The sequence below is a fragment of the Clarias gariepinus genome, chromosome 13 (assembly GCF_024256425.1).
Source record: "Clarias gariepinus isolate MV-2021 ecotype Netherlands chromosome 13, CGAR_prim_01v2, whole genome shotgun sequence".
NCBI classification, from domain to species: Eukaryota; Metazoa; Chordata; class Actinopteri; order Siluriformes; family Clariidae; genus Clarias; species Clarias gariepinus.
The window spans coordinates 11211738-11482655 of record NC_071112.1 but is presented as its reverse complement, the minus strand read 5'-3'; the positions used below and the strand labels follow the sequence as shown (position 1 = coordinate 11482655).

Here is a 270918-nt window from a genome sequence, read left to right as displayed (position 1 = left end):
TTTGGGTGCTTTAGTTACCCTCAGGATAGCTATTGAAAAAAAAAAAAAGAAAGGCTAAGCATCCCTAGAACAGTCTGTGGTTTATTTAGAATTGTTAATTTGTGAATACTTTAATTTACAATTTTGAAAATAAGTTAGTATGTCAATAAAATAATTTTACGCATAAAGGCATAAAACAAACAAAGTTGATCTGATTCAGGCTATGAGAGCATATTTTTAGACTGTACTTATCCTAACATTTCACTAGTGCTTAGATACCATCACGGCAGAAACAATGGCCTCTCAGGAACTCCTTTAATGGTCCAAACAAGTAGAAATTACTTGGAGTGAGGGCAGGACAGTACAGGGATGTGGTAATAACTCCCTGCCGAATTAATGTACAGTTCCCACAGATAGATGCGTCTGTTCCACAAGTTATCCATCCAATTTTAAGGATCAGGTGTTGCATTAGACTAGGGTTCATGGGAACGATGTCTGCAATGGACCCCAAATCTTCTTTAAAGCTACATGCCACACCTTGAAACTGCCTGAGACTTATTCTTACAAAATAATGAAATAAGGCAGTGCCAGAGTGATCTAATATTATACACTGTGAGGGAGGTGCGGAAGCCCTGGTGTAATTAGTGTATTTGCAGAGACCAGCTGGGTCCAGAAGCCCAGGAGCAGAGAGCTGATGTTGGCACTGAGGGGCTCAAGGAGATGGGGTTACACACAATGGAGTCTAGCTTGTAAGACTATGACATCACTTTTTATGATCCAACGTGTCATCAGTGCTTTAGTGTAACACACGGCACCTCAACCTCACACAGTGTATCGTTAAAAAACCTTTTTTTTAGGTGACTATTTAATTTAATTTTGTGTGTAATAATTTGTGAGTGCAACCTCATGCAGATTACTCTAGATATCACACAAGTTCTTATAAAGATTTATCTGATTAATTGCAATCTTATATTTCTGTATTGTATCTCCTGAAGCACCTGTATGCAATTGTGGCCTTTGCTGTGCAATATAGGAGACAATAGCCATTATGCACTTTACAAATTATTTTTAATTCTTTGTTATTTAGCGTAACATTGGTTGCAATCATTTCACTGCAGATCTACTCACAGATTCATAACAAAGTCATTAAAGAAAACACATCTGATTCATGCTTTAACTATTTTTTTATTGATTTCCAAAACAGAAAATTACATTTGTCCTCATAATTAACCAGGGAATTAAACGCACACCTTCAAACATTCCAGTATACTTGGTTTGACAGAGAATGTCTAGTCACTCTTAAACTTAATATTATAAGAGACGTAATAGCCATTGTTGAACATGTAGAGTTTCTGATCTCTAGGGTTATAGTCCAAGTTGACATAGAAATCCTGGAACTTTTCAAACTTAATGCTAACATAGTTATCCTGTCTCGTGCGTGTGTTGTAAGTGTAAAAGATCTCTTCAGTTTGGGTATCTACAGAACGTGTAGCATAAAGAATGCCACATATCATGAAGGCATTCGTGACAGATTGTTTAAAAATGTTGGTTTCCCAAACCTCTGAAAGTGCAAACGCTGCTTCATCTATTTTACCCAGCACCAGTTTACCCTTTGTTACCTCTGTAGCGTACGTCACCCACAATCCACTCTCATCAGCTGCAAAGTCTAAATTCTGACTGTCGGAATATTGATAGGAGAACCTGTTACTGGCGCTTGGCACCACCCTGTACACTGCCGTCTGACTGGTCATGTTGTATTTCCCCATGCTGAACGGTTCCCTGTACTGATAGTACAGTGTGTTACCACGCACAATGTAGTTATTGCCCAAACCTCTCCAATCATGACTGGTATAAAGCTCATAGGTTTTCATTGGCTGTCTCATGATTAATTTGTAATAGTCTGAATAAACATGAATTCTACTCAGCAGTGTACTAGAGAAAGCAGAGTACCAGTACATGTTTTCATAACCAGACACAGGGCTAGAGTCTTTGCCCCATCCTCCGTACAAGTAGCTTCCACTCAGATCTGCATTCAGCTGGCTAACTACGGGCTTGCTGATTCTTAGAATGCCGCCATGCTTACAGGAACCTGACAAAAGAAACCAATTCAGTAATGTAAATTTGAAAAAAAAAAAAAAAGGAAAAAAGCTTAATTGCATTTATTTTACAGTATGACTGTCTGGCATTTAATAGATTTATGTGTAATAGTTTATGTAAAACATGGTACAGCCCTTGCATGTTTAATATTAAGGAAAGATGTTTTTTAGCTGGTTTACTAAGTAAATATTTGATCCTTAAAAGCAATACTTGGTGCATACTTAGCAATTTGGCAATGTAAGAACATAGAAAATTTTATCCATATATGATGTTTTCAGATAATATAATAATAATTGGATATGATCATAAGGAATTACATTTATCATCTCTATCTGCTTTTTCTTTTTAGCATGCATTTATTAAAGCTGCTTGATAGTACCTTAGAATAACCTTAGTATTAGCTGAATTAGCATTAGTTACAAATGAATGTTAAAGAGATAGTGAAATACTCCAACAAAACCTAATACTGTATAATGAGACTCATGCATCACATATCAGACATTTCAGTATAAACAATCCGAGAACATTACCGATCGCTGCATTGGAGAAGTCGTCTTGTTCATCTCTGCATTTCTCCAGCTTCTTCTGAAGTTTCATAAACTCAAGGCGGATCACTTCTAAGTTGCTCCGGTCATAGCTTTCCAGCTGATCTACAGTCAGGCTCATATTGCGGATCTTCAAGAAATATGTATGAGATCGCAAGTGTAAAACTGCCTGCATTCAGCACTAATCCATGTCTTTTAAAATTCCATGAGATACAGGAATAAGCTATAATGTAAACTGATAGACTTACCTCACTGTAAAGACTGTCGAAGATAGATGAGGAGGAGTTAAGGGATGTTTTCAGGTGTGTGACCAGTGATTCAAACTCACGCAGTTCGACCCTCAGGAGATCAAACTCCAGTTTGATGTACTTGTCAGGCCCGCTTTCCACTATCTCTAAACGGCTGGTCAAGTTGGTGAGCTCCGAGAGAAGAATAACCAGCTCGGCCTTCATAGAAGTTAACTGAGAAGAGAGAAAGGATGATTATGTTTATGCCATCCTAGAAAAAAAGAGGAATGTACCAGCATGTAGAATGAAATGTACCTTTTTAATATAGACTTCCACATCGGCAGACAGCTTATTAGAAGTGATCTGCACAATATCCATACGGTCTGCCGGGAAGGTAGTGTCGGGAAGGAAGACATTGCAGATACACTGCCCGGATTCTCCCACACTGCCCGTGACATTCCCAGAGCCCCACTGCTCCACTGGCTACAAAGTGAGAAAGATGACACAATCTATTTATTTTATTCTTAGAAAATGTTTCTAGGCTTGAAACTAAAGAAAATGCCTACCAGCCAACCGTACGCTGAGCCAGCCAAAAGGAGGAGCGAAATAATGCGATGCATCATGGCTTAGGTTTTCTGGTTTAAGTGATTATGACCTCTTCAAATCACTGGCTTTTAAAGATGAAGGTATCCGGTAGATATCCTGAACATCTTTGCAAATTCCCATGGTTATTTCTAGTTTGTTTTGAAAAGACAACTTATGTACACAGTGATGTTTGTTTTAGACATATGACTTAATGAGGAATTACCTGGAGATGATGTGAGAAAATATATTGCATGTAGCACCTGATGAAATTACCAAATCTTAGTAAAGACCGAAGTGTACACAAAGGTAATTACAGGACATAAAGTAACTCCTCTGTTGTAATGGCAAATACTGTAGAGAAGCTTTCAGTCTACAGTATCTCTATGTAAGTCTGGTTTTGTCGCTGATTCCGGAAATATAAGAACAAACATCCAGTAGCTTAAACAGGGATCTTAACATCATCGCTTGATAAGTTCAGTCCATTTCATTGTTTTTCTTAACTATATTATAGGCCTATTAGATGTTTTAGTATATTGTTGCACAAAGTAAAATGATCAATGATTTTTTTTAATCAGGGCATATGTATTTGTGCCAAGTGTATTTTCTTTTCTTTTTTTTCTTTTCTTTTTTTTATAAACCTAGTGAAGCTATAAAATAGGTGTTTCTTCTTCAGACCAGTAGTGATACCCTCTATTAAGCATGGTTTGCATTTATTTCTTTATTTCTGTATTATTATTATTATTATTATTATTATTATTATTATTATTATTATTATTATTATTATCCCTAATGAGCAACCAGAGGTGACAATGTCAAGGAAAATCTCCTTGAGACAAATTAAGAAAGAATATGTAAGCATATTTTAATTAAATATATTTGTGTATGCAGCAATGTAACAATATGATAATATTAATCAACATAATATTAATCTTAGTGAAATAATATAAAGGTTAAGTGAGAAAAGCAGACAGGACGTAAAACATAGCAGTAAGAGAAGGGTTAGAGTGACCCAGATAAGACAAGATAAGGTGCCAGGTGTCGGACTTGGCCTAATGAAGGATTGAAACAAGTGTTGGATATATGTATACATGTCTAAGTAAAATATAGACAAATATCCAAAAGACACACGATTACTTTTAGGAATACTGAGTTTAATAAAAGTAGACACAAAATTAAACTAGTATGTGCATATACCAAATAAAGAGATGCTCATACATGGTCTGTCTCTTGAGAACTGTAGAATAAACCAGGAACAACCAACTGATAGAAAAAACCAAGGGCAAAGCAGGGAGGATAAAATCCTGGAAAAAACAACTAAAACCCAAGGACAGAAGAAATAATCAGGTGACAGACACCAGATAAGCACAAGAAACTAGAAACCAGATAAAAAGAGGGGCTAACGAGGTGTACGGGAAACTATGTAATAAACTATACACTGAAATTAAACTTGAAAGAATCAGGGGAATCTCCCTGCGAGACAGTGTGTGTGTGTGAAGATGGCCATGTGGGCAAACTGGATGGGCAGATAAGAAATAGGAAAAATCAGAGACACAGAGCTAGTCTTGTGAATAAAATATTTTAATAAGAGTAAACAAAGAATAAAAAGGCATATCTACATGGTAATAATATAAAATACAAAGAATAAAAGCCCAACGTAAAATACAAAACATAAGGGGCCAGGGTAAAAGCATCAATAGAAATAAAATTCCTCAGAAGGAACACGGTCTGAACTGCTCTGGCTGTCCGAATCATCCAAAGGGATGAAGTCATCAATGGAGAAGTCGCAGTTGGCTATAAAATAGAATAAAATGTATAAAAACATTGAATGGGGTAAAATAAGGCAAATAAGTAAAATAGTGTAAAGGAGATGCTTACCCATGGCTGGTCTCTTGAAAAATGAAGAACATACCAAAGAAAAAACAAGGAAAAAGCCTTGAAAACAAGCGGCACCCCTATATTTTTATAAAAAGATATGAAAAGTGTAAAGATAATAGAAAATAATTATTAAAGAAGATGTATTATAATGGAGAGAAGTTTCGAGCATAGTAAGAGTCAGATAAGCGCAGGAAGAAGTCACATAACGAGGTGTAAATATAAAGGGAAAGAGTTATGAGCATGGAGAGGAGTCAGATAGCGAGGTGTATGACATAATGGTACAAGATAAGAGAAATGTAATTTTAATGGAAAAATTAATTGATAAAAACTGGATTATAATGGATTAAAATTTTGCTGTGGTCAAACGAGGTAAAGGTACAGGGGAGGAGACTGGAGATCCCCCTCTTAGAAACTGTATAAAAGGAGCATGATTTTGACTGTGAATTCAGTCTGGACTTGGCACTGCTTTGGTTCTGATCCAAGGCATGGCTAGGCTGGCTCATCTGGGTTCTTATTGCTGCAATAAAAGCCTGACTTACTTCATCCAGTTCTCTGTGGCGTAATCTTCTTTAATTCTTTTTTAATTCTCTTTGTTAATGACTTGTTAACTGATTGATATTTTAAACTAACAGCAACATCAACAGGTGGGAGAATTTTCTCCCACAAAACCTTGAGAAGAACCAGGTACTCAAAATGGAACCCATCCTCAACTGAGTGTTTTAAATGAAAAATAATTCCCTTCTTTTATCAAAAACTGCTATTGGAAATGCATTATAGTTTTAACATTTAGTTGATAAATTATCACTGGTGTTCCAGTCAGTTCCAAAGTGGGAAACTGTGTATAGGAATTGCAGTCCTAAGTAATTATAGCAAATCCAAAGATTTGGAGAGCAAAAAGGGTCAGGGTCACTGGGCACTTAAAAATACTATATATTTCAACAGATACTAATAAGATGGACAGTATCAAATACTGTATATCCGATTAATTAATTATTAATTGTAACTTATTACAAGATTTGTTGAAACATAAATGACAACACAAATGAATGTCAATTTATAACCAAACGTCTGTTATAAGTCTATTTAAACAAATAAAATATTATATCTCTATTAGAATAAAAAAAACATTAAAGTTATTTCCCTTTAATTGCACTAACAGTGTGCTGTACTGTATGAGAATGGCTGCTACAAAAAGAATATATGAGAATTTCTCATAACAAAAAGATGTTTAGCTGCTTATTTGTATAAATCAATACTAAATTGAATATTTGGCATAAATGCTTTCAAATCAATTTTTAAGTTAATATGAAGCGATGTGACAGGCTGTTTATGAAGATATAGGAAAACAGCAAAATTATGAAAGGATAAAAAATAATTTTAAATTTTTAATAGGTTTCTTGGTGTTAAATAAACACATTATTATTAAGTTCAGACAAGTTAGTGAGTTAAGATGTGGGTTTTATTGTTAAAAAGATGGACAAATCCATATCATCTGGTTTAACTAAAGCCCACAATAAATCAAAGAAAATAATAATATTTATTTTATTGATTTATAATTTACAGAAAAAATGAAATTGAGAAAATGTACATTTTACTTTGTATATATTTTATGGAGAGCTACCTTTTTTTTTTTAACCCATTTTACCTTTACTATACGCATGTTATAGAGCTCATATGATCTGAAAACATACAGTATAAAGAATACATCATCATTTGTTTTATTCTTACTGTATATTCAGTATTACATGTTGTACTTCTACATTCTTTATTTTTCATAGATAAAAATTATTGGAATGTGTATTCAGGTATTTAAACAGCAAAATTGTGGAAATGCTACAGTTTCGTGTTTCATCACCTGAGAATATGTTGCAGAATCATTTTGAACATGTTTCCTCTGTTGAAATTAGATTAGATCTTATTGTATCATGAAAAAACTCCCACATATTTATTAATGAATGGTAGTGTGCATTGTGAAGTAATGTGTATAAATGACAACATTCATTCAGGAATACTGCTCAAAGGTTTTTATTAATAACAGTACAATGCATGTACACTTTTTTCGTATTTATCTCAACAATTTATACTGTACACCAAAAAGTCTCATGGTGTATTCAAATCAATGCATTTTTTAAATCAAGAGCTGTGCTTTATTTTTATTCTGATGGAACCAGAGATGGTAGCTGACATAATATCCATCATTATACATGTACAGTTTCTGGTCGATGGGGTTGTAGTCAAGATAAACATACATTTCCTGAAACTTTTCAAAAGGAATACTAACATAGCTCTCCTTTCTTGTGTGTGTATCATAAGCGTAAAAGATCTCCTCTGTCTTAATATCGACAGATCTGGTGGCATAAAGAACTCCACAAACCATGAAGGTGTTGCCTACTGATGGTTTGTAGATATTCGTCTCATAAACTTCCTTCAAGGCAAATGCTTCCTCATCTATTTTACCTAGACTCATCCTGCCATTCGATGCGTCTGTAGCATACGTCACCCACAATCCATTCTCATCAGCTGCGAAGTCTAAGTTTTGGCTTGCTGAATAAAAATAGGAGAACCTGTTACTGGCGCTTGGCACCACCCTGTACACTGCGGTCTGACTGGTCATGTTGTATTTCCCCATGCTAAAAGGCTCTCTGTACTGATAGTACAGCGTGTTACCACGCACAATGTAGTTATTGCCCACTCCTCTCCAATCACGACTGGTATAAAGCTCATGGGTTTTCATTGACTGTCTCATGATCAATCTGTAATAATCTGCATAAACACTAACTTGGCTAACCAGAGTACTGGAAGACCCTGAGTACCAGTACATATTTTCAGAGCCAGCCAATGGGTTTGAATCTTTGCCCCATCCACCATATCTGTGCCCTGCATTCAGATGTGCGTTCAGGTGGCTAATTATTGGTTTACTGACTCTTGATATGAAGCCACGGTTACAAGAACCTGGAGAGAGAGGAAAAAAATCAAAAGTATGAGCGATTTCAGCTTCTACAAAGATAAAAATCATGTTTGCATGCGGAGCGTGCTTACCGATGTTGGGATTAAAGATCTCGTTGTGACGTCTTTCACATTCTTCCAGTTTCTCCTGAAGCTTGATGTATTCCCTGCGTGTCAACAGTACTAGGTTCTTGTCATAGGTAGTCTCCAGTTGGGTCAGGATAACAATCATGGCAGTGACCTGTATGATACCAACATTAGAATAGCAGTTATGACATGGCAAACCTTGTGAAATTTAAGGAAAAAAAGCCCAGGTTTAAAAAAATGTTGATTCAGCTACAGCAACATACCAGCACATATATACTGTATAATATATATATAACATCACAATATATCCATTGTGTTTTACCTCTTTGCGAATGCTGACAAGCACTGTAGAAGAAAGCTCAATGGATGCCTTAAGCTCCACAACCAGAGCTTCTATCTGCTTGATCTGAATCTTCACCTCCTGTATTTGGAGCTCAGTGTAAGAGTCAGGATTATTCTCCATGATTCCAATCAACACTGTCAGGTTTAAAGTCTTCTCCATGTAAATCGTTAGCTTGCTTTCAAACATCTCAATCTACAAAGACAACAGAATAATATTAGGGGAAAAATCCTGTACATGCTGTTTTTTCTCTCATTCTGGACTCATTTTTTTAGCTTCTTCTTTTACCTTGCTGATTTCCAGTTCTAACTTGTGGCTGATCTGTACTGAGGACTTCTCCAGCAGCTCCAGCTCCCCCATGGGGAATACGGTTTCAGGTAGAAAGGCCTCACATGTGCACGACTGGCCTGGACTCACAGTCTCGTTCTTCTCAGACCAGGGATCCAGAAGAAAAAGATAATTCCTTTTGAATTTTCAGACCACTTAAAAATACCACCAAAAAAAATCAACAACTGAGTAAGAACTTACCCGAAAGGCAAGGGTGGCCCTAAGGAAGAGGAGACAAAAGAGTATGGTGATCATGCTGAGTGAAGTAGAGCGCTTCTGTTTCCGAAGTCAAAGCCTAGTCGTTTTTAAAGGATGATTATCATAACGCTAATAAGTCATCAGCTGGAGTCTTCTCACATGACTTCCCAACAGCTGAAAATCTGCTAACATCCTGTTCATTATCAATGTAATAAACTTTATGTTCTGCAAACATCTAACTTATCTTATGTTTTTGACTAAAGGATACAGGTGCTTTGGGATGATACATTGTCCCAAGTTTCAAAGATCAAAGATCCAGAGTGGAGAAATGCCAATTTTCAAAGGACTTAGCAAACTGAAAAAACTTACTCTTATATTTAAGAGTAAGCAAGAGATTAAGTATACAGTAAGCTGAAAACTATTTTTTTTTTAAAAAAATTATGCTAATTTAGTTAGAATTGTTCTGATTCTTTTTTCTTAAATTTTCTTTTATTATATTACAATAGTTTATGATAATATTTTTATTAGTTTTCATATTACGTTATTGTTTAAAAAAAAGGTTGGAACTATGGAAATTCAACATTATAAAAATTACACGAACTTTGAATTATGTCACAGTTAACCTTATATTCTCTTACAAATACATTCAGATGTTCCACTGCTACAAAAAAACGAGACATTTCTCTATGGTTTGTTGGCTTCTTAAAGGTTCAAGCTCTTGTATATAAGTAGTACCTAGGATCTTCTAGGTGATTAACATAACCTTTAGAGAGAAACTAAAAACCCTTTAGAGTGCTTAATTCATCGATAATATTTAATTTTTAATGGGTAAAATAATGTAATATCTATGTTCTTAACATAAGCTGTATGATTTGTCATGATTTTTTTTACTGGACAGTTTATCTGCCTCCATTTACTTATTTAGCCTCAGTAACTGCTTCATCCTGGTCACGCTCAGGGTGGATCCTATCCTAAGAACACTAGGTTCGAGGCAGGAATGCACGCTGGAGAGGGTTTATACTTGTACAGCATAATCACAATTATTACAATAATATTAATATACCTCATAATATATCTTTATTACGTAAGTGGATTTGAAATACAGGGTAAATTCTTTAAAACATTGTGTATTCATATTACTGTATCCTGTTACTTTCATTCTGTCATTTAAGTGTCTTCTTTGTTTTGCTTTTCTTCTTCTTCCCATTGGAAACCTTTACAACGGGTTGCTCAGTGTTTAACGCAGGTCTTGATCTGGTCAGGTTGTTGTCAGTAGGACTAGGCTTGCTGGATGTTTCAGCTGATTTGGAGATTGAGTTCATGCCCTGGGCTGATGCAGGTTTGGTTAGGGAAGGCAGAGAGCTGGGATTGTAAATTAGATTAGGCTGGGAGTAAGAGCGTATGCCTGGGGAACTCCGAGGCCTGCAGGATGCAGCATTCCCTATCATAGGAAGTTGCACACGGTCGCTGCTCGTGTTGCTGACAAGATGATGACTGCTGCTGGAAATGACGATGTGGTGCCATGAACTAAGGGGGGTCGCTGAAAAGCGTTGAGGACCGCTGGAGCCCTCTTTAATTTCTCCTGGTGACATGACTATGGAGGTTCGTGGAGTAACTGCCTCAACTGCTGACTGAAAGGTCTTCAGGATGCGATCGCTCTTCTGCTTCTCTTTCTTCTGGCGGGACTCTACCTTGCGCAGTTGTCGCCGGTGGTCCCGCATCATCTGCTTTCTTGTGTCAGCCAAGCCTCTGTACAATGGCAACAAAAGATGATGGTTTTTTTCTGCATTATTACACTTCACTATTAAAATGAATGAACTTAGATTAGACCTAGATTAAACAGGGAAAAAATACATCAGTTTATGGTAGATAATAAATCGTAGTCCTGCTAATAAAAACCTCCCGGGCTAATGCTTATCCTACTGCAAACATAAACAGAGACACATGACGCATAACCCAAATTTTAATGGGTTTGATTTGTATTATTAAACTGATTGGCTTTCCTTGATTTGTTCCTGTATGCCAACTATATATTTACTATGTCGAGTCCAGTACATTTTGGCAATCAAACAGGTAAAATAATCATCACACCTATAGTCGACTATGCCAGTTCCTTCTCGGTCTAGTTTTTGGATGAGCTGCTCAAGCTGGAAGCGATCCAGTGGGATGTTAGAGTGCTGCAACAGAAAGCAACACTTCATGATTTTTTGGCGGGGGGGACAGTGTAGACAATTTTGAACTAATACAGGCAATTTTACAAATGGCTACGCAGAATGACACAATATACTTTATTCTTATATACTTTGCACGAAAATGATATATACTTCACATCCATCCATTTCTTTTTCTGTTTATTGTCACGGAGGCCTGAAGCCTATCCCAAAGGACAAGGCACATGGCAGGGGACATCCTGGATGTGGTGTCAACCCATCACTGGTGAGATGAGATTCGAACCCCAAACCCTTGTATTTGTGAGGCAACAAACTAGAAATGCTTAATTAAATTTCTTTTTTTGCTTTGTTTTGAATAAATGGATAGATGGATGTATGGATAGATAAGAAACCAATTAACCTTGAGGAAAAATAAGCATTATTTAGAAAACCAAGACACAGCAAATGCTTCAGCACATAATAATGACAGGGATGTGTCTCATGCCTGGACGGCCTTTCTGAATTCTGAGACAGGAACATGCATCGTCCCATCTTTGTCAATGTTGCGGAAGAAATCCCACAGCCGCAGCTTACGCTGATCAAGATAATCCTGCAAAATACTATGATGTAAATTTGATTCCATCCACTATAACATTACATTTATAAAATGTTCACTAGTTTTTATAGTGTGTTATTAGGAAACATTAATTGCGTACCTGAATGACCTTCATTGGGTCACGCCTCTTCGGAGGCTTTTTGGTGATAAATCCTCCAACCCCACCATAGTGCACCTCTAAAGCAGGGTGTTCTTCACATATCAGCTCCAGCAGCTGTACAAAGATTTCATTCACCAGCACGTTCTAGCGCACACACAGTGTCATAAAGTGGTAGTTTAGCTCAATTGTTTATGAGTATGACAAACAGAACAATTATTACATATAATAATACAATAACATTTTACAATGATCAATTTCAAATAAATATATGATATATATGATCTGTCACTGCACTGTGAAGGCATGAGTTATGTTTTCTGAGTTCACTGTCCTTCATATCGTTCATGGGACTCACACATATGTTGATCTCCTCGAGGACGGTTTTCACAGAGTTCTTTATGACACTGATCAATGACAAGGCACCCTCTACTGTCAGAGGATTATAAGCCAGCTGTAAGAAGTCACAGGATTTATTCTTTCCAGTAAACATGCTGCATTTGACAAGTCATTAAAAAGAACAAATACTTTGTCATCTACAGTTTGATCCAGGCCAGTTTCAAGCAAAGATATTAACATAATGTGCTCATATTAACCGAGAATGCTCCACAACATCTAAAATCATCAAACACAAATACTTTTGTTTAGAAAGAAATGTTAACAAAAACACAAAAAATTGGTTTAAAAAAACTTGCTTACTCTGAATTTTTTTAAGTTTTACTTTTATTTCAATTGACATTTAATAAAAAAAAGATTTTTTGTTTAATTTTTTATACATATTTAATCAGCGGCACAATGGTGCAGTGGCCTAGCACCTTTAGGATCAGGATTCATTCCCCACTTCGCGTCTTGGTACATAAAGTTTTCATGTTTTCGCTGTGCTTGGTGGGTTTCCTCTGGGTACTTGGGTTTCCTTCCACAGTCCAAAGGCATGCAAATTAGGCTAATAGGCGTTCCCAAATTGCCTGTAGTGTATGAATGAGTGTGTATGTATGTGTGTGCCTGTGTGTGTATGTCCTGCACCCATCCAGGGTGTACTGTGCTTTATGCCCAAAGTCTCCTGGGATAGGCTCAAGGCCCCTGTAATGCTGTACAGGATGAGTGTTATAGTACATGAATCCATAAATATTTAATCATAATTGTTTCCCCCCCCAAACTACACTTCCCTGCTCTGTATTTTTTGGTATTATTGGTATCATTCTAATATTTTATAATTACATATTTTTACAATTACAATTCTATTTTAATTTTCTTTATCTTCTAGTTACCATACTTTATTTTCCTTTTTTTCCATGTAGCACATTTTAAGTGGCATTTTAATGTATTTAAGGGCCTTAATAAGCTGCAATAATTATATATTATTATTAATATTATTAATTTAATTGAAAAATAACTTACCTTAAGTGTTCTGAGTGTGTCATTTGCCTCAAGGCCTCTACAAAGCATCCCTACTCCTTCATCACTGATGTGGTTATTACTGAGGTCCAGGTACACTAAAGTGTTGTTAAATTTAAGAGCTTCACCCAATGCCAGCGCTCCTTCATTGCCAAATCCATTCCAGGAGAGGTCTAAGTGTTTCAGAGTCACGTTGACCTAATGGACAGGGATTAATAAAAATTCTGATACACTTTATGTCCCCATGCATGAAACATGTCTAGTATAATATAGTATATATATTTTTTTTAGCCCTTTAGATAAGCAACAATGCATTATCTAAGATTGAAATACCTTAATAATACAATATCTTATGCTATTTAAAAACAATTACATCATATATGATAAGTTACATGGGGCTCATACTTTAAGTCCGGCGCAGAAAGCCACAGCACCCTTCATTCGGAGATGATTCCAGCTCAGGTTAAGGACCTCCACACCCTCATTATTAGCTGTGTCAATATAAAAATTATCATTTTAATCACATATATATTCTGCAAAATACACAAATCACAATTTTCCTAAATTGGATCTACCTAGCATTTGGCCAAGGTATTCACCCGCTCTTCCACAGAACTTATTGTGACTCAGGTCTAACACTTTTACTCTGTAGTTGGTCTGAAAAGAGAGTACGAAAAATATCAACTAATAGTATACAAGAATAATAATATTTGCATATGATTTCATATTAAAATGGATTATGTTTTAACATACAGTAAAGGCTTCTGCAAACCATTTGGCATCATCTTCAGAGAATTCATTTCCTAGAAAGACAAAGAAAATCTGTCTTTGATGTGCTTTGAAATAAATGAATAATACTTAAATAAACATAAGGTTGATATTATGATTAGGGTGAGATTTCTGTCCCATTGATATTATATTTACCATTGTAGCTAAAGTAAAGGTAAAATACATTTAAATGTAATGTATTTTTACAAGAAATTTGTGAGATTTTAGACAAATAACATGAAACTAAAATAAATAAAATATATGAAAATCTACAGCACTTCCTACCTGCCTCCATCCCTGCCTACTCTAACTTCACTTTAGCATACAAATAGTTTAGTGTAATGTAAAACAATCCTGAACGCATAAAGAAAATATACAATAATCTTCTTTAAAGAGTTAAAGTTGAGATGCATCTGCTACTTATGCTCTGTAAAGCCGTTATAAAGGCTGTAATCTGAGGAGCTGTTTGTTAATTGGCGATTTTTTAGACTCCTAACTATAAATGGTCTTGCTCTCCTGGGATGGTCTTCATGAGAGCCAGTTTCATCATGGTGCTTGATGGGTTTTGTAAATGCCCTTGACAATACTGAACTAGAACTGAAATAAAATAAAATTATACTCCTGAAATAAAATAACTATTATTAAGTAACATTGTGTACACGTTGCATTAGTTGAAATTTCCTGAAGACCACAAGAAAAAGAAAAACAAGTTCTCCAGGTCACTGGAGGTATGAATATGTGAACCAATAGAGAAAGCACTTTAAATGTACAACACAGTTTATAGATTAAAAGTAAATAATTAATTAACTTGAGTTTGAGGCAAATAATTTGCCTGTGTTTAATCTACTCACAGTATTAGTATGGTTGCTAAATTAGTTTTGTGCATTAACTCATTTTGTGCATTCTTTGTAATGCAATATTCAATCTAGAAATTTTATATATATACTAAACTATTATACTATATATATATATACACTAAATTTTATATATTTATACTTTATATATATAGTATATATAGTTTAGGCCATTTAAATGGTTAAAAGCATTGGTTAAATGATGGTATAATTTTTTAAATTATTATTATTATTATTATTATTATTATTTGACACAGCAATTGTGGAATAACTGAGTTTTAGGTACCAGAAAGTTTGATTGTTTTGATGGTCACATTATCCAGCAGCGTCTTTGAGATATATTCGGCTCCTTCAGATTGGAGGTGATTGTCAGAGAGATCCTACAGGACAGAATCAGGATCAGTAGTGTAGCAGACTCTACTGGCCTCTAGTGCACAAGCATGCATTTTGCACTCATTTATTATTTTAAAATATCCTATATTATTATTATGTCTTATTTATTATGTATATTAACAATACCAGTAATAAATATTTGCATATTACTGTACACCCTTTAATAGTTATTAATAATAATAGCCACTGTCTTAAATTGTAATGTATTATAAACATATTGATAAATATCATTCCTGATAATGACAATAAAAACAATGTTACCAAATTTTGAATAGTGAAATTGGCCTTTAGCATCTGCATGAGATATCGTGCTCCCTCAGCCAGCAGAAAATTGTCAGCCAGTTCTAGCGATGTTGTGTGTGTGTCAGTCTGTACAGAATACACAGAAAACTTTAATCAATATGACTGCGTTAAACACACTAGTACTCCATCGTGTATATTACGAATGCTCATGCATGCAGTATATGAGACTGCCTCCGTACTCAACACTTATTAACTCTGGAGTCAAATAATCATCCTTTTATTTTACCACAAGAGCGATGGCCAGAGCTTTTCCCCCTAAAGGGCCGAGGCCGTGGTGGTTGAGGTTGATGGTGGCACAGCCGAGGTTTCTCACATAGTAGCTGACAGGAACAACTCCCACCAATTTACACGCCTGTAGGTACACCTCAGCTGTGGACATGTCTTTCTTAGTGCTTGTGTGCTCTGTTATGAAGTGACAGATGCCCCATCAGCCCATAAATATGTTTCTAATTAAAAAACTAACTAGTTAAATTCAAACTTACCATCATCTTCAATATCTGTATCCAACTCATCCCCCACTTGAGACTCATATGCAATGGCTTTCTCAGCCAACCTAAGACAATCCAGTGACAAGACAGCTTCCTCCATATTATAATTCTGTAGTATTTGGTTCTACTACTATTTGTCTCCTCCAAAGCTCAACTAATTAGTGTTCACAGCACAGTACTCATGTGTTCATGTGTATGTCTACTGTAGGATAAGTTTAGAGTCTGTCTTAGCAACATGTGATACCCGTGCCTCTTGTGGAATACCTTTCAGCGCTAAGGCTGTTGGTCCACGCAGTCATGAAATATTCATTGTCCAAGCACAATGCAATCAATCATCAGATATCTAGACAACAATGTCAAGTATGTTCATTTATAGATCTAAATCCTTAAATCTTGTAAAACCTTGGAGGCAAATGTGTGAATAAAGTATACATAAAAAGTATACATAAAAACATAAATATTAAATATACATAAAAATGAAACATTTATTTCAGCTACAAACCAACAATATACAAATAACAACAATCCTGTAATCGGAAACTCTTACTGATGAACACAAATTGAGCGGTTAAGTTAAAAAATGATGATGATGATCTATGATGTTTATTTTTGCACTTAATAATGTGGGACAACACCACTACATCCGATACACTCCTACTATCACCACACACTACCATATGAGTGTCATTGCATCATACCTGAGGATGATCCACCAGCAAATAATACCTGAGAGAAATTGGATTAAATTGCTCCTACATGTTCGAGTTACCTGACATAATGGTTAATGTGTGATAGCTAAAAGGTAGATTTAACTGGCAAAAAGTCTGTTTAAAAACTTCTTTTAAAAAACAAGCAGCATTAAAATGTTTATATGTGTGGCAAGGCAATGAAATGGGACAACAGTATCACGAGGGTACATTTAGCCCTAAGGTTCATATTTCTGGGCACAGAACTGCCTCATTGAACACTTTTTGCTTTTTACACCATTTTCTGTTAGTTCTGGAAGATCTTGAAAAGATGCAGGCTGAATTTATTTACGTCATCTAAAAATATTTCAGACGAGACGGAGCTGATCCTTCAACTAACTACTTCATATTAGACTATACTGGGAAGAGTCATTTTTAAATGGCATTCTTTAGTGCAAAACTGCTCCTGACAAGACACAGTCATTCTGTTGTCTTTATAGATCATGTTGTCTTTAAAAAATTATAAAAATCCTTCGTTCGCACATTATGTTAAGCCTTTATTTGTCACATATACATTACAGCACAGTGAAATTCCTTCTTCGCATATCCCAGCGTAACTGGGGTCAGAGCGCAGGGTCAGCCATGATACAGCACCCCTGGAGCAGATAGGGTTAAGGGCCTTGGTCAAGGGCCCAACAGTGGCAACCTGGTGGACCTGGGGATCGAACCACCGATCTTCCGATCAGTAACTCAGTGCCTTAGCCCTTTGAGCCACCACTGCCCATTATTATTTACTCCCTTCAGCAAGTTTGGAATCAGTTCAACAGTGAATGCCTGCTCAAAGATAACACGCAGGAAAATGCCACTGAGGCCTGACCCTAACCCTTTGGGTACACCCATCCTCCCCAAACACACATGCACACACAGTCCGAAGACTTGTAGTATATCTCACTGAGTGTGTAAGGGGGTGTGAATGTCAATTAGCTTCAATCTGGATGTTTTTGGACTGTGGGAGGAAACCAGATTACCTGGAGGAAACCCACCAAGCACGGGCAGAGCATGCAAACCCAGTGCACAAAAACCTGAGGCGAGGATTGAACCCAGACCCTGAAGATGCAAAGCGGCCATGGAACATTAATGAGAAAAAAATAAAATAAAACAGATCTTGACCTGGCACCCAACACAATTTCCCCATCTGCTGCAGTGTATGTGTATGTGTGTGTGTGTGGGGGGGGGAGATTTCCTCAAACGTTACAAAGAGAGATTAAATTCTATTGAGCCACTACACCTTTAATGATTTAGACGCTGTTACCCATGATTCCATGCCGTGTTAACAGTTGGCTGATGGCTATTTCGGAGTGACAGTGTGTGTAATAGTAATACACGCAGTTTGACTAGCAGTTAGTGGAGTAGTGCGCACTTCTATTTGTAGTGCCATGAGACACACACACGTGCACAGGACAGCGAGATGAGAAAAGAGTTTATTTCCACCTGAAATGTTTATTGCTCGAATAGTTAAGCCATGATTGGGAGTCTTATTTATTACGGGCTGTTCCCGCTCACCCAGCTCTTCATTAGGCTCTCAGGTAAGCTCAGAGCTCGGCTACATGTCCGCATGTTTCCGTGTGTCACTCCACTCAGCTAGGAGGCTAACTTTTATTCCACTACCGCTTAGCAACACTGCTAGCTGCTGTTTGCTTTACATTTCACACGTTACTCGGACATTTATTAAAGTCATATGGAAGTAATAAATAATTTTTGTAATGGCATTACAACTTCGAATAATCACATTTTCATTAGTAATTTGTTCACACGCTTTGTTTGTCAAGCTAACAAGTGTTGTGAGCTAAATAATTGCTAGCTACACGTCCAAACAAGGCAAACTGTCGGGCTGTGTCACAAATACCCTACTATCTTCAGTATGAATGCACTTGGTATTGTATGAAATAATGACTTGTATACTATTTAGTACACTACATAGCCAGTAGGGAGAGTTTTTAAGATTCTATATATCCAAAAAAATGCATTTTTATATATAAAATATATAATTATATATAAATATTATAATAATGTAATTAATAAGGTAATGTATATTAACAGGTTTAAACAAAATGTTAAATACAACCTGATACATAATGTATTTTAGTTATTATGAACTTATGGATGGCCAAAAGTATTAAACCAACATATGTCATGTATTATCCCTGTGCAAAACAGGTGACATTTCTATTTGGTTCTCTCCTATCTGGCTAATTATAATCAGCTGGTTTAGTTAATGGATTAAACAAATATGGGGCAGGACTTTTACCTTCTCAAGTGGTTACAACTAGGAAATTCTTCAACTGTGAACTGTTGAGGCAAATTTATTTTATTTTTTCACCTGATCTTCAGGTTTTGAAGAATAAAGAACTTGATACCTAAATACTGATTGTGTTGTAAAGCAGTTTCATTGCATAGAATAACAAATAATTCTGAACTTAATTGTAATTCTTTTTTTTTTTTTTTTTTTTTTTTGAGAATGCAAAATCAATACATAATACTTTTCGTCTTGACTGTGTACAAATTAGGTTCCAAATAATGAGTCAACTTGGAAAAATTTAAAACAATTATTAATTCACTTTAATGTTATTTAAATAAAGGTAGAACATTTTTTTTAAAAAAGGGCTTTCCCACATTCACAAATATTTGTGAGAGTTGCCAAAAAAAAAGTTGAATTTTGAGGAAGAAATATCAAGAATCTTAAAGTCTTGATGGTTTTGGGGTACTTGACTGTGATGTTACATGTGCTTAATCATGGGCGATTAAGCGCAATTGACTGTGATGTCACATGCGCTTAATCGCCTATGATTTGGCTGTGCGTTACCTCTACCATGGTATGATGTCTGTATGATTATGATCTAATCACCTATAGCTCTGCTACAAACTGTCCCAAACTCATCTGGACAGTCACCTTAAATGACAGTATTTACTTCACATGCACAGTGACAAAATCTATGAACCTACAGTGCACGTAATTGTGTAATGTTAGCTAGTATTACTATGAGCTGAGTCAAATTATTTGCACTCTGGAGGCAGAATTTATTTATTATTTATTAATTTTTAGAAAAGACAAATACATAATTTCCAGACATAATCTCACTTTCGTATTCCCTCTTTAAAACGTTTTAAGATGAGCTGTGAGCCAGAAATTAAGAAATTAATCTTCATTCTCATAGGGCTGCTTTCAGAGTCACCACACAGGTGAAAGTCAGATGGAGCGAGATCAGGCCTATAGGTAAGATGCTTTAACATTTCAAAACTAATTTATCGCAGAGTTTCGACAGTAGGGCTGGGCGATATGGCAAAATGTAATTTTGATTATTTTTTCCCATATTGAACGGTAACGATATATATTTCGATATAAGCTCTTAATGCTGCCAGCTTTAAAAGAGTATCCCAACAATGACTGAAGCCACAAAAATTAAAGAGTTTATTAAATTACATTTTAAAGTATAGTTTATTAACAAAAACAGATGGCAGATTTGGCCTTAAAAATTAAGATACTATAGGCACATGTTCAGAATCTTTACAAGGCAAAGATTTTTATAAAAAAAAATACTTGTTTGTGATGATAAAGTATTTTGTGATGATAAATTACAATGTTTTGAGTTTTTCAAACATTAATGAGAAACAACATTTAGACCACACACACTAGGGCTGTCTTTTTATCTCACAATTTGGAGTTAAATAAAGGCTATTTCACACTGCCCCAATAAACTGACATAATAATGGCTTAAGCATGCCATGATGGCAAAAATGGAATGAATTATGAGAAATTATCACATTATTATTGTAGAACAGATGGCATTACTCACTTTTTAAAACATTAACACCATGTCACATGCTTAATATATATATACATATTTATTAAATGGTGTCAAGCAGGTCTAGACGATCATTTATTTATTTATTTATATCTGCCTTTACAGCGCACAACCACACGCAAGTTGTTTTTTGTTAGGGCAGTGTGAATACAACAGCATTTTCTAAATTATGCAGTCAAACGTGATATCCTACGATTTCACAGCATTTAAGGCTATGTTATAAATCCTCATATGCTGTTTTAGCACTGAAAACTTTAACTTTAGTAGATGCTTAACTTACCAATGGCTAGATGCAGCCGTCTTGTTCTACTGTGCCTAGGGGCATCATATCTTTTGCTAGAAAGTTAGAAACGGCCCTGGTTATATCCTTGCTCCTTTTGAAACACCTTTCATAAGGTGTAATGTCCACGAAAAACGACACGACCGATTTCTGTTTTGGTACAGCCCCACCGCTAGCCCTGCTAGTTAATCCGTGTCTCGTCATTTTTCAGATAGCCAAACCACTTCCATGTAACGGAATTCGTGCTATCTTTTTTTTTTTGTCGACAATTTCAACATGTTGATGATAACTCGAGGTAAAGTTCACTTTCGTTGCTGCTTCCACAAATTTTTTTTGTCGTCCTGTTGTAAAGTTTGCTTCTCAAAGTGCGGTAGGAAATTAACTTTGACGTGCACGGCACATGCAAGCTGCACGCTGATTTTCTGTTGTCGTATTGTTCTGTTGTGTGATTGGCTCTTAGATTAATCCATATCGAGCAAAAAATGTCTAGAGGTTTATATCGTTATTGAAATAAAATAAATCGCGATTCAATATGATATCGTTTATCAGCCCAGCCGTAGTCGACAGTGTGGGAAGAAGTGTGCGGCTGTACATCGTCATGGGAGATCACAACACCCTTGGATAGCAGTCCTCTGCATTAAATCCGTAGTAAAAATCCAAGAAAACTGATATCAATTTTCCAGCTGATGGTCGACTTTTGAGCTTTTTCTTGGTCAGCGATTGAGGATGTTTCCGTTCCATACTCTGTCGTTTACTTTCAGGCTCATAGTGATGAATCCATGTCTTGTCACCAGTAATGATTCTGTTTAAGAAACTTTCTCCATTTACTCACACAGACTTCTTCATGGCAAAACACTTTTTTCATTTTGCGCACAAAGTCTTCGATAAATAACGGCACCATGTACACCATCAGACCATTTAAAAAAATAAATAAAAAAAATAATTACTGCTCTTCTTTCATGCAAATCACAAGTGGAGCATCCATTTTTGCTCCGCCACAGTTACAATTTAGCTTATGTAACACATTCACACTTGCCCGAAGGATGATTTGAAAGACGATAGCCTCGAACAGAAAGCACTGATAAGGCAGTGTGATCGACAGAAGTTTTAATATAACCGGAGTGTGGATAATTTTTGACTCACCCTCGTACTAATGAGTACATAATGGCTTAAGCAGTAGTTTGATGCCCAGCGTTGGATTTAGCCATTTTAGTGAATTTTCACCTGCAGTCCATAAACCACCTACACACCACCACAATCAACCACTTGAGAGCTGGTACAATATTTACCAGAAATACAAAATGTTAGACCAATTTATAAAATTTTATGTAATTTGTTTGTAATCATATGTTTGTACTTAGTATAGATTTCATGTATTATATATTAAATATTACCGCTTACCATGTTTTCAACAACTTTCACACTTTCAGATAAAAATACTTGATTCTCATCTCAACATGTCCTGATTCTGTAAAATGGTCTATGCAGTTCCTTAACATTTTGTATTTCTATCTAACATAGTTTTTAATATATGATGATTAATAATTCTCATTTGTAATTGTCACTTTTCTATAGAATATTGGTGGAAACATCATCCAGTGATAATTAATGGCAAAGCAGTGTGTGATGGTCGTGCACGTTCCTGCAGAAGTCTTAATAAGCAGCCGGCTGTTTTGTTGGATCAGTGGTGCAACGCTGATACTGAAACTACAGAAAGCCCTACACGCACTCCGCATGAAAGGAAGGAAGTTGTGGGACTGGAGGAGAGCAGATCTCTTTTTGAGATAATTGAGGTGGTAGTGGAGCCGAAGAGCAAGATGGAAGAGAACGAAAGGAAGATTTGTTCAGCTGACCTGAAGGTTCCTGATCCAGAGTCACTGACAGAAGGGGACTTGGTCTCTGTATCGGAATGTGACAAAATCCACGCTGCTGCTCATGAGTGCAAAGGGACGTCAAGTAGGCAGAGATTTGAAGGAACGATGACAGAAACTGGAGGTGTGTTTTCGTTCCTGCCAGCAGATAGTTTCTCATGTCAACATGTCAAAAGCCCGCAAGAATTCCACACTAACAGAAGTGAGTTCTTTAAACCAACAGCAGATGGTGCTGAAGGAAGTGATGGCTCTAAAGTACAACTGTCCTTTGATCCGTTTACCCCTGAGAATGTGTATGGCAGTGACTTGTCCACCAGAGCAGGTGAAGCTCAGGTCAGTAATGGCAGTCTTGTGTATGACCTGAGTGAACTGCTGCTGGACAGTCATGAACAGTCCATTAGTAATCACTCATGGCTTCAGCCTGTGCCCCATCATTTGCATTTTCCAGTGGGACTTGGACTGTCAGAGGAAGTATATTACCCCTTTCAGGATTCTGGTGCAAGCTACTACCACGGATTTCAAGGAAATACAGATTTTGAAGGTACTTTATTATTATTATTTTTTAAATAAATAAAGTGATGCACCAAAATGACTTATTCATTTATTTATTTTTTGCACAGTCAACTTTGTACAAGTACTGAACTGTTGGAGTCCGGTATGAACTCTGTTTGGAATTGGTATGTTTTCGTACTGGTAATATAGTATTTTTATTCCTAGTGATGTGGAGGGTGTGGGAGGACCTCAATGTGACCTCCTGTCTAGGTACATCTCCCCCCACAGCATCTGCAGAGCCTGAGTCTACGTTCGACTTCACTGTTATGTCCTACAACATCCTGGCCCAGGATCTGCTGGAAGCTAACATAGAGCTGTATACACACTGCTCAGAGGAGGTGCTAGCATGGGAAAACCGCTTACAGAACATTCTTAAAGAGCTGCAGACCTGGGAGCCTGACGTGAGTTAAAGCTCAACACTAATGCTCTGAGTGATTTCCAGTGTATTGATCGCAATATTACAATGAAACAGAAGTTTCTGAAATAAATGTGAATCAGTCAGATTCAGAATAATGTTATACCTACAGATTATTTGTCTTCAAGAGGTGCAAGAAAATCATTTCCAGGAGCAGCTTTATCCAGCCTTGACTGAAATGGGTGAGAACATTTTTACTGTAATAGCTCATTTTGAAAAATTTCTTTATTTACTACAACCATTTTTGGTCAAAATTTCTTCTTGGTAATCTTGCCTTAATGGCTTCCCTCAGACAAGGATTTCATGCTATGCTGAATTTATTAAATTTAACTTATTTCTGTACTACAAAAGAATATAAAGCATAGATCAGCCATAAAACTAAAACCCCTTAAGTCACCAAATGAAGTAATTTCTTGAAGTTGATAGTTGGAAAGCAGAACATGCAACAAGGTCATGCCCATGACTCCTCTATGTGTTTAAAAAGTCAAAGCCCACAGAAGAGCTTCTGTGGCACAGGAAGGTCTGGGTGCTGTTCTGGGAAATCATGGGTTCTGAAATTTATATGGATATGGACTAGTACTACCTTTCCGAACCTCTTCAGCAGCATAACACTCTGAAAAAATTGCTCAGGAATAGTTTAAAAACAATACAAAGTGTTTAAGGTGTCGACTTTGCCTCCAAAATCCTAAGATCTTAATCCAGTTGAGCATCTGTATGATGTGCTGGGCATGGATTTCATGAAGGCCACACCTTGTAATTCACATAAATTTAAAGGTCTGTTGCTAACATCTTTGTACCAGATCGTGTAGCACACTTTGTACCATCAAGGCATGTATGCCACAAGACTTCTCAGAGATGTTTTGGGGGCACAAGGGGAACGTAAACGATATTAAGCAGATGGTTTTAATGTTATGGCTGATCGGTGTACATAAAAAAACTACCATAATGTATCTTGCAGAAGAATTCACCCTGCTTGAACTTTTAGCATTTCATATTCTGGAATTTAAATTGGGCAGCGTTAGCTCAGAGGTCAAGACTTTGGACTACGGTTCGGAAGGTCCCAGATTCAAACCCCACAACCACCAAGGTGCCACTGCAGGGCCCTCGACCCTCAACTGCTCAGAGCGTTAAAAGTGTTTGGTTTTCCTTTGCAGCAGGAGAATTACACACAGGTGGAGTCTATTTTACTAATTAGGTGACTTTTGAAGGCTATTGATTTTACTGGATTTTAGTTAGGAGCATCAGTAAAGGGGTCTGTACAAATCCTCAACACATTTTCTAGATTTTTATTTTCCAAGGAAATTTGGAAACCCGTTAAATATAATTTCTTCATCCACTTCACAATTAAGTGCTGCTTTCTGTTGATCCATCAAATCCCAATCAAGTGCATTTACTTTTGTGGTGGTAACATGACAAAGCATGGAAAAGGTAAAAACCTATTGCTTAGACACTTGCTGACATCAGGTGCCAAGTTATAAGTTGGATGGAGTTGATCTCTGTGTAATCAAAGTATCACATGACCTCCATATGGACCTGTTTCTGGACCAAGGGTAGGTTAGAGAGCGTACCTAAACTAAGCATATCATTAAAACGAAGGAGCTATCAAATCTTTCTGGGACAGAGTTCTGAAAGTGGTTTTAAACAAGATATTAATATTTGAACGCTGCAGAGAGTAATTTTTAATTCATTATTCATTATTTAAAATAAAGGCCTGTTCCTAGAGGAGGCTGTTTAAAAAAAGGTCATTAACTGGGTAGAACGGTTATTAGCCAGAAAAGTATTATTTTCGGTTTTGTGTAGTTTCAGAAGTCAACTGTACAAAATATGAAAATGTGGGTGAATACCAGTATTAAGTCACTATAAATGTACTGACCCACAGCCTTGATGATGAACAAAGGCTGACCGTTTGGCATACAGTTCCAGAACACAGTTAAGTCTTTGTCTTTAACCATCATCATGATCATGACTAAGTCTTGCTCACTTTCATCCTTAGGATATGACTGCGTATACAAACGCCGCACAGGCACCAAGACAGACGGCTGTGCGGTGTGTTACTACACTCAGCGCTTTACACTACTCTCTGTGCACCTGCTCGAGTTCCAGCGCCACGATCATGAACTGTTGGACCGGGACAACGTGGGCATCGTGGTACTCCTACAGCCAACCACCGTGCATGCTGAAGGCATTAAGTTTCGCCCCATCTGCGTGGCCAACACACACCTGCTGTTCAATCCCAGGAGGGGAGATGTGAAACTGGCCCAGCTGGCCATAATGCTGGCAGAGATTGACAAAGTGGTCAGGCATTGTCAGGTCAAAGGGCATGAGTGCGAGATCATTCTGTGTGGAGACTTCAATGCCTTACCCAACATGCCGCTGTATCAGCTGATCGTCACGGGCCAGCTCTACTACCACGGGCTACCAAACTGGATGGTGCGTCCAAGGCCTCACGCTTGATTGATTTTTTTTTTTTTTTTTTTTTTTTTTTTTATATAACACTCGCGTCACAAGCATCACGAATGTGCACTATCTAACAGACTTTACTGATGACGTTCCGTTACATTTTTAACGCAAACATCATACAGATGCAAGAGCTAGTTCCTAAGATGTATTTAACTTATATTTTAGTTTAGATAAATCAATAAATCTTTTTTAATAGCTGAATTTAGACAATTAGTTAAAACAATTAGCATAACATAATTTCCCCCAAATAAATGTGTTAAGACGACTGGAAATCTTTGCACGTCAAAATATGCAGCTTTTTTATGAACGTTTCCCTATCTTCCTAAAAGGCATACTTTAAAAAAAAAAAAAAAAAGGGAGCGTTATAATATTTAGGGAGCGTTATAATATTTGAGAAAGAAACTTGTATGAGTTGGAAATAAAGAGATGGAGGCGAACAGGAACAGATTCTGCAAAGAGGGTGGCATAATGTATAATTAAATTTATTTATTTATTTTTAATCAAAGAGTTCACACAGGGCAACAGTTTGAAAAATGACCATGTGGGTTTTATGCACATTGCACAAATAGTGATGTATTAATTTTTGGCTTTGTGCAAATGCTGCAACCGTGCGAGTTTTGAAACCAACGTTTATTTTAGGGATGCACCGAAATTAAATTCTTGGCCGAATTTTGTGTTGCTTTTCAGAAAAATATCAAAATATTTATTTAACACTGAACATTTTTTTTTACATTCCAGCAGATATTATACAAACAAAGCACAATATAACTTAAAATAAATAAATTAGTAAAATTAAAAAATATTTTTATTTGGCCATCTTTGAAGCCCCCCTTCTTGAATAGCCTATGTTAGGGCTATAACTGACTGCTGAAAGAATGTAACTCTGTATGTCTACAACAACAAATGTGCATTAAATAGTGCAAATAATGTGGATTCGCTGCTGCTGTTGCCGTAGCCGCCGCCGTGTCTTTCTCGTACTCTGCATGATGTTCGGGGTGTCTTGATTTTAAGTGATAAACTTAAAGTGCTGTACGTTTTTGCAGATGCACCCCCTCTGGACAATTCAGCAGAACAGTGTCTGCAAACGGCCGTTTTTGCCTCTTTCTCTGACACTTTAAAGTGCTTCCACACAATTAACAATTAACCATTGCCATTTGTCACAAATTAACTCTACACAATCAGTAGAATTACTGAAGTTTGTATTAAATGAATTAAAATGATAAGATTTTCTGAAATAAATGTTCAGATGAATAACTCATGTTTGCATGTCTAACTGCAGGTGTCTGGTCAGGAGGACTTGTCCTACAAAACCCATCACAGACGGCTCTATGCACCTTTATGGCCCAACAGCTTGGGTATCAACGATAACTGTCGCTACTGTGAAGTCAGCGAACCTCTTAGCAAAACATCAGGTCAGCAAACATGTTTGTTTACAGTCTACCCTCAAGTGGTGAGTAAGAGATTCAGTTTGTCTGTATACCATTTTTGTGGTTAGATTTAGGTCTGTGTAGAGTGCATGTGTGTGAGTCTGCGGAGTGTGTTATGAATTATTTGAGGAAAACAAATTTGCTCTGTTTTTAAAGTTGATGAGTGAATATCCTGGCACCAGAGTGTATCTCCATTTTTAGGCATATGTGCAGTTGTGTGAGTGAAGCTATATTTGTTCCCTCTACAGGGAAACTGCAGTACAATCATGACTTCCTGCGGCAGCTGCGTTACTGCCCGGCAGCCTGTGTGCGGCCCTCTGACCTGGAGCTCATACCAGGCGTCACCGACAACACTCCAAGTAACTGTCCAACTGTCTATTTTTAATCAGTTTGATTTCAAGCACCAAATGTGGAAATTGAGTCGAGTTGCACTGACCGTCTTCTTGCACCAGCTGAGTCATGAGCCTCTACAATGGGATCATGTCTTTTTAGTGCAGTGATGCGTAGAGTTACTCACTGGGCCATCATCGTATGTTTTCCCCGATTCAACACGAGACAGCATGTAAATATAAACTATTGTAAGATCACTTAATGATTGCTAACAACTAAATCCGAGCAAGCAGAGAGAGAGAGGGAGGAAGGACAAAAATATTAACACACAAGACACCAGGTCATTGAATCCCATTTCTAAACCATGGTTGTTAATATTTAAACCCTTTAAAAGTCTTTCCATTAGTCTTTGCAGAGTGGCTGTAAGGATTGGTGCCTCATCACTTACAGTAGTACAAGAGGTCAAAACAGGGTCAGGGCAACTGGAGGTCTTCAACACCAACTTTGAAAACCGTTAAGGATGGGAATCAGCATTTACCCCGCGATACAATATTAGCATGATACCTACTGTATTGGGCAGATTCGATTAAAAGTGCGATTCTATCCTGATTTTATAAATATTCTGATTTCTATATTACATATCAGGCAAAGTGGTGTCGTCTTGCACCTCAAGGGTCCCGGCCAGGCTCGATTCCTGTCTCTGTGTGCATGGGGTTTGGATGTTCTCCCTTTGCTTGGTGGGTGTCCACCAGGTTCTCTGGCTTCCCCCCACAGTCCAAAGATATGTAGGTTAGGTTAATTGACGTTCCCAAATTGCCGGTAGTATGTGTGTGTGTGTGTTTGCGCCCTGTGATGGTTTGGCACCCTGTCCAGGGTGTACCCCGCCTTGTGCCCCAAGTCTCCTGCGATAGGCTCCAGGCCTTCAGCATTTAAACAATACAAAATAACTAGTAATACAAACGTTAACTGAGCAGTGTGTATCTGTTATCCACCATAATTATTACTTTGAAAGAAAGAAATTTCTAAATAAATAACTCTCTCCTACTACACAGAGTGATGTGTAAATAGTTTAGTGTACCTCCTGTGGGATTATAAAAATAAAAAAAAACTCCCTAAATGCCTCTAAAGTCTAAAAACTTCACTTGACAATGAGCACGCGGCTTGAGTGGAGTCAGTGGATGTAGTGTGTCAACATGTCAACCGTCAGCCAAAAGAATCACGATTCATAACCTAATCACCCCTTCCATCTCTACAAACCATGTTAAAAAATATAAAAAAAATTTTTTTTGCTAATCAGTCACATGTGTCTAAAAGCAGACCATATGGAGCCACACATAATGGATGAGGTCAATGTACAGTTTGTGCAAGTCTCTGCATAACTAAAATAGATGAAGCACATGTGTTTTTAAACATCTCGCTTAGTGCACAGTGGCCTGGTCATGGCACAGAAGGTTTGGACCTTGTAGTTTCACTGAAAGAAAATCTTAATGCCAAGGTATTTTAGAAACTGTTTGCAACTTTGGACAGTTTTAAGGTGTCCACTGTCTCACCATGATGTACTATAGTCTCAACTGATATAATCTGCTGATTAACATTAGGGTTATTTGCAGGTGCTAAGCTACATGTACTGTACTGGTCTTTTTTTTTTTTTTTTTTTTAAACTACATTCTGTACATTTTGTAATATTTGTCTCATAAATTTCTTTGTCATTTGAAATCATCATGCTGTTATGCTTTATTTTTGAAACTTATCCATTCATGTTCTCTGTTGTAGCTCCTGAAGAAACACTGCTATTTCCTCCAAGGTGAACTTTTATTTAAAAGCTGTCTTAAACTTTGACGCCTAAGAGTTAATGTTATTTACTGTAAGGATACTGAATCTGATACTGAAAAAAAAGTTTTTTCACGTAAAATATGTTTTTGGTTTCTGGTTTAACAGGCATTTCAGAAATATGATATGCCATGGGTTAAACCTAAGGTCTGTGTATAGCCAAAACAGATCGGGCAGCGAACACTGCGCCATCACCACACTGCACTCACATGGAGCTACCATGGTCGACTACATCTTCTACTCCACAAGAAGAGAAGACAATAGGAGTTGTCATGGTATGTCGCACAACACTGTGCTTCTAATCACTTTTCAAATCAGTCAAGTAAAATATGCACACAGAGCTTTATCATGTGTGCGTACAGGGGTGGACTAACTATACATGCTAGACTAGTTAAAGCTCAAGTATGCTGCTCAGTCTCATACTGTATGTTGGTTGCCAAGTCGAAATTTAAAACTCATAGCTCGTAATAACATGGTGAGCTAGTTAGCTTGTGTGGACAAATGCAATCCCCCCAGTGAGTAGATATCTGTGCAATCATAGGCTGCGTTTCGTTTCAAAGTGTACTTCACAGGGTGCTCCCTACTCCCTGCTCCATTTTCAGGGAATGTCTCCGCTTGAAGGGAACACTATGTGCTGACTTCACGTCCTCCGTGCGTTACCATGGTAACACAAGCCCCTCGGATACCTACGGCTGCTGCCGTGAAAATTTCGGACATTAAATATTGAATATTTATTGAAACAAAATCTGATACTATTATTAAGCATACTATTAAAACATGTATAACTTGTAAATACATAACTATTAATTGTTTAATATAATAATAATTGATTAAAGATGTATGGATTTTTTTCATAGATTACTAGCCCATATAATACCAAGGATTTCCTGATTAAATTAAAATGTAAATTTTTGTATGCTTTTAATATGATGTCGTCCTCGATAATAATGATAAATATATAAATGCTTTTTTAAGCTTATTTTATTATTATTATTATTTTTTTTTTTTTCCACACTCAAGCTAGACGAAATGACTGATGGAAATTTTTTCATTCCCTTTTCCGGTGATGTGAACACCTGTTTTTTACTTGTTCCTTACACCGTTCGCAGTTCCCTTTGAACTGAACATTTTCACTCCCTGCGGTTTGGAATCACACTTAACATGGCTGAGTACTTCAGGCCGACTGAAACTTTATTCTTTCCTATCCAAGTTTCTGAAGTTCTCACATGTTTAACTTTGAGTTGATGTGCCCCTAATTTTGAAAAGGTTGTAAGTTACCCATGCTAATCAATACACCTAGTAAAATAATCTATTATCAAATCACCACAAGTATGAATCCTGATGATGCCAAGCGAACTATCGCGGGAATCTCTCTCTGTATCCAGGCTACTGATTGTCCACCCCGCTGTTTACGTAAGACCTTTGATTTACGGATTGTCTTATTTTATTCCTACAGACAAAGAGAAGGGTCTGACGTTGCTTGGCCGTCTTGCTCTGCTGTCTGAAGCTGATCTTCGGCCGCTAAACGGACTCCCAAACGAAATATTTCCATCTGACCATCTCAGTCTGCTGGCCAAGTTTCAGCTCTGCTGAGTGTTTAAGGTTCTAACATCCAGGAACTGCATACATAACCCCAGCTTTCACTCACTGTCACATTAAATACAGTTGCAGTGTAGTGCACTTTGTTACCAGTTCTGTTTTAAATTCTTAAAGGTCTTAATCAAGAAATGCGTCTTTGTTCCAGCTGCTAAAACTCAAAGACAGGTGTAAAAACATTGTCTTCCTATGAAAGATTTTGCCCCAACTTTAAATATGTGCTATAATTTTAAATCATTTTTCCCCCTTTTTGACTGGTGAAATTTTTGAAGGATGTTTTAGGCATATGGAATTTTTTTTTTTTTTATATGTATATTTGCTGCCTAAAACTGAGATGGTTGTCAACACCTTGTGGTCTCAAAGTAGTTTTAAATCTTGAGTTAAAATTCTATACATTGTGTAAAATTACAATAATTTTCCAATTCTGTTTGATAGTTGTGTTGCCAAAAAATTTTAACATGGAAAAAAATGCTGAATGTACCTCATTTTTGTTTTTGAAATATTTTTCATTTTGAGTTGCTTCATATTCTTTCTGTGGAAGAAAATAAATAAATATCTTGCCAATAATTTGTATGGTGGTGATTTGTCAGCTCGAATTAATTTTAAATTCAAGATTCAAATAACTTTATTAATCTCAGAGGGAAATTGCTTCTTGCTACTTGAAAAGGGCACTTGTCCACTTGATTATGTTGGTCTTTCGGCTGCTCCCAGCAAGGGGTCGCCACAGCGGACCACCCAGTCCGCACACAAGCTTGGCACAGGTTTTACTCCGGATGCCCTTCCTGACGCAGCTCTGACATATTCTACTAATTTGTTTTAACAATGTGGAGGTTGCCCATAGTAATGTCATATTAGGTGGAAAAAAATTACCACAATGTTCAAGCACATTTATGGACAAAAATCTGAAATGGGGTGGGTTAATTATTATTATTTGTACATCACAGAGCCATCTGACCCAATGTTCAAAAATCATGAACAAATAAAAAACTGATCAAAAAGGCAGGGGGCAGAATAGGTCCCCTTTAAGAGGAACTGTTTTCATGTGCTATTCAAAAAAAAAAAAAATCTGGAAAGGTACATTTGGTTTATAATTGATGTGTATATGATGTATAAATAACAAATGGTAGCTTAAGTTCTCAGATTCACTTAGTCATCCTGGAAAGTCTTACTTGTTTTCAACCACGAGGGTTGTTTTTATACGTTCACTGTGTAACATTCAGATGATGGTGTTGTCTAGAAGTCAGTTCTACTCTATTGCAGGCTGGAGTACGTCATGTTTCCCAGCTGCCTCCACTGGAGCAGAATCAGATTGAGAGAAGTCACACAGCAGGAGTGCATTATTCCTACACCCAAGGAGGCATGACTGCTATTCACATGGCTCAGCCTTCTGCTTCTACGAGCCTGTTGTTCACCACCAAAACGCTCCAAACCTGTGAACTTCAATTAGATAAACGACAGATCCTAAAAGACACTTAAAAATATATCCTCCACCTAATGATTTAAACTTTGCTGCATAAAGACTGTTTTGGGACTTTTTTTTATATGAATAAATGTGATTAAAAAAAAATGGAAATGGAAAATGTTTAGTATTAAATACACTGCAGTTCACTTGGAGCTGCTCCTAAGGTTGTAAGCATGTAAGCACACCTGTTCAAGTAAAGCTGCATGTTAGTAAGTTTTAAAGTAGGTCAGATTCTTGAGTTATTTCTCACAAGTTAGTCTAACTTCACATACACAGACGCTCTCTCTCTCTATCTTTCATGCTGTTTTTCCCCAAAGCTTTTGAGTTTTAGTCATTTGTTCCTAGAAATCAACTTAATAGTCTGAAAGATTACTTTGGTTCAGATGTTTTTCCATTTAAACTATGCCTAAAACTTTATCCCTCTCCTGTAGAATTGGTTCCAGTCTGTAGAGATTGACAACCAACATTAGAGATATTTCTGATGTACTTAAAGGTTTTCTTTTATCATGTACATTCAAGGTTCAGGCTTTTTAAATACATCTTTCTTTAAAAAACATACTCTGTTCACTCATCTTTGAGTTCCGCTGTCAAAAAGCACTGTTTGCCCTTTTCCTGATTTAAAAAAGATTTTTTTTTGGTTTGCATATTTTTCATCCAGATCATCAAATTAATTTTAATATTTCACAAAGATAACCTGGGTAAATACGAAATGCAGGTTTTAAATGATTTCATTTATTAAGGGGGGAAAAGCTGTTCAAACCTGTCTGGCCCTATGTGGAAAGAGCAACTGCCCCTAAACCTATTAACTGTATGTGCAACCATTTGGTGTTTGTTAAAAACGCTGTTAAAATTTGTTTAATGGTATGAATAATTTAAGTTTGACAAATATGCAAAATATGCACTTTTTCATGGCACATTAAATGCTAGAATGAATCTTCTGTTTTAAGATTGCACCATACAGATGTACTTTATCATCATTAAAGCGAATGTCATCTGGTTCATTTTGTAAAAATTTGTATGCTATAAATACCATTTTTCTAGCAGTAGGAACAATACAGTCAATGATGTCTAGCTTAAGGATTCCATGATCTGAGTTTATATACATATATTTTTTTTTCATTTGAATGCACCACATGGCTTGTATATTGTCTAAATCCAGTTTCACATTACAGTGCTATGGCATCTCTGTCTGGATGTCAAAGTTTCTTTGTTCTTAAGAACTGCAAACAGCTTCTATTGTGGAAAAGAAAAGAAGGGGAAAAAACACAATAGAGCTGTCTTTTCTTCCTAACGCCTAGTACTCAGCTACTTTTTCCACAATCTTCCAACGATTTGCTGAGAAAAATACTTCGGAAACTTTCTGCCTATTGTTCTGTGCTTTAATGGTTTAATGGTTTGGTGCAAGCAGGTGCTAAGAGACAGAAGACACAAATGTGAAATCCTATTCTGTGTGTTCTTGGCTGTGATGACTAAATTAAAAGTCTGTTGCACTTTCAAAAGCCACCAGGTCTGCCTTGTTTGGTGGTCTATAAAGTTTTTCAATCCCAACCCACCAATAACACAAAGCAACAGTGTTGTTCTGTGTTACAGCTGAAGCTACGATATTGAAAGAGCAATAAAAATGAGAATATATATAACAATTGCAGTATGCTACTTTTTAAAAAGGATTGTTAAGTGCCATTTAGAATGTGATTGTGAATAATAGTGACTATTTGATTATCAAATAAATGGAAGATTGTTCTCTCAAACTTTTGTTTCTTATTTACTTTTCTAAAATGAGTTAAACTTTTGAGTACATGAGTAATATGAGTACAACTTGTCCTGTGCATATTCAACTTCATTTGAAAATGGGTAAAATGTCAACGTTTAATAATAATAATAATAATAATAATAATAATAAAAAGAATAAGACTCATCATCTTTATCTGTTTAAAATAACACAAAAGTACAAAAAGTAACAAAAACTCAGTCAAATGTGGCTGCCTAAATAGTGGTGGGAAGTAAGGCTAATGTTTGGCCACACTGGTTTGTTCAGTCCAACGCTAAAACTTTCCTGTCCACAATTTAATTGTTACACAATGAAAAATGGCAAGCTGAAAGTCTGAACCATGACCTTTATGTCAGTTCAGTCATTTTCATTCTTTCTGATGCTTACTGCACTACTGGTGCTCTGTAGAGCACACACACATCCACTGGACTGTGACGATTAAGAACAAGACACACGGCACATTGTTGCTTGTGTACTATACAAAGCAGTCGAACATGATATTAAAAGAGCTAATAAACAAAACTACATTATAGAAATGTGAAGATTGCAAGACAGTAACAAACAAAAATGTAATTAAATAAAATTTTTAAAAATCCCTCTTTTTCTTTTACACTATGACATTTTCTGACTTATCTGTGTAGGACACGGAATTCAAACAGTGGTTTTAAATTAGGGTGGAAATAATATTTAAGCACTGTAACAGAGTTAACCACTGACACTGGTGTATTTTTCATTTACAGAGGCAACAATAACATGTTGCCTTTCAGATTGTTGCCAGCAGCTGCCTACCTTCAGACAATTTGAAAGTTTTGTTGACGGTCGAGCAACTGAAACCCATCGAGCCATGCTAACACAAGGGTGGCTTGATTGTGAGGCGTTTACAAGGCACCGGACAAGTGGACTAAAAACTAGGGGGAAAAGAAAAAAAACCCCAAAAAAACAAGATAAACAGGTAAGAACACGGCCATATTTACACAGTTAGAAAGTAACGGAGTGCAGTAAATTTACAACTCGGTTGAATGTCTACAAAAGTGGTTGCTTGAAGTGGAGCTGCTCAGCTGATTTGTTAAAAGTGACATGGCATCACGTTTGCAAAAAATTGACTACTATTTTGTGATACAGTTCATCCATGATGTATTGTCTCATGTGTTTAAAAACATTTTTGTCCTTTAAAACCTTCTTTAAAGTCTTGTGTAGACTTTTTTCTGTTTTGTGTTGTCTTTTTATCTCCCAGGGTGGTGTGAATTGTGTGGTTCATGAGTAAGGGACCTCCTCACACCCTAATCTGGTATCCATTTATATCAGCTGGGGTTTTTGGTTCCAGAGATTTCTTCTCACCTGACAGCCTAGGACAAGAAAAGAGACATGTGATGAGAAAAATGTGATTATTTGTCAAAAAAACATCTCTCATCAAACCACAGCAGCCCCACTCACGATTATTGCTTTGTAGAACTTGAATTTTTGCAGTCTTAGAAAGGCTTGCTTACTCAAAATTTAGAAACAAACATTCTTTCACAACGCTGCTGCTATTTTTACCATTATATAATATCATGTAGCTTAAAGTCAGCTTTGTGTCATGGTTCTATAGCCAAAACTTTGATAACACCTTCCCATCACACCCATATATGCTTTTTGGACCTGACAATTGCCGATTCAAATGTTGGTTGAGTTCATTCATTCATGTTTATTTCAAAAGTGTTTAGTGTAGTTGAGGTCAGGGCTCTGCAGGACAAAATCTAATCTAATTAATAAAAAGAAAATGGATCGAGAAGTAACGGATGTAGCATTTATTTGTTACTAAAATAGGGGAAAGCTAATGAATGATAGATGACTGCTGATTTAATGCTAATTCAAGTTGTTTTAGGTTAAGAGATAAGAATAGTCAGACAGTGGATGAGTAATTTGGTGTGTTTGTTTATTTTTATACTTCAGACTTTTTTTCCCCTCCAGTATATACTATATGACTCTCATATTATGAATTGTCATTCATAGGACTAGGAAAGCTCAGGGGGTTTCCAAACTCCACCCAGCTCCGTTCTGATTAAGTAGAACAAACCCCTTACAGTATTATATACATACTGTATAATACTGTATATTATACCACAGTTAGTTTCAACCAAGCAATCACATTGGACAAGAGACATTCCATTAGTAGTGATAATAGACGGTAAAACTACTGAGACTATATTATGTTTAACTATATGCATCACTCTACATCACATGTGTTGTATAATTGTCAATTATATTAACTGTTGGTCAAAGCATGGGTGAAATTAGCTCTGTATGGTCTGCCACACTAAAGAGAGAGCAGCTACCTGCCAAAACCCACATTCAAAACCAGTCACGAAAGCTTAATAATTGCTTTAAAGTCGTTCTAAATTGCCACTGTGTTGTTTAATTTATGACTAAGGTGTGCTACAAAACTAACTAGCATCTAACACAAGGGTAAATCCTACATCCCTCTCTAGCCCGTGATCACAGTGTGTTAAATAAGTGATCGTACATACTAACACACTAGTTTCACATTTAACACTTCTTGGGATTGAACCCCAAAATTCGGAAGTTAACGGAGCTGATATACCAAAGTGGAATAAGTGGTAATATATAGAGAAACTTACAAGATTTACAGGACTTACCTTAAGTATACTGTTTGTATTACAGCCTTGAATTTTAATTTAAAGCATGAAGTAAAGTTCTTAAAACTGTATTTAAGGTGTAAGTGGTAATAATGTGCGGATACGTAGGACCTAATGAATGCACATGGCTTCACTGGCTTTGAGCTGAATGCAGCGAGTAATACCTCCTCTCACTGCGGCTGTTCTTGCGCATGGGGCTGCTTGGGTTACGCAGAGGAGAGCCCATGTCTTTCCTTCTGTCCTTGGTGGGTGAAACAGGTGCAGGTTTGCCAATCTGCAATACAGTCATAACCTTCATTTAATACTGATAGACTGCTGTGTCGATCACAAATTATATATGCCAACAACACTACTAAATTAAAACCTTTCAAGCTGAAACCTTGAAAACCACTGTTCAAAATGAACAGTCTTACAAACATGAACAGCTGCACTCGTGCCTGAGGTCGGATGCCATGCTAACAAGTCAAGTATGTTTACTCAGTGTTTGAGACCATATAATGGAGCAAGGCATAACTATGTACACTTGATACCTTACCTCTAGCCATGCACATAAATCACTTGAAAGCGATAGAGGACAGCATGCAAGCTCAGTCGAACACAATCGCATTAGGAGAGGAGCAGAGAAAAGTGCTGAAAATGGCACCAGGAGAAGAGCCGACATTAAACCTCTCTTTCTAATGGAGTTACGTCCATTCAGTGAGATTACCGTCATTATTAGTTGATGTTACCTGTCATGTGTGATGCAAAACAGAGGAAAAGCAATTAAATCAAGTCCATTACATGCAAGTGGAATGTCTTTCCACTGGTACATAGACTGATGGCACTGCTAGAAAACGATGAGTGGATGAACGCCACAATGTCAGCATGCATTTAGATCAAATATATATGCACATGCACATACTCTCTGGATTACACAATGTTCTCACCCATAAACTCAGCTCAGCAGGCTACTACTGGTGCTTTTCATCTCCTTTTTATTAGCAACATACCCATGGTTGAATCTTTCCTTAGCTTCCTAATTTAACTAATTTAGCAACTTTAAACATGGTGTGTTTTTGTTATTCACTTGGCTGTGTAATCTGGTGGCACATTAATCATTATTTTGTTATACCCTACATGGCTAAAAAAAGGTCAAAATATCAGAAAGGTCAAATTATTGGGCTGCACCAAACAAAGAATACAACTAAGGAGAATCGAAAATACTGGAACTTGTCAACACAGTACAGTCGTGGCCAAAGGTTTTGAGAATTACATAAATATTGGAAATTGGAAAAGTCGCTTATTAAGTTTTTATAATAGCAATTTGCATATACTGCAGAATGTTATGAAGAGTGATCAGATGAATTGCATAGTCCTTCTTGCCATGAAAATTAACTTAATCCCAAAAAAACCTTTCCACTGCATTTCATTGCTGTCATTAAAGGACCTGCTGAGATCATTTCAGTAATCGTCTTGTTAACTCAGGTGAGAATGTTGACGAGCACAAGGCTGGAGATCATTATGTCAGGCTGATTGGGTTAGAATGGCAAACTTGACATGTTAAAAGAAGGGTGATGCTTGAAATCATTGTTCTTCCGTTGTTAACCATGGTGACCTGCAAAGAAACACGTGCAGCCATCATTGCATTGCATAAAAATGGCACCTAAATCAACAATTTATAGGATCATCAAGAACTTCAAAGAAAGAGGTTCAGTTCTTGTTAAGAAGGCTTTAAGGCATCCAAGAAAGTCCAGCAAGCGCCAGGATCGTCTCCTAAAGAGGATTCAGCTGCGGGATCAGAGTGCCACCAGTGCAGAGCTTGCTCAGGAACGGCAGCAGGCAGGTGTGAGCGCATCTGCACGCACAGTGAGGCGAAGACTTTTGGAAGATGTTCTGGTGTCAAGAAGGGCAGCAAAGAAGCCACTTCTCTCCAAAAAAAAACATCAGGGACAGATTGATCTTCTGCAGAAAATATGGTGAATGGACAGCTGAGGACTGGGGCAAAGTCATATTCTCCGATGAAGCCTCTTTCTGATTGTTTGGGGCATCTGGAAAGAAGGCTTGTCCGGAGATGAAAAGGTGAGCGCTACCATCAGTCCTGTGTCATGCCAACAGTAAAGCATCCTGAGACCATTCATGTGTGGGGTTGCTTCTCATCCAAGGGAGTGGGCTCACTCGCAATTTTGCCCAAAAACACAGCCATGAATAAAGAATGGTACCAAAACACCCTCCAACAGCAACTTCTTTCAACAATCCAACAACAGTTAGGTAAAGAACAATGCATTTTCCAGCACAATGGAGCACCGTGCCATAAGGCAAAAGTGATAACTAAGTGGCTCGGGGACCAAAACATTTAAATTTTTGGACCATGGCCTGGAAACTCCCCAGTTTATAATAATTATAGTAATAATATATTTATACTTAGTTTATAATATATAGTAATAATCCCATTGAAAACTTGTCAATCCTCAAGAGGCGGGTGGACAAACAAAAACCCACTAATTCTGACAAACTCCAAGAAGTGATTATGAAAGAATGCGTTGCTATCAGTCAGGATTTGGCCCAGAAGTGTAATTGTAATTGTCGATAAAAGCCTTTATAAAGTGCTTGTAATTATATTGCAGTACATCACAGAAACAACTGAAACAAAGATCTAAAAGCAGTTTAGCAGCAAACTTTGCGAAAACTAATATTTGAGTCATTCTCAAAACTTTTGCCCATGACTGTATATAACCTGCAAGGATATTGATGGACTGTCAACTTGTGGAAGAAACTGAACGGAAAGCACTTCAACAGTGAAAACCATAGTTGCGTTTAATAGTAAAAGTAAGAACATTTCCATAGGCACACGACATAATGAGAACTCAGGATTGGGACTAGTGAGGCTAAACAGGAAAAAGCCTTCAATTTGCTACGGAGCTTAAAGATCATGCACAATGGCCATTCTACAAGCTCCTATTATGATCTAGGGTTACTTCCACTGGTCAGGTCTAGACTCAGCAACTTAATGTGGCAATAAAATAAAGTCAGCTGATGGTCTAAATGCTTTCTGAATGACCAGGTTATCACATTAATGCATCAGGTTTTTCTTTTCTGATGGCACAGGCCTATTTCAGGACACAAATTGTGAAAGAGTGGTTCTGGGAGCATGAGAAATAATTTTCACACATGACTTGCCACCAAACTGTGTGCTGTAATCAAAGCTAAAGGTGACTGAATTGAATCTTAGAGCCTGCGACCAGGCAGTGTACAGTATTATCCATGCTTTTTAGCCAATTTAAGATATTTATTGGATCTTTGGTTTGTCCCTATTAAAGAGTCATAACCTATCAGGGACAAGAACACACGTGTACAATATAATGTGTTTTAATTTGAATATAGTAAGCATAAATGTGAGTGCTACAGACACCACATATTTTACTATTTTATGTCACCATTCAAAATCATCATGAGATAAAAATAACTTTTGATTGTTAAGCCAATCATTAATTGTCTCATTTAATTTCAGCAAATATTGAGCATCAGTAATACGCGCACACACACAAACTGTAAGAAATGGCACTATCTGTAATGTCATACAGACATCAGCCTAAGCCTGATAAAAGGAAGAGGCAGTTCTGCAACACAGAGATAAAGGAGTTACTGTACATTTCAGTACACCACAGACGTTACTGCTGCACTGTCGGTTTAATTTCCAGCCTCCTAAACCACTGACAGGGCTGACAACGCTGTGTTTACACGGTGACTGAGGCAACCGAAACTCAAGCCAGGTTTGTTCCTCCCTCTAATAGATACTGTTGCAAACACATCTCCGGGCTGTCACGCTGTCACAGTGCTCCACTATTAAACAGTCCCAAAACCACTTATCCACCACATCTGTGTTTACACTTTGGCTCAAACATGTGATCACACCCCGTTTGCTCTATTCTAAAATAAACGAAGGGAGGTAAACATAGCTTTGTTGTTAATTCATTTGCTGATAATTGAAATATTAATATACTGTATACCTGTATGGCAGCACAATGTGACACATTAAGAGTCATGTCTCAGACTTGCTTACCTTCAGTCTCATGTCACGCGTATGCCTCTCCAGCTCCTTCCTCAGTTCCTCTTTCGACAGTTTTTCTACATCCAGCACCGAGTGCTTCCATTCGATCTGCTCCACGCTGTGTGGGTCGTGCGACACATACTGACCGATCTTCACTTTGCGCAGTGTGTGCCAGTAACCCTTATAGGCAGTCTGAAACTCCTGTAACAAGTCGGCGAGCGTGCGATACTCGAGTGGCTTGAACATCAGATCTACGCGCCGACTGATCCCGAGAGCCCCGAACCGACCGCCGCTGTGGATCCCCAGCACAATGTGGCGAAAGTGGCTCCCTGAGAACTGAGTTTTAAAGCTAATGGGGAAGCGCTCCACAGTTGACATATTGTTGGTGAGGTAACTGGAGTGTAGACCAGGTTAAGAAATACAAGGTTCAGTAGGTTCATCTTTCAGTGCGGTTAATGGTTTTAATCATTATCAGGGACAATGAAGTTTGATTTAGATTTTTGGCATACTGTAATAAGAATAAGATTTAAGTTTTATGTTATAGTGCTTTTGGCGAGTGACTCCAACATTCTGTGACTGAAATATTGAGCTGATAACATCAGGAATCCTCATCATGAGCAGCCAATTATAGTTGTAATAGCTATTAAAAATGAATTAAATGAATATGCAAAAAAGGCTGTGCTATACGTAGAGAAGTAAGCATTAAATCCAAAGTGGTTGCACTTTCAAGATGCATCATTTCTTTTTCAGTATTCAGAGTGTTTCTGTAACTTAGTTTCCCATGTAATATGTGTGTGTGGGGGGGGGGGTGTGTTGGGTTATCGTCATTCCATTTAACTTTTATGCTAATGAAATAACTTATGCGAAAGTGCATGTGCAAGGATACATTCCAAGGATTACAGCCTCCAAACATTTGATTGGTAGACATTCTCTGGTCATTTCCTTTGCTATGTCCATTAACCTGCGGCAAAAACAGACATCAATATCAAATAACAACACACTCAGCTTTATCTATTGTTACACCGAACAATGAGTTCAGCCTGGGTTTTCTCTGGGTCCTCAGTTTTTCACCTCACCAACACAATAACTGTCCCCAAGCGTGTAGATGCAGTTTCCTGCCTTTGGATTAACATCTTGTCAAGAGTGTTCTTGCCTTATGTAGAGGCTCTGAATTTAACCATGACTATGAAAAAGCAGTTAAAGTGAAAGTGAAAAGGTGACAAAACTCTCAGTAGATGTCTGTATAAATAGCTATCAAATAGAACCTCTCTAGACGTCTCACCATTAAAAATAAAGCACTCCGTCATTTGGACCGGTCACGCGCATCCAGTGTGATGTGATACTAAAATCAAATTTCCTTTAGCTGATCTCACTGGCTATGTACGAATAATCAGCCAATCCATAAACATCCTCAGCTGCTTCCTGTGTCTACTTCTCAGCATGCCAGAAACAGCAACAGGAACAAGACTCAAGATACAAAACATGATGTGTGAATAAGACCTGTTCACATGAACTGCTTGTAATTTCCTTCCTAAAAGCAGCGCAGAAGAGTGTACTCAGCATAATGCAAGCGACAAACATGACCATCCTGCTTTCACCAGGAAGACCAGCTGCACCAGCAAAGTGTTAATTAGCATTACCATGTTGGTGTACCGACAAAACCAGAACAAAACAGCTTGGGAAAGTCCAGATTTTCAGTTTTTCAGTACGGTTCTTTGTGGAAGACTTGCACTAACCAGCCACATTATTAGGCACAGCTGTACATTTGAGCAATTGTCTACATCGGCCAATCATGTTGCAGCCGCATAATGTGTACAGGTCAAACATCGACAAGGAGATAAATGTGATCTCTGCAAGCTGGTTTGTACATTTCTGAAGCTGCTGATTTCATGGGATTTTTACACACAGGTCTCTAGAGTTTACACACAAGGGTGCGAAAAACAAAAAACATCCGGTGAACAGCAGAAAAAACCTCAGTGGCTACTACTCCTTTCAGCCATTAAAATCAGACCCTACAGTGGGCACTCATTTGCCTACACTGGATGATTGGAAAAAAACCTAGGCCCATTTTCACAAAGCTTCTTAGAATTCTCTTAGATAGCTCCTATCTTGGCTTAAAATGTCCTAGCTGGGAGTTCGAGACTAAAAGTGATTTAGGAAAATTCTCAGCGCAATTCTGAATAAGGAAAGTACAGCAACCTTTATCTTAGTGAGGGGGTGTGGTTGACCGCGTTGCTAGGAATGATGCAGCAATTCAAGGACTGTGATTGGTTGCTAAAAAAAATCTGTACAGGTCTTAAAATGAACTCTTTGTGAAAATAGAATATATGATAAAATAAAGAGTAAAATCATAATGTTTGTATATAAAGAAATCATGACTACAGGCTACTTTATGCAACATTTCTGTTATAGACTAAAAATCTTAAAGTTAATTAAAGCAGCCAAATGTTGAAAATCTGTCTACTTTTGAAGCAACCAATTTCCACACAGTAGTTACTATATTTAACTTCTTACATTTCTTTACCATACTGATTTTATAACTTGTAATCCATTTCAGATTGATGGAAGCAAAATGGCTCGCCTTTTACCAACTTACATGATTGCAGGACAGTTTATTTAAGTTGCACTTTTGGATGGTATATAATCAACAATCCTAGAGAGATGGAAGGAAGTAAATTAACAAGAAAATCAAATTGACAGAAGTAGAGTGTTTACTTTTACGTTTAGTGTTTGGAGAATATTTCTTCTTTCCGCCATTTTGTCCTCTGCTATAGAAACCCTTAAGCCTCTTAAAAGTCCTCCTTTCTACTCTTAACAACTTTTACCTTAGGAGCTTTTTGGGGTTTAAGATGTTTCGTATATCATTTTTATCTTTACTAAGATTTAGTCCTAAATTTAAGGGGAAACTCTAAAAAAAATAAAATAAATAAAAAAGTCAGCATTCTAAGTATTTCCTTAATAAACTATTCTCCAAACACTGAACGTAAAGCTAAAAATAAACACTGCTCATCTGTTCAATTAGTTTTTTTTTTTTGTTTTATTTCCTTCCATCTCTGTTGGATTGTTGGCTACAGACCTTCCAAAAGTGCTATTTGAATAGACCGTCCTGCAATCATGTAAATTAGTAAAAGCTGAGGCATTTTGCTCCCATCAATCTGAAATGGATTAAAAGTAATAAAATCATTATAATAAATAAATGTAAGAACTAAAATACAGCATACATTTGGCTGTTTAATTATCTTTAAGATATTTAGCCTATAAGAAACTTTGCATAAAGTAGTCTGTAGTCATGATTATACAATTTCTTCATACACAAACATTATGATTTCCCTGTCTGTTCTGTTATCATATATTCTATTCTCACAAAGTGCTTTTTAAGACCTTTGCAGAGGTCAGTTTTTTTTTTAATCAACCAATCAAAGTCTATGAATTGCTGCATCATCCCTTGCAACAGGGTCAACCACACCTCCTCACTAAGATAAAGGTTTTTGTACTTTCCTTATTCAGAGTTGCTCTGAGAAGTTTCCCAAATCACTTTTAGTCTAGGACTCCCAGATAGAAGCTTTTAAGCTAAGATAGGAGCGCTCTAAGAGAATTCTAAGTAGTTTTGTGAAAACAGGCCCAGATGTTTATGTACAAGAAATTTATGCACTCTGCTGGTGGCATGTAATTGGGTGTTTGAATAATTGTACAAGATGTTTGTAATAAAGTGAACAGCAAGTATAGAATACAAGACTTTTTTTTAAAGAAGATACCCACGCTGTGAGAGGTCTGCTCTTCTTGATCTCGAAAAACTGGGTTCCAGTGTGATTGTACCTGGTTAACCACTGTTATGGAAATTATATTTATAGAAAATAAATACTATCCAGGAAATAGCAGATTCAAACGAGACCAAAATAAAATGACACAAAAATCACACAGACATAATTCAAATAGTAATAAAGCTTATTTATCTGTCAAAAGACATACAGAAAAAAGCTTTAAATTATATCACATTGAAACAGAATATACATTGCCCAAACATTTTTATAGCATTATTATCTCTATACAAAAATAGTAGTTATGAAAAAAGACTGGGGCCGAAACTGTAAATCGTCTTCTCTCGTTTAAAGCCAAATAGTAAATATTTCATATCTGTGTCTGGATCACGTCTCCATGGCCTACTTTACTCTCCATCTGACATAAATTTGCACCATCAAGCATAGCACTTAAATGCACCAATGACACAAGCTAGCAGTGGACTCACCATCCGGCCAGATGTTTTCCTGTCTAAATCAAACACTGATGCCATGACGTATATAAAATGGACAGCATTTTTTTTTTTTAAACATCTATATCTGTATACTTTAAAAGGATACTGCAACTCCCTGATGTATTTCTGTATGGCTTCCAGGCGATGTGGAACACTGGTGGTTGGCTGGTTTGTAGGCACAGTAGGTACAGGAATCTGGGGATCGAACAGATAAAGCACAACACAGTGGTGCAGTGAGTGCAGCTGGAGAATATCTTCTTAATCGCTTTGACAGCAGATCCTCTCTTCAGGGTAAAAACTCATGGTCAGAATCCTAATTGCTCACTTGCAAAGGAACGATGAACAAAGGGAGATGTTTAGATGAGGCACAGAGACGGCATTTAGAAAGAAGTGAATGTCAGATTGACAACATGTTTAACATTTTCTTAAAAAAAAAAAAAAAGATCATTGTATTACTGTCGTAACACTTAGCTCAGAATAAAAACGTTGAGCATTTCTGTACTTTTGACATTTCTTGAAAAGATCAATTATTTAGTCTTTTCAATGTGTGTTTTGTCTAGACTGTACACTCTCTGTAAATGTATACTGATAACTGAACTGTAAAGGAGCCAGGAAGTCTGGCTCTGTATACTGGGATAAAGTATAAGGGATTTTAATTCAGACTCAGCAATATTTAAAGTGTATCAGTATCAGCGATATTAAAACATAATTTTTCTCAGAGCTCTTACACATAAATATATTGAATATAAAAGGGTGTTCCTCAGGATTACTTGCTATGTAGGAGTGTACTAAAAATATGTACATGGTAAATATGCAATTTTAAGGCTTTAAAGACATGCCTGTTTGATGACCACAATGTCATGATGTTCTACCAAGAAGGAGCTATGATCTCATGCTGACCCGGTTACAATCACTCTGCAGAGTCAGCAATCCGTCATCTGACTCCCATTACATTCATGTGATGCACTGTGTGTTAATGTGTTAATGGACGATACATTTTCTTGACAGTGTTGCTGCATGAACTTCTGCATTTGAAAGCTGTAGCTTGCTACAGAGCAAGGTTACAGAGTATTAAGTTTATGATTAAATACATACACATTTACATCATTAATTCAAATCTGAAATAAATGAAGCACGTTTGTGCTTCTAAACAAACACAATGCACAACACAGGGCGAGTATCTGAAATGTGTTATGCATCTTAAGGATCATTAGGCAAGCTTTGGAAATTCTCAGCTTGTAAGACAGAATGAGAAATCTTGTTGGAGGAAAAAAAACTTTAAATTCTCAAAGATTTTTTGGGATTATGCTAGCAGAGTATCAAGAACAATAGAGAGTTTAGAACATAAACAGTGACCGTTTTGTTTTTCTATAACTGATTCAGGCCCAAAAATTACATGATGTTGAAGGTGATGGTGTTATACTGCTTGAGTATTTGATATAAGCTTTGAAGCTGACAATTTAAAAGAACAAGAGGTAAGATTACATAAAAGGGGAACAGGTATATATATATAAAAAAAGGTCAAAATAGAAATAAAGTATATCTACTGAACAATAAGTAGGGCTGAGAAAGACTGAAGAATTAAAAGTGGTCTATGCAGGACTTATAGGCACAAAGGCAAGATATTCACTTATTTATCTTCTATACTGCTTATCCCGCTTATTCACTGGGGCCTGGAGCCTATCCCTAACCAGGATGCACCCTGGACCGGGTGCCAATTCATTGCAGGGCACATACATAGGCACAGTGCCCAATTTTGGAGTGTCAGTTAACCTAATCTACATGTCTTCGAACAAATGTAGGCATAGAAATCTATGAACTGACAAATTGACACCATATATGGATATCTACTGCTTTTGGCTGTTGAGTTTATCCTGGACAAGATACCAGTTCAACAGGGGACACTATACACATACCTGCGCATGAACAAACAAAATAAAGGGTATATGATACACACATGCTTGTGAAATAGAAGGAAAATGGAAAACCTGGAGGAAAACCACATGGGCATAGAGAGAACATTCAGACTCTGGACAGACAGCAACCCAAGTGCAGGATCGAACCAAGCAAGGATTTAAAACAACAACAAAAAAAAGGCATGGATTAACTGCAGTGGGTAATTATTAATAATGTATATGTAGACAGTTAAGAAGAAAGAAAAAATAAAAGTTAAACATGCAGGTGCACCATACGTTTGTTATATTAAATTTAATATTTTACTTAATTTAAAAGTTAATTGTGACATCACAACGGCTTAAAAACTAATAACACAAGATAAACCAGAACCAACCCTAACACGTTGTGATTTTTCATAATAAGCCCAGAACATTTGTTGCAGTAAGGGAGGAAATGACTTTAGTTCTCATACATCTTAAAAGTGCTGTTACATTATATCTGTCAATTTGAGCATTTCCTAGGCAAAACATTGAGACTTTTGAGATGGGGCCACCCTATCCATCCTGAATGAACAGAATAACAGAAGATGTGTATGGACCTTCGGCAGGTCGGTGGATCCCCGGATCCTCTTCTCCACTTCCACTCCTTCTGGGTGGATCCGGGTCACGTGTCTCCACATCTGCTCCCAGGTTTCTTCATTCACTGGCAAGCCTCCCCGATTCACGATGAACGGAATCCCTCCGTCTCGCAGATCTTCCTCTCCGTCGTCCTCCTGCTCCTCGTCCCGCTCCTCCACGCCCTCCAAACTCGGAGCAGGCCGAGGCATCGAGGACACGCCCCCGGTGACCTTTGCCTTGGACAGGGGCTGACTTAGGCAGATGCCAATTCCCGCTTTGTCCATCAGTCTCCTTGGAGACGCAAGGTGATGGACACGCCCACAGCACGTGACTGGCATCTAGGGCTCATACCAACACACCTGGTGGTGCAGTTACCCGGATTATTAACTAGCCTACTTTAACCTGTGTTAACTAAACAAACACTGCGCCATGTTTCATAAAACAGGGAATATATAATAATAATAATAATAATAATAATTTTAAAAATGTCTTTTATTAGTCTAATACCCTAGTTGCTGAAAAATTGTACATTTGAAAAAAATTCCGCTATGAGAAGAAACTAAGAGATGCAGTGTGTTTCACTTCTGGAAATTTTAGCCATTTGTTCTGCAATTAGCGCTAATGAGAAAGACACGTCGGTTAATTCCGGTGCTTTCCTGTAAGGATACCCGGCTGTTAGCCCAGGCTCTGCTGTTTACTCGTTTTTAAAAACGACACGCGAAAAAACAACGAAAAGAAAAAAACCATTAAACCCCGACAGTGCTCTGTATTCTTAGTTAAAAGCTGAAAGTGTCTCAAATCGAGAACAAAAAGCGACACAAATACCGGTATGTCCGTTCCCGAGGTCGCTCAGTCCAGCTCCGGGCTGCTGAATAAATAATTCAGTGTCATTTTTCTTCCTATCTCTGTTTCTCACACACATTTAACCACATGTATGTCCGTTTTCTCCCAGTGCACCGTTTTTAACCCGCGACTCCCAGTCCCAGTAAGCCGTTATCCAGACACTGGCGCTGATCTAACGCCGGCTACGCTGTGAACGCGCATCGACACTCCCAGACCGTGCTCTACTGCGCATGCGCGGCATAAATGGCTCGCAACCATAGCAGTCGGATCTCAAACACCTCCCCACTCCGTATCTAGGTGCCCTTTCTAGGGTGTAAAAACAGACTATTCGTCATATAAGCAGTGCATTATGTATGCAATACAGCTGTATTTGAAGTTCAGCCAAGGCTTGGTCAGATCCTGCAGACTTAATGTCTTCTAATTAAGCCTGCGCTGAGAGAGTGGATGGAGTAATTAGCAAAGCTTTAGTCTGTCAGAAATGATGTGTAAAATAAGCAGACATCAAATAAGCACTGATCTTAATCTTAGTAACTATAAATATAAAAAATACTTTTTGTTTAATACAAATTTAAAGAATATATATTTTTTAAAACTTTCAAGTTCTAGATAAGTGCTACACTGTTACTGTTTATTATTACTATTTTAAGTTAAGCTTTTATTCATCACATATAAATAACTGCACAGTAAATTTTTTTAATTCTTTTTAATTCTTCTCATATCCCAGCTTTGTTAATAGACTGCGGTCAGCCATTATACGGCACCCCTGGTGCAGACAGAGTTAAGGGCCTTGTTCAAGGGCCCAACAGCAGCAATAGGGGCTCGAACCATCAACCTTCCGATTAGTAATTCAGAACCTGAACACACTGGGACACCACCGCCTGGAATAGCTTTATTGATTTAAAATATATATTTTTTGGTCCATATACGTGCCATCATAGCACTTCAGTCGACAGGTACACCCCACCCTGGAGTTGTATCTGTCGTTTCCGTGATTTACTTAAAGGGTCAAGTTCCTAGCTCGACGCCCGTTTGTCACTCACACATTACGGGAAATTTAGGAATGTCGATTCTTTGTTTTTTGACTGTGGGAGGAAACCGAATTACCTAGAGAAACCCATCAAGCTTGGGGAGAACATGCAAACTTCATCCACAGACCCTGAGGCGAGAATCGATCCCAACCCTAGTGGTGCAAGGTGACGGTGCTAACCACTAAGTCACCATGCCGCCATTTATTTTTATACCAATATTTAACACAAGAACAATTTTATGACTTTTATTATACACGTTTTACAGGCCATTAGAACAAAGTTACTATAAATTTCATAAACACACAACACATAATCCACTTATACAAGGTAGTTTATTTTCATTTGCCTAAATAATTGACTTTTTATTGTACAGGAAAAAACAAGCAAATGGACAAAGGCATGAGACAAAAGTCAAATGTTGAATTACTCAAGAATACAATGCTCTGGTTTATTACAGAATCTAAAACAAGATTGAAAAGTTAGGTCGCTTGCATAATTTCTGTACTATAATCTTGGTGCACCATAATCATCTGGCATTCGTTCAATGTTATACCTGTTGAGTGAAGCAAAAGTTAAATTGAATGTAAATTCCTCCTAAAATTCCAATGTAAAAACAGCAGTACACACACTATCCTGGGAGTTTGTGTACTTACAGAATTAAAAGATGTCTAATAGAAGATGTGTTTAAAAAAAAAATACTGATAAAGATATTCAACCGTGCACTCTCAATTATTGACTTCTTATTGTAGTCATAAAATTTGTAAAATTGTATTATTATTTACAATCATTTCTTACACAAAGAAAAATTCACTGATGAATTATTCGCCCTCTACTGGCTAAGTGCCAGAACTGCTTAAAATAATGCATAGTAATTTGTGTAAAAAGAAAAATTAGACAATTCATGTTCAAGAGCAAAAAATATTTATTATAGCAAACCCATGCATTTGATTACCTGTGATTAGAGATGTACATGATTGGGACTCCTGGGATCTTCCGAATTCTCCTTTTCAGGTCTCTGTCTACTGTGGCCACTATGTAACACTTATGCTAGGAAGGAAAGGAAAGAAAGACCATTCAATGCCACTTTTCAGTTTAGGTAACATCTTTGTAATTTAAGATGTAGATCAAGAGACAGATGGCAACCTTACTTGAGTTACCCTCTGCACTAAGCAGTCATCAGCGTATGTTCCCTTATGTGAGCATGGCAAGCGTTCAAAACGAGGGTCCTTAGCTATTCTACAAAGACAAGACAATGACAATAAAAGCCATGAAGCCTTAAAGATCCCCAAAATTCTCACAGCTAAATTGAACAACTAGAAATGATAAAAATCACAAGATTGTACCAGTTACTGTACACTTAAACATGTGATCTTCCACAACAGCTTCTATAATAAAATCTTAAATGATTGAGCTTATGTAATACCAACTTTTTTATTCATATTGCTTTATGTTCTATATAACAAAATGAAAAAAAAATAAAAAATAAAATCTGAAAAAGTTGAAAACAATGAATGATGTCATGGGGAAATTTCATAAATATTAAATAAACATATTACAAAAAACAGCTAGTGTACATTTATGCCTCCTTATAAAGGCTCTGTGAAGGTTCAGTCAAACTACCATAGAAGAATTGGTAACGGATTTTTAAAAAATAAAAAATAAGTTAATTCTACTCTCTTCCTTTGGGATCTGATATTACCCTGTTAAATCTTCCCTGGTTTTACCTTTCTGTCTCCTCTAGCATCCATTCTGAAGATGCTAACTCTTCCACAATCACTTTCACATTCTACCTCTCTCTCTCCCTCTCCCCCAAACATGAGCTAACACCTCCTGGTTGGTCATCTGTCCAACTTTCACTTTTTTGGCCTTCAGGATTTTACATTTTACAATAGTTATTGTACTTTGTAGACACAGATGTCGATGGCAAAGGCATTTGGTCAAGCACCTACACCACATGACCTTTCCAACATACAACATGTTAGTGTGTGTGACTGTGTCTCTCCTGGCGCAAAAAAATAAATAGAAATTAATTAAACACTTGGTGAAGTTGCATGGTAAAAATTAAACAGGAAAAACTATGTGTAATAGTTAAACTAAGAGGATTTCCACACATACATTGTTATGAAAACTTAAAGGACAGGATTTAAACAGCTGTGTGTCCTTATGAAAATCACTTTTTAGTGAGGCTAATGATAAAAAAGGCCTCAATTTGCTAGGGAGCATAAAGATTGAAGCAATCTTTATGAAAAAAGTCCATGTGGTTTGATGAGTTCAGGTTGACCCTATTCCAGATCGATGGCAGTGTCAAGGTAAGAAAGAAAGCGCATGAAGCGATTCACCCATCATGAATATTGGCCACTGTACAAGCCTCATTTGAGCCTGATAAGTTGGTCAGGTCTAGAAATGTTGTGTGGAAAATAAATGAAGTCAACTGATGACCTAAATGTACTGAATGACCTTGTTATCACATCAATGGAGTTTTTCTGACCTGATGGCACAGACATATTCCAGGACTTAGAATGTGAAAGAGTGTTTCTGGGAGCATGAGCAATAACTTTCACACATAAACTGGAGACCACATGTGTATGCTGTAATCAAAGCTAAATGTGACTGAATGAAATCTTAAAGTGTGCAACATGTTGTTTTTTTTGACCAGGCAGTGAACACCATATATGGCACATATTTCAAATCCATAAATGTCAACATATTACATTCATTCATATATTACTTTACTACAGCATATACACACAATGCAAAATAAGTCTGAACGCAGCCTGTTACCTCAAGGCAACTCTGTATTTCATCCCAAGTTTTTCAAGCTCAGCCATGACACAATCTGTGATGCAAGGAATACCTGACAAACAAAAACCAGACATAATGCACATAAGTTCAGTGCCGTCAGTGATTAAAAAAAAAATTATGTAATGAGGCAAATAAAACACAGTAATCACTCACATTTTGCATAAAGGCAGTCCATCATTGACTGAACAACATCGAGTTTGGCCTTTATGGAGAAGTTGATGAAGTTTGTGTCTACGAGAATGTGATAGGGAGGACCAAGCTGAGTGTTGTACTGGAAGAACATACACGATGGATATTTTTGCCTGCGGTAATAAAGACAGTGTATCAGTACACACAATCATCTCTTTTTTATAATCAAACCAGAGTAAATAATCAATCTGGATGCAAAACATTCTGGAGAACTTTTTAAGCAACATAGAAAGAAATAAACTTTAGTAATTCTTACACTTCTTGTTCTTTGATGGCTGACGGATCTTCTTTCTTCTTTTTCTCTGTTTTTTGTCGATCCTTCTCCTTTCTTAAATGAGAGACAAATCATTGTGAAAAATTAGCTTTGGCAAGCACAGTAGGCTTTAATGGTATTGTACTATTGTGGTGAATACATTTTAATTGAATGACTTACATTCTTTGGTCCTTTAAACTTATCATCCGTTTCATTGCAGCGTATTTCTGCTTCTTCTGTTTCCCCTAATGATGAGAAAATAGCCAAGAAGTTACCATGTGAAGCATTTTCACCTTACTGCTGCCAAGCCCATGGATAGGTTATATTTCCCTCTTGAATCATGCACTTTACTAAACCACACATTTTGAAATCCTTAAATGACAAAAAGACCATTAGTATTGGCAACCAAACAATAACTATTACATACAATAAAATCCTGGGCACAGATAGCAGCTCAATTAAGTGCGAACTGAACAGCATGCACATCGCTGTCTTTTCTCAAAAATCTGGACATTTGCGGAGCCGAGTTGTTGCTTCACACCAGCAACCATCCAGAACACCCTAAAATCCACTTTTACAATCTAGTTTAAAAGGAAACTTGAATGGATTGCGCACAAGGTCTTAAAAATAAACAGATAAAACCTTAACCCAAAAAACTGCAAGCCCTGTGCATTAAACAGTAGCTCAGCGATTAAGACATTTGATGGTTTGGAAGGCCCCAGGTTCAAATCCCACAACCAAGTTGTCACTATTGGGCTCTTGAGCAAGGCCTTTAACCCTCAACCGCTCATATGTATAATGAGAGAAAAATGTAAGCTGCTCTAAATAAGGGCGTCTGCCAAAAGCCGCGATGTAAATGTAAACCCATGTCATCATTTCTTCATTAGAAGTGAATATTTGCCCTAGTAGGGCTGCTTTCAGGGCCACAGGTGACAGTCATGCAAGATCACAACGCCCTCAAATAGTGGTCCTCTGTGTTTAATGTGAGGCCTAGGCTTCAGCTCTTTAATAAGCATCTGTCTGCAATGAGAACTGTGGATTGTTAAACCTTTTTCCTGATAATGTTCCAATACTGGCTCTTGATATTCAAAGAAAACTTTAAGCAACAATTTTCTAGCTGATGATCGACTTTTAAACTTTTTCTTGGTCATTAAACGTTTGTTGTTTACTCTTAGGCTCGTAGGGCCAAATTCATGTCTTGTCACCAGTCATGATTCTCTTGAAGAAACTTTCACCTTACAGTATTGAATATTTCTTAAGAGTCCAAATTTTGTTTGCAGATAACCAAATCTTCTATGAGTAGTTTCGGCATGGGGTACACCCTCAGACCACAAAATAAATAAATAAATCACTGCAGGCTACTCTGCTTTCGTGTGAATCACACAAGTGGGTCATCCATTTTTTAACACAATCACACTTGCACAGCAGTGACTGGGAGACAGTAGCCTTGAACGGAAAGCGCTGATAAGACAGTGTGGCCAACAGAAGCTTAAATATAACTGGAGTACAGAGGAACGTCTGTATGTTGCAGTTCCTCTATAACCCTACATGCAGTGCTCTCTAAGTATTCACACACTGGCAGGCAGCACAGTATCGTAGATGGTAGGAGAATTTTATTTCCTAACGCTCTAGGGTTTTGGTTTGGGGACCCAAGAATCCGGGTTCGAGCCTCGCCATCAGTGAGTTGCTACACCACATACTACCCAGCCACTGCATGCAGTACCGGTCCCAAGCCCAGATAAAACGGGAGGGTTGCGTCAGGAAAGGCATCCGGCATAAAATCTGTGTTGGGTTGTTGTGCGGATTGATGGTCTGCTGTGGCGACACCTTGGCAGGAGCAGCCGAAAGACTAACAACAACAACAACAATTGGGATGTTTATAAACTTGTAATACGAATGGAAGTGCCACCTAGAGTAGATATCGTGATAATATCATATCAGATGATTTCTGTCCAAATTTCTAGCTGTTTGAAGAACTGGATAAGTTCAGTATTAATCAGGTGCTAATAAATAAACAGACGGTACAGGGTATTTGGGTTTGGAATTGAGAAGGTAAAAATGTCCTCGGTCTCCTAAGATCCCACCCAACACACACACACACACACACACACACACTATTTCATGCCTTTGCATCACCTGGTGGCTTCAAAAACAGTTTATTTCTAACAGCTGCACCTTTAGCTACTTTTCAGTGACTGCTGCTAATGGTTTAAAGCCTTGTGAAAGATTTCGACATTTGCACATCCAATTTTGTTAAATCATCACTTACATTATTAACGCAAATGTATTTTCCTTAACTGATATGTAGTCAACTGGTTTATCACCAACAAACACTCCCGTGTGACCCAAACATTTATTTTCTTGACCCATTTTAGCAAACACAGCTAACTTGCTAAGTGTGGTGGAAACTAAACAAGAAATTATTCTGAGAAATATTAATACTTCTCATATCCTGGTCGTTTTGTTTCCAAATTAGTAAACAACATAAAATATATAAATATATATATTTAAAAATAACGTTAAACCCCTTACCATATTGGTTTTCTGTGCAAATAAAACACGGGAGCACCAAAACCCTCGTGTCTAGCAGCGAAACGAGTCCACGTTTGACGTCATCAAAAGGCGACATGTTCCTCACGGGCACTTCTTCCGTTTGTCAGCGGACTCCTAACGGATATCAGCGGTACAAGTAAAGCTGCACTGTTCTGCTATCAGGTATAAATTAAAGCATAGACTTTGCTTCTTCTAGTGCTTTCAGTCTGTCTAATCCATTAAATTTGATTTCTCGTGGGATTTTATCATTCCGCCATTATTTCCAGTAAGACGCGGGTTAGCTAGCTGTCTGGCTAAGTTCCCCTTATAATAATAAATAACGTTAACGTTATTTATTAGTTACTGACAGGAATTAATTTACAACTGTTGTTCGTAATGTTTTAACTGTACACGTCTATCAGGGTTTTTAAGCCGTACAAGCAGTGCGGGACGAGTGAGTGAAGTGAGTGCAACCATGGGTTTTGTTTAGGCATCCAAATAACCTGGCACTCCTGACTCTCACAGCTCACGCGCACTGCAAAGCTTACAACACCTTCCAGACCATCTCCAGTGTTACCAGTAGGATTAGAACATATACTCATTTATAATCGGACTTGATTTACATGAATGGAAGCCAGCTTTATGCAGTATATTTTTTTTTCCATCTCTTGTGCTTCTGTTACTGATCTGATCTAAAACACTGGAGTAGAATTGAATTGTGACATATTGGATTTCTCATACTATATTTTGTCTGACTCAACACATCTCATCGGCGTGAGCCCAGCACACCATCTGTCTTAAAGCTCACTGCTGCTGTGGTTTCGATGTTTTGCATAAAGCTGAGCCTGCTATCTCGTATCAAGTGCTATGTATCAGCATATAGTCAGAGCTCTGATACACTATATGGACAAAAGTATTTGGCCAAACGTGTTAATTATTGAATTGAGGTGTTTCGTTAAGGCCCCTTATCCTCAGTGAAGGGCAGTCGTAATGCTTCACCATATCAAGACATTTTGCTACTTTGTGGTAACAGTTTAGTGAAGGCTCGTTTCTATTCCAACATGACTGTTCCCCAGTGCACAAATCAAGAAAGACATGGTTTGATGGGTTTGGTGTGGAAGAACTTGACAGGCCCGCATTGACCTCAACCTCATTAAGCACCTTTGGGATGAGCTGGAATGGAGATTGCGAGCAAGGCCTTCTCGCCTGACCTCATAAGTGCTCTACAGAATGAAAGGGCAACAATCCTAAAACCTACAAAGACCAGAAGCTGTTATAAATGCAATCGGGGACCAACTAGATAATGAAGTGTATGTATTTGGATACAATGTTACTGCCGATTGTGTATGTCTACTAAGTGAACGAGTTCGGAGAGAAAATGTCTCCCAGCATACAATCTCTGTCATGTGCGCAGACTCCAAGGCAAAGATGATTTGAATTGTTTGAATTGAAAACAACAAATGATGCATGATGATCTACTGTTCCAGTGTCTGACCGTATTTAAGATGTGTAGTAACTGTGCACTGGTCTGATGGCAGATAATTATAACTAAGTATTCTGCTCATTGGGGTAGCTCATGCATAATGAATACATCTGGGTTACACTGGCCACCCACCTCTGTGTGCTTTTTAAATATTTACATTACTTTACAAGACACTTTGGTATATACACTCTGTTTTAAAGCCGGTATACAATATATTCTAAATGGGGTATTTTGTTTTTCTGCAGGTTTACTTAAGTCCTGAAGACAGCATGGGAAGAACAGTTTACAAAAAAACAAGTGGTCTAAAATCACAAGAATACAGAGAATAAGCAAGAGAGAAAGAGGACCTCTTTGTGTACATGAAGTCTTCTCTGAGCACACAGAGGTCTGATCAAGGCTGAAGATGGTCTGATGGACCGGCGCTTCTTACTGACATTAATCTTTTGTTCAGTCTCATGGATTTTCTTTTGGGAACTGCGCTGGAAGAAGAGCAAGGAAAGTCAGATTGAAGAATGGCTCCAAGGCCATAGTCTGTCCGAATACAAGCATTTATTTGAAGGTCAGAAATGTTTAGATCCAACATATTATTTAATTGTATGTTGGATTAGTTACATTTACTTTTAGTTAATTACATTTAACTTTTTCCTTTTAGCTGGCATGGCATGGGGCAGTATCATTAGGGGTACATTTTGTTGTCCTTTTTAGTATCTATCTTTTTTTTTTCCTGAAAGTGCATATACTGTATAAGCGGGGAGTGAAACTGGGACTTGCAATTAAAATTTCTTGAAATTAAGGTGTACAAAAGACTTTGAGAACATTGTACCATTTTAAGGTACAATTTTTGTACAACTTAAACATGCATAATTAGATCTTAAAAACAACACATGTACCGTAATAGGACAAATACAGCTTGATACATGAAAGATAAGTCAAAAAATATCTGAAACATGTACTCCCAGTCCTTCCACTCCATTGACAAATTAAAGTGCAGTTTGGTGTCTCTGTTCCTAAAAAAGGAGGTTTTAAAACCAAAATTTAAAACAAAAGACCTTATTTTTGGTCTTAAACCAAATTAAGTCAATTAAATATCAAATCCTAGATCATTTTTTAATAGTAGTGACAACCACCTTATATGATTTATTCTGTATGTGTGTGGATATTTGGTTGTACAGATGTGCAGTCTCTGGAGGAGTTGAGTCTGAGTGTCCTGACGCGTTTGGAGGAGGTGGTGAAGGAACGGCGGCGCTGGAGAGACATCGCTGAAGCCAACGTCCGTCTGCTCAGAGACTTTGCCTTTCAGGAGTGGCTCTGCTCCCAAAGCCTCGAGCACTACTACCACACGTAAGACCAACTGTACATGCCATTTTTTAAAATGTTCAGATTAAAGACACATTGGTCATTGATCATAACAAAGTAAGTTTAAGGAAGTCTTAATTTTTTTACTTTCTGTTTTAATGGGTGCTGCATGATATTGTTGTTTTGCATTTTATTCCACGAGGGGGCAGTAGTGTCTACACAGCCCACACTAGCTCCAGCTGAATGCCATTGAGTTCTGTCGGCTGCAGTGAACTGGAGGTCATTGCAGCAGTGACTGTTTGAGCATTGTTCCACTCATTCAGTATCTGCAGTGCTGCAGCTAGTGCTGCATTATTCACACACGCATGCCAAATACACAAATTAGGCTTGATTTGAGAAGTAGTTTCACTCTTTGGACGTTTTAGCAATAAGGTACACAGGAGTAGTAAAGTTTAGGGTTTTTCTTACTCTTGTTATTATATTATGTTTGACATTATGCTTAATGTCATATTTAGATGTGACTAAATGAGAAATCAAACAATTTATCACATCGCTTTTAAACTTGTCCCAGATGTCTGAGTCAGCTTTAGTAATTATTGTTTCAGTTCAGTTAAATAAAAAAGTCGCTACTGAATAATTAAACCTAATTGGTCAGAACTTGATTGAATTTCTTTGTCACTAGTGCAAGCTCTAAGTTAAATCACAAATCTAATTATTTATATGATTTATTTATATTAAGACACTTGTTCCAATATGTGACAAGTTGCAATAAAAACACTGCGGTCATCTGAAGCACAACATTTAGTTATTGCTTATTGTTCTCATGATGGCACACTCCCATCGCGTTTTATTACTCACATACTGATTGCAGTTTTATCTACATGTGCTGAGCTGGTAAAAGTAGTGCGAAGGGTGCTGTGCTGGTTGTGACCGCCTGCTCCAGTCTTTCCTGTTTGCTCAGTGCACAGTTCTGGCCTAAATATGTCACCTGTGTGTATTCTTGCTGAAGCAGCCATTTAGCCACCAGGATCGCTCCACACCACCCTGTGTGGATGTTTTAGGCTTGTTTTTTTCATTAATTGTGCTGTTAAACCAAGACTAGGATTTAACCAAACACAAAGTAAGCTGATGTTTGGAAGGGATATGGTAAGTGAACTATGCAGCAGTTGGTGGTGTTGCTTAATGTTCTGTTCACTGCTATATGGAGGATTTGGAGTAATATGACGTTGATGGTGTATGTTTTAAAGAAAAAAAAAAAAAAGGGTTGGATCATAAAAATGCCTTAAATGTCAGATCTGTACGTAGACACCATGCTCAGTGCAACGTAAAAAAAAAAAAGCGTAATATTTAACGTTGCACTGAGCATGTAGTCTACGTACACATAAAAACTATGTGGTATATATGTTAACGTTAATTATATATTAGAATGGTTTACTAATCCAGGTCAAAACAGTTTTAGGATTACTTCAGAATGCATTAGTGTGTATCAGTATGTTACATTGTCTATATGAATTGAACATTGAACACATACGAAATTATTTTCAAAAGATCTTATGAGGCTGTACTGTGGCGTAGTGGGTAGCACTGTCACCTCACACCTCCAGGGTCGAGGTTTCAATTCCTGCCAAGGGTCTGTGTGTGGAGTTTGCATGTTCTCCCCGTGGTTGGTGGGTTTCCTCCGGGGACTCCAGTTTCCTCCCACAGTCCAAAAACATGCAGATTAGGGTAATCTGTGTTTCAAATTGCCTTTAGCATATGTGTGTACCCTTGCAATGGATTGGCACCCTCCTGGAAAAGGCTTTAGGCCCCCTGCAACCCTGTACAGAATAAGCGATATATAGACGATGAGTGAATGAATCAGGTTCTCTTATGACTAAAACATAGAAAGTTTGTATTTTGTGTAAGCACATGATATTTGTACTGCAGAGTTGTGGTTATTGTCAACCCTGTGGTCTGAAATTCAAATAGTTACATATCGGGGATGAATTCCCACACTGATGTTTTTTTTTTTTGCATGTTTGGTCATGGTGACCTCATCACCGCACCGGGCACGCGAGAGAACACGCGGAAGTGCCACATTCCCGTGCGCGCGGGACAGAACGTGGGAGCCTGTTAGCCGTTAGCTAGCTCGCTAATTCTGAGCCGACGCGACGTTAAACACCATGTGCTCGAGGGATATTAACGTTGCCATGACAACGATGTAAAACAGAGATAACGGCTAAACGTATTAGTTTTGCTATTGCGTTTAGCCCTAATCTCTGGCCAGGCTCGCTGTACCGATATCCAGATAGACTACAAAACTAATAATGTATTCAGGAGTCTTAACACGTTTTTATTTCAAGGTAGGAAGTATACAATTTATTGCGGTGTCTTCTTCTTCTTGGTGTTTACCTGCGGTTGACAGTCACTTTGTTGCATTACCGCCACCTACCGGTCTTAAGGTCCCTCATCTTTTTTGTACCATAGTTTTTTTAAAGAGCAAAATTTTTTAGCTATCTGTCCCCCTACACACACGCACACACGGAACAGTTTTTTATATAGCAACACCATAATGACAAAATTGTTTAAGTGAATGATTCTGTGCTAAAAAAAAAAAAAGAATTAAGGAATCTCTCTCTCTCTCTCTTGCCCCCTTTAGCACCAAAATATAACACAAGCTGTTTTTTCTATTTGATTTGTCAGTTGTTGTGCACACTGTGGTTTAATCTGTGATTAATAAACTTTGTTGGATGGTGGATGAACTGCACTTAACTCCAATTTTGGAATGACTATACACCCTCTGACGAAGTGCCCTGAACTGATGTAATTAATTACATTAATACTAGTGTGACTGTAAACATGCCCAAGACCCCTAGGACATTTGGATGTTTTGTTGTGTTCACACTGCAGCGAAAAGTGGCACAAATCAACTGCAGATCTTTGTAATATGACCTCAGCCTGAATAGTCAAATCGGAATTAGATGGATTTTTCATCAACCCAACTCGACATTTGTCACAATTCTATGCTGGGAAAGATAGAGGGTGAATGTAAAGGAGAATTTAAGGAGCCATATATTTAGTGTGATGTTGCTGTACAAACAACATTACATATACTAAGTGATAAGAAATGCTCTTTGGTTGGAGAGATTGCTGAAGAAATGGTCGAACATGGCCATAGGATACTTAAGCTGCTCTGAAAAAGATAAAAGTTTAAAAATCAAAGGTGAATAAACTATGGACGCGAACCAAAGAAGTAGCTGAATATTGTACGCCTTTTACATCGAGCTTGAACGCATTACATGACTCGTTGTTTCTTTATCTAGGCAGTCAGTTTAGGAGCGTGAACAATTCACACACACACACATATATATTTATATTTAAAACATAGTATGAACATCCTAACAAATGAAAAATCATGGTAACAATGATAACATCTCTCTTCTCTCTCTCTCTCTCACAAACCAAAATTGTAGATGTGAAGTTTAGTGCCATTAAATATAAGTAATTTTAGTATACATCCAACAACCACATTATTAGAAACACCTATACACCTGCTTATTGCATTTGTTCAGTCAGCCAATCATGCAAAAAAAAAAAAAAGCCTGCAGATGCATTTCAAGTGTTTCAGCTCATTTTTAAATCAAGCATCATTAAAGGGGGAAAATGTGACCTCAGTGACTTTGATCGTAGCACGGTTGTTGGCGCTAGATGGGCTGGTTTGAGTCTTTTAAATCCGCTGGTCTGCTGGGATTTTAACTTCACATGCTTTCAGTAAAACACATGGGTCATATGAACTAAGCATTGCCTCACTCTCTTTCCTTCTTAGTCTGAAGACCCTGGGATGCACTAATCTGGATGACCTAGCCCAGTTTGACAGCCAGCTTCAGCTCTCTCTGGCAGCCTGGGGCTATTACTACGAAGACTACATCAAGCTTTCCACAGGCGTAAAGGTCCTTCAAGCGTCCCGGGGCAGCCGAGACCAGGACTACGAGATTCAGCTGGTGCACACCCTTGCTGAGAGACGCCTGAATGAGAAGTGGTCCATCGGTGAGTTCCGGGACATTAGGAAGACCTGTTTGGCTCTCTTAGCCATAAGTAGTTCTGCTGTAAAAGTACATGGCTATCATTATGCTAGAAAGGTATGTAAGTTGTGTAAGGTCACCACACCCTGACAGTCTGAATGTTTGTACGTGTAATCTCTTTAGTGTGGTGTTGTAACTCTCGGCTGCTCACACCCATTCACTTTTTCTTTTTTTTTTTTTAATAAAATCAATTGATTTTGTAGTGTACAGATGATTCTCAGCAGATTACAAATGAAATCTCTGTTTTTGTTGTAGGCACCTCGTGGTTGTTGTGTCAGTGTTTCATTGACTGTAATATGAGATTATATAATCTGCATGTTCTTCTCCTTTTAGCCGGAGCGCTGATATTCGGCTGTACTGTCGCTCTGTGCTTTTTGATAAGGGACCTCATGTTTTACATGATTGGTGAGTTTTACTTTTCTAAGAGAGACAGTTAAATAGAAACACCTAGAACATCACAAACACAAATCTATACAATATGCTTCAGCAGTCATTTGCTTCTGCAAGGTATTTCCGGTTTAAATAAAAAAACATGAATTCTTGACTGTCATTGACACACTATTAATAAATTTTAAGCACTTTGTTGCTAAGAACCCAAAGTACACGGTGTGTATTCTTGAAGTGTGACCAGGTCCTGTTTTGTTTAAGTTGACTTCACCTTGTATATTCCGCTTTCTCTACCTTTTTGTAGGTGGAATAACCGTTTCCATCATCGCATTCGTATTTATCATCAAGTTCCTCTGTGAGCTCGCAGCACGTGTGGTCAGCTTCCTGCAGAGTGAGGACCCTGGGCGTCATGGCGACCGCAGCATTTACGACTATGTGCGGGGGAACTACTTGGACCCACGCTCCTGCAAAGTCACCTGGGACTGGAAGGAGCCTCAAGAAGTGGGCCAGACCATGAGCTTCCGTGTGCAGGTATTCTCAGCATTTCTACATGCACATTAAAGGGATTGTTTTTGATTTCTCAAGTTTATCTTAAATCAAAATTGACTGGGTACATTATTTTAGGTCTTGGTTGTTGTATGTTTTCCTGCTCTGAACACTGACCGTAAAAGTTTGTCACCCAGAAGGAGATTACAGTGTAAGTAATTCCACGAAAAATTTCACTATTCCTTGTTCTGTGCAAAATGCATTCCAAAGTTCAGCTGAGACTTGAATAACACTTCTGCAGTCTCATTTAGCTTTATCGAGTTAATGTTTTTTAAAATTTGTCTATTTAGAACAAATGTAACTTATTTGTTTCTAGCTGTGCAGCTACTTTCGGTGAGAGTTGAAAGGTAACTTAAAAGTAAATGTACTTTGTCACTGTACTTATTAAATATTAATGTAAAAATTTCATGTATCTTTACATGATAAGTTTTATTGAAGTGTTGCGTTACATAACTACAGTGATGTGTAATATTTGAAGTGGGGATTTCGCCACCTGCTGACCATTATGAGTAATAGAGACAGAGAGATAGGGAGAATTTTTGGTACACAAGTCAATTTGATGGCGAGTACTTTAGTACTTTTGCTTAAGTAGACATGACTTCTACTTTTACTTGAGTAATGTTTGACCTAGGATATTTCTGTGATTTGGTTAGTCATACGCCTAGTTCTAGCGGAAGCAAAAAGTTTTTTTTGTTAATATACAGTACCTTTGAAAAGATACCATCTTAATTTAGCCCCGTGAGACTGCAGAAGCTTAAAATAAGTCTCCTGATATGTATTTTTGCATGTAAAAATTGGTGTGGCACTTGGCCCTGATTGTTTACCTTGTGTTCCCGGTGAAAAACTTCACGGTCAGTTTGCAGAGCAGGAAAACTCGTCGGTTTTGATTTAAGACAGGCTTAAAAAACCCCAAACAATACCCTTAAAACTGAACAGCCATTTTGACTTAATCATACTTTTCTTAATTAAAAAGTAAATAACGTTATTGATTTATGATATGAATGGCTTTGTTGCAAAGAAAGGCACATCGATTTAAATAAACTGTAAGGTGCTTTGATAAAGTTTATCGAAATGTAATTAAGATTTTCAATTTTCAATTACACAATATCTGTTTGTTTTTGTTTTTTTTAGATGCAAAGGACAATAAAAGGAATTAATGCAAATGTATTGGGCTTTTTTGTCAGTTTTGCACATATAGATCCTGATTATTTTAGCAAAAAGCTCTAGTTCTGACAGATTAGATGGAGACTGTTGGTTGAACTGACGGTCCTGCCACACTGTAAGCATTGCCACCACTCCCATCCTTTATTCATTTTCCCTTAATTGAAGTAACTCTCTCGAACAGTCTTGGCCAAAAGTATTAAGGCAACATAAAACATGTATTAGTTCTCCCTGTGCACTAACAAATGAAATCACTAATTAATTCCAGTTTATCTGACTGTAAAATTAAGATCTAATTAATTGAAAAGAAAACTAGTGAAAAACTGGCTATTTGATGATGAAGATGATATTCAGCTACTGAAGCCATAGATTGGGTTTATCTCCAGATCCAAACCCAATAGAAAACTGTGTGGATGATGGTGAAAAAGGCAGTAGCAGTCAAGAAATTCAGAAAAACAGTCTTCTGTACATGTTTTTAAGGGAGCAATCAAGCAGGCATGGATTGAGCAAGCACTAAAGACATCTTTTTGACTGGATGCCCAGGCAGAATCTTTATGCTTACAGTAGCAGAAGTATTTTACGCTATGCTCACTTTGTGTCTTTTCTCCTAGCTCTTCTATAAGAACGGCCAGCCATTTCCAGCTCACAGACCTGTTGGTTTGAGGGTAAACATCACTCATATAGAGCTGGCTCTGGATATTCCTGTCACCCAGGAAATTCTTCTGGAGCCCGAGTCCAACGTGGTGAAAGTGACCTTCACTGTGCGCAAGGCGGGCCGCTATGAGGTGGCAGTGAAACTTGGGGGGCTCAATGTAGCATACAGCCCCTATTATAAAATATTTCAACCAGGTAACGTGAGCACTGAGTTGATGCCAGTGCAAAATTCCTTATTCTTCTTATCATCTCCATTATCTTGTTTTGATTTGATAAAGTTTCCCTTCAGGTGGAAATATGATGTAATAAAGCTTTAAACCCCCTCATGGTTTTATCTAAAAAACATTGTTCTTGTCTGTCATATTGATCGATTTGCTTGCAATGTTTGTATATGATAGCAGTTTTATGCTTGTTTTTTTCTGCCTATCATTGTTTTTTTTTCCTGAATTAAATGTCATGTCGTGTTTGTTACAGGGATGGTGGTGCCATCCAAAACAAAGATCGCATACCACTTTTCAACTCTGGTGCTGACATGCGATCACCCACACACACTGCAGATCGAGCCTCGAGACGAGTATGGAAACCCTACAAGTAACTCTGACTCTCTCTTGGATGAAATCAACTACAGTGTGCATATACACTCAGTAAGAGCTCTCACAGGTTGAAACAATAATATCTAGCGTCATATGGAAACAAAAACATGCATTTTGTTTTACAGTCTTGTAAAATCTGTGTATCAAAACCGACTTGATCCCAAAACATTCAGCTTGATAGACTGTTGTTACATAAGTGTTATTTCCATGTTTGAGCATTATAGGCATTTTATGTTATGACTTTAATATTATAAAAGAAAATTAACTTACTATGTTTTTTTTTAATTTATTTGTTTCCCATAGTTGGGGACTCTGGAAGAGGACAGCTCTGAAGATTACTACAGCGTGAATATCTGTTGTAATAAGCCTCAGTGTCAGGTTTTGCTGCGGCTCACTCTGAAGAAAAAGGGCTGCTTCAGGGCACGTATTACTTACAGGGACCAGCCTCTCAGTAACGGAGAGTTTGACATCATTGTGCTTAGTGGTGAGTCTCTTCATATCTTAAATTCACTTTGGCTTGTAATAGTGATATCTAACTGGACGTACCTGTGCAAACAAATTAGAGAGCAAGAAAATTGTCCTAATTTGAGACAGCTGAACCAAATCAAGCATAGAGTGTAAAAAAAAAATAAAAAAAAAAACAGACCAGCAGCCAACGTTTTACTGGCCCTGTTTGATATGGACCTACACTAGTGCATGTAATCTTGCATATGCAGTGTGTGCGGACATCCACAGCTGTGTGCAAGTGCTTGTTTAGTCGAACGTGCGCTTTCGTTTGCAATAGAATTGGTCGAAGATGAATTGTTTTAATTAAATGATTTGGCCACTCGCACTAGCCACCTCTCCCCCCACACTGGGGTTCATTTGTTTTTTTTTTTGTTTTTCTTTACAAATTTTTTCGCTGTGTCTACTTTACAATCCCCATTAAGGTCTTTGGAGTGATTTTTGTCCAGATTTCAGAGCCAATTTTGTAGGGTGAATTATTTCTTATCAAAATGATTCGAGTTTTTCTAGCCCAAGTGGTTTGGCACAGATATTAAACAAATCTGCATAACTTGAAAGCATTTAGAGGTATTTTTATTCAGTTGCTCTCGGTAGACCTCACGAAAAGTTTGAAAAGATATAAGTTTCATAGGGACACGTGCATAGTTTGGGGTGGTATGGCCACCCATTCCCAATTTGGAGAATTTATTTTTGTTTTTTCAGATTTCCTAGGAAATTAACAGTGAGCCCTTTCTGGCAGGGATGAGGGAAGTTCAGCAGAAGGACTATATTATTAAAACAATCCTGGATTCTATCTATTCCAGTTTTTGTGTAATGCCAGTAATATAATTTACACATGGCTTACATTTTCATAAATCGTTTTTTATGTATAAATGATAGTTGTTGAGCATCAAAGAAGCCTGATGCATGGTGAATCACTTTTTATCACTCTGTCATAATGTCTGTTATCAAGCCAGCACTAGTGTATGAACATGTGTGTGTTGTTTTTGTGCATTATCTCACACTACCTTGCCTCTTCCCTTTTGTTTATCACCATAGTGAATGAGACTAACTGTGTGGAGAAGAATGTGTCCACTCCAGGAATAAGCATCTACTTCGAGGCCTACCTCTACAGTACAGGGAACTATAACAGCTCTGCCTGGCAGTTCCCTGCATCCTCTCTGCTCACCCCACCACGCCGGCCATCCACGGGTGATGATGAGGAGGAGCATGACTCTCCAGTCGAGGGCCAACCGGAGAAGGTCAAGAAACCAAAAAAGGTCTACTGCTACATATCACCAAAGGTCAGTAATGTTATGTTTTGCAAATAAGCCATAATTGGTCATTGGTTTATTTTCTTTATTTTATTTAAACTCTGACTTGTGTTTTATTTGTGTTGTATTGCAGCAACTCTCCGTGAAGGAGTTTTATCTGAAGATTATTCCATGGCGCCTTTTCACATTTCGTGTGTGTCCAGGTACAAAGGTACTGGCGGAGTTATTCAAACAGAAAATGCATGTTTTTTTAATTTTATTAATTAATTAATTTATTAATTTATTTATTTATAAAAGGTTAATCCATTTTTCTGTTAGTTCACCTACCATGGGCCTGACCCAATCCATAAGTACCTGACTCTGGTGGTACATGATGGGATCCAGCCTCCTATAGAACTATGCTGCAAGGACAGGAACATTATGGCAGCCACATTTATCCGCTTCCTGCACAAGAACATTGGTGAGTTGTGTAGAAAACTACAATGCTCCTCTTTTTTTTTTTAGCTCATTTGTCACATTTGAATGATTTAGCTTATTTATTTGTACACAAAGATAACCAGAGTAAATACAAAATGGAGTTTTTAAATAATGAATTTATTTATTAATGGAAAAAAAGCTATTCAAACATACCTGGCCCTATATGAAAAAGTAACTGCCACTAAAGCTAATAACTTGGCAGCAACGTCTGCGATCAAGCGTTTTCAATAACTGCCAACGAGTCTTTCACATCGCTGTGGAGGAATTTTGGCCCACTCTTTTTTGCAGAATAATCGACCATGAACTTTCCTATGGATGCCATTTTGCATTCATGCATTCTGCAGTTCTTTATATGTTGTTTTGGGTTCTTTTATAAGCTCCTGGATGAGATGGTCATTGTGCTTCTGGGGTAATTTTTGGTAGCCTAGCCACTTCTGGGAAGGTTTACCACTGTTCCAAGTTTTCCTCTGTTTATGGATAATGGCTCTCACCGTGCTTCCCTGATGTCCCAAAGCCTTAGAAACGGTTTTGTAACACTTTTTTTTATATCATAACAAGATGTGTTGGTTTTTGAGATCTTAAGAAGCGTGCTTGACTTTGTCTAACAGGTTCTATTTAAGTGATTTATTGATTCAGCAGGCCTGGCAGTAATCAGGTCTGTGTGTGGCAAATGGAACTGTGTAATCACATTTCATTTACAATTATGCAAAAAGACAGAGGTGACGTTTTCACACAGGGCCAGGTAGGTGTAAATAAAATCCAATAAATATAATTTTTTTTTAGAGATGCATTTTGTATTTATTCAGATAATCTCTGTGTAATTTTAAAATTAGTCTGATTACCTCAGTCATTTAATATGCAAAAACATACTTTTTCACAGCACTGTACATGCAGCTGAATCTGCTTAAGTGTGTAACTGAATTGTTTGGGACTGTTTATTTTCCCTGGATGTTAGGAGGTTCAGAAACATTTCAGGACAAGGTGAACTTTTTCCAGAGAGAGCTCAGGCACATTCATTCCAAGAGGCTCCGGTTTAAAACCTGCCTAAAGATCAGCCGCCACTCCATTCTTGATTCCGTGAGTACCCTGACCTGCTGGAGCTCTTCAGGGTTTAAAATATCCCTTTGAATATGTTTGTAACATCATGATTCATATATCATATATATATATATATTTATTTATTTATTATTATTTTATTTTTTTGCTGCAGTCTCTAAAGGCCACCAGAAACTTCTCTGTATCTGACTGGAGTAAGAACTTTGAGGTTGTGTTCCAGGATGAAGAAGGTCTGTTCTTAAAGTAGACATTATGGTATTTCTCAAATGTTCTAATACTTAAATAGTTTATAAGTAGATAGTAATTATATAAATGACATGGTACGTGGTTTGTTTCTAAGCTCTCGACTGGGGCGGGCCAAGGCGCGAGTGGTTCGAACTCATCTGCAAGAATCTGTTCGACACCAATAACCAGCTCTTCACACGTTTTAGTGATGATAACCAAGGGCTGGTAAGCATCTTCCTGTTTGCGTTTATTTTTTTTAAAGATATAATGCAGGGGTGTACATTACCAGTCAAATGTTTATACACCTACTAATTCCATGGCCTTTCCTGACTTTTTATTTCTTACTTACTTATTAATCTTTTTGAACAGTTGATATTATGATGCGCCTGTGTCTGAGGTGCTTTTTGTTAATTGGTGATTTTTTAAGCTGGTAACTCTAGTTTTAGTCTTGATTTCCTGGGAAGGTCTTTATGAGGGCCAGTTTTATCGAAATGCTTGATGGATTTTGCTAATGCACTTGTTAATTCCAGAACAGCTGACTTTCGTGGCTTAAAATAACAACTGACTGTTGTTGTAGGTACTTAAGTTCTTAATACCATATTTGTTATTTCATAGTTTTAAAAAATCCAGCATTGTTCTAAAATGTAGAAAATAACACTAAAGTTGTGTCTAAACCTTCGACTGGTACTGTACTTAAAGAAAAATTAGCTGGGTCTTTGGGCAGGTTCTAGCATGCTGCTTAGGCCCATGTTTTGGTTGCCCAGAAACTTAATTGAACTAAGCTAAAGCCAATAGCTAATGAATCCAATATGAAATTGTGTTTTTTGTTTGTGAAATGAAATGATTTGTAGAAATAATTGCAGGTAATACAGGCCGTATCCTGTCCAAACTGACTTGTAGGTAAAGACTGACTAAATGAAGCACTTTTGTTTTTTATCATCTCTGGCCAAGAACAATATACTGTAAAATCAAGTACCGGCCAAGTTGTAAGTGCAGAACAATAATAATAAACTATGGACAATGTTTTCAAAATGAGCAGCGATACTTCTGGGGGAAGTTATTGACTTCCGTGGCATGGTCATATGACATGTCAGGCAAAGGAAAATGTAGTCAGATTGCATTAAAAATTTATTAATTATTATCAAAATGATTCATAATTTCTTCTTTTAACGGCATCCATCTTGCATCAAAAAGAAGCAATCACTTTTTTAAAAACTAGCACATTATGGTTACATCATCATCACAATGTCAGTAGTTGGCTTAATGCGTAAATGGTAGCTCACTAGAAATCTGTGTGTGTTCGTGTTTGGCAGGTCCACCCGAACCCAGAGCGTCCTGCTCATCTGAGGCTGAAGATGTACGAGTTTGCAGGGCGCGTGGTGGGAAAGTGTTTGTACGAGTCGGCTTTAGGAGGAGCGTACAAGCAGCTGGTACGAGCCAGGTTCACCCGCTCATTCCTGGCCCAGATCATCGGCCTGCGCATGAACTACAAGGTGGTACACGCATCCTATTTTGCAACATGCATATACATTATACTACATACTACGTTCTCATCAAAAAGATCAAACACAGACTTAATCATAGACTTCATTCTCTGTCTAAAAACCGTTAATTCACAGGGACAGTATGGCAGGTGCAGCATAAAATGCTTCCATTATTTGAAATTAAGAAGAAACACGAAGTGCAATAGTTATCAAAGCACTCATGGCTACAACTACAGTCATGGCTAAAAGTTTTGAGAATGACACAAATATTAGTTTTCACAAAGTTTGCTGCTAAACTGCTTTTAGATCTTTGTTTCAGTTGTTTCTGTGATGTACTGAAATATAATTACAAGCACTTCATATGTTTCAAAGGCTTTTATCGACAATTACATGACATTTGTGCAAAAAGTCAGTATTTGCAGTGTTGGCCCTTCTTTTTCAGGACCTCTGCAATTCGACTGGGCATGCTCTCAATCAACTTCTGGGCCAAATCCTGACTGATAGTAACACATTCTTTCATAATCACTTTCTGGAGTTTGTCAGAATTAGTGGGTTTTTGTTTGTCCACTCGCATCTTGAGAATTGACCACAAGTTTTCAATGGGATTAAGATCTGGGGAGTTTCCAGGCCATGGACCCAAATTTTCAACGTTTTGGTCCCCAAGCCACTTAGTTATCACTTTTGCCTTTTGGCACGGTGCTTCATTGTGCTGGAAAATGCATTGTTCTTCACCAAACTGTTATTGGATTGTTGGAAGAAGTTGCTGTTGAAAGGGTGTTTTGCTGCCATTTCTGAGCCAAGCTCTGCACTGGTGGCACTCCGATCCCGCAGCTGAATCCTCTTTAGGAGACGATCCTGGCGCTTGCTGGACTTTCTTGAATGCCCTGAAGCCTTCTTAACAAGAATTGAACCTCTTTCCTTGAAGTTCTTGATGATCCTATAAATTTTTGATTTAGGTGCAATCTTAGTAGCCACAATATCCTTGCCTGTGAAGCCATTTTTATGCAACGCAATGATGGTTAACAATGGAGGAACAATGATTTCAAGCATCACCCTCCTTTTAACATGTCAAGTCTGCCATTCTAACCCATCATGCAGTGGAAAGGTTTTTTTTTTGCGATTAAGTTAATTTTCATGACAAAGAAGGACTATGCAATTTATTTGATCACTCTTCATAACATTCTGGAGTATATGCAAATTGCTATTATAAAAACTTAAGCAGCAACTTTTTCAATTTTCAATATTTATGTAATTCTCAAAAATTTTGGCCACGACTGTATATCTTCTTCAAAAAAAAAATCCTATAAAGTTAGAAGCCCATGCATCATCTTTCTGGCAGTGTCAGTGCTTATTCACATTTACAAGGGGCCTGCAGAGGCTCTTCCTTTATTTTATTCCTCCAGTCGATATTTATTTATTTTTATTTTTGCACATAGCCAGGGCCACAGTTCCTGTCATGGTGAATACGTGATTCATATTAAAAGTGCATAGTCCTGGATAAACTCTTGTGTATTGTTTCTGAGAGAAATAAAACATGTTTGTTTCATTTTATGCATCTGACTGTTTTTAATTACCGTTTGCTTTGGCAGTACTTTGAGACCGACGATCCGGAGTTCTACAAAACAAAAGTCTGCTTTATCTTAAAAAATGATGTGAGCGAAATGGATCTTGTATTTGCTGAGGAAAAGTACAGCAAGTCAGGACAACTGGAAAAGGTGATCTACACTCAACCAAGAAACATTAAAAATAAACAGCAGAAAAATGTTTTTACTTAAATACGTGTTTGATTATTGTGATCCTAATGGAACGTTGATGTTGTAAGGGTTGAAACCAGAATAAGTTTGTTGTAAAGTACTACTGTTATTATGAGATTGCAGAGATAGATTTATCATAGACGTGTATGTTTTGGAGATGTGTGCTTCTTGTGTATTTTTCTGACGTATACAATGTTTTCAGGTGGTGGAGCTGATACCAGGTGGTGCTCAAATTGCCGTCACTAACGAGAATAAGATGCACTACCTGAATCTGCTGGCTCAGTATAGACTGGCCAGTCAGGTGAGGGATGAAGTAGAGCACTTTCTTAAAGGTACGAGCTCGTCAAACTGAAACTTCAGACATGTATGTGTTCAGATCTAACCAAGGTGTTTTGTCGTTCCTAGGTTTAAATGAACTTGTTCCTGAGAACCTTTTGGCCATATTTGATGAAAATGAGTTGGAGGTAAGGCTGTTAAGATGTCTGTTCAAGCCACGAAAGAGGACAAAATTTATGTTTTGTATTTGTAGATATATTAAATACATTACCTTTTTAGAAGTCAAGGACTCAAAACTTTAGTATATACAGTATTTCAGACAATCTGAGTACAGATTTGTTTCAATAGCATTTTTAAATGTGTGTGATAGTATGTTTTAGCAATAGATCTTTCTGAACTTTCCACTGAAAGTACACAGGTCCAAATATTGATTGTTTTTAAATGATTACAGTTTTTCTTAAACATGTTATGTTGAAGTGACCAATGTAAATTATTAGGACTAAAAAAAAAAACCTCCATATACACAAAAACTTCATCTTCGATTATTTATGCCAGTGATTTGTGTTTGTGTGTTTTTATTTTCGCAGCTGCTGATGTGTGGTACTGGGAATATCAATGTGCAGGATTTTAAAGCCCATGCTGTTATTGTTGGAGGTTCATTGCACTTCAGAGAGAAGGTGCTTTGCTAAACATGTGTTTGTGCTTTCAGAGCATTTGACGCATTTTTGTTTCCCTCCCATAGTGCGCTAACATTGGAGTGCATAACCAAACAACCTGCAAGTGGTGGTCTCTGCTTCCAAACAAACCCCTGGTGCAGTTTGACTGCCTTGATTCAGTAGATCAAACCCACTGTGGATTTTGGTTTGAGTGAAACATTTTTGACATGCAAGCTTATAAAATTTACATCGTGGTCAGAAGTTTACATACACGCATCGTGAGCATTAACGTCCTGGCAGTATTCCGCTTTCTTTGATCTATTTGTTTATCTGGGATAGAATGAGTGTACAATATACATCCTAAATAGGAGAGGCGTTCAAATCAAACTGTGACTTTTGATGTGCAAAATAACAGAACACAGTAACGAGAGTAAAAACTACATTTATTTCTCGATATAATCGCCTGTTACACTAACTCACCTATCTCAGCGTTTCACTAGTGCTTGGATACCATTAGGGTAGAAAGTTTTCTCAGTACGCCAAAGCCATGATCTGACTGCCTGCTTCAAGTCTGAAATGCTGGCCTCACAAGAAATTTCCTTAATGGCCCTAATATGCAGAAATGGCTCGGAGCGAGGTGGTATAGCAGCGGATGTGGCAGCCAGTTCCTGTAATGTGCAAGTGGTGTTCGTGAATGAGTGTGCGTACAGTTCCCACAGACAGACGCATTTCTTCCACAAATTGGCAATACTTTATTCCTTGATTTTTCAAGGATCAGATGTTCCACTTGCTGAATTTTCATCATCATTCACAGACATACAGCCTTCTTTAAAATGTTTGCAACAGTCAAATGTCTCATCATCATACTATGCTTGAAGTAAAATACCAATCTGCAAATACTAATCGGTTTTATGCCTTCATTTGTGAGAAATTTCATCACAAGGACTACTAAATTCCCCCTTGTAGAATGTGGAGCACGATTTGTAATTCATTTGGAATTTTCTGAAATCCACACATGGTCAAAATTATACATACATGGTCAATAAAATACACATGCCCACTATTAATTTGGTGATGATGAAAGTCTTGAAATGTTTTTATTTTGCCAGATCCAAGTCCCCATTAGCTTTCTGTTAGTGGTAAAGATTAATTGCAGCTAGTTCAACATGTAAAGAGTTTGTTTGACAGTAAGTCCCATGTAATAAGAAGTATATCCAGTTTGGTGACTTTGATAAAATTGGTTCAGATGGTCTGGATCCATCAAGGCACAGCTGTGTCATGAACTGGAACTGGAAGCTGGAAGCACCAGTGTCACTGGCTGCAGCCAAACAAGGTTTACTTTACACAAAGTGAATGGACTAATGAAGAAGGATGACTACTATAGAATTCTTCTGTGACTGTGACCCCAAACTTCTCACGGCTTGTTGAGGAATGGATGAAGCAGGCTGACTTTAAGATTTACGGTTAAGATCCTTGACCCTAACAAAAAATACCAGTTTAAAAATCATTGTGAGGCCATTATTACATCATGTTCATGACAAGTAAATGGGCAGCTGTATATGATCGCAAACGTATATGCAGAGTGTAGTGTATTCCAGATATCTCAAAATGTACAGCTTTATTATTCAGTTATGGATTTATTTAGCATGGATCTATTGATCTTAGATTCTCTTTATTTCTTCATTCACTTGTTTTTGTCTTCTCTACGCTTTCTGTCTTCACAAATGAATTAACCGTTTTCCTTTAGCATGGTTCAGGCCTGTTCCTCACTAATGTTGTTGTTTTTGGGGTTTGCTTTATTTAACTATGTGCAAACCCAAAAGTTAATTCCATAATGAGACTTGAGAAAGGTTACAGTAGCTCACAGTTGAGCATTTCAACAGCTAATTTATTACTGGCTGCCTTAATTCCGTTTTTTATGCTTTTGACATTTTCCTTTCATATAAATATTAGTAAAGACAATAAGCTGTGTGTATGTATGTGTCTGCAGGTAATGAAGTGGTTCTGGGCTGTGGTGTCCTCCTTCACTCAGGAAGAACTTGCACGTCTTCTTCAGTTCACCACGGGCTCGTCTCAGCTCCCTCCTGGTGGCTTCAACACACTCTGCCCCTCCTTTCAGATCATAGCAGCACCAACACACAGCAGCCTGCCAACTGCACACACCTGGTGAGTAAACGCACACACGCAACCCAGTCCAAGGCAAGTTAGAAATAAAGAGCAAGGTGATTAAATACAAGTCAGTGCCTTGAGTATTGACAGACCATATTCCAACACACATGAATCAAGTCTGGCTAATGTCTACCTCGTTAGATGTTATAAAGCATTGCAGTTCATGATTGTGTTGTGCTTAGGTCTGGATTGGGAAACTGCTATTTCCCGGTGGGTCGACACACTTTCGGTCTGATAAATAAAGTGTGGTGATATTATTATTGTTGTATTTATTTATTTAGCTAAGAACTGGTTCATCCATAAGCCCAGTCACTGTATATGGCTGGTGTTGGATTGGACCTGTTCCTGAACCGTTTGGATATCTGCAACCAAAATTTGGACACTAAGGAGGGTCAAAGTCTCTTAAGGAGAATTGTTAAGGTGATGAGGCATGGATTCATCACTACAAGCCTAAGAGTGAATGGCAGTGTATGGAACGGAAACATCACAAGTCGCGGACCAAGAGAAAATTTCAAAGTCAACCATAAGCTAGAAATTGATGCTTACATTTTTATGATTCTTAAGGGCCAGTATTGGTAAAAGTTTCAATAATCAGCAGTGTTCATTGCAGTGAGATGCTTATTTAAGAGATAAAGACTAAACATTCTCTGTACATTACAGCAATTGGCAGACGCCCTTATCCAGAGCAATTTTTTTTTATCTCATTATACATCTGAGCAGGTAAAAATTATTAGTTTTTAATGATGAAACAGAAAGCTCATGTGCTGCGCCTTACTTTAGTGCCGTGGTTCTCAAAGTGTGGGGGGCGCAGACATGACAGGTAGGGCGCAATGAACGTGAGGAAATTAGTGGAAAATAATAGGAAAGTACTTATTCTAATTCATGCTTTTCTTTATTGACAATACACTCAATAAAAAAGACTGTACACTCAAAACTAAACAATCACACATAAAGAAATGGATCATTAATACAAGTAAATTAAAATAACATCATTTGGGGACCGGGAAAATAAGTGGAACCATAGTGTAACAATAACGTTTTAATGTCAGCATGTTAATTGCAGAGGAACAATATAAGGAAACGTTTGGTATTATATATGTATACCTATATATATCACATCTACACTACATGTTCACGTTTACATTCTGGACCATTACACAAAGTCACTTTAATAACCATTGCACAAAGTCACTTTTTCTATGCATACTTGCACAAAATTATAGTTCTATGTATACAATATATTTCTATTTTCAGGTTCTATTTTTTTCTAGTTAAATTTTTATTTAAATTTTTTATCATATTTCTTCTATTGATATTTATTACTTATAAGTTTTAATTCTCTTTTTAAGGTCACTGGCGGTCGTGTAAGCATTTCACTACATTTCGTACTGTGTATGACTGTGTATGTGACAAATAAAATTTGATTTGATTTGAATTTGAATTTTATATGTAATTATCATTTATTCCAATGTGTATGCTGATGTCTAGTTTTCAGTGTGGCAACAAAGTTGCTTTTTGATCCTTCAGGCGTTGAATAAAAGAGAAGATAAATATTGTTCTACGCTTTTTGTTGGTGTGCAACATTTTGTGATGATCCCTATATCATTCGTGGCGCCTTAGAGAACAATGTTGTTTATGCTTTCAAACGTATAATTTAAGCGCTTAATCGAGAAAAAGGCAGATGTAGCTTAAAGACAATGTAGGGAGAAAATATATGTGAGTATATTATTTGCGTGTTTTTATTTACACAGCTATTGAAGCCGAAGATGCGAATATAAAACTAATTTTACCGCGGTCACAAACCGGGTCAGTAGCGTACTGTATGTAGTGGGGATAATAACGTCAATGGATACATTTGTTACATGAACCAGGATTAATCCTCTAATAAAAGTTCTTTGAATCTTGAATCTTGTTGACAGATGGAGAAATAGTATTGAAAAGCGAAGACATTATGCCGATAAAAAAATTTATTTGTCTTTACAAAGGTTAATTAAAACTAACTCTGTGGATAATTTTTTTAAACATATTTTGCTTAGGTGTCACTCTTGCCATATCTAATTCTGAAGATATCCATTATAGTAAATTATAGGCTTTTTAGTCCCATAAAAGGTCTTTTGAGGATCTTGGTTCGAACCTTGCTGTCGGTGGTTGCTTGAAGTGCCGGTCCCAAGCTCGGTTAGAAAAATTGGGAGGGTTGTGTTACCGTCGTGCCAAGTTGTGTGTCGATCAGATGGTCTGCTGTGGTGACCCCTTAACGGGAGCAGCCGAAAGAAATTAGCACGGATCACAGAACTAATGTACTTAGCTTACCACTGAGTAATGCATGAAAAAATTAGCTTTCTCTTATTGTAATAACTGGTGATAATTTTGTTCTTGTTCTTCCTTGGTACTTCTCTAGTTTTAACCAGCTGTGCCTCCCTACCTACGACTCCTACGAGGAACTGCACAAACTGCTGAAGCTGGCCATCAGTGAGGGCAGCGAGGGCTTCGGCATGGTGTGACCACACACTGGCTCTGACTTTTTTTGGATACCATAAAAGGAATTTCTTTTTCTGTGTCTTCTCTCCAACGGGTGAGCTGCTGTAAATGAGCCAACGCACCTTTCATCCTCCAATAACAGACCTCTTAGCTAAAGCCCACATGGATGTCCAGATTTTTCTCTTTCAAGCAGGAACTTCACATGATCCTGAGTTGCCTTTGGTTTATTCCACTGGATGCTGGAGCTATGTAAATATGTAAATCTTTTGGGGTTTTTTTGTACCGTTTAACTGAAAAAAAAAACAACAAAAAAACGGAAGATCCATGTTGCGTTTTATTCCAGATGGTACGATTGTTTCGTTTTATGTGAGTTTGTTCAGTCATCGAACTATGAAGCTACTATCACATTTGGCATTAACAAACCTGGGAACATTTACATGAAGTGTAGCAGCCTATAAGATGTGTGGATCAACGACACACTCACTGCACTTTGGCCTTAACCGATCAGGGAAGGTTAATTATTTTGCAAGTTGTATATATAAAAGTTGTAATTGTATCTTGTGAAGTTGAGATGCTTCTTGATTCTCACTTGGCACTTTTTGGTTATGTAGTTGTTTCACATGTATATCAGATAGCATAATGTAACACTGTGTGTGTGTGTGTGTGTGTGTGTGTGTGTGAATAGAAAAACCTGCATTGCAAAATAAGAGGAGGAGGAGGAGAAGGAGCAGTACTATATTATAAGACCTACTGGCCAATTACAAATCTCTGGGCAACCGCTATGCATTTTAGAGAGAGCTAGTGAGTCTAATTTATGAAAAGCAGTTTCATTTATTTCATTTATGTAAGGTTTTTAGGCAAGTTTGCCTTGACATGAACATCATTATTAGACCAGGACAAAAGATATTTCAGTTTTTGCTTTGATTTTGTTATTGCTTAATTTCTGTTTTCTATATATAGTATGTGACCTTTATTTATTTGTAACTTATTCCCATTGACCAAATTATCCTGCAATATTATATTTGTGTTGATGAAATAAGTGTTCTACAAAAACAAACGAGGCTAAAAGCCAGGTGGATGCATTTAAGTTTGTCAAATGCAACGAATTCTCCCCTCAACTTTGTTTCCAGTAACTCAAACTGGATAAATACTATTTTCAACTTTTCATATTCATAGTTTAACCAAGTATTTAAAGAAGTGCATCAAAGTTTGTATCATATCGCTGACTGTTTATTAAAGAAAAAATGCTGGTACATATGCACTATCCAGGAAAATGACCTCTAAGTGATTGTTCTGGAAGTCAGTAATTGGGTGCAGCTTCTCACATGACTGGAACATTGCATCTTGAGTTTCATGTTAATGAGAGTGCTCATTTACAAAGCTTACACACCGCTGTCAAAGTGTGTCCTAACGTGGACTGTCCGTTCTGTCATCCTATGTAACTATGCTTCAAATCAAAACACAGCTGCTGTTAACTTTGGCGCTCGTGTCCGCTTGAATAATTCATAAAGAGTTGTGTCATACAGGATGCATTTTAACCATGGATCCTGACGTTAAGCAGCAGAACGTTTCAAACTTTTAGTCACCCTCCACCCTTTAATGCCACAATGAAACTTTTCATATGGTCTCGTTTTAGATATCGTGTCCTTTGACCTTGGATATACAACACAGCCGCGAAAATCCCAGGGTGCGGCTGGACTGAGAATGAAATCACCGTGTATGCGTCTGGCTGTGGATATTGGTGATGACCTCAGTCACCATCACCTAAATAAATTAAAGCACAGTGGCTGAAAAGCATCCTGTGATTTTGTTCGTCTTGGCGCCGCTGGGTCATTTTGTGGCTGCCAGTCGATCAGGAGGGGCAAAATGAGACGCAAACGTGACCTTTACCTCGGCTTAGAGCATCCTGCTGTCTTCACTTACCTTTAGGTACAGGGCATTTGAGTTTTCTTACTGGTTTGATGGTGCGAAATAATGCATTATAAATTTATGTGTATATATGTAATATAGATGACAATAGCTTGGGGTTGATTTATTCTGGGTTTTTCTTGTGTGTGGAGAGGCCTGGTTGCTCTCACCTGCAGTTCGAATGTTTTCCGGCACTGTTCCGATGGTTCCTTCATTGGATGCTTTCTTATTTATGTGACAAAATAAATAAAAAAAATATGGGAAAGTCACCTCTTTCTTTTACTTTCTGGTGTTTTTATGGATTTGTGTAAAAATATTCTGTATATTTTGTTATCCTAATACACTGTAGATTATTTTTATACTATTTGATCCATGTGCAGTGGTGGGCAAAATTTAAAAAATCATGTACTTTAAGTAGAGATATCACAGGTAAAATATTACTCAAGAAAAAGTGAAAGTTCTGCATTTCTATTTGTAAGGTACAAAGTGTTGTTGTCAGCATCTTAAACAATCTGAATTCCTGCTAAGTATTCATGAAGGGAAGGTGAATCATAAAATTACATTTAATAGTCAGCAGGTGGTGATATTACCTTTTCAAATGTTACACTCCATTATGCTTAAGTAATGCAACGCCATGTACAAGTACAGATTTTTGTTGTAGGATGTAATGAAAATAACAGTAAAAAGTACAGATACATGAAAATTGTACTTGATTACAAAAAAAAAAAAGGAAATTTACTTAGTTACCTTCCACCGCTCCTTTCACATGATTAATGGTGGAAAGGTAAAATTTTTACATTTGGGATGTTGTTTCATTCATTTACTCATTCATTCATTTATTCATTCATCTTAATTCTTATGCCTGGTCAGAATCATGGTGGATCTGGAGCATATCCAGGAACGCTGGGTGTGAGGTGTGGGCACATCATGGACAGTGCAGTGTACGCGCTCATTCATGGCAAGGGACAATTCTGAGTAACCAGTTCATCTAGTGGTGTGTTCCTGAGTATTAGGAGCTACACTAACTTACTGTAGAACACTTTGCATAATGTAGCATTTTAGGCATAACCTGTTGGCACTGCTGTTTTTTGTTACACATGTTTGGGTTTAAAATGTTTTACTAATGTCTATGATTCTTTCATATGCTTTAAATTTCACAAGTGTGATTCTCTCGACTGCTTGTTCTTGCACAAAAAACAAACAAACTGAAAAACGAAAAAATTTGAAACAATAAAAAACAAAAGTAAAAGATTAGGTGCCTGGTTGACTTTGGGGAATATGCAGTGCTTTAGCCACACTCTAGGGGGCAGCTGTAATGCACCAAATCCAGAGGTGAAAGACTGAAGCTCTTACTTTCCCAGGCCACTAACTCATCTCGTACCGATAGTACTTTCCCCGATGTTGACAACGCTCCTCACCCCTACGAATCCACCAACAACTTGAGTTGTTAACAGTAAAACACTGACTCATTCATCAGTTTGAGTAAACAGTGATTTCCTATTACTCATTCCCTAAATTAGATTTGCTTGGAAAAGGACATCTACTGGTTGATGGTGTAATGTGTTTTCTCAAATACCCTGGAATGTTTTTTCACTAGTACAAGTTTAAGTTATTTGTATCTGTTACATTAAGAGAAATTATGATAAGGTTAGACAAGCATGTGATTCGTTCACATTGTAGTATCCAGTGCTTTGTAGTTAAATTATGAGATGGTGTGTGGTATTTTTTCTGTAGTGGAGTGGTGGGGAACATTATTCTCATTTGCTGAAGTTCTCTCTCTCTCTCTCTCTCTCTCTCTCTCTTCCTCAAAGACGCACAGTCTCTTTTATCTTTATATGTCTTTCTTGTTGCTTGTGTAGTCACTTTCCTGGCTCTTGTTTTTACCTCCTGCCTGAGTGTGTAACTGCTGGAATGTTCACCTGGGCAGGAAATAAGGTGTGTGTCTCCTGTCCGTTGTCAGTCATCACCAGGCCTGCACTCCAGTTTGGTCATGCTGCCAGCATTAGAAACAGTAGTGCTCACAGTCTAATGTATCCTTCACATAGGAATTCTGATTGAAAGAATTCCTACATTAGCACATGAGGTTTTCCTGCCTCTTACTATATAAGGTAATGTATCAGTTCACCCAGAAAATGTATGTTATCCAATATCCAACTACTACATTAATGATTTTTTTGATGAAATTTTCATGTTCAATCATTAATAACAAGGTATTGTTTTCATAAATAAGCACTGAATTCATTTATCATTCACTGAATAGTTATTAGGTTACGATGGAAATGCAGTGTTTCTGATATGACGGGTGACCCCATCCCAATCCTCTTTATATATATGTATACAATGCTTCTCAAAACATTTTAATATCACAAAAATGTTTTTATTTAATTCAAGAAATGATGTCTCTCATATGTTCTAGCTTTATTAAACACAATGAAATGTTTCAAGACTTTTTTTTTTCATTTCAATCATTACAGCGTGTATTTCAAGAAAATAAAAAATGCAGTATGTTTAGCTATCTATACACCTACTCCACTTCACCCTTCTGAAGCTCTCGTCTTGAATCGTCTTTGCTTGTCAATGTTTTAAAGGCTGAACAACAGCTGTGCACTCTTTTCTACAACACTTATCCCTTCCAGTCAACTAAAAAAAACGCTTCAAAACAGCCCTCTGCAAACTGCCAGCCTTTTCAGCAATGGCCTTCTGGGGCTTACTCTCTTTGTGGAGGGCATCAGCAAACTGTCATGTCATGATTCCCCATGATTGTGTGTACTGAACTAGACTGAGACATACACAGAATTATACTGTATGAATACTAATTTACTTTAAATGAAATACTTTAATATTTTCAGATACTGGTTTCCCATCCTTTGGACCCTTTTGGTATGAAGAGCTGCAGTTATATGAAGTATGAAGTTGCTCTGACCAATTACAGCAATCAAAACTTTGCCCTTGTCACAGTAGCTACAATTACAATATCCTGTTACAATGACACCTATAAGGCAGCAAGTGAACATTTAGTCCGTAGAATGGACGTGTTGGAAGCATAAAAAAATGTGGCCCCACAAGAATTTGAACTACTTTGACAGGGGTCAAATTGTAATAGCTAGAAGACTAAGTCAGAGCAATTCCAAAACTGCAACTTTTGTGGGATGTTCCTAGTCTGCAGGATCTACCAAAAGGGAGAAAAACTGCAGTAGCTTACTCAGGGGCTCCTGGCAACGATGGCTGTGCTCACTTAGCTACAGCAACCCAGACCCTCACAGGGAGGCCCAATGCCCAAGGAGATCTTAGCCTGCTGTGGCCTCTCTAGTGTCCAGGCAGCTACTGAGTTCCATTAATGGGTTTTGACCCTCAGGTAATTCAGAGCTCTTAACAGCCTTGGAAGTCACTGAAAGGGTCTTGCTCGACTGGTTATTGCGCTACCTTCCCCCTGAAGAATGGAAATCTGTGCGCATGAAAGCCTGGATGTGCTCAAATGCATGCTGACCACTCTCAGCCACAAAAAGAAAAGGCTGCTGAAAAGAAGCCCTCCCCCCTTCATCCCACATCTGCTATAAGGATCAGCACCATGCCCACCTATTGCCACAACTTACCTGTTACTCTCCTTCTAGGGCAAAACTGGCTGGGCCTGATAGAGAAGTAAAAGAAATCCCGAAACTGTGAGCAGCCGCCAAGCGTCACCTTTTCTTTTTGGCTGGCCCAGGAAGACAGCACTGATGCCGAGACTGAGGAAGAGATAAACCCCTCCTCTGAATAAGTTCTCTCCCTGTCTCAGCAGGTGACATAAGATGGCAAATTTACCCTGCTACAGTGAAAAGTTTGCCTGCCTGTAAAACTACTGTGGCTAAGTACGAGAGGGAGAGGCCAAGGGTGTCGGTCAAATCCAGCCTGCATCTTACTTCTAAATACGTGGCAGTCTCCTGTACTTTCACACACTCTCGAAAAAATAAGCATCGTGAAGCACCTGGCATACTCTTACCTTCTTGGCGGCCACCTAGAATGCAAAACACTCTGAAGAAAATTATGGATTGGTTCCACTGGCCAGGCCTTGAAGCCGATATCTGAAACTTCTGCCAACGTTGCGCTGAGTGCCAGAAAACTGTACTTAAGAAGCTGGCCCCGCCCCGATCATCTCGCTGCACATCATCAGCTTGCCATTTGGGCGCATTGAGATTGAGACCTGCACAATCCCTAAGTCAGAGAGGGGCCACACGTACATTCTGGTGTAAGTACATACACCTAAGCAGGTGCACAAAGAAAACTGACCGTAAAAAAACATTGCCAGGGAGCTGATGCTTCTCTTCAGCTGCATAGGTCTGCCCAAGAGGATCCTGACCGATCAATGTTATGCCATTTATGTCTAATTTAATAAGGCATCTTCATACTTCAGTGTACCCAAACAGATGGTCTGGTCTGATGCAGCATTTTTATCCTGACATTGATAATGATGTTCTGATGAGTCTCGGATGAAGGAGGCCGATATTGGGCCTCCTTCATCCGAGCTACTGCCGAAGCTACTGCCAAGCTACTGCCGAACGTCCTCTTTGCGGTCCGAGAGACTTCTCAAGCCTCCAACAGCTTCAGACCATTTGAGCTCCTGTTTGGGAAAAGTCTGCAAGGGCTGTATGATGTGGTAAAAGAGACGTGGGAAAAGCAGCCATCTCTACTCCACTTTCTAGAGAAGTATGTGTTTGGGAACCTACAGCCATCGCATCTTACTGTGTTTATGTTCCACACTCGACCAGGAAAACAAGGCTGAGAAAACCCTTCAGCACCACGGCCAGCTCCACAGCTGGCTTAGGAGGGGCGGGGCACCCCAACTTCCTTGGGCTGGCATTTGATCGCTCTCCACCATTTCCAGCCCACCATCATGGGCTGCCTATAAAATGCCAGCCACTCATCAGTATGGCAAGTTGAAAGTCTCAACAACAAAATTTACGACTTTTATTTCTTTCTTCACTTCGAAATGACCATGCTAGATAGAAACTTTAACACATAGGGCATGCCACCATGGAAGAATCAACAACAGGCTTCAACCGACTCTTCAGGTTCCCCGTCTTCAGCCTCCATCAGCAGTGAAACTCCTTAGGTTTGGAACATCCACTGACAACTTCAGAAGTTTTTACAGGTTTTATGTTCAGTATTTGATGCTATTGCTATTGGAATCATCTATGAAAAAGAAATAGAAACCATCTATGTAGATCGTGAAAAATGTACCCAAAATACATTCATTCAATTTAAGATTAAAATCATAGTTCAGATTTAGTGAGGTTGCATTATCAGTACTTTTTTGTGTTTTGTTTAAACATTTAATGTCAGATTTGTAATGCAGGCATTATTCTATTTAATCGTTTGGAGTTTAGTCCCTCAATCCCAACCTAAATCCTGCAAAGCCTATTTTAATAAGATAATAATAAGATAATAATAAGATTAATACCATTTGCACTGCATGACCTGATCCCAATAAAATCTTGGCTGAAACCTCTAACAGATTGAACGATAACATGATGTCCATGTCAGATTATACAATGAAGATCCTTTACTGATAGTCATGTGAGTAAAGAACATTACTGTTTTGTTGTTTTGCTTGTGTTATCAATAACCTTATGGAAAAAATATGATTTTGTAACCTTAAATAACAAAAATTGCAATGTTATAATTGCAGAAACATGGAGAAGGAAGAGGAGTTTGGAGCTGTCTGTGTAAAAGAGGACTTCATGGAATGCCTATTCAAGACAATAGAGAAGTAAAAAAGAACTGCATGAATGATGTACAGTTGGATCAAATGTCTGGTCTATGGGCATTTGCTATGTGTGATTTTTTTTGTTGTTGTTTGTTTGGTTTTTTTATATTTTAGTCCTCAAATGGCTCAGAACCTAACAAGAGGAACAAATAGGTTTAGCTCCAATACTCAGAACAATGATTGCACTAAAGAAGGAAATCATCTTAGAATCAGATGTGATACTTTAAGAGATGTTGACTCTTCTTATATTCAGTGTATACACAAGTGCTGCAAAGTCAGATCATGTAGATTGTAGATTTGAGCATATGTATGCAACATTGTACAAACATTTTAGACAACCTGTACTTTTTACTTAGTACAAACTTTGTTATACATGTTTATTTTATGACTTCATTATTATGTGATTATGATTATTAAGTCTTTAAAAAAACTTTCTGATTTCCAAACATTATTATTACAGCAAAAATTTTCATCTTACAGAAATATAGAGTATAGAAGCATATATATTTATTTAGACCAAAAAATAGAAAAAGAAGCAGGTGCAACAAATTCCTTAGTAGGACTGTGGCTGGTTTCGCAGGATATTCCATAAAACTGAATAGTTTTATAAACTATTTTTTTTAAATACATTTCCTTATAAAATTGCAAAAATTGTACCAAATGGTCGTCACACAAATTATTAGCCCTTGCTTCTTGTATTACATTATTGCATATGAATTTAGGCTTTGTTAGCTACTTTATACTGTACTCAAAAAGTAAAATTCATATAAAAGTACAGATCAACATGATAACCTTAATATTTCTATGGTACTTAGTGTACTATTCTGCTGTGTTTGTGTTTTGCATATGACTGTGTTTCAGAGACTTGTTTGCTGGTTCACTTGCCTCCATTGTTGTGTAAAGCAGGGCAGGATTAGAGCGAGGCATCGTGAAGATCTTGAAACATTTGGCAGCACAGGCAGTCTAGTCCTTCCTTCTTGGCAGACTTCTTGCTATTTGTATAATGGCCCCTCTCTCAGTTTCTTCTCAGGAATGTGCAACGGGCAATGAGCAGACCTCTGAGCTGCAAACCACGAAATTCACTGCTGGTGCCCTTTACAGAGGCACCCAGTTTATTTGTTAGTCTTTGTAAGTTCCAATTTTATGTGATTTCAAGAAAATTCCATGGTGTGCTCTCAGCTGGTAATGCCGTTTGTCTGATTTCAGGGGTGTCTGAGTGATTAATGCTTGGATGCGACATTGTCTCAGTGGGACAAAGAAGGCATGGCACAACAAAGTATGAGATCACGCACCATCATTGATCTTTCACGTGTCATGAACAGACCTGCTGAAGGACTTAAAGGTCAAAAGGTTAAAATCTTACCTTCCAGTTTTTTTAATACATATATTTAAAATAATCCTTTAAAATTACCTTTAATAACACTGATATTTGCTGAAGTAGATTAAACAAGGTGGTGTTTGGAATGACTCCAATAAGTTCTACCCAAGTCCGTTTATCACAACTTGGCATGCAAAGAAAAAGTTTGTGCTTATAGCCTTTGTGTACAAAAACAGCTGTGATAATAGGTTAAAGCATGTCTGGTAAGACATAGCCCCAGGGATCTGTTCATGACAACTGCATATGAGGACAGGCTGCCACATGCATGTCCAGAACACCCCAAAGCAATGTTGCTAACTTGTGTAATTTGTTCTTGGTAATGCATTTTTGCTGGGCAGCAGAAGTGTGAAAGGACATGTAGAACATGCTGACCTTTCACCCTGAAGGATTCCCACAAGGCATGGATTTCTGTCACTGTTCTTGTAAGTAATGAGCAGGCTGACAGAAAAATTGATTTCCCCGCAGCTGATAAACATCTGTGCAACCTGAAGTGAGCTACACTTTTGCTATGTTTAGGTCAATATACACCTAAGATTGTCTTTGTTCAAATTACTGTTTCTGTCATGGGCCATTGACTTGACATGGCGTGCAACCATCCTGTTAGGCTGAATGCCAGAGCCTGGCAAATGCACGTGGATGGCTTAGTGCATGAGAATGAATGTTCTCCCTGTGTGTAATATCTGGCCAGAAGGTTTGGCTCTGACAAGTTGATGGATGAACCAAACCAAACAAGCATGTTATGTCCCTTTGGTTCTTTTTAATTCCTAGTATGATAAGTCTTACAGATCCACCACATGACGTTATATTACTATGACATAGTAGTTGTCTGACATTAGATAAGTCGTCTGGAAATAAGCGTGACTAACACTGATGAACGTTGAAGATGGACAACACACACAGCCGAAGACCTGCTTCCTGCAAAACCTTGGCAAATGATCCAGGACCTGTCCCTGTTCCCATACAGCTTATCCCAAAGCATTGCGAGGGAAATAAGTAAACTGTCCTTGGTGGTAAATGGGGCGATGAAGGGAGCTGGCAGATTTGAGTAAGAGGAATGAGACTGGGCGGGGGGGATGCTGCTGATTAACAGAGCCTTTGCTCACTCGGAGCTGGAACTCATCACAAGTTGAGGGACAGTCTGAGCAGACGTTCTTTCACGAGACCCCAAGAACGATCCTCTCCGCTTACAGCTGACCCTGGAACTTCATCACAGGCCAGGGTCTTGTCTTAGTGCCTGGAGCTGAAATATTCCCTTATTCCATATTTCATTACTGCTGATGTGAAATGACTGAAGTATGTGATCATTGAAAATATGGTTGGCTTAGCAAAAACAGATCACTGAAGTGATAGAAAGTTTAAAATTTGTTTTTGGCTGATTTTGTGTCTTGCATATTTTTGCAGTTAGGATATCTAATACGAAATGTTTTTTTTTTTAGAAAAGGGTCAGTATCTTACCTTGGATATCCTGTTTCTGTTTTAAGAGCTCGCTTCAAACTAGTGTGAAGTACATTTAACAGTCTTTAAGTTTACATCATGTACACAGCATGGGCCAAAACGCTTCAGTACAAGTTGATCTGATGAAATACACTTTTTACATCTCATTAAAAAGTATAAAGACAGCCACATGCTACAGTGTGTAAGCCTTCTTTTGAGTTACATAAAGAACAGTGATATGATGTAGGCCAGACTGAGGTCAAGTACACAGCAAATCTTTCACGCTGTTCAGTCCATGGTACAGAATAAAAATGTCATTGTAAATAAATGTTTTGCAGGAAAAAAAGAGTGCTCCCTTGTCTGGGCCTGTCTGATTTATATATGGGCTTAGAGATGACTATACTGATTCATTGCCTTAATGGTCCTGCAGGGACGTACAAGCATCTACGCCTTATTGTTCATCAGGAAGCACTTGTAGCGCTCGTGTATTCACCATGAAAACCACTGGTCTCGTGACAGCTCAGCTGGGTCCTGAGTCTCTTTTCAACTATACTCAGACCTGGGGCTGTTGTAAAATGAAATGTCACAAGGATTAAAGTATGTGACCCCATCATGGTGGGACAGGCCCATGTCAAATTGTGCCTGAAAGTGCAAACCTGTGTTCTTACACAATATTCCATTTGAATATTCACAATCTGCTTGTGTGGGCTAAATAACACCACCTCCAGGATATTCAAATAAGTGCCATTCAACAGTATTCAGAGTTGGAGGATTTTGAAAAGAGACGGGTAGAAAACAGAACAAGGTCAAGCTGGCATTCAACTATCCTTGTGGGCAAGTATTGGTGCCAAACCCCGACTGTTCCCCGAGGCCATGAATGAGCCTGGCATTAGGCCCTCTTTCTTTTTCCAGCTGCAGCTGCTACAAATTTCATACTACACGATGTCCCAAAAGCCTACATACATACTACAGGGCAAATCACCACTTTTTGAGCTAAATACTTACTTTATATGAGGGTTGTACTGAAAGTAATGTACAAGTGCGCATACATTTTTAAATTACTGGCATAGGTCATTTAAATTGCACGTTGGTGGAGTAACTATGGTTACTCTATATAATATTCTCTATAGTGAGCTTCTTCTTGTTTTTCTGTTACTGAATTCTTGTTAAAGAAGGGGTGCAGTCTGTCCAACATCCACAGAATGCTACAGAATGCTTATGAGATGACACCATTGATAAGAGCAATGTGCACCAATGGATGAAAACCTTTAATAAAGGGGAAACCAACATTAAAGACAAACCACAAAGTAGATCATCAGGTGTGACCAAATTTATTTTTTCCTGACAGCCTAATTCCCAAATCAAATTGTTCTCTGGATTAGGAAGCTGTCACTTTTTTGAGAATTACTGTTTGGGAAACTGAGGATCCAAGTTCAAGCCCCAACTATGGTTGGTTGCTCCACCCCAAAATACCCAGCAACAGCAGGCTGTGCCAGTCCGAAGCCTGGTTAGTAAAAATGGGAGGGTTGAATCAGGAAGGGCATCCGGCTTAAAACCTGTACCAAGTTGTGTGCAGATCGTATGGTTTGTGTGGCGACCCCTTAAGAAAGGCAGCCGAAAGAAAGTTTGTTTATTCGTTGGCTTTCAGAGTCACCAAGTCTTAATGACATCACCTGTGGGAGATTTTCTGACTGTTCTCTACAGCACAAGTTTCCAACCCTGGTCCTGGAGTACTTCCTGACCTGCACACAATAGTGTTTTAGCAGCTCCTGATGCAATTTATCAGGCAATCATCAGCACTTCATGAATTCCATGACCAGGGTCAGGAACCTGCATGCTATATCATCATAAGAACCATTGTGGTGGACATTTTATGTTGTCTTTATATGTATAAGTCTGTACATGGTTTCATTTATTGCAGAGAAATATTTAAGCCATGTAATGCTTCAGTTATACTTTTATTTAACCTTTAATTTGTAGTGTTTTAAATTTTAAATACACAGTGCTATTATTATTAGTGCTTTTGTAAGTCACTTTTGTAAGTGCTGTAGGACCTCAGTTTGTTCTCAAAACAGCCTCAATTTTTTTGTGGCATAAATTCCACAAGATGTTGGAAACAAACCTTTGAGAATCTTGTCCATGCAGTTGCGACAGATTTCTCAGATGCACCTTCATGCTAAGAAACTCTTGTTCTACCTCTTCCCAAAGGTGTTCTCCTGGATTCATATCTAGTCTCACTGGGAAGGCCACTGAGGAATATTGTACATGTTGTCATATTCACAAACTTAGTTTGAGATGGATTTTGCTTGGCAATATGCTGCATAATCAAGTTGAAAGTAACCATTAGAATCTGGGTAAATTGTTGGCATGAAGAGATGTTCATGATTAGCAACAACAATCAATTAGGACATATTCATGGAACGATTGATTGGTGTTAATGCACCTAAATTCTGCCAAGTAAACATTCCCCACACCATTACATCTCCACCAGCCTGAATCTATTGACACAAGGCAGGGTGGGTCCATGAATCCATGCTGTTGGTGTCAAATTCTGACCTTACCATCTGTGTGCATCAGCAGGAATTGAGATTCCTCAGACCAGGCTATTTTTTCTCAGTCTTCAGCTGACCAATTTTGGTGAGCCTGTGACCACTGCAGCCTCAGCATTCTCCACTTGGCTGATAGAGGTGGAACTCGGCACGGTCTTCTCAAGGTCTACTGTACATACTGTAGTCCACCTCAAGGTTTGTCATGCATTCTGAGATGCTTCTCTGCTCAGTTTGAACCAGTCTGGTCATTCTTCGTCAACCCTTTCAGATCTGCAAGAGGTTTCCTTGCACAGAACTGCTCCAGAACTAGATGTTTTTTTTCATTCATTGTTTTATCTTCATTGTATCATTCTGGGTAAACTCTAGAGACTGTTGTGGATGAAAAGTCCCGGAGATCAGCAATTATAGAAGTACTCAAACCAGCCTGGAACCAACAATCATGCCATGATTAAAATCACTGAAATCACATTTCCCCATCCTGATGGTTGATGTGAACATTACTCAAAGCTGCTGGCCCATATCTGCATAATTTTATGCACTGCACTGCTTCGACACGATTGGCCGATTAGATAATTGCATGAATCAGTGCTCAGTGAGGGTGAAGGCAAAGATGTACAGTTCTGTACTTCTACAAAAGATTGAGGTTAAACCGTAAATTCATATATTTTAGCAATTGAAAGTTCTTAATTTAACTGACCCCTCATAAATGCATACATTTAAAAAGAAAATGACACCACAAAGAAGATTTGTAAAAGATAATAGAACTGTTTTGTACAGATTCAAGTTGTACTAATCAGGTCGTTGTTAATCAAAAACAGCAACATCATTTACCTAAGCTCAACATCTGGCTGCCAAATGCATGGCGGATACCCTGCTGTGGTGTGTCCAGGTGGAGGTCATCAGGCGCTGGCAGTGTGTGGTTAGCGCAATGGCACACACACTACGCTTTTCTCATGAGGTGGTATAATTGTGGTTAGAGTTTATAGGAAATGCTAGGAGGTGACATAGTGTAGATTACTTTTTTTTTTTTAGGTGTCGAAGTCTTAACCAATATGAGTGCATTCTTTCTCCAAAGCTCACCTAATGAAATTTATGAGTGCTGGCGATGCAGGGACGGTGCCAACTATGACCGAGATAGCGAACTGGAGCTAAGTTACAGAGTAAAAATAATGGAAAGCAGTTGCCTAGAGATCAGCAGCAGTAGGTTCGTTACCACACCTTCTAGAAACTGCTGAGGACAGACAACTGATTTTCCATCTGGTCTAAATTCCTGTATCCCGCTCCCTGGTTCAATGAAAGAATGAAAAAGAACAAGCTCAAGCCCTTTATACGTAAGAGATTCTTTACTTAAAATTTGGTTAATTTTAACAAAATCAAATGGCCTCAAAGGGAGGTCATCTGGCATGTTTTCTATTCGTTTGAATGGAAACCAGTGTCTAAAAGGAAATCACCATATTCATTAGATGTAATTTAGATGGTTTTGTGTTTTTATAGAAGGGTTTGAGGAGGGACTGGATGGTGGTGTAATATGTTGCTTTGTACCACAAGGGTCTGGGTTCGATTCCCAGCTAGGGTCGATTCCTGATTTTGCATGTTCTCCCCGTGCTTGGTGGGTTTCCTTCCACAGTCCAAAGACCTGCAGACTAGGCTAATCGGTGTTCCCAAATTGCCCATAGTGTGCGTATGTGTGTGCTCTGCGATGGATTGACACGCTGGATAAAGATAAAGTAAGATAATGTTTACTAAATAAGTAATGATAAAGAATAAAGTGGTATAGATGATTAGTGAGTCAGTGTTTGAGAAGGGGTCAAGTTCACTTATCAACTTTGTCTTTGTCTCAAGATCCCTCAAATGGCTCATAATTTTTATAATCATAATGATTCAATAATAGACCTTAATTTTTTCCCTTTGACGTGTTTGTTACTGTCATGCAGTGTAAGACATGTACAGTGGTACTTCCATCTGTTTCACTTCCATCTGTTTTCTTCTCATCAATTTTCCACACCATCACAAAACCAGTAAAGTGAAGACTACAGCCATAGCCAAAGGTTTTAAGAATAACACTAATATTAATTTTCACAAAGCAGGCTGCTTTAGTGTTTTTAGATCTTTTGGTCAGATGTTACTGTCAGAAAAATGGCAGCCCATTCTTGCATAATCAATATTATCAAGTGATAACTAAGTAGCTTGCGAACTAAACAATGAAAATTTGGGTCCATGGCCAGGAAACTTCCTGGACCTTAATCCCATTGAGAATTTGTGATCAATCTTTAAGCAGCGGGTGGGAAAACACAAAGTCTTAAATTCTGACAAACTCCAAGCATTGATTATGCAAGAATATGCTGCCATCAGTCAGGACGTGGCCCAGAAGTTGATTGAGAGCATGCTAGGGCGATTTGAAGTATATTATATAGTAACATCTGGCAAAAAGATCTAAAAACACTAAACACTTTCACAAGACTTTGTGAAAATAATATGTCTAGAAGTGTTCGTGAAGGGGCAGGAAGGTGGTATAGTGGTTAGCACCTTCCACCTCTAGGGTCTGGGTTCAATTCCCAGCCAGGCTCAATTCCCGATTTCATGCTTGGTGGGTTTCCTCCGGGTACTCCGGTTTCCTCCCACAGTCCAAAGACCTGCAGATTAGGCTAATTGGTGTTCCCAAATTGCCCGTAGTGTGTGTATGTGTGTGCCCTGTGATGGATTGGCACCCTGTTCTCAACTTTTGGCCACGGCTGTACACACTAAGGGGTGTTAATAATTCTGACAGCCATATAGGATGAGATACAAATTTTAAAGCTAAAGTACATAAGCAGACATGGCATGCACTTTGACTTAGTGGTGGAAGTGAGAAAACAGACATTTACTCCCAATGTAGGAGCATCGCGTACCTTATATTCGGGGTTTTGCAATGCAACAAAGTCTTAAGTATCTGTTTGTTTCTTTTCAGGAATTCGACTTCAAAGACACCACATCTGGAGACAGATGTTTTCATTTCCACAAAGCTCATCTTTATTACTCAAAGATGCAAAACGATGTCTTCCAGTCATATTTACTTACAAGCGGTTACATCATACTCTAACCCCATCAAAGCCATATGACATAGTGCTCCGCCCTGTCTCCCTGGATCTCACTTTCCATTCTCTTTCTCTCTCTCTCTCTCTTTCTCTTACTGACTCACTCATTCGTTCTCCCTTCAAAACACAATTAGTGAAGATCAATTGGGAAATGCACAAAATGCCCGTGGCGATCATATCACTGCACGCAACTTCTCAAGTGCTCATGGCTAAAGGTGATTTTAGGGCAAATCTTGAGGTTTATGATCACAGTTGTGCTTTGATAAAGCACGGCAACCTTAGTGGAAGTTAATGTTCATTATATACTTCTGCATAGAAAACGGCGAAGAATTAAATAAATTTAAAAATTAAGAACGTGTTTATTTGTTCTCTATTATTAAGTTGTAATCCCCACTGATTTAATCTTCGTAGTTTTGTGCATATACATTACATATGAAAATGCATTTTACTAAATGCATAAGTCTGATTCCTCAGAAGGTGTTGCTCATACAGTAGGTCAGAGGTGAAGTTTCTATTAATGCACTGATTCTAATATATATTATTGTTCCCAAAGAAAGTTACACAGGAACACAAAGGCTAAACAAAAAGTTTTATGTGAGGAGATATTTATTCAGCACAGAAGGAGTCTCTAGTGTTAGCACTTTGTAACCAAGGTAAATTAGTCCCTTTGAGTTTTCTCACAGGAAAAAGTCTTTAGGATGGAGGAGATAAACACTGACAAAAGTAAACATAACAGGATAATAATAAAAGGATAAAAGCTAAAAAGTGTTGGTAATGTCTACATCCTGTCTTTTTTATCTATATTAAAGGCATAAATTTACAGCTTTCCTGCTGACTTTTAACAAGCTTTGAAGTTTTTTTTGAAGTTTTTATAATGAGGAATGTGGACATCCAGTGAAGCTTTAAACGGATCAAAAAGTACAACATGTAACAACAGTAAATCCAAGGAATTGGTTGGTTGGCAAATTGTTTTGGTGTATGAGAATGAAACTCTTTAGGATATGCTGTTCTAGGAAAATAATCCACTTTTGGGTGGTAAGCGTAACTACACTTCATGCAGACTGCATCACACCAGCGCGTCGTTGATTACTGCCCCGTGTCCTCTTTCTCTTATTTACTTAACAAATAATAGATAGGACTGGCAGAAAAAAATATTTGTTAACAGACAAATAAATGGCTACATCGAGGCATATTACAGCACACAAAGTTTTATACAGTAAGCCTAATGCAATAATTAAGCCACATTGCATTAGCAAGACTGTGGTTACACTAAATATTGGCATGAACTTTGTATGAACATAGCAGCACAATTGTGAGTGCAATATTGCTCCTACAAAACAGCTGCACAAACAATAAACTTTGTGAAACTAACATTTCAGACATACTGTGGCCAAATATTCTGCTTGCTTTTACTCTTCTAATGGTAATAGCTAATGGTACACACTGAGTTCACATTTAAAGTCCTTCCACTAAAACCGTCATCCACGCTTCCTTTTTTTTCCTTTTTTTTTTTTAAAAGAAGGCATTATTTGTCAGATATACAGTAGATTATAGGGGAATGAAATTATTTTATTTGCCTATACCCATGTCAGCCATGACACAGTGCAAACAAACCGGGTTAAGGGCCTTGCTCAAAGGTTGGCAACTTGGTGGAGCTGCGGCTAAAACCACCAACCTTCTGTTCAGCATTAACCCCTAAGCTAATTGGCTATAAATCCTTATCTGAAAAGTGTTCATATTTTGGGCTTAAAGTTTTACACTTGTGGGTGGAACGATGCCTTAGTGGTTAGCACTGTTGCCTCGCACCTCCAGGATCGAACGTTCCTCCTGGTACTCCGGTTTCCTCCCACAGTCCAAAGACATGCAGATTAGATTAGGATTAGAATTGCCCATAGTGTGAAAGATACCTGACAACCGACCCCTTAAGTAATTAAGACAGTGTGTGTATGTGCCCTGTGATGGATTGGCACCCCGTCCAGGGTGTACCCCGCCTCTCCTGGGATAGGCTCCAGGCCCCCCACCACCATGTATACAGAATAAAGCGGTATAGACGTTTAGTGAGTGAGTGAGTATTACTGTACTTACAATGTCCGATGATGATGTCACTAAAAATACTGGCCAACACAAACAGGCAGAGTAATACATACAGTACAGTGAGACATCCATGTTAGTGAACTTGGATGAAGTGTTGTATTGCCTGATTCATACAAGGCTTATTAACTACAAAGTAGTTTAATGTCTGTGCCATTTTGGTTGGATAATTATCAGCATATTAGACAAAAAAAAAAAAGGCTATAGAAACAAAAACAACAAAAATGACTGACAGTCTATAAAGGCTCAATACAGAAATTCACATTTCAGCCTAACAAATGTCAGCCTAAATAAATGAGTTTTTTATTGGTTTATTTTACTTTGTTACTTGGAAGGGATCGGCGCGTTACTTAAGGCAACATTTTGCAATTGTTAAACCTCAGCAGGGGGCTGCTGCCGCTTGGCTATAAAGCTGAAGGAAAGGGTGAGAAGTGTGGCGCCCTTCTCAAATTTCTAAACAGAGTTCCAGATGCAGCCTGCAGTAGTCACTAACCCTGGAGATATACGACTCCAGTTGTAATTGTGAGACATTGTTTGTAACAAAGAAAAAGGAGGCCAGCACCAAAAATACATAAATAAATAAAATCCATTGAATTTGGATGAGTATCTTAAAAAATACAGTATAATACTTGTACACAGTACTGTATAAAGCCCCTCATTAAAAATTTTTTTTTAAATTAAATTAAAGAAATTGAAACAACCTTTTCCTGTTATAGATTGCCTAGTTGCAAAAATCGGTTGTTTATGTAACATCTTCAGCAGCAACCTCTCTTCTCCTCTTATCTGTTCTGGCCACTCAGCAATCAGCATCAACAGTACACTAAACACTGGCTTGATCATCTCTCATCATCTGGAGCTGTTTCTCACTGGTTCATGCCTTAAGTTCAATGTTTTTATACTGATTAGCACTGTCACCTTGCACCTCGTGGGTGCGGGTTCGATTCCCGGCCAGGTTCGATTCCCGCCTCTGTGTGCATGGAGTTTGCATGTTCTCCCCATGCTTGATGGGTTTCCTCCCACAGTCCAATAATTGGTGTTTCTGAATTGCCAGTAGTGTGTGAATGTGTGTGTGTGTGTACCCTGCCTCGTGCCCTCAGTGCGACCCTGTATAAAGCAGTGTAGATGATGTGAGTGAGTGAGTGTAGGTCACTGTGTGGCTTAACAAACAAAAAACATTCCTCTGAAACTGCTCATGTACGGAGACTGGATGGAAAATAAGAGTTCTTCAGGAAGCCTGGAAAACCATTCCTCAAGACCAAATTGAAATACAAGACAGTCTGGAGGCAAAATGTAAAGAAATGAGTGATGGATCAAGACTTTTGCACAGTATATATGTGTGTCCAGGATGACAATCCTGTGGAAAGTTTTTATAAATGATGAAGCAACGTGGACAACCTGGGGACTCCGAAAATATTTGCCTGAAGCCTGTATTTTCACCAAAAGATCCTACCATTTAAAAACCAGGTGTGTGCAAGTTTTTATTTCATCCCATATTTAGAAAAAAGTAGATCAGGCCTGCAGTCTGGTTTAGATGACTTGCCATCCTTGTTCTAACCATAAACAGGATTTTGACAAGCACTCTTAAAAAAATAACTGCCATTTTGTGACATAAATTACTGTCCAGCGTTCACTTTCAGAGGCTACCTACTCATTAAGGACCCTAAACCAGAGGCCTTTCAGTCTGTGGACCAAATTACAGTTCCTGCAAACATGCTGTTCAGCAGAATGCACTGCTGCAGGGAAGCAACATTCCACAATGTCCAGTTTCCCCGACTCGCTTAGACCTCCATTACACCCGCAATTGAACAGGTCAAAGTGGCTACGGTTTCACTCGTTTATCCTGAAATATACGAGTGGATTTAGTGGATAATATTGCAAATGACATTTATGCGGCTGTCGTGTTTGCACAGTCAGATTAACACTGTTCAGAGTTCAACAGCGTATCTAAAACAACAACATATAACTGCCTTTGATGAATTAAGCACCAATAAAAGCATCAGGAGATTTATTAAGCTCATATTTTCCCCACGACGACTGTAACTCTTTGTTTTTCAGTTTCTCAGACTGATGCGTGCTGTAGCCATTCAGAAGTTAGCACATCATACTGTATATCTTTGTTTTATTTTCTTTTTGTTTTGACATTTGGATGGTTTTTTTTATGTTTCTGTTGTTGTTTTTTTATATTTCATATTTGTTTTTTTTGATTGTTTTTCGTCTTTTTCGCTGTTTCTCTAATTTTGCTGTTGCTTTTTGAATTTCTTCTGTTTTCTAAAGAAATTCTTTTTTTTGCTTTTGGTTCACCATTGCATCTTGTAATTTGCTGTTGTATTTGTGTTTTTACAGTAGCTTTTAATGTATGTTCTCTCCTTTGCCGCTGCATTTCCGATTTGTTGCACATCTGATTTGTTGTCATGTTTTGGTTCACTTTGGTGTTGCGATTGTTTATTGTTTCGAACCTGCACACATCTGGGGTCCGTTCTTCGTACGTCGCTAACTCAGTTAGCTGGATTTGATTGTTGTGGATTTGTCCTGATCTTGGATTGTTTCGTTCTTCGATGCGCTTCTAGCATTTGTTGTCATAGCAACATATCCGTAAACTTGAACCTGCTCGGGAGCAGGTTTATTTCATGTAAACAGGATTTAGCCTGCGCTCCTGCCAGGTTATGATTGGTTGAAATGGCGAGGTCACATCTGATTGGTTAAAGAGCATGACTGACTCACGTGGAAAAAGAAAAGTATATGCCCCCTGCCATGGACTCCCCCCCACTCACACACACACACACACACACACACACAATCGCTATCAAATATTATATATGAACATAAATTCATAGGTTTAGTATTATCAAATATGATATTACTTTTATAATAAACCCTAGGCATGAGACAGCCATCGAGACCATTATTACAAACTCTTGTATAATGTTTATTTTGTAACATTTATTTTTCAGGGGTTTGTCATAAAAATATGCTAATAAATATTTATATATATTAAAAATTAATATTTTATAATGATAAATTGGACGAAACTAATTTTATTATAAAATAAACAATATAAAAGTATACATAATATTTCTATTTTTTCATGTACAACATATTTATTTTCATATTGCTTATTTTATTTTATTGTCTCATGTAATTTGTAATTTGTAAACCATTAACCTATGAATTTATGTTCTAATATAATATTTGATAGCGATTATGTAGGGGGGGCAATCCATGGCAGGGGGGCATTTCAGCGCATAACACGTGTTATAAAAAAAATTGAGCCGCTCTTTTTCCATTTCATCAACCAATCGGAGGGCAACTCAGTCCAGCTATACTAATCATCAACCACAGGTGAGCTCAAAGAACCAATTTAGCCGGATCGTAATTAGCACGATGATCTCATCTTAGATGTGTCAATTCATCTCGGATGTGTCAAGCGACGTACGAAGAACGGACCTATGTACATTTATCTAGGACTGAAAGCTTCCTAATGTTATTCACCTGTATGAGACAAATTCAAACGTTTTCTCATTGTCATCATCTTTACCTGCTGTGTTTCCATACACTGATTGTAATCCATGTTAACATTCCTTTCCTCACTGCTGTCACTGTGTTAAGTTGGATCATGAAAAACAGAGACGACAGGTCACGGCTTGTGTGTCGCTTCACAGATGGCGTCCATACAGAATGTCAGGCATGATGAAAACCCTCTAATGCTGTGTTGGTGGCAAAAGTGTCCACCAACACCAGAATCCTGGAATCCTCCCCTTTCTTCCTGGAGGTTATGGAGAGATATTCCAGAGGTTAGTGGATGGTCAGATGTTGTCATGCTCCTCATGGCCTACATTATATGGAGCACAAGAACGGAAGACTGAAGTCTTTCCTGGCAGTGAAGTAGCGTGTCTATTCACAGGCTTTTTACAACTGCTTGGTGAAATGAGAGCACTCTCTCCTGAGATGCCAGTGCACACAACAGACTGCCGACCAGCACAGTTTGAGGCCTAGACATCCTGGCCTGCCACCAGCTCTCCACCTCACTGAGGAAATGGTTTTAACCACATTGGCTGGGCAAACATTATTTAACATGATTGTGTAACAACATCTGTAATCAGCAGAGGAAAATAAATCGAATTTCCATTTGTATGTATATGGACTTTAGGCAGAATACAAAACAGTATTTCCACTGTTGAACGGTTTTTTCATCAAGGTCCTCAAGAACTTTGCCTGTAACTAAGAATTAACTTAAGGCTTTAATGAAGAAGTAAAATGATATCAATAAAAACTAATAAATTGTCCAAAGCATTTAACATTTTACTGTCAACATAATCCTTCTTATAAAACAGATTAAAAACATTACAAAGTAATCTGATTGGATGAGGGACATTCGATCAGTGTTGATATAAATCATAACAGCAGTGGAACGTTTACCTATACAGGTACTTATGAACATTTGAGTTACAAATTTCCACCAAATTGAACGGCCTGCGGTCCTACTTACGGTTTATTTAATTATACCAAAAAAAAAAAAAAAAAGACAATGCAGCGCAACAGGTACCAATATTTTCATGTTATGTACAATGTGTACTTGAATGTCCTAATTTTAGAAAATCCTCAACAAAACGAAGTTACAGTCCAATACAGTGGAAAACAGCTCTGAGAAAAACAGATTTAGTCAAGTGGAATGCTTTACATCCTATATTCTTGTCAAAGGCGTTGGAATTAAGAACAAATTAGATTTACAAACATGCTCCCGGAACGGAACTGGTTCGTAAGTTGCATTATGAGTGTACTAACAATCATTAATTATATTATCTGTCGGTCACTAGCATGGGTGAAAGAAGGTTGAGACAGTCTGCAGTAGGGGAAAAAAGGAAGAGCAGCTGCCTGCCAAAATCCACATTCAAAACCATTAATGGAGGCACTTTCAGCAAGAAAACTTATCTGATAACAGTATGTCATCTTAAAAGCACTTTGTCTCCTTATTTGCTTCTAAAACATTCCCGAATTGCCTCTGAACAGTTTGTTTTTCTGTTCATAGCTAACACAGGCTACTGGCTAACAAGCTTCTAATGCAAGGTTGAATCTCAAATACCCCCCCCCTAACCCCTGATTAAGGGCACTACATGATGTGTGAAATGATGAATGGTACACCATAGTGTATTAGTATTGGTAGCTGATAGTCTAGAATGAAAGTTGGCATGTTCTCCCTGTGCTTGGTGGATTTACTCCGTGAACTCTGGTTTCCACCCACAGTCGAAAGACAAGCAGGTTAGGCTACTTTGCATCCTAAAAGTGCCCACAGACAACCTGACCTCTTAAGTAACTCCCACAGAAATGACGGATATACCTCCAGGATGGGGAGTATCCATCACCTGATGGGTTGTATGGCATGCGGATGGACCAAATAGCAAAAACCTGGTAGACTCTGATATGGCATGAGGATTTGTGTTCAGATGTTTTATAGAAAACACAGACCAACACAACTCAAGTAGCCATACAATATCAATAATAAATCAAAACAAGGATGTAAGCCAATAAACAAATCTAAAATAGAGTAAGAGTCCTGTGTCTTTGCATCCCGAGGTAAGGAGTCAGATGGGTTGCTGATGGTTTAATAATGGTTACTGGCAGATGTGTAAGAATAGTACGTCATCAAGTTACCCTGTTTTCTAAACGTGCATCACAGGGTGTCATGCACATCCACATACCTAGAAGCAATTTGCAGCCACCAATCCATCTACCATTGGGAAGTATGAAGCAAGCCAGTGTAAATGGGGCGAACATATGTAACTCTGTAACCCAAGCTGAGGATTAATCCCTGGACCATGAAGCTGTGAGACATGCTGTGAAAGATTACCTGCTGTGCCACTATGCCACCCACTCTCAATTCTGTCTAAATGATATAGGCCTTTTTTTAGGTGGGGGGTGCTGCTGCAGGCACATAATGTTGCAGTAGCTGTTTTCCTTGAAAATAGTGAAGACTGACATGACCACCCAGATGTCCTTTTTCTTCATTTTCTTTTAATGAACTGCGAGAAAAGAAAAAACACAAGATTTTACTTTTGGCGCTATGGGAAAGGTTGTAATTAAACGCAAATGAAATGTAAGGGGTATTGAATAATGAAATGTGCCAAACAGCCAGCAACCACATCCACAACAAGAGTGTGATAAAAAGAAGAAATACATCATGCTATGAAGAAGAACAGGCTTCAACTTAATCCCTATAACATGTAATTCAGTATTTAACATCAATGTGTGTGAATGTACAGTACAATGGCACCATGCTTTCTATGAAAGACTGGCTCATCATCTAAAAACTATAGATTTTTGTTTCAGAGTATTATTGAATTTATTATTGTATATATTATTATTGTATATTATTGTATTTATTAAATGTAATTTAAATTTTAGACCATTCCCAAAAAAGTTGGACGTATAAAAGATCATGAAGACACTGCATAATGAATTAATTATGGTTGGCATTTGGCATGTAATATTTCATACGCTTATTATTCAAAGCCTCATACTTAGTATAATCCAGCTGTTATGCTATAACTAGTCAGCCATCGCCTAAATAGTTTAAGAATTACATTATAATCATACAAGATTACGATTCGTTTTACGATCACATGAAATTTCAGTTATTTAGACATTGAGTTTCATTGTGACAGAAGAGTGAGTAATACCCAGTGGCATTCTGCAATGTGTTTTGCTTGATCACTCATAAAAGATCCTGGCGAGCTTAGTCACACCATTCTAAGCACAAACTGAAAATTCCTGTATTTTATTAATGCACTCGTTTGATGTTGATGATCAATGTTGTTTTCCAAGTAGAAATGCTTCACTGGGGATAAATGGCCATGGTGAAAGGCTCGCATTAATCTCAGACTTTCATCAGCTCTGCTTCACCACAAACATAATTACGCTTAAGCGAATCATCATTTTGCTTTAATACTTACACTGATGAGCCATAACATTAAAACCACTGAAAGGTGACGTGAATGACACTAATTATCTTGTTACAATGGCAAGAGATGGGAGATATAAGGCACCAAGTAAACAGTCAATTTTTTAAGATGTTGTGTTGGAAGCATAAAATAAGGATCTGAATAATACAACTTCGGGATGGTGACTTAACAACTGATTCAGAGTTAAAAGTGCATAATATTTGTGAAAAAAACCAAGCACCAATTTTTAAAAAAATTAAAATACAGAGAATGGTAGATTCCTAGTTTTTTAGTCACAGTCATGAAACATTTTCCTCTTTTGAGTTTTACTTGGGCTGACATTTTTCTACATGGTAAGACATCTGCAACATGTCATCAGCAGGAAGCACGGATAAAGAATGAGATAAACAAGTTCATTCTTTTTCACCAAAACAAGCCCTTATGATATAATCCATTGCTCAAGTCTTAATAGTCTGACTGTCAAGCTATTGATAAATATTTTTATTTTTTAGCCACCATTAGATAGGAGTACCTTGGCAAACTAGAGTAAACAGTGAAGAACAAGTGGATGATTAGATGCCCTAACATATAGTACTGTGCAAAAGTCAAAAGGCACATGCAAGTGAATGCTGTAGAGCAAAGATGTCTTAAAAATAAAAATAAAAAAAGGAAAAAACTATACAGCTCAGTAAAAGGAAATTCATGAAATAAAGTCAGTATTTGGTGTGATGACAGTTTAAGGATCCTTTAGTCCCAGGTACAATTTGTGTAGTTTTAAAAGGAAATTAGCTACTACGTTTTTGACCATGCACGGTTATTCTAAGGAATTTTGACTGATGCGCCTGCTTCTTTTTTTGCATGCAAAATCCAGCAGCATTTTTCCCCTAAAAGTGAACATTTACTCTATATAATTAGTTTTTTTCTATTATATTAAATGTTAACTTTCCGTAACATTTTGTGATGGAATACTTGTAACGTTTTTACTAATTCAATAATTAAGTCCTAAAAAAATAATTTTTAAAAATCCATAGGAAAGTTTGTACTAAGAAATAAAGTGTGTCTAAGGATTTTGTACAGAACTGTATACTGCATACTGTACAGCCTAACTAGAGGTCGTGGTCATCTGGCTTAGGAGATAAAATATGTAGTACTGCATGTCATTCTTCAGCATAGCTCTGAACAAAATCTCATGACTGTAGCATGCATAATGGGTTTGTAACACAATGCCCTTGTCTGGATCTTTATCTGTTTATCATGGTTTGTATTCAGATACCGACAGTGCTTCAAACAGCATGCATTATAAAAACCTAGAAATCTCCCCATGAGAAACCTGGCAATCATGAGCGTACTGTAAAAAAAAAAAACAACAACTAAGAAATAGTTTGCCAATTGTAAAAATATCTGTTGTTATAATATATCTGTGGCAAAAATTTGGTCTGACATGTTTTGCTTCATTGGGTCGAGCTAGGGTGAATTCTTGATTATTTCTAGAATTAAATATGACATCTTGAGTTTTATGAACAAAGATTAGTCTGTTGAGAGCATAGCTGTTGTGTGCATGTTTTTGCCTCTTGGTTTGAATCGGACCAGACACAACTGTAGCCTTCAGGATCCACCAACCTTTGCCAGTTGATTAATTCTCCCAGTTAACTCTTAGGTAATTGTATAGATGTTAAGATTACAAATAATGGGACTGGACTGAGCCCACAGACTGTTAAGTTTCAAATGAGGTAAGACTGGATGATGTGTCCCGTGCGTCGAAACGCTTACATACACAGAGCACACACACGATAGTGTCTGAATGTTCTCTTTGGTTTATTAACGGCATAGACGGAGTATTTCATTTTTGAGCCAATGATTTGTGTCATGTATATCTGTTGCATCAAAGAACAAAACGTCATTAATGTTCTGGTTATGTTCTAGGGAAAACAAAGTATAAAGTAAGTTGCACACAGACTATATGAAGTATTGCCAAATATGGAATGAGGAGGAGCATGAAAGGATTTAACACTGTCTAGGGGAAACATACAGTAAGAAGAGAAAAACCTTGCAGCTGACAAAAACCTAACAACAGATTCCAAATTAGAGTCCAAATTTGTGTTATTCATTCTTGAAAAGAAACATGTAGAGGAGGATAGCTAAGGATAGCAACCAAATCTTAGTTTTCAAACAACAGAGATAGATAACACTAACCATTTCTTCTTTTAATTTCAATAACGGTCACAACTTCGAACCTAGAGGATTAGGCTAGGAAACTTACTACTTCCTAGAGATAACTTACAACCAGCAAGGTGCTAGCATGTCAATTTTCCAGGTTACCTATTTAGTAGAATTTAATTACCAGACAATCTCATTTGGAATAACATTTTTAAAGTAACCAGTCAAACACACACCGATCAGTCATGACATAAAATGCAGTACATTTAGTCTGATATAGTGGTACCTTGGCAAATGAATTTAATCTGATCCACAGGCGGGTTCTTAGGACGCAATTTCGTATTCCAAAACAAATTTTCCCATAGTAAATAATGTAAATGCAGAGAATCCGTTCCAGCCACCCTAAAATATTACCCATATAATCGGTTTCCACCGCTGAAATTATATCTGTGCATATAAAATCAACCAAAACATTCAAAAAAGATATGTAAATGCAGTAAAATCTAAAATAAAAAGACATTAAACCTCACTTAAATTAATAATTCTTCCTGGCACTGTCTGCTTTAAAAGCTAAACTAAATGTGGCTCCCTTTTCTTCTTGCTGCCGTCCTTAAAAAACATTTTTGGGACCCATGGTGTTATGTTTTCTCTAAATCTTGGACAAAATGCAAAAAAAAATGCTATCGGATGTACATGCAATCGGATGTCTGTGCAAACAGAAGTACGCAATCACTCTTATGATGCAAATGCTTTGAATGCCCTATAATACAAGGTGAAAATTTTTGTGAAAAGTATTGTGTTTATTTGTGTTTTCCCCCCTGTGCCACTAGGGCAGCTCTGGCCCCTTGGACCATGACCCCACAAGACCTCTAGGGATGTGATGTGCTGTCAGGCACTGTGACGTAGTGGTGGATCCTTGCGCGGTGTGTATCCTTTTTTTGTCCGGTGTGTTCTACATATGGTCGGTCGAATTAAGGAGGACAAATCATGTCTATGAATGCTAAGCCCCAAACCTTTCCATAATGGCCAGTACTGACTTTTTTTTAAACATTTTGTGCAACATTGGCTATTCGGTGGGATCGGACCAAAAGGACTAGCCTTTGATCCCCACAGGTATGCATGAGCCTCGGGTTCCCAAGATCCTGTCACCAGTTTTCTGGTATATAATTGTATTAATCAATTCACTTGGTGGTGGTATTAATGTTGTGGCTGATCGGTGCACAGTATAAAACCCATTTTTCTGTCTTTTCAGGCAGTTGTTCTGTATGAGTTATTTCTGTCAGCCATTATAGTTTCTCATGCAAAGCAGTATGTAATTTTCTTCATTAAGTGTGTAATTGTGGTGGGGTTATTATGACATATTTAGCCATTGGAATCATTATGAACTTTTACAGAAAAAAAAAAAACGTTTTCTTCTTGACAAATTGTTGTTGAAGTATACTTTTGTCTTATTTTGAAATATTGGAATAATGAAAACATTATTGTAAATGTTTTTTTAATAAAAAAACTATTTTTTGCTGAAACGAAAAGCAAACAAAGTATCTGATTACATCAAACCTTTTGACTTTTGAAAAATGTCATTATTTTTATCAACTAAACAAGCAGTTTAAGGCTCCATTTTAGCTATCTGTTACCCTTCTGCCAATAAGATTTTGAGATACTTTTGGCCGAGCTACCTTTTCAGTTCGGCCACTTTTACATTATTAATAAACGAAACAAAGCAGCTTGCAAAATAAGATCTAGTTTCTAATTTATGTGTTTGATTTGATCATTCGGTGAATAAAAGTTCTGTTGGACCTCAGCTGGGTCCTCTGTTCTGATCCTTGACACGTTCTGCATTTTTTTTTCTCCTGCTCGGTCCTGAACCACACCCCTAGTCTAAGGATTTCTGGCTAGACAACAACAACAACAACATAAAACAACAACCTCTATTGAACACTACACCTGTTTATTCAGTCCAAATAATGCATTCATATTTGGTTCTATATCTACACAGCATGCTGCACACTTATGCTCACAAACTGTAACTTAACCAGGCAGTCACGTCTCTACAAATACTGACAAAACTTTCATTTCTATCTAAAAAAACATGATGGTGTGTAGTGTCAAAAGCTCCAGTTTCTTTTAGCAGTCTGAGCAGAGAGAGAGAGAGAGAGAGAGAGAGAGAGAGAGAGAGAGAGAGAGAGAGAACATAAGTAAGTCATTAAAGGTTCTGGAAAGGACTGTTTCTGTGATATAATGGGGTCAAAATCATAACCATAGATATTCCTCCTACACATAATATCCTTGCAGGAAAAAAGCACAGATGGACGAACACAACTTCTTTCATAATTATAGCAATGTTTGAAGGTTTGAAAACCTGTCTATAGAAAGTCAGATTGCACAGATTAACAGGTTTCTTGTTAAGTGGCATGACATGTAAAGTTTTCTTTTTTTTTTTGCTATTCGTATTTTTTGGTTTTCTTTAATCTGGAGTGGCTACAGCAGGTGATTTTATCGTATATCATGACTGTTGCTTTGTGTTGTATGTAACGTGTGCCGCTATGGCTGTCAATTCCTGGTCAGTCCGAGCACTGTGTTAGATACCTTGATTTATCAGTGCTCTCTTTTCTTAGTCTGCCAAAGTGTATGAATTGTTCCATCTTTCCATGCAATTCCATTTGCATCATCTCCACTCTGCTTTCCAGGTAGCTCACTTGACAGAGGAGATGTCATCATGGTGCATTTTTTTCTTTTCCTTCACAAAGCTGTAACGATATGGAGTGGGGTAGAAAAAAAATCAAATAACTAATAGTGGAATTGTATTTGTACAATAATTGCAAAACAAATGCAATTATTGTACAAGTAAACAGTTAATTTCAGACGTGATGAAGAAATATCAGATGAATAGTGTAAATGTAGAATTTCTAGTACGGTACTGTGATATACAGCATGTGAATCGATTTGTGTTACATGTTTTAATAAGTTATACACAATATTTTATGGTGAATTCCTTGTTCCTTGGTCCTTGGTGTATGATTGCTATATTGATGGAGTTGCTTTTCAAAAGTACATAGAAATTTCTAAAAAGAAAAGTGAGTGAAATTTAATGATGATGTACAAACCTAGTTACGGTTAGATCATCATGGCTGGCCTATTTGACTTTGTAGGGAAGCTATTTTTAAAATATTCACATAATTGATAATAAAGAAAGCCACATGAGAGCACACCTAATTAAGCATATGATTCTTAACAAAATTTAAAAAATGCACCACATACTGGATCGCCAGTGGGAGTGATTTACTGTACAACCTGCAAAAATTAAGGTCTGTTGCTCTCTGCTTTTTACATGGTAATGACTGTTTCCAGATGCACTATCGCAGGTAATGGGAGACATTATCTTAATATCCACATGAGGTAGTAAGAAAATCGGGCTGTGTACTATTTACTGTATAATAGCATTTCTAACGACATGGTCGTCTTTCTAATATTATGTCTCATGTTTAAGTATGTTTAATTTCAAATGACTATAATAGACCAGTGTCTTTTTTTAAATGCACCACTTTTTTTGTGCCAATCGTAAATTAGAATTTAGTTTTTTCTGAGAGAAATGGCAGTGAAGGCCGAATGATGAAAACCTCCAAACAAAGTCTTGCAGCAAGGAATGCGCATGCGAAGCCGAGAGGGATGTTCCCCGTGTGGTGTTGGGACGGGAGGCCGACCACCATTGAGTGTGCAAGTTTTGATGACAGGGAGGCCTCTTTTGTTGTGCTTAGCCATGAAAACGACAGCACAGCGCAACAAAAGATGCAGATTGAGGCTAAGTGGGGGGCTAATGCAGCACACACAGCTCACCAACCAGTTGGCCATTTGCCAGGATGCACTCAGTCACAGTGGAGCAGAGGCAAGCTGCAATTCAGTGGCTGTTTGTGTGGCTGTCGAGTTCCAGCTCAAGTCCTGCTTTTTGAGAACAATTCCACCTTCTGCTCAAGTCATGCCCTCTTAGGCCCAAATTATTCCCTGTTGAGCCAGAGTTATGCTCATTTGGGTCAGAGTCCAGTGTAATGCTATGCTGACCCAGGGTCATTCTAAGCCAGGTCCTGCACTGTCCCATCCAATGCCATGCTGGTGCCAGGCTCTGCTCACAGGCCCACAGTGGCTTCTCAAGTCTCAGCCTCTGGCTCATCTAGTATCCAGTCTCAGTTGCCATATGAATTCTTTGCCTAATACCCATGTCAGGTTTGGCCGTGTACCCTTGCCAAGTTCCAGTGTGCCACGTACCAACTCTATATCATTGTTGCAGACGTTGCCCTTATAGTTTTTTTTTTTCAATTATGTCTTAGAATATAAAGGTTGATACATTTCTTTGAAAAATTTGTTTACAAGGTGTTCAGAAATCACATGACCCTATGCAACAGGATGTTTCACAGTCACATACGTATAAGGGTCATTGCACAACATGTCCGCATATTTTTGGCCATACAGTTTATGTAGTTACATTTGATTAGATTAGATATTTAGATTCTTGTTGTTGTTTGTTGTACTACATAAAAGCAACCCCAGATTAGTTAGGAAGTAACTGTCTGTTTGTGCAAGCTGAATTCAATTTGGTAGGAAATATATGACAGATTAAAGGGACAGTGACAGAAGGGGAAATATTTTCTCTGGACTTGAATTTTGCTCCTCTAAACAATCAGCTTTATAATAATTGGAATTCCGTCATTTTTTTTTTATAGTGCAGCCATCTATCTGTGACCGAAAGCATTTGTTTCATTATTAAAACCATGACTAGAAAAGCCTAGTTTATCCAGCCTACATACAGGCAGTCTGTGGGGAACACTGTCTCTCCGAAATGGAAACCTCTCATCCTGTCGACCTTTTTGTCCTTAAATGGCATTAAACATCACGTTCAGCCTGGGTAAAGCAAGTCTCGGATTGAGGTTTAAATTTACCTTTCAGAATAAGGTTTCGAGACAGCTGGTTGTAAATGTAAATCAAACCTAGCGAAATTTATATTTAAGCATGGCACCCTTCTGTATTTCTCACTACCTATAGTTAAGTGATTTGTGTGGGGTCAGAAGTTCCCATTGTGATGAGCATTTATTGTGATGTTTGTTCAATTTTTATGCCTCTAGGGTCACAGTGGGCCAGGAGGCTGTCTCAGAGAACCCCAGGCACAAGGCAGAGGACATCCTTTATTGGGCGCCAAGCCCATTGCACCCTATTGGTTAAGGCTGGGGTGAACTGGAGGAAACCCATAAAGCATGGGGAGATCATGCACATTCCATGCATACAGATTGGAGGTGACATTTAAACAACCAGGAGCAAAACAACATTGCTAACTACTGAGTCACCAAGCCCCCTTCCTGTGTTCCATATCACTGAAATTTAAACATCTATAATGTTAGTTTTTATTGTAGCTGGTACAAATGGCCAAGCAGGTTCATTTAAAGACAAAACAACATTCATAAGGTTTTATCTATGGTATTTTGCCATAAATCTTTGGGTAATTCCACTTTACTACCATATCACTAGCAGTGATTAAAATCCTTTCATATAAACTACAGTTTTATAATAAGGGTGAAACAAAAATAATTTAAAATCCCTTTTTAAACCTTATGATATAATGCTTTGCTTTACACTTTCTTGTGTGCCATCTCAACTAATATCACAAACAAATTTAACTTGATCAACTTGATTGATTGCATGAATTCAGCTTATTTAGGTTGCAATCACTATAAAGAAAAGACCACCAGTTTATCACAATACATTGGATTTATTTATTTGGTTTATTCCTCTATTAATTGATTAATTGATTTCGTCTGTGAGGCAGAAATGTGAGTTTGCTCAAGAATGACCCCAAATTATAGCTACGGGCTCACATTAATCCACAGGTCTACCTTGTTCTCTTTGGGACGATTAAATCTGACACATTGTTGCTCTGAAAAACTGTGGAATTTTATATCCCTCTGCTCAACAATAAGAGCAATTATGTAGCAACAAGGGATGAATTGAAATGTAAATGTAAATGATTTCATGCCAAGACAAGAAAAGAGCTTGGAAATACTTCAACGTTCTGCTCTTATGACTCTATCCTGTTGTTTGTAAGGGTCAGAAATTCATTGAGGTGCGGAAGAAAAAAAAATCATCTCTCTTAAGCACCTATGGTCATTAAGTGAAAAAGTCCTTCAGTAGTTCCCAGGCATATTATACTTTTAGAAGACAGGATGAATTGCACACTTATTTTCACGTTTACTCCTAATGCAAGATTCACTCAGAGCCATGATTATGATTAATATAATATATGTACTGTAATATAAGTTGAGTCTCTCTGGTGTATACTGTACATACCGACTTTCCATCTGTCTCTCAAAACTTAGTCACAATTCTGGGTCATACTGTATGTACAGTACCTCTACTAACAAGGTTCAAATTGCAAGTATCTATTTCTGTCCTCTCGGGCAGTTAAGGGTCTAATGTGGAAAATGTTGGGCCTTAATTTTCCATGCTGTGCTGGTGGAGCCACTGAGGAACCGATCCGAATGCCTGGCATGACCACAGTTCGTCTGTTTCAGAAGGAAGAGTGCTGGAGCATGGGTGCTAAGTGGAAGCAGAAGGACAGATAGACTGAGCACAAGCAGCTGGGGGAAACACAGAGACAGAAAAACTGCCACAAGGGTCCCATAGAGTGAATAAGAGCCTGCCGTGAAGAATAGGATATTTCATTCACATGCTGTAGCCATAAACTGTACTATAACATGCTGTCGATGTTAGGAAGTTATATGCCCTGTGTGCTGATCATGCCACCAGTCTGTACTGTAGCGGTGTAAGACAAAGACATTAGAGTGTAAAATGCATACTCTTCCATAGATCAATTCAAGCTCAAATTAGGTCTGGCTTAACCCAGAAAGTTTTTAGGCTTACTCTGATAATTCCTTACCCTCAGCTAAATCACGCGAATCCATGATTGGTCTCAATTAGATATGTTGCCGGACTGTTAATCCTGCACATGCAGCTCTTACTTTAGTTCGCATGTGGCATTGATATTTTCTTAATAACCTTTTTGGTTTTATTACCAATTATTATTTGGATTTATCAAAATACAGTACTATACAAGTAATAAAAAAAGGTGCCCCAAACAGAAAGTTACTTTGGATGAAAGAATGAAAAATGTACATTGAAAGTAATAAATGTGGCCTGACTCCTCATATAACCACTACACACTTTAGAGATGCCCAACGTATGCCCTGATTCCTGTGTTCCATCATTAATGTAAATTAAGGCACATGCTTTTCATAGCCTCATTATTCAACCTGCACCGATTTGAGTAAACAGTGTTTCAAACCAAAGCAATAAATTGCAAAGTCTCTCATCTTAGCAATCTGAGTGCTTACTGGAAACTCATGGCAGCCTTCCCCTTATTGGCAGTCTGCATTCTTTGCCCTTTGACGCTGGCCAAGTAGTGAGGCCTGACATCATGCAGTGCATTTTCCACAAAGACTACGTCCTAATCATAGTGGCTGGGAAGTCAGTGCATGGACATACTTTGGGTGGTGACTTAGGAAATAGCGATAAAGTTACATGAATGAAGTTTCTGTCTAAAAGCCAGATGCAAACACAAGGCAGAGGGTTCCTGAGCAGTACTGACTTCGGCGAACATACTGTACGAATGTGTTGCACTGATTAAGAATTCAGTGTTAAAAGCTATAAACTTGATTAATGTGATTTTCCACCAGATAGCAGAAGGGTTAAACGGGGGAAAATCTACGGGAAAAGAGTAAGATGTGGGGGTAAGTAGCACAATTAAATCCGAGCCACCTTATCATTGTGATTTATGCTAATGTGAGGCAGCTGTGCAGATCATGTTCCAAGTCATTACATGCTTACTACTGATTGTTAATGTAAAAGAACAAAACTGGCATGCTGTCATACACTACCGATTTATACCCAGTGCATTAAAAAAAAACAAAAAAAAAACGAGTTGCTTGTGTATTTGTTGAACATTTGAGGTTAATATTTGTATATATTCAATTTCAGGAAGGATAGAAAAGGAGTCAAGGAGCGGCAGGGAGCGCTGTCGATGCCGAGGCCTGAGAATTCCAGAGAAGTTCCTTCTCAGCAGGTTTCCCCTGGAGGTCTCCAAACTCAGCAAACAGGCGACTTTCATTCCCTTGTGATCTACTTTCGCCCTGTTCGATAACAAACAACTCTTTACCGTCCTAGAAACCAGACATGCCAACAACAGCAAACTTAAGCAGAAGAAGCCTGTCATACAATAATACAGAAATATTCAATATTCATTTCAAGAATGTACTATTTATAAGGGAGAAGAAGCATAAGAGACACATAAATGCTATCAGGCTTCAACTAAACAATCTCTAACTGCGTGGAGCAGCTCGGAGCAGCAAGTCCAAGGAGGGAAAAAAGTTAATATAATAAACACACACACAGATTGAAACCTCTAATGTCTAAACTGCGGACGTCCATCGCCCAAGTTTTAGTGCGCATTTGCACGAGTCTGCGCCCTACATCGATAATGCCAAGTAGATAAACAAGACAAATAAAGGTCAGTGGAATCAGGTTTGATCAGAAAAAAAGACAATTTTTCGAGATATGCATTCATGCCAGATATTTAAAAATAGACGTATGTATGCAAAAAAGCACACATGCATAAAACATTGGTATTTTTTTTATATAATCAACATAAATAAATAAATAAATAAATAAATAAATAAATAAATAAATAAAAAAAAACATAAAGGCAAAATCTATCCGTGTCAAAAGACAAGACCCACCACAAAGCAGTTTTTACATTCACGTTGAAAGATCTACACATTGTGATTACATAACCTAGATGAAGCTATCATATCAGAATGATGAATCATGGAAAGACTCTTTTAGTGCCAAAGAATAAACATCAGATACCATGAGTCCCTAGAGACTGTGGAATGTTCCGGTTATTTGACCTCTGCCCATTTGTGGAAAAGTTCATTTTGCTGCATAATAGTGAAGATTTCCTGAACATTTCCTTCTCTCGGGGCAGCCATATCACCCTTTTAAAAAAAATAATTAGGGCCTAGTTTTATAAATGTACCTTATTCCTGTGCCGAACCTCCTGTTGGAAACAAGCTGGGTCAGACAGACTTTTGTGCCTGTTTTAGACCATGTTTGCCAGCTGGTAAATTTTTTTTTCCAGCTTCCTCATTACTTGTCTAAACTGACCAATAAATGTTTTAAATGTACTAGAAACTGTTTCCTTTCTACCAGCACGTACCAGCTGGCAAACCTGATCTACCACAAACTAAATGTCTTCCTGGGTCTCATTAACATTTTTGTGTGTCATTAAGGAACCATAATCCAGGCTATTACACAACAAACAAACAAAAACATTTAATTGTATTATTATTATTATTATTATTATTATTATTATTATTATTATGAATAATAATAATAATAATAATAATTTAGACTTTAACAATATAATAGGGATTTTCTCGTAAAAAGACAAGATAACAAACTAATCAACAATATGTATTGTTAGGCCTAGATAATGAGATATGTTAAATTAAATCAATTGTTTTAATATGTACAGTATATGTTTTTCAAATTTTATTAAAACTTAAGCAATATGACATGGGAGGGAGTGCTGTTGTACTGAATATTAGCATGGCTATGTCGCAACAATAGACACTAGGGCACATCATGACCTCAAGTGTGATATTGCTTTTATACAACAGTTCTACAAATGACATTTATTATCAACAGATTATGGCTTGTTTGTTGATTTAACCAGTTATTTTGCTCTGCCAGTACATATCCTTTCAGATCTGATGGAACTAGCATTGAGCTAAAGACCGACAGTGTAATTAACAGGGGTAAAAGTAGCTTTAAATTCTTACCAGTTCTTCCTAAAGAAGTTTAGTATTCCTAAAGAGGAATAAACCATGGTGGTGGACGGTTCTGTAAATTTCCGAGGTTTCTCTTCATGTCTCTACCTAAAAATGGAAAGCTAATTTGCTACAGTATGTAGGGTGCAAAATCCCTTTTCCACACACCAAGTAGTGTCCTTGTCCAGAGGATAAAGAGGGTTTCAGCCTTGTGTTAGAAGCTACAGTAGTTAGCATTGTAGCTTGTGTTAACCATGAACATTACAACACGGACTGTTCCAAGGCAATTCAAAATGGCTTAGAAGCAATAACTAACGCGACAATGTGTTGTTTAAGATGATGTCATGATTTCAGTTGTGTTTTTCTTGTGTCTGGTTTTGAATGTGGGTTTTGGCAGGCTGCTACTCTCCCCTCTGTCCAATACTGCAGACCATAATGACTTACCTTCACCCATTGTGGTGTCCAACAAGTGGTGGCTATTAGAACATCTGCATCCAGAGTTGTGCATATAATTAAATGTCCCAGTGCTGTTATGCTCTATATCGCTACTCGTGCTTATAATTCTCTGAATTAACTGTTGTATAATATAATCACAATATGAAGGACCCACACTAGATTATCTAAGAACCTTCTTACAACATTTCGCATCTCTTTAGTTTGTGCATTCCATCAACTTTTTTTTTTTTTTTTTACATATTTCTGATATTTATACTGCGTGAATGTTTTACAGCGTGTCTTTTTAGTCACAGTGTTATTTCTTCATTTCTATTCAGTATACAGTAGTGTAAGCCATGATTGTTTTAGAGTTGTTTGGACACCCTATGCCAGAGTCTTCTGTGAATTGGAGGTAGTGTGTAAATGTTGAGTAGTAGTACTACAGGCCACTTTAATATTATTTTATGCGACTACACACAAGCCAAAAGAAATGAGGCAGCACGCCATGTTTGTCCAGCAGGCCAGAGACACCTGCGCACTAAAATCTTGACCAAGTACCATGTGTTGTGGCAGCTGGTAGCTTGTCGGCCCAAGCTGAATTTTTCAGCAGGAGCTAAAGATTTTGACACTTTTCCGAAGCGAAAAATGTGCCTCCTTTAACATAATCAAATAATTCATGTAAAAGGAAGCCATGTGGAGAAAGCAGTGGGTAATAATCCGAATTATACCACACCGAAGACATTTTTCATCACATGCGTTATGATTGATGAATAGAAACGTTAGACTCATTCGTTAACCACAAACAAATCACGACCTCAAATGAATAAAACAATCGTTCAGCTGGAAGCTAGTGCAGCCCAGGAGGATTGCCAATGCTGAATGATAAGCACCAATAAGGAAATTGTAGCTCCAGTGTGATCCAGTACAACACGTTTCATTCAGACATCTTACATACGTATATTTTTAAAGTTCGCTTTCTAATGTCTACAGACAGAACATTTATACTTAAATCACACACAGGCACAAGGCCCATGTTAGCAATGCTTGAAGTAGACACATGCAATGCGTTATGCAAAAATAGGAATAAAGACTGTGAGAATGTGAAAGTGTAATAGACTACATTCTAGTGAAAGATTTCCGGTCTCCTCTGATGACTGCCCTGACTTATAATCAGCCAAATCTCACAGGGATGGTGCTAGTTCTTGCCTCTGAAGTCTGCAGTCTAGATCAGTTAGATGCATATCTGCTTTATGTACAGCTGCCCTTTAATGCACAACGAGTACAGTGGGAATCTTTCCTAATATCCTCCAGCAGCTATATCCAGAGAGAGAAATATTATTACTAGAATACAAAGAAAACATCCTTTACTATCCAGGAGGGATTCTGAGTGATGGGTCTAAAGTCTCATTTTCTCTTTGCTGAAATATATATTTTTTATTCCGTCCCTTCAGTCCCAGGTTTAAACTTCTGCTACCGCCGAAAGACTATGCTTATTATGCATGCTGTTGGGGACAAAAAAGGAAAATCAGCTAAGGACATGATATTTCTTTCTTACTTTTTTTTTTTAAGCAAAAAGGTAAGAGACAAGCAAAATCTAGAAAGAAAAAATGCAACGGATTAGATTCAATAGGACACTTAAGATTCTGTGGCCATTGCTTTAGTCTGCACCACAGATACTTCATCTCAATGAAGGGCCTACATTCACAGTGCAATGATCCTGTTTGGGTTTCTAATGGGTACACATGAAGTTTGACCCCTCAGTCCACTCTCTCGTGGGGGGCTGGGCATTCAATCATTGTACCTCGGACGAAATGAATGCAAATGAGTCCCTCCTGGGAAATTTAGCGTTGGCTGCGGCATCCATTGATATTTGTAACCCAATTAAATCTGACTACAAAGTGACTGAAAAAAGAGAATGTAGTGACTGAAGGCTGAACAATGCTGTCCATTTGCATGAATGTTGTTTAAATCGTTGGAAGGAAATCAGAAGCAGGCCCTTTAACATACACACAATGAGCTGAAAAAATGTATAGTATCCATGGTAATGAATCCACATGTTGCCTACTTTATATGAATTTACATATATGAGAAAAATGCAAATGTCATTCAAGGGCTTTAATCAAGAACCTTGAGGGTGATCTAAATTACTGTTAGCCAAATTACTGCTATCACCCTGAAGTTAATCATTTTTCAATAACAGCATTTTTCATGTTTTGTATATCAATTTGCCAACAATTACACATTAGTTTTATTTACACTTAAGGTGTGGAACAAGCTACAAAACCTCTTGTAATAAAATTGAAAGGTATAAAGTGCTTGGCCTTGCAGATTCAATATAGAGGGGAAACATAGTGGCACTGACACTAGAGACAGGTTAGTGTTTGCGCTATGGCCAAAAGAGTGTTTACATTTTTAATAACTTCTCTCCCTGATCTTCCAAAAGAATGAATAATTTTCCCCCTAAACATTGCTTTAAAGCACTTCAATGTAAAAGCGCTATCCAGTTTACTCCAGTTGTGAAAAAAGGTGCATTTTCATGTTTATCACTACTTAACAGAATTCTCATTTAAATGAAAGTTTTGTGAAACTCAACTCCACACTGGACATACTGTATATCAGCAACTAGACATAATGCAGTATTAAACTTGATACCAAAATGGAGCTCATTGAACTAGAAATCTATGGCTTAATAACTGGTTTGATGTGATGACTCACAAATATTAAATAACATCTCTTTAAATTAAGACTCATATGAATTACTATCTTATTTCTTTTCCTAAGTAATAAGATGCACATTATTAGAATTAGAATTACACTGCACATTTACCATAGCAGTCCCTATGAATTAGCTGACTCTAATATAATATAATATAATATAATATAATATAATATAATATAATATAATATAATATAATATAATATAATATAATATAGTAATATTCTCATACTTGTTGGCTTGAGTCCTTCAGTTTCTTCCCACAGTCCATAGACATGCAGATTAGGTTAACTGACGTTCCCAAATTGCCCGATAGACTGGCACCGTGTCCAGAGTGTACCCCACCTCCGGCCCTAAGTCTCCTGGAATAGGCTCCAGACCCCCCTGTGACCCTGTAATAATCATATCATATCATATCATATCATATCATATCTTATGATATGAAATGATATGATATGATATATAAACCTATAATTTTACTATTGTCAGTACTGATGTAATCTGATGTAATTTTCTAAATAAATTAAACTCCTTTTGCATCTTTAAATTAATGACAATACTTTAATTGATTTATTTAGAATGTAAAAAAAAAGATGTGTACAACATGTTTGCACCGGTCTTTAATTAATAAAATATATAACTTGTTAGTAGTTAGGGTCAGAGTTCAAACAATAATCTGTCTTTTAACCATATAAAAATTAAAGTGGGTTATCGACATCAGGAAGCAAAGGGGAAGACCCACAGTCACACATACATCAAAGGGGATACTGTGGAGAAGGTCAGCTGCTTTACATTCCTGCATGTCACCATCATGAATGAGCTCAAGGGGAAACCAGAAGGCTGACCAGAAGTCTTCCTTTTTGTGTTTACTGCTGCTGTAGCTATAACCTTACTGTCATCCTTAACCTACAGACTTACTGATTGCAGTTCAAGGTGGGCTGGTGTTACAGCAGGTAGTGTTGGTGTCTCACAGTTTCTCATACCTACAGTGTTTGGGGCTCCAGTTGATGTGTCCCATCTTCTCCCAAACCAGTGCCCTACAGTCAACCTGAGGAATAGAGTCAGCTTTGACCTCATAATGGATTAAGTAATATAATGATCTCCTTATAAATCGCAATGAACTAAAATCCCTTATAAAATACAATTATGGTATCAAAATAACCTTTCTGAATTAAGGATCCTCTCAAGGTTTCTGCTTCCATAGCTTCTTTACACACACACACACACACACACACACACACACACACACACACACACACACACACACACACACACACACTGTATATATATATAAATCTCTGATACAAGGAAGGAAGAGAGACCATGAACATCTCATCAGTTTCAACAAATGGACTTTGTCCATCCTTACAGGATGTAGGGCATTGTGGGACTGCAGCTGTTCAGCACATGACCACAAGAATATTGCAGAGGGTGGAACTGATGGCTCTGAACATCATCCCCCCCCCCTCCTATTTTATATACACAACGCCTCAGTAAGCATTCTGTCTCATAAATGACACTGTACTTCTGGGTCTTTTTCACTACATGATTTTATTGAGTTCTATGTGGATCTTTTTTCTGTAAGAGAAACCGTCTGTTATAGGGTTGCCATGCAAAGATTTTTTTTTTAAATATAGTAAATCACACCCACTCTTATAAACATTTATTATTACAATTATTATTAAGTTATTATGCTTGCTTGTTTAAGCAATCACTTGAGTTCAATAACTTAAAAACGGTTTAGAGGAGGTTCAAGAAATTTGTCTTCAAATGAAGCAAATCAAGCATTCTGATACAAAAAATTCTCATCCTAGATGACAGCTCATCATCTAAAGCTTAATAAACTAAAACTTGAATTGCTGTTCATCCCTGGTGATTTATCCCCCTGTCAAGACCTTCAGATCTCCCTGGACAACAACTGGATCACTCACAGTTCAGTCATCTGTCATTTTCCCCACACATCGCTAACCTCGCTCGCTCTTGTCCATTTCTTCTTTACAATATCAGAAGAATTCGCCCATTTCTTTCTTCACAGGCTACTCAAGTGCTTGTTCAGTCCCTTGTTATTTTAAGACTGGACTACTGCATCTCACCCCTGGCAGGTCTGCCCCTGTCCACTATTCATCCTCTGCAGCTGATCCTGAATGCAGCTGCATGTCTCGTTTTCAACCTTCCCAAATTCTCCCACACCACCCCTCTTACTGGCTTCCTGTAGCTGCCCGCATCAAATTCGAAACCCTGATGCTTGCCTACAAAGCTAAAAATGCTCCAGCACCCACTTACCTCTCAGCTGATCAGCTTTAAGGTAATCAGTGATATTATTATTTCAGGTTGAAGCCTGAGGACATGTCTGTCTGTCTTTCTGTGTTTCTAACCTTCCTAACTTATTTATCCGAAGTTATGCCTTAGGGTGAATCACTGATGAGAAATCAAAAAATTAAGTAATTCCAGTAAAAATATTTAGCTTTACCAATTAATACCTATTGGTGCAGGAGTTTGTTCAAATTGAGCAAGTAGCTTATTAGTAGCTTAATTTTAAAGTAACACAACAGTTCATAACATCACTTTTACTGGCTATTTTGATTTTATTTATGACGCAGTTTAAACTTCATCTACTGTAAGTTCTGCCAGTGTTTTATTAAATTCTGTCCAGACAGTTTTGAGAAACAACAATAAATACTGTGGACTTTCTTTCGGCTTCTCCCATCAAGGGGTTTCCACACAACTGAGCTCATGTTTTACACTGGACGCCCTTCCTGATGCAACCCTCCCATTATATCCAGGCTTGCATGCAGTGTCTGGGTAGTAGTATGGGGTGTGGCAACCATAGACTTTTAAGTGCTATCTAACTTAGCTTTATCTTAATGTGAAAGTGGCTAAAATAACATTATATGCTAACATTACTTTTCATTTAAATGACCTCAATTATCTATACCAGGGGTGTGAAACTGATCCAGAAAGGACCATGTAGACTTTTGCGTATTTGGAATGAAAGCTTGCACCCACATGGCCCTTTTTGAATTCAGTTTGTGTTCCACACCCTACACATCGTCCTCTGTCAACTCCTACATTTCTTGTGGTAAGTTAAACTATGTTTTTCAATTGATATATTCTAATATACTCCCCGAACATAAAATGATGATAAAACTTCACTCAAAGAAAAAAACTTAAGCACAAAATTCTTAATCACTCTGTTAGTACAATTAACCCCACTGCAAGCCATATTATCTCTTAAATAAGAATAAGAACACTCTGCAAGGTCCGCATGGCTAAAAAGTCAAGTTCACTGATTACAGTAAGCTGTACAGCTAAAATGATGCATAGCAGACAGCTAGCGGTTTAACACCTGCAATGCAGCTGTAATGCAAATCAGCCAGCCCCGCCCCTAATTGTGCATTTTATGGCTTAACGTAATTTCAACTGATGAATTACAGACATCCCGACACCCACCCCCTCCTCCAATTTGTCACGAATGGAAAGTCTAGCTATGGAGACCAAATGGGACTTGGCAGGAGGAGCTCAGCACACACTGGCACCCTACATAAACAGAATAAAATGTTCCATGGTGCCCCTGACTGCTTAAAGATTACATATTATATTTCTTTATAAACAAGGTAATATAAGTATTAGAGGTCACAAAATGTATCTGTTCATTTTCAAGCTAAAACACAACTCTGGTCCTGCATTCTGCTGCTTTCTTAGCCAATCAGAAAGTCTAGAAATATCCATGTTTGAGACCTTATGAAGCATTTCCCTCTTGTTTTCAGGCTACATAATGTTTTCTGATAAATGAAATAAGAAGCCTTTACATTTAGGCATTTGGCAGACGCTCTCATCCAGAGCGACTTACATTTTCTTTTTTTTATCTCATTACACATCTGAGCAGTTGAGGGTTAAGGGCCTTGCTCAAGGGCCCAACAGTGGCAACTTTGGTGGTTGTGGGGTTTGAACCTGGGATCTTCCGACCCGTAGTCCAATGCCCTAACCACTGTGCTACCCCTGGCCCTTTATTTGTCAAACACTCACTATAGCACACCGAGATTCTTTTCTGGGGTCAGCGCGCAGGGTCAGCCATGATAAGGCACCCCTGGTGGGGTGTGGGTTAAGGGCCTTGCTCAAGGGCCCAACAGTAGCAGATTGGTGGAGCTGGGGCTTGAACTGGTGACCTTTTGACCTTCAATAACCCAGAGCCTTACCCCACTGAGCTACCATGCCCCCCCCCCAAAAAAAAAAATATATATATATATATGCAAGAGCATTAATCTGTGATAACATCCTCAATATTAAGATATCTAAAACACAACTAAGAGTTGAAAAAGTTGGGTAAACTATGACCAGTTTACTGCTAAAACAAATAGCAAACTCAGCCCTTCATTAGACCATTAACTGACCAATAATTCACGTGAGAGCTGGGCCGAACTGATCACTAAGTCAGGGGTGGGTCTCTTGGTGTATGAGGTTCAGATTTTAAGTGTTTTAAAATGACTAAAAAGTGAATAATTGAATAATGCATAATAATTCTTAGACTTATATGAGGAACAAACTTAAGACAGAATGAAAGATCTGTGCAATTAAGATGCCTGCTGCACACCCTCAGCAAGCTACAGTATAGTGCACTGAGTGTTCTAATGCATTTCCAGCATAGACAGCATTTTTTCCCCAGCAATATATGCTACATCAGCTTTTCTGTGAAGTTGAAGCAGACAGGTTGGATTTCAGGTTGTTCCCCACAGCCATAAATGAGCACTGGGTCTATGATCCTGTTTACCAGTTTACGGGTACATAAATGACAATCAATGTTAACATTGTTTTGAAGTGGTGTTAATGTTATGGCTGATCGTTGCCTGTCTGAACTCTGTCTAATGATTATTCCTGTTCAGTCTGTGTGAACTGAGCATGTGAGTAAAAAAATTCTTTCTATGCTTCACACAAGTCTTGGCTTGAACGAAGATATCTTGGGAGTTATGTTTCATGCTCTCTTTGTCTTCCTGTTGTTTCTCCACTTAAATGCTTTTGATTTTGTTGTCTGTGTGAATGTGCAGGAGTGGCCTTGTTTGTCAGGCGAGGGTTTTCTAAGGGCTCATTGTGCAAAGTGTGCAGTGGCAGCCAAGAGGATTCTCCTGATACTCATTGTGAGTTTGTTGCAGATGCTGCGATTTGTGTGAAACCGGACCAGATTAAAGCTTTGCTGCTGTAAATTATCGCTCTGCTGCTGCAAAATGTCTTCCACAGAAGTCTGTTGTTAGACAGACGCGCAGACATGTCTCTCAGCTCCATGGACAATCAACAATAAGCCATGACATAAACACTGATGGAACTACTAACTTAGGATACTGTACGTTTAGGAATGTACAGTAATCTACCATCAACACACTTCCCAGTGTTCGCCGCTTCTGGCGGTGTGTTATAGTATCGCTCTAATTACTCCATGACAATACAGATGACTTGGATAACTGTGTGTAATCTAGCCTTATTCTGCTTTCCATGAGGGGGTTAATCAGTGTGGGCTTGTCTTATTTCTGTGTGTGTGGTATGGGGATCAAGTATGAGTGTATGCAGAAGAGTAAGGGAAATGTATGTCAGTGCCATCACATGGTATTATCTTGACGGATAGGCTTGTGCACTGTAATGTTAAAACTTTCCTGTGAAAGACATGTTGTCTATTAATCCAGGCGTGTGACATGCTTGTGTATTTTTTTCTTTTTGGGTGGGGTGGATGGAAAGAGTTTTGAAAGTAACACAGGTCTACATTCTGACGACTCAAGACTAGATGCGTTGGTCAGACGTCTCATTTGAAAGAAAACACAGTTGAGAGGAGTTTGTTGGACTCAGTCACTCACTTCGTTTCCAAAGATTGTGCACTGCTGAACCGAAGACATGCCGACTCTGTGAACATACCTTTTTTTTTAATGCTGTCTCCATTAGTGGTTTGGAACTAATGAACTGCTGGTTACTGTAATAAATACTCTTCCTAGCCCATGTGGTCATGAACTGTTAGTGCCGTCAAACATCTGATCAGCTTCCACTTTCCCTGAAGGTACAAAGATCTGTTTCACTTAGAGGCTGGGACAATCTGCAGTTCAGTGCAAAGGCATTACTGTTGTGTGTTTGGAGAGAGTTTAATGGAACTGGCCCCAATTTTCTGAACAGTTTTGGAGAACCATGGGATGAGAAGTACAAATGTCTCCTTGCGGCTAGAGAGGGATGAGGTTGCCAAATCTCCTTGGATCGTTTAAACTCATGAGGGAAAGTGGGAAAGGTTTTTCTTCCAGTCAGCGGAAGAAAACTGATGATATGGTAAAGTGGGATAAGGAAAGATGGATGTGATCTATTATATATTGCATGTTTTCCCAGAACTATATAATGCTAAGCAAGAATGTGTTGTAATTTTTAAATCATGCAACATTAACGAGCAGCTGATTTATTATGTTTTGGCTTCAGTGTTTTGTGATATTGAGCAAATTGCTGCAGTAGGTGTGCATATGTTAGCTAGGGCTTTTATGGTGTTGTAATAAATAGCTTCCATTTGCATCATTATATTTGCTCATGTCTTATATCTAAAAAGTTTAGGGATCAACATATACAGTACAGGACAGTTATAGTAACAGCAGAATATCACACATATCACATCTCTGTAACAGTATTAACATCATCTTAAATGATCTAAGATGGGTTGTGAACCCTAAAATATTTGATAATAAGGCAATAGTGATAACTAAGTGACTAGGGGAACAAAACATCAAAATTTCAATTTAATTCAAGTGACGGGTGAACAAACAAAAACCCACAAATTCTGACGAACTCCAAGCATTGATTATGCAAGAATGGGCTGCCACTTGTCCGGATGTGGCCAAGAAGTTGGTTGACAGTAGCTCAACATCGGAAATATTGACTCTTTGCATAAACTTAATGTAATTGTCAATAAAAGCCTTTGACACTTATGAAATGCTTATAATTATACCTCAGTATACCATAGTAACATCTTACAAAAAGATTTTAGAACACTGAAGCTTTAGAACACGGAAGCAGCAGACTTTATGATCTTAATGAAATTTATAAGGTAGCATCCGAGTTCGATTCCCAGCCAGGCTCGATTCCCGTCTCTGTGTGCATGGAGTTTGCATATTCTCCCTGTGCTTAGTGGGTTTCCTCCGGGTACTCCGATTTCCTCCCACAGTCCAAAGATATGCAGGTTAGGCTAATTAGCGTTCCCAAATTGCCCGTAGTGTGTAAATGGGTGTGTATGTGTGTATGTGTGTGTGTGCCCTGCACCCTGTCCAGGAGGTACCCTGCCTTGTGCCCTAAGCCTCCAGGTATAGGCTGCAGGTCCCTGCGACCCTGAATACAGAATAAAGCAGTATAAAAGATGAGTGAGTGAGTAAAAAGTTTTATTTCTGCCATTCTCAAAACTTTTGGCCACGGCTATAGTTTTGTCTCCAAACAAAGCAAACAAACTCTGTGATGGAGTAGCAGGCAGCATTGATGCCTTGGATTCTTCCAGGGTACACTGTTTGATCAAGAGCATGTGTTATTGTCTGTTTGGATTTTGTGTACATGTGGGTTTTCTTTGTTGTCCCCCAACTAGATGGTTTAGTGACTCTATCCAGTGGCAACATTAGGACAACAAAATGTCTTCGGGAACATGCAAACTAGAGACATATTGGGTATGTCCTAAGGCTCCATTAAAACCCCAGATGTCTCCCAGACAATTTTCTAGGCTTCTCGTACTAAAGTCGTCTTTAGGAAGTCTTTACTGGTTAATTACGGTAGTAATATTGTTTTTATTTTTGCAAAGATGACCTAATGATCTTTTCAGATCTCAACGCGCATTGACATTTAAAGAACTTCTAGGACCATCCTGAGGGCTAGTCTGTGTGTTTAATAGGTAAGCTGGGTGTGAAAATTTATACCCCATCCAGGGTGCACCCTAAGTAACCTGATGTACGCATCTTTTATCCTTTTATCAAATTGTATGTGAATAAGCATGAATGTGAATATGTGTGTGTGCTTTCCGATGAATTGTCACCCAGTTCAGGGTGTACCCTGCCTCGAGCCCTGGGATAGGCACCATAAATCCCCTGTATCCTTCCTAACGAACCCTTAAAGCACTCTTTAGTCCTGGAGTGTGGGAACCTGTAGATGATCTTAATGAAATGAGGGTTGTTAAAAAAAATTATTCACTTTATAGCTATTTCAATTGTTCAATCTTTGAGAGAATGCAAAATAGTTTTAGGACTATACAGTACTATACTTGGGTGGCATGGTAGAATAATGGTTAGCACTGTCACCTTGCATCTCCAGGGTCCAGGGTTCGATTCCTGCCTCGTAGAGTGTTTGCATGTTCTCCCCATGCTTGGTGGGTTTCCTCCGCGTTTCCTTCCTTCCTGCGCTACCAGCCCAAATAGTGTGGGAATGTGTATGTGCTTTGCGATGGATGTCACCTTTTCTGGGATAGGCTCCATCAACCCCCTGTATACAGGATGAAGTGGTATACTGTAGACAATGAGTGAGTGAGTGAGTGCTATACTTATAAAGTATTATAAAGGTCAATTCTACACTCAGAAGTAATAGGTTCCAACAAGCAATCCAATACGCCTTTCGGTTTGTTTGTTTATTTGCTTTGCAGGGTGCGCAAACTTTTGCACACAACTATGCACATCAAAAACATGGCGATTATAAATGCACGCATTGTGTGCGTGCGAGTCTTACGGGTAATTTGCATGGATGGCAGAGTTGAGAACACGCAGAGGAGGAGTTCCCCCCAGCCTCCTGAACCCTCCCGATGACTCGGAGCAGAAGAGGGAGCAGATTCCACAGCACAGCTCAGCACGGCACAGCACAGGAGCAGCAGCGGCGCCTCCACCACACACACACACACATACAGTACACACACACACATCAGCACCATGAGGCGTGAACGGGCGCGTGCACAGAGACACCCCGCTTCCCCGAGCGCTCATCAGCGTCACATGCACGCGTAGTGGATGACAAACACGCCGCGTTCAACACTGCGTTTTTCTTTTTTTTTTTTTTTGGTGTAACAATTACTATTATTGTTGAAACTTTTACTTAGATTGGACGTTTGAAGTATGGCGCGCGGTGTTTAGATCATACAGCCAAGTGGTGCGAAGTTCAAACTCTGGACAGCGATTGTGATATTTTCGTTTTTTTGGATTTTTCTTTTTTTGAATTCCTATTTCATACGTTAAAACATGGACCGCGTGCGGATTTTGCTCGTGATGTCGCTGTGCATCTCGCTCGCGCACTTGAGTGACGGCTGGAGGGCTCGCGCAGGTGGCCGCGAGCGGAGAGACGCAGCCGCCGTTTCAGTGCACGAGGTGTTCGAGCAGCTGCGAGCGCAGAGCCTAAACCGAGCTCCTGCAGGTCCGAGTCCCGTCAGATCCCATGCAGTCGACTCGGATGAAAGTCTGCGATCAGACACCGGAACCGCGCACGATCCGTTACAGGAGGGAGACACCGGAGACGTCCGGGAGAAAACCGGTAGAATCCCGAGACAAGCTGGCAGGAGCGGCGACTCTCACAGAGCGCGGAGCATCAGCAGAGCCAGCACACCTGAGCGCGCGGAAAGCAAACCTGCTCATCCAAAGCGCCTAGTCGGGTAAGGATCAGCCGCGTTTCTAGTTTACATTTACGCGCCAAAGGTCGCGTCCCAGTGTTTAGTCTTATCCAGAACTGACAAAGTTCTACTACACTTCAACAAAGTGTTTACCTTTCAAAATGCATGCATGCAGAACCCTTTTAGAAAGCCAGATTCATTTTCATAATGAAAAACAAGGAGCACTGTTTTGGAAACGCTAGTGCACAGAGAACCCATTTCGAAATCTAGACTCATTTTCCCTTTCCATGAAGAACCCTTGAGGAACACTTTATTCAAAGAGTGTTTTAACTTTTAAGGAGCAAGCTTTGGGAACTGTTTCCATGCAGAACCCATTCAGAAATCGAGATCAGTTCCCCATTCAATGAACCCTTGTAGAACCCTTTATTCAGAAAGTGTTGGAAACTTTGTGTGATCGTATTGAAAACAGTGTTTTGAAAATGCTTCTACAAAGCTAGATTAATTTCCCATCTGAAGAACCCTTTTGGAACATTTATTTATTCAAGGGTATCTGAACATCTGGATGGTCATTTGTCTTATTAGTTTTCATTTATTGTTCCTGGAGGCAATTTCAATGGTTCTACCTCTGGAAGAACCTCTAAAAATCATTTTTCCTGTTTGTTTTGTGTTAAAACAGACACATGTAGAACCCTACAATAGAAGATTTCCCTTTCAGAAACAGCTCCATGTAAAATGGGTTTAGAAATGAAACAAAACTTTTTCCATCCAGAAACCTCTTGATGAGACCTTTATTCCAAGAGTGCCGGAACCTTTAGAGAGGCCTATTGAAATATTGATTCTTTTAAAGTTCAGGTTTCTGGAGGGATCTATAAAGTATTCGTTCACCAAAACATCCAACAGAACACCTAAAGATCATTCAGTTTAACAAATTTAAACACTAGCTTTTTCTGGTCTCTATTTTAAAGTGTTGTCTAGGGGAACATCTGAAGGTTGTAAGTAGAACCCTATAACTGAGAACTGTCCTCTTAGTAAAGGTTCCAAGTAAAACCCCATACGAAAGCTTGAAGCATTAACCATGTAAAGAACCCCGAGTAACCATTTTTGTAAGAGTGAATACTCTATAACCTCTGGTATCAGTTGTTCAGATGCTGCAGGTGCAAATTCAGTGGTGTTAGAATGAATGTAAGACAGTCTATCAAGAAGTTTAATGTTCTTTCAGTTCTCTAGGTGTAACTTCAGCCACAAGAGCTTTTGCTATTTAGATATAAAAGTAATTTCATCCGTGAATGGTTAAAAACTCTGAGAATGAATGGCATGATTGGGATTTCCCTCACAAGATTAGCTATAGCTACATAAATACTTAAACCTAGCGATGCAGATAAATGTCTATAAATCCCTCTCACGGCAAATCCCTGTTGTCCGATTCAACAGCAAAGCCTTATTGTCAACTTATTACAGTGCTCACAGTGTCCAACTTGACTTATATAAACAGAGTAAGCGTTAATTCAACATTGGGGATTATGCTGTGCACAGACGAGGAACGACAAGAATGCGATTCTCACCACAGCAGGATTTTAGGAAGGTTCTGAATGGAGACGGCTGTATTATGAAATTCCCAGAACACAAGAATTTACTTTCCCTTAATGGATTTCCTTTTTTTTTTCTTTTTACCAGTTACATACAGGTGCTAGAAAATGTGTACTTTAAACTAATCTTTTGTTACTCACTTTCGGTAACATCCCATCTGCACACAACATTAAATGCTAAGTGGACATCGGATGATGTATGAGCAATCTGATAAAGCAGCCAACTAATGAACTTCTGAAGAAGTAAATACTGAGTAGTGGTGAAGGAATGTCTACACTGGGCCATGATTCATTTTCGGTGGATGTTAGATGGGTAAACTTAGAGGATCTGAGTAATGTATGAGTGGGCTCTGCATATGCTCTATAAAAGACATCTCTTGTCATGGTGACTGCTGACAAATGTGTGTAGTCACATAACTCATTATTTTCCTCTTTCTAGTCTCAAGCTGTTCTCGAATGCATTTTGCTGTGTCCCTGCTGTCCGTTATCTTTATTATACCTAGTAATAACCATAAGAATACATATTTGTTTGATACAGAACTGATGGCAGCCACTAGTGGTGCCATTTAATGTGAAGTTCCTGATATTACTTTCACATGTGCCTACTATTTATGGAGAAATCTGATTCATGTCCTGTCTGTAGAGTATTCCCAGTGCAGTAAGTGCACACATGCATAAAGGTGTGTGTCTGTATGCATATGTGTATGTGCGTTACAGTAGGCACACACCTTCTACAACCGTCCTACATATGGTTCTCCCTAAAAGCCCCCGCACCTTTTCGCGGATACAGCTCATGATCTGAAACACCTGTTTCTCTAATGGCCATCCCTCCATGTTGAAAAGATTTTTTTTTACTTTATATTTTTGGAACACTCCACAGACCTGTTGTTAGCATGAAAATCCTATCTCCATTTGTTCTTCACCTTTAGTTAAGCCTCAGGGTTTGAGTCCATGTACGAACAAAGCACTGTACAGGGAAAAGTGAAAGAAATATGTGTACATAAGACTTATAGTGTTCTTTATAAATACATCTTTTGTAGCTGAGATCAAATTTTCTGCATGCCATATCAGGAGTTGGTAAGAATGCTTAAGGGCATGAGATGTTCTATATGACTAATTTCGAACAACCCATTAATGACAAATACTGTAAAGGTGGTTAGTGTAAATGTCCATTTGATATACAGTACTGTGCAAAAGTCTAAAGCCACTGTACATTTTTCCATATTTTGTTTCCTAAGAGTCAGACTTTCTTGTATATTTAACGCAGTCCAGTGGAAAAGTTCTCCAGGAATCCGGAAGGACTTTTTTTGGCTCTCATTTTCAGTCAAGTCCCTTAATCTAAGCAGTTTCTAATGGATGTTTTTTTGTTTGTTAAACCGAACCTATCATTCAAGCACTAAAAAAGCATCTAACTTAAGGTATGACCCAGTGAGAAACAGGTGCAGATGGTGATCTAGTTGTTTAGGCTGGTGATTCGTATACTGAATGCTGAGTGGTTCGAACAAACAAGAGGGGAAATGAGGCTGCTGCTGAGGTTGTTATACCTGTCCTGACCACAAAATCAGTTTGCATTTGAGAGGGGTCAACTTTTTGGGTTGCATCAAGCAAAAATAACAACTATGGAGATTTGAAATGACTGGAACTGAGTTAAGAATACTTCAACTCATTATGAAAACCTGGAATGATACTGCTGAACTGACAACCTTGTGGAAAAATCATGAATGGCAATCACTTAAACATTTTGTAAGGCTGCAAGGTGAAAAATCAAGAGCAAAAACCAGATTTATGTTTATTAGTGAAAGTGAGAGCATTTCCATACGCACACAATGTGATGAAAACTTACAGGATTGGGACTAAACATCGATGAGTTTGTTAGGGACCATAAAGATTGGACTTTGGAGCGATTAAAAATGGTCATGCAATCTGATAGGTACAGTCTGACCCTAGACCAGAGCAATAGGCTTATATCTGGATAAGAAGGGAAGGGATGTACCCATGATGCATAGCAACTCCAGGATCTCAGCTGATGTCCTGGATGCACTGCATGACCAGATTATCCCATTAATGGAGTCTTTCATCCCTGATACTGTAGCACGGGCATATTCCAGGACTCAGATTGTTAAAGAGTTGATTCTGGGAGCATGAGGAATCATTTACACACATCAACTGACCACCACATTGTGTGCTGTAATCAAAGCTGATTTTTAAATTGTATCTCTAGGCACTTTGCAGCATGCCACAGTAAATCATTTGTTCCCATTTCTTTTATTTAATCTGCATAATTCACTCAAATTTAATTTAATATGTAGAAATGAGGGGTGGCATAGGACTTATGAGGGGTGGCGTAGCACATTGCTGTATGTTTATAGGCTGTGGTTAGAAAATATACTCGTTCTACCCTTTCATCTTTTCTAAGAGTTCTATTATTAATACAGTGTTATAAATGAATATTAAAGCATAATGTGTCGTTATAGGAAAATAATAAATGAATGTGTACTGAGATTTAGTTAATGTGAAACCGAATTTCTGTTACAACACCTGATGTCGATTATATTTCAGGAACATAACAAGAAAGTAGTCCAGTTGACATGACTTCCAGATTCCAGGAACATGAAACATTCTTTAAACTTTAGTCTTTCTCTAAAGTTGGCTTCTGTTATGACTTTCATTGTAATGCCTACAAACATTCATTCCCTCTCCAGTTTCTTTTTTTTTTTAAAGGAAAAAAATAATGCAGCTTATGTTACCTAAAAACTGTAATGTCACCATTCCCAAAGACAACACCCAAAGTTACAGCTCTGACTCTGACTGTTACACTGAAGCCTTCTTTCCAAAAACCCTTAAATGTCGCCCCACAATAAAAAAAAGAAAACCTTCAACACATCAACAACTTTAGAAAATTTATATATAAAATCCGTTTATGAGAAACGTCCAGCATGCAAGTCCATGAGTGTTTTATCATTGTTGAAGAACAGTCTCAATAGATGCAGCCAGAAGTATCGCCAGAGCTTCTGTTGCAATGTACCGCCTGGCCAAAACAAAATCACTATTTCAGATGGGTCAAATTATTGGCCTACATCAAGCATAGAAAGCATTAAAATTGCTGTAATTGGGTTAAGAACTGTCCAACTTATTTAAAAAACCTGGAAGGATAATGCTGGACCATCATGGTCTGAAAACAAAATAAGAATGAATGTTTTTAGGGGTCTTTTAAAACATTTGGAGAAAGTGCGTTGTAAAAAAAGAAATTATAGAAATCATAACGGAGAAAGTAAAAACAATCCACATGACAAGAGCTCATGCTAAAAGAGAAAAAATGCCTAAAGATTGGACTTTGGAGCAAGGAAAAAAAATGATGAGGTCTGATGAGTCCAGAGTGATGGGTGTGTCGGGGTGAGAAGGAAAGAGCATGAAGCGATGCACCCATTATGCCTCTGGGGACAGGGTTATCATCTGCGGTTGCTTGAGTTGGTCAGGTCTGGAGCTCAAGAATGTTATGTGGCAATAAAATGAAGTCAGCTGATGACCTGAATGAACTGAATGACCAGATTATCACATCAATAAAGTTTTTCTACCCAGATTATGAAAGAGTTATCCTTGGATCAAGAGGAATCTTTTTCTCACATGAATTGGCCACAACATTAAAGCTAAAGGTGGTTGAAAGAAATATTAAATGGTGCAACTTTTTTGGGGGGTGGGCAGGAAGTGTTCTCGCTGACCCTCTGCCAAGGTGAGGTGTAGAAATAAAATAACAATGTAGAGAAAATCTGACGCTTCATCTGTAATTCAGCCATGAAATGTATGTAATAATGAATGGCTCTGTCTCATGAGCTCATATGAAAAACTGAACGGTTAGCTTTATGCTGAAGGGTGTGGTCAATGGATGTGGCTTTTCTCACTCAGCTTCCAGGAATCCATACGACTTTTTTTTTTTGGTCTGATGTCATGTTGGTGGAGTGGTATAACTATGCAGCACACTTCAACTCCCAGGGCCTTTGGTTTCTCGTTTCAAATATCGTGTCAATTAAAGTTTTTATGTCTGGGGTCGGTAAACCGCAGATTCTGTCATCCAGCTCGTTGTAAATGAAAATGCTTTACGCAATGAGGAGATCGTGACATCTATATCTTTACTGTCATGTCTCAGTTTTCATTTGCACAAAGGACAAGAGGGCTATACACTTACTTAAAGACTGCCATTGATACATTATTTGGGGAACACGTTTTCTCTTTCACGTTTCTCAAAATAACACTGAAGTTTTGTTCAAGGATTTCCCCCCTGAGCATTAAAGTTCTTATTGTGTAATTATTAGATAGGATTTCAGCATGTGGTATAAAAAAAAATAAAATAAAGAGCACATAATGAAACCAGTGTCATAAATTATTGCTTACATATTTTTTAACCTTTCATCTTATTATTAATCTTCAGTAACTAGTGTGAGCATGTTAAAGGACACATTTACTGCAAAGCCTTTGACTGTTCTCTGACTCATTCTTTTTGGGTCGGTATGTTAGATACACCTTATTGCTTAATAGGGCACATGAAGTTATCTTGTTTTATCGGAACTACTCAAATCATTACCTATAGGCTAAATGTGTATAATAAACTTGATATCATCGTTGTGTAACATGCAGTGATTAGAGAGTGAGGATGCAAATGTCTGTCCTTTAATTCAAAGTTAATCAAAATGTTGTACAGTACTCAGGTGCCAAAGCAATGGATAGAACACTAGCGGGAAACAAACTAGAATAATTGGTAATCAGTGTCAAAAGAGTCGGACGTCAATAGAAGTTGACAAAAACCTGAAAAGAAGAAGATGTGACAATATGCATAGATGCATAAAGCAAAAAACAAATAAAAGAGGAAAAGATAAGACACAGTAATACATTGATCCAACAAGGGATACTTGGACAAACTGGTGAAAAAAATCAGGTACAATCCAATGACTGGACCTACAGAAGGTGAAGACATGAGAGGGACAAAAAAAAAAGACATCACGATGAGGCATAGAGGGAAGAGGCAAACAATGACACGGTTGCTTCTAGTTAGCCTTTACAAAAATCTTTATTGCAAATTTTATTATTGACCACAACTTGTGCAAAAAGGTAGAATGTGAGAAATATTTACGTATACTAATCTCAGAGATTCATCTTCTTCTTTGTCTTCTTTGTCTTTCGGCTGTTCCCTTTCAGGGGTTGCCACAGCGAATCATTTGCCTCCATCTACCTCTATCCTCTGCATCCTCTTCTCTCACACCAACTAACTTCATGTCCTCTCTCACTGCATCCATAAATCTCCTCTCTGGTCTTCCTCTAGACCTCCTACCTGGCAGTTCCAACCTCAGCATCCTTCTACCGATATATTCACAATCTCTCCTCTGAACATGTCCAAACCACCTCAATCTGGCCTCTCTGACTTTATCTCCAAAACATCTAACGTGGGTTGTCCCTCTGATGAACTCATTCTTGATCCTATCAGTCCTTGTCACTCCCAAAGAGAACCTCAACATCTTCAGCTCTGCTACCTCCAACTCTGCCTCCTGTCTTTTCTTCAGCGCCACTGTCTCTAAGCCGTAGAGCATCGCTGGTCTCACCACTGTCCTGTACACCTTTCCTTTCATTCTCGCTGATACTCTTATATCGCACAACACACCTGACACTTTTCTCCACCCAATCTCAGAGATTCATATTATGCTCTAATTTGGCGTTCCCAAACTGTGTGAATGAGCATGCAAGTGTGTATGTGTGTGTACCTTTTGATGGATTCATACCCTGTCCAAGGTCTACTCCACCGCATGCCCTAAGTCTCCTGGGATAGGCTCCAGGCCCCACGTGACCCTGAATACAGGATAAAGCGGTATGGGCAATGAGTGAGTGAGTGAGTGAGTGATGATTGAGAAAGTGTGCACTAGAGCTGGTGTGGTTGCCACAAGGATATACAAACCTTATGTTCCATTTTAAATCAGAGTGATGTCTAAACATGAGCCGTAATAGAAAAGATAGGAAGGAGGAAAATACTTAAACCACACGAGGCATTATAAGGGTTGTTTAACAAATATTTAGTGTATAGCATTATATTAGCATTCGTGTCTTTCTATGCACAATATTACACAGGGACATATTTATTATTGAACATTCTGTGTTCAAGCCACAATCTAATAGGATTTTCCTACTGTACATAGTGGTTGTTATCTTCTGCCAACAATTCAGATACCCTCAGTATTTATTTTCACTCAGATCCCAGTGAACATCACAGAGTCAGGCTGTGAGGAACCACATCATTGGCCGAACTTACACTTCCAGCTTGAACACGTTACGGAATCACACGCAATTTAAGTGCAATTATTTGACATATTTCTGAAGGGGCTCTTGCCACATCAGAGCAAGATGAAACCATAGTGGCTCGGTTAATGAAAATCTCTGCAACATGAAAGTCTTTGCATGGGTCTTAAATTAGCATTACATCCATGCCATGAGCTCGGAGTGCTTTATTCTGTTTGAAGTGGAGCATGCTGCTAACACACTGCGTGCTGCTAATAGAGATGGTGCTTTTGCTTCCTGCAGGCCACATGTGTGTGGGGGTCAGCAGTGCTGTTCAGGATGGGCTGTTGGACCAGGAACAAACCGCTGCATCAAACGTAAGTCAAACACCCTTTTTCATGATTTGCCCTGTAGCACCAGTTAACAGAGCGCATGCCAACATTGAAGATATACACTCCTTCATATCCTGCACAGACCTGCTTAAACATCGAGTTTTATCATCAGGTAGAAAAGCACTTGAATTTTTTGAATGTGTACCAGTGACTGTCAGTGTGTGCACAATTGCACCACGTCGACCGTTCAGCAATCAAATAAACATGGCAAACACCTTTATGTCATTCGGTAATGTTCATAAGCACAGCATCTGCTCCTGGTTGAAGAAAGCCACACACATCTTGTTAGGGTATGGGCTTTGCTTGGGGGGAGGGTTGGAGGTGTAACAGGGTAACAGGGTAAGGGATTCTTAAAGGCAGAGTTTAAAGAGGGTAGAGACATAGCAAAGAAATGTAACCTAATGATGATCCTGTTTATCTTGGATATCTATTTAGCTGTATTTTGACAGGTTTAGAAGTTTAGATTCCTGCTATGGACCATTGCTGTAGAATATCAGACAAGAATTATACAAGAAGAGACGTGTGTCTGCACTGTAAGCACAAACTAATACAGCACAAGCCAAAGTGGTGTTTTTCTGATATGTATTGCTCTGACTTCGACTTTTTGGGCAAAACAATCATATATTATTGAGAGATATAAATATATATGTGTATATAAAGCAGCAAAAAGTAAAGAAAATTTAATGAAAAGAAAAAGAAATCAGATTAGAAAAATAGATATTTGTTCTAGTCATGGGAAGATTGAATAATTTAAGTGACTCGGTTTTTTGAATATCGTTCATCAAAATGAACAATTTTTTTTTTTTTTTAACATTTAGTTCATTTTGATCTTTTGATCAGAAATAAAATAAAATGTTGCATTTTCCCAATACGTCTACATACAAGAATTTTGGCTATAGTTCCAGTAATGAAAATATTACAGTGCAGATAAGGACATATTATAATAAACATCATAAGTAGCTCACCTCTCATATCTTCCAGTCTGAGTCGTTGGTCCTTTAATCTATTTCACCGCATAGTGTCTATGGGAGTCACGTGACAAAGGAACAAACGACTGGGAGTAGAAGAGTCATTGAGAAACAATCGCTCAATTTCGTTTGTTCCTGGTAGGGGTTACCTTGACTTGACTGGTTTAGGGATCGAGGTGTGACATGTATTTAGACTGTTTTCTTTCCTGGCACCAAAGTAGTGGAACAAACCTCCATTAGATGTCCGAACAGCTGAGCAATCTTTATTTGGAGATGAAAGACCTACTGTGTCTAACCAGACACACCAGACTTTTTGCCCAAACTATTTCTTTCTTGTTTGCTGACATACAGTATGATAGTTTTTATTAGGCCTTTTTGGATTCTAACAGATAAATCTTAGATAAATCTTAGATGACTTCACATTAATTAATGAGAACCCACATAACTGTTGAATTCCACGCTGTAGCTTGTTATCATGTAGGTTCATTCAATCAGCAATTGAGAAGAACACCCAACAATCCAGCTTACCTGCTAACAGATCATTATGTCTACTGATATAGAGCTGTTGGTGTTTTGAAATAGCACGCAACTACATATTCAATCTCGTAATCCATGATGTTGGATTGGACTCTAAATTCAGAGTGGTGTGCCTGCGAACATCCTGGGTTACGGTACCAAACAAGTATTTTTTTTTCCCCCCACTGCCATATTGTTCATCTTAGGGCACAAATTACCAGCCCTCAGCATCTGGTTCACACAGTTCCCCTGACAGGCGCTAATTATGGGTGTAGTTCCACTTTTATTTGGCCACAGCAATATAGACTGCCTAAATTGCCACATAATTAAAAACAAAAAGGCAGCTAATGCAGGAGGTTTAGTGAGTAGGGGTTCATTTAAAAAAATGCAGTTGCAACATTCGAAATTGCAACTGTCTGTTTGTTATTATGTTCTGTTTATTCATGGATGAATAAGTGCACATTCCAGAACATCTACTTCAGGATCACTGCTCAGTTATTGTTTTACATATTTATCAATATGTATATGGGTTATTATAAAAAACAAACAAACAAATAAAACATAGCTAATAGATATATAGTAGTTATATGTTTAGTATTCAGAATATCCGAGTTTCTGAGAGTGGCATACAGTAGCAAAAGCGCCATTAGGTTTACCAGTTAAAACCAGTTTATTTTTCTCCAGGTTTCAGCATCAAATGAGAGGTTTCGAAAATGTTTTTTTTGACCGGATTATTTTAAGGTTTTACAAGCACAGACATTTCTTTTCTAAAACATGGAACTCACAGTAGGAAAGCCTTAATTATAGCTGCCCTGGGTGCCGGGTTGGTGCGAGACAGAATTTTTTTTTTTTTTCTTTTTGCTGTGACTTTTGGCTTTAACAGTCGGTGCACTACACTGAAGGTTTAATTTCAAGATAAATTTATGTCTAAATTGATTTTTTCGTAAAAGTGTGTCAGGCAGAGCTATAATGCATAACGTTATGTTCCAGTTTCATAGATTACATAATACCTTATCTTATATCTAAAGATCTAATGATGGGCCCCGAGTGGCGCGGGATAGTCTTCGGCCTACCCTGAATGAGTAGTATTCTTATCGTGAAAGTCCCTTAGTAACGGGTGGAAATTGGATACGACTAAATTAGGGAGAAAATCGAAAAAAAAGATTAGTAGGTTGTAGGTATGGTTACATACATGTGTGAGCATTCATTGTAATATGTGATAAATATCATAGTCTAACATTGTTATGCACTCTAACACAGGACATGGTATGCACATGTTCTATAATTAAGCAATATCATATGTATCGAAAGGCTGATACATACAGACTAATGTTCAGTACAACAGCATTCTCACTCACTCATCATCTCTACTATTTTATACTGTATCCTGTTAACGGTTCTATAAACACCATATATTATCAACAGGTTATGATTTATTTGCTTATTTAACCAGCGGCGCTAACTAGCGACAGTTAATGTAATTAACAAGAGTGAAACCGTACCTTTTATCTGTACTATGTAGTCAAAATGTAAGGAGAATTAGAATGGAAGCCATGAAAGTGGGAGTGGTTTCTCTTTATATCTAGCTTTTAACCTTAGCTAACTCTTCCAGTGTTGAAATAGCATAAATTGGAAAGCTAGTGCGCTATGTACGTAGGATGTACAATCCCTCGTTTCACACACCAAGTAGTGCCCTTGTTCCAGGGTTAATGGTTATTAGAAAACCTATGAAGTGGCGGAGTGTTACAGTGCATATAGTTAATCATCCCAGCTGTTATACCCTGTATCAACATGCTCAACATGTATGGCACATACTAATATGCTCAAGTGGTATACATGTAGCCATTACTGCTTATAAGAATTTTTACAGGCTTATAGTAAGAATTATTATTACATATCATACCTTCTAATTGCATTTCTATTGCCTTAATAATACAGGACTCATAACAAGAGTTACAGATAGTTTGTATATTTGCATGCATTATGTACGGGGTTTTATGGTTGATATAATGCCATTGTTACGCCATATGTAATTGCATTAATAAAGCATTCTGTATACAAATACATTGATCAAAATAAGTGTTACCATTCAGGTCATCTTTTGTAATGCAGCATAACATGTAAAGTGTAAAGCATTATGATCCAGATGTTCTCTTTGAAGTGAATATTTCTGCTCATTCACAAAATTGAGTAAAGTTGCACACAATACACAACACAAGAGCATTTAAAAAACATACAAACACTCTGACTCAGAGAGAACAGTGTGTATCTTTTCGAAATCTGTTTACACAAATGCACTGATTATCAAGCGTGGCTTGCGGGTTTCTTCTTCTCTCTACATGTGGCCTCTCTTTAGTCGCTGGCATTAACCCAGGTAGGAGAATAACACACCATGACTGGCCAAATCAGTAAAAACAAGTGCCACCGTGCCTGCCCTCAAACATGTTGGAAACTCAGAGAGACACGCACACACCACAGATTGGCAGCAGGGTCAGCTGTGGGGGAGTTCGATTTGGAAGTAAGGTTACTAGAGGAAAATATTCACAGTGGGGGAGACGCATACTTTGTGTGTTACAGACTCACACGTCGCTGCAAATTTATACTGATGTATGCTACAGACGTATGCCCGATCAAAAGATTTCATATGTTTATACGCACACATACACACTACAGGCCGTAGGGGGAAAGAAAACACACTCACAGTGGGGGAAAGCAAAGAACAGGCCGACGTGTGCCATTTGTAAAAACATTTAATATAAGCTGCCTCCCGGAATCCTCTATTCCTCTATGACGGAGTTGTGATTTTAAGGCTGTCAGCGGGAAGCTTTTCTCATCAGGGAGGAACTGATGCCTAAAGCTATGGTTGAGTAACAGTGTCATACCTCTATAATTCATGTTGTGACTAAACTCAGAGTAACCACGCGCACTCGCATGGATCCACAACACACTCAGAGGTATGTAATCGTTTTACAGCAGAAAGAATCCACATGCAGGTCTGATGGGGCTCGTCTTTGGATGGGAGCACTGAAAGTCTCTCACTGAAAGAGATCAGGTACCAAAGCATGACAAACGCAATTATTCAGGAGAACCTAATACGTCCCACGATTGAGTGTTGGAATGGTCTTAGATGAACGCAGGTGTGAGAAAAACTTGCCCCCCCCCCCCCGCCAAGCCCCTTCCACAGCCCCTCTTCGTGCTCAGTGATGGTTCCCCTCAAATTGTTCTTTTTTTTTGTTTCTTTTATAAAGAATTAGATCCTCAAGTGATAAATTCCTTTTTGGTTTACAACCTACAATAAACTGAAAGCTTCAATACCATCACATACAAGAATTTATTTGATTGCAATTTATTTGTTTGTTTACTAGAAGACCAGTTTATGCGAACGTCTCTCTCACTTCTCACACGAAGTGCTTCCTAATAGTTGTTTCTGTCCAATTAAAACCAGACCGCACTCTTGGCTGCACTTTCAATATCAATAAACTGTTTACCTTCCCGCTTAATTGTAAGCAACACCGAATGGTGTTCTGGAAAATCCAGGTCTTTCTCTGATCCATAGTGTGAAGCTGTAAGATTTCCTTCCTGCGTATTTAGATTGGCGTCCATGTGTCTCGGCAGTGTGGGATGACACACGCTTAGACAATGGCACAACATTTTGCCTTTAGCAGCTTCTCAACCCTGAAAATAGATTACAGAGCCGTGATCAGTACCTTCTGCTGCTCTGAACGGTCCCACATGCATGTCATAAAGATGTGCACTGCCTAAAACAGTTCCTCTGTCAGGACCTTAAAAAAAGGATTTCGTGTCAGTGGACATTTCTCTGTAGATTTCTACCTAAGAATGATTCAAAGCACTGTTCTGTACTCATTGCAAGATTCATATTCTCATCTCCAAATGTGTTTTCAAGAGAATTTCTACTATTTGCCTTTTCTACACCGGTATACTTCAATGTCAGTGGATCACCTAGAAGGGTCTTCTTACTCCTTGGACCCATACTATTCACACTGATTATCCAGTATATATCAGTAAACTGGTACCAAGATCAGGGCGGTGGTGGCTCAGGTGGTTGAGGCTCTGGGTCGCTGATCAGAGGACCTGTAGTTTGAACTTTGCCAATACTGGTTTGCCTTTGATAGATCCTTGGGGAAGACCCTTCAACCCTAGTCCCCATACAACCCAACCATTGTGTGCAGTGCCGGTCCCAAGCCTGGATTTTTGACAGGAAGGTCTGATGTGGAACCTCTAGGATAAAGGGACAAAACCCAAGGTTCTGGATCATGGGGCACCAATGTTAATTTATGCTTGTGGGGAGCAAAGGCCATCCTGTCTGGTCCGATCCCACAGAAAATCCAATATGGCACAAGTTGCTAAAAACAGCTGTTTTGTTGGTACAAGAGGGACCTACACAATAGTGGGCTTAATGTTTAAACGTTTTAATGCTATGGCTGATAATAATTATCAGTATGATTTTCTTTCTAATCTGGTCATGCCCAATTCCCACCAATTTTACTAGGACAGCTGGGAAAGAGCCCAAGGTTGACACTTTATTCTTCTGATGCGCACAAAGCCGCCAGTTGCATCTTTCAAACTGCTGCTCAGGCACCGTTAGGGGGAGACATAACACACTCTGCCGAAAGCGCTATCTGCTGCTTCTGCTTGCCCATGATTGGCAAATATTTCTATGATTGATGTGTGAGTACGAATATGCTCTCCAGAGAGAGCACGGACAATCTGCTATCCAGGTTCCTGGCTACGGTGAACTCATTTCCATTGCGCCATTCGGAGACCCATGTGTCTAATTTCTAACTAAACTTATTTATTTTGCACATTAATGAGCAGACAATGGGTGTCACAGTGCTGAAAGGGGAATTTGTCATACTGTGTTACTGTCTTATAGATTTGTGCATGCACTTTTGGGATGACATGCAGAAACACCACTGGGCAATATGATTATATGATATTGATATTGAGATATTAAGTTATTTGGAAGCAGTTGATTTTGCGTTTAAATTTCATACTTAATATTTTTGAAGACAAACTTTCCATAATGCAGCACAGGTGTTTCATAGAAAGCATTGTGAATCATAGAAATGTTTTTAAGGATTGTAACATGATGGTTTTATGATTTTATTTAAAATATTTGATAATGGTTCATTTCCACACTAGCTTAGTTCAGGTTTATTTGCATAGTGATTTTAAATATACTGGTTTAAAGAAACTAGATGTCAACAAAGTTGACAGGCAGTGGATATTTATGTGGGACCACTTGCATAAAAGTGTCTCTTCAATGAAAAGTGCAAATAAAAGCCACTTTTTATGTCATATTGAGCAAGTGCAGTATTTTATTTGGATTAATAACATACACTGTCACTTATATTGTTACTTACTAATCTGATTTTACTAATCTGACTTATCTGATATACATAGAACAGGCAGTAAGTGAAAGATTCTTAAAGAGTGTTCAGTTAAGAATGTTTGAGATCTTTCTTAAATAAAATCGTATTATACCTGTTTCAATATTGTTAATAATCACAAAATCTTAGAAGCAGCTCACAATATTACTCATTGTTGTTCTTTCATTTTAAACCTAATCTTGTTTTTGTTTTACTATTTTTTTCCCATGCTTGCCTCTCGGGAAATTCTTCACATAGAGAATTTCCATCCATCCATTCATCCATCCATCCAACACAATATTTTGTTTCAGGTATTTATTTAGATCTCTGATTTGTCATATTTGTTACAAATAAAGCCGACAACAATCATGTTTTTTCCCCCCTGATTTTCTAAAAGATGCATGGGTCTAAGTATTAGTTTAGACTTACCCCTGAGTATACACATCTGTTAAACACACCATAGTATTGCCTACCTGTACATAATAGTAGAGAGGGGTAGGGATTAGATATATGGAACATGTACAGAATTACAATGTAACATTTTCTAAAATATTGAGTTTGTTTTTAAGCATGTTCTGTTTGTTTTTTGCATAAAAATGAAATGAAAGCTTCTGATCCGCAGCACCATGAAATCCGTTTATGAAAGCATCTCCCGCTCTCCCGGTCGTTACCTGTCAAGGTTAGTGAGGTAGGGGTGTTTGGATCATGACCTCGACGGTGTGTATGTATACAGAAGAGCAGCAAAGTACAAATTTAATGGCTTTTTTCAGCTTCATCACCATGTGTTTACCAGCTGGTTGTGTGTCAGCGTCTTAGCACTTGGCCAGAGGTCCATTAGCAGAACTGCTGGCTGTTTCATTTAACAGTTTTATGAAGATTCATCAAGTTGATTCCAGGAAGCTTTCATGCTCTGAATACTTTGAAAATGTTTAATATTAGAGATGGTAAAACGCTAGTGTGGCACAACTTGGTTGTGGGACACACTTCCTGTAACTCGTGGAAAGTCATTAAATCAGGGTTGGCCTCTGCTGTAAGGGTATTGAGTTGATGTTGAGGTAATTTGCTACTCCGACAGTCATGGAGGCCTTTCAGGTCTTTACTAGGCCTGGGTGGCTTTAGACCAAGGTTACATAGTTCACAGCGCCGGGGCATAACTCTTCCTGACAGAGGAAGAGTTTTATAGGCCATCAGACACAGCCTGAAATTAATAGACACCATAGCAAGGGCTCATTGTTACCCTCACCAGGGCAGAATTCAGTTAGCAAGAAAAACCAATATTACTGTATTAGATGTTAGAGGATTTTTAGGCATTTGTTTATTAAATTCCTGCAATGACTAAACCTGAAATTAGCCTGATATTAACTTTGAATCCCCTTTTTTGCGCAATTCTCTATTAAATAGTGGAAAACGCTTAAAAACATCAGTGTAATGCTCTGGTTACCGATATTTAATTCTGGGAATGAGAAGCAGTATCTTCCCAAAGTGCACGCAGCAATAAATCAAAGACACAGTACTGCCTCACTGCCATATGGAGATCATTCTTACTGCATGCTGCTCTCCTGAGATTGGCTGCTTCAAAATGTTGGGTGTAACACAACAAAGAAGAGCTTCTTCTTTAAAGAGGGTTATAACATGCTACACACGTTAGGTCTAAGTTTAGCTGAAAGTAAAGTCAAAGGGTTGTCCCCATGACCCGATGCAGTGGTTGCTGTGGTCATGACACATATTGCTGTAAGATTTCATTCCCAATCCGCTTTCAGAAAGGCATGAAGACAGAATGAAAAAGAGCAGTTTTGGACTTATATCAAGCGGCCATAACGTTAACACCACCGCCCAGGTAAATCAAATAACATGGATTATCAATTACATGTATATACCAAGAAACTGGTGAGATGATCATGGGCACGCAAGGCTCTTCTATGCCTGTGGATATCAAAGGCTAGATCATCCGGTATCAGAAAGGTATCAGAACTCCCAGCGCATCACAGCCTGCTGCGCATGGGGCCCAACAAGCAAAGAGTTCAAGTTTAAAGGCCTCTAAATTCCCCAGATTGCAATCTGATTGATCACTCATGGGATGCACCAGACAGACAAGTCTGACTCATGGAGGACTCCTAACCCCACAGCTCCCAAAGTATCTGCTGCTAATGTTCTGGTGTCAGATACTTCAGCACAGCCCATGGGGCAGAGGTTCCCCAGTGCCACAATGGGATCCTAAATCCTAGGTGGTTTTAATGTTAATGGGTTTAAAAGAGATGGCTAATCATAAATAGTCCAAATCCAAAGATACTGTTGTGGGAAGTATCTAAAATGCAAAATAGTCACTTACTTTCTACAGGACACCATTCAATTCCGTCTTTCTAAATAATTTTAAATTATTTCTTTCCATTTCTAATGCATATTTTAGCTTTTTTTTTCTTTAGATTTCATGACTAATGCCTCCATTTTTCGTTATGAATTAGCCGTGTCATTTTCAAAAAGGCCTCTGACTTTCTCCATTTCTTTAGCAGTTGGCCTCCTAATGGTTCCTGGCACACCGAAGTCCCTGGTTGAAAGTGATTATTTTGTATGATGACTGTTCTTGTAAAAGAAGTAAATCCACTTAGTCATAGTCTGTTTTAAAGCCTTGTTTCTGGGCTGATTACTGGATCCACAGACAGGTGACAAATTAAAGGGAAAACTCAACGTTTTAAGTTTCAACCAAGGTTTTGAGTCACTAGAACAGCATCAGTGTGCCATGGCACAGCATCTCTGGGACTGTACAGGAGAAATGGACACCATACTTCACTAAGATTATTTATTTTTCAGTTTGTGTAATGGTAATGGTGATGTAGTGTCTAAAATGTCAATGAAAAACCTTCCATAAGATTTGATATCTAATACCATTAAAGGTCATACTCTGTAGCTGACCCTAGTGCCCTGTGGATGGGGTGGAGGTGGGGTCATTAATGACAGCTTCTGAAAAGTTCTGGTATAAATTGCCTGGGATTTTATAGTAGCGGACCTGTGTTATGATACATCGTTTTTCCTTAACGGAATCACAGCCCATGGTTTACCTTCTTGTAAAGCTCAGGCATAACAACATGGAATTTCCAAAGTTTCGCAATGTGAAGTAAACAGATATGAAACATTGTGACAGAAAGCATATCACTTTTTCCATTTATTAACTGACTTATTATGTGGTAAATGAGAAATGGAGTGTGAGTTAATGGTGCCTACTCTTTGGACCGCTGCATCTCTTCTCTCCTCTCCACCCATGACTAGACATCCTGCCTCCAAAAGAATTATTATAACAGTGGCTATGCTGAGAATGTTGCTCTTTATTTATTTATTTATTTACTTATTATTTTCCTTTACTGGTTTTTGTTTTTTATTATACCCCACTGTTTCAAGGAGAGCACATCTTTACCAAAACGAAAGGAATGCGGAGCAATTAATTTTAATGATGTGCAGGACAAGTCAGCATGACAGCAATTATTGCAACATTGTTGGCCCGAGCTGCGTGTGGAAGCAGTGACAGTACAAGAAACCCTAACACACCCAGTGCACTACAATGAGAGCAGTGTACCCAAGTCCAGTCGCTCCCATCATTTAGTCATATTATTTAAGGTAGTGACCACTTTAGGGTCATGAAGTCATCATTTATTAAAAAAAAAAAAAAAAAGAATTTATGGATGCTCTCATACAGTAAACTGGCTATAAGTATTATGAGGACACAGGAAACTGGAAGATGAAATTTATATACGATAAGATGATGACTTACCAATTGAAATATATATATATATATTCACCTGTGCTGTTTAGCCCATCAGACAATGGGTTTTGTCATTTCTATAGCAATTGCACCGCTGGGTTGCTATTCAGATTCCCATTCCTTCTCTTTTTCTATCCAAGCTTTGGAACCAGCAACCGCGGAGTGATTTTGGGGAGGTTGCCCAAGGGTCCAACAGTGGCAGCGTAGCGATGGTGAAGCCCAAACCCTTGACCCTTTGATCAGCAACCTTATCAACATGGGCCAACACTGCCCCTTAATATACAGTCAAGCCCGAAATTATTTACACCCCGGGCAAATTCTGACTTAAAGTTAGTTTTAATTAACCAGCAAGTACAAAAGTATGCAACTACAGTATGATTAGGTTCCCTGGTCCATTGCCAAAAAACACCACCAAAACGTCTTCTTTTTTACGCCAAAGGAAGGCTCCATCATTGTGGTCAAAAAGAAGAGTCAGACTTCTGGTCTTCTGTTTTATGGTCAGATGAAACATAAATTTAATTGTTTGGCCACAATGATACAGGCTTCATTAGAAGGAGAAGAGGAAAGGTCTTCAACTCTAAGAACACCATCTCCACTGTCAAACATGGTGGTGGAAACCTAACGTTTTGGGGGTGAACCTAATCACAGTAAACGGCACCCTGAAAAAGGGGCAGTACATCAAAATTCTCAACAAGAACATCAGGTTATCTGCAGAGAAACTTGGCCTTGGGCACCAGTGGACATTTCAACACGACAGTCACCCAAAACACAATGCAAAAGTGGTGGAGAAATGGTTAGCAGACGAAAACATTAACGTTTTGCAGTGGCCCAGCCAGAGTCTTGACTTGAATCCAATTGAGAAGGAGGGAGCTAAAGATCAGGGTGATAGCAAGGAGACCCTCCAAGCTGAAAGAGACAGAGCTCATCGCTGAAGATGAATGGGCAAAAATACTAGTGGAGACGTGCAAAAAGCTGGTCAGCAATTATAGGAAGCTATAGATTGCTGTAATGGTCAATAAAGGCTTTTCTATTGATTATTGAGAAGGGTATGAATAATTTTGGGCATGCCACTTTTTGTTCAAATGTAAATAAAAGATGAGTAATAATTTTTTTCCACAATGATGCCTCTTGTATATCGTCTTATTATCTTCTGGGAGACGCCTGTCGTTTCTAATCAAGAAAAAACTTGCTGGTTGAATAAAAGTAGTTAAGTCAAAATTTGCCAGGGGTGTGAATAATTTCGGGCTTGACTGTGCATATTACGAGGTTATTTTCATCTTAAGGAGGCTTTAAGATTACACAAGATTAAGAGTTTAAACGCAAAGGATATCATGATAAGAAAAGTGATGTAGACAGATGTTATAAAAAAAAGTTTTAGAAGAAAGTAAAAATGTTGGCCAGCTGGCCAAATAGATTATGTATACTTCATCAGTATTGATGCTTGGTGCTCTTCAAATTTATTTATAGACTAAAATGTGCTAATGCTCTCTGCATTGTGGTTCGCAGTGCATCATCTGAAATGTCTGACTAAAAATCTGGTTACATGATGTAATCAAGTGAACAAAATGAACAAATAAAATTTATACCCATGATCCCACGATAAATTATAACAATTTGAGTAAACGATCATTTATTACAGTGGTTGTTTTTTGTAATAGTAAACACTGAATCATAATTTCTGGGCTGCTTACTGGATCTACTGACAAATGAAGGGAAAAAACATGAAATGTGTTTGGACTTTGCCAGAAGTCACCAGAAGAGCTGCAATGCACCTTGGCATAGATCCCGCACATCTTCGGAACTGTACTGGAACAATGAACATCATTTTTATTATTTCTTTTCGGTGTATTGATGATGGTTGTGAAGAGCAATGTCTAACATCCGAGTCCAAAATTTCTTAAGAATGTCCAATAGGATTGAGATTTTTTTTTTCTTTCTTTCTGACAAAAAATGTGTGACATCAATCACAACGAAATATTACTTAAAATGTCATTGAAATCTAAGTGGAAAAGTTGCATCTGATTTGGCCATATTAAAGAGGCAATATTTACTAGCTTGAAACCACAGGACGAGAGCAGGTCGATGGATTCTGGGATGACCGATCTTTGTCTCGGTGTCCATACCAGGACGACTTTGGACTGAAGTTCAAGGCCTGCCTGAATAACAGGAAAGCCAGCAGGCCATGCAGTCACTCTCCCAGAAGAACTAGAGGAAGCTTTTGGGCTTGTAATCTGTCAGTGTCTCACAGCATCTGTGTCAATAGCATTCCTGTGCTGTTGACAGAGCGTCACTGTTTGCTTTAGTCCCCAGAGAGCAGTGGCCTGATTTACTGTTTGAGGACAATGCAATAAATTCTGGGTTGCCATCCAGCACACACAGGCGTATCGCAAGCCAGAGAGCCTTGTTTGGTTTGCATGGCATGCTACAGGCCCCTCCGGACCACGTTAAAGTAGCCAGGCGGCTGGCTCGAAAGCCTGCACGGATTGATTTTCAGCCGTCCGTGACCACGGGGTTACCTCACGCTGCTTATATTCGCAGGCAATTGATAAATAATGTTTGTGCATAAATCATTTGGACCTCTGGTGGAGGAAGAATGTTCACATTTATTTAGCAAACAAAGACATTCATGAAAACATACTATATCTAAATGTGAAGCAGAATGTAATATTTACTGATGTAACTGAAGATGTAACGCCCTGGGCTGTAGACATGCTCACTATAAAGTGTTTGCATTCCAATCATTGCTGCATTGTTGCAGGGTTTTCTTTTTTAACCTGCTGTTTGGCTGTTTTGTGATTTGGCAACGTATAACATACTTTCAAACTAAAACAGCTTTGCAGTTCTAATCAAAAGAATATTTCCATTAAATCTGTGATAATAAGATTTGAGGAGAAATACCAAGGCATAAAAGATTGCAGCTGGTGTGCATTTCTTAGAGCTGTGCAAATTAATAATCGATTATGCATTTTCATTAACCTTCTGTTGGTCAGTTTTATTAATTAAAACGTTGGGAAAGTTTTTAATTCATTGCATTTAATTAGCATTTTTTAAATTGTTTAACAATCATTAAATGGTCTAAATTGACGAATTCCCTCAAAACATACCATTTATATTTGCAGAAAATATGAACCGAGTCCACCTTTTGCAAATACTCGCATTTTATGAGAGTATACAGTACCTTCTTCTACTTTTGAGTTTATGGGTTTAATGGTTGATGCATTAAAGTGATCTACTAGACTGGGATTTCTCGCAGAAGAAAGGCGGAAAAAATATTACTTTGAATGGTGAATTACATTTGAACAATTAACAACACAAGATAAAAGTTCTATTATAACTTGTATTTAAGTAAAATATTTATAATATTTTATATATACATTTTTAAAATATGATATATATAACTTATAATAAGTTATATATATCATATTTTAAAAGAAAAGGAAAAATAATTATAGCTGCTTAAAATAAATCCGTCAGTAAAATTTTATAGTAGTGAACCGAATAAAAAAAAAAAACAGTGCCCAAAAATCATATTAGACTGTATTAACAGTCTGCCAATGATTAACAATAAGTCTAGTATTCATACTAAAATTAGCAAAATGTGCTGTTGAATATCATGTATGGAATTACACATGTGATTGTAGTGGTTAGCACTGTTGCCTTGCACCTCCAGGGTCCAGGTTTGATTCCCGGCCAGACTCGATTCCCATCTCTGGTGCATGGAGTTTGCATGTTCTCCCTGTGCTTAGTGGGTTTCCTCCAGGTACTCCGGTTTCCTCTCACAGTTCAAAGACCAGCAGATTAGGCTAATTGCTAATTGCCCGTAGTGAATGTGTGTGACCCCTGTGATGGATTGGCACCCTGTCCAGGGTGTACCCTGCCTGGTGCCCTGAGTCTCCTGGGAAAGGCTCCAGGCCCCCTGTGACCCTGAATACAAGATAAAGCGGTATAGACGATGAGGGAGTGAAAATCAAAATCCCGGAATGGGTCCCCTATCCTTATTAACTAGTTTTTTTCCTTGCACCTGTACCTTCGCTTCAGGAATAACTCCTGTACTGTATATTAAGGAATAAATGTGCAAACTTTTAGTTACTATGAGACACTATTCTAATAAGCTTTGTGCAGGTATAATCATAAAATGTTGGTCTGAATATCTAACTATGTACATGCATATTTATGACTGATTACAATGTTCCTCTTTCTAGCGGACTGCCAGCCCCCGTGTCAAAACCGTGGCTCATGCAGTCGCCCACACACCTGTGTGTGCCGCTCGGGTTATCAGGGACCACGCTGTGAAGAGGTAGCGCCTGAGCAGGTTTACATCCGCACTGGCACGTCCAGAGTACTGATGCCAGTCCAGCCTGGAACGGACACCGCACATAATCAGTCTGCCCGCAGAAGACCCACTGAGAGACAAGCGAGTGAAAGCAATGTCAAAACCCAAACACCGAAGCCGCCAACTGGCAGAGCGTCCCATTCGTCTGGGTAAGTCTTTCAACACCATACAACCACATGGACGGAAAATCACAGACTACATGAAAGCTGCAAACCATGATGAACAGTTTTTGGCATGTGCTTTGTTTTTTTTTTGTTTTTTTATGAAGAAGAAGAATTTTCTTGTTTTGAGGGTGGCATGCTGGTGTAGTGGGTTATAGTGCTGGTTATTGTCCTTACTCTGGATTTTGACAGACTATGAAGGATTATGGTTTGCATGTTTATCTAAATAAATGTACAGTTTGGGGTATTTTTATCTAAAGTTGCTAAAGGCAGTACAGCGTCGGAGCAAAGTGGTTATTTTTGTATGCCAGTTAAAACTATATCTAGAATTGTGTGTGACGATCAGTACTACTGAAGAACAGGTGATATATATTTGCAAAAGCTTAATTCCATTAATTAAAGATAAAATTTCACTTTGTTAATAAAAACACTAATCAATAAAAGTGCTTCATTATATGAAACTTATCAGATATTATTCAAAACGATGACCTTTTATTACCATAGCGAAGCTGGTTTCTAATTAATATCCCTTGGTGCGAGTGTTTGTTTCCATTCAACAAGTAGTTTATTACAGTATTTGTTTTTTCTTTAAAGTAGATTATTAAATCCGCCACATACCTGTTAACAACATCACTTTTACTCAACGTTTTGATTTCGCTTACGGTGTAGGTTATCTAAAATAGTTCTTAGTTCTGCCACAGTTTCCTTAAATTTTTCAATTTTTAAGACGTGCCCACAGTTTGACAAACACGAAACGGTGTCACATGGCACATAACTACTTGTAACTTCCCTTCTCATTTATCATTTCATTTATGGTGCAGGTTTAACATTTAAATAATGAAGGACTGGAAAAAATTCATCAAATTCTGTGCAGCCAGTTTTGCGTGATGCTGTGAAGACAAAATCTGGCTGGACAGACATACAGACATACAGACAGAAAATAGTCTACGACTGGTTTTGGGTCCTCAAATGTATGAAGTGTAAAAATTTAATCGCAGCTATTAAGCGCAAGTTCTGACCATGGTATGTAGCAGACAAAACCTTTCTTTTATTTATATAGATATTAGTTTAAAACTTTCTTCTCTGGTGCTAATATTTAAACTGAACCTTTCATACACTACTTTTAAACAAAAAGCATACTCATGATATTTTTGCATTTATAATTATAACAATTCATAATTGTAACATGTCTATCTCTCACATAGCTCTTTTCTAAATGAATATCTAACTGTCAGCTTTTAACAGACTGTTGTGTAAGCAATTGTGCCACCAATGCTAAAAATGTGTTTTGATCCAGCAGCACATTTTGTTTAATAATTGGCCAACGATTTATCAGAACCACACCACTTTGATATGCAGAGCAGCTGGAATGATTTTTCTTGCAATGATATACTATAGACAGTACATTCAGATAAAACACCATATATGCTCCAAGCATTATTCATAACCAGAAAAATGACAAAAAAAAACAACTTCTTATAATAACATGATATTTCTATTGTAGGAACCATGTACGCTATAGATGTATATCAGAGCAGATGATGGTAGCCCAGATTTAATGTGTTTTGATGGACAACAGTCCATTTTCTTATTAAATATTTAATTCATATATTCATGAAGTTTTGGAAAAGGAGTTTAGAGGAGAGATCGGTAGACTGAGGCTAAGGTTGGAACTGCCAGGCAGAAGGTCTAGAGGAGACCAACGAGGAGATTTATGGATGTAGTGGGAGAGAACATGAAGTTAGTTGGTGTGAGAGAAGAAGATGCAGAGGATAGGGTTAGATGGAGGCAGATGATTTGCTGTGGGGAAACCTGAAAAGGAACAGCCGAAAAACAAAGAAGAAGAAGAAGAAGTCAGGAGCTCTTGGAGGATCCACAGTCATGGAATCACATAACAACACGTAAAGCCAAGGAAAAGTCAAATGTAAGCTGTAATGTGCCAAAAAGGGAAGATGTGGTAAGGTTTGCTATTTATAGCAAGAACCAGTCCGGACATTTGGAATGAATATGCCTTTTATTTGGTTGTTACAGCATCTTTACTACGTGAGGTGCATATTGGTATGGGCTTTACCAATATATATTAGTACTATCAGTATATACAGACTGGAGCTGCACTGGATCACATCTTCATTTGCTATAATATTCTTCCAACACAAAGGAGCTATTTTGAAAGTGGTGCCTAAAAAATATCTGCCAGCAGTACGGTTTTGAAGACTGATACAAGGCTCTCGATGAGTGTTATTACGGCTGGAACCCTGTTTTACAGTCAGTGCTGAAAGGAGCCACTTGTGCAGCGGTTTAAATATATCTCTGCACGTCAACTATATACAAATAAGGCTTTAGCTTGTCATGATGTTCTCTACTTTGGAATTGATCCCAATGCTTTTCTAATCCTGTAAGTGCATATTAAGTTGTATTTCTGCATAAACGCTGACTTCGGAACTCATGTTTATCCAACTCGTCTTCTTGTAATATCTCAGCAAAGCTCGGTAATATATTTCATTTCACTCGAAAAGAACATCTATTACTGTTATCTACTGTACCCCAGCTCTCTGGTGGTGCGCAGATTTGTACCACTGACAATCCGCATTGTAAATATGTGTACTTTTGCCCAATGTTTGTGCACTCAAATCTGTGTTTTGTAATTAATTCAAGGCTTCTGTCCAAAGTGAACAGTTGCCATGCATGTGTTTGCTTTGACAAGTTGTCAGCAGCACATTTTTGCGCTGTGAATCACGACCCTTCCAGTTTGTACTATACGGCAACCAGAGACAAGACTTTAGTCCTGAATTCTGGGAAGATGAATATTCGGAGGGACTCGGCCATGCCTGAAAAATAAGCATTGTTATTCTGCAAACGTATAAAACGATACATATCGAAGGAACAGAGCTGCTTAAGTTTTTTTAATCATTTGAAATAGCTGTAACTGCCGACTGTTGTCTTTTACTGTATATCTGCAGTTAGACGCAGATCGACCTTTAAATATGGACAAATCACATATTTGCATGCATACTTTTTGCACGTCTATGATTACAATCAATATCCAATAGAGGGCAGTAAAAATGTTTAACGATTTCATGTCAGCTATCCTGGGACAAATGCTTTAACAGGACAGTGAGGTGAATCACAGATGGTTTCTTGTTAGAAGGCCATGCACAACGAATAATTATGTCCTTACATTTTAAATTATTTACTAATCTAAAAAATCCAGTAGATTAGGTAATTAGTAAAGATTAAGGAGATTAATAACTGTTGTGAAATATACCCCTGGTCTAAGATGATACGAGACACAATAGAATAGAATAGCTTGCTCATCAGTAAGTCTGGCACTTTATCTCAGAGATCAGGCCACATATTAACACTCACAATCTGCACAGGAGACATGCAAGTGCCAAGGCGGGATGAACAAGTGCAGACGCTGTCTCCATGAAGATTAGAAAGCCCTGCTGTTTTCATCCCATCATCTCGTCATCCTCATTCTCAGCCCTGTCTGACAAGGTGGCACCTCTAACAACAAACTCAGAAGAACTCAGTCAACCTGCTGAAATCCTTTCAGACAAGAACATTCCTGTTGTCATTCCAAATCGCCAAGGGTACACCTTTTTCTTTTTGCCACAGAGCAGAGATCATGTGCTATGTTGGCGTCTCCTTTGAACCCTAAAGTGTGAGGTATGTCCGCTGTCTGGCCTGCAAGCAACACCTTCCCTCTCTGTCATATGCTGTGCTTCTCGATGCCCTGTTATGCAAGGCAGTGCCAAAAAAAAAGATGCTTGATAGGTCTCAAGAGGTGTCTTGGCTAAAGGTCAATGGAGGCTGACATAGTTAAGGGCTTAAGGGTTTGTCTGGCTGTGCTGTGTCTAGCTGCCTTGGTCCAGACGCCCACTCCATACTTCACGCTGTTGCCAGTTGGCCTCCTGCTGAAATGAAATCACTATTTGTGGACTGTCAGCGGGGCTGTTTAAGGTGAAAGTGCCTCTGTATTTTTAAAGGAAGCTATTTGTCATCAGGGAACTTTTGGTTTAGCTCCATTACACAACTGCATTAGGCATTTCTCCTTTAGGCTTTCTGCAGATGCCATGGCACTGTTCACATAAAGAAGCTATGGAGAAAGTTTATATTTACATTTTGCTTTAGAAAAAGAGACCCACGGTTCGATAGATTGCATTTTATAAGGATAACTTTAAGAACATGACCTGGGTTTTTATTTCCAGTCTACAATTTTGTTATTATGACTTAATGTCATTTGGTTTTACTTTTTGAAACATTGCCTCCAGGGATGCCTTTAACTGTAAATAAATTTCTCTGCACCACCGCCAATGAGTGTAATCCATCTTCTTAAATATCAGGTTTGTTATGCACTGTGTATTCTGAAAGTATTCGGACCCCTTTCAGTTTTTGTACACTTTATTGTGTGATAGATTATTGAGTTGCAGGGTGTTGCCCAAACCCACTGTAAATATGTACGATAATATTTTTCTGCTTATTAAAGCCAGAGAGCTTTTTATCCCTGGAATTTCGACATCAGGTCCAAGTTGACATTGTTTGTAGTTGGGCGTATTTTTGAGTTATTGAGGTTTGTAATAAACCCATTCAGTTTAGGTGAAACAGGATAATAAGGGTCGAAATAAAAGAAGTAAACTTGTAGTAAAAAAAAAGAAAAAAATTGTTAACACTGGGTTGTAATATCACCAAAGTAAAAAAAAAAAAACAGAATAAAAAGAAAGGGTACCCATAAGCATAAAAGTATAGATTAGTTTCGAAATGTCGTTCTCATACATTTACAATGTATGCTGCATTTAGGCATTTCTCCTCCGCTCCTTCTCCATATCGCTCCAGTAGTCAGGAACAGCTGGTGAGGTGATAAGTTGTGGCAGATGCATCGCGCACTGGGCCATGTTTAGCCTCCCATCCTGTTCTCCATGACATCAGGGCTCCACAGGAAGATGTCTAGGGTTCGTGTGTGCAGCACACACTTTCGGCGCTCCCAAAGGTAATCTGTTTCACTTGCCAACTCTTAGATAATGCTAGGTGGAGAACAGTAAGCTGGCTTTTGGGGTCATTTTGGAGGAAACTCTGCCTTTCTAATCCGAGGGGAGTTAGGGTTTGAAACATCCTGAAATCAGCCCAAAAATCTTGTAATGAAATTTAAGTTACGGCCTTGAGCTCTGAGAGACGCTTTCACCTCGTTTGTTAAACGGGCCAAGTTGAATCCTCAATAGTGTAAACGCCGACCAGTGGAACTTGTACTGCATTAACAGGCCTAATATTTGGAGTGATGTATATAAGTTTAAAAGCTGTCTGTTGGAAAATGGCATTAAACATCAAGGATAATTGTACACATTAAAATATTGTTGTTAACACTATTTGTAATTCACAACGGTTCTATTTTGCGGGCTGCTCCAAGTATGCAACGGGTGGCTCTCAGATGTAGGCCATTTACATTTTTACATTTGGTGGTTTTAGCGCTCATCTGGACCCTACTGAATAACAAACTGTGTAAAGCCATAATTTCCCTTTACACTGGCTCTTAGTCACATCCTGCTCACTTGTTGCTGTATGACTAAAACCAGCATTTAGTGACCAAGAGTTTTACTCAGACACCAGACCCTCTCCTCAGGGGAAATTTGAGGTTTCTGTGGGAGTTTTAAAAGCATTAACTGGGACGAATCTTTCTTTCTTTTTTTTTTTATTGTAACCTCAAGTCTAAATATACAGTATTGGTCTACAGAACTGCTGCCAGTGGTATTTATTGTACAAGCAAAAGTGTTGATATGAAAGGATATACACCCACATCCAAATGGGCTGCTGATATCAGTGTTTGTAGGAAATATTATGACTATTACAAAAACATCCAGTGTAGGAGAATTTCTGTATTTTATCGCCCAGAGCTAAAAAGCAACATGACCTTTGGATCAGCAATTACGCTACTCATGGTCTATGTCAGTGTATTGGCGAAATTCCTTCAAATTTTGAAGGAATTATATTCAAAATAAATATGGCTTCATCTCAGCTATCTCAGCCCTGCAGCGATTGTGTACAGTTTTGCAACGTAGGCCTGTCTGGTAAAGCTATCTCCTTACTACCAGTTAGCAGTCTGCTTTTCCAATCTAGCCAGCCTTACACACTTCATCCGCCAAGCCAGACAGGAAGCCAGTCACTAGTGCTTTAAGATTCTTTAATGACAGACTCCACATATACAATATCCTCCATTCCCTTAAAAGAAAGTTGTACACTTTTTATTCATTCTTAATTAGTTTTTATGATGCAGGCTGGTAAATCCAATCACATGGTAAAATGGTGACAGAGTGAACATTAGATGGTTCTGAAATCAAGAGGCTTTTCTGAAAAAGAAATTTATCTATCTATCTATCTATCTATCTATCTATCTATCTATCTATCTATCTATCTATCTATCCATCCATCTATCTATCCATCCATCCATCCATCCATCCATCCATCCAACCATCCATCCATGCATCTATCCAACCATCCATCCATCCATGCATCCATCCATCCATCCATCCATGCATCAATCCATTCATCCATCCATCCATCCATCCATGCATCCATGCATCCATCCATCCATCCATCCATGAAAAGTACATCAAAGTGTGACATTCACTGTTTAAGGAAATCACACTTACATTATATTGCTAAATGATGACACCTGACCATCACACGTGAGTCTTTGACCAGTCTGTTGCCTTTTACATTTTTGCCGCTTAGCAGACGCTCTCATCCTGTATGCAATTTACATCTCAATACACATACTGTATAGAAGCAGGGGTTAAAGGCATTTCCCAAGGGCCCAACAGTGGCAGTTTGCTGGTGCTCAGGTTTAAACCTGGGACCTTCCGATCAGTAGTCCAGTACCTTAACCACCAAGCTAGCCCTGTCCCACACAAACTTGGAACCACACAAATGTATAGGATGTATTTTTGACCTTCCCACCCAACAGTGCCTGACCTTATTTGGCAAAGTCCCACACCCAACAAAGCATGACTAAATGCTGAATGGGATGTTCCAAAAGCATACATGGGTGTAATAGTTAAGTGTCCACAAATGTTTGGTAATATAGTGTACTCAGTAAAGTTTTAGACATATTTAAGCAGATTGTGCTTGACCACTGTGTTTGTTAAACACTCCAAAATAGAATAAAGAAAACTGGCACATTAATATTAAGCTAGCCAGCTACAGTGAAAGAATAACTAATGTTACCTTTATATTTGCCAAGTTTGCTAACAGACTAGCTAAGGTTAGGGTAGATCATGCAACTGAAAGAAAATAACTATTGTTCGGCAATGTTATATTGTGAAAGCCAATAGCTAACAGTCGATATATATAACAGTTGTTATAACGTGCTTAATTCCAGTAGCCAGTTTGCTAATATTATGCTAGCTATTTTGTAAACCAAGACAACCTCACTAGCCAGGACAAGCATTATACTTCTTGATTGATGACTATTGTATGATAGCGGGAGATCAATTTGTTGTTTGGTTTTATATTTTTGTCTTAGTTTTAAAAATTGGTTACATTCATATATATTGTAGTGTAAAGAAAAACTAAATGTATTAGATTTATTTTTACCCTCAGATTTCTCTTTATCGTTGCTTTATCGTTGTCTTTTATTATTACAGTCTGACAGATTTCTCCATAAATTGCAGAAGCGTGACGGTAGTCAGTGACGGAGTCCTTCCCCCTGCCAGTGGGTGTGCTGGTGATGTGGGGTGGTCCTCTGACCTTTGGCTTTCCTTTTGGGCAGTGTGACTTTGCACTGCGGAGGGTGTGAAGGTTCCGGACTTTCCGGAGCCAAGGCAACATCCTTTTCAGTGATTTAGGACAGCCATCCTGCAGGGTTCTCTGCAAACACTGGATTATGTAACATCAACATGACAGAGAATGCAGACTCAGCATTCCACATGAACCCTTGACCTACTACGCCATGTGCATTATTACATCTTTAGAACTCTACAACGATTACATTTGTATTTTTTAGAATAAATAAATGAGTTACAGCAACCTCTGTCAGATGCTTTAAAGAATATTCATGATTATCAACATGATTATTTATTGCAAAAAAATGCTGAGAAAACTTTTAGCATTTAATCCTTAACCTGACGGAATTCACTGCTGGAATGAATCATACAGAAAACCATTTGTGAATGCAGTTCATGATAAAAAGGAAGAGAGTTTTGCAAAACATGTGGTAACACTTTCCCTAAAGATATTATTACATTTTGTACTTACAAAATATCATGCCAATACACTTATCATGGCTTGCTTAGAATTAATTACTACTCAAAATTATGATATGTATTTTGGAGATAGAGAACAAACAGATCTCAGTTGTGGAGAGACTTCGAGAACTGTACATGACCGTTCCTAGTCTTAGTGTGTTTTGCAGATGGTTGGATTGGAAACAATCTGTGTGTAGAATCTAAATCTTTGTTTTTGAACATGGCATTATTCATTTCATATGTGACTGTCTGTCTCATTTGGCAAATTAATTATGCATGTGTATTTAGCAGGATAGATTGCACAATTAGGCTTATCACATTGTATCCAGTCCCGTTGTATAGATGACGCTAATCAATAAACATCTCTCTCTCTCTCTCTCTCTCTCTCTGGTCTCTAGCTATCTTCTCCACCCTTTATTCTCACTCCTCACTTCAAATGCTGAAGGGGAAAATTGATGTGCTGGAGCAATTGACATGTTATATGGTGCTCTAGTGGCAAACATGACTTTTAGCTATTTTGCAGATTTCAAAGACCTCAGCCAGAAACCTACTAACCACATCGTATAGAAAATTCAACTACAAGTATGATCATGTGGAAATTTGTTGAAATATGTCTGTTTTTAATAAAGAAAAAATCATGTAGACCAGATTAAAATTGGAAAAGTTTCATGCAATTGTGTATGGATTTTGAGCAAAAGGTCAGACCTGCTTATGATATATCGTATGTAGTGTTACAGTAACTGTGCAATTCCAATCTAAATGACTAAAATCTTTGAAACACTCCTGCTCAAACGTAACCACATTCTATACAATGTACCATGTGCTTAGGTTATAGGATCTAGTAAAAATCCTTGACATGAAAAAACAAAAACCATGAAGTGATTGAAAAAATGAGAGCTGGAGTGTTAAGCGCTAGTTAGATTGATATTCGAGTGAAAGATAAAACGTGAGCACCCGAGTGTTCTTTTCCAACATACTTCCTTGCTCAGAAGAAGGATGACAGTTTCCATCCAAGAAAGTTCTCAGTATGATTTGAAGTAAACCATCATATCTGGTGTACATTGAGCTTCTTAACACCGTAATTATAAAATACAGCTAAAATCGTTCTAATTATTATGTCATCAGATGATTATGTCACCATAATAATAATAGTAATAATCAGATAATGATGTCACCACCACCGAAAATATACAAATTTGTCATTCCATCATAATCAGATTGACCTCCCAGTCAGAGTTTCTAAACTAAACAATTGACCTAGTAGAGTTGAAAGTGACCCAGCAGAGCATTCACTGGATTGTCTGCTGTGCTAACATTCCATTTAGACCAGGTGGCAGCCATATGATCCTCCGACTAACTGTATATCTGTCATGGATAAAGTATACAACAGGATTCGTTGTCCAAGCAGTGGCTGGTCCAATGGTTGGTATGCATGGTAATAGACAGGCTGGACACCCAGTCCCTTCTGCAGCATGTCACTTATACAGTACATCCTCATGTTTATTATTTATAGGTCGTGCTACTCAGGGTATTTTCTGCCGCTGGTACGTGGGTATCACAGTGCATCTTCTCCCAACTGCAGTTCTCTCGTTGGCATGACTCTGGTGCTCTTTGAACACCTTTCCAGAAAATTCCTAATGTATGTCGGCTCCTCATTACATTGCGTCATACATTTTCCAAGTGATTCTTATCACAGTTGGCAATTTTGCATGGCAGTTACTTACGTAATTGTGATTCTATGAACCTCACAATTCTGTGAACTTGAGCCAGCAGTGACCTGGCAAGAACACGTCAAGAAGGTTCCAGGGAAAGATGCATGTATGACAGTTGTATTTGTAGCCAAAACTGCGTCATTAATCACTTTGAGAGTTTGCTGGAAGGTCTCTGCGTGTGTGCCCGTGCACTCAAGAATGTAAACAGGTGATATTGCTGCCTCTGGTGGATATCAGGGGTTCATTGTATCTCAGATACATACTCGGAATTAGCAGTATCAATGTTTAAACAAGAGAAATGCCTTTGTATGTAAAACTAGAGATATGGTAATAACAAGCGGGAATGAGTGTATCAGTATGGACAGTTTTCCTCGATCCAACTGTTATTATACAGATATATACATACATGCATTGCCTGTGAAGCCATGTGGGGGGAACGGGCTACTATACAAGAGAACTTAGTAGTTGCAACCCTGGAGCTGCAAGGCTAACCACTATATACTGTGGTCTCGTGACATTAAACTGACGCACGTAGAAATCTGTGACTTTTGCATGCCCTTATACCTCTAGAAAAATATTTATAGAGGTGTAATGGCATGCAAAAGTCACGGTTTGCTACGTGTGTCAGTTACTAGTCTATTGGTGGTTCCAATGTTTTTTTACACCCCCAGATTTCTACCCACTAGTAATGTCTCCCCTACTGGGACAATGGAGACTATCACGTACTTCCTTAAGGACACATAAAACCATTCACATACATGTGTAGAACTGCTGCTTATGCTATATCACGGAGTCAAGTATTACACTAGGAGAAAAAGTGCTATCCCGCCCCTCACTGTGATTGACAGAGCAGGCAGGGTATACCATCCTTCTCATCCAGAGAGTCTGGCCAGTTTTGCTTGCTCAAGCCCTGAGTGATGGGGCAGACGTACTGTATTTCTGTTGCACCGCTTGGTTGGCGTTGTGCATCGTGACAATTTGGAGATGGTTTTGAGTCTTTTGACTCTGTTCTCAAAATGTCTTATTTAAAAGTAAACCACAGTCATATTTTATTGGTTCTAGTTGATGGAAAACAGTAAATTTTAGTGCTTTCTGACTGGTGAAACCTTATACTTAACATTAGTACTTTGGAAGTTTAGTTGAGGTTTGTAATAAGTGCTTCAAGTTCTCAACAAAAATGTGAGGAAAATTTATGTTTATTTTCATGGCAGCGTTACTAAATAAGAGCACTAAAGAATGCATTCTTTTTGGTAAAATCCTCAAATGTTTTAAAATGATACCTTCATTTATACGTGATACACATCCACTTAAGTACTTCTGGGAATACGGGTTGACTGGGAAAGGACATCTGTCTTATGGCACCTTAATCCTGACTTAACTGAAGCAACGTTCCATGGTCAGCAGTATCTTCTCCAGAACCGCAGTGATTGGAGATGCTATGAATATACAACAGTGTAGTCACTGGGGTCTAATTGTTCACTGATGTTTGGCCCTGTGTATTCTGGGTAATAGGGGAGACCATACGCCAAGGCTTTTTCTTAAATGCCAGGTGCTGGGCTGTGTTGCAAACACATTAAATGAAAACAGGATGCTATTTCTGGACCTTTCACATCTATCTTAAATCATTTATTGATGTTCCATGTCATGACTTTTGATAAATATTGTGATGAATCAGTCTGAATTAGGAACAAAAGAATTTTAGTTTGCTTGATAGATAGATAGATAGATAGATGGATAGATAGATAGATAGATAGATAGATAGATACTTCGATTTTGAACGAAATTGAAAAAAGGATGGCATAGAGGAGTTATATATTTGAAGATATGGTTATATATGCATGTTAATTTGGGTATATTTGCATATCAAAGTATATACATTTAAAGCATTTTAATGGGAAACTGCTGTCCTGCTCAGTTTAACTATGAACTTGTTTATAAACATAAGTTATCCCGATACACGTTGGTGATTTTCTTAAAAAAGCAGAGGCACTAAAGCCGGCAGAAGGAAAAATGGTCATAAAATTTTGAGCTAGCTTCCTATGCGGTGTGGCCACGCCCATAAAAAAAAAAAAAGGACATGGTTTTGGAGAAGGTCATAATAATCATAGCCAAGCCATGCTTTCCTTTATCATTGAGGGCCTGATTGAATCCACATGTTTAAGGGTAAAATATTACAACATGATAAATTGATAATGAGGGCATTTGTTTTTTTACGTTTTTTATGTCCTGGGAAAGACAGTTAATAAAGTCAATTACATAAAAACCAATGAACTATAATTTGATGTAATATAATGGCATTTCTTAGATTTGAAAATGAATGATGGTCATTGGTTTGAATTTCAGATAGTCAGGTTTTTATTTCTGTTGAACACATCATTGAGTGTAATCACCAAGAAGCGATTCGGATTGAGCAACCAAACACGTTTCACTTATGATCACCTGTAATGAGAGTGCTGGGAATTAAGCGGCTCTCGGTCCACATACAGTAATATCGATGTAAATACATTTCATTTAAAGCTGACATCCTGATTTAAATCCCACATGTTGGTGTGCAGATCCAAAAACGAGCATGGTGCCCCTCTCCAATTAAATAAGGCCTGCTCTAAATGTGCTGGCACACAGGAAAGGCAAAACAGTGTTTCGTCTTACAGCCACAACCTCGCGGACCTGCGCATGAGAGTGACCACAAAAGGGTCGAGTCTTCCAAAGGGTTGCAATTTATGTTTATGCTTTGAAGTGACAGAAAGCTCTGGCTTATTTTAGTTTTATTTCACCGAGCACAAAGATCGTACCAGCTTTCCAAGTGTTGTCAAGAGCGACGTGCCAAAACAGCTTTTATTACACCCTCATTGACATGCATTTATGGGGAAAATATTGGCATTTATATAATATACGCAAGAGTCATGGTAAATTTTAGGTGCAAGAGCGCTATTGAAAAGAGCGAGACAGCGACCTTGGAACCGAGACATAATGCTTGGGAAAACCCGAGCCATTAGGTAGGGGTGGTTTACCGCTATAAGGGCAGCTGGGTGTTATTTCTGTGAGTAATACTGGATCATAATGTGAAAACGGTATGGCTCCCGCACCCCTACTGCTTCCCTCGTAGCTCTATTTGATTTCCAAAACAAGTCAACACTACTGGACATAGTCATACCTACTAACACATTGCTGGGGATGCATTGTGTTGAATAACTCACATTTGTTAAAGGTCAAGTTACATAATATGTCCTTGCTTACAGTGGAGAAGCTAACAAGACTGAATGGTGACAACAGAAAGCTCTAAACAGAGGAGACAGATTTATTTTAAATTGAATGCAGGGAGAATGAAAGCATATTTCTCTCTCCATTCATCTTTAAACATTCTGTTTTTGTTGTCGGTTTGCTAATCAGAGCAGAGAGATAAATAAAATGAAACCACAATTACATTCCGCAAGAACTCTCTCCCTCGATCCCTAGCCCTGTAGCTAGTCTCCGTTCTAATCGCGCTGTCTTCGGTTAAGTTATTCGCGTACATAAATGCAAGCCATAACACAGGAGCTGCTACAGAAAGTGCACTAGTTTTTGTTTGGAGTCAGTTTTTTTAATGATTATCAGCTTATCAGCAGTATTTTTTAACAAGTTCTTGATTTAGTATTATTACTGAAATATGTGTATTTAGTCTAATATGTGTATTGAGTCTATTATTTTAATACACCAGTTAATGACGTGCCGGATAAAAATCTCAGTTAAATCATAGTCGCAGTGTTAGTTCGGTGGTGTGCGTCATAAACATCCCTTTCTATTTTTGATAGCTGTATTGTATATTGTGCAAGCGAAATTTCTTTTTTATTGAAACCAATATGTTTCGTCCCTTGGGATTGCGATCGCATTACTGGGTGATGAATTTCTCCAAAGAAGAAACGGTAAATAAAACAATTATGATATTGTGGCGGTGCACGGTGGTGTAGTGGTTAGCACTGTCGCCTTGTACTCCAGGGTCCGGGCTCGATTCCTGGCCAGGCTCGATTCCCATCTCTGTGTGCATGGAGTTTGCATGTTCTCCCCGTGCTTGGTGGGTTTCCTCCAGGTACTCCGGTTTCCTCCCACAGTCCAAAGACATGCAGGTTAGGCTAATTGGCGTTCCCGAATTGACCAGAGTGTGTGTATGTGCTCTGCGATGGACTGGCACCCTGTCCAGGAGGTACCCTGCCTCGTGCCCTAAGCCTCCTGGGATAGGCTCCAGGTCCCCGTAACCCTGAATACAGGATAAAGCGGTATAGAAGATGATTTTATGATATTGTGGCATACTGTATCAGATATTAATCAAGGCTAGCTACAGGCTATAGCTGTCTTTGTAATGCCTAATTTTATCTGATGCAAGTTCATACTTTGGTTTACTTTCTTTTCCCTTTATTGAAAACACAACTAATATTTAAAGCCATTCAATTTGTAAAGGCTTCCAAAGCATCTATCACTTCATGGTTGCTGGAAGAGGTTAAAAAGCAAGCCGGGATTTAAACACTGGATAAAATGGAACCATATTTTAATGCAAATCATTCTTTCCCTTCTTGTACTTGCCATTTATCTACAGAATGTCTGTTAACATTTAAGTTTATATAAGACTGGATTGTACAATGTAGGGCCAAAATTATGTAGACAACTGTTATTTCATGGGGGATATGGGGTTTTTAACCCAATTATAGGATATCTTTGTATGTTATGTAATTTAGATGGCCAAACTTGTTCCATAGGAATCAAGTGAGGTCTATAAAAAATAAAAAAGCGATATAAAAACATGATTCGCCAAGGTTGAAATCAAAGAACTTGAATGGATGGCTCAGGACTCAGACCTTAACAATACTAAACACCTTGGGGTTGAACTGCCGGTTGAACACTGACCGCGCCCTGGATCTCTTTGGCCGACATCACTACCTGACCTTACCAGTGCTCTTCTGGTTGAAAGACAGATCCCTACAGCCAAGCTCGAAAATCTAGCGAAAAGCCTTTTCTGACTATTGAAGGATATTATAACTGTAAAGACAAATTGGATGTTCAACTAGCACAAATGAGTGTCATGTCCAAAATGTTTTGGCCGTAAACTGAACAAAAACTGAGATGAGACGGTTTGTTTTGACTCAAGAGTAATCAGAACTGACAGTGTCTCATATTATGATGGATAGTCTAATACTATTATTAATTTCAATACTATTCAATTCTTATTGCTCTGGAGTCAAAACTAAACCATATCATCTTAGCGTACCCAGATATCCAGACCAACATTTCCTTATATGTTCACATTTCAGGGAGACTATCAGACTCTTTATAATCTTTGATGACAGCTTAGTCTAGACAGTTTTGTCACTGATGAATACTGGGGAGATACTGTCGAGGCGTATTATGAAATGCGGTTTCTATTGTTCGCTTTTCAGGTCATTTACATTGCCACGAAGAATGATTTATCAACACTTATCTATCAACAGATCTCTATCAACTGGGCCTTTTAAGTCTACTTGTTCTCCACGACCTTTGAAAGTACAATCGCCTGCCTGTTAAATATTTATCTGATACAACACATCATGGAGGTTTTTTTTTTTCTTATATTATAACAATTTAAGGCATATTTACCATCACACTACAATCATATCACGATATTCTGCTGAAGCGCTTAAAAGAGTAAAACATTGCATTAATTGGTAATCTATCTACAGTATTTGTTTTTATTTTTTGAGGCTGTTTCTTAGTTGGAACAATTGTGTAATTCTTAAAGCTCCTTCCATATTCACAATGCCTCTCCTGTTTTAGCTGCAGCGCTCAATAACCATTATGCTCCTTGCCAGCATGCTGTTGTTTCGAATTAGGCTGATGATCTACATGTTTGGATTTTCGTGCTGAAATTGAGTTATGCTGTGGTGTGAGGATTTTACAAGAACTTGTGCAACCTTGGATTTCCACTTGACCTCCACCAGATGCCACTTACGACCTCTTCACCAACCAGCCATTTGATTAACTCTAATAATACCAAGCTCTTCCACAATAAATGCCATTTGGATGAATAACCAGTTGCTTTAAATATAAGCTTGAACATTAGTCTTATTGTGTAATAAGGTTACATCACTTTTTTACTTGTCCCCCTTTTTTTTTAAAGGTACTTTATTGACCCGATGAACCGTCCAAATGTTCTCCTGAATTGTTACCCTAACCTGAGAGCGTTGCTATTGCTGTCCCTTTTATTTCTCAGTTTATTTCCAGTTCATTGCTAAATATAGGGTTTGGAATGGTGCCATTTGGTACGCTGAATCATAGACCAGGCAGCTGATGCCAGAGAGCCCTGTCTGATGTCAGGGAGATTTGTTTAGACAGTCACTGCATAGCCAACTGACTATTTCCAACCCTCCAACACAGCCTTCATATCAGAACCTTTCTGCATTAACCGATCGATGCTAAACGCCTGGATGTTGGATGTGGGTCCTGGACTTGCAGACAACTCAGGATGACGAATGGACTTTGCCATGGCTTTCCCAGAGTTCAGATTCAGAGACGATTGCAAACTTCACTGCTTTCTTAGTGCTCTGTTGGACAAAAGAGGCATTACAGAGGCAAAATGACATTTCTTGGTCAACAAGTTTAGTTAGGCTAGAAATGAGTAATTGACGATGCTGCAAAGTTGGCTTCAAGATAAGGGATGCTTAGGATGATGTGTTATCGTTTTGAAGTGCTTTTCAGTTTTTCTTGATAAATCAAAAGGAACCGAGTGCTTTAAAACGCTTAAGAAGACAATCTCTTGCTGTGTATGTTTTTGTTATGTAGCGAAAAACAGGCACAATTTATGCCCGATTTCTCTTCTGAATTGTCATAGGTTTATAAACTAGCTTAAGTGTGTTTAGCAGTTTGTATTCCCAGTTCTCGTCTCTCATGTTAACATTCCTGGTACAAAGGGACCTACAGGACTGCTGTTTCCAATAGCCACCTAAATGCGAACAATAATCAGTTCAGCATTGCAGGCATGGGTGGTGAACTGTTTACCCACCGACCAAAGGCCAGTGGTTGGCACACCTACAAAGCCCACATACAGAATGTCCCAGCAGAAACTTGGCTTCTGTCACTCAGCTCTTTTCTGCATCCAATTTTACAGAAAATATTCGTGGAATCTCTTCTACTCCTTAAAATCTCTTTTAGTTTTCATCAAATTAAAATTTTATTGCCCAATGTTTACTTGATCTGTTCACCAAATGACAACAGTGGAAAGAACATGTTTGTATTCCTCTCTACGGAAGATGCAATGCTAATGACCGAATGTGGAGAGAATTCCATGAGAAAATGGCAGTTCCCGAAAGAATAATACAGCACGCTGAGCCAAAACTAAGGGGAGCATTTTCTTTGCTAAGATATAAAACCTATTTGCTATCTTCTCTAAAGTCATGTTCATGAATGAATTGTTGTATGTTGTAGGTGGTGCCAGTTTCGACACTGAACGTTTGTTACGTTTTAGCATAAATTTTACTGTTATGTGGTATAAATTAACAAGCGCATAACAACAACTATAACAAGAAACAGTTCTGTGTTACCATGTGACATGTACGCCACAACTCATTCTAAACTGGTTCCTAGGACGCAATAGGGACAGTCAATAGTGAAGCCCATGTGTGAATGTCTTACTGGATTAAATTGTATTTTTCAAAATGTGTGTTTCATTTATTTGATTTACAATCTGTTTGATTGATTGAGAGTTTTAAATTGCCTGATTGATAGTTTTAAAGGTCCCATATTTTACTTTTCTTTAACAAGTTAGGACAAGCATCAAAGCTTTCCAAAGTGTGTGTGTGTGTGTGTGTGTGTGTGTGTTAATGCTCAAGCTGAAATACCCCTCAGATACCACCACACACTTCCTTTATTTTACTCCTTCTTCAAATGTGCCATTTTAGTGTCTATGTATATTAGGTCCTCCTGAGCCACATGCAGCCAGAGACCGCAGATCTGATAAACAAGCCAAGGGAGGATGTCTTCTTAAATAGGAGAAATATTGAATCAGACTAAAAGAAATAGATTAGAAATTGGAACCTTTTTTTTTTTGTATTTGCATTGAAGATCCATCAGAATTTTCCAAAACGACTAAAAAGAGAATTGCACAATAGATCCCCTTAAGAAAGGCCTGACAGATGGAGCTCCCTTATAATGATTTTTCAAGAGTGTGCCAAGCTTTATCAGGAATACTGTTAAGAATGAAAAAAAAAAATTCCCTGATCCCCATTTTAGTAGAAAAAGTACACAAACTGAACATGCACCATTGCAACACTAATGCTCTGCTGCCTAGTCCTTTTCGTTAGTAATTTTTTTTTCATGGCTCAGACACTCCAGTAAGTCCATCTGTTCACCAATCTAGTTGGTGTGCGATCTCAAGAAAGCCTGGTGGAAAGTTTGCTAAGCTAAAAACTGCCCGGCACCCACTTACGTCACAGCTGTGAACACACCCCGCACTGCATCACGTTCCTTCTGATCCTTCAGCACTGTTTGACTGGTCATACCGTCTCTCAGGGATTGCGAAAGACATGCATCTAGATTGGAACCTTTAAGCAATGACTAAAGACATATCAGGTCTAACGAATGTAAGAATCTATCCAATGACGGAAACTTTAAAGCACTTTTGTAAGTCGCTCTGGATAAGAGCATCTGCTAATTGGGGAAATGCAATGGTAAGGTGTATGCTACAGTATATATCCTGATAAAATAATTTAGATTGATCCTTTATAAGATTCTGCTTATACTGTAGTTGTATGGTAATGTTTTTCTTTGATGAGTTTACACGGATAAATCAGCTATTAAAGATATGGATCAGAAGGTTGAAGGTACTATTATGGGGTCTTTGAGCCTGGCTACTTAACCCTGAAATAATAATAATAATAATAATAATAATAATAATTATTATTATTATTATTATGCATTTGATTTATATAGGAGCTTTTCCGGTCGCCTTCCCAGATGTCACATGGATAAATTAAACAATAAAAGAAGAGAACATTGAGAAGTAAGAGAAGATTAGAAAAAAAATTTAATGAAAAGTGAATAAAATAATTTAAGACTTTTAAAAACAAATGACGATTCAGAAGGAGGTTTAAATAGTGTGTCCTGCCTCAGGTCTAAGCTGTTTTTGATTATCACAACAGTCAAAATAATTGATGTAAAGATATTTGTTCTTGATTTATGACTTGTTCTCCATCAGGTGAATTCCCAACACTCTTGTGGTTAAACCCTAATTATCTGGCGTGTATAATGCCCACAGCGGCATGGCCGAGTATAGATTTCCCAGTGAGATAAAGTAGAACCAGACCTCACTGGTTTCTTTGGAAAGTCTCATGACTCAGAGCAAACGGTCAGCTCCATTAAGATCACACACTACCCATGTGTCTTTAGTGTTGATAGCGCAACTCTCTATTGTGGTATGACTGTAAGCAGTTTGCTGGAGTGTGGAGAATTTGAAAACAATAATATGTCAGTGGAGACATAAATCTCCGTTAGGTGGGAAGAAAGGTGGGTTATTTGACATGAAAATAATTTCATATGATACTACAGTACGTCGTATTTCTCAATAGTAGGAGTGGAGTATATGATTAAATCACTTCTCCTGACTAAGTTGACATGGACATACTTGGACTTTTATTGACCTTTGGGACATATTTTGGACTGCCATTTAAGATCAATGAGATTGGAATTTCAAAAAGGTCAGAAGTTATCACGCCAATGTTACGGTCTGAAGATGTTCAGCTCAGAGGAGTAGACAGATGCTTTATAATGGGATGGCCAGGTTAGATCCAATTACCCACATAATTAGGGTGGGGCGAAATGCCATTCCATGTCCATAATAAAAATGAAGAAATGTGACTGACTATCCGTGTTTGTTATCTGGCAAGCTACAAAAATGAGTAAGAATTAACATAACATTAGTCTGTATCTAATGAAATACACTTGCATTATGGATTTAATATCATGGTATGGTATTGTACTTGTAATTATAATGGTAGCTAATAACAACTTGAAGAATTCCAATGTTATTGTCGGGATGCACATGCATGCAGTTTATTGTGGAAAGTACAAACAACTACAAGCAGGGAAGAAAGAAGAAAAAAAAAAGGGAAAAAAAGATGCACAGAAGCCAGAACTTAAATAGTTACTTTAATTACATGAAACAGGAAACAGATGCAAGCGAACAAGGCCCATGTGGCAAGATGATGTGACATGCATGGGGCTGATGGGTAATGTAGTTCTGTCTATGTGACATTACCGTAACAACCATGCCTCTGGATGTTAAATATAGTTAAATTAATAAAAATAATGTTTGATCAGTATTTACTTACCTGTTTCCTTGCTAAGCAAATAGTAAGTTTCTGTCTTAGCTAGCTAAAGTTGTTTGTTCCTACAATTGATACCCTTGCTTGTTGTTGAATGATTGTGAACTAACTATACCAGGCATGAGAATTATTCTGGGATTTGTCATACATAATGTCCTTCTCAAACCTGACCAGATAAAGTCTGCGAAGCAAAACTGCAAAGTTTCAATCCAAAGGGAATGCTTTCATCAGTTCCACATCTGGCTGTGTCTCATTTAAATGTAATGACATAATGAACAACAATTTGAAAAAAATATACTTGTAAAGCACACTAACACGCTTTACAAAGCCCTGTAATTAGATTTGTCTGTTTGTATTACAAGGAACATGCAAAAGATGTTATGTGGCCCTTATCATGTCCTGAGGGACTGATGATGTCTAGACTGAAGTGATTCCCTTTAATAATGACCTGCAGCTTCTGGGCTAATTTAAAGCAGTTACCATGCTTTATATAATACCCTCTTATTCAATTACATAATCCAGTCTGTCCATGAGTCAACAAGGAAGCAGTCTATCATTTCTTCTACTTCTCTTCTTCTTCATCATCTTCTTCTTCTTAAAGCATATCACTGGCTCTTTAACAATTTTTTTAACATCTCACTCCACCATCATCCTGATCTAATGACCACACACGTACTTTATATGCTTTCATGGTCAGATCTAATTAGGTGAAGGCTATTATGAGATGCTTTAAAAGGGTTACTTCCTGCTCTCCAGCAGTTTTTGTACATTTAATCCTGGCTTCAAGGTTTGCAAATCTGTTCACCCAAAGCACAAGTGCGGTGAGGCTTAAACTAATGATGATGACATCAAACGAAGAACATGAGGTCTATTTGTACAAATAAAGTGAAGGGCAGCAGTGACTTCATTCAATGAGGAAATGAACTGAGATTGCAAGGCAAGACATCTGTTCTGAGGTGTGCGAGTGTGCCAGTGTGAGAGTCAGCCAGGTGTCTCTCACAAAGACGGGTGGAGAAAAGGTCATTATAAACCACACAATGCTGTCTTAGTATTGCCTTGTCTAGGAACAGTCCTGATGTGTCTGGTTGTTGGGGATTGGGTCAATTGTTGTTTAAGTGCTATATTTTGTTGCTTTGCAGCCTGAAATGACAAAGTATTTATTTTATCCAGCTGTATTTACCATCCAAGTGAAAAATATAACACTAACATGTCAGGGAAAAAAAAAAAAAATATATATATATATATATATATATATATATATACATACACTACCTAAAGGATTATTAGGAACACCATACTAATACGGCGTTTGACGCCCTTTCGCCTTTAGAACTGCCTTAATTCAACGTTGCATTGATTCAACAAGGTGCTGAAAGCATTCTTTAGAAATGTTGGCCCATATTGATAGGATGGCATCTTGCAGTTGATGGAGATTTGTTGGATGCACATCCAGGGCACGAAGCTCCTGTTCCACCACATCCCAAAGATGCTCTATTAGGTTGAGATCTGGTGACTGTGGGGCCATTTAAGTACAGTGAACTCATTGTCATGTTCAAGAAACCAATTTGAAATGATTCGAGCTTTGTGACATGGTGCATTATCCTGCTGGAAGTAGCCATCAGAGGATGGGTACATGGTGGTCATAAAGGGATGGACATGGTCAGAAACAATGCTTAGGTAGCTCGTGGCATTTAAACGATGCCTAATTGGCACTAAGGGGCCTAAAGTGTGCCAAGAAAACATCCCCCACACCATTACACCACCACCACCAGCCTGCACAGTGGTAACAAGGCATGATGGATCCATGTTCTCATTCTGTTTACGCCAAATTCTGACTCTACAATTTGAATGTCTCAACAGAAATCGAGACTCATCAGACCAGGCAACATTTTTCCAACTGTCCAATTTTGGTGAGCTCGTGCAAATTGTAGCCTCTTTTTCCTATTTGTAGTGGAGATGAGCGGTACCCGGTGGGGTCTTCTGCTGTTGTAGCCCATCCGCCTCAAGGTTGTGCGTGTTGTGGCTTCACAAATGCTTTGCTGCATACCTCGGTTGTAACGAGTGGTTATTTCAGTCAAAGTTGCTCTTCTATCAGCTTGAATCAGTCGGCCCGTTCTCCTCTGAATCAATGATTTGGAAAAGGATCACCTTTTCCAAAAATGTCTTATAAACTCTATCAAGTAAAGCTAATCATCTTGTCAACCTCACTCAAAGCTTTGCACATCTAGACTTTGCATTATTTGTCCACTCTTCTTTACAGAACTGCTCAAGTTGATTTAAATTTGATGGTGATCGTTTGTGCACTGCAGTCATCAAGTCATTCCACAAATTTTCAATAGGGTTTTGGTCTGGGCTCTGTCTCGGCTATGCAAGGACATGACAAGTGCTACAGTCCTTGCTGCAGTGAAACACCAGTGCCATCTTAGAAGCTTCTTTGACCAGTTTCCTTCTTGCACCCTCATCCAATTTGGATCAACGTCCTGATCCAGGGATGGTCTGTGTTGTACCAAATACCTTCCACTGCTTAATAAGAGACTTCACTGTGCTTTTAGGCAGTGATAAAGAATTAGAATTGTTTTTGTTAGGGATGCACCGAAATTTCGGCCGCCGAAAATTTTCGGCCGAAATAGCATTATCGGTTTCGGCCGAAACGTAAGAAAGCGCCGAAAATAAAAGACGAAATTGTCGCCACGCCTCTCCCATCCTCCCGTCTCGTTCGCGCTGTCATTACGCATCAAACACGGAGTATGTCGGTGGTTTGGAAGCACTTCAAAGTTTCAGATGAGGACAGCAAAGTTGCAATATGCAACATTTTTTTTAATACAAACAAAAAGAAAATATTTTAAACATGTTTTTTAATGAAGCCATTTTCGGTTTCGGTATCGGTTTTCGGCCAAGTGCATCCAAAAATTTCGGTTTCGTTTTCGGCCCAGAATTTTCATTTCGGTGCATCCCTAGTTTTTGTATCCATATAATGACTAGTGCCTGTGCACAACTTTATCCCAGAAATCCTTTGACAGTGCCTTGCCACCCATAGTTGATGTGCTGTGGTTTTAGTTCAGGGAAGTGTGTGGTGTAATAGCAAATGTCAAAATATGAGCATGTGTAGAGCTTTTTATTGGCACTATGTATGATCAGGAATTAGTGATTTACGCCTGTGACCCAGAAATGCAGGCAGTTGCAAGTCTTGGGCAGATCGGTCCAATCCCACACTGCATGCAGAGGTTAGGGTTAAACACAGAGTTATCAGAACCAGGGTTATCATGTTCGTCCCTCCAGATAAACAATCAGTTGCATGCGTCATTCTCTTGCTTAATATTTGCCCATACATCCCGTACATGCCAAGTAAGAACTGCACCAGTATCTTCAGATTTTTGTCCACTGTTCCACGTTGTATGCAGAATGGTCAAAGTGTCCCATCAGTCTTTTCTCGTCCAAGTCACGTATACAGTCGATTTGGCTTTATATGTACCGTACATCCTGGAACATGAAGGCTTCGTGCTTTTTGAACATGAAGCACAAAAGGTAACCAAAGGATCTGTTTAACAACTTGTCCATCTAGTTTAAATTAGTTTCATCCATGTGATTACCTCTAATAGTACACAGAGTAATTTCAACAATTAGTTTACTTTGCACACTTACTCTGAACAAACCCCATGGAAATTATTACTGGGAATTTATACTGTAGCAGTTGATGAACAAGGCTGTTTTGCACAAATGTTTGATAATTATGTAGCTATTAAATGTAAAAATTTGATTGCAGTGATTAGCTAATTGCAGAACACGAGCACAATAACATGAGAGCATCCTGTTTTTCAAATTGGTCAAAATGATGTTAAAATGACGCCATCAGCCTGTTACCTAAACATATGATGCAACATGGATGAGACGACTTTTTCCATGTTCTTGCTCTCTCACATGCTGTGCTAGTCATAGTTTACTCTCATTTACTTTATATATTATATATATATTTTTCGCACCAATACACTGAAAGTTTAACCTTAACCAACCTGTGTTGTTTTCCAGGACCCAGGTTAGACGCGGGTCTCCCGAGGTCACGCAGCATCAGACTGGTGCAGGACAGTCGCATGTCTCCAGGACTGTCAAGCGTTATCCTTCATCTTCAGCACCAATAACATCAAACGCTCTGCCCAGTGCAAATGCTCAGCATATCGCCTACGCTAGTGTCCAGCCGCATGCCTCCGCCAACACAGTGCTTCCAGCAGGTTAGAATGCACACATGCACGTCATATGACATACTTTGACCTCAATTAATAACCTTTTTTGTTTTTGCTAATTGAAATTTACCTGCATCTGAATTTAACATATACGTTGATTATTTAGATGAAATATGTTTTAAACAGCATTGATTATCTCTTGCACCTTATCAGTGGTACCTTTCAAGGTGTGAGCTATATTAGGCAACAGGTGAACAGTCAGATCTTGAACTTGTTGTGTTGGAAGCAGGAAACAAGCATAAGGATCTAAATGACTTTAAGAAGGAACAATCAAGAAAGATGGGCCAACCAGTGATTTAATGATCACCTCATGCGGCTCATCGACGCCTGTGAGGACCAAAGGCCAGCCTGTCTGGTGCGATCCCACTGAAAAGCCACTACAGCACAAACTGCTGAGAAATATCAAAGCTGGCCACAAGAGTAAGGTATCAGAACACCCAGAGCATCACAGCTTGTAATATACAGTATGGGGCTTAGTGTCCTCTAAAGTCCCCAGATTGCAATCCAAACAAACATCCTTGAAATGCACCGAGCAAACAAGTCCAATCCACGGAGACGGCCCCGTCCCGCAACCCAAGTCACCCAAATGATCCTCGGTCAACGTCCCGGTGCCAGACACCACAGCACACTCCCAAACAGGAAAACCCCAGAACTTAGATGGTTTTACTGTTAATGATTTTTATTTCTGATTGATGTATTGTTAACTGCCATTTCAAAAGGGTCTAATTATTAAGTTGCATTAACAAAAGGAATTGGACTTTGGACCAACGGTAAAAGGTCTGATGGGTTCAGCTTGACCCTATTCCAAAGTAATGGCCATATCAGGGTGAGAACGGAAACCACATCAAGTGATGGACCCATCACGCATCACGCAAGCCTCTGGAGGCAGTGTTACTGTATCATCTGGCGTTGCTTCAGTTGAGTTTTTTTATTGCATGTGGCAATAAAATGAAGTCAGCTGACGACCTGAACATACTGAATGACTATCACATCAATTGAGCTTTTCTTCCCTGATACAGTAGCACAGACATATTCCAGGATTTAAAGTGTGACAGCGTGGTTCTGGGAGCAAGAGGAATCATTTTTACACATGAACAGGAGACAACATTGCGTTCTGTAATCAAACCTAAAGGTGACTGAAGGAAATTTTTAGGGCGTGCAAGTTTTTTTTTTTTTTAAACCAGCCAATGTATGTGCTGTACTGGATCGACAGCCTATTAAATGACAAAAGCAAAAATGTCTAAATACGTATTTGTCCTTACTGTAGGTGTTATTTCTGCCACATTATGGCTTGGATTAAAAGTTTAGAAACGTTTATTTAGATTATGTCAGCTGTCATAAAGGCCTTACGTAATGTGTATCCTCTGGACACTGGACTTTTTCTTTGTTTACTGGAGTAAACGCTATCACACACACCCCCACGCCCCGCCCCCCAGACCCACACACACACACACACACACACACACACACACATATGGAAGCCTTCTCCATGGAGCTGATTTGTGTTTGTTGATACTGGAAACTCTTGTTAATTGAGAGGGTTAATATGTCCACAGGGACGTTCGTGCCCGAACAAGCACATAAACACATAAACAGAGACATGAAAACACACATTTATTACCGTCATTTTAACACTATTACACTCACCCTCTTTATATAAGTCAAGTGTTACACTAGGGGGAAATCTTTTCTCATTGATCTCTGTCACACAAACGCACACGCACACACACACACACACACACACACACACACACACAAGGTGCGTTTGATGTCTTTCTTCTGGTGCCTTAGGGCCTGTGTTTTCTCGTCCGACCTCAGCACACATGCGCTACACAAACCCCACTGAACACTTTGAACCCTAACTTTGTACTTCAAAGCCGTCTCTTCGCCGTCTACATCACAGTTAGAAAAATTTTGCAGCAGTGCGCTCAATTAAAAAAAAAAAAAAACCATAATCAAATTAGTTTGAGAACAATAAATTAAGGAAGAAGGACATGTGCATATGGGCGGCATCTAACAAGCGTCTTAAATTATACTGCAACGGCAGTGTTTAACAAGTTCAATCCTCACAAATATTCCAAGAGATCCTTGTTTTCAGACGTCTGTTTTTCCATCATTTACAAGGCAACGGGAGTTGAACAGGTTCCCACCATTACACAAGACTTCCCTTCCAACTACAAACAGATACACACACACACACACACATGCGCACACTCGCACACACATGCGCACACTCGCACACGCCTTATCCTCGTGATGCTCTCTCTCTCACTCTATCCTGTTCTGGAGAGCTTTTGCAGTGACATATCCTTCCAGCTATCCAGACTCTGGTATACACACACACACACACACACACACACATACCCACACACTGACACACGTACACACTTCGACTGTTATAAACCTCCTGTTCTACCAGTGTCCAAGCAGGGAGAGTAAAGATGCAGCACTTCTTGTATGTGTCTGTTCTGTGCCTTCAGCTCTTGATTTCTCATTACCATTCGACTCCGTTACCTTTTTTAGGAGCGAACCTCACAGCCAATGTGGACCGAATCAAGATCGTCTTTACACCCATGGTGTGTAGGAGGATTTGCTATGGGGGGCAATGCTACAATAACTGCGAGCGTGGAGATAAGACCACGGTGTTCAGCGAGAACCAGGGCCCGCCAGTCAAGACCCACGGCTTTAGACTCTGTAAGTCTCTCCGTTTGTGCATTTCTCAATCTGAATCGGTTCTGTATTCCTCACAAGAGCATGTTTTGTCTTTGACCTCTTCTTTGAGATGCACTGAAATGAAACATTTCGTAGAGATCCCTTTCAGCATGCTATAAAAAGAGGGAAAGAAAAGGAGAAAATCGGCTCTGTGATTGCGCACTGAGACCCGCGGGTCGTTTAGAGCCGGGGAAGCCGCACACTCGTCCCACGCTCCCTCCTCTCTACCCCCTGCTCGTCTGCGGTCTACACCTCGCTTTGAACCTCACCTTAACCATTGCATGTGCTCAGCAGCAGAGAAAAAGAAAGACAAGGGGGGCGGGTAAGAGAAGGAGAAAGGGAGAAAGATTTAACAGGGATTACATTAAAGCCACTTTTATCCACCTGCCAGTGCGGAGGGCCTGAGGAGAGGCGACAATGCTGAGCCGTCCTCTCCCAACAGCCCGATCTGATTTATAGGGAAATCTCACATTCTCTCACTCGAGCTGCGTGTGGTTAATGAAGCACATTTCATACACCAGAGCTCAGTTAACACCAGCCGACCGTTTAATGCCCGGCCAAGTCCCTTTTTGTCACTGGTGAGAACATACTTGTAGTGTTGAGCCGTGAATGAGTGGAGCTTTCTTCTCCTCTTCTTTCAATACCATGGCTATAGCCATTTTCCAAAAAAATGCAGATAATTTTTTTTTATTAATTTATTAAATGTATATCTAGAACTACAGTCATATGTAAAAGTTAGTGTCCCCTTTTTTAATTTGAATAAAATCGTAAATAAAAAAAAAAATGTAATGGTAGCAGGTCACAGTATTGAACAGACATGTGGACAGTAATAAGTACCTCCCTGATTCACAAGATTCACTGTACTGTATATTCTACTGTACAAGCAATAACTTTAAGTAATAATTTTACTTTGTTTTGGTCCATTCATCGTTACAATTTTGCTTCAGTTCTTTAAGGTTTTAAGGTCCCACCACATCTCAACTGAGTTGAGGTCATTTAAAAAGGTTGATTCTTTTTATTTTTTTAGCCATTCTGATGTAGATTGGTGTTCTTGGGATCACTGTCCTGTTGCATGACCCAATTTCTACTAAGCTTTACTGTCATACAGATGACCTCACATACATGTCACACTCAAGGTGCCCAGGTCCTGTGGCTGCAAAACAACCCCATGCTTGACAGTGTGTATGTGGTGTTTCTGCTGACATTGTAGTTTGTTCAGATGCAGTTTTGCAAACCTCAGTTGTGCTGTTTTTAGGGCAAGCCTTTAAATTGAACAATACTTGTTCAGTCTTCTTCTAATTGTGCTTTCATGTTTTTTTTACATTTAACATACTCTGTGAGGCCTGTATGGTCTGAGATGTAGCTCTTGGGTTTTTTGTATTTCCATAAACATTACAGTGTCGGAGGTTGGAGTGATATGCTGGGATGTTCACTCTTGGGAAAATTAGTACCTGTCTTCAATGCTCTCCACTTGTGAATAATTTTTCTCAGTGTGGAACATTGCATTCTAATTTTTTTGGAAATTGTTATCTAACCTTTTCCAGATTGAAATATATATTGTTCGAAAATACCTAAGACCTACCTAAGACCTGGTTATATCTGGTTATAGATTTGTACTATTAGATTATACAAATCTATAGAATTAAAAGAGGCGCACTAACCTTTACACATGACTGTATGTTTCCACCTACATGGTGATTCACTGAAGATTTTTATAAGCTTTGAAATCATGTTAAAGGAGCTGATACTCCGTTCTCAATAGTAATTGACCAGTAATTACGACACAGATGACAAGATCAAATACAGGATCAAAACTCAAACAAAGGCACAAGCCTAAATAAACAAAAATACGTGTATGTTGAGAGGGGCAATTTGTAACAGTGGACTTTTTCAGGGTTTCAACGTTGCAATGAAATTTGTTTAAAGTTATAATGACTTTAATAAAATACCGTTGAGAAGATTGAATGAATGCTCAAATCAAGCACAATGGTGCAAATACAACCTTAAAACAATGACATTTTTCCCTTTAATTGGAGCATTTATTCTGATTTGCATGCATTCACACAAAGTCTGACCATACATGTGTGCACTGTAATACTGTATGTAATATGCATATCATGGCCAGTTTCGGAACAGATTTCAGACATTAAGTGTTTTTTTTTGTTTTGTTTTTTGCTGCTTTCCACTTTTTTTGGTAAATATTTTGGTAAATTGTGTTACAGACGGCCATGTCTTTTTTTTTTTGTGGTGTTCATTGTTATGTCCATGAATTTACTAACAATCAACAGTATGTTCCAAGTGGTCAAGGGTAAGCATGCAGTGCTCTTACCGCAATGACTAGATCTTGACTCATGTTAACATCCATTTGTTTAGTGTTAATGTTGTTTTGAAGTTGCCTTAGTGGTATTTGTTCAATGTTAGTCGATGTTATACCAACGTCATTTCACCAAGGTAAGTCTAACGTTAAAGAAAACTAATATAAATATTGTCTCGTAACAATACCAAATTAACGTCACCACAATATTTTGAGGACCAAAAATTCCTGCTGGGACGTTTTGGCCCAGTTGATCCGACTATTAGGCAGCTGTTCGAGAGATACCGTTGTCTACCATCATAACCAAGCTACAGCTGATGGAATGTCCAGTGGAGGTTCAGAGACTTACAGAAACGCAGACTATATTGTACAAACGAGGAGAACATATGCCTTCTTGAGGTTGGAACTATTTCCACTGTTTTTGCCACTACAAAGGCATTTCATTTTATTGCTGAAGCTTCCTAGGTATTTTTCATAGCGCCTCTTTGAAGTCTGACTACAAATGGGTTCGATTTGGGGGGCTCGGATGCCCCGGTCACAGGTATATAGGCCACAGGCACCGCTGACTGAAGATAAGGAGAATTAAAGATGCACTGTGAAACCACAGCTGTTCATGTGTATCATTCCATTCTTTTGCTCCATGACGGCAAAAAAAAAAAAAAGAGTCTGTTTTGTGATGTTTTTGTCAGTTCAAAAGAAGATTTAAACATTTTGGCATTCAAACACTACCAATGGTTACTTTTTATTCTTAGTAATTTATCAAATTGGTAAATTATCAGTATCTTTAAACATTACATTTTAAATAAAAAGGTAAAATAACACTGTTTATAATCTTTTGAACACATAGAACATGTGGTCATTTTTAGGCCTTAGGAAAGCATCATTAGCTAACGGAAGTAAAGGTCAAGTCAGTATCGTCTTTTCACTAATATGACGGCCAACTTAATGTCTTTTTCCGGAGGGTAAATTTTGGAGTTCATAAATCTCCTCTGATGTGAATGTTCAACACCAAGTGCTCAAGAATAAAAAACTCATTATAACAAACTGTTTAAAATAAATCACATCAAACTAAAAGTAATTTTTTGCCTTTTTGTGTGTTGAGATTTTCCAAGTTCAAAACAAGGTTTATTACCATTTTCCTGACACACTGTTTTTTCTTTATCTTCTAGTTTTCTGTCAGATTCCGTGCTTGAACGGTGGACGGTGTATCGGACAAAACGAATGCTGGTGTCCATCGAACTCCACAGGAAAGTTCTGTCACCTTCCTATTCCGAGTCCCAGCAAACCCTTACCTGGTCGAAATACCAATAGCAACAAAGTACAGAACAGCTCATTTCACTCCGTTTACACCCTGCCCCTTTCCAACCAGCAAGGTAAAGGCACAACACAATCATAGTGCCTTTTACAGACACATTAATACAATACATACATCTCAAGAGGATGCACTGCAGAATCTGCTAATTTAATCCTTTTTGGAAAAAAAATACTCAGAAATTAGAAGATGGTCAGGTATTATTGGTAATATCTAGAGCTTGTTTTGTACAAATGTTTTTAGCCCACATTGAATGCAAAGTGTTCCTTTTTTCAGCAAACTTCTGAATACGAAAACCATAATACAGTATGTCTCACCAAAGCCAATGATGTCCATGCTAACAAAGAACACCTGTCATTTCCAATTCCAAAAAATTGAAGTATACTTCTCCTGGCATATCTCAATCTTACTTGCTCTCCTTTCTTTTCTTTATCCAGCATTAAATCCATGCAGAGGCTCTCATGTGGGTTACAATCCTCCGCATTCTGTTCTCATTAGCTTGTTGACCTTTGTGCTGTGTTTTAATAAGTCTAATTCAGTGGCAGGGATCACATCTGGCCCCTGTTACATCACCGTACAAGAATCTCAGGCTTTGTATAGCAAGTGAAGCAAACCCATTAAAGAACTTCTTCTGCCTTGTGTAACGCAAGTAGTTGAACATTTGAACAAGTGATTTCTAAAAGGTATGGGCATGACTGATTCCCCACAGGTGCTAAGTAGTAAAGGGAGACCTTTTATCTACTGCTTACTGGTCCAAGCGGTCTCATTGCTTTTCATTAGTGGAGCTGTGTTATTTTTACAGGTTTCCTATATGGTCATGATGTTATGACTGTTTCTCTGTTCCTGTAGCGTCCCTTTTACCCTCGCTGGTGAATGTGCATGTCCAGCATCCACCAGAAGCTCAGCTTCAGATCCATCAGGTTGCACGGGTCAAACCGGGCCAACAAGCTGAAACAGGACACTCAGTACAACAGCGCTCTCAGCCTGGCAATAATCATATCAATGCCAATGGGAATGGCAATGGACAGAACAGCGTGCACAGCGTGAATCAGAACCATGGGCTGAACCACCACAGACCACATGTTAGGCTAAATGGACAAGTGGGAAGGTGTTTCCAGGAAACAGTTGATGGAAAGGTATGTAGGCAAACAAATGTGTACTGCATCAACTAAAAGTACTGATATATTTGCATTGTGGTTCTAATGGTCTCATGATAATCAGCATTTATTGTGTCATCTCGATTGAATGTTAGTGTGTCAGGATTTTAATACAATACAGTCTTTATAATTGCATAAGGTAACAATTTCCTTCAAGGTTCTCATTTGGCTTGAGTCTCTTGGCCTCATCTCAGATCTCACTGACCCCTACTGATTCTTTTCCCTTGTCTCGGAGTTCTTCTTGTCTTAGTTCTAATTTGGACTCAGAATAGATGGTACTGATTACAACACTCAGATATGTCTCGGTATTTGTATTAAAAAAGACCCACAGGTGTTTGGATGGACACACAGACTCTGTTTATTAAAGCATTTCCGAAACTCATGATCATAATCCAAAGCAGACATCAGAGCATAGGAGGTCAGCTTAAACATTCATATAAGCCAAATTTTAGAAACAATGGTAGGATACATGATAAATTGAACACAAACACAACAAGGAGTAATACGCATCGACCAAGCAGGCATTACAATATACAGTGGAAAAAAAGGTACAAACTCTGCATTAACGCTTACTTTATGAGCATTACCATTTATGGTTATTAAACATAAGTTTGGGCATATTCAAATGTTTAGGTCTTTTTATATTTGGTTTACATACACTGTAATCATTTAATCATTTAACATCAGTACCTGCTTTATTATGATTGGGGTCATGTGGATGTCCAACACTCCACATCTAGGGGAATTCTAGAGTAACCCCTGTAAAAAGCTGAACATGGCATTAACCCGATCTCATCCTGGCTCTTGGAAACATTGGAGCTGTGAGGTGGCAACACTACACGCTGTTTCATCGCAATTTATTTTAAATTGTATTAGGAGACGGCGGAACGGTGGAGTAGTTGTTATCAGTGTCGCCTTGCATCTCCAGGTTCTGGGTTCGATTCCCACTTTGGAGTCTGTGTGAATGGAGTTTGCATGTTTTCCCTGTGCTTGGGGGTTACCTCACACAGTCCAAAGACATGCTAGTTGGTGTTACATGTACTGTATGTATGTATCCCCTGCAATGGCCTGGCATCCTGTTCAGGGTCTTATGGGTTAGGCTCCAGGCCCCCCGTGACTCAGTATACAGTTCCCCTAGTCAGTAAAAGCTCCTTAAAATGACAGCAATTTATTTTCTAAATCTATGACCTACGATAGACATTATGGTGTATGTTGCCGTCAGACAGGAAGGAAGCTCTGCTTCTGATTTACTCCGCAGTTGGAATGTATGCAGCCTGTGAATTTTAGCCCTCTCAGATTTCAGTCACATTAGCGGAGGTGTAATGCTTTGGAGCCAAAAGGACAGGCACTGTTAGGCAGAGGATGTGACTTAATGTGATATGACATCCGACTGGAATGTGATAACGAGACAAGCTGTGACTAACATGATCCTTCAACACAATATTATAACGCTCATTCCATCACATTAGGCGATATATTTTTAATTTGCTATGGTGTCATTTTCCAAGCCAAACATTTTTGTGCACAAGGCTTACACTCTATTAGATAAATGGAGCTTGAGAAATATGACATATAAGATCAGAAAGATAAGATTGTAAGATTCTGTATTTGCCTCTTATTAGTCTCTGTCTAGCCCGTTAGTAGTTTTGACAAGAACGGGACATACTGAATGTGAAATGACTCAGCATTTTTTCTCTTTTTCCATTCAGGATAACGTGCTCGTATTTAGATACAGGCGTGTGTATCGGGAATATAGAGACGATGCCAATGGGCTAGTAATTGATCTGACATAACCGTGACTTGGCTTGCAAAGTCCCATAAATCTAAAAGGAATTCAGATCCTAATCTCGCAGTTAGCTCAGACCCAAGAGCAGTGTGCCAGCGGAGCGAAAAAAATGGCCGCCTTTGTCCTCTCTAAACGGACTCAGCTGCTTCTCATCTTCTTCTGTTTTAAATGTGAAGAGATACATTCTGTAAGACTTTATATACACAGCATGTATTACACATTTAGGTATCAGAAGGAAGAAAGGATGCTTTAAAAAAAGGTAGATAAGTTTTATGAGGATACCGAATGGGTTTTGTGCAACTCATCTTGATGCTAGAACAGACCTGGGTTTCATAATATACTTGAACTGGGCTGTTCCGAAACCTTTTGTAACATTCACCCCTTGAAAAGACCCTTGTGTTTGTTCAGAAACATGAGTCGCTGGAATTTGTGCTATTGTGTGTTTGTGTGCTTATGTTGCAGTGTGGGAAGCCTCTGCCAGGTCTTACCAAGCAGGAAGACTGCTGTGGCAGTGTGGGAGCTGCATGGGGTCTGGACAAATGCATCGAGTGTCCCAGCAAACCGGGTGAGATTTTTATATCCTAGGGGCTAACAAATATTTATGTCTAGAAAAACCTACAGACCTGCTTGTGGGCCAATTTCTTTTTTTATTGTGACACCTTCATTTACATTTACATTTAGTCATTTGGCAGACGCTCTTATCCAGAGCGACTTACATTTTTATCTCATTACACATCTGAGCAGCTGAGGGTTAAGGGCCTTGCTCAAGGGCCCACCAGTGGCAACTTGATGACTGTGGGGTTTGAACCTGGGATCTTCCGAACCGTAGTCCAATGCCTTAACCACTGAGCCCCTCGCCCCTTCATAAATGTATCTAAAAAATGTTTCAGGTCAAAGTGGGACTTTTAATTGTACAGAATACCAGAACACAGTTATAAGTTATAAGTAAAACCTCCTTTATTTTTCTATATAATCTCCTTCTACACTAATATATAATAATATTCCAGGATTGGATACCATCAAGGTTGAAAGTTTTCTTAGTATTCCAGAGCCATGATCAGACTGTCTGCTTTATCTCTGAAACCCTAGCCTCCCAGGCACTCCTTTAATGGCCCAAACATGTGTAAGTGGCTTGGAGCGAGGTCAGGACCATACGGGCAATGACTCCTGGTTAATTTCCTATAATGTCAATGTCCGTCAATGATTGTGTGTACAGTTCGCACAGACAGATGAGTCTCTTATACTAATTGGCAACAAGTTGTGCGTCGATTTTCAAGGATCAGGAATTCCACTCGCTGAGTGTCCACGGGAGGGACTGCAATAGGCTCCGAGCCACCTTGGCCGGGATTGTTTGCACCATTTGAACGTTTTACTACGGCTAAGAGTCTCATCAATTTACTATATATATATATATATATATATATATATATATATATATATATATATATAATCAGTAAAATGTCATAGAAATTTTATTTAGCTTTAAATCTTGGCTAAGCTTTCTTGGTACCAACCTGGTAGTCCAATAGCTAATTAATCATTGTGGGATTTCAGCTGTCTGTTCAGATTCTTACCCTGTCACACACCAGAAGATGATCCCAGTAAATTCTATGAGCTAAGAGTTTGTAATAATGTGCTCAGATTATCTGATGACGACTCTTTAATGATAGACCTCAGTTTAAAGAAAATGACTTTGGTTTAAAATCTATTGAGCATGCGTCATACTGTCAATCGGAATAAGGTATTTAAATGCAATTTTCCCCTCAGACTTTTCCTTGGCAGTAAGTAGTAAGGATGCTTGAACTTTCCTTCCAGGCACAAAAGAAACACATTTAATTTCAGTATGGTTTGTAGGTTCCAGAACTTTATATAGTTGCAAATGTCAAATTATTACATGATAAAGGATCTTTACAGGCTGCCATAAATTCACAAGAATCCTAGTCTACTGAGTTGACACTACTGAAGGTAGACTTACTACCCCGCTCCCATTCAAACCCGCTTGTGTTTTAGAAGCTCAATAAGGCAACAAATCTAAGCAGGCATTTCTTTGGATGAAGGCAGCTTGGCAGAACGCACTGCGAGATTGCTGAGCATTGCGCAAGACAAGCAAGTGCCAACTCTTCCTACAATCTGTGGTCCTTTTGAAAAGCCACAGTTTACACTCAGCCTGGTTTAGTTTGTGTATACAGAAAGGAAGTTGAAAGCTGGCAGAGTTGCAGTGCTTCATGCTGTGTGGACAATGTGTAAGACACACTGTGCTATGTTCCCTGCCTCAGTAGTTATACTGTTAGGGAGTTGTTTTCAATCAACTATTTATCACCTATTTATGTATTTTAGTTATTAATCATTAAACATTTAACTCAACACATTTAGTTGCAATCATGTGATGATGATGATGAAGATGATAATGAAAAACCTCCAATAGGTATGTAATACAAATTACTGTCCTTGATGTACTAATAATGAAACTGATTTATATGTAAGATGAGAGAAAATGCCAATAGTGGTGGCCATAATGTAGAATGATTCTGGCAATGACTCACTCACTTACTCACTCACTCACTCACTCACTCACTCATCGTCTATACCGGTTTATCCTGTATACAGGGTCATGGGGGGTCTGAAAAATATCCCTGGAGACTCAGGGCACGAGGCAGGGTACACCCTGGACTGAAGCCAGCCCACTGCTAACCACACACATACATCCTTGCACACTATGGAAAATTTGGGAACGCCAATCAACCTAATTTGCATGACTTTGGGAAGATACCGGAGTACCTGGAGGAAATCCACCAAGCACAGGGAGAACATGCAAATTCCATGCATACAGACCCGGGGGCAAGAATCGAACCCGGAGATGCAAGGTGACAGAGGTAACCACTAAGCCACCGTGCTACCTCTGTGAGTGACAATTTAGAAAAAAATACAGAGCAATAATTGTAAAAATTATTGGGAACAGCCTGTAATTGATGGTATATATATATATATATATATATATATATATATATATATATAATACTATATATATATATAATATCACATATCAGTATGTTCTTATTGCACCAATTAAAGCCATTATTTTAAAAGCTCTTTATTTGCTTTGCCAATTGCAACCTTTTTTTTAATTTTTTTTTCTCAGTGGGAGGGCTCAGCGATAACATTATATACATGTTTATCTATGGCCAGTGCAGCACAAATGTCAGAAAATGTCAATACTGTCCACAGCACAGTACTTAGCAGGAAATTCCCAGATTACAATCCGATCTAGCACCAGTGGGTTTCACTGGACAATAGGTCAGATTCATGGAGGCCCCATGCCGCAACCACAGCCCCAAAAGGATCACTATAGCACAACCCCAGAAGCCATTTGAAGACATGCCCCAAGGAGGCATTGGCAAATGATATACCTGCTTCTCTGTTGTATTAAATTGCATATATGGTAGCTGTTATAAGAATTATTTTCAGGTTAGGTAAGTTGCACTGCAGGTGCTTAATTGATGCAACATAGCAAAGGCAGACCTTTCGAAAATTAGGGTCACTGTGTATGTGTATGTTTGTGCGTGTACACGTGTGGTATCACATTATCCACTCCCCATATCCTTTCACTTTTCCCCTCAGGAAGACGGAACATGCACTTGCACATGTACGCACTGGCTACCAGACATGAGACGGTCATATTTGTTTCCTTATTAAGTATAGTCCGTAATCCAGTGCAGATATCAGCTCACTTGTGGCGAGCCTTTAGATCATCGACAGATATTTATTCTCTTTTTTCTGCAGGCCAGAAGTTCTAGATCTCTTAAAAATCCAGATGTGTCTTTGCTTCCCTGCTCTTTGAAGTTTAGATATGCAGAAGTGTCCATCCATTCTCTCATTTTCAGTTTGTTTGGGAAGAATTTCGAACATCTGGTTTTGGAAAGCTGAGAATGACATCACTGACTATTATGCAGTTGAAAGCGTGCAGTGATTAGGAACAGTAAATGTGTGATCGGCATTCATAAAAGATTTGGAATTATACGAATTTCAAAAGGATTAAGTCTCTTCTAATATGTCGATTCCAGTTTAACAACTAAATGAGATGTATTTTTCATTTTGGTCAAGATTGTTAGTAGAAAGACTTTTAATTATGGTGGTTTACTGTAGGTCAGCCAATTTCCAGAAATACTTCCTACAAAAGTAGCGTTTTATATTTATTTTTTCTGTGAGTGAAAGAGGCATTGCGAAGAGCAAAGGCAGGGGTATGAGGTACACGGTTTGTGGTGCAAATCTAATGAAAGTGATGACAGTCGGAGAGCTTGCTGTTCCCATTTTGCAAGAGGGGCTACGTCTTTGACGGAAGTAATGCGTTAGCATCTCAGGGGTTGCAAATTCCAGGCTGTAATGAACACCAGGGAGAAATATCAAGAGAGAGATAAAGAGAGAGAGAAGGTGAGAGAGAGAGGAAGAGGGAGAGAGAGAGGGAGAGAGAGATCAAATTCATGTCTTGGACCTGAGCCGCTGCTTTTCCTTGGATTTGAGAATCAGAAGCAGATTGAGGGACTTATCAATGCTCTTTATCTTCTCAAGTTCTGATGAGACTAAATGTACGCTCCTGTTTTGAATCTTAACGTTCTTATCAAGGGATCGCATTCTGGATATTGTTTAAAGGTTATCTGTTTCTAGAAGTTTTAAAATAGGGTTTCCGAGCATGAGTGAGGCAGGAATATTTTGTAGCAGGAAAGATGGAGTCTTGGAGACAGATGGTCAAAAAAAAAAAAAAAACCTGCTTGGATAGACAGAAAGGAATTGCATTAATATTCATGGGGATTGCGTCAGTGTGCATTACTGGGATTCCAGCTGATTTCAGTGAGACACTGGGTGGATTGATTGGCATGCCAGAGAGTTCCAGGTTAAATCAAGTTGAATTGCCGCAGGGTTGTTGGTGTGGGTGCCAACATCTTAGCCAATGTGACACAGTTTTGTATCCACATCACTGGCGCTGCCAAAGACTCGATTCAGTCTCTCATGGCTACAGGGTCATAAAAGGTGACTAAGGGCGTTTTCTCACTGGGGTCCAGGAACTGTTTCCGAGCACACTGGGCACTGGGACCAGTTGATTTTTGTCTGTATGCATGCAATTGTTGTCAGTGGTCGCACCATCATCGATGCTTTTATATCTACATTTTATATGTCATTTTTTTGCCCATTGAAGTGTGTATACACTTTTTGGGCCCTTCTGTATATTATCTTAAAAAAGAAATTATTCAAATTTTTAAATTATAGAATTTAAAAACAATATTGTCAGCCACATTTTATTTTTTATTGTATAGGGCCATCTCTATGTAGGTTCCCTTCAAACCCCACCCTGTATCATATGATGATAAAGGTCCATTAGTCTGTCTGCATATCACACAGTGCTTTTCGAATCATTATTTGGCTTTTGCTTTGCCAGTCAGCATACAGTACCTAAAGATATGAAGCAGGAAGGCTCCATCATACATACTGTACATTGCAGCAGGGCAGCTACAGTATGTGGGGGCCTCTGACCTGGAGCTCATACTAAGGTGTTCCCAACAACACTCAGTTATTAATCCTGGTACATTCTTTGCTGTCTAAATCCTTTCCGCTGTTATTTCTTTAAATGAAATAAGCTGTGTGCTGTTTATTCATTTGCACAATTTCTAACAAAAATAGCACAGGTCAGTTTAAATGACTCTGAGGCAATATGGGGTGCATGAGTCAGTGTGTACTCAGTTTCATGTCCTAAATATAATGGGGAGGGATACATCGGGAAGGGCATCAAGCATAAAGCCTGTTCCAAATCCATGCTGAAAGAAGCTGATTTTATATATATATATATATATATATATATATATAAAAGATTAATTTAAATGGCTGAATCCTAAGCATTCATTCATTAATCTTTAGTAAGTGCTTTATTCTCGTTGCGTTAGATTTAGAGCCGATGTCGGAAATACTGTGTGCAGGGCACGAACACACCCCATACTGTATGGGATACCCATAACTGTTACAGGGAATCACACATTGCTTAATAGCAATTACCAATCCAACTCTTGACATGTTTTTGGGAGGTAGTAAGAAACATAATCCTGGATATTTAACCACATATTAAAAGAGGAAACACGCCTTGAGTGCAGGTTAAAAGTGTTCATGTTTGCATAGTCCTCTTTCACTTTGAAGTACTGTATTTAACCCATAGTGGACCAGAGGCTGAAATTAATCAGATTGATTTACCCTTAATTAAAGACAAAGTTGCACACTGATTAAACGTGACACGCTTATTAATGACTGATGTGAAAATCATGATCTTGGAATCAAAATGTAAAAAAAAAAAAAAAACATGTTCATACAGTACACATCATCAGCTTAATGGATTAAAAAGTCAGATATTGGATAGATTGACACAAGTGAAAAGAAATATTTTGCCACGTCACTTTCACTTGGCGGTATTGTTAAAATAGGGAACGAGATCTATTAAAGGGAACTTTTTTTTATCGTGACTCATCATAATTAACAGTAAGTCTGTTTTCCATTTGCAAGGCACGGTGACAGCATAGTAAAGACATAATAAATCACACATAACATTGAAATGTGTTCCTAATGAGATCATAATTGTTGCATGCGCCTTGTTCCTTTTTAGCTTTCGCTTTAAAAATAGTCTCATTGAACGTGTGGCTTTTTCAGATCTTGGGTTAATTGAAATAAATGAAGGTTCGTGTGGAGCTTAACTTTTGAATGCGGAAAAAAAAGCTCTCTTTTACCTCTTCATGTGTTTTTCACATTGGAATCATTAATGATGTAATCAGCTATGGTGTCATGTTGAATTTGCCACAAACAGACACTGGCACATGAGACACAAGACATCTTCATCAGCCCATGGTGTTGAAATAGCATTTATTTTAACACAGGGCATTAGGACAGTACTAGTACTATACCAAACCAAACATGGCATACGGTTTTGACATGGTATTAATGTTCTTCTGATTCATTAGTGAGCAAATGTAAATATAGTGTTTGATTTCCTGAAGTGCATTCATTTAATCTAAGTTGTTTATGACTAAAGCTTTAGTTTGGTGGAAAACGTGAATGCTTCCTTTGAAAAAGTGACTTCCTCTAATCAGGCTTAGTCAGTGGAAAAACAGAGTGACTTCACAGGCTCCGAGATTAAATGGCGACAGCTTTGTCGTTTGACTGATCAGGAAATGAATACAACTGATTAAAGAGCTTTGAGTTTCTCCTAGTTTGGCACATACGGTACTGTGCAAAAAAATAAAAGGGGGAAAAGTCAAATCAATCAAATTTGGTCTCAACACTTTTTGGCGTTAAGCCTCAAGGACTCATTTGACATCTTTGACTGTATGTTTGCTGAGAAGTGGTCTATTATGTGATAAGAAATACAGAATAACACATTGGAGTGTTCTGTTATAGTAAAAAAAAAAATCAGTAATACAGTGCTATGAAGCAGCTTATTATTATTATTATTATTATTATTATTATTATCCTGTAATATTTATTATCCTATTATCACTAAATTTGTACCAATGAACTAAGCAGATCCATCCTCCCTTAATCCTTGTTTTCCCTTTCTCTTTACATTAAAAAGACAAAAATGCAGCAAAAAAAAAAAAAAATTAAAGGTACATCTTGCAGCCTTTCTAGTATCTAAAACCTTAAAGGAATTTCTTTACTCAATTTGTTGTCATTGAAAACTTTACCATATCAACAGTTACTCATATTTGAAAATTCTTTATGTGGAGTGCCTACAAGACACATTTTTGTAAAATTTATTATCGAATATTACAAGAAGTACAAGAATATAAATGGTGGCACGGTGGCTTAGTGGTTAGCACAGTGGCCTCCAGAGTCCAGGTTCAATTCCTGCCCTTAGGCTCTGTGTGCATGGAGTTTGCATGTTCTCCCTGTGCTTGGTGGGTCTCCTCTGGGTACTCCGTTTTCCTCCCACAGTCCGAAGACATGCAGATTAGACTAACTGGCATTCCCAAATTGCCCACAATGTGTGAATGTTGACAGGAGGTCCTCCCATGGTCAAGTAATGGGAATAAATACAGTGGTCATCATTGGTCTCCACGGTCCCTTGTTGGACTACAGAGGTTCCTACTGTAGATGGACAGACGGACAATAATACAAACACTGCAGAAGAAACTACTATGAAAGCCGCAGCTGTTGGAAAAAAAAGTACCAATTGAGCATTATTCAGCATTTTATTATTATAAACCAATCAGCCATAACATTAAAACCTTAAAACATTATGCCCAATATTGTGTAGGTTCCCCTTGTGCCATGACTTCACAGTACCTCTAACCCTAACCCTGTGGTGTTTGGCACTGGGATTTAAGCAGCGGATCCTTTGGGTTGGGATTTGGGGCCTCCATGGATCGGATTAGTTTGTCTGGATGCTTGGTTGGAGTGACATCTGGGGAATTTGGAGGCCAGATCAACAACCTTGAACTCTTTGCTTGATGAGCCCTATGCCTGGCAGACTGTGATGGACTGGTTGTTCTGATACCTTTCTACTGTATCATGATCTGAATTTACTTGTTTGAGCAACTTGGGGCAAAGTGCTATATTACCTTTTCTGTAGTTCCCCCAGGCATAGATGAGCCTTGGGTGCTCTTGATTCCGTCTCCCATCTACTGGTTTATAACTGATAATCATTATAATTTAATTTATCTTGTGGTTATTAGTGTTTATAGCTTATGTGTTAAATATTAACATATAAGACTTCATTTACTCATAATTTCTTTTAACCACCCCTGTTCCAGGCCTTAGTCAGACCTTAGTCTTCAAACATAGAACTCTCTAGGAACATTGTTGTCTGTCCTCCTACTCACATGTACTGTAACTCCTTTTTGTTTTTTGTTTGGCTGTTGGGAAAGAATCCTACGTCCTACAGAGAAGCTCTACTTAAATACATCGGTGACGTTATTCCTGTAGTAATGTTGCACTTTCTGGAGCTACAGGGTGGTCTCAGGGTGATAGTTCTAAATAATGAATCGTTGCTTTCTATCAATGAATGCTGATAAGCTTAAGCCAGTTTGACTCCCTCTCTTGGCCTCTTTTTCTAAAACAGCCATTAATTTATATCTTAACCTCCTGTCACCCAAACTCTACTGTTGTGTGCATTGCAGTTTCTCCTCACCGTTTCGTTTTATTAGCACCCGATGACTATGAACTTAATCCATGTCTTTAAACATGATGAATTATACCTAATGGTCCCCGTATGAGGACATTCGGGTCTCAAGAGTTTAAGATTCTGCCTGCTTCATGTGCGGTACTTCCATGAGGCATTGTGGTAATATGCAATTATACATATCATACATGTGTATATACTGTAAACATGCACTAATAACAACAAAAATGGAAATATGCAGGCATTCAGTAAGTAGAACTGGTGGCACAGTGGTAAGACCTTGCATCTTCAGGATCTGGGTTCGATTCCTGCCTCAGGACCTTGTGCATGTAGTTTGTGTTTTCTCCATGTGTTTGATGGGTTTCCTCCCACAGTGGATGGAAAATGGGAATATGGGCATAAATTAAATATGGTAAAAAATACAACGGTCACTATTGGCCTCCGCGGTGCCAAGTTAGATTACAGAGGTTCCTACATAGATGGATGGAACAAGTAGCACTGCTCTAATTAAGCTTTGCAATAAATATATGTATAAATAACAGCAGTGCCAAAAAGACAAAGACAAAAGTGCTACAAAAGTCTGTGCATTAGGGTAGTTGTATCTGTATCTGTTTAATGCTCCAAATGCAATTTATATTTGTGTTTTATCTTTCAAATATCATTTTCTTCTCAATTTTGTCTTCTGAGTTCTCACCATCAGCTACGTAGCTCTCGCCTTTCTCATGAAAAGTACCAATTAGGGAGGGTGGGGAAAACATGTGCTTTTTTCAAGACAGATGTTTTTCCTCCACATCATTTTGAGGTACTGCTCATGCTGCCTCACGGGACAACACAACACACTTGGGAAATAATGCTGTCTGCAAACATATGTGAGGTACAGGTGTCCATGATAGACACAATGTTCTTTTCTTAGTTAAATAGAAACCATACAACTATGCAGCTGGAAAAAAATGTCACCAATGTCAGCACGGTCTCTGAATTCAGCTTCATCACTCACGTTATACTAGAGATATGACCTGGACTGGTTTTTATCACTTTTAGTTGTACCTGCCAGATATATTTTTTATAATATAAACCACCATCATCCCAATCAGAAAGCAGAAATGCTGTAAATGCATTGCATGTTAATGCACATGGTCCTCGTTTGTCCCAGGAGCTTCATACCTGACCACTTGCTCACACTTGCGTGAAAGTAAAAAGCTTTCACTCGTGCCAATTTTGTTGTTCTGCAGAATCTCCTTTCCGATGATAACATTACTGGCAGGCTCTCTGTGAAAGAAAACAAAAGAATAATGCAATGATTAGGTTAGAAAGCATTATCTGTTCATTCTGGATGATGTATTGATATTTGGTTACCTGTGTCACTCTGGACAATCCTTACATAGCACATTAAATCCAGGATCCATCTGGGAACTGTCTTGAGCCTAGCATTTATTTTTTATGTTGTCAAGAGTAAGATTTAGATTTAACAACAGCATGCAAGCCCAGCGATGTTGTCTGCAATTATAATCACTGTTTTAAAAATGTTGCAGCGTCAAGAAGTGTCTGGAGACAAGATTGATCCGTAAACAAATTACGACCATTTGTTTTCTCTTAAAGACACAAATGTGAAACACTTCTAAGTCCTTATATCATCTTCTCAGCTCTTCAACTCTCTTGCCTCCTCGTTAAAGAAAATCTTATTCCCCAGCTCGTCTTTCTAACATTTATCTTCTGGAGCATCCAGATCAGTTTCTTCGAAACGTTTTTTTTTTAACTGCTCTGGCACAATCCAGGACTTATAGGGGATCAGAGACTCCTCTGACACTAAAACTCTCCAATACCGTGGAACAGGATGAGATTACTGGTGAAACAAGGGTTTAACAGCTATTATTCATATAATCGGCTGCGATTCCCGACCTCTATGCTACCTGATACACTCTGCCCTATATCTGAACTGGAATATGAGTCGCAAAGTAAAGAGACCTTCCCGGTTCAGCTAAGGGTGTCGTTAAACTAAATGACAAATTGATTGACTTTTATTTTTATGATAGGAAAAAAAAAAACTTTAATCAAAGATAAATCACTTGGCAAAACTTTAGCATCAGTATTTAAACCTGTGGTCAATTTGAACCGAGTTCAGTCTACTGAGATTAAGTTCAGTTGAATCTTATTGTAAGACATTCCTAACAATTTTTCATTTGAGCTGTTGTTTTAGACTCACCTTGACCATAACTGCTTCCTTTGCAACGTCCTTCAGTTTATGCACCGAAGGTCAGCATACTCCCAGAAGGACAGATCGCTGGCAGTCTACTGTAGCTTGAGTTGGAGTGAACACTTGTCACTTGGGAGGAAAATGAAACAAATAGAGAAGCTTCCTCTATTATCACTAGCTGAAAGAAGGATTGGGTTCCTCCTCTTACCCACTGCTGATGACATACAAACGTGGGGTGTTGGACTTTATCATATGACTGGTTTTATACTCTATTGTTTTCTTCGGTCGTCTCTAGTGTCCGGTTCTGTAATAGATCATATTAATGTGTGATATGTTTTTACATCCAAAGCTGCACATCAACCTACACTACTAACTAGAACTAAAATTTGAGCACACCTTCCAATTCCATGGTCTTTCCTGATTACTATATCTTCCTAAATTGTAAAATAATGCTGAAGACGTCCAAAATATGCAATAATCTCTTTTAAACAGTTGATATTAAAATGTGTCTGCAACTTATGATCTGTAAAGCCTTATTTCAATTCAATTCAATTTTATTTGTTTAGCGCTTTTAACAATTGACATTGTCGCAAAGCAGCTTTACACAATCAAAAGAATTATTTAAGTCTGTATGAAATGTGAACGTGTATGAATCTAAATACTAAGATTGTTCCTGACGGCGACAGTGGCAAGGAAAAACTCCCTGAGATGGTAATAGGAAGAAACCTCGAGAGGAACCAGACTCAACAGGGAACAAATCATCATTTGGGTGAGATGGATAGCAGGGATTAATCTGCATCATTTTGTGTGAGACTGGAAGTCCATTATAACAGGAAATGTGTTAAAGTTAAAATGGAGTCCAGTTTGTTTCTGGAGGGCCACACGGGGCATCCATGCGACGAGATCCCCAACCAGAAGCAGGAAAAAAGCCTTGTGGTCTATTCTATCCTCCCTCTTGTGTGACTTTTCTATTGCTATATGCAATTCCTTTTCTTAGGTATCCATCCGACTATTTCTGTTTTTCCGATTAGGAAAAATATCGGCCACAATTTGCTACGCACCCCCATAAAACTTATATCAAAACATTCTGCCAGGTCTCCAAGGCGCAATGGAATAATCTCAACCTCGACCAGTGCCGAACCACTTTGCTCCCCTGACTACTAGGGTGCTTGTTGTCTGATTTGAAAACAAGACATGGCATGTCAAAGAGCTTGACATGTAAAATTAAAGTAATTCACCATGTCAAAAAGGGCCCTGAAATCACTGCAAATAACAGTCCATAGACTTCAATGGGGTTTGTAGAGTGGACACACACTGATTCAGCAAAATAACACCACTGTCTGTTCAGCAAAAAAACACCACTGTCTGTCTGTCTCTCTCTTTCTCTCTCTTTCTCTCTTTTCCCAATATTCACTTGGTTTTCCCCACTCTCCACATAATCTTACTATATACTGTACTAAAACCGAGTGTTGGACCTCTCTAAATGTAAATTGGTCAAACTTCTCAGTTTCTCAGTATTTTTAAAATGTACACATTAAACATGACGTCCCACACGTTTAAACTCTAGGTTAAAGCTTAAGCAACCATATTTCCTCTGGTGTAAGTAAAAGAAGCACAGGAGTGGTGTTAGCTTTAAAGTGACTCTACATTCTCTGTGTCTGTGAGTTACATGTGTAGAAGAAGGCGTGGCAAAATACAGCGAGTATGCATGTCATTATTATTATTTTTTTTTTTCAGAAATAAGAAAATGCTTGTCTTGTAGACTAACCAATCGTTATATATCGATTCACCTGCTGCAGTAATTAAGGGATTTTTATTTGTACTGAATAGGCAACATTTTAGCCAGCTCTTATATAGTATACTGTACACCCACTCAATAGTAACAAAGTAGTATGAGAGTAGGTTGCACAGTGGTTTAGTGGTTAGTACCATGCCCCTGCACCTTCTCCATGTACCTGTGTATGTCCCCTGGGTACAGGTTTCATCCCACAGCCCAATAACATGCAGTGTAGGCAGATTGCAATTTTCCATACTGAATCCTTTATACAGTATGGTTGCGTGTGCTTGTGCCGTGCAACCCATCCAGTGTGTATCCTGTCTTGAGTCCTTAGTTCCCTGGGATATTTTCCAGGCTTCCCAGGACCCTACACAGTATAAGTGGTACAGATAATGGATGGATAGTGTGAAAGTACAGGTTTACCTAACTTGGCGTTAATCAGCTTTAAAAGTTTTCAGCCCCTAAAGAGCAACTTATTTCGCGTGGAAACCTACTTGTTGTCTTTTCAATTATTATGAACAGTTTCCTCCTTGAAGTTGAGACATTTAAAAATGCAAGATTAATGGTTCCAATCAAGTCTACTACCATGATTGCAATTGCTTCTGCTTGTTCAATTGATGGTTGTCGCATACAGCTATTTAATTCCCATTGCTTTCGCTGCCTTTTTCTCTGTAGAGTAGATATTTTGTACGATTTCGGCGCTTATTACAGTATGTTACCTTCTGAATAAACATTTTAAACACATGACTTGGATATAGCTAGAAACTGATTCATGCTGTACGTTTTTGCTTTATAGCCTATTCTTTTTAACCTGTGGCTTGACACCTGGTATTATATATCTGGATGTACTTTGCTGCACGGCGGTGTAAAACTATTAATGGAAATGATGTGGATTAGTTATACAGTATATCTCTTACGTCAGATTTGGCCAACCGATAGACTTCCTTGTTTTCTGCCAAGATGTGAACATGTGTAACTTTTACTTTTTTATATCCTCTCTTCTTTCTCTCTTTACAGCTTATGCAGTGATTGCAAACGGCCTAGTGGAATGTCCTAAAGGCTATAAAAGACTGAATTCGACTCATTGTCAAGGTAAGTAATGTGAGATTGTTCAGTAGCGTCTGACCTGCACTTTTTTCCTGACCTATGCGTATGACTTTGCAATTTCATGCGCCCAGGTGGACCTTTAAGAATTTTAATGAAGGCCTCATGTTTTGAAGGACTGACTGGAAAGAAGTTTTTGTTCCAAGTTTTTGGGGTTACATTCCATCATAAACGCTCCTGTGCATCTTTGTACATTCATAAATAGACCATTGGGACTTTATAAAAGAATTGTGAGTTGTGAGAAACAAATACCAATGGGAACAAAATGACTGGTTCAGAGAGGTTGAACTGAGGTTCATCCACAGCATCATCCATCTACTGCAAATAAAAATTCATGTGATCTTCAACAAAACTAGTACACGCACATGACTCGTAGGCCTAATGTGGAAGCTACTGATCTAGAGAGTTTATACTTAAATAGGAATAGGAAAGCAAATGTTTAAAATGATCAGGAGAGGTTTTATTTAGCATAATGAAGAATTAAGACTTGTTTGGATCATTCTTTTTTTTCATGAATAGCACAATTAGCATAATTAACTGATTAACTAAATGGATTTTAGTTCATGCAAAATTTTACAATGAGTAGTTGATGCTATTGTGGGTATTTTTTTTATCTAAGTAAGTTCTGATCCTGGTCGCGGGGACCTGGAGCCTATCCCAGGAGACTTAGGGCACAAGGCTAGGATAGGGTGCCAATCTATCGCAGGGCATACACACACACACACACTCTTATTTACTACGGGGAATTTGGGAACGCCAATTAGCCTGACCTGCATATCTTTGGACTGTGGGAGGAAACCCACCAAGAACAGAGATAACATGCAGACAGTGACGTAATCGAGCCTGGCCCTGGAGGTGCAAGGCGACAGTGCTAACCACTACACCACCGTCCTGCCATCTTAAAATCTATTAATAGATAATTTTAGGTTGTTAGGTTTACCAATCCACAAGTTCACGGTGCTCATCAAACCATTTTTTTAATTATTATTTGGAGTGTATCTCAGACTTAGTCTTCTGCAAGATGCTACTATTTTTCATGATAAGGAATTCTGGTACTTAACATCAATTTTCACAAGAAGCCCTGCACCACTCGCCAGTAGGTTAAATTGATTTATTTGGGGATCAATAGTTTTACCACAAATTTCTTTGAATGAAAAAGCTCAATTATAATAACCGCTGAAAGTGAGGAATACACCTTGGATGGGAGTATTCTTGAATCAGTTCATTACAGGTCATACAAAATGCTTTTAAATGAAAATAAATTCTAATGTGAGCAATCTGTTCCTTTGAGCGAAAATAGGAAAGAAATATTCATATTGAGGAGGCAAATAAGGTTAGAAGGGGGGTGGGGGGGTGATTTTGGTCAATTATTCTAATGCTGTTTTCATCTCAACTGAAGGACCAACATTGAAACTTAGGATACAGACACATGCCATCTGAACTTGTGTCAAAAATTGCTTGAGTCATTTAGCCTGCTTTGATTCAGTTCCCTTCTCTCTGATCACTTCAAGATGTTTCTCTTCCAGCTTTTACATTTTCAGGATGCTCCAAAACTAAGATGACAGATATTCACAATGTTTTCTGGTTGGCTTCAAAATCTCATTCCTGTGCATTTATCTTTTCCAAAAGTAAAAAATAATAGTAATAATAATTTTGCTTTGTCAGATGGCATCCAAAGCTGTTAGCTGTGGGTTTCTATCATTGTCAGGCAAACATCAGCACACACACACACACACACACACACACACACACACACACACACACACACACACACACACACACACACACACACACACACACACAGAGATTTTCTCTTACCACAGTGCATTTAAAAGTCACATCAGTCTCTGACATGTCTCATATCCTACAGTATAGACCTGATTCAGTGTAGTTGCTGTCTGTTCCACTTATACAGCGTTGGTGACACATAGTTTGCAGATAAGAGTCACTTCAAAAGCTTGCCAACTCCACAGACCCCTGAAAACCCTTGCTTCATCTCCCCGTCGAGGCCAGCTGGATTTCCCATCAGTCCCTCTATCTCCTTCCTGCCTTATGGAAAATGGCAGTGAGTTATCACCACTGAGAAGAGCAGCTTCCAGCTCTGCTAAATAGTTGTTATGGCTCCAGACAATATGGCACATGAACTATTTAACACCATGCCTTTCTTTACAGGAGCACACCACATCATTAAAGAGTTGCGAAATAGTAACACGCCAACACTCTGGATGCGAGCCTTATGTTGTCGAGTTCTTAGTAACACACCAGTGTTTTGGGTGTGAAACTGGAGTTTTATTCTTTTTAGTCGTTAAAGCCACAACATAGGTACTAATGCAGCTGAGTATAGTCTGGTTTAGCGTTTTTCGTATTGTACAAAGGAAAAAAAATCTCAGTTTGCTGAAAGCGAGGTGTGCAAATACATTTTTTTAATTCTATCTTTAGACACTTTGCAGCCTGTCACAGTAAAACATTTGTTCTTATTTCTTTCATTTAATTTATAGTAAAGTAGATTAACTATCTTTAGTAGTTTCATAACTGTTTTTACCTGTTTACTTTAAACCCTACTAAAATTACTGGTTAATGTAAAAAAAGTTCTCATATTTATTGGTACCTCATATACTATAATATTATATTTTAGTTGAAAAAAAGATCTTGGTTTGCTGAAAGCGAGGTGTGCAAATAAGGACAATACATGTGACAAGTTATGGAACATCTGCAAAACAAGTTAACACTTAAGTCATATACTGTAACAAAAGTTTAGCTGGTTATGCTACTGAGAAACCACAAGCTGTCTACTCTGAAGACCTTCCTTTGGCAGACAATACGGGGGGTTTAATGGAAAATGAGATAAATACATTTTGGGCAGTTTAAAGGGAAAAATAAGTTTTTGCAATATACTGTATGCTATAAATATTTTATATTCACCTCCCATAATTTAATTACAAATAATAATAATAATAATAATAATAATAATAATGATAATTCTGCACTGTAGTTGTGTTTATGGCAATATAAATAGTCATTTATTAATAAGAATTGTGTTCCAATTGTTTATCAGTAATATGTTGTATTACTGTACAGACTGTATGTAATAATATATTTTTTTATTAAATATAAAAGTTTGCTGTAACATAAAGCAGATTACTGCTTTGATTAAGATTTTGTTATGAGTTATGGCAGCAAACTGGAACAACAAAATAAGGTTAAGTTAAAGTTGGATTTAGTTTAAAAACACATTTAAAAACAACAGAGCTTACAAAAGTGCTGTATAATTCTATACACACTTCTATTACTTATATTATATATAAATATATCCAAAAGTTTGGACACATCTTCACTCATTCAATGTGTTTTTTTTATTTTCATGACCATTTACATTGGTAGATTCTCACTGAAGGCATTAAAACTATGAATAAACACAGGTGGAGTTATGTACTTAACAAAAAAAGGTGAAATAACTGAAAACATGTTTTATATTCTAGTTTCTTCAAAATAGCCACCCTTTGCTCTGATTACTGCTTTGCACACTCTTGGCATTCTCTCGATGAGCTTCAAGAAATAGTCACCTAAAATGGTTTCCAACAGTCTTGAAGGAGTTCCCAGAGGTGTTTAGCACTTGTTGGCCCCTTTTGCCTTCACTCTGCGATCCAGCTCACCCCAAACCATCTCGATTGGGTTCAAGTCCGGTGACTGTGGAGACCTTTTTTTGCTAAGTACATAACTCCACATGTGTCCATTCATAGTTTTGATGCCTTCAGTGAGAATCTACCAATGTAAATGGTCATGAAAATAAAGAAAACACACAAGACAGATAGATGAGAAGGTGTGTCCAAACTTTTGGCCTGTATATATATATATATATATATATATATATATATATATATATATATATATATGTATAGTAGTTCAAGAATGCTGGACAGTGGTGGGCCAAGTACACAAATCCTGTAGTTGAAGGTCTCCAATTACATTGGTAATTGAGAAAAAGTGCAAAAGTAATCACCTTCAAATGTATTTAAATATAAAAAAAATATTGAGCATGTATTAGTTCACTGTAGATTATAAGTCATAGTAAGAGTCTCTCTCTCTCTCTCTCTCTCTCTAAACAATCTTTCTGTTTTTATTGGCCCAGTTAATGTCAGTTCAAGGCAATGTGTTTATATTATATATGAGTACCACTTTAGGTTAACCTCACCTTATGCATGTTATTTCCAAATAAACGTATATGTGCGTGTGAGAGAGAACTTATACCACCTCCTCATCTGTATCAGATTCCTCACTCTGCTCCAGCGCTCTCTCTTTCTCTCTCTCTCTCTCTCTCTCTCTCTCTCTCTCTCTCTCTCTCTCTCTCTCTCTCAGGTCTTTGATCAAAACTATCTTGCCGGTGTGGAGCTTGGACACCTATCAAGGCATAATGATAACAAAGAAATCATTCTCGAATACGCTTCTCAGAAACATTCTCATGTATCGTTCATCATTTAGATTTCCTAATCCAAATTGTCAATGTGATGGCAAAAAAAAAAAAAAAATTTGTTGAGGGATGTGTTTGATTTGATTCTTACAGTCGTTATAATACAGGGTATCAGATATAACAGAGAAGAATCGTCCAATCCTGAGCCATTTCATTGTCATTTTTGTGTTTCTGTTCTGTTAGATATCAACGAGTGTCTGATTCCCGGTTTGTGTAAACATGCTGAGTGTCTGAACACTAGGGGCAGCTACAGGTGCACGTGTAAACCTGGATACATGCTGGACGCTGCACGCAGTCAGTGCGTCTGTGAGTTACACACTATACACGCGTGTCCACAACTACACACACTCAGCATACTGCACACTAAATAACAGTTTATGAGTAGGTCTGGAAAAGTATGAAATTTTTACGGGAGTCATTTCCAGAGCTGGAAAAGTAAACTCGTTTAGGAACAAAAAAAATAAAAAAGTATTACGGATGTATTGTCATAGTAAGACCCAGGACATGTATTTCATTTTTCGACATTTCCTTCTTTTAGATTTTCTATAATTTTTTAGCACATGCTTTTCTCTAAAGCGATTCATTATCAAATAAGGAGGCAAACCAAGCATTCGGGTTTTACGAGCCTTTCTTAAAAGCCCAACAGTTGTTTCTTGCCAAGGCTGGGATTTCAACTCACAACGTTCAGGCCAGATCTGTCAAAAATAACCAGTGTTTTTTTTTTCCCCCACACAACTGCAGCAGTTCAAATCACCCATATCCTATCATGTCATGTTTTCACTTGTCATTATATACTTACTGTCACTTAAAAGAGCATGACGAATACACTGTAACAGATTTAAATCTAATCACTCCAACCCATTTCAGGAGGTTGGAGGTACAGTGAATGTGTGAATTCAATTTCCATGCAATAATTCCAAGATTAACAAAGCAGTAAAACAACTAAAAATGTAGAACACCATCTACCATTATGAAGAAAGGACTATCTAATCAATTTGATTCAAGCACATTTTTCACATTTCATACAAAATTTCTACTGTAATTTTCTTTAGATTGTGTAAAGCTGCTTTGCGACAGTGACAATTGTTAAAAGTGCTATACAAAGATACACTGATCAGACATAACATTTTGATCACTGATGGGTGAACTAAGGAGTACTGTTTATCACCAGTAAACTTGTGACAGGATCATGGGCGCCCAAGGCTCACCCATGCCCATGGACACCTTGTCTAGTCCATTCTCATAGAAAAACCAATGCAGAACAAAATCGCTAAAAAATGTCACTGCTAGCCATAAAGGTAAGGGACCGGAACTCACAGTGCCCCACAGCTCAGGGTCCAGCAGACGAAAAGTCCAACCAAACCCACAAACTACGCAGATCCCTTGTTTTTCCAGATGCACTGGACAAACATGTCCAATCTACGGCCTAAAAGACCAGAAATGTGACGCAAAGCAGCTTTACACGATAAAATGGAAATTACATAAATTTGTATAAAATGTGAGAAATGTGTATGAATTAAATTGATTAGATAGTCCCTTTTTCATGATGGTAGATGGTCTTCTTCATTTTAAGTTGGCAACATCTTGGTTCCAGACACCACAGCACACCACCTGAGGTCTTATGGAGTCATGGCCTGAGGGGTCAAACCTCGGTGTTAATAGTTTTAGTTTTATGACTGATCCATTTATGTTTGGCTGCAATATAATTATTTATTGAAAATGGGTTGAATCTCATGAGGATACAAATCAGATAAAAGAAGCATAAATTTGGATATGTCTTTAAAGTCTTTTAAATTTCTTGTCAATTGTTACTCATGTGCTCTGTTTCTTTTAAGTTACTTAGTGAGTCAGACTACAATATACAAATGTATATTTACGCGATTGTGGTGTTTACAGCGGATAAAGCCGTGTCTATGGAGAAAGCCTCATGCTACCGCTTCATTTCTCCGAGTTCTTGTAGCCATCCAATGGCTCAGAAAATCACCAAGCAAATCTGCTGTTGCAGCCGCGTGGGAAAGGCCTGGGGCTCGGCGTGTGAGAGGTGCCCGTTACCCGACACAGGTACGTCACTTTCATGTCTTTCACAACTTATTTTTTATCTGTGATGTTTAAAAAAATAAGAAAATGCAAATGTTGACAGGCTGTAGATAAATAGTTCTGTACCATACAGTATAAACACTTTTAATACAATTCTCCCTGAATTTATGACTGGGAAATATTCTGCTCTGTAAAACATATGATAAACATCTTAAAGAAACATCCCTTTTCCTGCCGCTTATTTTATCTTCAAAGTCAAAGAAAGATACATGTATGTCGTGTGTGTGCTAATGAAGTGATTTACGGATCATGGGAGAGCAGGAGAATGAACTTTAGACGGTGTAAATATAAGGGAAAGTCCATGATGGCGTGTAGATTTACGCTTTGTTAGACCTCCCTTCTTCACGTTCTGTCTGTCAAAGTAACATGAAGGAATGAAGATCCGGCGTAGTTTATTCAGCTTCTCTGCTTTAAAATTGGGAGGAGGGGATTTTGACTTGATGGAAGTTTAAAACCTGCATGAAATCCACAGTGTACCACCATGTGTTTGGTACCAGCTGCTGTCTTTCATCTAAAAATCATACTCTCCTGATCCATACCGTCTGCTGCAGCTAACCTTCATGAGCCAAATGAGATTTCTAAAAAAAAATAATAATAATAAACTCTCTCCACAGTTCATATAGCATGTAGGATGTGGCTGAACATAAAGCTTGATGTGCCTTGCTGTGGCTGTAGTCATGCATATATTCTTTGCCCTTTACTGTAGATATTGTTAGTTTTTCCGTTGGACTTAGCATCAAGTTTCAGAACAAGGTCACATCACTGTGAGTCTAGTATAAAAAAAAAAAAACATAGAAAAAAAACCATAGCAGAATCGATCAACATGCAGTACGAAACGATCTGGCTGTGGTTTAGTGACCATGAACCAACTATGCTCCTGTAACAAATCCACCATGATAGCATAGCCAGTCACATGCATTTATGTCAATGTCCCTCTATGGAATAGAAAAACAGCCTTTCACAGATTCAAATTTTTTTTCACCCTCTCTTGTGTGATGTCATAGAGTGATTTAAAAAATATTATCGTAAAAAGAAGTGTTTTTTTTTTTCTTTTCAAAAACGTTTCATTCACATTCTAGTGAAAAGTGGAAACCATTGTATTAAAAAATGAACTTTAAATTAACTCATTATTAATAACCCTAACCGAATCATTAATCAATCAGCATTAAAAAAAAATATATATATATATATATATATATATATATATATATATATATATATATATATATATATATATATATATTTTTTTTATTTTTATTTTAAAAGTTACTTACTTCTGTTATCCATAAAATTCACTTTACGTTTACATCCGGCATTTGGTAGATGCCCTTATTTACAGTGACTAGCATTTATCTTATTATGCATCAGAGCACTTAAGGTTTCGGAGCCCAGCCGTGGTGGCTTGGTGGTGCTAGGGTTTGATCATGTGATCCATAGTCTGATCCATAATGCTTGATGGTTACTATCTATGTTGTGTGTTGTATATAAGAATGTTGCATACTGATGTGAAAATACAAGCACATATCTTACATTTATAATACTGTATATATATTTTTTTACAGATCACTTTAAGGAGATTTGTCCAGCAGGCCACGGCTATACCTACTCTCGCTCGGATGTCCATATCACACTTCGCGAGTTGGAAGATGAGGAGCGCTCAGAAGTCGACTCTGTCTTTTCTCAGGACCCCATATATCCAGAGCCTCCTCAGACCCTGCCGGAGACATCTGTTTACCAAATACTACCACCCCGAGAACCCGTTCACCCCGAGAACCCGTTTTATGAGCCCTCAGTGCCGTCTTATCCTCAGACACCTGCTAGGCCTCAGCCACCCAGGACTGGTCACATCCCTCTTCATCCTCCTCCAGTCTACGTACCGGAGGGTGAGTATAAGGAATATACAGTATGTAGAGTGGAAGGTACTGTATTACATTCCTATGTAATGTGCACATGTTTTCTGAGTTAGCTTTTCAATATTACTATATCAGAAATTCCGGAGAAAGTTGGGGGTATTGATGCAATTTAAAAGCTAGATAAGCTTTATTGGGAATAAATATTGTAAAATGCAATCCTGATGGAGAAATATACCAGCTGTGCGCACGGTGTTAATAGCACAAACAAAAGGCACCGCTGTTGAATAACCTTTGTCCTTCCCCTTCTCGTTTTCATATCCTCTAGGTGCTAACACCGTAATTTTGGTAAGAACTTCATTTTAGGGAAAAAAAATCATTTTCATTTTAGAAAAAATATACATATAATGACTCCTTATTATTGTCATTATTAAAAGAAAATCTCTGATTTATTCCAGGAACCAATCCATACACCGCCCTCATACCCAGGTATTATTTTCCTTCTTACAATTACTTTATTGTGGAAAGTATTCTGGATAATTTAACAACACATGAACAGGAAACATTGCTTTAACCTAATGTCCACACTTTTTTTCTGTGTAACTCAGCAATCTTTGGGCCATGTAAAACAGAGATTAGTCAGCTCTTGGGGAGATGGAGTCTTGACTTTATTTTTCTATAAATTGTTCTTATAAAACCAAGACAACCAATAATTGGATCCCACTGCCAGAGTAAATACGAACAAGTCTAACGTGCATCATGCAAAGCTCTTTGGCGCCCTTAAAGAGTTATTCATGTTTTTCTGTTGTTTTAGTAGGTGGAAAGACATTTTGTATTTATGTCAATGTTGCTTGCATAGATTAATCACAAGAACGTCTTTTTGAGATTAATATAATGATGGCCTGCAGGTTGTAAATCTTGTAAAATGGACTGGATAATTCATTTCCGTAATTGTTTGTGTTGATTTTGGGCTGTTTCCTGCTGTAGATGTGGTGGAGGTCACCTCTAACTCTCCTACATATCTGATGCCTGACGTGGACGATCGTGACACGGCACCGATCAACGTTGCCACTCAGGTTACAGGTTCGTGCCTACAGACGATCCACGGGATTCCTTCATCTTACCAAACTATCACAACTAACGCTCACTTATATCTATTTTTTTGGAGCAAATGAGTCTTTGGACCTATAGAAGATAAAGCAGTAAGCGTTTATATATATGAATATATATGAATATATTCATCAGAACAAACAGAAATGATGTTCTAAATGGATGCAAATAGAATAAAAGACAGATTTTTTTTTTATTTTACTTTTTTTTTTTTTTTGAAATGCTTGCCAGAAAGATTCACAGGATATAAGGATGCATCAGTCGGATCCCACAAGTTGCAAAACGTTGTACCAGTTTGAGATTTTTCTAGGGGGACGAATAAAGACAGTGAATGTGCTGTGCTGCACAATGCGTTTAAACTCAGCTACGAGGCTTTTGGAATAATTTTTCAAGTTTCAAGTTGCTCTTCTGTGTTTTAGTTTCGATCCGTAGTTTTCCAGTTTTGCAACTGAGCTTTTTATGGCAAGTTCTAGCACAAACGTACAGTGGGGGTGGGTTTTACAGGGTTGCTTTCCCATTGGTCAACAGCTTGTTTTTTGGTCTTATCCTCATTAACCAGTTGCTGGTAGCTAGGAGTTACAGTACACGACTGCTTTATCATGGGCCAGCTTTTTTAAATCCATTCTGTGTCATCTGTGTTTTTTGACAAAGATCTAATTGCATATAAATCTAAATACAGAGACAAATATTTGGGGCGTTGAACAGATACAGATGCAAACAATTTAAGAAATAATTTCATTTAATAAACACAGACTTAGGTAAAACCAAAAATATGCAGTAGATTAAACAAGTGCTGGAAGAAATATATATATTTAATACGATGAATATATGCAGGTTATATACAGCAGCCGAAAGAAAGTTTAAAGAACACCATAAAGACGTAATATATGAATGTAACTTGAGAGTATATACTGTACAATATGCGTTATATCCAGATCAGCAGTATGAAAAGATAAATAAAATTTTTAAAGATTGTCTTGTGTCTAGATACAATACAGTACAGACACTGTATTATACAGACTGAACCATATATTGTCTGTGATCCTACAGTTTAGCATATCAGCAGTGCAATAGAGCAATTTAAGAACTGCTTTTCTAGTTGAGAACCTAAAGGGTTAAAAATTGTCATATATTGTCTGCCTTTAAGGTTTAGGGATGGAGGCCAGATCACAGCCTATGATCACTGCAGATCAAATGCCAGATCATGTCAGTGTTCCTTTGTTGTTGGCAGGAGGTCAGACCAGTTCCTCTTAATAAAAAAAAGTTCATCTAAAGTCTTTAAATGAGAATATTTATGTGTTTCCACTCTCTCTTACATGTTTTTAATAATAAACAGTCATTGTTGACTTTAAAGAAATTAAACTAGGCATAAATAATCCGCAGCCAGCTCATCAGCTCACTAGGTTTACTCTTGGTAGTGGCTCGGTCTGTTCCAGTTTGTTCCACAGGTCCACTTTCCTAAGAACAAAGTAAGCTTTGTGTAGGTTGTTTTCTTCATTTACGCTAGCCAAGCTCCATCTATTGAACCCTGCTCAGTGGGTGATGAGGCAAACAGTCAAAGCAAATGTGCTGCTTGGAATCAGTATAACACAATTAGAAGTAAAGAATAAACTCCAGTTTGGACAATCAATATCAGATTGGATGCCGAATTACTGAACTTTTTCATTGCAGAAAAAATTCCGCTCTTCCAAAGTCTGTGTTTAGAAAACGAATAAGGAGGAAAAAGGAACGTCAAAAGTCAAAAGCCCCGAGTCGAAACCTCATCAGTGCAGATGGGTCGTGTCAGATCACTGGGAAAAGCCCTCTGGCCTGGCATAAATAACATGCTAAATGTCTAAAGGAACAGCGCTCATTTTTATAGAAGCAGATGGCCAACTTTTAGAGCGCTACGCCACAGTAAAACAGGATCCCATGCCTAAGCTTTCATTGTAAAATCTGCTCGTGTGTCCTCCTGAAGAACATAATCCAGAGCTGCCTTTTTTTTTTTTTTTTTTTTTTGCATCTGCAGAGTTACGGACTGTTAGTGTAACGTTTTATATCTCTAACTACAGTAGAAAAGTCAGTCTCTTTTCATTTTTAGAGATACAATTTAAAATTTTTCAATCCTGGACTCAAAATGCGTATGACTCATGTCGTGATTTAATGGGATCCAACGCAGCACGTGTATTCATTAAGTTGAACACAAAACGTTCACGGTCTGCTTTCTTTGCAATGTCCAGTGAAGCATCTGCATATAACAGCGTACAGATTTCTTCTTGTAGCTAAACGTGTTGCCGAGTCAGTTATTTATTATCCTGTTTAATCTCTTTTTGCAGACATTGACAAGTGTTCGCTGACTCCAACAATCTGTGGTGCAGGCCAGTGTGTGTCAGTGCAGACTGGCTATACCTGCTATTGTGACCCAGGCTACACCCTCAATGCTCTGCAGACCACCTGCATTGGTAAGAGCTTTAACGATAATCTAATATGTATTAGATTTATTGTAACTAATATGGAACAAACGTAAAATCGAAAGTCTGACAACTCTGTTCTGACCCGCTACACAGACTTAAAACTTTATCTGGTAAAAACCAAACGGGAGAAAAAATCGCCACAGCGAGGTATTGCCTCATAATATGAAAGAGTTTTTTAAAGCGGCCATTAAAAACACTTTTCCTGATTTTTCTGTGAGCAGAACATTTATGCTATTCTGCACCACAAGCATACTTCTCAGAACTCCTGAGCAAACGGAAATAAAACGATTTTCCTTGAGGTGTCGTATGATGTCTAACAGTGGCGTAGGAGACAACCGGATCACTGCCAGACTGCTGTCCAATGTAACCTCATACACATCTTAGTGTCCAAGTTAAGCCCCGATTTGGATGATGTATCTGGATCAGCCCCAGAGAGAGCTTAACTTTCACATTTACTCAAGCCGTATCATACGTATGCAGTTTAGACTGGCGAACGGTGAGCCCTTTCCTTAAATTAGGGCTATGCTGGAAAATCAATCACAATTAATTTCAGTATAGGATGCTGCTGTGATTTTAATATAGAAGATGACATGATCTAATGATTTATGACATAGGATTTGCTCTTGTAACTAACAGATTATGTCTCTGATTCAGATGTAAATGAATGCGAGAATGACCCATGTGGAAGAAAAGGCCACTGTGTGAACACTTTTGGCTCCTACACCTGCCAGTGCCTCCCGGGTTACAGCCTGATCATGACACAAAACAGAAAATTGTGTCAAGGTGAGCAAACCTCGTTTGCATGTGATTAAGTTTTCTAAGAAATTTGCAAGAGCTTTTTGATTTACACAAGGAGTGTTCAAGTCAAACCGGAATTGCAATAAAATTTCTGGCGAATAAAGGCGTAAAACCGATTGACATTTACGTGGGGAGACTCAGCTGCAGTAATACATTCGAATGGTGCAAACTTTTTTTTAAAAAAGGCTGTATGATCCCGGCCGAGGTGGCTCGCTGTAGTCGTGCCATGAACATACATCACCTGATCCTTAAAAATTGATGGATAACTTGCAGAAGAGATGCATCTATCTATGGAGTCCCTCTGTAAAGTCTTGATCTCGTTCCAAGCCATTTCCACATGTTTGGGTCATTAAAGGAGTTCCTGGGAGGCCTTTGTTTTCAGATGATCATGGCTCCCGGGTACTTTCAAACTTGATGGTATCCGAGCACTAATGAAACGCTGCATTAGGAAAAGTGCATTAGTATGACAGGGAGTTATAGAGAGAAATAGGGGGAGTCCTGTGTCCTTTTATCCTGCACAATCAAATGTCCTGGTTTGACTTGAATGTCCTTATAATTTGCTGATTTATCATAAAGCATTATATTATTTATAATAAAATTAATTATATTATTTATAATATAATTACTATAATAATATAATATAATTAATTATAATAAAATTAATATAATATTAATATATATTAATATAATTATTAATTATTCAGGAACTATAGTAAAATAAAATGTGTTGTGGAAACATGAGTCTGATCTCATCAGTAGGATTTGTGAGATTGAGTAGTTTAATGTTTTCTCTCTGTTCTTCATGACTCAGACATCAATGAGTGCACCATGTCTAACAAATGTCCCAATGGCCAGTGTATCAACACTGAGGGGTCCTTTATGTGTGAATGCAGAAGTGGTTTCACCAGGAACCAGAGAGGAGAGTGTGAAGGTATGATGGTCCTGATGAACTGACTACTGTTTGTGCTTGATAATTTTGGATTACTATGTTTTTGTTTTTTTTTTAAACTGGGGCTGTCACTATCTTATTGAACGAAGAAAAAAAAATGACAAATTGCCTTTTAAACATTTCAAACTACTCAAAAGTGAAAAAACTGAACCAAAACCGTATACTGCATTCTGTAAAACCAGTGTAAACAGTGGAGGCCGTATACAGTACAGTACAACCACAGCAACTGTAACTACATAAACATTTCCGCATCATGTCTCAAATCTCACTAATGTACCAATTTCGATTGTAATTATGTTTGAATTTTTAAAACGTCTTCAACCTACTGAAAGGCGCCGTTAGGATTTTCTTGGTAATAAATATTTTCGAATGTACAATGAGAGTTTTTGATTTGGTATGCAGCTCATGACAAAAATAATGGCGAGAGCAGAAAGTTTTAAAGAGAAACTGAGTTTGTCAGTCTGTTTAATGTGTGTGAAATTGCTAAATATTACAGTTCGGCTTGAAAACCCTCCAGGCATGCATAATTTGAGCAACTGTGTATGTGAACAATGCCCGTCATATAGCTGCACCGCACAATCATATTGTAATCAATTGTGTTCACATAAAGTGAAGTATACTGTATTTGTTTCACCAAACCCCTAGCATGCTTTTGAGAAGTTAAAGGAAACCAGAAAACTTAGTTGAGGACACGTGAAACTTTGTGCACACACTATTCAGAGCACTGGATTAAAATGTCAAACTACAGAGATGATTTTTGAAAATTTATAAAGGCTTAATTGAAAAATATATACCAGTATTCTAGCATACTTTATAGGCACTACCTTCTTAGGGCAAGTGCACATATTGATATTTTTAGGGCATAAACTCACTGACATTGACATTTGCACTTTTAAGGGTGAGGGGAAGAATGATGCAAAGGAAAGATTTGGCAAAGCACAGCAAATGTTTTGGACACACCATGCATTGGATTACTCCCACAACAGGGGAATTCTCTTTTATGGCACTGGGCTTTTTTCCCAAACAATGCAAGTAGCTAATTTTCTATAATTTGGTTGTCATGTTGATCCTGCTGCTTGTGCTGGATTTGTGTTGGAATGTGGGCCAAGTAAACTGTTAGGAAGGAGTGAAGGCCTCTGTGCATGGGGGGTTGGTGCTATAGTACAATCGCTGTTGTTGTACATTCATACATGAACTTTTTCTTTGCTCTGTGCTGTGTTTATATGCTCTGAATATTGCATGTCTCGTCTAAAGACAAGGATTTCATTTTTCTAAATCTAGGATTTATGACTTCAACAGCAATTTCTTGGAATTAATGAAATGGAACTTTGTCACAAATTTCACTTGGCATTGTGTTGGCACCAGCGGTACTTGATTCAGGCAGTCCAAAAGGTTCAGGGCTGCCGTGGTGACACGGTGGTTATTTTTTAATAAGGCTTGGCCATATTGAGGTCACAGAGTACCAGACCTGTGGCAACGATTGCATTTTAAAATGGGTCAGCAACAGAGAAATCATTTAAACAAAACCATTGTGGCCACAGGATCTTAAGCATGGAGAAGATAATATTAAATGTCTCTCTGGTTGTGGAACGACGCATGTCAAGATTTTGGGAAAGGTTAGCCTGCGTCACTTGGAGCAAACTGTCAAAGCCAATAAATTTTCCCCAAAGTTTTATTAACTTGCGGCCATATATTAAGCATGACATTCCATAACATATTAAACTGTGGTTTGAGTTACACTATTTGTAGGCATGACTTTGGTATCTCATGGACACAACATAATAATTTGTGGCCACATAATACTTTGTATTTGGTTTTAAAATATAATCTCATGGTCTCGATATATTAATCCATGACCATGTCTTAACCACCGCATCATCATAGCGGCTCTGTGCAAGGGACTAAATAGTTTGTGATTTTTGCTTGAATGAGAAATCACAACTTTTTTAACTATAACTTTATTTAGAAGTACATTCACTAAGGAAAAGGCTGGTTATAGTTACAGTATAATAAGCCAACTTTATGAAGTAGCCAGCGCTATATGGCATGATCTAATTCTATCTGCGAGACTCACACTTGGAATGTAATGTGTTTATTTGTTCATATAAGTACATGATTTAAAAAGACGAGTGCAGCCTGCATGGGGAAGTCGTACGGCCAAGTGTAGGGATCCAGAGCCAATACTGAAACACCAAATAATTCTAGTTAAATGACATTCTATTAGTTAGTCTGGACAGTGCATTTATTCAGATTATGGCTAACCTTGTTGTAACCAGTGTTTCAAGTGAACCTTTATTCATTAATCTTCATTAAGCACTCTATCCAGAGCCTTGGAGCCAGTTGGGAATAGATCCTGGATGCGATGCCAGATTACACACATTCTCACCTATGGGCAGGGGCAAAAGTAATTTGAAATTATTACCGGTACGTTGTAGCCAAAATTCAAAGAGAATAGAGTTGGTGGACAGTCCTGTACTTTCATAAGTTTCCCTTTATGTCTTCACATATTCCACTTTAAAATATCAGGGCAATTACCTGGAGTGCTAATAGAAGAAGAATGAATAAAGAATGAATAAAGGCTGAGTCCCAAGTACCTCTCTAACCTCTGATCAAAGGCACTACTTAGTGTGTGGAACAAATGATTGTACACCATAGAGCACTAGCGTTTCATTTTGACTCTATTTGAATTTGAAGTAAATTCAGCCTTGTGTTAGAAATTAGGTAGCTTGGTAGCGCAACGTAGGTGTAAATAAAACAAGATTCAAGGACAATTCTAAATAACTTAGAAGCGATTATTTAGTAATTATACAGGGCGAGCCGCGGAAAAGTAGCCGGCCTCTGGTGATAGTATGACCAGTGGGAACATTGTACGTCACTAAGCGTCACCACATCACCAGACAGACGGTCAGTCGGCAGACAGAAAGCAAGGGCCTACGCTCCAAAAGCATGTCACTGGTTTTGAATGTGGGTTTTGGCAGGTAGCTGCTCTCTTCGCAGTACTATGGACTGTACTTTGCTTACTCTCTCTCATGCTGTGACCGATCCCAGTCTAGTGTTACCGTTTATTATCACCACTCGTGGAATGAACCTCATCCAATCAGATTACGTGGTCGGATGTAGTTGGTGTATAGTTTAGATTTCTGAACTGCCGCAGTTATCATTAACATTGTCCTGTGTTCAACCCAGGATTCATATTAATAATCAGTGTTTCCTTTTAAAGTAACTAATTACATTACAAAATTACTATTATTAAAAAGTCATCAGTTTTATTACAGCATTACCTTCTGATAAAAGTAACTAGTTCGAGTACTTTTCCATAGCAGGAAATGAAAACTCCTTTGTGATTCCTCATGCATGTTGTTTTGGTCAAGATCTTTATAATTATTCTACCATCATCACTCAGCGAAGTTTGGCCCATAATCTGTTAACTTCTAACAGCAGGAATAATAGAGGGGGGCTTGTTATCGGGATATTGTCTGGATAACGGATTACATTTTGGAAAATGTAACTGAATAACTGAGTAATTAAATGGCGGATCTAATGCGTTAGATTAGTCGTTACATCAAAAAAGTAATCCAAGTACTCTGTAAAGTACTTTGTTATGCGTTACACCCGACACTGTTAATAATGTGCTCAAAATAAAGACACCCAGTACCTTCATGTACTCCTCTACACTTGAATACCGTAATAAACCATAATCTTGCACTCTCAGAAGAAGATGAGTTCCTTATTGATTTTTTCCCCCTCATGTTCTCTCAGGGTGGTTTTCCTTCTCTCTGTTGCCTCTAGCTTGTTCACTAGGGATCTTTATCTACATCTGGATTTTTGCAAAGCAGCTTTCTTCGCAGAAATCTATTATTATCAGCTTTATACGCTTTGAAAATTCCCTTTAGATTTAAAGTGACATGCTCCCAAATAACCAACACTTTTGTCCCTTTTGGCTCCATGGTCCGTACTGAGTGTTCCTGACAGCCTCAGTTGAAATGATGGGATTTTAATAAAGATAAGAGGATGTTTGTATGTAAATTGTGATCCGCTGTTTAAAGAATAATATTCATATTGCCAGACTTTCAAATAGAGCAATATGATACAAGCCTGAATTGTATTTACTGCCTGGGATTCCCAGTAATCTAACAACAAAACAATGATTGTATTTTCTCTCAGCCTAAAGCCAAAGGAAAAATAAGGTATTTGGTGGATTATGAGTAGTTTACATTTTTCGTGTGTTTGTATTCTCTGTGTGAGTAATTGATGTTTGTGGTTGATTTTTTTTTTCTATTTTTTTGTGTGCATGTATATCTTTGTATTACTTTTTTGGATGGTTCCTGTCTGACTCTTTGTTGAATCATTCCCTGTAATAGCTAAGCATAACTCATGCACAGATGATTAGCTCACCTAATCTAATCAAGGATTGTGAATATGTTTGTTGATATTAAAATCCCATTTCTCCCTCTACATTACAGATGTGGATGAGTGCAGGAGCCCCGGTGTCTGCCCCAATGGTAAATGTGTGAACACACACGGCTCGTTCAAGTGCCAAGCATGTGGCCCTGGATTCAGGCCTGACGCTGGGAGATGTCTGGGTAAGAGGCTCCATCTGGGTTTTCCGTATTACATTTTATGTTTGTGTAATAATAATATTATTCCCTCAGTCTGGCATGGGCTGGAAGCTTAGACTTGGTTTTGGCAACGACCCACCTGACATAAGAAGGCATGGTGACAGTGTGTGTGCCCCCTGAAAGTGTTGACAGTCCATTATTTATTTATTTTTTTAGATTTGCCATGAGGTGATTGACTTCATGCGCCTGATTTACAGCTAAATATTATTTATCTCAAAGCAGTTGAGGAATTAACGCTGTCAACTTACTTAAACTCTGCAACCTTTTGAAATTTATACACATGACCTATTATCAACTTGTTAAATGTAATGAACGTTAAATTAAAGGAAGGATATGGCTGCTTATGGCAGCTAAACCTCATTACGTGGGCGTTTTTATAGCTTTTGAATGTTGGGCGTCTCCTCACAGAGTCCCTTCCAGCTTCTTCGCGCAGTTTTTATCCCTTTGTTTTTTTTATGCCTCACATATTTTTATCTAATATCGATCTCTCTCTTGCCATCAAGTTCAACCCAAAGAGTTCCACCCTTTAAACACTATGTCTTATTATTATGGATCGATTGCTGCTGTAAAAGATTGTTTGCAATACTTCAGTTTGGGAGAGTCAAAATATTTCTGCCTTGGCCACATCCTTAAACAAACAGAATATTATTTTTGGATAGCACTTATTTTTGCTGCGGAAAATCCCAGTGGGGAAAAGGCTCATTTTCAGACATTTGAGGATGGGAGGACTGGGATAGACCACTGGGGCAAGAGGCCATCCCGCAGCCTAGTACTCCCTGAGCATGGACTCTGTTTGATGTATTGCATATAGCTTGAAAAACACACACACATCGTATTTTGGAGAAAGATTGTGCACTGGAGAGAATCTTAGTAATGCTAGAAATATAAGGAAATTAGAGGGAATTTATTGGTAGTGAAGTGAAGAAATAATGGAAGTAAAGGGCTTACACTTTCAACAACAAGGTACTGAACCATGGAATTTATTATTACGGCACTGGTGCAGTTTGCAGCCCACGTTCCTTTTGCTTTGGAAAAATGACTACAGTGTTCCTTTAGAAGTGCAGTCATTGGGTTTAAAGGGGGAGTAAGCGATTGTGGAGGAAGACTTATTTAATAAGATCAACAACAAAACAAAAACAGTACCAAATCCATCGATGTGCATTGACAAGGCAATAAGGACTGGACTACCGGACCACTATTAGTACTAAAACCCATAAAGATAAGGAAGCACACAAACAGCATTCAAAACACACCAAGGTAAAACCATTTGAGAATGATTTATTTAGATATTTCTTTCTCTTACAAAATTACGGTGACTGATAAGGTAGCTAATTTAACAAGGAAAGTAACACACCTACATATTAACACATCCATTCATCCATACATCTAGGAGCTTCTGGAGTCAAAGTAGGGACCATGGAGGCCAAAGGTGATTATCGTTACATTCATTTTTATTTTACGTCCGTGGTAGAACCTCTGGTCAACATTCACAAACGCATTCACAAAATTCCACTTAGCCTAATCTGCATTTCTTTGTACTATGAGAGGAAACCGGAGTACCCGAAGGAAACCCACAAAGCACAGGGAGAACATGTAAACCCCATTGTCCGGGTTCGATTCCCGCCCAACTAGTAATTGTTGAATTTGACAAAAGTGTATTGGATTGAAAACCCTTATTCCTTCAAGGATGTGTAAGGGTTTATTACAGTGAAAAAAGGGTGAGAAGCATGGAACCCTTGATGGTCTTATCACAGTGACCCAATGGTTGGCTTTAATCATTTTATCTGTGGATGTCAAGGAGGAATAAAACACAACTGGGAGTACTACTTTAACCATGACAACTTGGGAGTAGTTCAATTATAATCATGTGCAACGACCATGAAGTTGAAGATTTTCTTAGAAATGCACATCATGGTTTATCGTGGTTTACTCCTCTAATAATAGTTTATAAATTTGCTAATGCTAGCATTTTTCATTTATTAAGACTGGCGCATGGTGCATTTTATCCAATTATAGCTTAATTTACTACTAGGGGTAATATTAGTTATAATTGTAATTGTAATATTATATGCGGATGTAATAAAATGCAGATTAAACTGATTGCTGTTTCCAAACTGTCCGTAGTGTGTGGCTTGCAATACCAAGTGCAATATCATTTAACAATATCATGTGCATTATCATTTAGCAAAATCATGTGCAACATAGTTTAGCAATAGTTTTTATGCAATATCAGTTAACAATATTTTACAATTAGGCATTAGTCATACGCCCTGATTCATACATTTGTATTTCATTACACATGTGAGCAGTTGAGGGTTGAGGGCCTTGCTCAAGGGCCCAACTGGGACAACTTGGCAGTTGTGGGATGTTGTTCTCACACACACACACTGAAGTGCATGATCTCATCACTACATAGAGAAGACATCGTCTAAAGAGAGGTGAGAACTGAACTTCAGGAACAGGGCAAAGATTCAGTTCTCCACCAAAATAAACACATAAATCAATCACGCCGCACCTTCGTCACATGTTTAGCAAACATTTCACAGCGGAAATCTCACAGGATGTGCCACTTCATTAAATTTGATTACCGTCATACAAAGAGGGCCTTTTTCGCCTCGGAACTTTTATCAAACTAATTGCTTACCTAACTTCCACAAGGTCTCATACCACCACGTATGGGTTGCAACATGCAGTCAAACTGCAATCAGGCCTTTTTCTTAAGGGATAAAGGATGTGGGTTCAAAGAGTCACTGGTGTATTTGCCAAATGGCTTATTTTAGGGATATTTCAAAGCTGAGTTAGAAGCAGGTTGTACCGGGTTCACCTCAGCTCCTGGGCCTGATTGCCCTCCATGATTCCAAAACAAGGGAGGCTTTTTTTAAACTGCCTACTAAGAGCATTTGAATCATGTCACTTTTTCCACCCATTTGCTCAGTCAATTGCCTGTACCGCAGAAGCTAGTGGCCAGTTGGCGTTTTGGTGGATAAGGACATTTGCTGGTGTGATAGGGAAAGCAGCACGGTTTTCTTTCAAACCCTTATCAGGAGAGACTGAGAGATACCTGGAGATTGCAGAAACAAAGCTGCAGGGGACGCTGACAGAAATCTGGCAGATACAGTGGCAGTGAACACAAAGCTCTGTTTGTGTCTTTTCACCTCAGAGGTCCTCTGTGTCTCTGTGTCTACTCTCTCCTTCTCTCTCTCTCCCTCTCTCTCTCTCTCTCCTATCATGAAACATGGAGGAAATAAACACACAAGGTGTCATATTATAGACAAATAGTTAACAGCAGGTTAGTGATGTGCCGATTATTTTCCAGTCCTGAAGTGTTTTATTCCTTTTATTCCACAGCTGAATATATTTATTAAATAATGAAACATTGTTTTGTTTTTTCATTTTTAGTTGCGTTTAATTGAACTTCCATGAAACAAGTTCCTTCCTCTGATCAATTATATTATAACAGATCTCATCAGCCTCTTTTTTTTCTTTCTCAATCAAAAAAAATCAGCTAGAAATTCTGTGCATAAAAGCGAAGTAATTTCACACTACAGATTAAGGCACGTACAGTATGTCGGTACATTTTACCCAAAAGTCTGGTTCATTTGTCTAATGGGAAACACTCTATGCTGTACTCAGGCACGGACTGTTCGAAAAAGTGCTCTCAAGTATGTTATGGCATATTCAGGCATAGTTTGAATAAAAAATACAAGCCACTCACGGGGAGCCTGGAGCCTATAGTTTTGGGATACACCCTGGAGAGGGTACCAATACATCACAGGGCACACACACACGCACACAAGTTCATTCACACACTACAACAATTTGGGATCAGCATGTCTTTGGACTGTGGGAGGAAACTGGAGTACCTAGAGAAAACCCACTAAGCATGGATAAAACATGACAACTCCGTGCACACAAAGATGGAAATCAAACCAGGGTTCGATTCACACGCATAAAGGCTCGGGAATCGAACCCTGACCCTGGAGGGCAATCATGCCCAACCATGGTACAAAGTAGCTCCCTCATTTAAAGACACCATTCTACAACTATTAAATTATTAATGTTTTCTCAAATCAAACATCATTATATATTAAAAAAAGGTACAACAATACTTCAGAAACAATAGTATAATATCGTGTAATAGTGTGCATTTTAATTAAACTGATGTGAATTAGTCAGAGTTATATTCAGATCTGTGGTTACACAAAATCTAAATGCTGTTACAGAAAACACCTCTGACCAATCAGATTCATGAATATAGCAGCGCTGTGGGATGACCTGGTTAAATTTACAGAAAGCATTTCTTCATGTGACAATAGTTTATTCTTAACTCTTCTTTAATGTTTTAAGATCGTCCTTCATTCCATTTCCTTTAAAGTGTGTATTTTGTATCTCACTAAATATTTTTTGTGTTTATTTTTTTAGACATTAATGAGTGTCAGATGGCAGCTGTCTGTACAAATGGTCGGTGTGTGAACACAGAGGGCTCCTTTACTTGTGCATGTAACCATGGATACCAAACAACTCCTGACAATAAAAGCTGCCAAGGTACACATATATCAAACACACATTGGACCGCACACTTACACACAGTTACTGTTTTGGGTCGTCAACCATACTGTCTTTGTTCCAGATGTGGACGAGTGTCTGCTCCCGGACATCTGTGCTCATGGCACATGTGTTAATTTTCCGGGCTCACACAGGTGCAACTGTAACGCAGGTTACCAAAGCAGCCCTGATGGCAAAGCTTGTGTGGGTATGTACCTTACACTTGGGCTTTTTACTCAAACTAGATAAAAATATTAATTGTTGCAGGTACCCAACTTATTATAGGTACAAAATGGATCAAACATGCAAGCCGCTCTTACTCACGCATTCCTCTATACAGTACTGCTTTATCCTGTGTACAGAGTCACAGGGGGCCTGGTGCCTACCTCTGAAAACTTCTCCCTGATCTGGGTGCCAATCCATCACAGGGCACACATACTGTACACGCATCCACATGCTCCTTTTAACACTGTGAACAATTTGGGAACGCCTGTTAGCTTAACCTGCATGTCATTGGACTGTGGGAGGAAACTTGAGTACCCCGAGGAAACCCAGCAAGGATGGGTAAAACATGCAAACTCCATGCACATAAATGCGGGTGGGAATTGAACCCCGACAAGGCGAATGTGCTCACCACTAAGCCACCGTGCCACCAACACGAAAGTTAGCCATACTTAAACTTTGAATTTCATTGCTGTTTAGAAAGCAATGTCATCAATTCCACCTATCTGTTCCCGATATCTGTGGATCTACAGCATGTACTGATCTAATCCACTAAACTGCAGTGCCATAGCTGATAGATGAAGTAGAAAGGCAAGTGAGAGGATCAATGACATTTTCTCCAAAATATTAACAATATTAGGAATTGTGCAAAGCTTGATTTCCTTGTTCTATTCTTGATCTTTATATTTATTGGTGGCTCACAATCTAACTACTCCCACCTGCTGCATCGGAGAGTATAACGATTCAGGTACAGAACCATACTGCTTATATGAAAGCTGGTCACCAGGTAAAGGGAAGTGTGGGCAATCACACCCGGGCATGGTACGATGTAATCATGCCTATAAGGAAAGCTCTCTTGCTAATTGGTATAAACACTCAAACTATTACATTAATATTGTCTCCTTAAAGAAAACATCAATATATCAACAATAAGATGCCTTTAAAAACCTGTTTTTATGTGGAGTGTCCATCATGTAAGTCATTGTAACAGCTGTAAGTTGTTACTATAGAAATCACCTTCTGACCAATCAGATTCAAGAATTTAGCAGAATTAAGACCTAAGTGATAAAATAGTTTGTTCTTAACTTTTCTATAATGTTTTGAAATATTCCTTCATTCCATTTCCTTTAAAGTGTGTATTTTGTATCTTATCAAATAATTTTTATGGTTACGTTTTTAGACATTAATGAGTGTCAGATGGCAGCTGTCTGTACAAAAGGTCGATGTGTGAACACAGAGGGTTCCTTTACTTGTGCATGTAACCATGGATACCAAATAAGTCCTGACAATAAAAGCTGCCAAGGTACACATATCAAACACACTTTAGCTTGCACATTTATACACGGTTACTGTTTTGGGTCGTCAACCATACTGTCTGTGTTCCAGATGTGGACGAGTGTCTGCTCCCGGACATCTGTGCTCATGGCACATGTGTTAATTTTCCGGGCTCACACAGGTGCAACTGTAACGCAGGTTACCAAAGCAGCCCTGATGGCAAAGCTTGTGTGGGTATGTACCTTACACTTGGGCTTTTTTACGAAATATTGATTTTTGCAGGTAACCAACTTAATAAAGGTACCTGAATAAGTGACTATCGACGTTGAATGAAAAGCTACGTTTGCCTTACAGATGTCAATGAATGTACGGAGTCTAGCCTGTGTATGCATGGAGTGTGTGCTAACACTGTTGGCTCGTTTACCTGTACCCAGTGTGAGGTTGGATACACTCTTTCTGATGACAGAGAGAGGTGTGAGGGTGAGTTCGATCACTTAACGCTTAAATCTACATTTGGACTCTGATTAGCCGTGTGAAGATAATGATTAAGGATTGCACTTTATGTTATCAGGTGATTTTTGTAATTGGCATTACAATTATTTTACTTCACCAGTGCTGATGTCTAATCTAATCAGATTCTCGGCAATAAAATGTGTTTTATGTCATTTTTTGTAGTATGTTATGGTGAGTTAAGCAGAAACTTTTATGGCACATTCAGTCACTCTTACCTTTGATTACAGCACACAGTTTGGTGGCCGGTTCATGTGTGTAAATGATTCCTCATGCTCCCTGAAACAGATTTTTTTTGCGTTTTGGAATATACCTGTGCCACCAACGAAGAAAAGCTCTTAGATGTGATACCTTGCTCAATCAGTACATTCAGATTATCAGCTGACTTCAGTTTACTGCCACATAATGTTGCTGAATCGAGACCAGACCAACTTAACACTTAAGATCTTAATCACAGCAGATCCTAACACTGCCACCAGAGGCCTCCTAAAAGCTTCATGCGTTTAACTTCCTACACAGATGCACCAATCACTCTGGACGCCCAAGAATCTAAACTCATCAGACCACATGACCTTTTTCTAGAGTCCAGCCTTTATGCTCTCTAGCAAATTAAAGCCTTTCTTTGTCTTCCTTGTCTTGCGGCTGTTCCCTTACAGGGGTCGCCGCAGCAATTCTCTTGCCCTCATCTAACCCTATCCTCTGCATCCTCCTCCTGCATACTGTATCTTCTCTTTGGTCTTCATTTTAGACCTCCTGCTTGGCAGTTCCAACCTCAGCATCCTTCTACCGATATAGTCACAACCTTTCCTCTGGACATGTGCAAACCACCTCTCTGACTTTATCTCCAAAACATCTAACGTGGGTTGTTCCTTTGATGAACTCATACTTGATTCTATCCATCCTTGTTTCTTCAGTGGCACTGTCTCTAAGCTGTAGAGCATCACTGATGTCACTACTGCCTTGAGCAAATTTAAGCCTTTATTTCTGACTAATTTCACTAACAATTGGTTTTCTGATGGCCACATAGCTGTTTTGTCCTAATCCCCTGAGTTCTAATCGCTTCGTGTGCTTAGAAATGCTCTTACTTTCACTATTAAACACAGCTGTGATTTCTACTGCTTATTTTTTATGATGATGTTTAGGTCACCTCTAGTCACAGTCACGATTCCTTTTTCTTTCCAACCACATTTCTTCTGTGAAATAGATGGTTAAGCATTATTCTTCCAGGTTTTTATAATGTGTTGAATGGTTTTTAACCAGTTTTCCGTTATGGCTTGATTCAGGCCAATAATGTGACCTTTCTGAAATAGTGACCTTTTTTTAGTGTATTATATGTGTTGTATTGACAAAAGTATTCACTCACCTATCCAAATCATTGAATCATATTGGTGTATAAAATCAAGCATCTGCGCAATAAATTTCCACGCTACTAACTATTCCAACTGTTAGTTATATTATAACAAAGTGGAAGTGATTAGAAACAACAGAAACTTACCATGAAGGCTTATTTGGCCACATAAAATCAGAGAGCGGGGACAGCAGATGCTGAGAAGCATAGTGCAGCTGCACAGAGGACAGCAACTTTCTGCGGAGTCAATAGCTACCGACCTACAAACTTCATGTGTCCTTCAGATTAGGTCAAGAACAGTGCACAGAGAGCTTCATGGAATGGGTTTCCATGGCCGAGCTGCTGCATCCAAGCCGTACGTCACCAAGTGCAATGCAAAGCATCAGGTGCAGGGTGGGGGGAAAGCACACTGCCACTGGAATCTAGAGCAGTGGAGACGTAATCCCTGGAGTGACAAATCACGCTTATCTATCTGGCAATCCAATAGATGAGTCTGGGTTTGGTGGTTGCCAGGAGAATAGGACTTGTCTTTATTGTGCCTTGTGTAAAGTGTGGTGGAGTAAGGGGTTGTAATGTGGGTTGTTTTTCAGAATTTGGGCTTAGCCCCTTACTTCCAGTGAAAGGAACTCTTAATGTTTCAGCCTAACAAGACATTTCAGGCTCCCAACTTTGTGGGCATGGTCCCCTCCTGTTCCAACATGACTGCACACCAGTGCACAAATTAAGGTCCATAAAGACATGGATGAGCAAGTTTGGTGTGAAAAACTTGATTGGCCTGCACAGAGTTCTGACCTCAAGTTGGTTGAACACCATTGGGATGAAATAGAGCAGAGACTGCGAGCCAGGCCTTCTCATCCAACATCAGCGTCTGACCTCACAAATGTGCTTCTGGAAAAATGGTCCATTAACACAGTCCTAAACCTTGTGGAAATTCTTCCCAGAAGAGTTGAAGCTGTTATACTGTACCTGCGAAGGGTGGGCCAACATCATCTTAAACCCTATGGATTAAGAATCGGATGTTACTCAAGTTGATATGCATGTAAAGCCAGGCGAGCGAATACTTTTGGCAATGTAGTGTGTATCTTATGACTTTTCATAATTTATTAGTTTTGTTTGTTATTTGCTAAGCAGCTTTACTTTTTGAATTAAACATGGAAAAGTACATACTATATTATTATTCCTCACAGATATCGACGAGTGTCGCACCTTGTCTACGTGTCAGAATGGTGTCTGTCTGAACTCAGAGGGCTCGTACTCCTGCATAAGTTGCCCCGCAGGTTTCACTGTCTCAGCAGATGGAGAGCTATGTCAAGGTATGTGATGTATTTTGCTATACATTGTTGGAAGCCTGTATTATAGAGAAACGGCATATGTGTGTTTCTCTCATCAACCTTGTCTCATAGTCTCATAGAACATCTTTCTTTGCATAGAGTTTTGTATGCATTTCTGCTGCTGTACTTTGAATGATTAAGCTATTGATTCAATTGACAAAGTATCTAATTAAGGTTGTTTAATAAGGTTGTTATTAATACCTTTAGCAATGAGCGTGCATCTCTGAGTGCATGTCCTTACCGAATATGCATTTGTTAAAGAGGAAGGCGACGGAAAATGACAAAAAATAAGACTGTATTTGGAGCTACACTCACATTTAAGCCTTTTCTGCGATCAAGGAAATAAGTAAATTGGGAGAATTTGGATATCGCAACGCCAAATGTCCTCTTATTAAACAATTAATAAGCAAAATCATAGGGTTGCATTGTTGTCTACTGTATTTCAGTTAAACAGCTATTTTGAGATGACCACTTTACTGTAGAAATGTCTCGTCCTACATTACAAAGACACTTAAATTTACCCGTGCTGCACAGACCTGCTGGGAAACCAACCACTAAAGTAAAGCGAACTGCAGCGTGTCAATAGGCATGAATATATATGCTCTAGATATGCTCTAAATACATACATTTATAGTACTATATTGTCTTTACATGTAATAAAAGTACGGGTAGTCCATGTTCCACTAAGAATACACTGGCACCCAAATAAAGCACCGAGAGGCAGATTTATGCCAAAGAAATATAAGTTAACCGCTTGCACTCATACGAGGCTTTTTATCACACTTTATGGCTCTACCTAAGCGTGGACAATGCAGGATTTGTCGGGGCTGTGCTATATTCAGAAATCACATCACCGTTCACTGTTGGGAGGCTGTTCTGTTGGCAGAGTCCAGGGGATTTATGTAGCGAAAAAATTTAATTGACCTTGAAAATGATGGCCAACTCTGACTGTGAAACCATATATCCAGCTCAAATAAGATTAGAAGTGAACTAAACACAATGTGATCCCGAAAATCACTCCCAGGAAAAAAATACAGTCTGTGAAAAAGGTACTAAAGCTGCATAATTTTTTTCTAATAGGGTGGTATCCGGACCGGCACCTTGTTGGTATCTTCACTGTGTAGTTTTCACCTGGAAACATGGATATATAGTGAAGCCTTAAATATGCATAAACTTTTACGTACATAAAAACCTTTAGAGGAAAGCTTTAATGGTACACTACATGCACCTTCCTAGGTAAATGATAGAGATTACAGTACTCAGTACTCTGTTCCCCAGTAGCAAGGAAATGTGTTATATTTACTATATGAAATGCCATACAGTACAGATGTTGTAACTTCGGAATATTCGGAATGATCCTATAGAATTCGTCTTTGATTAAATAATTTGTATTGCAGAATCGCTTCTATCCAGATGTGTACTAGAAGTGTCTCAGCTGCATGCCTTCTGTCAACGCCCCTTGGCCTTTTGTCTTTTGTTGACTTTTCGCTGAAAGATTTAAAATAATATACCATTAAATTGAAGCTCTGTTTACACAGTTGCACAACTAAGAATAATTTTCATCATATAATGGTCATCTTATAATTATTTAAATTGCGTGTGTTATGTTATCGAATATAATTATTTAAGCTACATTATGCAACTCCATGCATGCGGACTGATTGGCCAGGCACGCTTATTTTTGTACTATAAACCATTAAATGGTTAGGCAGATCTGCTGCAGATATGAATTAAAGTTTGATGGATAATGTTTAGCATGATTGAACAGTTAGTGTGCTTATACATCAATAAATCCATCTGTGATGTAGATCAACACATCTGGTGAGTTCACAACCTGTGCTCACAGACAGAACACGATGTTGCATGTACAGAAAAAAGGCTGATAGACAAGCAGATGGATAGACCAGCCTCTTGATTTGATTCCTTTTTTCTTTTCTTTTTTTCTTGATGTTGAGTGGACTTTTTGTTAGTGCACACACTGAGGTTAAGGTTAGATTTACAGCAGTTACATGTATAGCATTAATGAGCTGCATTAATAGTTAAGTCATAGAGGGTAATTACAAAAATTGACAAGGCTGTATGTGTGTGTGTGTGTGTTAGTCACACAGGCGTGGGATCAGTGCCAGGGAAAAGAATTTCCAGCTCTGATATAGGATCAGTCCTCCAAGCGTTTGTTGATAGAGCTATTATGAAGTGCCTGTAATAGCTTGCCATTTTGGATTGAGCTCTCCGCCCTGCATACCTTATCTCTCGCCTCCTCCTCATCAGCCTCTCTGTCAGTGCAGTTTAATAATGCTCTGTGTGCAGACTAAAAGACTTGAGCTAATTCGCTGTGGTATGCAGTCTGTTTTGTTGGGGTATCGGCACATCAGCAGGCCCGTTTTTTTTTTATTTATTTTTTTACCTGCATTTGAAAGCGAATGACTTGGAAACAGCTTGTGTTTTGATTGGAAAGTGAAGAGGTATCGATGGTATCTAAATAAATCCCTGAATCCTTGAAGTCAATCCAACAGAAAGCAGAGATTGAAGACCACCAAGGTTTAATTTTTTAGTTTATAGCCAATTTCAGTCCCCTCTCCTCCCCACTCCCCCCCTCTCTTTCTCTTTCTCTTTCTCTCTCTCTTTTCCTCTTTCTAATAGTTCTGTTGGCTTTATGTTTCAGATATTGATGAATGCCAGTCTCCTGACATTTGTCTACTGGGTGCTTGTATGAATTCAGAGGGTTCTTATTCCTGCACAACATGCGAATCAGGGTACAGGGTCTCTTCTGACCGGCGCACTTGTGAAGGTAGTGTCCTGTGTGTGTGTGTGTGTGTGTGTGTAGATGAATAGATACATACATACATATACATAAATACTGTCTATACTGTACAGTACATACATACTGTACATATACATACTTACTGTACATACTGTATATACTTTTGAGACAAGTCTTAATTGCTGAATTTAGACCCTGTCAGACATACTGTTTGTGTTATTTTAATCTTTCTACCCAACAGTACACATTTCCAATTTATTCACTAGTCCTCTGTTGTTCTAGAATAACAACTTTCTGCCATTTATAAAGAAATTAGGTTACAATACTCTTATTGTACAAGTTAACAAAATTAATATCACATAGTCCAACTGGTGGTGCAAAAGTTTTTCTAAAACACTAGTCTCAAAAATATCACCACGCCTGTAATTAATATATAAGTGACGCCTTGCTTAAAGAGAATAACAGCCCTGATGCTCTTTCTGTCTTGTCTGAGATGGTAGGAGACCCTTACAGAAGGATCTTTGGTGTCGATTGGAGTGTGCATTTAGGCATAATATTGTTCACATATTTATCCATGGGCTAGACCGCTCTTGCTCGCAAAGGCAATAAACTTAAGGCTCTTTTTAAATGTCACAGGCCCTGGACCGCTAGATGTACAGCACGAGTGATTGAGGACTTATGATGCAATTTCTTGTAAATGAAGTCATAAAACCGATTGAGATTTACAGTACAGAAGACTTGAAGTACAGTACAGTGATGAGACACCTCGCCGCAGTAAAATATTTAAATGGGCCAAAGATTTTATGTCTGTGAATGATGATCCCACCCATGGTGGCTCGGATCCCACTGCAGTCGTTCCCATGAACGTTTAGCGAGTGGGATGTCTGATCCTGGTTATCAACAGATAACTTTCCGCCAACTTGCGGAAGAGACGCATCTGTCTGTGGGAACTGTACAAATAATCATTTACAATCACCACTTGCACATAACATGAACTAAGCTGGGAGTTATTGCTACATCCCCCATACAGTCCTGATCCCACTTTGGATAGAAGGTCATTTAAAATATATACTTTTTTAAGAATAAAAATGTGTTCTGTACTCTAACTTGTTCTTTCGAAGGGTGACAATAATTCTTTAATTATTTTCTATTCTTGTAGATATTGATGAATGTGAGGACATGGCAGCCTGTCTGAATGGACGCTGTACGAACACAGCTGGGTCCTACCACTGTGGCTGCGCTCCAGGCTTTGAGCTACTAAACTCTGTCTGCAAAGGTACTCCATTAACAATACATACAACATTTCAGTTCAACCATATATGATTTTGTGTGTCTATGGGTCTTTACGGTTTTAGTATGTGTCTGTTGGCCTGCACATGCAGTATTTCACTCACTCTGACACATCGATGATTCCTTAAGGCGTTTTCACATTCCTGGGATCGTTTCCGAAAACACTTGACCTCCAAAGTCTGGGTCATTTTGATCCGTGAGAACACAATCGTTCGGGAACCGTGCCTGAGTCCGCTTGAAGAGGTGTTCTTGTGTACAGTACAACAGACTCGGGCACAGATACTGCCACTTGCTGAATCGGACGGTGTAAATACACAAGTGAACCCGAGAACGGAGAACAAAAACAATGTGAATGAGGAAGAGGGAGAGCAATCGTTTCTGGCCACAGTACAAATTAATTGTGCATAATGTGAAAATACCATTAATTGTCATTTTGCTTACAGGGGAATGAAGTGTTTGATGTTTTTGTTATACTGTACAAATATGAATAAGTGTCTGTGAGAGGATATCTGCAGAACTATAGGCCGTCTGAATGTAAATGGCATCTTCAAATGTACCTGTCAAGCAGGTTATCATCAAGCTTGTCAAGACAAACACACACACATCGCTCATCATAACCTCTACAGATCTTATGAATTTACTTTAAAGTAAAATTACTGGGGTTTTGTTACTTTCTGACCCCTTTAATTTATTCCACTTTTTGGAAAGGACATTTGACATTTAGCTGTATCAGATGAAGTGCTCAGTTACGTCATACGCCATGCTTAATGTGAACAGTAAAAGCGTGACACAAAGCATGTTAAAAGCGTTCGGTGCGTTCAAGACGGAGTTGTAACACTGGAAAGTGTGGAAAGCAATTGCCATCTGTTCCACTTGACCCTATTTCATGCAAAAACGTGTTGAGTACAACAGATCCAGTTGAGTTTGCATAGTGCAAGCCAGAGTAATGAATGCTTCCAGAGAGACTGGGGTGAAGTTAAGGCCAGATCTCTCACTGATGGCTGCCGAGTTTGTATGTAGACCGCGCCCTGCTTACTGAAACAACCGTACTGTGGAGACACGCCAAACATAAGTACGGTGCTGAAGTGGACCAACAAACTTCACAATAGTCTTTTTTATTTCTGAAATCACAGCATAATCAAGATAGGCATGGATCGACATGGATAGGAGAGGAGAGGCAGGGACAAGCAGTGAGAATGTTAAGCATAAGAAATTGTGTAGAGGATGGTGTTGGATAAGAAACAGGAGAATGATGTTTGGTGAGAGAACAAAAACCGAACCCAATTTTTATTCATAACGGACCTCAGCAAGATATGTCTGTAGCCCTGCTTTACAATAGAGACCTCGTAGAATCTGGTCAAAAAAGCAGCCTCAGTGCAAAAGAAAAGCAAAATCTTCAGAATAATGTCTATTATTGTTGCCTATCCAGACCTTGTTACCATGTTATCATGGACCTTTACCTTAATTAAACACCTAAAATGTAAATGAAGACAATCAAACCGGTAATACGATGCCGTCCATATAAAAGAAACTATTGGTTTCTATTCACGTATGCTAAAATGTTCCTAACCTATTTCCTAACCCACATAGCGAGCTACATCAGATATTCTCAATCTTGTGCAATGCCAGTTAACCTACACATACACACACCCTTCTGGCCTGTGGCCACTCAAAATACAGTACTGGCCTCTAATTAGGCTATAAATTTGTCTTAGTGCTTAAGTCCGTCTTCACGCAGGCAGTGACGCCAGGTCACCAGCTTGGGATTTAAAGGTAAAAGTGATATATGTTCCCATCTGTGCCTACCAGTACATGATCATTTGGGAATAAACAGTATATATTCTGGACGACTCTTCCACCAAGTCATGTATCCCAATTTCGATTTCAATTTTCTAATGAAAAAAGGTATTGCTGGATGTGATAGAAAAGCACCAGAAGATGCAGCACCAGGCAAAGAGCTCAAGTTCCAGCCTCCAAACTCCTTAGATCCCAATCTGACTGAGCACCCATGACCAAACAAGTCCAAACCATTAAGGCCCTACCACACATCCTACAGCACCCAAAGGATCTGTTGTCAACGTCCTGGTGCCAGACACCACAGCACACCACCAAAAGCCTTATGGAACCACGCCTTGAGGAGCCCAAGCTACGTGGTTTTAATGTTAATGGTTTTAATGTTATGACTGACTGGTGTAGAAGCTATAAATACACTAAGATCTTTAGTCTCGTAATTCTGTACTTGTTCGATCTCCAAATATTATACAAGCAGAATACAGACAGTCCTTAATTACAACGTTTGCGTTTGTTCTCATGATTGACTTTTGGAGAAAGTTTAAGTATGTAATATGTTCCATAGCTGGCATCACTAATAAATCCCTCCTAAGTTATGCAGTAATGCAACAATTATCCCCGAATCCTTGTTTAATCATGCATGTGGCCATCATTGTTAATTTTATACTGGTTGACTTTAGGAATTCTCCCAGTTCAAGTTTTTTTTTTTCATCGCATGCTTGATGATGCAGTAAAATGGCGATTGTGTTAGTGGCATTATTAGGATTAGTGCTGTTTTTCCATTTATTACTTCATCATTTTAAACCTAATCATTCACTGATATTGTAAACAAGGTCCAAAATGTATATTCATTTGATTTCTGTTGTATGGACGTGAACTTATTAAATCTGTAAATAAGGTTTATACTTTAGGGTACCATTCCCATTTATTATGATCCATATTTACTTTTGGATCTGCGTTTCTGGGCTATAATCATCACAACTATCCATTCCCAGCATGTGAAAAAGCATCACTGGCTCAGCTTTCCGAGATGGTATTGATCCGATTTAAACTGTATGTAATATATAATAGATCCTCTTTAAGTCTATTAAACTACATCAGGTATATTTGTTTTCTCTTACGGAAGAGATGGATATTGTGTGAAAAGTTCTCGCAGGATGAATATCTTTGTGAACAGACAGCTGTTTGTCATTTTAAACGATTTTCTGATAGAGTCCAACAGTGCGCTTGGGACCGAGTGCAGGGGTAGACACACACACACACACAATGAAATATGAGTCCACTTGTTCGTTATTGCTGTGTGAGGATGAGACTTAGCCAGAACCTTGTGTTCTTTCTGTCAGGGAGCGATGGGGTATGTGGTCTGTAGACTCTCCAAATTCAGCAGCTTCACTGCATTACACATCATCTACACTGGTTACATGGTTAGCGGTTCAACACTGTGGCACTGATCTCTCACCCAGAGTACTTAGGAAACACGAACATGAATATGACAACGTTGTGTAGCTTTCCAAATAAGATTTATGGATTATGGAATATGTGAAACTGTGCTTTAAACTGAATGACTGCTGCTGTGTGTCACTTTAAGCCTAAATGCTTGAATCGTAACACATAAGACCTTTCCAGTGTTTTGAAAACTTGGCCTTTTTTTTCCCCTATGTGACTTGACATCAAGCGTTTGATTCTCCCTCACAGTGTATCTTAGTGGTTTTGAGACATTTCCTCAACTTTGCACCAAGTTTTCTGTGGGTTTTGGATTGTTTCTCCAAAAGCGTTGCTTTTAACGAAGGCCAAGTTCTTGCTGCATATTATGGCGTATTAATATTATGAAATATGAAGGCACTTATGACTGTCAAATTCTCATCAAAATGCATCTGTCCCCAGTACTAAATGTTGTACTCTAAAGATGCTCTGCTTTGTGTGAGGAGAAGCGTGAGTGCTAAAATATCATCACGAAACATTTAACAGGCGTTTCTTAAACCTGGCTTTTTTTATTTTCTTTTTTTTTGCATTTCATTTGACTTCAAAGGCTTGATTTTCTCTGAGTTCTTGGTCAGTGTGTATTTGCGGTTTTTAGACACTTCCTCAGCTTTGAACCAACTGTATGATGGATTTTTTCTTCGTTTTTTTTTTTTGGTTTTTCCCAAAGTGCTGCTTTAAAGGAAGGCCAAGTCTCATTTTCTGCAAGAATCCATATAGGCAACACCAGAGAATAAATTACACTACGATCACCAAAAAAAAGAACCTAATACATTGAGTTCTAAACACATTTATACCAAAGCCTGTGCATTTGCTGTACTATGTTGGGAGTCGAGACAGCTGGAACCTGAATTATGGCCGGGCCTTTCCGGATGTGTTCCTCCCAGACACATACCACTTCTTTGGTGGGATTTTATAACTGCTCATTAGTCATTTTTGACAGTGCATATTGCGAAGACTGGCTGTTAAAACCACCATCTAAGAATCGGAATTAGATACTGGATCACTCTTCATGCACTACTGGGTATTTGTGGTTGTCAGAGAGGTCATAATTGGCAGACAGCTCTCACCTTGGCCTGCCTGTGAAAGCCACATTAAATAAGAGCTGAGGCATTTATCCACAGGCTACCTTGTGTTCTGAGCTGTTGAGCCCAAACCCAGATCTCCAGCATAGATCTCTAAACAAAGCTCACTTGTTTCAAGTTCATCTTGGAAATGCCTGCAAGGTGATTCCATCATCCTAATAGAGCAATGGATGAGTGGCTTCCAGACGTTCCGGTTACTCACTGAACTTTTTTATCCACTTACAAAAAAAATAAAAAATCATCACCTATGGATAATGACCAGGCTGTGTAATTTGATTGTTTTTTTAAGAATTTGGAAGAGCCGAGATGTTTGGAGACGGAGATTGTCTTTGGCTGTGCCTGACAATAGTTCAGAGTTCTGAAGATGTCTGTGTGGTGATCTGCAAAATAAATGTTTACATTTATGTCCAAGCCACACTTTATCTTATAAAAGCCACGTCTAATTCTCTAATTCTCTTTAAGGAGGAAATTATCTTACATCAGGATTTACACATAATTAAACTAGATTTTTGCACTAATTTGCCTTTTTCCCTGATTAGTGCAGCGTAAGTACACACATCCATATGCTCAGCTCTGTATAATACACCAGATAATGGAAAAAAAACAACTTAATTACACTTAAGTCACCCTATTTCATTGAGTCGGTATGAAAATCTTGCTCATACTCTGTGAGTTCTTGTGCTTTTGCTACATCAGTTCCTCACGTCAGCGAATAAACCAGTTATTTTTCACACCTATTTCAGTCCTCACATGATATCTGATAGTCTGGCCCTATTCTCAAACTTAAAAGAAAGAAAGTCCAGCATTTGTCATCTCTCAAAAGAATGAAAAAAAAATGGCTAAAATAAATATGATGTAGCGAGTGAGCTCTAGTGTTACCTTCTCCTGGGTTCGCACAGCTGGCTGTACCACTACCAGTGCTGTTCAAACGCCCACTTAAGCCTTTAACACAAAAGGAAATGTATTACAGAGAGACATAAAAGATGTTTTGAGCTAAAGTTTCCCCTAACCCACGCTGAGGATTAGGCCAGACTGTGGGTTTATTATGGCACTGTGGTGTGAATCGTTGTGTGTTTGAGTGAGTTTGTACAGTGGATCTAAACATCCATGTGGACTTTCAGATAAAATAACAAGAACACCACAGTATCATATTCACTCTTTGTTGCTGCCTTATTAAGGCTGGAGTAGTTTTGGCTGTGATGGAGTATTCCCTGACCACTTCAGTGTCTGATTGTTTTCCAGCTGTTTGGGTTCTGTTCCTTCAGTCTAACCGCAGGCTAGCGCTGCTTAGTGGGAGTCTGTCTCTCATGACTGTCTCAGACTGCTTATGCTTTTTAGGAAACGTTTGCCGCCATCTAGTTTTAGTCTAACATCTAGTTTTTATTCTGGTCTAAAATGTTTAAACTGAGTATGCAGGGATAACGTGCTCTCTCATTGGGCCCATGATCAAATTATCTTCTCAGTTCAATTCAATTTTTCAATTCAATGTTATTTATATAGCGCTTTTAACAGTGGTCATTGTCTCAAAGCAGCTTGACAGAATGAAAAGGAAATTAATGCAAGTGTGTATGAGTGAGAAATTCACAAATGCGTTTAGATAATAATGAGATTGGCCCTGATGAGCAAGCCAAGGGTGTCGGCGACGGTGGCAAGGAAAAACTCCCTGAGACGGCAATCTAATTCTAATCCTAATCTAATCTTATCATTCTCTGGATGCCTTAGGATCCTTGCAGGGTTGGCATTTGTCTACTGGAGCTGGCACAATCTCCAGATGCCTCGGGATGGGTAGAGAAATGAAAAACAGGTGGTAAGAATAAGCGTAGTTGCCGTTTAGGATATAAGCAATCTACATTTTCATTTAGGCATTCGGCAGACACTCTTATCCAGAGCGACTTACATTTTTATCTCATTACACATCTGAGCAGTTGAGGGTTAAGGGCCTTGCTCAAGGGCCCAACAGTGGCAACTTGGTGGTTGTGGGGTTTGAACCTGGGATCTTCCGAACTGTAGTCCAATGCCTTAACCACTGAGCTACCCCTGGCCTAGCAGCACGAGATAAGAGTGTGCATTTAGATGTACTAGAATACGAGGTTATGGGTGAATTACGTGTATGACAGATTAAAGAGATGCATCTTGAGTCTACTTTTAAACTAGATTGTTTTGATGTAGATTTTGTTTTCCTAGGAACTAGACAAGACAAGGCCTTCATACAGCTACTCTGTTCGAGTGCTACAGTACGGCACATGGCATTATTCCAATTTCCTGACAATTATCATGACTACTGATAGATAATTGCATGCTCGAAAATTATATGAACTTTTCCATGCCTTTATCTCTTACAAAAGAAAAGCAAAAATGTAAAAACTTTAATTTTCCAGATGTTGATTCTTGCTCTGTATCTAATTTTTTTATTTAGACATCAATGAATGTGACGACGACATGATCTGTAGCAAGAACGGCTTCTGTGAGAACTCGATCGGCTCCTATTTTTGTCATTGTGACCAAGGATACGTCAGTATACCCGAGGGCCAAGGTTGCGTTGGTAAGGACGTAGAAGCTACTTTTTAAACTCATATGTATCCCTCATTTAAAAAGCAGTTTGACTTATTAAAATACAAACGTGTGTGTGTGTAGATGCAGATGAATGTCAACTGAGTAGTGAGTTGTGTGGTGAGGCTCATTGTGAGAACGTGGAGGGAAGCTTCCTGTGCCTCTGCCCCACTGATGATGAGGAATTCGACCCCATTACAACACAGTGCAAACCCCGCCACATGATCTTACCAGGTACAGAAAGATAAAAAAAAAAAAAAAAAGGCAATCACTAATGCATACCAAACATTTTTTGCCTAATCTGTAATGTAAGTTGCTCAGAAGGCTGTATTTCCACGACAGGTGCAAACAATTTGTAATTTCAATATCCCTGTAACTCAGTTCAGTTACAAATACAGAACAAATTCCGCAAGTTCGTCCAGGTTCTTGTATTTGATTTGATATTCCATATTGTTGCATGCAGCAGGGAGACACGGCCTTAAGGCCAAGTTTCAGTCAATTTAATTCGGGTTCAGGGTGAGCTGTTGGCACTTCATATGTGAAAACAGTTTTTAACATCTAACAGCCGTGAGCATAACAGATTACTGAGCAGCAATGCAATATGGAAAAGGCCTTAGAGGAACTTTATCATGTGGTGTGAAATTGCCCTGTCAAACTGATAACGGAACAGAGTATGATTTCAAAACTCAACATATTTTAAATCTCATGTTATTTCAATCAATCGATTAAAAAAAAAAAAAAAAAGGTACAGATTGTTGGCTTTGTTAAAGATTTAGATTAAACGCGTTGTATAAATATGGCCGGATGCCATAGAACTGTGATCAGGTCGCTTGGGTTGTGTTTGAAATATTCGGTAAACATTACAGCATTGACTGAGCAATGAGTTCAGTTTCCTGTGACACAGCTGAGCTCATCAAGCCTAGAGAGTATTTTAGTTTAAACCCAAGTTTAATACCTGAAATAAAGAAATGTCCGTTTGTTTTACGATGTTCCTCTTTTCTAACTGGTGCTTTTTATGTCTTCAATGTGGGAATCATATCAGACCCTACAGACGAACGGAGGAAGGATTGCTACTACAACCTAAACGATGCCAACTTTTGTGAAAATGTGCTCTCTAGTAACGTCACCAAGCAGGAATGCTGCTGCACTGTGGGAGCAGGCTGGGGAGACAACTGCAACATCCACCCGTGCCCACAGAAAGGACATGGTACGGTACCAAACGAACGACTTTGGGTGCATTTTTATTGACACCCGCTATATCTGATCGGTGTCTCTGTCTGTCATATGAATGTTTCATATTGAATGTGTATTTCCTTAGTGGAGTATGCCGAGTTGTGTCCTCATGGTCCTGGAATTCTGCCCAGCATCACTTCAATCCAAGGCGTCAGTCACCACATGACCAGAGGTACTTTTGCATCTGCAGTGCTTTGAATTGAAATTACAGAAGAAAACATGTTTTATGTGTTTAACAGTGCTATCAATCAATAATCAGACAAGACAAGTCTAGTAATATTGTAGAAAATATTGCGTGCACGAAATGGTCCATTTTAGGGCTATTTATGATTCTTGCTATTGTTCTGCATGTCTGGATGTTTATCCTTCCACAAGGTTTTCCCTGTTTGAATAATATTTTAAAGTTGATTCAGGCATACAAATCGGTAACAAGCACTAGGTTGTTGGCGCTTGATGTATCCACGTTGATGCCTTAGGAATTCAGGTTTAATTTGTTTTTGTTCTAGTGGAAAATTCTAAATCTAGTCTGTTTCACACACAAAGACCTGAACACAGCTGTACGGATCCAACTGCAGTAAAGAGAATAAGGGAAAACGTACTATGTTAAGATAAAAATTAGTTTGAGGCTCGTGGTCAAGACCAAGACAAAATAGAGACAATTTATTCAGGAACAGGCCCGGGTATGATCGGAATACGCTGACCAATAGGAATTAAAATCAAAGTAAACAACCTGGTTATAATCATAATTTAATAATTTTGTTCGTTTTATTCAACATACAAAAATCACAAAAATATGCACCAAATTAATTGTGGCTTTGGCAGTGATGTTGCCAAATGTTGTCGACACATCTTATTCGATGTGGTTATGAATGGTGTAATTATTATAGCCGTCTAAATCATAAAAGTCCAGAGTCCTCATTTGCACTCATATGAACATAGAGCCTTGTCGTCTGTATTACTAGGAGAAATGCTTGATGTTTGTACGGACATATTTACAATATTCTATCACACATGTATTTACATTTGTGTAGACATTTTTTATACTGTATTATGCTATAATTTCGTAATAACTATTAATTACTTTTGCCCACAGATGCAGATGAGTGTGAGATGTTTGGTCCAGAAATTTGTAAAAATGGTTATTGCGCGAATGTCTACGCCTCGTATAACTGCTACTGTCACAGTGGCTATTACTATGACAATGTCCGTATGGAGTGTGTTGGTAAGTCATTTTAATTCATGCTCTTGTAAACGAGCAAACAAATAAATAAAATGTAAACGATGTAAAAATAAGATTAATATGTATTCATACAGTATTAATATGTAAAATAGTACGAGGGGTGTTCAAGTCCAACCAGGACTTTTGATTGTGCAGAAAAACCGAACATAGTTATGAGAGTAAAATGTACCTTTATTTCTCTATATAATCATCCGTTACCTTGGGATTATTCTTGGACACCATCAAGGTAGAAACTTTTCTCGGTAAATCAGAGCCATGATCTGACTGTCTGATTCAATTAAATTTTATTTGTATAGCGCTTTTAACAATTGACATTGTTGCAAAGCAGCTTTACACAATCAAAAGAATTATTTAAGTTTGTATGAAATGTGAATGTGTATGAATCAAAATGATAAGACTGTCCCTGATGAGCAAGCCGAGGACGACGGTGACAGTGACAAGGAAAAACTCCCTGAGATGGTAATAGGAAGAAACCTTGAGAGGAACCAGACTCAACAGGGAACACATCCTCATCTGGGTTAAAATAGATAGCAGGGATTGATCTGCATCATATTGTGTGAGACTGGAAATTCAGTATAACAGGAGATGTGTTAAAGTTAAAATTAAGTCCAGTTTGTTCCTGGAGGCTCAGGTAGACTGTAGGAATCTCCAGTCCTGAACTATCGAATGACTGAAGTCCTCAGAGAACAGCTGTCTGCAACACACAATTAAAAGTCCAGGTTTGACTTGAACACCCTCATGCTTTCTTTTTAAGAAACATTTCAAACCATATCCACTGTTTAGAGGCACAATAGAGTCACCTAAAACTTGAGCTCATCTATTGGTTTGCCTTTCTCTAAAATGCCACATATATTCGCATAAAAGTGCACTTATTTAAGGTGGCACGGTGGCTTAGTGGTTAGCACTGTTGCCTTGCGCTTCCAGAGTCTGGGTTCGATTCCCGTCTCTGTGTGCATGGAGTTTGCATGTTCTCCCTGTGCTGGGTGGGTTTCCTCCGGGTACTCCGGTTTCCTCCCACAGTCCAAAGACCTGCAGATTAATGCCAGCTAATTGCCGTTCCCACATTGACCGGAGTGTGTGAGTGTGTATGTGTGTGTGCCCTGCGATGGATTGGCACCCTGTCCAGGAATGAATTTGGAGTAAGCGTGTATTCTTTACATTTGTTTAGATGATGATGAATGTAAGGAGGAAAATCAGTGTGAAAATGGAGAGTGTGTGAATACTCCCGGCTCCTTTAACTGCTTCTGCCCCCCTCCAATGGTGCTGGATGAAACACAGCGTCGCTGCATCTCTGCCAACAACACAGAGGGTACGTTCTGTGATCTCTCAGGATCTCTCACTGATGTGAGCTATACTGCTGACCTGTATATCTATATGATGCTCATTGTACTCTTGTATCTCTTTCTGCCTGAAGGTCCTGGCAGTTACGAGGATTACATTCACACAGACATCTGCTGGCAGAAACTTAAACCTGATACCACGTGTATAAATCCCATGCATGGTATGTCGACTACCTACACTGAGTGTTGCTGTCTCTATGGTGTTGCCTGGGGATCGCAGTGTGCCTTCTGCCCTGAAAGATCATCTGGTGTGTTTTTATAACTATTTCTATATATGCAATTTCTGGAAATGTTTAACCTATATACTGTATAGCATACACTTTCTAAAGTCACACAACTAACCACAACTGTAATCTGCACACAGAGGACTTTGCTTTATTGTGTAACCTGAACAACAGAGGCTCTGACAGCGTACGGGAGCACCCAGGCTTTGAATACGGACCTGGACCTGGACCTGACACCGCACCTGAGGGACACAATCGTCAACCGTTCTGGGACTATCCCGTGTTAGAACGTGAGACATTTTATGGACCTGAAAACTTTTTGACCGAGCCTACCTTTATTGATCACTCAGATGAGTACAGCGCTAGAGACGGAGGACGTGTACCCGTGCCCAGACCAAGAGAGCACCAGCCACCCTTTCGAGTGCTGACCGACAGGGGTAACTTCATTCTTCTTTAGGATAATTGCACAAAGCACAATGCATTACGCTTCTGATATGAAAAAACAGAAGTATTAATAGTAAAGTATTAGTATTTTGTATACATACTTAATGTGAAAGTGTCTTTTAATCCATGCCCTCTGCTATTTCTTTTTCTTTTAGGTCATAGTGCAGGATTTGAGGGTCTGCAAGCAGAAGAATGCGGCGTCTTGAATGGCTGTGAAAATGGCAGATGTGTCCGTGTGAGAGAGGGCTACACGTGTGATTGCTTCGATGGCTATGAGCTAAACTTAGGCAAGATGGCATGTATTGGTAAGACTTTTTATTCTCTTACTTAATTCTATATTAGTGTACTAACCAGTTAAAATACACATCTATTAGAGATGGCACAGTGTCAGTATTTTAATGATACAAGAAAAAACATGGTGGTTTGGATATCAGAGACAGACATGTACTGTAGGATACCTGACAATTGGAAAAAAATGGCACAGGTTTAAGAAAGAAATATATTTTTTGTTACTGAAAATGTTAAATGTTATACGTTACTACCGATCCATTATCTATATCAATTATGCTGTGTAGTGTTCCCGGAGGCCTATCCCAGGGATCTGAGGGCAAAGACAAGACTCATACACCCAATTGTACACTATTTAGAAATTTATGCCCACATGTCTATAAACTGTGTAAGGAAAACATAATAGCCAGAGGAAACCCACCAACTTCATAGAGAACAAGCAACCTGAACGCACAGATGAGATTCGAACCCCTAACCATGGAGTCCACAGTGCTAACCAGTTTATTATATTTGTTTTATTTACAATAATTGATTCGTATGTGTAGGAGTATAAACTGTGCTTTAGTATTAATAAACAGTTCAGCTTGCAAGTCAGAGTAAAATAAAAGTACAGTATTCCCTGTGTGAGGGAATAACACTTATGTAGGGAGGTTATGCACAACTTTACGCAGACCGACTGTTTTTAACCGCCGCATTTGTTAAACCGCCGCCTTACAAAACATGATCTATGTAGGAAGTTAGCCTAGACGAGATTTAAAAGATTTACCATGAAAAATATTCCCATGTCATTTTCGTGAAATATATTAGCGCTTGCTTAAAGAGTCTTGCCAAACAATTTGTATCTGTTTTGGCTCATTGTACTCAGCTGCAGCGTGTTTTCCCAAACCGCCTCTCATATGTTTTATAGTCGTTTCTTTAATGATTCTGGATCATATCGACATTTTAGTACTTTTGGCCGTTTAAATTTACAGCAATCTCGACTGAAAGTGCTAGAAAAGTGCTATATAAATGGCAATTACTTATCTTGCTTTATCACACGTGAGCACCTCAACACTCCAAGGTTAATTGGTACACGTATGCACACTGATACAATGTTAAAGAAGAAAGCAAACCTAATGCAACATGTCAAATCGGCTATGTAGTAAAAGATTCTGACTTAGATCAAACAAAATCTTTAAACACACACACACACACACAAACACACACACACACACACACATGTGCCTACTGTATATTCTATAGGATTTAACCTGCGGCAAATGTTGTGTATTTTACCCTCAATCGCTTTTCTAGGATTCATCCATGAAACTGACGACTCTTGGAAGTCTCACAAGAATGCTTCTCACCATGTGCTCGGCCAATCAGGGGTGCTGACAGTAATGCTCTTACATTAGTTGCCGTGATTCAGAATTCAGAATAAATGATCAAAGTGTGCTCTGTGCCGTGTCTAAGCTCAAACCGCATGCCTTTGAGCCGAAACCCCTTGATTCATAGCCACCCTGTGTAGTGTGCCGATTCTAAACAGTTGAAATGTGTTCCGTTTGTTTGAAGTGTGGTGGAAACTCAGAAGGTGCTACTTACCTCATCATCCAAGAAGCTGGGTCTATACTGAAATTATGAATCTGAATAAATTGTTTAAAGATCCTGATGTGCAAAACACAAACCTTTCATAAAACAGGCACAAAAAAAGTTGACAGAATTACTAACAAATTCTATAGAGTATAGAATTTCTTTTATGAATAGCATCTTGTGTCTTCTCCATTTGGTCTTATACTTATCAGCCATAACATTACTCCAATACTCTGTGGGTTCCCCTCGGGGCATGACTCCACGAGGGGTGTGATGTGGTATTTGGTCCCAGGATGTTAGCAGTGGATCCTTTAGGTGCTGTGGGTTGCAGAGCAGGGCCTCTGTGCATCAGACTTTTTTTGTCCGGGACAGTTTGGAGGCCGGGTCAGAGGCAGTGGGGTTTTTGCCTGCTCGTCCCCGTGTGGAGTTCGGCTGTGGTGCACTGGGTTTTCTGGTGCCTGGCCAGCTTTTGCAGCAGTACAGTATGTGCTGCATTGGCTTTTGTGTGGGATCGGGCCGGACAGACTGGCCTTTGCTCTCCACAGGCATAAATGAGCCTTGGTTGCCTGTGATCCTGATACCACTTTACTTGTATATGATTAATAATTAATGTTGATGTGTTGGGGACATGTCATGTAGTGTTCATGATATGGTCGATCAGTGAGCTGTATGTCGCATAATGATAAATAATAAGAGTATTTCTTAGCAATTACTATGTTGTTAATTATTATTATTATTATTATTATTATTATTATTTATTATAAATGTTAATGAGTATGTTTTAATGAACTTTTCCAGCAGCTTCAATATCATTGTTCTGACTGGTGTGTATCAATGTGTGGTAGTGTGTTTTTCTCAACCCCACCCAATTCAAGACATTAGGTTTTAAATCACAATCCTGTTCTAGGCCCCTTTAGTATCCATATCTATTGTCATTTCCACTAAGCCATACTTTTTAATCAACATACCTCTCACATTCAATTAGTCTCTCCTTTTTCGCCTCTTACAGATATAAACGAGTGTGAGGATATCAGTGACAAAGTGGAGCTGTGCAAGAACGGAGTGTGTACCAACACAGAGGGCTCATACAAATGCACCTGCTTGCCAGGCTTTTTGGCTTCTTCTAAGCCCCACGAGTGTATCCCAGAAGATCAAGATTCTGTTGCCCACACTGTGGCAAACTGATGCACTCATGTCTCTCTCTCTGTCTCTCTTTCTTCTCCCTCCATCACTTCTCTAAAGGACTGACACTAAACCTGCATCAGTGAAGCCGAGCCAGTTGAGCTCTAAACATGAGCATACACTGTTACAGTCAAAAGCCCATTCTGCCTTGTACATAAAGAGAAATTTTTAAGGAAGTTTAACATGACCCCTAAAGTAAAACAGTTCTTGATTGGTTCTCATGCTTAAAATCATTTGCACTGCTTTCCCGAAAGTCACCCTAATAGAGATTATCAGTACTTTATTGACCATTTACAAACTGGATTTGTTATTAGAGGTTGTTCCAGCTCAGGCTTGTGGGTTAAGGCTTCATTGAGAGGGTTTGGGATTTTTGTACAGATCTAGTACTATGTATTTAAAATTGGTTTGTTATATATTCTAATAAACTCATCCAGTACACTCAATATTTTGTTTGACCAAAAAAGGTACAAAAAAAAAAAAAATTCTGATTAACCCTGTAGATTTATAGATTTCTGTACAAATGTTTTGTAGCACTATCTTTTATGTATGGAAAAAAAAAGGTTTACACTGTATCAGATAAAGTGTATGTATCCTGCCCTGTGGAGCAGACTATGAAATGTTATTTTATGGAATGACTGCACTTTTTAACTAATGTTATGTGGTGCCTTCAATCCAGCGAACACCTAGTTCAGAGATATTCAGCAACGCGTAAGCGGCACATTTGCTTGATAATCATATAGTCTACTTTGAACTGAAGTACTTGCATCCATTATTGCTGGCTAGACATTCAAAAAGCTGCCTTAAACACAACGCAAACCACTTTTCAACAAAATATTCTGTCCTGCTGTTGAGCAATATGACATGTATATTATAACACATTAAACATTTTACTACATGGATTATAGCAGAGCATATGCCCAAACCTGAATATTACAGAATAAATACACAGACAGGTGAGAAATGAATGAGGGGTAAAAAAAAAACAAAAAAAAAAACATTATTGTGTTAGGGTGTTAGACCACAAGAGCTCGCAGAACAGCTTTAGTGAGATATGGTACAGATTCAGATGAATCAGTTTCTATAAGGCACCAATCAATAGCTACCAACATCTCTTGATATAATAATGACCAGTTTTCCACAATAAAGAAGAGATGTTATATGCATCAGTATTCCCTACCATTTTCAGTGAAGCCTTGGTAAGAAACGTGCAACCGCCTTCTCTTGGGCTTAATACACATCTTGAAATGAAGTTATCATTGAGTTTGATTTTTGATATTTTTGGAAGGCATTTTTATACTTAGTGCATCATGAAGATGGTTATGAGTAGGTTGTAGGAATGAGCCCTTTTTAGGGGAACTGTGGTGCATCCTGTTTTGTTCATTCCACTTAATTACCTCTGACTGTAGTTGTTTCTGGACAATAAAGTCTGAAAATGACATTGTGTCTCTTGTGATATGTATACGATCTATAAACCACCATAGTTTAAGTAAAGCACATTTCCTTGTTACGGTGCTATTATATACAGTACAGTATTATATACATACAGTGAACTTTGTGTTAACTGTTATTGACTGTACAGTAGGAGCTCTTACGCACATTCTCTCAACACCAACCCCATCCACCAGTGGAACCAACACTACCATAGGAGTAACCTCAGGACATCTGTATTAGCAAGATTAGAAACTGAATAAGCAAAGACTATACCGCTCAGTTTTTGGTGAACGATGAACTGAACATATCGGTTTGCAATTAAAGGACTGAGCTGAGGTACTTGACTTCTTTCTCTGGCAAGCACAAGCTGTCACTCCAAGTGTGTACGCACACAGGCAACTATTCAGGATAATGTTTCCTCATTTCTCATGAGCTGAAAAGGGATGTGGGTGGTTGGTACCGGTACGGATAAGTTGTGCAATGTGGGACGTTTGCTAATATCCTGTGAGCTGAAGAAAGAAGTTGCCCATCTCTTTTAGTCAAAGCAGTGAGAGATGTAGCGAATCAGATTTCTCGGCCGAGGTAAAACACGGTGTGTGCAATGCATGTGGTGTTTTGTACACTGGAAACAGTTACTTATTTAAACCATTTTGGCCAGATAATGTGATGGATAGATGGGTAGAATAAGGTTCTACTGAAAAAAAAAAAAAAACTTTCTACTGCTCAGAATTTTTAGAAAATTTGAATAAAATAAAGTAAATTAATTTGACAAATGAACGTGAACTAGTTCATTTTTAAGTATGAATACAAAGAAGTTTATTTTAATGTGTGAACTGACCTTCGAGCTAGCTCTTGTGAAGTGTGAACTTCAACAGTACATTCCTGATTGGAGTGGTGGACATATATACGCTAGAGCTTTTGACCTTATCCTATTTGTCTTCAAGAAAAAAAAGGGAAAGGGATCTGCCTAAGTGCAACCCAGCTCATCAGACGATGGATATACCCCACCCTGGAGATACCTACTGTATATTCATCATTACTGTGGCAGTTACTTACAGGTTTGGGTTGCCAACACTGGAAAGGACCTTGCTCAAGGGTTTAACCGGCAGCATCAGGTCTCGAACCGGGGACCTTCTGATCAGCAGCACAACACCTTAACCTCCAAGCCACCCTTGCCTCCATTTAGCTTAAAACATTGCTGTACACAATTACACTGTTAATTGTGTAACTACTGACTCAGAGTCCTACTTTTGACTGCTACTCTCAAAGCATATACTGTATTACTAAGACAATTTACATATGAAATGCCTTTGCAAGCCATTTATAATTAGATCAAACAATATTAAAAGAACAGCTCGATATCATACTCCATCACTAAGTGTTGCTCTGAGTTGTGTTTGTTGATGCTAAATACGAAATATTAAACAATGACTGGATTTTCTAATATGCACTTATATATAAATATACAAATAGTAAAGATATTTGAGGAATGACTGAGAAGTTGCATGTGTGCCTAATTATAAAAAGTGATCTTCTGTCACATCCACATCGAAACCTGTATCAGACTACAACAACAATCAAAGCATACAAACACAGAAGTTGATTACCCAAGAGCCTTCATGAACTCTGTCATGTTCGCATTCACCAGCTTACTAATTACACCTGGACTCAATTACATTTACTGACAGCTACAGTACAAGAGGACTTTTAGTTCCTCCAACACTCTTTCTGAATTATTATGGTTAGTGATTATCAAGCTGGATAAAACAAATCTAGTTTTTGCCCTGTTTGTCTCATCTTTTCACCCTAGCCTGTTTTCCAAGTTTATACTGTACATCCCTGTGTTTGTTTTGATCGCTCCTCTTGAATTAAAAGAGCATTAATTTGCCATTTCCCCACATAAATAAGAGATGATAAGTTATGGTTCTATTTGCAGCAGGATTGTGATCTATATCTGCATTACAGAACCGCATTTTTTAAAAGGAACATTAGTAGCAAGTTGAATCTGAGCTCACATATTTCATCACCTTTGTTTTAACAGTCTTTATCCTCTTTGAAATAAAAAAAAAAAGTGTGTCACTGTGTAAATTAACCACATAGAAACAAATGGCACTGTCAATCTGTCTGTGAATTCATTCTAAATCATAATAATCTAAAAGCGTCACGGTTGTTCGACATGCAGCTACACTGATGTGTGTTCTTGTACCATTGTGATACCCATGGATAACCAGAAAAATGAAAAGAGTTTGTTTATTCACTGTCCAACTGACTTATGTCACATTTTTTAACGAGCTGTGTTGCAGTTACAGCTGGTTCTACTTCAGCTATCCCATGCTTCAGTGACACTTCCAAATAAGACATTGGGCATTTTTAAATTTAATTTTTATTTCTTTATTTTTATAAAATACGCAAAAATAAAGCAGGATATTTTGGTATTGCATTGTGGATTAAACAGATGTCTGGTTATGAATTTGAATTGAGCATGTGTTCTGCACATGTGCCTCAGATGACGATGTAAAAAGAAGAATCAGTGTGAACATGGAGGGTGTGTGAACTGCTCAACTGCTCAATTCTCCTACTGCTTTTGCACTCCTCCACTGTCCCTGGATAACAGCGTCCCTGCGTCTCTGCCAGCAGCACAGAGGGTGAGCCTCTGATTTCTCATGCACTGGTCTGTGGTGCACTGCTGATGTGTATTCTGAGTAAAAAAAAAATACAATCATATTATTCTCAAAGTCATGTATAGACGCCATTAAATCTCAAACATATAACCACTATCTTCAAGACAAAACATCTTCTGAGACCCAACAGTACTGTTGTGTACATTGCAATTTCTCCTTACTGTTTCTCGCTATTAGCACCTGATAACTATAACTACGAAACAGGAACAAGTTTGGCAAAAGTTATATACCTCAATTATACCTAATAGTCCTCATACAGTATGAGGATCAGACAAAGATTATTTATACAGTGTAGTTTGGGAAAAACAACTTTCATGCCCTCATATCAGGACATTCAAGTCTCAAGTGGTTAAACCATGGAATTGAAACATTAGAGCATTGCTATTTTGTGCAGATGTGCAGTTTGCATTATGCCCTTAAAAAATCATCTGGTATGTCTGTTTTGTTATGTCTGCACACGAAGATTTGCTCTGTGCAGTAACAAGAATAACAGGGGCTTCGGCAGATTATAAAACACACCAGGATTGAATATGTACCTGAGCCGGCTGTAACTGCTAGTCATTAACATAAGTATTTTTATATATAAAGAAAGTTTATTTATAGGTCATGCATGCTTGTAAAACTCGAATTGTGACTGTATGCTGTAAATAAACAGGTTCATACCTGTAAGAGAAGCTCATTATAGCTCTTTATAATAAAATGATATAAACCAGGGCTATTTATATTAAGTCCTGAAGGGCTAATGTCCAGAACACTCTGTACCAGAACTTGAACACTCCCACTATACCTGCAGGTCTGGATTTAAGCAGCCTTGATATGAACTATGTGTGCATGTGCTCTGTGTTGAACTTACTGAACTCTTATATAGTAGAGTATCCCTAATACAATTTCATTGTCCTAGTTTAAATCTCTGTTCATGGTTTGCATAACATTATGGCTAGATTAGATTAGATTAGATTAGATTAGATTAGATTAGATTCAGTTTTACTGTCATTGTGCAAAGGACATGCACAAAGCCAACAAAATGCATTTAGCATCTACTTATAATAAATAACAATGTGGTAAATGTGCCCATATGTACAGTTAATGTACAGAAAGTGCAGAATCTGTGTGGCTGTGGAAGCTTAAGCAGATGGATTATATTACCTTAACAAGGACATGATTGGGTTACAGCTGGCCTCTGTCTTTTAATCATTACAAAGTTTTTAAAATCTAGACACTAACTGAAAAGTGTGAAATAAATAATGATTACTATATTTTATCATAACACTTCACATCTTTCAAACGTTAAGCATTTTACATACGCAAACTCATACAAAGCAGCAGAATAAATTAAACCTATTGCTTTATGTTAGGTAAGTTATGTACTGCACTAAAGTACATACTGCTATGTTGTTCTGCCACACACCTGACAGATGCTGATTTTCTTTGCAAAAAAGAAAGAAAAAAAGGAAAAAGGATAGAAAGAAAGAAAGAAAGAAAGAAAGAAAGAAAGAACACAGTTGGAGGATTAGGAACCATGTGTATCATGTGTTAAAACATGCCACTCAACTTTAATGGCAAAATGCCACCATAGAAGTGCTCTTCATAAGGTTTATTTTCTATACCCTTTATATGTATAGAAAACATTGAAAAGTCATCCTTGGATCTCAAATATATAACCACAACCTTCAAGACATAATACCTAAAATACTAGTATTCAAATTCCATGGTGCATTAAGAAGAAGCGCCTAAGGAAAAGGTTGCATGTATTTCAGTGCACTCGTGCTCAATCACTTTTCCAAAATTGTCCCTGAAACAGAAAACTCTTGGATGTCTCTCAAAAATGCTTCTCACCATGTGCTCAGCCAATCAGGGGTGCTGACAGTAATGCTCTTACATTAGTTCCTGTGAATCAGAATTGGGAATAAATTATCAAAGTGTGCTCTGTGCCGTGTCTAAGCTCAAGCAGCATGCCATCCAGGCCAAAACCCTTGATTCATAGCCACTTTATGTAGTGCTTCGATATTGCACAGTTGAAAAGAATTCAGTTTGACTGATTTGTGGTTGAAACTCAGAACGTGCTACTTACCTCATCATGCAAGAAGCTAGGCACATACTGAATTATGAATCTGAGTAAATTATTTCAAGATCCTGATGCAAAATAAATAAACAAATAAAAATCTAACAGTGTATGGAGTGTTACATATCTTCTTCCTTTTGTCTTCTTTTTAGATCCAGCCTTTCATTTGAAGCACATGTAGATAATATTACCAGGATAGCAATCTTTCACCTCAAAAATAATGCCAAGATAAGGAATATATTGTCACTAAACGATGCAGAAAAACTAGTTCATGCTTTTATCACCTCTAGGTTGGACTATTGTAACGCATAGGCTGTCTGGCTGTTCAACTAGGTGCATAAACAAGCTTCAGTTAGTCCAAAATGCAGCAGCAACAGTCACCAAAACCAGAAATCACCCCTTTTTCATCCACACTACATTGGCTCCCTGTGAAATTTCGTTAGTTCCTGCCAGTGTCTTACGATCTGCCACGCCTATTTTGATCAAAGGATGCAGGCTGTTGGTCAGTAACATGTATTATAAAAACTATTGCAGGGGGCAGAGCTTTTTCCTACAAAGCCCCAAAGTTATGGAATAGTCCTCCAATTATTGTTCGGGACTCAGACACAGTCTCAGTGTTTATGTCTAGGCTAAAAACTATTCATTTAAACAAGCATTTTTGTAAATAAAGCTGCCAGTGATCCAGACCCCCACTGCCCTCTGTTCTCTGAGGACTTGTGACTGCAGTGTTCAGGACTGGACTTTTCTATAGTCTACCCAAGCCTCCAATTCATATTAACTTAAACACTTCCACCACTTACCACAAAATATGACAGAACAATCACTGTTATCTGTTATCAACCAAATGAGGATGGGATCCCTGTTGAGTCCGGTTCCTCTCAAGGTTTCTTCCTACTGCAATCTCAGGGAGTTTTTCCTTGCCACTGTCGCTGTTGTCTCAGGCTTGCTCACCAGGGACTATCTCATCATTTTGATTCATACACATTTACATTTTATACAAACTTAATTCTTTTGATTTTGTAAAGCTGCTTTGAGACAATGTCAACTGTTAAAAGCGCAATACGAATAAAATTTTATTTAATTGAATTCTTCATTTTCAGGGTCTTAATTTTGAAAAATAATTAATTAGATCTTTCCCACTTATTTTAAACCATTTGCACAATGATTTTTTTTCTCTTTTGCATCATATTAGTTACTTGCATATATAAATATTTCATATATACAGTTTATAGCATTTATGTAAAACAACAGAGTTTCAAAGGGTGTTCATTAAGCTTAAACCTGAATTGTACAAGCTATTGGCCAGAGTAATCAGTACTGTACAGTATGTACTGTATATACAGTATGTGCAGTGACTCATCCCACTTCACTTGGTTTAAAACTGATCAATCAAGGTATAGTTTAGTTAGTCTTCTAATGAGTAAATTTAGGACTTTGACTGATTAAAATCTGACTTTATGTTTGCTGAGTGGTGAAATAAATCAAGCAAGTGATATGGTTCACCTGTGTGTTTATATGTCTGTGTGTGTGTGTGTTTCACATATAAAGATAAACCAATCAGCCATAACATTATGACCACTCGCCTAATTTTGAGTCCCCCTTTTTGCCACCAAAACAGTAATTCTAAAACACTTTTTAATGTGTTCTGACACCTTTCTACTGCAAATTTAATTTTTTCTCAATTTAAGCTACAGCAGCTCATCTATTGAATCAAACTACACGGACCAGCCTTCACTCCCCATGTGCATCAGTGAGCCTTGGCTACCCATGACCCTAGTACCAGTTCACCAGTTTTCCTTCCTTGGATTACTTTTGGTAGGTCCTGACCACTGCAGCCCACAAACATCCCACAAAATCTGCAGTTTTTATCTGCTGTTGCTGAAATTTAGGAAAAGGTTCATGCTGGTTCCAAAAGGAAGGTGTGATTACACATTCCTGTAGGCCTATCCCCTTGGTAAAGGGGAGGGGGGGGGGGGGCTACTTAATATTAGGCTTGTAGTCATTTGGATGATGTTATATTAATATTAAGGTTTGTTTTATCATTCATTAAAGGCCTAGTTAATGCTTAGCTAGCAAAAACGTATTTTTGTTCTTATAATGTTATGTCTCTACAGTATATGTAGGTATGATGAGTTACTCTGGCATGTATACTTAAGGCAACATGGTGCACATTTTAATCACCATACTGTACATCAATCAATATACTTTAAATGGTTGATTTTTTTTAATTAAATTTTAGATCACCTTTTTATACACACTACCCCCACTTTTCTTCAGCCTGCAATCCAGCATTCATATTACTGGGCCTGATATATCTCCACTGTGCTATAACTCGAGAAAAACTGAAGTTCCCCGTTTCCAGCTTCAGAGCCAACTCTCCATATTGTTAATCCTAAAAACCACCTTCCCTCCCCCCAATACACTATATAAATCATCATAACAAGCTGCAGTGGAGTCTGTATGCTTATGCTCTCTAGGCTACACACAGTTCAAATGTCTCACCATTCATTCTCAGTAACAAAACTCATTCTGCTGTACCAAAATCAGATGAATAAAATGTTACCCTGGATGCACTTTCATCAAAGCAGGCGTACAAAATGATCATAAGTTTTCAGCAATAGCATCACTGGATCTAACCAGTTATATTGCCTTTAAAAAACACTCAAGAGCTTGTCTTGTGGGCCCCTCGTGGCTAAGTAAAGGAGCCAGCCTTAAATGAGGGAATCTCAAATGTATTAAAGAGCAGATGGTGGTTAGTTAAGTGGTTAGTTAAATTGGAACCCTTTAGTGGCCTTATTGGAACACTGGATAAAATTTTACCTGTGTGTAAATTTTTGTACGGTCATTGCTAAAGACTACCTCTCTCAATTCTCTCTCTCTCTCTGCCCTTTCTGATATGACGATCATCTGCAATCTATAAAATAGTAGCTGACATTATCACATAATTTTTATAATAACTAATAAAAAAAATAGCTATTTTGAGATGGTGTTTATTATATTTGGTCCTCAGGAATATCAATCAGTTCAAGTAATTTTTTATTTTGGAGCTCGACAAATTTTTTTTTTTTTTTTTTTACACCATTTTCTCTTAGCTCTAATCCTAGGAACCCAATGTGCTGAACAGTATTTTGGATTTCCTTTCGCTCACCACACCTGATCCAAATCATGTGGAACATAGCTATTAGCTGACCAGTTGGTCAGCATTAGGGAAAACCTCAAACTATTCATGGCAGTGCGGTTTCATTACTGGAGTTGAGAAACACTGGTGTAGGCCATAAGAGAATAAAAATGAGCACAATCTGGGTCCCGGGGAGTGTCATGGAAAATAAAATGTTGTTCAGTGAAGACAGCACTGGTGTCACCGAAAGGTGTTTGTGGAGACAAGGATATTTATTATCATTAGAGGGATAAATTCTGTCTGAAGGTCAACATTTTGTAGGTCATATGCATGTTAAGCCTAGAAACTTAAGTTATGTAAGTTTTTATTTTAGGTCATTACAGAAATTTCCATCTGCTACAGTATACAGTACAGTATACCTTGAAGTGGGCCACAAGTCTGCCCATGGCAAATGTTAAGGAGCATCAATGACAGGCTACTTGAGGGGAATCAACAAAACTTTTTCGAAGCTGTTTAGGTTCATAGAAGGACTAGCTTCTCAAAGAAGAAGTAATTTTAGAGCAAAATAGATTATTAAATGTGCATATAACACACTGTTGGGTACTTAAATTTAGTATGAAATCATTGGTGGATTTACATGGACACTGCAGCAGTGCTACCCAGCTCACTGATTTAATTCTGAGCGTGAGTGACCATATTATACACTATATGGACAGAAGTATTTCGCCAAACCTGTTAATTAGTGAACTTGTTTAATTTGGCTAAATAGTGTACCGTTTCAGGGGGTTAGTTTCATTTAAAGTGTAAGCGCGCCATCGTGCGGATTGCTAAATATATCATAAAAACATCATAATCTGTCAGTATTTGTTCTTGTCAAAGGCAGTAGGCATTACATGAAATTAAATAATCTGATCTTACAAAAAATTTGAATGAAGTTTTTAATGTGGCGCTTGTGGCCGAGTGGTTAAGGCGGTGGACAAGAAAACCATTAGGGTCTCCCCGCGGAGCTTCGAATCCTGCCAAAAACGAGAGATTTATTTATTTTTCGCGGTGCACTATTAAATATGTGTGTAAACTTTTTACATGTACCAAACAATAAGTAAGAATGCAAACGAACGATCATTTCTATAAAATCAATATATGCGCGTTATTTGGCAGTCAATCAATCCATCAACAGTTAGCTTGCTTGCTAACCATGAAGTAAACACTGAGTCCCGTGACTTAGCCACAGGCTAGTTACCTCTACCGCCCGCTTAGTAACCTAGCTGAGTGTAGGCGTTCCAGTCACAAGACTTATTCAGAGAGAAGGACATGATAACAAAGATTATTTGATAATTTTTTTTTTTACTAAACCCAGTAACGTTATGCCAGATGGACTTGTTACAAGCAGGTAACTTTTTTCCGCAGTTTAAGTTAATGAACTGTTGCACGCATGCTGTAGTTAGCAGGCTAGTAGCTTTGAACTGACTACCAAAGTGCAGGGAAGTGTACCATAAGTCGTAAGATAACTTATATAGGCATTTATTGTAATTATTTCTTTTTTTTTTTTAAGCATTATAATCTTATGGCTGTACAGACATGTAATATGAAAGAATATAGTTATTGTTTCCTAGTTTCGAAAAATCAGTAGGTATGATTTTAAAGTGTGTTTGTGTATCCTTAAGTATCTGTACGAGTTTGCAGATAGTCTGACAGTGATATACTACTGTAGATTATTAGTGGTATGTAAGGACACTAATTATAGTAATTATTTTGTATACAATGTTTACATACAATGTATACATACAATGTTTGGATATACAAACTAATTCTGAACATTTAATTACATTTTGCATGTCTTGTGTTATTTATTAAAGTTTGTGAATGCTTGTAGAAAACGGGAAATGTTTACAAACAAACAATCTGGGGCCAATGTTCTGCAAGTGTTCTGCTGCAAGTGTTTGCTTGAAGTCACCTGACTGAAGTGCACATTTGCACGTGCACTTTATGTTGTCTGTAAAAATAGTTATACTCAGCTAGTTAGTTTTTGTTAATTTATGTTGTAATTTATGTTAGGTCTCTCTGTCCTGTCTCTGCTAGCCAGTTAACTAGGCCTCTTGGTTAGCTAGTTTAGTGTCTTTGTTAATTTATGTTGTAAATTTATGTTGCATGTAGCACCTCGGTCCTGGAGGAACGTTGTTTCGTTTCACTGTGTACTAACTGTATATGGTTGTAATGACAATAAAGCCTACTTGAACTTAAACTTGAACTTGACAGCCTGGCTGTTATCTGTATATCAGGGCATTACATTGAACAGAACAGCTCTCATCATGTGTTCTTGTATAAAAACGACTTTTTTACCCCAAACACTTCTCGTCATCTGTTCAGCTTTATCCTGTCACACAGGTCTGGAGCCTATCCCATTAGATTTAGGGCACAGGGTGGGGTACACCCTGGACGGGTTTCCCATCCATCCATCCATCCATCCATATGTTTATGTATATGTGCAGGGCACATATACATAAACACACTCACATACTAAAGACAATCTGGGAAGACCAATTTGCCTAATCTCTTTGTACTTTGGGATAAACTGAAGGATCCAGAGGAAACCCACCAAGTGTGGGAAAAGCCAAAGAAATGTTTTTAATTAATATTACATCTAGTTTCTTCAGTCTTTACTTGTTTGTTAACCTTTGAAAAATCTTTGGTTAAAAAAAAGCAGAATAATAATAATAATAATTATTATTATTATTATTAACTTATCAGTATTAATTACATTTTTTTCATTTTCTTAGGCCTCTGCAGAATGAGGCTACAGGTATTGACCTGCAGGTTCCACTTTATCAGGAGGTTCGAGGTCCCATGATGACAGGCCATGTGGAGTACCAGATTGTAGTGATCACCCGCCTCGCACCTTTTAAATCTGCTAAACACAAACCAGGAGATGTTGTCCAGTTTGTGGTAAGAGCTTCAGAGCCAACTATAGGTTTTCCTAATAATATTTCCAGGGACATGTTTTGATCCTGTTTGGGTGTACATATGCATCTCTAATAATAATAATAGTAATAATAATTTCTGGTTAGTTTCTAAAAACTAGGTGACACATTAAAGAAAAAAAACCACTATATTATATTATAGCATTTGAAGCAAATGATTGTATGTGTCATTGGAATAAACTTGCTAAATTTTTTAAATCATGAATTTGTAGAGATTGTGGAATCACCACCAATAATTATCATTATTGTAAATTGTCTTTCAGGTGTCAAAGAAGTACAGTGACATTGATGAGTTTTACTCCCACTTGATTGCTCAGTATCCCACAGTATCCCAACTTCCTGCCATGCCCCGCAAAACACTCTTTGTGGGAGAAACAGACATCCGTGAACGGCGAGTGGCCTTTGATGAGCTTTTTCGCTTTATTTCCAAACATCCGACTCTCTCTACCTGTCCAGAGTTAATGGAATTTTTAGGTGAGAGACCTGGTGATGTTTGTGCATCATGTGTTTTGTATTTAAACCATTAGTGTTGTCACATTTCTGATAAATGTTACAGGAGCAAAAGGTGCCCTTCATGATAAAAAAGTTTCCAATACTCCAGTTGGAACGGATGATGAAAATGCAGACGATGGGTTGGATTTCTTTGGGAAAGATGATGCACCTACCACTCAGCCCAAGCCAGTAAAAGTAGGGAAGCCACTTGAGGAGGAAGATGAAGAGGAATTGTTTGATCCTTTAGGCAGCGTTAGGTAAGAATATAACTACAGAGTGCACATTATTTCAAATGAAACAACAAGTGGTGTTTACTGTCCCACTTGCACACACAAGATAAGCCCACTAGAGGGCAGTGCAGTATTTAATTACAGTATGTCTAGCTATGGTCTGTTGCATTCTCTTTGAAGCCCAATATAAATTCTTCTTTAAAATGAAAATTATAGAAAGTTTTCTATAAAATATTATTCAAGAGCATTTCAAAAGTCTATATTTTGTTGATGGTTAAAAAGAACGTGGTTGTAGCAGTCATAGTTTTATCATTAACTTTAAATTTTTTTTTCGAGCTGATATTTAGCTAAAATTTAATTTTTTTTGGAATGGAACTAAAAATCCACCATTACATATTTTTTGTTCACAGTTCTCTTAGTTTGGACGAGAGCATAGAGTCATATGTTAATTTTGGTTCGCTAGTATAAAGTCTAATAGAAGTAAAATGCTTGTTTTGCTTTTAATGTATAACAGTTCAATATATTACGTTTTATAAACTTGTCATGAAATTTTAGCGGGTAAAGATATCTGTGTGCCGAGGTAAGATAAGTCCATCACACTGCATCATTTATAGATTCATGAATGTTGGGGGCTGAAAAAAAAAGAGTATACTTGTCTGTATATGAAGTGTTAATATTTTGTGTCGAAATTGAAATTGCGATTAAAGAGTGCTGGGATCTGTGCCTGAGACTGTTGTGTGAAAGCACACTAACTGACACAAAATAATAGTGAGTCCCTTTTACACCCTTTAGGGCAGTGGTTCCTAACCCTGGTCCTGGTTCACACCCTGCTCTGCACATTTTAGGCTTTGTTCAGACTTGATGCATATCCGATTTGGAAAATATTTTATAAATCTGATATTTAGGACTGACTGCCCACACAGTTATTTAAAAGTGAGCAGAGTGGATATGGCTCTGCTCAAACTGGCAGTCCACATCAGACAAGTTGTCAACCTGTCTGCATTAGTTGCTGTGGTAACAATGCCAGAGGCGAAGGCACACTGTAGCATGTGCAGGGTGTGACAGCAAATGCTGGCGACTTACAGCAGCTTTTTTTAAACCTCTTTCTGCCTGGTTTACAACCATCGATCCTTGTTCATGTCCATGTCGACTGGAACTTCCGCAGTTTAAAATCTAATTTGAGCGAGTAGAGCATCAAGACTGAGACACATCTTTATCAGTGTTTGCCCTAGAACGTTTTTTACGCATGGGGACAGGAGGATGATAGATATTTTGTGTGCATGTGCTAAAACCTTTGGTTAGCTACAGTATGTCTAGCACACCACAAGACTTTTATTTGGTAATTTCCATGAATGTCCAACAAAGTAGTGCTTATTTGGAGAGGCCAAGCCCTTGTAATTCCAGCAGCATCTTGTCAGTTGCATGACTGTGGTTGGAAAAATATGTCAATTTGTGTGTTCTACTAATTTTCACAACTACTGTACATGGGAGAAAGAAAATGTGTTGTGCTATGAGTGTCCTACAGAGTAGTGCTGATTTGGCCCTTTACCTAATATATTTTAGCAGCAACTATAATTATAATGACACTTTCTGAGAGTTGGCATTTCTCTGTTCTAATAATTTGCACAAAAAAATTAACAGTTTTAATTTACTTACATATTTTTAAGACACCTGACTGGCTTTTATTTAGAAATGCTTACAGGCTGCACGTTGCTATACTTTTCTCATACAGGACTGCATGTGTTCTAATAAAACTTTATGTACTTTTCTCTGTTCGCTTTAAAACACACCATGACATTATGTTTCCATATCACGTATATAAAATGTGAATAAGGATCGTCAGGTTATTTTTCTATTTAATTGGCTCATATTGAGTTAGGAGACTTTGATTATCAAGCGAATATCGAACTTTGATCCAGCTCTGTGTAAAGCCTGATGGACGCATTACAGTAGCTCCAAGATAGCAAGTTAGCGTGGAGAGGTAAAAAAAAAAAAAAAAAAACACATCTGGATGGGGAAATTCCACATACTGTACAAGCCAGTTCTCAATCTAATTTCACACTACCTCTGTATGTGGTTCAAATTGTATTTGCAAAAATCAGACTAAGTGTGCTGTTCAGACTACATGAAAGCAATTGCATTCCAAACTGATTCCAATCTGCGAATGCCAAAAATCAGCTTTGGGCTGGCAGTCGTAGATTAGTCTAATTAGCAAATTAGTTAAGTCAGGTGTTCTGGGAGTAAAGAACACATTAATAATGGGCAGGGGGTCTTTCAGGACCAGGGTTTGAAACCACTGCTTTAGGAAACTGAACAGTGACATTACAGTGACATGTGACAGCAATTTACATATATATATATATATATATATATATATATATATATATATATGTATGTATAAAATATGTCCATGTGCTAGGACAACATATTAGCAAGTCTTCTTTAATGAATGTCAAAAGTCTGTTTTTCAGCACTGTTCAAAATAAAGATGCCATAAAAGGTCATTTGTGTTATGTTCTGGAAAACTCTCATCCTTCTCTCAAGTTATGGAAATGCTTTTTATAAATCCCAGCTTAGAATTTTTACAAGCCCAATGAGGCACTTTCTCTTACAAGGAAACTAATGTTTATCTCTCTGCATTACGTTGAATTGTGTCACTTGCCTGTGTTTATTAGTGAAGTAAAAACGAAAAGAAATTGTATACAACTTAATTCCAAAGAAGCAATTGGAGCAGACAGGCCAGTTTTTACTCTGTACTCTGTTTAGCCATGCATGTGTAATCGGAGCACTATGCGTTTTGGTGTTGTCCTGCTGGAACATACGGTGATGTCTCTAAAAAAAAAAAAAAAGGGTGGTGGTGGGATGGCCGCATGTATTGCTCCAAAAAGATTTTGTCCCCCCTGTATTAATGGTGCCCTCACAGATATGCAATTTACCCATGCCAAGGGCATTTACACACTTCTTTACCATGAATAATGTTGGCTTTTGAACCTGGTGCTGATATCATTTTGGATAGTCCTTTTCCCCCTTTGACCAAACGAACATAACGTTTGTTGTTTCCAAAAACTATTTAAAATCGTTGTATTTAAAAATTGTTGGACTACAAAACACGTTTCCTGTGTGCCATTGTCTGCCTCAGATGAGACAAAGCTCAGAGAAGTGTTTGATGCCTCTGGACCCTATTGATGGATGGTTTCCCTAAGGAATGTTATCCTGAATATATTGGATAATTTTCTGGTGCATCTGTTGGCAAATTGCTGCATCGTGCTGTAGAAGGACTGAGCTTTTCTTTAAATTTCTTTGTATACTATAAAATACTTCTTTGTATGTTTAACAGAGCTTGTTTCTCATCACCTTGTAATTTCTACATATCACATTGTCATTTGTCTTAAATTGGCCATGTGATAACTTTTTTTAAAGAGTGATGCAGCCACCAGATTTGAAATTAGTGGATATTGTCAACAAATAATTAAATTCAAAAGTTAAATAATCATATAACATCATAGTGTTTTTAATATGTTACAGTGTTTGTTGGTTGAAAAACAGTTGGATTTATTTGCGTGAGAAAGGGACCAGATTACATTGTGAACAGTTGTAAACTGTCTAGACTTATTAAATAACACCATGGTCAATGCTTTTTGAACACTCAGGGGTCACCACCCATCCTGGATTGATAGCAGTGGTATGTTCAGGAACATAGTGCTCTGAAATTTTGACTCAAATTCACAAGGCTGACCTTTGCTACGTCACTGTGAGTCACGAGCACATTTACTGGAACGGAACTTGTGTGCCTCATATGTTTAGGGAGTGTCTCATTTCTTTTAAAAAGTCGTGCAGTAGTTTCTTTGATGTGACCCTTTCAGTCAGCTCCCTCCACCCAGATTTTTTTTTTTTTTTTTGAACAAAGCACTCTTCTGTTTTAAATCACAAGCCTTTATAGACCTTACTTTGACTTTAAAAAGGATATGGTATGTGACCCTTAATGTTGTGTTGTTTACTGATGTTTTGATGAGAGAGGCTCCAGGTAATTTGGAGGAAAAATATACACACAGTAGATGCCTGGTTGTGCTTTGACAGCATGAAATACGGCTTTGTTTGGACTTTACAGAACAAATTTTTAATTTATTTAGAAATCTCTTTTACAACATTGTGTACATGTCAGCTACAAAATGTTGAAATAACATTAAAGCAAACTAATAAAGAAAAACAATACAGTAATATCCTCATTCTGCTAATCTACATGTATTTTGTGCTTATAGGTCTAAAAAGACTAAGCCTGCCAAGCCAGCACCAAAACCAGCAGCCAAACCCAAACTCTCTCTGTTTGATGAAGAAGAGGATCCAGACATGGAGCTTTTTCAGCCTTCCGTAAAGAGCAGTGAGTGTGGCTTTTATATTATTTTAAAACAAAAGTGTGAATTAATGAATTAATACGCATAGACAATGTAGATATGTTTATGGTGCAGCTGCCAGCAGACTTTTTACATACTGTATAATCCTACACTTGTTTGAACATGTTTTTTGCCTGCCAACCAATCAGGTCACAGAGCAGGGCAAACAAGATGATCAAGCATAATGATAAGAGTGCTGTATTTATTCGTGAGAAAATACACCAATCCACACTAATATTAATAGATATTTACCAGAACCCGTTATGCATGGGGCCCAACAGGCAGAGAGGCCAAGTCTGCCGACTCGGTCTCCAAACTCCCCACATCCCAATCCGATCAAGCATTTATCAAATGCACTGAACAAACAAGTCCAATCAGTGGAGGCCCCACCCCGCACCCCACAGCACCCAGAGGATCTGCTGCCAATGTCCTGGAACCGCAGCACAGCTCCAGAGTCAGAGTCCCCAATGCTGGAGTTGAAAGAGCTGCCTCGCATAATGGGAACCTACAAAATACAGGACATAATTTTTTTACATTGTAATGTGATGGCTGACCAGTTTGTAAGGAGATTCAACAATATTTTTAGCAAGCATTAATGCATAGTTACTCATTGTGCCATAAATGGAAAAAACAAAACAAAACATTATTATGGCACTGTGCAAAAGTTTGGGCACCCCAAGAGTTCCAGAGTCTTAGATTATTTTTTACAAGGTTTCAGACCTTAATCAGCTTATTGGATCTGATGCATGGCAACAGCTGGCATTAGTAAATGCCAATTTTTAAAGCTTTACAAATACTTTGACTCTTTAAACCTTGTGGATACTCAACAACCATGGGTTCCTCTAAGCAGCTATGTAAGACTCTGAAAATAAGAGTTATTAATGCCACAGTGCAGGAGAAGGACACAAGAAGATAGCAAAATATTATCAGCTTGCAGTTTCCACTGTGAGAAATGTAATTAAGAGATGGTAGTTTAGGGGAACTGTGGAGGTCAAGATGAGATCTGGAAGACCAAGAAAAATCTCAAAGAGAACTGCTTGTATGATGGTCAGAAAGACAAATCAAAACCCCCATTTGACTGCAAAAAACGTGAAGGAAGATTTAGCAGACACAGGAGTGGTGGTGCACCGTTCCACAAGAAGAGTCAGCAGAAGAAAACCGTACCTGTGTCCCCATCATAAAATCCAACGTCAGAAGTACATCTACAGAAGCCTGATGCTGTGGACTGATGAAGTTAAAATAGAACTCTTTGGCCACAATCAGCAAAGGCATGTTTGGAGAAAAAAAGGAGCAGCATTTCATGAAAAGAACACCTTGCCAACTATTAAGCATGGCGGTGGATCTATCATGCTTTGGGGTTGTGTTGCAGCCAGTGGCAAAGAAAACATTGCACAGGTGGAGGGAAGAATGGATTCCACTAAATACAAGCAAATTCTGGAATCAAACATCACACCATCTGTAAAAAAGCTGAAGCTAAAAAAAGAGGATGGCTTCTACAACAGAACAATGATCCCAAACATACCTCGAAATCCACTATGGAATACCTCAGAAGACGCAAGCTGGACTATGCATTAATGTTTGCTGAAAATGTTGTGCATTTTTTTCTGTTTCCAAGAGAGACTGTGTTAACATCTTTTCAATTAAAAAAATCACCAAAATCTGTTATTTATCAAGCGGTGCCCAAACTTTTGCATAAGACTGTATATGGCAAGATGTGCTACAGTAGTTATGTAGCTAATGCTAGTTAGGTAAGCTGGACATTTCTTCATATCGACACAAAACAGCATCTCCAAACACGCGAGATTCCATTTTAAGCATGAGAGCGTACTGAAAGACTAGGACTGAAAAAGCAGAAATCCATAGCATTGTGTCTTAACCAATCAAAATTAACAAAAAGCACAAGATTTTGGGATTGCGTTATTATTTGAATGGATATCATATGGCCTTCACTGTTCCCACAGGTGATGTGAAATTGTTTGAGGACCCAGATTTAGGTGGAACTGTGTCTCTTGGAGACTCTTTGCTGCTCCCTAGTGCCTACCAGAAGGATGACACCCCTGTTACCCCAAAACATGATGAGGATGTGGATGATCTCTTTAGGTCAGTCACTGTGTCTCTTCCACTTTAACCTACTTTAATATTTATACTAAAGTTAACATTTGGACAGATTTTCAAGTTTTGGAAAATATTTTTTTATCATTATTTATACTTGTATGTTTCTTATACAATTCGTTTGCTTGTAGTAACTCCCATAAAACTTCAAGTTCAAGTGCACAGTTAGCTTGGAGAAGACAGATAACTACTTATGAGTCCTAAATCATTTGTTTATGGGTCATGGGTGTACACAGACCAGCTTATCCTCTTTTAACTTATGGGTTTGTGTTTGATTTCCTTTTTTTATGCTATTTTAAAAGGGATAATTTGGATTTTTTATTTTTTTTTCAAATCAGAGTAAGGTGCATATAAGTACAATAGATCTTGTAAACAAATATAATTGACAATATTTTTAAGCTAGATATTTGAATCATAAACTTTTAGTCTTTTTTTGGTATTTCTTATATAAACACAAAGAAAGCACAGATCATTTGCAGGTTTAAGGCGAGACTTTATAGCTACTTTGTCAGATTACTCTTGTGTCCTGACTTTTCCCTTTTTTTTAGGGTGGAGGAGGATTTGGACAAACTTTTAGCGATCAGTAAACCAGTACAACCAAAGCCAGCTGTTGCCCCGAAACCAGTACTGAAAGCCAAGCCAGTAATTCCACACAAGCCCTCCTCCCTGCAACAAAGTAGCCGAGCACCTCCTCAGCCCGCCGTGGTCCAAGCAATGGATCAGCATGACATCTTAAAATATATCCAACAGAACGAGGCCACAGAAAGTGAGGACCTGGACCTTTTTTAATTTTGTTATTCTGGGACATTCCAGGCAAAGCTTTTCGGCATAATTATTCCACAAAACTTAATTTCAGTTTAGACACTATTACAAGGACAGGAGGTTTTTCCTAAACTGTTGTTTCCTTCAAACTAATCAGAAGGCGCTAACAATTTGTCTTTTTTTTTTTTTTTTTACATTATTTATCAGAGGTTTTATGCATTTCCAAGTGTGAATATTAAACCAAACAGCTAATTAGCATGCTGATATGCGCCCTTTACCTTTCACATGGGTCCTAATTATGCATTGCATTATTGCACTAATGTGCAGCTTTCATGAGCTTCCATATGATAATGCCTTTTGCAAGGTTGCAAAGCAATGTTGTTGCATACAAATATATCTTAACATTTATACAAACAATGCATCCCGAAAAATTTTAATGTCATTTTTTTTTTTTTTTTTTTGTAATTTAATTTAAAAAGCGAAACAACTATCATCTCTTGCACAAAGTACTTGGTCAGGGCTCCATTAGAATAGATTACTGCATCAGTGCACAGTGGCATGGAGGCTATGGCACTGCTGTGGCATTTTTGAAGACCAAGTTGCTTTGGTAGCAGCCTTCAGCTCTTTCTAACCTTGCTTTTGATTGAAACAAACAGAGAATTAGGTCAGGTGAGTTGGATGGTTAATCAAGCAGAGTAATATCATGGTGAGCAAACCAGTTATTTGTAGTTTTGGCACTGTAGGCATGTGCTAAGTCATAATGGAAAAGGAAGTCAGCATCTCCATAAAACTTGTCAGCAGATGAACTTGTCAGTCAGAAGCATGAAGTGGTCTATAATAACTGTTAGACAGCTGCATTAACTTTGAACTTGATGAGACACAATGGACCAACGCTAGCAGAAGACATGATGCCCCAAATCATCACTAACTGTGGAAACCTCATACAGGATTTCAAACAACTTGGACTCTGTGCCTCTCCCCTCCCTCCAAACTCTAGGACCCTAAGTAACAAATCAAACGCACAATTTTTTTTCCTCCAAAAAAAAGACTTTGGACAACAAAAATTACAAACCAAAACTTTATCCTAAAATTATCATTTTTTGGGACAAGCTGTCTTTGTGTATGTATGTGTGTGTTTGGAATATATTTCATGCTGTGATTTATATTATATTGTAGGAACTCTGAATGAAGAAATTCATGTGTGCACCTATTTTACACTGTGTACATTTTACACTTGTGTGTTGATTTTGATGCTGGAAGTTATGCTAATCTTTCACAAAGAAAACAGAATTAATTAGTTTACTTTTTTTTTTTTTTACAGTTTTTGATTTATTCTGGCCATTTGATTTATGTAAAGTAATTTTTATACCCATAACAATGTTTAATTAATTAATTAATAAATATATAGTTTGTAGAATTTCATTCTTCCTTATGTTTCTTTGTTGTTGAAATTAAACACAAGGTGGCGACAAAGCATTAGTTGCTCTTATAAAGTAAAGTGCAGCTCATATTTTCATCTAGATACAGATAATGTTAATCAGTGAAGTAACACCATAATGTACATGTAAATATGTGTTCTATGCGCCTGCTAAAACTTAAATTTTTTAAGATGTAGAAAGAGCACCACATAACCTGCAATTAAAATGATCAGTCAGTCTAAACACCAAGATCTTTTGTAAAAGGCTCTTCCTTCTATCTTCCAGAAGACCTGTAAATGTTTGATAAATTTTATTTCTTGCTCTATCTAGGATCAAAATAGTTCCTAAGCTAGGTAGTTCTCACATGGCCTGCTACTTTATTATGATTAATGACTTTATTATTAATGGATTTTAGGGAACTTACCTTAGCAGTGGTGGCTCAGTCAGTTAAGGCTGTGGGTTACTGGGTTACTGATCAGGAGGTCGGGGGTTCGAGCCCCAGCATCGCCAAGTTGCCACTGTTGAGCCCTTGAGCAAAGCCCTTAACCCTATCTGCTCCAGGTGCGCTGTAAGCTGGCTGATTCTGCGCTCTGATCCCAGGGGGAGTGCACTGATGTGACACCCTGGTCATTCAGTACATTCAGGTAATCAGCTGACATAATTTTATTAGCACATAACGTTGCTGAGCCTAGACCTGACCACCTAAAGCAACCCTAGATCATAACACTGCTTCCAGAAGCTTGTACAGTGGCCACTATTCATGATGGCATTGCTTCATGTGTTTAAGTTCTTACCGTCTTACATCTTTTTCCATTGTACATTTTTTTTGCTTTACATGTTTAATTATGGCCACACAGCTGTTCAGTCCCAGTCCTATACAGTAAGTGACACAATGTGTATGAAATGGCTCTTACTTTCACTATTAAACATAGATGTGATTTCTACTGTTGATTATTATTTTTTATTTTACAATGCAGCTTTACCAAACATTTAAGTGATCTCTGTTAATGCTTTTTTCTAATCATATTTCACATCTCATTGTTCAATTTCCCTTATTCTTTTTCATTGCTTCATGCAGACCAGTGATTTGACCCTTTTAAAACTTTCCAGGAAGGTTTGTGTCGGTAAACAGTCTGTTTTGTGCACAGGTTACAACTGCTTATGTGGATTGAAAAGTTATTGTTGACCTTTATAGCAAACTATGACTCATAACTAACTTAGAAATGTATGGGATTGCTCATCACCAGTGCAGTATGTGACCAACAAGCTTGTGGGGGGAAATGTGAGTGACGTTGCAGAGGTCAGAGGTATAATGATTCTTGCCAGAGAAACCGAAGAACATTTATCAAATGTGTATCGTAAATTGTGCTAAGATGACAGTGCTATAGGAGACAAAGGATCATAATCACAGGGATAGAACTTGGAAAACAATCTTTTACTACAGTTTCTGCTTCTACAGTGATTAATAAATATGGATAAAGAGTTTAAAGATTTAAGGAATGGTGGTGAATCCTTTAAATATTTGTACCTGACTTCTATGATATAATTAAACACCTAAATAGAGCACATAGGAAAATATTTATTTTCTACAAAAAAAGCCAAATCACTTGTATCTATTTTCTAAAGCACATTTTCTTATCTGTTATGGAGAACCAAGAGACGCATACACTGATCATAACATTAACATATCTATTGTATACCAGTACACTGGTGACAGGATCATGGGCACCCAAGGTTCATTCACGCCTATGGGGACCAAAGGCCAGCTTGTCCGATCACATAGAGAAGCAAATGCAGTGAAAACCAAAGAAGGTCAATGCTTGCCATGAAAACATGGAAACAGCAGAACATCCGGTGCACAACAACCTGCCATGCACAGGGCCCATCAGGCAAAGAGACCAAGGCGACTGATCTAGCCACAGATCCCAGTTCATGCAAGTGGCCATATGATGTCCCGAATAATCAGTGTTTCGATGTCCCGAATATGCTTATGGATCCAGACATTTCCGGCCTCCCTGCAGTTATATTTGTTTATTGTTGCTGCACCATTTGTCCAGTTGAAGGGAAAAAAAAAACAGTGAAAAAATAAACTCTCTTACGCCAGTGGCAAAATTCTTTCCCCAAGTAAAAGTGCAATTACTTATCTAAATAAATACTGTGGTAAGTTGAAGTACAACATCAGGTTCTTCACTCAGGTTAAACAAGAAAGTTTTAAACACTTTCATCTACCTAGTAACAAAATAAAGTATAATGTATATTTATATACAGTCATGTTCAAAAGTTAATACCCCCTGTTTTTGTGTAATAATAAAAATCATCTGATCATAGTAGGTCTCAGGATTAGGCATATACAACCTCAGACAGACAACAACGTTTAACTTTTTCACCCCGTGTCATAATTTATTTAACAAAAATGAAGTCAGTAAGAAAAAAAAAAAAACCCTGCAGATGAATACGAAGTACTCCTTACTGCTTTTTACAGGATTTAAGATCTGCTAATCATCAGAAATTGTTGCTGCATATATACTGTATAGACAGACATGCTCAAATACCTCTTTCACAATAAAGCCAGTAAGTCTGGGCATACATTAGCTATAATAAATACTAACAGCTGGCATGTATTGTCACCCCGTCCAGGGTGTACCCCGCCTTGTGCCCCAAGTCTCCAGGATAGGCTGCAGGCCCCCGTGACCCTGTACACAGGATAAAGCAATATAGATGATGAGTGAATACCAACAGATTTATTCCTAATTTTTCATGATCATGTTATAACTTTGGAGATACAAACTAGCTGAATGCTAATAGTTGGCTATCACAACACAAACTTCCTGGACCAGTGTGAGTCAGTGTACATGCTTCATTCTCACATTCCAGTGATGGTTCAACTAAAATTAGCATGCTAACTCAATTTAGCCTAAGCAAAGATTGTCATTACATCACATTCAAGTTTATTTTGACATTACAAATGCTTGAAAACTCAACAAAATGCTAATTGTTCTCATAATTACATGGAGTGGTGTTAGGGGTCTAAAAACTGACTGAGGAAGGGTTCCAAACTTTTTCTTTATCAGCCACATAAAAGTTCTGTGCTGAGACAATCAGGTCTCATTATTTGTCCACATTATTTGTACGAATCAGAGGTGGACAATATTGACTGTTGCACCTTTAAATGCACGAAATATAACAAATGTTCCCTTGTTAGGTCCTAATCTTCACTTTAGGCGCTTATTAATCATTTAGTATTAGTGTAGCACATACAGAAAATATTTGCAACATTACATTTAGAAATAAACCTCTTGTAGACTGCCAGAATTAACCTAAAGTGGGGTTTTGTCCAAGAACATTCCAGTATGGTGGATGATTTCTGTCTGCTTCTGTGTTTGTCCAGCTTTCTAGGCAGCTACGTATCAGACCCAGACTCACATTCCACAAACCCCCAAATCACCCCCCCCCCAAAGAAAAACCTTCCCTTTTGCAGAGTTCATGCAGATCAAATATTTCTTTTAAAAATAAGCCCTTGTCGCTTAAAGGATAACTAATCTAATCTATAAGAAAGA

The 270918-nt window shown here is 38.2% G+C and overlaps 9 protein-coding genes across 14 annotated transcripts; 4 read left to right on the top strand and 5 right to left on the bottom strand.

Annotated features, from left to right (window-relative positions):
- Positions 1-1144: 1144 nt before the first annotated feature.
- On the bottom strand, positions 1145-3486 carry olfm4.2 (olfactomedin 4, tandem duplicate 2). Its single transcript, XM_053510314.1, has 5 exons — positions 3415-3486; positions 3164-3331; positions 2870-3082; positions 2607-2751; positions 1145-2068 (listed from the first exon to the last, which is right to left on the bottom strand). The coding sequence occupies exons 1-5, from the start codon at positions 3469-3471 to the stop codon at positions 1269-1271; spliced, it is 1383 nt and encodes a 460-aa protein (XP_053366289.1). The 5' UTR covers positions 3472-3486; the 3' UTR covers positions 1145-1268.
- Positions 3487-7317: 3831 nt separating this feature from the next.
- Positions 7318-9274, bottom strand: olfm4.1 (olfactomedin 4, tandem duplicate 1). The gene is made up of 5 exons (XM_053510265.1): positions 9210-9274; positions 8970-9107; positions 8664-8876; positions 8348-8495; positions 7318-8260 (listed from the first exon to the last, which is right to left on the bottom strand). The coding sequence occupies exons 1-5, from the start codon at positions 9261-9263 to the stop codon at positions 7437-7439; spliced, it is 1377 nt and encodes a 458-aa protein (XP_053366240.1). The 5' UTR covers positions 9264-9274; the 3' UTR covers positions 7318-7436.
- Positions 9275-10369: 1095 nt separating this feature from the next.
- Positions 10370-16370, bottom strand: LOC128535752 (leucine-rich repeat-containing protein 74A). Its single transcript, XM_053509797.1, has 13 exons — positions 16265-16370; positions 16009-16184; positions 15741-15848; positions 15373-15466; positions 14218-14267; positions 14040-14121; positions 13870-13955; positions 13468-13662; positions 12428-12523; positions 12073-12216; positions 11862-11966; positions 11298-11383; positions 10370-10955 (listed from the first exon to the last, which is right to left on the bottom strand). The coding sequence occupies exons 1-13, from the start codon at positions 16368-16370 to the stop codon at positions 10370-10372; spliced, it is 1914 nt and encodes a 637-aa protein (XP_053365772.1).
- Positions 16371-18225: 1855 nt separating this feature from the next.
- angel1 (angel homolog 1 (Drosophila)) lies at positions 18226-32147 on the top strand. Of its 4 annotated transcripts, XM_053510505.1 has the most exons (11): positions 18226-18542; positions 22675-23094; positions 23194-23511; positions 23688-23923; positions 24050-24119; positions 25931-26367; positions 27677-27809; positions 28073-28183; positions 29928-29958; positions 30093-30259; positions 31441-32147. In XM_053510505.1, exons 1-11 carry the CDS (start codon positions 18479-18481, stop codon positions 31575-31577), a joined length of 2124 nt encoding a protein of 707 aa, XP_053366480.1. In that variant the 5' UTR covers positions 18226-18478; the 3' UTR covers positions 31578-32147. The 4 variants fall into 4 exon arrangements, with proteins under 4 accessions (XP_053366480.1, XP_053366479.1, XP_053366481.1 ...); XM_053510504.1 differs by having other exon boundaries at positions 22675-23511; XM_053510507.1 differs by lacking the exon at positions 18226-18542 and adding an exon at positions 20190-20230 and having other exon boundaries at positions 22675-23511.
- A 2741-nt stretch (positions 32148-34888) lies between these two features.
- vash1 (vasohibin 1) lies at positions 34889-49286 on the bottom strand. Its single transcript, XM_053509918.1, has 7 exons — positions 48220-49286; positions 45832-45920; positions 45233-45289; positions 42360-42434; positions 41486-41867; positions 37611-37720; positions 34889-36156 (listed from the first exon to the last, which is right to left on the bottom strand). The coding sequence occupies exons 1-7, from the start codon at positions 48574-48576 to the stop codon at positions 36084-36086; spliced, it is 1143 nt and encodes a 380-aa protein (XP_053365893.1). The 5' UTR covers positions 48577-49286; the 3' UTR covers positions 34889-36083.
- A 1136-nt stretch (positions 49287-50422) lies between these two features.
- fcf1 (FCF1 rRNA-processing protein) lies at positions 50423-55983 on the bottom strand. Its single transcript, XM_053509559.1, has 8 exons — positions 55886-55983; positions 53534-53598; positions 53357-53428; positions 53065-53213; positions 52891-52963; positions 51258-51345; positions 51062-51156; positions 50423-50662 (listed from the first exon to the last, which is right to left on the bottom strand). The coding sequence occupies exons 1-8, from the start codon at positions 55886-55888 to the stop codon at positions 50614-50616; spliced, it is 594 nt and encodes a 197-aa protein (XP_053365534.1). The 5' UTR covers positions 55889-55983; the 3' UTR covers positions 50423-50613.
- On the top strand, positions 55974-81454 carry arel1 (apoptosis resistant E3 ubiquitin protein ligase 1). 2 transcript variants are annotated; one of them, XM_053509557.1, is made up of 22 exons: positions 55974-56068; positions 57614-57927; positions 58541-58709; positions 62470-62690; positions 63059-63130; positions 63417-63643; positions 65431-65668; positions 65948-66117; positions 66370-66550; positions 67609-67853; positions 67957-68034; positions 68142-68283; positions 69256-69377; positions 69511-69586; positions 69697-69806; positions 70895-71074; positions 72655-72780; positions 73022-73151; positions 73225-73283; positions 73683-73772; positions 75742-75917; positions 78319-81454. In XM_053509557.1, the coding sequence occupies exons 2-22, from the start codon at positions 57780-57782 to the stop codon at positions 78419-78421; spliced, it is 3063 nt and encodes a 1020-aa protein (XP_053365532.1). In that variant the 5' UTR covers positions 55974-56068; positions 57614-57779; the 3' UTR covers positions 78422-81454. The 2 variants fall into 2 exon arrangements, with proteins under 2 accessions (XP_053365532.1, XP_053365533.1); XM_053509558.1 differs by lacking the exons at positions 72655-72780; positions 73022-73151; positions 73225-73283; ... (1 more) ...; positions 75742-75917; positions 78319-81454 and adding an exon at positions 71508-71717 and having other exon boundaries at positions 55983-56068.
- Positions 81455-127509: 46055 nt separating this feature from the next.
- Positions 127510-247124, top strand: LOC128535390 (latent-transforming growth factor beta-binding protein 2-like). The gene is made up of 37 exons (XM_053509273.1): positions 127510-128303; positions 136409-136482; positions 151328-151607; positions 175917-176116; positions 178652-178822; positions 182324-182527; positions 183316-183602; positions 185872-185974; positions 199549-199623; positions 204287-204409; positions 206000-206164; positions 207763-208083; positions 208379-208398; positions 208509-208539; positions 209038-209133; positions 211476-211601; positions 212268-212396; positions 213223-213342; positions 217824-217943; positions 222402-222524; positions 222610-222732; positions 223927-224049; positions 224133-224255; positions 224376-224501; positions 227067-227192; positions 229873-229998; positions 231131-231247; positions 238033-238158; positions 238251-238400; positions 239209-239373; positions 239485-239571; positions 240493-240621; positions 241808-241948; positions 242054-242227; positions 242344-242640; positions 242803-242952; positions 245514-247124. The coding sequence occupies exons 1-37, from the start codon at positions 127897-127899 to the stop codon at positions 245687-245689; spliced, it is 5634 nt and encodes a 1877-aa protein (XP_053365248.1). The 5' UTR covers positions 127510-127896; the 3' UTR covers positions 245690-247124.
- An 8972-nt stretch (positions 247125-256096) lies between these two features.
- On the top strand, positions 256097-267492 carry hs1bp3 (HCLS1 binding protein 3). Of its 2 annotated transcripts, none has more exons than XM_053510547.1 (7): positions 256097-256368; positions 257756-257921; positions 258220-258430; positions 258513-258705; positions 262938-263056; positions 265031-265169; positions 265313-265624. In XM_053510547.1, the coding sequence occupies exons 1-7, from the start codon at positions 256343-256345 to the stop codon at positions 265383-265385; spliced, it is 927 nt and encodes a 308-aa protein (XP_053366522.1). In that variant the 5' UTR covers positions 256097-256342; the 3' UTR covers positions 265386-265624. The 2 variants fall into 2 exon arrangements, with proteins under 2 accessions (XP_053366522.1, XP_053366521.1); XM_053510546.1 differs by lacking the exon at positions 265313-265624 and adding an exon at positions 265730-267492 and having other exon boundaries at positions 256198-256368.
- Positions 267493-270918: the final 3426 nt, after the last annotated feature.

Coding starts and splice junctions, on each gene's coding strand:
- olfm4.2 (XM_053510314.1), bottom strand. CDS start 3,471: ATGATGCATCGCATTATTTCGCTCCTCCTTTTGGCTGGCTCAGCGTAC. Junction 3,332..3,414: donor GCTCAGCGTACGGTTGGCTG/GTAGGCATTTTC, acceptor CTCACTTTGTAG/CCAGTGGAGCAGTGGGGCTC. Junction 3,083..3,163: donor TGGAAGTCTATATTAAAAAG/GTACATTTCATT, acceptor CTCTCTTCTCAG/TTAACTTCTATGAAGGCCGA.
- olfm4.1 (XM_053510265.1), bottom strand. CDS start 9,263: ATGATCACCATACTCTTTTGTCTCCTCTTCCTTAGGGCCACCCTTGCC. Junction 8,877..8,969: donor TAGAACTGGAAATCAGCAAG/GTAAAAGAAGAA, acceptor TTGTCTTTGTAG/ATTGAGATGTTTGAAAGCAA. Junction 8,496..8,663: donor TTGTCAGCATTCGCAAAGAG/GTAAAACACAAT, acceptor GGTATCATACAG/GTCACTGCCATGATTGTTAT.
- LOC128535752 (XM_053509797.1), bottom strand. CDS start 16,370: ATGGAGGAAGCTGTCTTGTCACTGGATTGTCTTAGGTTGGCTGAGAAA. Junction 14,268..15,372: donor CAAAACAATCAAACTTTCTG/GTACCTAAAACT, acceptor TTGTCTTTCTAG/GAAATGAATTCTCTGAAGAT. Junction 12,524..13,467: donor ACACACTCAGAACACTTAAG/GTAAGTTATTTT, acceptor GACTTCTTACAG/CTGGCTTATAATCCTCTGAC.
- angel1 (XM_053510504.1), top strand. CDS start 18,479: ATGATTGGGAGTCTTATTTATTACGGGCTGTTCCCGCTCACCCAGCTC. Junction 23,512..23,687: donor AGGAAATACAGATTTTGAAG/GTACTTTATTAT, acceptor TTTTATTCCTAG/TGATGTGGAGGGTGTGGGAG. Junction 23,924..24,049: donor TGCAGACCTGGGAGCCTGAC/GTGAGTTAAAGC, acceptor TTATACCTACAG/ATTATTTGTCTTCAAGAGGT.
- vash1 (XM_053509918.1), bottom strand. CDS start 48,576: ATGCCAGTCACGTGCTGTGGGCGTGTCCATCACCTTGCGTCTCCAAGG. Junction 41,868..42,359: donor GAGGCTGTAATCCTTGGAAT/GTATCCTTGCAC, acceptor TCTACACTCCAG/TTACCTCACCAACAATATGT. Junction 37,721..41,485: donor CGCGTGACATGAGACTGAAG/GTAAGCAAGTCT, acceptor ACTGTATTGCAG/ATTGGCAAACCTGCACCTGT.
- fcf1 (XM_053509559.1), bottom strand. Junction 53,429..53,533: donor AGTTTAAAGGACCAAAGAAT/GTAAGTCATTCA, acceptor CTCTCATTTAAG/AAAGGAGAAGGATCGACAAA. Junction 50,663..51,061: donor ATGTACATCTCTAATCACAG/GTAATCAAATGC, acceptor TTCACTCAACAG/GTATAACATTGAACGAATGC.
- arel1 (XM_053509557.1), top strand. CDS start 57,780: ATGGACCGGCGCTTCTTACTGACATTAATCTTTTGTTCAGTCTCATGG. Junction 69,587..69,696: donor TGTGTTCCAGGATGAAGAAG/GTCTGTTCTTAA, acceptor TTTGTTTCTAAG/CTCTCGACTGGGGCGGGCCA. Junction 73,773..75,741: donor CATTGCACTTCAGAGAGAAG/GTGCTTTGCTAA, acceptor ATGTGTCTGCAG/GTAATGAAGTGGTTCTGGGC.
- LOC128535390 (XM_053509273.1), top strand. CDS start 127,897: ATGGACCGCGTGCGGATTTTGCTCGTGATGTCGCTGTGCATCTCGCTC. Junction 213,343..217,823: donor CCAGAGAGGAGAGTGTGAAG/GTATGATGGTCC, acceptor TCTACATTACAG/ATGTGGATGAGTGCAGGAGC. Junction 224,050..224,132: donor TGACAATAAAAGCTGCCAAG/GTACACATATCA, acceptor TCTGTGTTCCAG/ATGTGGACGAGTGTCTGCTC.
- hs1bp3 (XM_053510546.1), top strand. CDS start 256,343: ATGCCAGATGGACTTGTTACAAGCAG. Junction 257,922..258,219: donor GAGATGTTGTCCAGTTTGTG/GTAAGAGCTTCA, acceptor ATTGTCTTTCAG/GTGTCAAAGAAGTACAGTGA. Junction 263,057..265,030: donor TCAGCCTTCCGTAAAGAGCA/GTGAGTGTGGCT, acceptor CTGTTCCCACAG/GTGATGTGAAATTGTTTGAG.